The sequence below is a fragment of the Mus caroli genome, unplaced genomic scaffold, assembly GCF_978045245.1.
Source record: "Mus caroli unplaced genomic scaffold, Mus_caroli_1 scaffold_2, whole genome shotgun sequence".
In the NCBI taxonomy this organism is placed as follows: domain Eukaryota; kingdom Metazoa; phylum Chordata; class Mammalia; order Rodentia; family Muridae; genus Mus; species Mus caroli.
The window spans coordinates 109,709,651-109,998,008 of record NW_028227257.1 but is presented as its reverse complement, the minus strand read 5'-3'; the positions used below and the strand labels follow the sequence as shown (position 1 = coordinate 109,998,008).

At 42.8% G+C, this 288,358-nt stretch overlaps 4 protein-coding genes and 1 pseudogene across 5 annotated transcripts in view; 3 read left to right on the top strand and 2 right to left on the bottom strand.

The window, feature by feature from the left end:
- Erich2 (glutamate rich 2) overlaps positions 1–8,356 on the top strand; it is a 44,423-nt gene extending 36,067 nt beyond the window's left edge. The window contains exon 14 of the mRNA XM_085834793.1: positions 8,103–8,356. The gene's annotated coding sequence lies outside the window, so the exon portion shown is untranslated. The remainder of the gene's footprint in view (positions 1–8,102) is intronic.
- A 10,234-nt stretch (positions 8,357–18,590) lies between these two features.
- Gad1 (glutamate decarboxylase 1) lies at positions 18,591–58,912 on the top strand. The gene is made up of 17 exons (XM_021182551.2): positions 18,591–18,780; positions 20,207–20,349; positions 23,641–23,703; positions 29,117–29,275; positions 30,682–30,924; positions 35,788–35,878; positions 42,507–42,619; positions 43,758–43,873; positions 43,956–44,035; positions 44,267–44,321; positions 46,344–46,460; positions 47,863–47,927; positions 50,220–50,298; positions 51,379–51,528; positions 54,037–54,144; positions 56,522–56,611; positions 57,531–58,912. The coding sequence occupies exons 2-17, from the start codon at positions 20,271–20,273 to the stop codon at positions 57,702–57,704; spliced, it is 1,782 nt and encodes a 593-aa protein (XP_021038210.1). The 5' UTR covers positions 18,591–18,780; positions 20,207–20,270; the 3' UTR covers positions 57,705–58,912.
- A 16,232-nt stretch (positions 58,913–75,144) lies between these two features.
- Positions 75,145–75,435, bottom strand: LOC110306148 (non-histone chromosomal protein HMG-17 pseudogene; annotated as a pseudogene).
- A 44,330-nt stretch (positions 75,436–119,765) lies between these two features.
- Positions 119,766–149,843, top strand: Gorasp2 (golgi reassembly stacking protein 2). Its single transcript, XM_021154529.2, has 10 exons — positions 119,766–120,003; positions 134,875–134,955; positions 136,307–136,510; positions 136,942–137,028; positions 137,834–137,964; positions 141,288–141,420; positions 142,360–142,483; positions 146,558–146,644; positions 147,717–147,836; positions 148,767–149,843. Exons 1-10 carry the CDS (start codon positions 119,941–119,943, stop codon positions 149,099–149,101), a joined length of 1,365 nt encoding a protein of 454 aa, XP_021010188.1. The 5' UTR covers positions 119,766–119,940; the 3' UTR covers positions 149,102–149,843.
- Positions 149,844–169,066: 19,223 nt separating this feature from the next.
- Tlk1 (tousled like kinase 1) lies at positions 169,067–280,823 on the bottom strand. Of its 2 annotated transcripts, none has more exons than XM_021154516.2 (20): positions 280,303–280,823; positions 242,946–243,064; positions 227,508–227,579; positions 214,710–214,785; positions 211,695–211,741; positions 209,627–209,722; positions 207,829–207,918; positions 206,593–206,685; positions 203,373–203,483; positions 202,950–203,086; positions 199,125–199,313; positions 195,436–195,502; positions 182,587–182,684; positions 181,143–181,224; positions 178,864–179,045; positions 178,545–178,714; positions 178,066–178,201; positions 174,427–174,538; positions 173,260–173,367; positions 169,067–170,825 (listed from the first exon to the last, which is right to left on the bottom strand). In XM_021154516.2, the coding sequence occupies exons 1-20, from the start codon at positions 280,439–280,441 to the stop codon at positions 170,649–170,651; spliced, it is 2,301 nt and encodes a 766-aa protein (XP_021010175.1). In that variant the 5' UTR covers positions 280,442–280,823; the 3' UTR covers positions 169,067–170,648. The 2 variants fall into 2 exon arrangements, with proteins under 2 accessions (XP_021010175.1, XP_029329838.1); XM_029473978.2 differs by lacking the exon at positions 280,303–280,823 and adding an exon at positions 255,940–256,171.
- Positions 280,824–288,358: the final 7,535 nt, after the last annotated feature.

Here is a 288,358-nt window from a genome sequence, read left to right as displayed (position 1 = left end):
CTGTCTAGAGCAGAGCAGGAAAGAGAGCATGTGGAAGAGAGAGAGAGAGAGAGCAAGAGAGAGAGTGAGAGTAAGAGAGTGTGTGTGAGAGAGAGACAGACAGAGAAGAGAGAAGAGCAGAGCAGAGCAGAGCAGATCTGGAAAGCCATCTCAACAGAACATAAGCCACCAGCTTGGACCCACAATTTGACTTCGAGTCTTTTGTTTTCACCGCTCCCAGACACCCCTTCCCTCAGGAATCCCTCTCTAGGCCGAGGCTGGTCCTTTACATGTGCATATGTATGTGTGTGTATGTGTGTGTGTCTGTGTACATGTGTACTCTCAAATTAATAAATGAAAAGAAAGATAAATGTATTTTTGATCCAACACTGGAAAGGCTTTGTATTTATGCATCAACTGATGTTATTTTTCTGATTCTGTACTTTTTAAGACTTATTTTATTGCGTGTGTCTCTGTGTGTGCCAGTCAGTCAGTCTGTCTGTCTGTCTGTCTGAATGTGTATGTATTTGCCTCTGGAGTCCAGAGGGGACATTGAGTCCCCTGGAACTTGAGTTTCAGGTGATTGTGAGCCACCTGATATGAGTGCTGGAAACCAAACTGAAGTCATTTGCAAGAGTAGCCAGTGCTCTTAACCACTGAGCCATCTCTCCAACCCCAAGATTCAATATTGTTTGAAAAATTTCTGTCACTTTTAAATTGGCTATGAGATAATTAAGAAAAAAATTTTAAATCATTCCTAAATAATTTCTTTATGACTATGCCAATCTGAATTGAGGGAAAGATCTCTTTAACTTTTCAGATATCACAGTGTCATGGTATATCCAGAATACAACATAGTTCACAAAATACTCCAAAACTGTTCCTGAAAACTAAGTTTGATTTATGTATGCACATGTGTACACCTGCACACACATTTTGCCACAGTGAACATACGTAGGTCGGAAGACAACTTATGGGAATCTGTTCTCTCCTTCCAATTTTACAGGAGTTCCAGGCATGGGACTTCTATTGTCAGGCTAGACAGTAAGTGCCTTTACCCACTAAGCCACCGCACCAGCTCACAGACATGCACAGTTCACACTAAAGCAGCTTTACCAATAGAGACAGACTTAAGGGAAGACAACACAGGGAAAGATAGAGCTCAGGAAAGAATCTCACTGGAAGAGTAGATAAATTATGAAAGCTAGAGATCCAAACATTATTAGCCAAATAAACCAGCCAACCTATAAAATGAATAATAGTAAAAAAATACACCTCTAAATAGTAACCTTAAATATATATACATATATACTACATATGAAATATATTTTCAAGGCAGTATTTCTTTCCTAGACTAGCCTCTAAGTGCACACACTATATAGCAGAATATTATCTCAAATTTCTGATCTTCTCAAGTGTTGAAATTACAGGCATGCACCACATGTCCAGTTTTATGTAGTTCTAGTTGTCATCCCCAGGGCTCTGCATGCTGGGCAAGCATTCTACCAACTGAGCTATATCCCCAGCCCAACATCTCTCAAAATAAATGGTTTTAATTCTCCAATTAAATGATGCAGAATGGCTGAATGGTTTAAAAAACAAAAGCCAACTATTTGCTGTCTGCAAGAAATTCACTTAATGAATAAAGACACAATAGAAATGGAATGACAAAGTGTTTCAAGAAAACAGAAACCAAAATCAAAGAGGAGTAGCTATACTCATATATGACAAAGCAGTCTTTAAGCCAAAGTGGGTCAAAAGAGACTTTTAAGGCTACTATAAAAAGGGAAACAAGCTATGGATATCACCATTATATTATATCATATTATATTATATTATAATATACTTAGTTTTATAAAGCAAACACTGGTAGACTATAAGGGGACAGATTAATCCAAATATAATTATACTGGTGATTTCAATACTTAAGTTTCATCAAAATATAGATTATCTTGACAACTCCCCAAAAAATATCAACAAAGGGATAGGAGGGTGAAGTGGAAATTTCTGGGTTAATTGGAGACCCAGCTGTGTCATGTGATTTTTTTTTTTTCTGGAAACTGTCTTATGAGAGGATGTTTTGCTGAAGCAGTCACATGAGAGGATGTTTTGCTGAGAACAGACATGTTTTGTTTTCTGGAGACTGCCTGGTGAGGGGGCCTGTGATGTTTGGTTGGAACAGATGCTTGAGAGGATTTGTGATTTTTGGAAAGAGTATAAATATAACCCAACAGATAGTGGATGACACTGCCGTTGCTTTGTGTTGTTGGTCTTTATTGGGCTTCGCTGGTGCTGGGCTTCGCTGACAACACTCTTGCATTGCTTCTCCTTGCTTTCTTCTCTGATCTTCACTTGTCTTAACTTCATAGAGAGAAACACACCACAGAACTTCTGGTGGTGTTCTAGCTGCTTCTTGCCACTTTGATGGACTCATGCCAATAAGCAGAGCCTTGTGGTTTCTTCTGGACAGAGCCACTCTGCTGATTCATGTTTGGTGTTTTGTTAGTGGACTAGACTGCAGACAATGAAGCTTGAAATTGCCTCCAAGGAACTACTCTACACAGGTCCACATCCCACTTGTCTTATTAGCCATCTTCCTCCCCTACCTTCGATTGGTTGGCAAAAAGGGAGGTTAAAGCATTTAAGAGCCCTTATTAAAGTAGGTTTTTGAAAAAATATAAGCCTACAGGAGAGCCCTGTCAAAGGTACTTTCTGTCAAACCTGATGACCTAGGTTTGATCCCTAGAATCCATATGGTAGAAGAACCTACTTTCAAAAGTCACTGTATGACACCCCCCCCAATATATGCCATGTTACACACACACACACATACGCACTAAACTAAAAGTTTTTTGAAAAATCAGCAAAGAACAGAGCATCGTGGAACATTCCCATAATCTTAACATTCAGATCTTCCAGGCAGGCAGATCTGTGAGTTCAAGGCCAGTTTGATCTACAGAACAAGTTCCAGGACCACCAGATCACTGACTTAATTTCATTCCAATGATGGAAGAAAAAGTCAATATGGGCAAATCAATAAATTTAGTGTGCATGTAAATAGAATCAAGAAGAAATAACGGTCACACAGTATTACCAAGAGATAAAGATAAAAACTGACAAGATTCATCATTTTCTCCAGTGCCTGGAGATTCTAACTAGCCCTGGAAGGAGCATGCCATATAATAAAGTTATAAGTGACAAATCTCTTGCAAAGATGGAATAAGCTGAAGGTATTAAATCAAGGAGAAGGTATGGGTACACTCTCTCCATTCTTATTTGATTATTTTTTTTCTTTTAATCATGGTGGTAAATAAAAAGGAAAAAAGTCAGAATTTACAGATGACATGATCCTACGTGAAAGACTCTAAACTAGACTCCACCAGAAAGCAGTTCTGCTGAGTACTCTCAGCAAAGTGGCAGGATTAAAATATTTCTATACAAAAATTAGTAGCTTTTTATAGACTAACAATATGCTGTGACAGAAATTAGGAAAGTCATTCACAGTAACTTTTTTTTAAATTAATTGTACCTAAGGAAGAGGGGGCAGATAGATTGTAAGGCCCAGGGTACCCAGAAATCAGCTGTGAGAGTATATCTTCCGGAAATGACAGAAAAACTCCCATGATGCCTCAGCAATATGACTGCCTAGACAAGACCTGAAGAAGTACATCACCGGTAAGACTCGCTAACAGTGTCTCACCTATAGACAGAGGAGTTCAAGCAACTTATGCAGTGGTTCTCAACCTGTGGGTCACGGTTCCTTTGTGGAATAGAACAACATTTTCAAAGGAGTCACATGTTAGATATCCTGCATATTAGATATTTATGATTCATAACTAACAGTTACAGTTATAAAGTAGCAACTGTATTAAACTGTATTAAAGGGTCACAGCATTAGGAAGGTTGATTTTTCCCTTGGGATAATCTCCCTGACTGTCCAGTCCTGAAATCCTATAGACAAGTAGCTCTAAAAAGACTGAGCAGGTTGTATTTACATATTTAGGCATGTGCACATGTGTGTGTGCATGTGTGTGTGTGACTACAGTTCATGCACAAAGCAAGACAGGGTACATGGGAGGTATTGTAAGGACGACTGGGGAGGGGTAAAGTGAAGTAATTAGTAGTTGTATTTTATTTTAAATTTAATTTTTAAAAATGGAGCTTGAAGCAATAGCTCTGCAGTTAAGAGCAATGACTGCTCTTCCAGAGATCCCAGGTTCAATACCAAGCACCCCACGTAGTAAGCTTAAAACTGTCATAACTCCCGTTTCCAGGGATCTATGCTAGCTAATTTTATGTCAAGTCGACACAATCTATACTCATCTAAGGGAATGAAACCTCAGCTGAAAACTTGCCTCCAGGGTGAAGAAATGGCTCAGCGGTTAAGAGCACTAACGGCTCTTCCAGAGGTCCTGTGTTCAATTCCCAGCAACTCCATGGTGGCTCCCAACCATCTGTAATGGGATCTGATGCCCTCTTCTGGTATGTCTGAAAAAAAAGTGACAGAGTACTCACATACATAAAATAAATAAATCTCTTTAAAACAAACAAACAAACAAACAAAAAAAACCCTACTTTTTTTAAAAGAAAAAAAAGAAAGAAAGAAAATTGCCTCCATAGCATCAGCTGTTGGCAGGCCTTGTAGGGCCTTTATCTCAGTGGTGATGTGGGAGGCTTTGTCCATGGTTTGTGGAGACAGCCCTGGGCTTGTGTTCCCGGGTGCTACAGGCTGAGCAAGACAAAGCCAACAAGCAACACTCCTCCATGGCTTACTTTCTCAGTTACCTCCCAGCCCCCAATCCCACCCCCACCCCTGCCCTGACTGGCTCTGTGCAGCATCTTACCACTTCTCACCGACTCCCCTCTCCCCCTTGGAGACCACTCCTTCCAGGCCAGAGCCCCCACAGATCTCAAACAGTGTAGGGTATACAGACCAGCAGTCATAGTATTACATTGTAACAGTAGTAAACCCAGTCTTCTATAACCAGGCAATGCTCCTGGTGATGGGACTGGAAAACCAACCCAGACACAAAATTTTCAGCCTACAATCTTGTCCTGCCTGCCAGATGTGCTTGGGCAATGGTGGTACAGAACTTGTGGGAGTAACTGACCAATGACTTCACTGCCTGGATGACCAGGAACTGGAGGTCAGATAGCCCAGAGACAAAGGATAGAACCAAACATGACTGACAAAAAGAAGGGGATCTATATACATAGACTGGAGCCTAGTTCAGCAGCTGTTGGGAGAGGGCTCCCAGACCACAGCAAAACATTAGGCTGAGAGAGAGTCCAGGTTGAAGGTCTCCATTGGGTACCTCCCACTGGAGCTCAGGGAACCCCCGAGAAAGAGGGCAAGGATGAATTGTGGGAGCCAGAGGGAAGACACAGGAGAGAATGTCCCAATGAAATTAACTAAGCAGGGCTCCTGAGACCTCACAGAGACTGAAGCAGCTATCGAGGAGCCTGTGCTCGATCCTCTACACACACGTTGTGGTGGTTGGCTTGGGGTTTGGTGGGACTCCTGACAGTAGGATTGGGGGTGTAGCTAACCCTTTTGTGGGCTCTTGGGACCCTTTTCCATCTATGGGTTACCTCAGATTTGATGTGAAGGTTTGGCCTGGTTTTATTGTGTTTTCTTGTATCATGTTCAGTTGGTGTCTCTGGGGAGCCTGTTCTTTTCTAGAGGAAGACAGGATAGAGGTGGATCTGGGGAAGATGGAAGGTGTGCGGGGAACAGAGGAGTGGGGAAGGGGAGTTGCAGTTGGGATGTATGAGAGAAGAATAAACAAAAATGAACTATGATGCAACCATAGTACTGAGGGGGTGAAGGTAGTGGGGTGAGGAATTTGAGGACAGCCTCAACTACATGAGACCCTATCCAAAAATAAAAAGATGCTTAGAAATAAACAAGTAAAAGACTTCTGCAATGAACACACATATCACACACATTACACACCACAAACACAAGTCAACGGTGTGAACATGAGCATATGTGTTGGCAGGGTCTCAGTCTGTAGTTCAGGCTGGTCTTGCGCTTACATCAATCCTTTTTCTGTTACTTCCTGAGCTACCCAGTTCAATTATATATTTCAATTGCTGGCTTTCAGGAGTTCCTTACTCCCACTTAACATTTCTGCTACTTTGGAACAAGGCTCTGGGTCTTTTATGGCCTCAGGTCCCTAAGTGCATCTATATAATAAAAATTATTCTGCAGAAAACATCACTTGGAAATTGCCGTTCTGTAAGAGTGATGCATTTCAGAGTAACTTGCCCACCACTACACAGTGTGTTCAAAGGGGAATCTTGCCCATTATAAGAGGTTCCAAAATCAGTTTCTTCCTCTTGGTGTTGCGAGAATTTAACCAAAGGTGGAACAATAAATCCCCCACCATCCCTAAAATACTTTCTTAACTCAAAATCTGCCAGTGAAAGTAAAAACATTAAAATCAAATGTTAAGACTGATGGTGGCAAGTGTACACCTTTGCTCCCAGCACTCAGGAGGCAGAGACAGGTGGATCTACAGGTCGACAGAGTGAGTTCCAGGACAGCCAGGGCTACACAGAGAAACCCTGTCTCGGGGAAGAAAAAAAAAAAAAGTTGCAGGCTGGAGAGATGGCTCAGCAGCTAAGAGCACTGACTGCTCTTTTGAAGGTACTGAGTTCAAATCCCAGCAACTACATGGTGGCTCACAACCATCTGTAATGAGATCTGATGTCCTCTTCTGGAGTGTCTGAAGACAGCTATAGTGTACTTACATATAATAAATCTTTAAAAACAACAAGTTGCTAGGTGAAATTAAGAAACCATTGAGATTTGTCTCAAACTAAAATCTACTAAGCCTTGCTCTCTTTCCATCTGCTAAGGCAGTTCTTAGATACTGTTGCAATCCACTGTGGCACTTTCATTCTTCCAGGAGGCTTTGGTCCAGGGAGGGAGGACTTAGGTCCTTGCGCTCTCTTCCTCTGCCTTCTCCTCAGAATCCAGAAGAAAAACAAACAAACAAACAGCCCAACAGGAACCAGCCATGCTCACTCTGCAATCACCCAGTGCTTTCCCACCCTGATCAAAATCACAGATGTCTGCTGGGAGATTTTACAAATGTGTCTATTCAGCTGTACAAAATAAAACAACAAAACACGAATTAAGTGGTAACAGTGATTAAGAAATGTTCTGTGCTGGGACAGAATGGCAAGACAGTCATAATTTAGTTTCTCAGAAGAGTGTGTGTGTGTGTGTCGGGTGGTTTCTTCTATTGCTTTCCACCTTGTTCTTTGAGACAGGATCGCTCACTATACCCAGTGTCATCAACTGATTAGACTGTCTGGCCATTGAGGTCCAGGTGTCAGTAGTAGAGTTACAGGCACACACAACCATAGCTTTCTGTGTGGAGTTTAGGGATCTGAATCCAGGGTTTTGTGATTTCATGGCAGATACTTTACCAACTCTCCAGCCCCAGAGCTTATCTTTGTGGGAAGAACAAATACTAAATAGCGTAAATAAACACATTTTAAAGAGGTAAAAAATGTTGGGGGGAAGTGGTGTCCTAGAGAGTGGCGGTATTAAATAGGAGGTGGAAGAAGCTCTCACTGAGAAACGAACATGAGAGCAAAGACTACAATGTAGAGGGCTGAGATTTGGTCCATTGCTGTGTATTGTAAACACTAAACCCCAGTTGCCCCAGAGACAAGGAGATCCTCACTGTACACCAGATGATGCTATGTAACCTCCCCCCACCCCCAAGTTATCCCTGATTGGCCAATAAAGATGCCTATAGCCTGTAGCTGGGCAAAAGAGAAGTAGGCAGGGTTTCAATTCCTGGGCTTGGGATCTGAGGCAGGACCACGAGGGAGGGGAGAGAAGGTGGAAAGAGGAGAAGACGCCATGGGGTGAGTAAAACATGGCCATCAGGGCTGGCCAGTTGGAGTAGGAATGGCCCAGGAGGAACATGGCAAATTATATCTCGGAGTTACTGATAAGAAAGTAGACAAAATAACAGAGGATTGATATCTGTCCAGCTCTAGTGATTTAAGGGCTTATTATCTGGAAAGTAAATAATCCAAGGCAGAGTAGAAACCCTCATTTATATTAAATTCAGTGAAGGAATAAACTTTATGCATAGCAGGGGGGAACTCTACAATCAGGTGATGATTGCAAAGCCCCGAAGATGGAAGGATGCCTACAAAAGTCAGGAAAACAGCAAGAAGAGCAGCACGGAACAGCATTTCCAGATTGAAGTCCAGCATCCTGGGGGCTTGAGCACTGGTAATGTAACAGGGCACAGACCTTAGCATGACTTACACCATAACTGCCCTCTCATCCAGGCATGGGAGCCTAGCAAGCAGTCAGCACCGCCTGCCAAAAGTGAAAACGAAAACCTAATCCATCAAAGTCCATAGTTCTGGGAAAGTCCTTAAATGTACTACTTGCTTTTTTGACTTCTGTGTAGTTCTATTTCTGGCTAGCTGTTCTTGTTAACTGAGCCATGTCAACCCAGGATGTGGTTTTTGTGCTTAAAAGCTCACCCTGAGAAAGGCTCAGGACTACACGCTGGTCCCAAACATGCAGTGCAGTCGCTGGTGGGCTAATAAAGGCCTTCTGTTGGCTTGAACCCATGTCTGAGTGGTCTTCTCTGGTAGATACATCACAACAATTAGGAACACTGCAATTACCTGGGCTTCACTAAGACTGGGACCCTATAAGTACTTTGAATGTAGCAGTGGCAGGTAAAGACCTGGGCCTAACTGTAGACAAGGGCCTCAGAGAACATCACATAGAGGAAATCCATCATGGATCCTAGTGTTGCTGGCCGTGGGGAGGAGAATGAGGGCGGTAGGCGCAGAACCTGAGATGTGGATGAAGTTTGAAAGTAGATCCAATGATTTACCACAATTGAAAGGGCAGCGACAGAGATGACTCCAACATGTTTGCTTATGCCAGCTAGAAAGAGATGTCTCGCTCTCATTTACTGAGGTGGAAAAGGTCATAATACATTTGGGGAAAGAATCGAGAGTTTAATTTGGGATACTTTAGAGTACCTGTTATTAAAAATATAAGTGGAAAAGCTCCACGAAACATATGAACCTGTAATGTTGGGGGGAAGATGTGAATACTCATAAATAGGAATGGCATTTAAAGTCACGTGACTAGATGACCTCACAGAGAGGAGGAGAGGAACTGTACAGTGTCGGCTCATCCTAGGGGCTCCGTTCCCCTCCCACGTGCGTCTGAATTCCCCATCAGAACATTGTCTTCTCCAGGAATCACGTCTCTGTGAGTCACACAACCTTTACACCACTAAGAGGAGGCGCCCAGACCCATCCCTGGATGATCAGCATCTCTGCTGAAAGGAGGCTATTGGGCAGGGATCGGGAGGTGCCTGTTGAGCCCCACTGTTAGGACAAGATGGGCACGAGTTTAGCTCCAGCGGGGTTCAGGTTCCAAATGGGGCAGTTTGAAGTTATGGAGAGGATTCAGACGGGACCTGAGGGTGAATCAGGATAGCTTGTGCCTTTATTGAGAAAAGGCTCCACCTTTATACTTTACATTTACATAGTGGCTTAATCCCACGTAATGTTGAAAGCAGATCTGATGATTCCAAGAGACTTTTATTATTTATTTATTTATTTATGATCTTTTCTCAGATTGTTTTAAACCCATTTTAGCCCTAGTTTTCAACATCCAGAATGTTAGAGGTCATTCACTTTGTTACAGTATTTTTCTTTGAAGCAAAAGCAAGGAGTTCAACAAGCATCTAAGGCCTTATTGTTTTCTAAGGCTCAGCAAGCCCACCAAGTGCCTGCTTGCATTTCCTCTCAGGAAGGGCCAGACACTGAGTCCTGAGAAACAAACCCGTAAGAGCAATCTTCATTCCTCAAGAGGCACAGTGCAGCCTTTGCACCATGGAGCGTAACAGGCATCCAACTGTCTGCTGACTGCCTTCCTGTGTGCCTCAGCCTTACCATGAGTCTGTTCTTGTACACTCCCGAAAGGTAAGGGCCTGATATCTTACTCCTTTTCCAGTATGCTGTACTGTGGGGGCAGTGGGCTAATTTGAAGCCTAGGGCAGATAGGGAAGGTATTAGCTGGTCCTTAAGGTGGGAGGGGGAGGTCGAAGAGTCTTCCCATAATAATGTATCGTCCATATAGTGGTGTATATTGAGTCTTTTGTCTAACTAGGGTTTTGATGCAGTGGTTACAGCCTCCTGACAAATGGTTGGAATGTAAGCCATCCCCTGCGGGAGAACAGTCCATTCATATCGTGAGGCTGGGCCAGAGTTGTCATTCGGGGGTACTGAGAATGGAAAGCGTTCACAGTCTCAGGGGTGGAGAGGGATGGGGGAAAAAGCAGTCTTTTATGTCTATTGCTAATAGGGGAACGTTGGCAGGGATGGCTGAGATGTGGGGTAGCCCTCTTTGTGGGGAGCCCCAGACTCACATGGTTTTTATTAGTTGCCCTCAAAGCTTGTAATAATCTCCATCTCCCTGAGTTTTTTTTTTTTAATAGCAAACATGGGGTCTTCCATGGACTGCAGGAGGGGCGGATATGTTGTAGCAACAGCTGTTCTTCTACCAGCTGTGTGAGGGCTCTAAGCTTCTCCCTTGATAGAGTCCACTGTGGGACCCAGATAGCTTCACTGGAGAGCCAATCAAGGCAGTGAGTATTAAATCTAACAGTGGCCCCTAGAATTCGGGGTGATTTGGAGGGGCTTTTTAGGGTCTCCTTGGGTTTTACTTTTTTTATAGGTAATGTCCTCTATATTAATATGGTCTCTTTCTGGTTGGGTGGTAAGAACTACCTCTAAGGCTTTGTAAGGTATCTCTCCCTAAAAGATTGGTGACTACTTGAGCCACCAGGGGGCATATGAGACCGGTAGCTCCATATGGGTCTTCCCACCTGTAGGCCTTTGGCTGGTGGTTGGTTTATTGTATTTTGTCAGCACAAGTGCAAAGAGGTAAGAAGAAGAAGTTAGATATCCTGACTAAGAAGATCAAACTTGCCCCCAAGGAACTCGAGAGACCCCTAATCGCAAGTAGTCTAAAGATGTCATCTCCCCTCTCTATCCTTTCTCTCCTCTCCAAGTGTTAGGTGGTTGAAACAGTGGAAGAGAAGTGGAAATGTTAACTTCAAGTCTGATTGGTTTAAACTTTTATTGGGGGGGGGGTCCTCTCCAGATGAAGTTACCTTAAAAATCCCAACAGGTCTTGGAGACCATAACATTTACAACATGAGGATCCTCCCCAGGGAGAAGATATACAAAACCATAGCAGATTATTTCAGTTGAATGAAACCTTGTCTGTATTCTTCTGATACCCCAACCCTCTTCTTTTTTTTTTTTTTTTTTTTTTTTTTGGTTTTTCGAGACAGGGTTTCTCTGTGTAGCCCTGGCTGTCCTGGCACTCACTTTGTAGACCAGGCTGGCCTCGAACTCAGAAATCCGCCTGCCTCTGCCTCCCAAGTGCTGGGATTAAAGGTGTGCGCCACCACGCCTGGCTCCCAACCCTCTTCTTACAGAGCCCCTGAGAGAATTGTCTTTCCAGGCCAAATAGTTATGAGTGGCAGAACTTGAATGTGTCACAGAGCAGAGCACAGGGCACTGGGGGTGCAGAAAAAGAGAGAGCTGCCTTCCTACTTCTCCCCTGCATGTTTGCTGCTAAGACCTAGAACCTCTCTGGCCTTAAATAACCTCATGTATAAAGCAGAGGACATATAGTAATTAAATGAGAATCCATAGCACACACACACACACAAATGGGGCTGGAGAGATGTCTTCACAATTAGGATAACTGGTGGCTTCAGAGGCCCAGGTTCAGTCCCCAACACCCACATGGTGGCTTGCAACTGCCTGTAACTCCAGTTCAATGAGAAAGTCCTGTGGGCACCAGGCAAGCATGTAATGCACACACATACATGCAGGCAAAACATTCACATACATAAAAATAAATCTGAAAAAAAAATGAACACAATTTCCATGAGACCTATCATCTATAATATGAGGGCTGCAGTTCTCCTAGTCATACTGAAAGACTGAGGGACAGAGAGACAGAAACATAGGTCTCTAAACACCACCAACAGGAAGCAATCCTGGGACTCTAATACCAATCAGCCGGGGGATTGTGGGAGATCTTTTGCTCTGTTTTGACCGAAGCTACAAACAAAGAGCAACTCTCCTCAGTGTCTTTGTCTCTCTGCCTCTGCTCTTGGGATCTAGAACTCTTCAGCTCTAGGCTTTAACTAGCAATGGCCCAGCAGCAGTGACTGGCATGACATCTCTGCACTAAGGGTGTTGGGACCCTGTGCCCCTAGTGCTATCTAGCTCCTTACAGCCAGCCTTCTAGAACTCCACTACTAGTGTCTGGAGTGCTCACCAGCCTCGTGCCAGCTACAGTTGCAGCTCCCTACCCCTCTCATCTTCCAACACATGTGGAGTCCTTCTAGTATCTGCTGTCCCTACTCTCCCCAGCATCAACCATAGACTCTGCGGTAGCCTACTCCCTGGGACTCTAACTCCTGTCTAGTTGACAGTGCCTGGAGCTGGACTTGGGGAGGGGAGTCTAAGATGTCCCCCAGTAACCAGCTCAAACCTGACCCCCCTGATATAAAGACTATAGACAGTAGATACCAAAGGGGGTTTATTGGAACCTAGGCGACACAAGTTGAACAACACACTGGATGAGGCCTGCATGATGGCATCATACCCTTCACCTACTCAAAGAATGAGAAGAGGGCTACTTATATGACTTCTAGAAATCAGTCTTTCTGTTTAGCTATACAGTCTGCAGTCGAAATTCTAGACCTGCCCACTCCAGGTGTCATGGGTGAATGAGGCACTCCTCCCTGACTAGGCTGAAGACTGCACAGACCTCCCGTTGTAACTGTGGGTGGAATGGCCTGAGAATCATCAGAAATTGTTATGGTGAAAGTGAGGCCCCTTGGCATCTTTTTGGGGTACCTAAATCTGCTGCCACTGAAGCAAAAACACTTAGAGGTCAGCAGCCTCCATGACGTCATGTCTTTGGTTCTTCCCACTGAACCGAAATCTCTTTGGCAGAAGGGTGGGAGGGTGGGGTGGGCTCAGGCTTGAGAGGTGTGACTTGGTGGGGGCTGTCACCATTGATGGTTTGGAGGCTCTCCCAGAGGGGTCCTCCCCCGCTGCTGGCCTGTTCTCCAAGAGCAGACAAAAATCCTTCATAGCCCTGCTGGGCTTGGGAACTGTGGTGACAATGGAGGGTTCCATCCAGCCTCCTCAGACACAGCTTCTGTCCCAGCTGCCCTCGGACCGAGCACAACTCCTGCCTGGCAGCTTCAGCCATTGTGTTTAGTTTTTCATTTATAGTTTAAGAATTCCATACATGAATATAATTCATTTTGATTAAGTCCCCCTCCCCATCCTCTTCTCTCCAACTCCTCCAATACCCCCAAGACCACTTTTGCTTCCTAATTTCCTGTGCTCTTTTGGATCCACTGAAAGCACTTAGTACTGCCATCTGCTCTTGAGGGTAGGGGCCATCCACCGGAATGTGGACAGCTTAGCTTTATCCATTTTAAAATGCAAAAACATTAAGATGTGTTGACAAAGATTTTGCCATGAAATTAACATTTTCTTCAAGAAACATCAATGACGCTTAGCCTCCAGCCAAACACCCTTTCTATCTCAACCCAGGCCACAATGCTCTAAATTCCATCTTGGCTCTCTTTAACCCTGTTGATGTAAAAAACTAAAGCTGTCAGCTGTAACTGTGATACTGATGGGTATAGCACACCACTCATGAGTCTGAAGGTCAGGTTTGTACCAAATGTCCAAAGCAAATCCCATGGCTAAACCAACACCAAGGGAAGGGTAGAGAGGTGAAGAACTTTGAAGTTTCCTCCCACTCTGGGGCTTGGTTCCGAGCTGTAAAGTTGAAACAAGTCCCAGTAAGAAAATGATGATTCTTATTTAATCTTTATATCTGTGGACTCCAAAAATTTCAGTTTAAATGGATCTAAAGGTCCCTGGCTAACCTGGTCAAAAGAAAACAGGATTTTGGTCTTCCAACTGAACTACGGTGGATCCTCCCTTACTATGTTAGGAAAACCTACAGTATGCTCATCATAAGCCAAGTGAGCTGTTAAATATAAGCCCTTCACAAAAGATGGACTGACAACTTCAGCAGTTAGAACAAACCCTCCCTCCCGTTCAGGTTCCCTCTCCCCCTGAGCACTGGCCAATGCCTGGGAAGGAGCCACACCTGATCCCACAAGTTTAAATAACCAGATTCTCCATGACTAAGTTACAACACTTCAGAACCTTCTCATAAATAGTCCCAGACACAGTGAGTCTGAAAATAGGAATTATGCCTAGTATTTTAAACAGAAAAAGAAATGGATGAACTATTACTCTAGTCTCCTGTCTTGTACTCTTTCACCAACTCAGGTTCCAATAAAAATCCTCTTTCCCATCGGTATTCAGGTCTGTACTATCTGCTTTACAGTGAGGCTGTTTCTAGCTTACAATCAAAGGATTCCTTAAGTTCAGCTTTAGGATACAGCGGTGAGGAAAAGAAGCGGATGCCATGCTGCCTGTCCTCTTTCATCAAAGGGACACACGACTCTAGGTGTTTTAGGTCACATCTGGGGCATTTCTCAGCGTTTAAAGAGATTCTGCTTTGTTTTAAAAAAAAAATGGCAGGGATGCAAGGGAAATGGAGACAGCTTGCCAGGCTCCCTTGAAGACCAGCGGTTTGGAGCTGTTGTTCTCAGGAATTGTAATCTATCGCCCCCTGCTGGTCACTGTGTGCCTGCCTGGGGTGGCGAGAACTGGGCGTTTCTAGATTTACACAAATAATACAAATTCCCCAGTACTGCTTGTTTGCTCGATTTATGTTCGATTTCAGCTTCGGGCTTTCAAAAAGAAACGGCCATATGACATTATTTGAAGAAAACAGGTCTGCACGAGAAATTACTGCAATTTCCAGAATCCTCTCTAGAGCTCTGTTACCACCTCCCGCCACCCCCCCCCCGCACCCTTTTAACCCTTTCCAGCCTGCTCTCTATTAGGATAGGGTGTATATTAGGGCCCTCCAAAGAAAGCCAGAAAGACTCGGAGTATGGACACACAGCGAAGGTACCTGCGGTCTGACTTAAAACGCTTCCCTACCCCTCCTCCTCCTGAAAGAACCATTTAAAGGCGAGCATTGCCATTTTTCCTTTTCCTTTCTTAGTCTTTCTCTAAAAAAATCATAATGTAAATACTTTAAATAAGACCTTTATGACCCAGCTAAAATGAACTAGAATTCACGGTTCTAAATTCCTATTCCTGGAAGCTAATAAGGCGAAGTGCGTCAAAAATCAGTTGACATTTCTTATCTACTCACCTTGACCGAAAATATTTTAAGCAAAAAGGGGGAAGTCCCGGAAGCAGGTTGGGGCGCCTCTTCCACGCCTAACGCTCCTCCCACCAGATTTTTTTTCCTTTTTCGAAAAACCCAGGGCCCCCGAACACGTTCTGAGTATTTTGAAATGTCCCAGGAAAAGGGCACAGTGGACGTAGTATGTTTGTCGTCTGTTACTGTTGACCTAGGGAACTTTGTCCTTGGTAGACAGAATAAGTGAGCAAGCGGCGGGCCACCCCCAACGCCCGGAGGAGGGAGAAAGAACACAGCCGTGGGTATTTCTCCGCCCATTTGTGCCTTAGAGCTTTGTTTTCCCATGTCTTCAAAGCGTTAATTCTTAAATCAAAATACAAACGAAACAGCTGGCCGGACACCACACCTTTCCGGGCCACCCCTCACCACCGGTTCGAGTCCCTGGAGAGGATGTCTTTTTTTCCACCCCCATTCTCCTAAGCATCCCCCTTCTGGGAGTATAAAGATTAAAAAGAATGAAAACCCCAGATAAAAATATAGGTTCCAAATACTTTCTGAAGAGCCAAAAGCCAAAGATACAAATGCCAAGGACAGTTGTCGTCCGTCCAAATTCTTAGGAGGGGAAGAAAGGAGTGGGCGAGACGCTCCACCCTACAATCCCCATCAGGCAAAAATAAACAGTTCTTATTGCAAAGAGAAAAGAAGGTGGGGCCCAGACTGGGGCGGGGCAGGAGATTGGCCCCGCACCTGCAGTGAACACCCTGGAAAGCCCCTAACGACAGACGCTGTCCTCGGTGCTGAAGTCTTCTCTTTGACGCAAAACTCGATGTACCGGAACTGAGTAGATTTCTAGGCCCTCGGTTTTCAATATCCCGCTGAGCCCAAGAGTCTTGAGTTGGAATAGCAGATAATCAGAGATTAATTCAGTCATGAGTCCCTCAGTCTACCTTTCTTCTGGCTCACCGGAATGTCATCTTCATGAATGCAAAGATAATATAAATCAAATGGTCACTAATATCGTTCAATTGATTACTACTATTCATACGCTTTCAAATTAAGGACAAATAGAAGCCTTCATTCTTTTCCTCCCCGTCATAAAGGAGAGAGGAGAGGAAGAAGGGAGGGAGGGAGGGAGGGAGGGAGGGAGGGAGGGGAGAGAGAGAGAGAGAGAGAGAGAGAGAGAGAGAGAGAGAGAGAGAGAGAGAGAGACCCAGCCTGGTTTGATTTGTGATATCTACTATTGTAGAATATTCTTTTCTTTTCCACGTGGTTTTTGCTAAAGCCCTGGGAGTGAGAGCTTTTAATTCCGAGGTCAAATAAAGACATGGTTGAAATTTTCTCCATCTAGTGCCACAGGTGAAGCCTCTTTACAGAGTCTTGGAGGAAAATTAAGGAGACAGAGGAAGGCCGCACCTAGGCAGAATTGAGGGTGCTTAGGGTCGGGAGGATTGATGCTTCCTCCCTGAGTGATTAAGATTAGTCAGTGACACCCAGATTCCTGGCTGATGTCACTATATCTTTCTACGAAGGCCAGAAAAGGGGGCGTGGAAGAAACTCCGAGTTTACCTCCTCTTAAACAGTTTCAAGATATTCTGAAAAGCTCTGAGGTGCGTGGTTTGAGGGGACATTTCCTTCGTGAAACACGCACACACACACACACACACACACACACACACACACACCCCTACCTAACAGGAGCGCAGGGGAACTTCTGTTCCAACTCAGCTCAGCCCACCCTTTGGGTGCTTTTTGTTTTTAAAATGTGCGGGGGGGGGGGGGAGGAAGAGGACTTTTATTTGAGTCCGAGAGAAAACATCAATGTTCTCTTTGGTCGCAAGGAGCAGCGCAGTTACTTCAATCCCTTTTGTTGATCAGACCTTATCCTCCCAGCCCTGAGGCTTCGAGCTCCCTCACGAAAATTTCGGTGATTTATACGATTTGTTTTGATGTTTCCGTTGAGTGGTGATGAAAGTCGCTAAGATGGTCACAAAAGAGAGACAGACAGACAGACAGACAGACCTGAGATAAACCATTGAAGACCCAGAGGTGCACATGAATAAACCGGTCTGCTGCGCCACAATATGAGGGAAATCTCTATGAAAACGAGTAAAGCGATCATAGAGTACTCACCACCACTCAGACAGGCCCAAAATTCCAGTTTATTTTGCCCTCAAAGAATAAGAAACGGAGGGAGAGAAAAAGGAAAGCCAGGAGGTAGCGGCGGGAAGGCTAAAAGAGGCCGGCAGTTACAGAGCCTTGCGGGCATCTCCAGGTGTTGTCTGGGGCGCACCAGGGAAAAGGCCGCCAGCACGGGGTCTCTGTGTGTTTGGCGCCCTCTGGTGGAAATTTTTCCGATACCGCCTTTTTGTGGTGGGGGACTTCACCCCGATCAGTAATGTGCTTAAATATTGCCAAGAGAGAATCATTGAACAGCGTGAAACTGAAAATAAGCGAGGAGAGCGGGCCAAGACACGGAGTGCTGTCCTGGCTTCCTGGAGCCACCCTCCGTGCTCTGCTGCCCCAGGCGTGTGGAGCGGCACTCGTGCGTGTTATTAACCTTCAGACATGATCAATTACGAAGATTTCTTTTACCCCTCTCCAGGGAGAGGGCTCAGAGAAAGGGAAATAGACCCCTTGCCTCTTGTGGTGCCAGGTAGCTGTGTTCGAACGAGGTAGTGTGGAGATGGACTGGAAGAAGAAACTGGAGTGCAGAAACTCCAGGGTCTGGGTGGTCCCCTCATCTCAGCTTTGCCTGTACAGCCATACTGGCTCAGTAGAGCGCTCCCTAGGACACCACCCAGAGAAAACCTTCTGGAATCGCCAATCCAGGACAACCACAGGAGATTGATCAAGGCAAAGCAAATATTCTAGTCTTCTCCAAGATACGGGAAGGAGGGCTAAGAAGAGGAGCAGGAAGAATCGCCCAGTGAGACAAAATTCTTCCTAGGAATTATATTTTTCCTTGCCCTCACCCAACATTGCCTAACTCAAAAATAATTTAAAAACAACAAACAAACAAACAACAAAAACAGAGCGTGCTGAGTGCATTCTGGATTACTCATAGGACTTTGTCACACACACACACCCCTTTCTGGTCGCAAACCCGTGAGCTGGATTTATAATCGCCCTACAAAGCTCCAGAGGCAGTCAGACACCTGCAAAGGAGCCCCAGCGCTCCGCGGACGAGCTGCCCCCGCGAGCAGCGGCCTCGTGATTCCCCCCGCCGAGCGGGTCCCCGCCTCCCCACTCCGCCCCCGCCTCCCCCAAGCCCAGCGGCCGCCTCTCCAGATCTCTGTCTTCTTCAGGCTCTCCCGTGCCGGACCAGGGATCGTGCAAGCAAGGAAGCAGCCCTGGGGTGACACCGAGCACGTACGCCTGTGACAGAGCCGAGCCGAGCCGGGGGACGCTTCGCGGAGGAGTCGCGGGAGGGTCCAGCTCGCTGTCGCTGAACCGAGGTGGGTAAATACCGGATCGCCCGGACTTGCCAGAGCCCCGCCTCGGTTATTCAACCCGGTGCCCTCAGCCTGCGGCTTCTTGTCCAGCCCTTTGCCTCACCCCACCAGCACGCGCCTGTCGCCCACCTTCCACAGCCCAGTGCTTCCCGCCAGTCCTGTCGCAGCTGTGGTTTGGCGCACCCACCCCCCATCCCCTGCCCTCCTCGCTCTTGAAACCCTTATCAATTTCATTCGGGAGGATACATAGGGGCTGAAGTGACCCCAGAGCCATTTTTTTGCCTGCGCTTGGGGGATCGGAGCTCACGGTCGGATACGCGCCTGGGTAGCAGCGGCAGAAGGTGCGAGGAGCGATAACCTGTTACTTCCCCAGCACCCGCGTTCCACCGCCGCCCGCGGAGCGGCGAGAGCGCGCGCGGGGGGGACAGATGCTCGGCCCGAGGGACGACACGCAAAAGGCGGCTGGTGGGCTACGCTCTGCGGGGTCTTAGATTTACCCAGATTAGCGTTCTCCTCCCTCTCCTCTCATTCTTTCGCCCGCTCCTTCTCCCCATCTCTTCCTCCTCTCTCGCCCTCTCTCCCTCACTCTGTCCACGAACAAACACCAAATAGGGGAACCGCGCACTCTTCTATCCGAGGTCTCTTGCGCCCTAGGCGCAAATTCGCCACCGGGTGACGTTCTCCTTTTTACCCTCTGCCACCTTCTCTGGCTCAGTGAAACGAACTCTAGGGACTAGGTAGAGTAGAAACAGTGAATCTGGGACGGAGCCTCGCCCTAGGGTTGAGAAAGCTAGAAACGAGGTGGGACAAGAAACTGATCAGCAAGGTTTCGACACGCTGCCTTTTGGCTGTCTGGAGTGCAAGGTGACTGATTCTTAGCGGGTCAAGTCCTGAGGGGCGGGGGACCTATTTCTTCTCACCTTGTCTCAGCAAAGTCCCTGTCCCCGGCGCTGTGAGCCTCCTTCTTTCCAAGGAATTGGCCAGACACAACAACGGGAACCAGACACCGAACCAGACGTGCCCGCCCTGCACGCCCTCCCCCCTCCTCTTCTGCCCGTCCACCAGGCTGCTGGGAGCCCAATGGGGCTTGTCTCGGCTGGGCTGGAATTTGCTCGATGAGTGCTCCCTAGTGCTCCTGGCCCTATCCTCACCCCATCCCTCGCGCCCTGCACCCGCCTCCGGCGCCCCTTAGCTGTGAGCCTCACTCGGAGCACCCCGTTGCGCCTCTAGACTTGAGAGTCGCCCGGGGCTACTGTGCCTGCGCCCCAGTCCCGGAGCTAGCGAGCGCCTCCCCACCCCCTCCCACCGTCCGCGCACCAGGACCCAGCCAGCTTGCTGCCCTTGGTCTCCCTTCTGTCTCCGAGACTTCGGTGCCCCGGGCCGCAGGACCTAGAAGCTCTCCCGGCACCGCTCTCCCTTCTGTTTGCAGCCTGTTCCTGCGCCCAGTCCGCGGGGGACCCTTGAACCGTAGAGACCCCAAGACCACCGAGCTGATGGCATCTTCCACTCCTTCGCCTGCAACCTCCTCGAACGCGGGAGCGGATCCTAATACTACCAACCTGCGCCCTACAAGTAGGTCCTGCCCCAGTTTCCTATTAAATGGACTGCAGCGAGGGTGGGGGCGCTGGCACTGCGGGAGGCTGCGCTGTCGGAACGCGAAAGGAGAGAGTAGAAATGATGGAGGCTGAGAAACAAATGGGGCCCTATCCCAGGTTCCTGCTTAGAGGTCATTTGGCTGCCAGGGACGCGAGGTTATTCCCAGGGCACCGAAGAGCAGCGAGGACTTCACAAGGGCCGGGCAAGAAAGATCTTTGGGGGTCTACGGGGCAGAGACGTTCAAGGAGCTGTGTTGTGTTTTTTTGTCTGACGGGACAACAGGGGTCAGAACAGAGGGGCAGTGTGAGGAACCTGGAGTCTCAGCGAGAACAGTTTCCTTAGCTCTAGGTTTGAGATGAGACCTGACCTCCTCCTCTCCTTTCCTCCACCCGCCCCCCCCCCGCCCCCAGCGCTGTACTCACAGTCCATAATCAGGGGAAATTTCGACGTTAATTGCAGCTTTTAGAAAACTCTGGGTCCCTAATTGCTCCAAATTTGCGTCTAGCTATTGACGAGTGAGGGCGAAGCCAGGGGCGTAAAAGGTGCACAAAACTGCCTGAGATTCAATTAATTACATCTTAGAGACAAAAAAAAAAAAAAAAAAAAAAAAAAGGCGAGGGAGGGGCATTTAGCATCATCCAGAGTGACGGGGGGGGGGGGGGGAGCGTGGCAGCTAACTAGGAGATGTGGCTTGGCAAGCCAGGAGGCAAAAGCACCCCTGTGCTTTTTTTCTAGAGACCTGTCAGCAGGTGACAAGTCTTGGGGAGAATAGAGAAACCAGATAAAAGGGCATTTATGCTTCCCATCCGATCTGTCTCTAATTCAGCCTGACTTTTTAACTCCACATAGAGGACTGGAGTCGTGGGATTTGTTTATCTTTTTTCCATGTTGGGGTTAAGTCTTTCACCACCCCTCTCCCAAAATTCTATCAGCTCCCAGACAGCTCCGCGCCCCCTCCCACCAGAATCTCTACAGAAGAGGAGCTGCGGGAGATCTGTGTGGTGGAGAGTGCTTTATGTTGGCGTCTTTATGGCATTTATTGTAAGCCCCGTGAAAACAACAGTTCCCGTGTACACAAGTGGCAAGCAGAAGGCAGAAAACCCCCCCTTTGAATTTCTTGGTGCAGACTCTGAGGCAGGAGACCCTAAGTCCTCAGGCCACCTTGCAGTTCTCTTAGCAGCCCCGGCTTCCTGCACACAGGCAAGCGACAATTGCCCACACAACAAAGCAGATCCCAGGCAGAGTCGTCAGTGCCGGTGGCACGTGATCCAGGCCTTGGCGGTGGAGCCAGCAGTGAGTGGGAGCTGGCCCCACCGAATTCGAGGCCTGCACCCCTTTTGTCTGTAGATTGGACCCGGATAGATTTATTTTCCAGTCCTCCCCACATCTTACTCCAGTCTTTATCCCCCAACACACACCATTATTCCTTCTGCAAGGTTGGGGGCCACCTTCCACACTAGGCACCTCTACATCCTAGCAGATTATCCTGTAGTCCTCAAATGCCCAGCCTCAACAAAGGCCGAGTAGATGATCTGAGTCCATACAAGGTGTGGTACCTCCGGAAACCACCTAAATGGAGGCCAGAGATCTAAGGACACCCCACCCCCACCTCCCTTCCCTGGGAACCCCTAACCCTTAACTGGAAAGCCTGAGAGAGCTTGCCTGCTCTGTCTAATTTCTGTCCTCCCTGGAAGACACACCCCCACCCGCCCAGTTTGCTGTTGGGCTCTGCCTCTGCAGGGTCTACCGAAAGGCGTCCCTTTCTGCTCCAGTATACACTTTACACACCTTGTACCCTCACACCTTATCCCAGCAACCCCCTGGCAAGCAGGAGCCCTCCTGCCTATTGCCTATCCGAAAAAGGATTCTCAACTCCGGCCACAACAAAGGGTTTCTCGACCCCCATCTCTCTTCCTACCTGTTTTTTATTAACGCCTAACTTGGGGCGTGGGGGACGGCACTGGAATATTTCTGATCGCCAACCTCAGGCCAAGTGACCTTGAGAAACTGTAGCCTCTGCGCTGAAATGATTTTGTCACCTGAGTCTTAGACCTACAACCCTTTCCTGGGTTCTTCTGGTGATTAGATGAGATTGGAGTTTAAAGAGAAAGCACAGATACTGGGTGGAAGTAGCGCTTTATGCTCCCGGTACTATTATTAGGGTCTTGGTGTTGCACAGATTTCCTGTCTGTCACTGGAATTCCTACCGTGACATACTGTCTCACGTCAGGCCGGTTCTTCGCCCCTCTGGGGCTCTGTTGTGCCTGAGGTTTAATGGATGCCACTTTGCTTATCGCAGCTAACACTCCCGCACCGCTGGGGTGGAGGATGGGAGGCGCCTTGCTTGGAGGGATAGGAAGGGGATTTCTCCTAGGGCCCATCTCAGGAGTCTATGGGAAGGCTTCTCCCTCTTTGCATTCTTTGCTGGGAGTTAACGCGAAAGACCAGTAGACCAGAACGCCTTGAGACTGGCCTGGGAGAAAGGGCGGGAGGGGGGGCGGGGGGCAAGTCCTGCCGCCCGCGTTTCAGACCTGGAGAAAGGTGCTCTCACCAGCGTGTTTCAGACTCTAGAAGTCGGGAGGAAGGGTTAATGAGGGGCAGGTTGCGAAGGGGGGTGGGGTGGGGTTGAGGACAGGACGGCTGGCGCACCATTGTCTTCTCGCCTCCCCAGTCTGACTGGAGCAGCCATGCGAGTCCGATCATCTACTCAAATACTATTTTTCACCCAATTAATTCTTGAACTCTTCCGCGACCCCATTTCATGCCAGTTTATTTTAAGCTGCCACTCAGCTGGAGACCCGCCAAGAAATTATGAGACGTTTGGGTCCCAGATGCCTCTGTGTTCCCTATCTTGAGCGGGTGTGTTGTCGCCCTTCAAGTCCGAGGCCTGGGACCTGGGGCTGGGCCTGGCGGGTGGGTGCTGGGTCACACCAGTGCTAAGGTCTGGATCTTTGTGTGTTGAGTTCACCTCTGCCTTGGTGGGGTTCGCTTGGGGGCGGGGTCCGTGGCTGTGAGGCCCGGTTCTCCAAGACACGGTTCGGTTCCTGAAGCCAACAGTAGGCAGGAAACATGAGGAGAGCTGGGAGCTCTATCTGAACCAAAGATGTAGGGTAGCTAGCTCCTTGCTCCTTCCAGAACAGCTTTTTCCGTGCCTTTTCATGAAAACCTCCACAATCCTCGCGAAAACCTTCGCCCTCTACCCAGTTTCTCATTGGTCCGACCCTCTCTAATTTCCACCCCTCTGTCTCTCTCTCTCTCTGCTCCTAGCGTATGATACTTGGTGTGGCGTAGCCCATGGATGCACCAGAAAACTGGGTCTGAAGATCTGTGGTAAGTAAACAGGCCCTCAGGGGCTGGATGGATCTCGAGGGAGAAGCGACTGAATTTGTAGGAGAGTCCCACATCCTAAGCGAGACTCTGACCCATCGGTCTAGTATTCTGTTTTACTGTCCCAGCGTCCAGCGGATGCGGTCCCTTGGAGGCTCCTACCCTCCTGTGGCCTCTCTCACTTGGCAGGAGAGGCCTTTTCCTTTGGAGTCCTTATAACCAGAAACCGCATAGTTATGGGGACTCAGTTCACCCAGTATGGCCTCAGAAATTGGGATACAGCACCCCCAAGCGGCAGCCAGGCTATCCTCGCCGGCGCTGGGCTGCTTGGAGTAGTGCGTTCTGCTCTCGAATGTGTAAAAGCTCATAAAAAGTGTGAACCGGTCTGATTTTCCCGGCCAGACCAAAGGTGCAATATCTATCAAGGCTGTAACTGACTCTTCGTGGTCCCTCACTCCATCCTCCACCCCACCACCACCACCCCCCATTAAAAGTGACTTCCCCAACTTACGGGGTTTGCACCTAATTGCCACGGTAATTCAAATTTCGTTCCTGGGGCTTTAGGGGCCCAAGAAAGGAAAAAGGTTGCCTGCAGCTCTGGGTGGCCTGTCTAGGGGAGATGCGAGCAGGGCGGTCTAGACCGTTTGTCCTGCAGGTCTTCGACGGCAACGGCGCAGAAAGAAAGGAAGTGGGGCAGGTGCAGAAAGGGGGCTGCAAGGAGGGAGGGGATGTTGGGGAGGGTGGTTGACTGGCAGGATTTGCCAGCAGGAAAGAAAAACAGATCCGAAAGCTAGAGAGGAAAAGGAATGAGAGGATCTGAAATGAAAACGCCCAAGGAAAAAACGGGGGCGGGGGGGGGTGGGATTTGTTCGAAGGGACACAGCCGAGTGGCTCCGGCTGAACAATGAGGATTTGCTTTCCTGACTACATTTCGCTGTCTAAAATTCTCTAGCCTTATCGGGCCTGAAAATACGGGTGTCCCCAGGCAGGGGGTGGAGAGGCGGGGGAAGATTAACGAGGGGCTTATTAAAGAGCTATCCGTCAGCTGTTGTGCTCGAGATAGCAGCCGAGCGGGCGCCGGGTGCGGAACCCTCCCCAGCCTAAGAAGCTCAGGGAGCCCGAGGGGAGTGGGTGCTATTGAGGCCTGATCTTCCCGCACCCTCATGCCCCTCCCCCTGCTTCCGGGTCTGTGGTTGTTTAGAATCACTGGGGAGAGTGGTTATTTAGGGCCTTTGGAAACCAGCGTCCTTCCGCGTTTGGCCGTGCAGCGCCCTCCTTGCATCACTGGGGCTCTGGATCCGGGAGTCCAGTATTTGCGGGTGGCGAAGACCTAGTGCGTTTGTTTAGTTGCGAGACGTAGTACATTTTCTGGAAAAGCTTAGCCCTTCGGCCATAGGACCCAGAGGTTTGGGGACCTGACCCAATCCCTGGTGCTCAAAACTGGTGGGCAACACCAGAAGCGGTCTCTACGTTGTTGACAGCCCCGAGCTTTGTTCTATTAATAGCCTCTTCCCACTCCCACCCAGCCATTCCTGGCTTAATGGCCCGTTTCCTGCTTGGTCCCTTTTGGCTCTCGCCTTCTGCCTCAGTCGTTGTCGCGCAAGCAGCAACCGACTGGCAATCAGAACGGAAGGGACTCTGGGGTCTCTGGGTGAAGGCCACTTGTCTTAGAGGCTCCTGACCTGTGGGAGAGGGTGAGTAGGGACAGTGGTCATCCTGCCTCCCGCTGTTCTTGCTACTGGCTCTTGAAAGACAAGGTCCAAATGGTCCTGTTGGAGACAACCGGGATGTCCTGAAAGGGAAAGGGGCCAGGATAAAGTTAGAGCAGTTGAGACAGAAGTGGAGGCTCTAAGTTATTGTTACATTTTCCACCTTGCCTCTTCTGACAACCAATGCCATGAGGTAGTGGACTTGGAGGTGGGGGGCTGTCATCCTTAAAGAGATTTCTCTCTGTACACACACACACACACAGAAAGTTACAACCTGAGTGACAGAGAGGAGAGCAGAGGACGAGACTTTCGAGCAAAATAACATAAGGATTCATTTCCCATGCTTTGGGCCAACTCTGGCTTTCCATTTTAAGCTAGTGGAAGCCAAGTATACTGGTCAACTAATATTGACCCTGAATCTATAGCCTCCACTACACCCCTTCCCCAGGCTCACTTAATCCCCGACCCTTCTGCATGAGGAGTACTTCACCTTCTTGACCTAATACCACCGTTGCCTTGACAGCCAAGGATCTAATAGTCTCTTTCTACCCTTGAATCCAGCACCCTGGAAGGTCCCTAAGCATCTGCATGCCTTGCTGAGATACAGTTCTCACCCATCCCCTACCCTGCTTCTTGTTACCCCAGGAAATGAAGCTGCAAGGATGGCCCTGGGGGTCACTACTCAAGTTCTCAGCTCCAGAGGCTGAACCCCAGGGAATAACCAGATGGAAGAAACCCAGGGTTCTGCTGGAGATCCGCTGCAGGCACGGTAGCATGACCTAGATAGAGTAACCAAAAGCTTGTGGCAAGAACTGGGCTCTACCCTTGTGTTCCATCGCTTTCCTCTGCAGAGGTCTGGAACTTGCTGCTCAGACAGTCCTTCCACACGTGTGTTTAAGTTTTTATTATTTGCCTATTTTAAAGAGAGAGATACCTCAGGCACTCTGTAGCTCTGGCTTCTTGTAAAAAAAAAAATGTAGGCAATCTGTTAATATGCTGTGTGCCCGTTTAAAAGAAGAAGACGAAAGAGGAGCTCTTTTCTCTAAGTGGCTTTGGTGCTGGGCTTCAGCATCCCCTCTGCCCAGTGACCATGTGTCTTTATGCCACACCAAGCTTGGAGCTCCACTTGCAAACAGCTGTCTGGAGCATGCCATGCCACTCTCTGGTTCCACAGGGCTCACTGGCAGTAAGAATGAGGAACAGCCACCAGCAGAGGGGGAGTCCGTTTGGGGATGCTGCCCATCTTTATTTGAGTGCGGGTGGGTGGCCATCTATGACTTGAACCAATACAAGTTCAAGATCCCTTTCTTTCCTGCGACAGTTACAGGTTAGCCCTAAATGCTGGTGGCTGGGGTATAGAACAACAGAGAATATAGGGCATTCCTGGGCAGTCTCAGAGACCACTAGCCAGGACCCCTTTCTAGTCAGACTGTTGTTGAAGCACCCACTCAATATTATTCTCCCTTCAATTTCATTCTTCCATTTTGGAGAAGACAATAGCTCCTAGCAGGGCCTCTCTGAGCTGTGAGGAGCTTGGATTATTTTAAAGGATCTCAATGATTAAAAACAAAACCAAACAATGCTTTCCTAAAGTTAAAGAAACGGCTTTGTATAGTAAATGTTCACATCAGCAGTCCCCAGTATTAGAAACAAAAAAAGCACAGTTAACATTATCACACCAGGGTTTTAAAGATTTATTCATTTATTCATTTTTATGTATGTGAGTACACTCTAGCTGTACAGATGGTTGTGGGCCTTCATGTGGTTGCTAGGAATTGAATTTTTTAGGATCTCTGCTCACTCTGGCCCAAAGATTTATTTATTATTATACATAAGTACATTGTATCGGTCTTCTGACACACCACAAGAGGGCATCAGATCTCACTACCGGTGGTTGTGAGCCACCATGAGGTTGCTGGGATTTGAACTCAGGACATGCAGAAGAGCAGTCAGTGTGCTCTTACCCGCTGAGCCATCTCACCAGCTCCCCACATCAGGGTTTTAAACACAATTTACAATGCAGTATGAATGTGCTGCCTGAAAAATAAAACCAGGATCTAGAGAAAATTCAGATTCTTGCCTTACAGAAAAGGTGGCTCCAAATGGCATGCAGATCTAAAGTTTTGTCTCCCCGTCTCACCAGCACATCTCTGGGTGAGCACGTATGGGAACCATCCTGGGAGAGGATATCTAAAACCTAATCTCCCTGCCTCTGGCTTCCAAAGCGGGTGCAAGGTAGGAAGGGGTGGGTTCTCTCAGGAATGAGCCAGAAGCCTGGGCAGATGGCAGAGGCTCCAGAGTAGGTCTTAGATGGGCAGGACCATCCTTCACTGGGTCACATGGGTTTGGTTTCTCCAGTCAGACCTACTCTCTAGCCATTGTAGTGGACAAAGGGAACAGTGTCAGGGGCCAGGACCCTGTATCCCTCTAGTGAATGAGTGAGTACTGTCTCCTGGCTCTGGACTTTAGAATCTTCTCTGTGATGTCTCAAAGATCTCGGTTGCCACAAAGACAGCTTTGGAGTCACCAAGAAATTTCGTGTTTTCTCCCTTCATTATGCTGCCTCTGGAGTTAAATTTGAGGCTGTGTTGGAGGTACTGTTGAGGAAAGAGCACAGGGTTCAGTGCTTGGCCAGGAAAGGGGAGCAGGCTCCAAGTTGGCAGGGAACCCCAACTCCAGCCCATTGGAGTTCAAGCCTGCTTCCTGGAGCACCGCTGTGGGTATTTGCACTGTACACCATGGGTAAGTGAGATTTCTCCTCCTTCTTGGGGGAAGTGGTGTAGTGCTCTGAATCTCAGCCTGAGCTCTGAATGAGTTCATTTCAGTATGCCTCTTGGAGAGCTTTCTATCATGGCTGGAGCAGAGGTGGCCAGCTGCCAGACAAGCTTCCGGGATGGTGGGAGATTGGTCTCACTTCATCCGTCTCGTCCTGAATAAATAGCAAACAGCTCTTCTACAAGTGCTCCATAAATACTTAGAGCTGAGCCCATGTCAAGGCTGTGAGATGTGGAGGCTTTCAAGCCCTTTTCTCTAATGCTGTTATCAATGGAGAGAGGTTCAGGAAAGAGCACACTGCATTTTTGAGTCAAAAAAATATTACACTTGTGATATTTGCCTTATCCTTCCTCCCTCTGCTAGCCTCACCCTCCTCCTTCTCCTGCCCCACCCAGCTCCCTTAGATGTCCTCCCTTCCCCCCTCTGCTGTCTTCACCCTCCACTCTCTTCACTCTACTGTCCTCTCCGTCCCCCCTTCTGTTGGTCTTCAACCTTTTCCCTCTTCCGTTCTCATCCCCCCACCCCCCGCCCCGGGTTCTATAGCCCACAAACCCAATGTTGGCAGCATCCTCTCTGGGTCCCTTCCTTCCAAGCCCCATCCTGGGGCGGGTTACTGGAGTGGAAGCTGTCTGGTCAACTTAATTCTGAGTTTGCTGTCGTGTTCAGAAAGGAGACGGGGCTCACTTGCTGCTTTTCTCTCTTGCATGACTGGGCCTGTGCCACTGATGACGCTTGACACAGCCCCTCCCCGCCTGAAGGCAAGCAGTGCAGAGTCACTGTATATAAAGCACAGACACTCGGTGGCTTCTCTTCTCAGCAAAAGCAAGAGCCTTGCTTGGAGGGTTAGCCTGGTCGGGCAGCCTGGTTGGGCGGCTGGCCTTTGGTGGCTGGGTACTTCTCAGTTTCTCTGACCCTAGCTTCTTGCACTTTAGGCTTCTTACAAAGGACCAATAGCCTGGAAGAGAAGAGTCGTCTTGTGAGCGCCTTCAGGGAGAGGCAGTCCTCCAAGAACCTGCTTTCCTGTGAAAACAGTGACCAGGGTGCCCGCTTCCGGCGCACAGAGACTGACTTCTCCAACCTGTTTGCTCAAGGTGGTTCCTCCCCAGGCCCCACCCAGCTCAGACAGTTGGTCTTGATCCCCCCCCCCCGCCCCCTGAAATTTTATTTCTTTATACAACAAATGCCATTACTCTCTGTGAGCCCTCATGAAGTTTGAATGGAACAGACTCCTTTGCTTCTGCCCAGGTCCCTGCGGGTTTGGAAGGTAGTTGAAGATATCTGTACACCATTCAATTCTAAAGACACTCCCAGAGGCAAATAGGGACTCACAGAATCTCAGAAGCTAAAGGAATCTTACGATCCGAGAATAAAACGGTTCTTTCATTAGCATTTATCCTCCAAGATTATCAGCCCAATTCCCAAGCCCCCAACCCCAAACCTGCTCTGTGAGAAGCTGTACATCTGAGCCTCATGACTAAACACGGGAGACTCTTTGAAGAGCTTCCTGTAGATTCTGCTGGCTCTGCAATGCAGGCCTTGGGAAGTGCTTTACCAGTCTTTCCTTGGTAGCTTTGGGAGCTCCCACTTCCCAGAGCTCCCACAGAACCCCAGAAGCCTCAGCCTCACTAAACCTCTGAGACAGCCATGCCCCGAATGGCCACACAGCCTATTCTTGTACTCTCCTGGAAACTTCCCTCGGGAAACCCAACAGCTCTTCTTCCTGCTCATCCCCCTTTCTAAGTCTGCTCGACAGAGCCTAGAGCCCAGGGTACTTCCAGACACTTAAAAAAAAAAAAAAAAAAAAAAAAGGATGATGCCAACAGAAAGACAGTGGTCCCCTCTGGCACCTTCTAGAGCCCATACCCATAGCAGCCCCAACCTCTGCCACCCACAGACCAGGCAAATCATTAACACCAAGCCAGATGCTCAGGACACCTGGTCCACGGGAGACCAACAGAAGTACTTCACATCGTGTTCCTCCCAGGTGTCCATTCAGCAAATGGACAGCTGCCAGGGTCAGCTGCTCAAGGTTTCCTTAAGCTCTCCACTCCTCCCCCATACGAGCAGTCTCGACTATTAGGAAGAGTGTGAAGCCCTAGGAATGTATCAAATGTCTGTGGGCATAGGGCATCCTTCTGGGGACTGGCTGGCCAAAACTCAGCGTAGATCCATATTCTGGAAAGCAACTGAGCCCCCGGCAGGCTGACCCCGGAAACCCCTGAACCGCTCTGCAGGCTGACCCCGGAAACCCCTGAACCGCTCTGCAGGCTGACCCCGGAAACCCCTGAACCGCTCTGCAGGCTGACCCCGGAAACCCCTGAACCACTCTGCAGACGGACCCCGGAAACCCCTGAACCGCTCTGCAGGCTGACCCCGGAAACCCCTGAACCGCTCTGCAGGCTGACCCCGGAAACCCCTGAACCACTCACAGGCTGACCCGGGAAGCCCAAGTACGAAGCAGGTGGTAATCACTGTTTGGCTTCCCCTTTCTGCTTAGATCTGCTTCCAGCTAAGAACGGGGAGGAGCAAACTGCGCAGTTCTTGCTGGAAGTGGTAGACATACTCCTCAACTATGTCCGCAAGACATTCGATCGCTCCACCAAGGTTCTGGACTTCCACCACCCACACCAGTTGCTGGAAGGCATGGAAGGCTTTAATTTGGAGCTGTCTGACCACCCCGAGTCTCTGGAGCAGATCCTGGTTGACTGTAGAGACACCCTGAAGTACGGGGTTCGCACAGGTAAGAGTAAGAGATGGGTTGACCATCACCTAGCTGGCTGGGAGCATAGCCAATTCATTTGGAAGAGGCCCCGTCCTGGTGAGGCAAGACAGCAGGTGCCCAGTGATCACAAGGTCACCATGGGCCCCAAAGACTGAAGCAGGCCAGGCACAAGGTCATCATTTCTTTTAAAACTGAAGAATATGCAGCTATAGGGTGACAGGTTGTTTCGTTGTTTGCTTGGATTTTGTTTTAGGCTGTTTGCAACCTAAACAGAGCAGAGTGACCTGTCCCTTTGTCCTTACTCTGGTCCACCTTGTTCTGTTTCATTCTGAAGAACCCTGCCTCTGTTACCTGCCCCTTGCACTGGGAAACTGCCCTTTTCCCTCTCTTTTGTAGTCATTTTCTAAGGGTTGTCATAAAAACCATCACCATGGAGACTGGTCCTTTCACAGTCTTGGAGGCTGAGCCTTCACAGATGTCAGCAGGACCTTGCTTTCTTTGAAGGCTCAGAGAAGATCCAACCTTGCCGTTGTGGCTTCTGGTACTTGTGGACATTTTCTTTGGCACTCCTCAGCTTGTGGGTGCCTCACTTCAGCCTCTGCCTTGCCCTCCACTGGGCCTCTTCCTTGTGAATGTTTGCCCATATTTTCTCTTCACAAAAGGGTGCCCTTTCCTTTGGATTAAGGACTACCCCAATGCAGAATGACCTTATCTAACTTGTTTGTATCTGAGAAAACTCTATTGCCAAGTAGAGTCATGTTCTACAGGAACAAGAGATTGAGACTTGAGTTCATCTTTTTAAGGAACACAGTTCAATCCAGAACACCCAAAAGAATCAGTGCCTGCCCGCCCGCCCTCCTCTCTCTCCCTCTCCCCCTCCTTCTGCCCTCCCCCTCTCTTTTTCCTTCCCCATCTCTCCCCTTATATTTTATTCCGATGAGTCACTAGTCCTCTTGCCCCTCTTCGCCTTTCCCAAGTCCTCTCTAATCAGCAATCCTAGCTCAAGTGGTTACTTTGCAATCACCCCAAGTTCAAAGATGTTTAAAATCTCCATCTGAGCTGTTTCTTAGCACCAAAACGAAGAACAGTTTCTTTGCCTGGTCACTCTCTTCCCTCCCAGCCTGCTTAGGTCTTCAGGGATTGGAGGGTCCTCAGCCATCACAATTGCTATCACAGCGGGGAAGCCCCAAGGCAAGGAATGGCAACTTACTGTTCTTTCCACTTCTTTCTCTCTCCACCTTTATTTACCATCATCTAAACCCCTAGAAGAGAAATAGATTGAAGATGAAGTTCAGAGAGACTGGTGGCGATAAAGTTGATCAAGGTGACTGGATGTCAGAAACAAACTATTGCAGAAAACTAATGAAGTTAACCAAAGAAGCTACATAAATAAAGAATCCCACGTAGCTTTTGAGGATAGCCAACACCACTTGCCTAGCTATAGTTTCATTTTTAAAATTATTGCATAGACCAGATTCACTCGCATGCACAAAGTCCGTTTGTTAAAGAAGCTCTCATCAACCCAGCTCCACTAGCACCACCCTGATCGGATGGTTAACCTGACGGGTGGTTAACCTGATCGGATGGTTAACCCATTCCTGAGAAGTAGTATCGCTCTCCTGGCTTAAAGAAGAATCACCATTCTGTGTTCTAGCTTGGTTTGTTTTGGTCAATGTTTTGTGTCTCATCAATTTGCTCTATCTATCTATCTATCTATCTATCTATCTATCTATCTATCTATCCATCCATCCACTAAAGGCCAGAATGTCTATCAAAGAAAACACAGAATTAAGTCATGACAGCATCTCCCGCCTGTGGTCAGGGAAAGCAAGCTGTTTGCTCCCTGTATAAGCCCACTGAGATGTTTAGTCTGAGGCCACCCACCTCGGATTAGCACAACCGTTTCCGGAGGCAGGCATCTGCATTTACAGAGCGCATAATCTTCCAGACCACGTGGACATTTCTGCTGCCCTTCACAGGGTTGGCACTGGTTAAAGGACATTATTGCTGCCATGTCAAAGCCAGCTCCTGGTTGACGATCTATCATTTGGAGTATACATTCAAACAAGAGACTAAGCCCCCAACACACATCAGAAACATTCTGGAGGATATTAGTGCATTAACAGCCAAAATAATGAGTTGGGTTTTAATAACAAAAGCACAGTGTTCCAGCACAGTTTAAGAAGGGAAACGGTGGCGTTTGAAATCGCTCCATGAATTAACAAAGGACCCAGCACACATAGATTTTCCAAGGACTGATGCAGAAATGAAGCAGCCTTCAATCAAGCAGCCATGTATTTCTGGGCTTGTTCTTTTTTTAAACTTCTCATTATGAAAAATTTGAACTTACACCAAAGTAGAATTATATAATGAACCCCGTGCACCCAATACCCAGCTTTAACTCTCACCAAGTCCTGTTGACCCCTTCTCTGCATTGTATGGAAGCAGGGCCCATACAGAATATTACTGCCTCAACACATATCTGAGCCTTCATGAATTTCCTTTAAAAATCATGTCAGTGTTTTAGGTGAAAAACAAACAAACACCTAAGCTCCTTAATACTTAAAATATTCAATTGCCTCCTGAATATAGGAGTGCTTTTGTTACATACTGTTTCAATTCAGCCCAGTCGGGACCCAGTAGTTTATTCGTGAGGGAAACTTACTTTAAAGTGACTTTCTCCCCTTACTTGACATTAAACCATGTATTACTCAGCATCCTGTCTGTGAGAACTAAAAGCAAATCTGGGTTTGGACCTAAGGGTACCTGCCTGTGAAGCCAACACTTAGGAGATGAGGGTGAGCTCCAGAAGACCCCCAGTTTGAGGATAGTCTAGGCTATGAAACTAGACCTGTCTTTTAAAAAGCAACAGAAAGAGCAAAATATGAGAGGGGTGGACAGAAGGATGGAGAGAGGAAGGGAGGAGAAATGGAAGGAGAGAGAGAGAGAGTAAACAACTGACATCTAAGCTATGTTGCTGTTCAGTAGACACTCTGTTAGAGAGTGGAGGCGGCAGATGCTGTAGCCATGTGAAAAGGGGTGCTTGGGACCTTTGTACTTTATCTCCTGTACAGACTGTTTCACTTTGTTTCAGTCTGTTTCCGTTCTTTGCTCTGCTCTGCTGTGGGACTCTAATGCAGTATCAAATAACACGTGATTGCATCTATTTATAGCCAGTACTAGCTCAGAATGAAAGAATTGTTGTTGTTGTTGTTGTTGTTTTAAGTTTTCAACGGGCACAGTATATACTTCAATGGATTTCAACGGCAATATTACTTTAGGATATTTTATTGTTTGACAATTTCATATGTGTATAAGATGTAGCTTGATTACAGCTGCCCTAATTGGCCCCTCCCACTCTCCATGGATCCCCTAAAAATCTTTCCTCCTACCTTCATGTTGTCTCTTTATTTTTTAATAATCTACTGAGTCCAATTAGTGTTGCCTGATCATTCCTAGGTGTGGAGCCTTCCACCTGACTGTGGCACCTACCAGCAGCCATGTTCCCAAAGAAAAGCGTCTCCTCCTCTCCCAGAACATTGAGGGAAGAACAGATTCTCAGGGAGGGGACTTAGACTAGGGACATTCAAACCCTAGGTCTCTGACAGTTATTCACAGACAATGGCAGTTTCCACTGGAAACACAGCAGTCAGCAAATCTCTGCAACATCTCTGTCACATACTCCCTGGATAATCTATTGTAGGACCTGCTTCATGACAGCTGAGCCAAGCCTGAGTTTTTGGTGAACATCAAGTTAGCAAAAACTTGGCAATAGTTGTAAGTTTGCTGAGGGCAGATCCAGTTAAAGTGCACTGTGGGCTGCACGGGACTTTAGAATCACAGGACCTACGTGGTTCTGTGCTCAGTAACTGAGTGAGGGGTGGTCTGCCTGCTCACAGAGAAGATGCTGGGTCAGCTAGCTCTTAATCTGCTTAGCTCCATGACTTTAATGAGCACTCTAGATGGGCAAAGAAAACTGATGCTTGATATCACATTTGCCCCAGAAACTCAGAGAGTGATGGTTGGTCTCCATATCAGGTCTGAGCGGAAACTTCCCCCAGGCTTGGTTTGAGCCACAAAACTCAGAGGTCTATAGCCTCTCTCTGTTAGCCAATCTCAGCCTGGCACTTAAGGTTCTTGGGATATTGAAGTAAAAGTTGCAATAGTTCTAAAAAGAATAAGAGCTACCACATTCCTCAATAGGAAGTTAAGAAAAGGTCTTACTTTGTAATCCAGACTGGCCTTGAACTCACAATCCTCTTGCCTCTACCCTCGCAAAGTGCTAAGATCACAAGCATGCATCACTACACAGGACATCCCACATCCTTTCTCATAACCGAAGAAATAAGTGTGATGGAGGAGCTCACCTGAAAGTCAACAAATAAGATATTGGAAAGTATGGTTCATGTCACAATTCTCAACTTTGTGTGTTTGTTTTTATTTTTAATTTGTATGGATAGATTGCTTTGCCTGTATATGGCACTCTGCGTATTCCCATGTGCCAAGCGCCTGCAGTGTTCTCAGAAGCCAGAAAAGGGCATCAGATCACCTGGGATTGGAGTTGCAGATAGTTATAAGCTACCATGAGGATGCTTGGGACGGAACATGGGTCCTCTGGAAGAACAGCCAGGGTTCTTAACCACTGAGCCATTGTTCCAGGCCCAATTTCTGGTTTTTAAATTTAAATGCATGCACCCTTAGAAACATAGACGTCTGAGGGCACCATCGTTGTTAGTGGTTGGTCACCTTCTTCCTCCTTCTCCAGGAGAGAGCTCTGTCACACCATAGGACAGAGCTTGTGTTGTGTGCTCCAGTCCTTTGCTCTGAAGATAGCAATGAAAATGGCGGCTTTGCCTTCATGTTTGCCTGTTATCTCTCTAGGTCACCCTCGATTTTTCAACCAGCTCTCTACTGGTTTGGATATCATTGGTTTAGCTGGTGAATGGCTGACATCAACTGCCAATACCAATATGTAAGTCTCCTGTGTTCTTTTCCTATATGCATGCACACATGCTGAATATGGCTGTGGTTTACACATTTCACTCTGATGGCTCTGTTCTCTTGGAGTTCACTCTTCTCATAAACTCTTTTAGATCTGCCACAAGGTGAGAAGCTATTCTTGAATAGTGTACTAAGAGCATGCGCGTGAGAAACGGTAGCTAGCTTTAACATTTCCATGTGAAATTGCCCAGCAGATTCTTTCTCTGAGTGCACATCGTAAAAGGTCCGTCCTTGGGGCTATGGTTTTGGTTTCCTTTCCCACACAAGCACATTGGTACTTAACACTGAGGCTATATTTTCTTCATAATTAAGCTATTATTTGCCATGAACCCGTTTGATCAACCTATTGTTTTAAGTAAAATTTCTACAACTTTCATCTACTGCAGATATGGCATGTATTCATTTCAAAATAACTGGCAGCTTTTGCTGAGTTTAACACCAACCTGCTTATGTAGACAAGGCTTTCATTTATTTCTGCTATTTTTTAAAATTTACATGGAAGTTATTCCAAGATTTTCAAGGTCCAAGTACAACCTGAGCAGTCTTAGAAATCACCCTGTATGTGTCCTCTCTGGGGGTGGGGTGGGGAGCTAAGAATGTATTATGAGATATGGCGGGTCACCATAGGTTAAGGACGATTATCTTTTTCTCGATACTAATGACAGTGTTTTACTGCTATCAATGAATTCAGACAGTGGCATAACATTCAATTAAAGTATCCAAAGGAAATTAATGAGGCAAATGTATTACAATAATTTAATGATAGCTGCATGAGAACCACAGGGGTTTCTGTCACTACTGCAACATTGGAAAGCTATTTATTTGTTATTTGTTAATTATTCTGTGGTACCAGGCACCAAACCCAGACCTTGGGCACGCTAAGCATGTAAACCCGGGCCTAGGGCATGCTAAGCATACATTCTGCCATTGTGCTCCCCTTTAGTCCCCAACTCATTCCTTAAGTTTGTTGCAAGATCCTGAAAAGTGAACTTCGGTGAATGAGTGGGTTTGTGAGAAGCCTCACATGACAGCTGACAGAACGCTGGTTATTAATGTTCAAGGTAACCTGCTTTTCTTGACCTGTGGCCAGCCACAAAGCCAAAAGGGCATCTTGAAACTACAGATTGTTCATGTGCCTCCCAAGGCTGCCTAATGCTGTGACTCAAAATACTAAAACTGCCTTCAGAAATCCAGACAAAAATTTCAAAGTAAATAGGGCAAGCAGAGCCTTTTGGGCTAAAAGGCATAAAAATTAAGCTGATTAAAGAATAAAAGCAGTTTCATCACACTTGCTGATCACACGTCACGGCATCTCATGGAATGTCTGTGTTGGCCTACTGAGACTTCAAAAGTCAGGAATTCAGGTCAGGGATGCAATCAATCCATGACCTCTTAAACACAAAGCCCCCCACTCCCCACCCCCCAACTTCTGCCATCTTTATTCTATTATGGTTTGCAGAATAAAATATTTATCACTAAGCACAAGCACCATAACATACTAGTTATAACTTGGAGAAAGTACACTAGCGCTTAATTGTAGCGTCTAGCGGGAAGGAACAACTTAACTTAGAAAACGCAGTCTGTTTGTTTTAACCCAGCAATTTAGGAAATAAGTGGGAAAAGCAAAGTGAAGGGTAGGTACGAATCAGGGCTGGGGATGTGGCTCAGTGGCTAAGCATCTTCCAGGCTGTAGGTCTGATCTTTCCTGACCCCCAAAATAACACACATTCAGCAAGACTCAAATCCCATAGGCCCTGCACTTATATCATCTTTGTATGTGCTCTAGAGACTTCTGAGTATCACTTCTAATGTGTAGCCGATATCAAGATAAATAAAGGGTTTGCCCCTTTTAACCATTTATGACCAGATCTTCTAAAAGCTTCCCTTGAACCAGAAAACTATTCATTGCAGGTTCTCCTCCTGACCGCTTTTCAGTCTATATTAATAAAATCGAAATTCTTCGCTTCTCCCTTAGCTCTCAGCTCAGCTATGAAACACTAAATATGTCCCAGCCATCCGAGGTCAAGGCCAAGCTAGCTAAGTGACACATAATAATTGCCTCTGCACTGAGCAGGAGGTATTTGTAAAATATGATTCGATTCCAACAGATCAATAGAGAAGGTTATTTAAAATAGTGAGAGAGTTCCTGTCAGCTCCTGAGACAGGCATTGTGCGAGGAAGTGATAACTGTTCTCTAGACAGTCTCCTCAGCCAGGAGTCCTGGAAGATCATGGCGTACGGCAGCATCACAGGCACGCAGGGAGCATCTGCTCCCTTGTGACAATTCCTTCTTCAGCTAGGAACACCTGTACAAATAAGCCTGAGGGATACTGGCAGGAGAGCTTCCTTTATTCTGGCCAATTGTGATTTAATTGCTGATGTGTTCATACCTCCTCTCCCACCCCACATCTGCTGGATTTGGGTAGCACTGGTAAAAGAGCATAATTAGTATCCTCTGAAAAGTCCTTTCAGAGAAGGATCTAATATCCTCTTTCAGATGGATCTGAAAGATCAGGTAGGCCATCTGACTGGCTAGCAAAGAAAGAAAGAATTTCATGCCCGTGCTTTTATGTCAGCTTGTACATGCGGCTCTGGCACCTGTTCTCCCAGGCAAGGATGGAGGTGAATACAGCAAATGTGTAGCTGTTCTTGGCATGTACTCCTCTTCCAAAGCAAGCCCACCAAGAACAACTGTGTGAGCAGGCTGTGTAAGCAAAGACACCTGGTATAATATGGAATTGCGACAGCAAGATCTGTCTCTCCGCTTTACTGTGAGCTGGAGGGTCTTGCACGCGTATTGCTCTATTTTCACCCTGGAGAAATTTTCTGTGGAGTCATCGGTCATCACACACTGAGGGGCGAGCTGTCAGAGCAGAGCCTGCACCAGGCAGTTCCCATTTGTCCTGGGGAAACAGCTATGAGTGGGATTGCTGACCCTGAAGCAGACAGCTGAGATCGCACACAAATCAGTGTTCCTCTTGAGTTTTTATCTTTTCATCGGGAAAAGAGGAGGCAGTGGTGTCTTCCCTCCAGGGTGATCCTAAAGATTTAACTATAGCTCAGTCCTAAGATACCCATACCCCAGGAGACGTAGGTACACATAGCCTCCTGGCTCTTGTTTCTAACACTTGCCATCTTTGTACTAAAGAACATCTCCCTAAGTTCCCCTTAAACATCTTACTTATGTCCCCTGCCACATCTGTAGAGAGAGGACATCTGAGAATCATAACAGCCGCTAATGTGGAAGTCTTTCATTAAAGTCCTCAGCCTGGAAGTCACCAAAAATCCAGGTTCCTTTGTGCCTTTCTAGTCCATTTTGTGCCATGAAGCCCTCAGCTACAAAGTTCCTTCATATTGCTTGCTGACAACTGGAGTTCTGGTCCTTAGTCTCTCTTTCGAAACTCAGGAAAACAAGAGGGCATGAGAGACGGAGGGACTAAGGAAGAGAGTAAGGGAAGGAGGCAGGGCCGGCAAAGTAGGGACATGGTATTACCGCTAGGAAACCTCAGAACCACATGAAACTCTTTCCACCGAAATTGTTCAGCCATAGCTAGCCCCATGGTTGAGTGGAAGGAAGCAAGAAAAGACAGTCTCTGTTCTTGGTGAACCACACTCTCAACAGACTGTGGTGAAGGAAAAGACAGTCAATACTCTTTATGATTGGCAGTAACAACACAGCAACAGCATCTTGACAACTTTGGTTCACTTTGATTCTGAGTACATCTCACTGGCAAGCTGAGGTGGACTGTCGAGGGGCTGACCTACCTCTCCACTGAGTCCTCTCTTAATATCCTCCCATCTGCTGTTTTAAATCCTTAATTCCAATCCATGTCATTCATTGTATGCCATGGTCTTTTGAGGGACTATTTCACTGATCTCAGATCCTGAATTGTAGCTATGTGCTTTGACCTCAGTACCCCACCAGCTTCTTCCAGATCTGCATTGACCTTTGGTTTCTTGATGTCATCTCTCACCTGTCATTTAGAGAAGAGATTCCTAACCTGGGGTCCAAACTGTAGGGAGAAGAATCTCTTACAAGTGTGCACAAACAGTGTGTATATCCACACCTTTTTACTTGTAGTGTTCCCAGGATTCCTAAAGGGGTCTGTGATCCAACTAAATCATGAGTTCTAGAGTAAACTTCAAAGCCTTTCATAGGAATATGGATACAGGAAAACACCTTTCACTATAATTACAAATATGACCCAAAATGGACAGGCAGGGTCAGAAGTATCTGGAACAAAACATCTCAATAGCCTGTTTGTCAGATTATGAATCTACAGTCATGGCCAGTAAGTGTCCAGAGGAAACTTTGCAAATGTGTAGTTGTCCTAGGCACACAGCTCTGCTCTTCCAAAAGTTTTCTCCAAGTTTCTAGGAGAGGAAGGATGTAAGGACTAAGTTCTGGAGTCAGTATAGTACTAGCCATGCTCTATCTGGTCCCTCAGACCAAGGCAGAGACCCTCAAACAAGATGCATCTGAGGTCAAGAGCCAAATGCTCATTTACCCTACTAAGTTTCGATCTCAAGCTGGGAATGGTGTCTAAACATCTGTCTCCTCCAAACACGGGACGGTGAGGGACCTAACAGCCACCCTGTGTCTGGTGAACAGAACTGAAAGAAGGTTTAGGAACCACATACCCACCATAGATAAGGCTTCAGAAGTACATGAGACCAAATAGTCCCCTTTGGGAGCTCTAGACTCTTCTTGCCTGTCCTGATGGACAGGAAGACTGATTTATGCAAATGTGAGGGCTAAGTTGATGCTATCCTGCAACACATATCAAACCAACTCCTTGGTTTTCAGTCCCACACATTCTCCCTCACATGGTTCCTACCTGGTGTCTGATACTGATTTGCCTCTCACTTAGCTTTCATCCAGTCTTTGAGCAAATTCTGAAATTGTGGTGTATGGTTCAACTGTTTCTTTCCTTGACCTCAAGAGATTTCTTATTGCTATTTGATATTGTGAGATCCAAGCACACAAACTGCCATCATTTCCTCTTCACCATGCAAATATTTCAGCCATTTCAACATTTCCAAAAATCAGTGGAACTGTAGATCATACATTTGTTCAACGATGTGGAGATGCGAACCATGAGTTTGCCTCTTGCTACACTCAGCATCCCAGGCTAAACCAGGAACCCTTCTCTTCTTCTTCCTTTATCAGGCCATCAGACATGAGGGAGTGTTGGTTGCTACGGTGATGGGGCTCAGAGCAGAACCAAAGCATGAGTGTGACCTCCAGAGGTGATGGTAACTGAACACATGTTCTCCCAGGGTCTTGCTCCCAAAATTTCAGGGGACCTCCAAGGAAAATGGACATGATCCTTTCGAAACAAAATTCTTCTCCTTCTCCCAGCAGACATATCCTGAGGATCCTCTTGGGTCTGTTGTCCTCCTGTACAGACACATAATTAATGTGACTGTTTTTTTTTTCCTTCCTGATTAAAGCTTATTGGCATCACCTGTGTTTTACTTAAAGCCATAGTTATCTTATTCTTGCAAGTAGCTTTTCTAAATCATTAAGCAAGATTCCCATTAGTCTTTGGCTTTGGCATTCAACCCCAAACTCCTAAATGATGACGATGCCTCCTGTATCACTTGGCTGGGTCGGTCTAGGCATCTCTTTCCAGCTAGGATGGTCTTGGCTCAGCCTACAGACACCAAAGCTTAAGAACTTCAAGGCAAAGCAAGAAAAAAGAGCCTTAGTGTTTAGTAAACGGATTCTGTCTTTAGGCTCAATTTTCTGTGAGTGGTCTTCCTTGACTTCTCTTGGACCCTGTTTAGCACCCCGATCTTGCTTCCATGACTGTCCTACCAGACAGTGCTACCACTTTGAACTTCTTTTAAAAAATAAAATAAAATAAACCATGGCTTGCTTCATTTACATCTGTTCGTTGGGAGACACATGCAACCTGCCAGGAGATCTAACACTCACAGTCAGATATGTATGCAAGTTGACTGTCTTCTTGTTTATAATTTGTAATTAGAAAAATAATCACTTCTAATTATTTTTGACAGATATTGACTCCAGAGAAGTATAGATACACAGTTTTCCTTAGGGGTTATTAGAAGAAAGAACATGTAGATAATTACATTGAGATCTTTAAAACATGGGTCAATATTCCCAATTATCTTCACAGTCAGCTTTCAGATGTTTACAATGTTTCTGAAAGACAGAAGTTAGCCCTGCCTACAAGCGTGAAACTGGCAGTCCTTTTTTTTTTTTTTTTTTTTAATGTTTCAACCAATTGTAAGTAGAAGCCAAAATGAGTTTTTCAAATTAACACTGCATTCACCTACACATAATTACAGTGAATCCTCCCCTCTGGGTGAACCCACCCAGGACAGGTGAGGCTCTCTTTTGCTGGTGAAGTATCTCACAGCAGACTTTCCACTACCTCTCTTGGTAACCCATCTGGGTTTTGACACTTTAGGGCTGGCAGACATGTGGATTCAGGGAAAAAAAAATCATGTTAGTGGTTTTGAGTATTCATTTTTAGTACCCAACCACAACTGCTGAACCAATGGTCTGTGTTCATAAAAACCATAGGTTTATTTCTTTATTTCCCTTCTTCCTTTCACCGCCACTCTAGGTTCACATATGAAATTGCACCCGTGTTTGTTCTCATGGAACAGATTACACTTAAGAAGATGAGAGAGATCGTTGGATGGTCAAATAAAGATGGTGATGGGATATTTTCTCCTGGTAGGTTTCTTTTCTGCTTCCAATACTGCCAATGTGGAACCTTTTGTTCTTTTTTATTAAAATTACTGACAAATGTCAATTACGGAAATTAATGGTTTTCATTGTGACATTTGTGTATATGTGTATACACACACATACATATACATATACATATACATATACATATACATATACATATATACAGTTGATGGTCTTAGCACTCAGCATCCCTATCAGGATGAAGGCTAGCAAGAATGCTACCACCCTACAAACTAACTAACCAAGGCTGTGTCTGGGTCATGCAAAATGGTGCTGTTCTGACAACAGCAAACCTGATCAATGAGTCAGATTATCAATGAGCTGAGTTCACTCCAAATATTGTATCTACTTTAGTCTCTTAGCTCAAAGTAGATACAATAAAAATCTTTACAATGAAGACTGCTATCCTTGTGGGTAAGAAGCAGTTGTAGATGATGTTATCGGCAGTGTGACTGCATACAGGAGAAAAGAAGAACTAAGAATACAATTGTCCAGGCAATTCAAGCAGACCACAGATTTGCCTGTTTCATCCTAAGGCAATTGATGCAAAAGTGACTAGTTTGTATTGGCTAGACTTGGATAGTTATCTCCTTTCCTTTTGTATCTTTATTTAGAGGGACATGAGTGAATTTGTATCTATTTAAATAAACTTAGACCTCTCCTAGACTCAGGAACTCATCTGGGCTAATCATTAAAAAGAGTACCCAAGCTCGTAACCAAGAGATGCACTATTTCTTTCTGAAAGCTCCATTACTCTCTTTCTCTGTGTTTCTGAGCTCAGGGAACAGATTCATCTTTGTTCAGTAACAGATTACCCAGAAGATGGGAGCTGGGAGGCTGTAACTAGCCATGCCTTTGCAGCTGCTCCCACTGCCTCCTGTTTTGTGTATAGGCTTTGGGTAGGCATTGCAATGCCTGAATCACCTCCAGCGAAATTGCCTACCTAGCTCTGGAGATAAGTGCAAAGAGTCCAGAGAGAAGTCCTTAGAAGTAAAGAAACCAGCAAAGCTTTCAGGATACTGTCCTTTCCCTTCCCAATGTGGTGAATCACCAGCTCAACCTTTGTATTAAAAACCCAGTAGAACCCCAACAACCTCCCGCTATGTTTGCTTGTTGACAGGGGGAGCCATATCCAATATGTACAGCATCATGGCTGCTCGGTACAAGTACTTCCCAGAAGTGAAGACAAAAGGCATGGCGGCTGTGCCCAAACTGGTCCTCTTCACCTCAGAACACGTGAGTTGGGGGCTCTGGCGTGGGTTGTGATGGTTTTCAAGGGACTATGCAACTTTTAACCTCAAGCATCCCTTTGTTGCAGAGTCACTATTCCATAAAGAAAGCCGGGGCTGCGCTTGGCTTTGGAACCGACAATGTGATTTTGATAAAGTGCAATGAAAGGTAGGCTGGGTGGAGCGAGCATTAGGCTCCTGATGTATTAAATGTGTTCGTCTGTTAAATCTGCTTTATTGTGTTTAAGCGCTGGCTCCGTACAGTGTGCCAAGCTGCTAATGGTCTGTTGAAAATATCCATTTAAATTACATTTTGCTGCTGATGAAAAAGGTTTTTTTCCCTCTTGGACAATCTTGTTGATTCTTTATTTTCACTTCTCTCTTTTTATAATAATTATAGGGGGAAGATAATTCCGGCTGATTTAGAGGCAAAAATTCTTGATGCCAAACAAAAGGTAGGTATGTTTTGAAACTTCAGTGAATACTTTTTTAAAAAATGACTGTTATTTGCCTACACAATGAAATATTTTGATAATGGGATAGTTGTATTACATTTCCAAGATTCCTGTCTGAGATATTCACTTATTTCCAACTTGTGAAAGGATTTGGCCCCAAAGCTGAGTCTACAAGTCATACAGTGTGTGTGTCTGTGTGTGTGTGTGTGTGTGTGTAAGAGAGAGAGAGTCAGGGGATAGGAGTTGGTTCTCTCCTACCAAATGCATTCTAAGGATTAAACTCAGTTATGAGAATTAGTGGCAAAGTCCTTTATCCACTCACAGTACTAAGCCACCTCACCAGCCAAATTTATCTTCCCTGTTGATTTTTGACCATTTTGTGTTTTGCCCGTGCTAAGAGGGTTCACTCTAGAACTACCTCGATTATTAGCTTGGCCCAGCTTAGTGAGTAGATGAATGCTTTGAGTGAGGGTGACCAGAGCACTCGTGGGTGGCCACTCACAGGATGCATCTGTGACACTCACCCAACCTACAGGACATGTGGTGACTCCATCTCCTCACCCATTGAACTTTGTTTCTTGTTAGATATAGTCTAGTTTTCATAAGTCCCATTTTATCGAGGGACTCTGTTTAGCAAAGCGTTTCTGTGCCCCAGCAGATGGCTCAGTACTTGGCAAATCCAACTCAACGAACTCTGCTACACGAAGCAATTCCATAGAACAGATGGGTCCCACGGCCGTGCCGTGTAGCTGCCACCATTACCACCACACTGTTGTTTAGTTACCTTCTCGTGCCTTCTTTTTTGGTTGTGGCTGTTTGCTGAGACCAAGGTAGATGGAGTTTTACTGGTTAAGGGCTGAGCTCTCAAATTCCTTGAGACTCATAGGGCTCCCCCAACTTGCCCTAGCTCCTTTTATTCATTTCCTTGCTTCCCTCTTTTCTGTGTCAGCATCTTAGCATGAATTAGTGTTTCAGCCTTCCAAGTTATAGACCTACTATTATTATGTGGGTGTATGTGTTTATGTGTGTGCAGGTGTGTATGTGCAGGTGTGTGTGTGTGTGTGTGGTGCAGGTGTGTCGTGCAGGTGTGTGGAAGCCAGAGGACATGAGGCATAGGCACTGCATCATTTATTTGAGACAAGGTCTCTCCCTGGCCTGAAATTCACAAGGCAGGTTAGGTAGGCTGAACAGCAAGCCTCAAGGACCCCCATTTACCTAGTTCCAGTTCTGAGATTACAAGCATGCATCAACCTGCTTGGCTTTTTAACTGTGAATTCTTATGTTTTCAAAGCAAGCACTTTACCCACCGAGCTAATTCCCCAGGTCTTGTATCCACCTCTTTAAAAAAAAAAAGTTTGAGTTTAATTGGGTTATCAAACCACTTAGAACAACATGACTCTGCATGCTTACATGCAGAAAGCAGTATTCAGATGATGTTCAAAAGTGCTCATCTCTCCAAATACTTATTATTTTTAATTTAGTTTCTGTCATATAACTTACCACTGTGATATATTTTATATATTTTGCATATCTAATTTTATCTACTTGTTGCCTGCACTGTCCCCAGCACCAAAAGACCTAGCATGTAAAAGACAGTTAAACAAAACAAAAACCACAAAATATCTCTGTTGAATGAATGAATGAGTGAACAACAAAAAGTACTGAGAGCCATGGTTTCTGATTTCACCAGCTTGGCTCACAGTTAGAAGTAAAGATTGGTGCCTTCTACTTCCCGTAGAAACAAGCAGATGGGGAGGGCTAAAACCCACAAACAAGGGGCTGGGGGAGGTGGCTCAGCATCTAAGAGGGCATACCACTCTTGCACTGAACCAGTGTTTGGTTCCCAGCATCCTCCTCAGGTTTACAACCACCTGTTACTCCATCTCTGGGGCATCTAAAATCCTCTTCTGTGCTCTGAGGGTGCCAGTGCAAATGGGCACACAGACACACACACACACACACCAAACAAATAAATGAAAATATTTTTTAAAGCACTAATTAGCCATCTCTTTCACCTTGTAGGGCTATGTTCCCCTTTATGTCAATGCAACCGCAGGCACGACTGTTTACGGAGCATTCGATCCAATCCAGGAGATTGCAGACATATGTGAGAAATACAACCTTTGGCTGCATGTGGATGTAAGTGTCTTGTGCACACACAGTGCAGTTCTGGGAAGGGGCAGAAACAACCCTGCTTTCAGCCTTGCCTCCAGCTCTTCTGAACCCCCTGCCTGGCCCTACCTACCTATGTTAGCTCCTGCTCTTCCCCACTCCTCAGGGAGCTGTTTGTGAACAGTGCATGCCACAGAACCTGGCCACCCTCTGGGATTCAGTCCGTCCTGGCCAATAGTTGTCTTGTGTGGATCCTTCCAGAGTCTACTATGATGAGCAGCTGCTTTATTTAGATGAATGGATGCAAAGTAAAATATAACTGACTTCAGATAATTAAAAAAAAATTCAGAAAAGAATTTCAGAAGATAGTAAGACCATGACATACAGGAAATGGCCATGAGTGTGAACACTTAGTCACCTGTCTGCATCCCCCATCTGTGACACTTCTAAGACAGATGTCCACCTGCTGCATGCAGGAAAGTAAGGATGTATACAGAAGACATGAGCAGCTATGAGAGTAATCCCAAAGTTTCCCAGCAAATATGTGCTCTTACATATGTCATTGAAGCGCTCTCTCTCTCTCCCTCTCTCCCTCTCTCCCTCTCTCCCTCTCTCCCTCTCTCCCTCTCTCCCTCTCTCCCTCTCTCCCTCTCTCCCTCTCTCCCTCTCTCCCTCTCTCCCTCTCTCCCTCTCTCCCTCTCTCCCTCTCTCCCTCTCTCCCTCTCCCTCTCTCCCTCCCTCTCTCCCTCTCCCTCTCTCCCTCTCCCTCTCCCTCTCTCCCTCCCTCCCTATTTATTCTCCTACTGGATGCCATTTCTTGGGTATAGACAAAAGGAAAATCTGCCCCACTCTTGGATAAATGGCTACCAAAGGCCCTGCTGACATGCTATGCCAGGCTATTCAGTAAAGCAGATATCGTGGTGCCCAGAGCAGTGTCTCCTATGACTGGGGCTTCTAAGTTTCTCAAGACTTTTTTTTTTTTGGAAGAGGCAAACAGTTGCTCCTGCCTTCTAAGCAGCCTTCAGTACCTTCATAGCTGTCAGGGCGAGTATATTGGGTTCAAACAATCCCTGGCTTGCCCCGGCACTCTGGGCCTTTGGGTTTTGATTCACAGTCATCACAAACTCAACCCACTTTTCCTAGATCACTAAGACATTCTCTGCAGGAAGTTTATGTAAAGCCCTGAAGAGCCCACAGCCTGGGCGACTAGAGCTGTCAGCGTGGGCTTATTCCATAGGTTATCAATTGTGTAACCTTGACTGGCCTGGAACTTGCTACATAGACAAGTCTGGTTTCTAATACATGGAGATCTGCCTGTCTATGATCTGCCTGTCTCTGCTTCCCTAGTGTTAGAATGCAAGGTGTGCCTATCTTCATTATGGGGTCTTCAGTGCTGCAAGCTCCTCTTGTCTCTTTTCTGTCTTTGCAGGCTGCCTGGGGTGGTGGACTGCTCATGTCCCGGAAGCACCGCCACAAACTCAGCGGCATAGAAAGGTACAGTAGGCTCAGGAGCCCTCCTTCACCTTCTGTGTCAGATACACTATACGCCTTGGTCCATCCCTTACCTTCCCAGCCCCCATGTCAGCCTTAAGTTCCCCAGCCCTGATTTTCAGTGATGGATCTCAATCAGACTGGACAAACTTTAGCCCACCTGGTGTCTTTTGTGTGCATGGTTTCTTTCCGAGTCAAATGGACCCTCAGTGAGTTCACACAGTGAAGTGAGGCACCCAATGAGATGCCTAGGAAGGAGAAATGGAAGGGGAAGGAGAGAGGGAGAACATTGATCCCTTTAGTTCCTCTTCCTCAGGAAGGGAGCTGATGACTGAGACACCCGCTCCCCTGACTTATCTCAGTAGCTGCAGCAAAAGAGAGGCAGAAAGCAAAGGTGTAAAGAATATTCCAGGCAGTGAGCATGGGCAATACAAAGGCCCTGAGACATGACTCCTGGCCATCTTCAGGACGTGGAACAGGTGAAGACCAGGGCAGTAAGAAGACTGGGCCTGGGAGTTCACAGGCGCAGTCTCCTAGCAAGGACTCTGGATTCTGTAGCCGTGACCGTGCCTGCTCTCTTCTCTGTTTTGAAACACCATTGTCAACACGAGATGAAGTATATGATCGTATAATTTGGAGGGAAACATATGGAATATCTCAGGCAGTTCTCATTTTCCATCTTTGGACCAGGTGAAAGATGGAAACCCTCACAAGACTAAGCTTGGTCTTTACTAACGTTTAGGCATGCGTGTTTTCTGAAGGGAGCCAACCCACAGCAGGCCCTGATTCCCTCCACTTGCAGTAGCAGAGAATCATTTACTTCACACCTTCGGAACATTGAGAAGGCCATTTTTAAAGCCATTTTATGAGATCTAAATATAATTTTTAATGACTTGACATGCAACAGCAGTGACAAAATTGGCTAAGTTCATGCCTTCTCAGCGCATTGACATGGGGTTTTCTCTATGATGCCAGCACTTAGTCAACCTTCCTGGGAATCCTCCCAGGTCCCTTCCATCAGGGATCCTTTTTGGGCATGTAAGGGAGAAGTTCTTCAAGCTCTGCCCTCTTCTTGAAACACAGTGTGTGAATGTGTGGGTGTAGGCATGCACGCACGTGCACACACACACACACACACACACACACACACACACACACACACAAAACCTAAGGAAGAGGTTAAAAGCCCACAGCAAGGGGTTTGTGCTGGGTGAGCACAGACATGTAATTTCAAGGCCGTTGTTACATCAGAGGACACACTCATCTCAGGTATTAAAATGCAGAGCCCAGCTGTGGCCGAGGCCATCAGAAAAGGGTCTGTAACCCACTGAAACAAATTTCCCAAGTTTGGATCATTATATGTTACACTCGGTTGTTTCTGTAATGTCCTAGCTAGTGTGCTCCTTAGTCATCTAATTGTGTCTGACAGAGTGATCCAGTTGCTAGGAGACCATGCTTGTTAAGTGAGCACTGCAGCCCAGACTGGCAAAAATCATGTTGCTTTCTCAATCGCTGTTGCTAGGTAGTCAAAGTCTACGGCAGAGCAGCTGATGGTAGCATTGAGGTGCGCCATCAGCAGGCAGGTCCTTGTCACTAGCCCTTCTTTAAATCAAAACAGAAAGGCAGGAAGAAGTCAGTCCAAGGCTATTCCCTAGAAGGAGGCAGTCTAGCGTATGGTCTATGAGTGTTGGTTCTGTAAAGAGACTCCTGGAGCTGGACCATGACCCAGCATCTCCCAGCTGTGTGACTTTGGATAATGTGGGTTAGTCTCTCTGTGCATCTGTTTCTTTTTGTGAGAAGTAATAGGAATGTCTCCATCATAGTGTTGCTGTGAGAATCACATATACAAGGCCCTACGATTACATATTCCATGAACTTTTTTATCTTTTATTCCATCCTGATAAGATCGATGTGAACTCTGAAACACAAACGAGTTGTGTAATGTACACAAGCTGGAAAATGTCAGGGCTAAGGTTCAGATTGGGACTGCATACCTGCAAAGCCCCAGACCTTAGTCCCATTTCCCATCCTATACCACCTAAAGCTCTGAGAACAGTAGGATATGTAAGAAGTAACTGGCTGCTGTTGTTAATAGCAGTTATATATAGCATTCTGCAGTGCAATACCTTGGGAGGCTGCCTGAAGCATACACTTCCCGCTGAGGGTCCATTTAGGAGACTGGGCAAGGAAAGCAGCCGTGACTTCCATGGAGATGGCCGATGGGGTTTTCCTCAACAGGATAGGCTCTTCTTTCCCTTCCTCCCATCTTCTCAGAGGTCCCTGTGTGTCTTCCAGGGCCAATTCAGTCACCTGGAATCCTCACAAGATGATGGGCGTGCTGCTCCAGTGCTCTGCCATTCTGGTCAAGGAAAAGGTTTGTACTCGCTCGGGGAGCCTGCAGGCATCTTCCCCTCCCTCCCAGCTAACGCTGGTTTTCCTCTTGGCTCTTGGCTGCCCTTTGTCTTTGTCCAGTGCTTAGGGCCCTGCTGGTGATAGACTCTTCAATGAGCTTCTTTGAGTATTTCTTCATGTGTGGACAGACCTGAGAGTGGTTGCTAATCCCCATCAGTGAGAACAAACCTCGCTCACCGGAGCATACGTTGGGTTCTTAGTGGATAACTGTAGTCTCAAGAGCTGAAAAAAATTAGGTGGAACAGGAAGTCCAGATCCCAGCTTAGGGCAGCAGGAGCTGCTGACCAGACTTTTGTAGGGCCAACAAAATGACTCAGTGAGTCAAGGCACTCGCTGCCAAGCTTGAGGCTCTGTGTTCTTTCACTGAGATTCACATAGAGGAAGGAGGGAACTCCCTCAAGTGTCTTTTGATCTCACACATACATATGTGAGTGTATGTAATACCCTCACACACACAAAATAAAGGTAATTTCTAAAAGAGCTTCTGTGAGTGAGCTGCAGACAGATTTTTTTTCTCCCCACCCCAACCCCCACCCCCACCCCCACCCCCACATGTACCCAGTGCACTGATGTTTCGTAGACCTACTTCAAGAGAGGTACCCACCTCAGGTGTCTCTTTTGGGAGTCAGAGCCCACACTGGCTCTCCTCCACTTACCCTAACATCATAGGGGGTCTTGCATAAACTGGAAGACTTAGGGGGTAATATCTGGGGAGAGGGAGTTCTTTATAGCACCAGCTTCCCCACCTGCTGAGGTTTATCCTCCAAGCCCCACCCAAAGAATGGCAAAGTAATTCCCCCTCTTAAATGTCCAGATGTCTCTAAGAGGGACAGTGAGGCCCTTGTTGTAGACATCCAACACAAAAGAACTTTTTCTGACCCGAGTGGCAGAAGGGAGGCAGGGGAGGCAGACAGGCAGGGGTTTTCCCAAGAGTGTCTTTAAAGGACATCTGAACCTATGGCAAGCCTCAGAGGAAAGGAGGCGTGGGCCCCCGGTCTCTGACTGGTGAGGACAGTTGTTCACATCTTGATTTTTATGACAGGGTATACTCCAAGGATGCAACCAGATGTGTGCAGGCTACCTCTTCCAGCCAGACAAGCAGTATGATGTCTCCTATGACACCGGGGACAAGGCGATTCAGTGTGGCCGCCATGTGGACATCTTCAAGTTCTGGCTGATGTGGAAAGCAAAGGTATGGAGGGGAAATCCAGGATGCAGGGAACTGTGGCTAGCCTGAGAACTATGGCTAGCCAGGGAACTGTGGCCAGCCCGGGCTGGCTAGTGACAGGGAGACAGTGATAGGTCACAGATAGTTCACTGCACATGTAACTGTATCTGATTGAGTTAATGGTATCTTCTTTGTGAATGGAATAACTTTCTTTGTATGTCAGTTTTCACTTTTTTTTGTTCCTTCTCCTTAGTTTGAATCACCATAGGAAGTTCTTATTCTTCTTATTCTCTTATTACTAAAAATTTTGCCAAGAGGACTTCCACAATAATTCTTCTTAAATTTTACAAGATTTGTTTCTCTCTCTCTCTCTCTCTCTCTCTCTCTCTCTCTCTTTGTGTGTGTGTTTATGTGTGTGAGTGTGTTTATGAGTGTGACTGTGTGTTTATGAGTGTGTGTGAGTGTGTTTATGAGTGTGAGTGTGTGTGTTTATGAGTGTGTGTGTTTATGAGTGTGTGTTTGAGTGTTTATGAGTGTGAGTGTGTGTGTTTATGAGTGTGTGTGTGTTTATGAGTGTGTGTTTGAGTGTTTATGAGTGTGAGTGTGTGTTTATGAGTGTGAGTGTGAGTGTGTGTGTTTATGAGTGTGTGTGTGTTTATGAGTGTGTGTTTGAGTGTTTGTGAGTGTGTGGTGTGTGCCTCAGTGTGCATATGGAGGGAAACTTGCAGAAGTTGGTTTTCTCTTTCTAACATATGAGATCCCAGACAAAACTCAGACTATTAGGCTTGGCAGCAAGCACCGTTACCCACTGAGCCATCTTGCCTGTCCTCCATAATAATTCTTAAGAACTCTAAAGTTATTTAGTACAAATAGAAAGAAGGTTAGAAAACTACTGTGTTGGTCTGGGAAGAAAGCAGCCAAGTAAAGGTGATCTGGATGTCAGAGCTTTGCATGGCCTCTGTTCTTACTATTTACTACTCCTTGTTAATTTCAATGATTTCCATAGTAAAGATTTGGACTAATTTTTCCTCCAAACACTAAGGCTTTGCAGCAATGTCTGATATAGAAACGACTGGCACATGATTGGTTTCCTTCCTCATTATGTCATCTCGCCTGAATGTAGAGTCTGGATTTGATTCTCCCACAAAGTAATCATAGGCATTTTGAGCGTATAAATGCCTTTACTGCAATAAGAGAAAAAGCCCTGTCATTTTGTACTGCTGTAATGATCACATGGCCTCTCTCCATAATTACATCTTCATCTTGTCTAACAGTGGCCTCCTGAGCTGTCCCCAGGAGGTTCAGCCCCTAGGTTGTGGAGGAAAGAGCCTGGGGTAGAAATCCTTTGTGTGAGCGAGACCTCCAGTTCCACCTCTTAGGAAAGTTCCTGCTTTGCCAGCTCTGGATTCTGCCCAGGCTCTTCAGTTATCCACTGGCCAGCCTTGTGCATCTGCTCTCATTAACACCAACCCAATCAGCAGCCAGAAGGCTGATCTGATAATCAGCCATGCTGGCTTTTGAAACTCAGGCTCAGCTAGTTTGGGAGTAGTTAGAGCTAGTACAGTCTCTGGGCATGTGCTGAGAACCATGGCACCCACACTTGCCTGCTGACCCATTGCTGGGAGGGGACACACTGTTCTGTGGAAGGTGAATTGCCTGTGAGGACTGGGGACAGGTTTGGCCAGGATAGATGGCAGGGAAGACGCATTCTATCATAGCGTCTTTTAAAGTATCTGTGCAGGACTAGATGGCTGTTCCTTTCACCTATCATGAATGTGTTTAAGAAATGAAACACAAAACGCAAGCCCAAAATCACTACTTGTCGTTAACATCAATAGGTAGATTTGTTTTAAAAGTTTCTTAATGGAACCAACAAGGTGACTTAGCCAGTAGAGGTGTTTGCCACCAAGAGTTTGAATCCCAAAACACATATGGTGAAAAGAAAAACCTGATCCCCATTAATTGTCCTCTGACCTTCACTCCCAGGCGTACATAAAGGTGCACACACAGGCAAGAACACACACACACACAGAGTAAGGGGGTGGGAGGGGGGAGGGAGAGACAGAGACAGAGACAGAGACAGAGACAGAGACAGAGACAGAGTGAGACTGAGTGAGAGTGAGAACAAGGGCGGATAAATAAACATTTTTAAAATGTTCTTCTTTTCAGCTTCTCTACTCATTCCAGCCTAACCTGCAACAGTTTGTAGACTGGCCTCAGTCCAGATAGGACACTTTGAGTGGCACTATCCATAAGCAAACTAGCTTGTGGCTGACTTGTAGGAAGCTAAATCCCTGCTGAGCACAACTTCCAAGGGACCAAAACAAGGTCCTAGAAAGAGAAAGCGTTTTCTTGCATTCAGGGCTTTGAAAAAGCTGTGCACATTTAATTGGATAGTCCTTCCTAGCCACCTCCAAGACCATACTTCTTTAAATGCCCCATAAACCAGGCCAGCATAGCCTTCCCAAATGACTGTCACAGGGAAATAATGCAACTTGACAGCAACAAACACATCTTTCTTCTTTGAAACAGGGCACTGTGGGATTTGAAAACCAGATCAACAAATGCCTGGAGCTGGCTGATTACCTCTATGCCAAGATTAAAAACAGAGAAGAGTTTGAGATGGTTTTCGATGGTGAGGTAGGTTGTCCCCATGGACTGGACACGTGGTGCTTCCAGGAAAAACACCCAGAAAGTTCCTGGAGCTTGAGATCCTCAATGTCTCATCTCCTTTGAAACAGGACTTGCTTTAACTCCTCATGGTTCCTTTCACCCCTGATATCTTTACACAAGCCCAGGTATATGAATACATAAAATAGACAGACTGAGGATGAATAGTAAAGATAATAATTTTAAAGCAACTCTCTGTAGGCAGTTTTTCCATTTTACTAAAGACTAAATTAAATTTGCATGCTAATGAGATGGGGTGCTATTGTTTATTTGTACACAAAGTATGACATTTTGGTTGAATATGTGATATGGCAAGATTCGGTATAGTGGTTCTCAGCCTATGCTTGTGACCCCTTCAGATGACTGACCATTCCAAAGGGGCCTAAGACCATGGGAAAACATAGACATTTACAGTATGATTCATAACAGTAGCAAAATTACAGTTACAAAGTAGCAACAAAAATAATTTTATAGTGGTGGGGCGGGGGCGGGGGTCACCACAGCATGAGGAACTAACTGTATTAAAGGGTCCCAGCATTGGGAAGGCCAAGGACCACTGATGGAGAGGATCCTGGACATTTTTCAGAGTTGAGTGAGATTTTGATCTTATAGTCTTCAGTATTGAGAACGCTGCTTTGCATTAATATATAATATATATAATACACATAGATAGTATATATAGCACAGAATGGCAGAATGTCAATAGGAAGATATTAAATCTTTGTTTTCTCTAATTGAGCCATTTTCTGCAAGCACAGAGCAGTTTGTAAGTACAGTAAGGACACTGTTGTTCACAGCACACACGAATCTGGACTCTGCAGCTATTTGAGGCACCCTTCCTTGACATTATGTGGCACTATATGGCAGGTATGCATGTTGTATGCTCAAAACCAAGTCTGTAGTGAGGTGACATCATACCATACAGGCAAGCACTGCCAGCAAACCCCAGATTCATTACATGTTTGATTTAGAGTTAAGCTTTGGTCTTTTATAATCCACCCCCGCCCCAACTCATTCGCACAACCCCATATGAAGTAGCAACACAAAGTTAAAGCCTCTGGGCCCTAAAGCACATGGCTCTCAGCCAGCTCTTTGACCTAGAGCACTTCCCGTGGCAGATCCTACCCCTTCATTGTTCTTGGCTCTGTCTTGAGTTGGACTCAATCCATGATAAGTGTCTCCCAGGCCCAAGTAGCTTAGAGGTCAGGTATAACCTCATCTTCCAAGACTGGCTCTAAATGAGGGCTTGCTCTCCACGGAATCATGAAGAGAGCCTGATAAACTGCTTCTGCCTACGTTCACACACTCCCCCTATTATACACAGCAAAGCACCTGTCAGCCCAATATTTCCTGAGTGCCACATACGGGGTTATTATTGTCCAAAACAAATATTGTGTCTGCCCTAGTGGAGTTTACAATTGAATAACAAAATATGGACTTGCTGCCAGCCCAGGTAAAAGAAAGCCCTGTTCATACATAAAACAGCTGTTCATAACCTGCTGTAACCCAGCACCGACACAGCTGACATGTGTCTGTTTACCTGTGCGCTTCTCAAGATACCACCTGAGAGTCAGCAAATGAGCACTCGCCGTCAGCATGTGGTGTTCCTGCGCCCCGTCTGTGGGACTTCCCTCTACAGGGTTCACACATTCTAGTAGAACATTGAAATGAGACCAGTGATGTCTCCAGCCACCTAGAACAGGAGGATGTGTGTTGTGACAAATGGCCCTTTCACAGGGATCAGAAAACACAGATATTTACGGTATGAGTCGTGATAGTAGCAAAATTGCAGTTATGAAGTAAGTTTATGGTTGGGGGTCCCCACAGCATGAGGAGCTGTATCAAAGGGTCTGCATTCGGAAGGTTGAGAGCCACTGCTTAGGTGCAGGCACTGTGCTAGCAGCATTAAAGAAGAGCGGCAAAGCTCTCTCATCCACAAACAATAAAGTAAGCTAAGCCATTTCCCTCTGCACAGCCCTAGAGACAGCAAAGTAACGCCCCTTCCTGACTTACTAAAATGGCCGTCATCTTTATCATTTCAAGGTACAGAAGCAGTAGGCTTGGGGAATCTAGAAAGTTCACTGGGGTTTGGAGAGTCAGCACTCTTGACAGGAGAAAGTGGATAAGCAGTACTTCCTGTCTGGAGTAATTTTGTACCACATTGCTTTGGAGACGTCATTTAGACACACAACACACACACACACACACACACCCTTTTTAAACTGGAAAAACAAAAAACAAAACAAAAAAAAAACAACTTACTCCAAAAATGCCTCCAGCTTTTGGCCAAATTCTAACCATTTTCTTTTTTGTTTGTTTGTTTGATTGTCTCCTGGAATTTCTGCAGCCTGAGCACACAAATGTCTGTTTCTGGTACATTCCACAAAGCCTTCGTGGGGTTCCAGATAGCCCTGAGCGACGAGAAAAGCTACACAGGGTAAGGATGCGCTCTTTCTGTCTCAGATGTACCACTGCTGCTGTTTGGCTCGCTGGGCGGGCCATCCTGGTGCCACCGAGCTGTTTGTTCTCAAAGGGGAAGGACTTAAAAAAGAAAATGTTTCAGGGTCGACTTCTGGATAATGGGTGTTACAAAGCCATCTTAACTTATACTTCTAGGGTCTGCGTTGACCTCTTTTAAAAAATGGAGTCCCACTTTGGACTGATGTTCTTTGTTACAGAGGCTCTCTTGGAACATTCCACATTCTACTTTGTTGGCTATATTTTACTAAGTGCAAGCCTAGTTGGATTCTGACTCATGTTCTCTGTTGATTTCTACATCTAGTTTATCCATTCAGAGTTGTTGCCATATTTATGTAACTTGTTAGGCATGCAACCATGGAATGGAAATTTGATAAATTTAGTCTGTGTGCCAGGCAGTATCCTGTACTCCAGGCTATGTACATCAAAATTGCACTGTTTTCTGTCTTTGCTTCTTCTTCTTTCTTTCTTTCTTCTTCTTCTTCTTCTTCTTCTTCTTCTTCTTCTTCTTCTTCTTCTTCTTCTTCTTCTTCTTCTTCCTCTTCCTCTTCCTCTTCCTCTTCCTCTCCCTCTCCCTCTCCCTCTCCCTCTCCCTCTCCCTCTCCTTCTCCTTCTCCTTCTCCTTCTCCTTTTTTTCTTTTCATTTTATTATCATTGTTCCAAGACTGACTTTCAAGGTCGACTTGCCCAGTGATTTCTAAAGGGACTGGTGGTTGGATGGGTTTAGATAGTAGCCATGAAAAACACTTGGTTCTAAAATAGTTTTTGTTGTTTTAGACACATAGTAAAAAGCAAGTCAAGTTGATCTATTTAAAAAAAAAAAAAAAAGGGTGTGTCAGAGTTGGTGCTGAGTTTGGTCTTCTTTTCTCCATCTCAAGGTGGCTCCCAAGATCAAAGCTCTGATGATGGAGTCAGGAACAACCATGGTGGGCTACCAGCCTCAAGGGGACAAGGCCAACTTCTTCCGGATGGTCATCTCTAACCCAGCCGCCACCCAGTCTGACATCGATTTCCTCATTGAGGAGATAGAGAGGTTGGGTCAGGATCTGTAATCCCCCTTCACAGAACCAGAATCCTCGGCCATGCTTGTGCCCCTCTGGTACCCTAGAGCACAGCTCTGTCAGTAGCTGACACACCTAGGCCATCTCATTGAAGGAAATTATAATCTCTTAAAGAATATTTGTCACATTTCACATAAGCTTGTTTGTTAGAGTTAGTGGGGAAATAATGTTCTTTTTAAAAATTGCACATTAGAAACACAGTATATATGTACAGTTATATATACCTCTCTCTATGTACATGTATGTATAGTGACTGTGGCTTAGTCCTAGACCATAGCATGTTGCTCGTCCCCAGGAAATTAGCCTTACCCCCAGCAATTACTAAGAGGCTAAACCATCCCGCAAGCAACTGCAGAGCAGATGGTATCCCTACTGCAGTGTCCTAGGGACCCAGGGAAAGGCTGTTGGTGGGAGCCTACCTTCCTGATAGAGCTGATCCCACGTGAAGGGATGATGGATGACAGAAAGTACCAGTAGATGACAAATGTCACACCCTCCCTGTTAGTACCCTGCTAGGGGAAATAGTAGCAGTCTTTGTCACAATTGTGCTGTTGCTGTGTTTTAGAGATTAATCTGTGTAAACTATGTATATTGCCATTGTCCATCTTTGGGCAGGGGAAAGTGCATATAATGACTAAGTTGTATGTCAGTGAGATATTTGCTTATTTATATTCAAATATATACCATGTTAAAGAGACATCTTGTATTTTCTTCCCATTTGTAATGTATCTTATTTATATATTAATGGAGTATGTTCTGAATACTGTTTATGGTATTTTCGTGCATTTGTGAGCCAAAGAGAAAAGATGAAAATTAGTGAGACTTCCATTTATCTTAGAGTGCCCTTAACATAATGATTTGAACATACGTGTACTGTCTGGAAAAGAATTCTGATACTGTACATAGAGTCATGTTATGGAAATCTTGCTTCAGTAGCCTTCGCTCTTCTCTTTCCCCCCTCAGGCTGTATGTCAGATATTCTCAAAGCTTTTCTAGTAACTGATGAATAATAATAACTAGATCTCCTGTAATTTTGTAGTAGTATATGACCAATCTCTGTGACTCGCTTAGCTGAAACCTAAGGCAATGTTTCCGAAGATCTCCGACACACTGACCAGTCCCACAAGTGTTTTTGAAGACATGAAACCCACACTGTGCATTTAGGGTGTGCAAGAAGAATATAAATAAAATAAAAAATATTCTCCATGAAGAATTTGTACCCATTTTTTTTTGTCTTCCAGTCTGTGTTTCATGTATAAAGAGAGAGTTCCAGGAACCTTTATTTGGGATTATCCATGGCCCATCCATTTCCCACTAGCTGGCTTCGGGTGCTGCTCCGTATCCTGGTGAAGTTGAGCCTTTACCAACTGTTGCAGGTTCCTATGCCCTTAGTTAAGTTATATTTGCTCTTCGTGTCCAGAAAAAAAAAAAAAAGGACACTGTTTCTCACCTTCCTAGATGCATCTTAGAGGTGTATGCCTTACCAGTAAACAAATATTTCCATCCTCTCCCAGTCTCCAGGGACAGCTGTGGGCTCCAAGGTTGCAGTGTCCAGTGTGGCAGACAAATATCCCTTCTAGTTTGGAACTCAGGTCATCTGGCATCAGAATAACAGCTCCTTCTTATGTGTGCTTGTACAGTGGTGCTAACTTAGTTCCTTAAGAAATGTGTTTAGGTGCTGGATCATCAGGAAAGAGGGCTCAGTTCCTGCATCATTCAGTTAAGCTATAAACAGGGCCTTATTCATTAGAGACAAATCCTTGTCTACAGCACAGGTAGAGAAGCGACCCCTATACACAGCACTGAGATTGACTAAACAAACTGGACCATGGGAGTAATCGGAAAGGTACATTATTCTCTGTTTTTGCTATTCTTCAAAATCCTTCTTGTGGGTTTTTTTGTCCCTTGTCCTTATTTGAATTCTGGCCATTTCCATAGCTTTTGCAGCCTTTCAGGTACAAGTGCCTATAAGTTTGCAGTCCACCATCCAGGCTCATGAAATAAGACTATCTTCTAAGTTTTATGCAGCATAGAATTCCTTCTGCTCCCTCATTCTGCCATTGTTTCAGACTGCAAACTCCCAGTAGAAAGGTGAGAGAGGCCAGGTGGTGCGCTCTTTTGAAAGCCTGTCTTAGCTCATTTTTCTAGTAACTGTGTTATCTCAAAGAGGCCAAGCTTGTGGGAAGAAAGGGCTAAAGTAACAAAGCAATCATTTTTAAAAGACTTTTTAAATCATTTAAAATTCCGTGTAGATGTGTGTGAGAGAGAGAGAGAGTGCGGGGGGAGAGTTTGTGCACATGAGTGCATGTGCCCAAGAGAGTCAAAGGCATAAAATCCTCTAGAACTGAAGTTATAGATAACTGTGAGACGGTGAGACTCCCACCCCCACCATGTGAATGCTGAGAGCCCAACTGCTATAAAAAGCAGTATTCATTCTTAACCAATGAGCCATCTCTCCAGCTTCCAAAGCCATCATTTTACCAAGCTGTTAAAGTGACACCTGGCATTAACTCTCCTGGACCACGAAAGGGGTTTTCTGGTTGTTTGTTTGTTTTTAATGGGACAATTTAGGACTAGAATTAGGAGGGCAGTTTTAAATTAAGATAAATTCATTCTTCATAGAATTCTGTGTGACTTCTATGAACTTTGGCAAACCCATTTTGTCAAGTCAGTGATGGCATGACCAGTCTACCCCAGAAAGTTCCCTTTGTGCCTTTAACCAGACCACCCCTCTTCTCCCAGCCTCTGCAGCCCTGTTTGTTGGCTCCTTGGGTTCTATCTTTCTATCTCACATTCGTGGCATACTATGTGGCTGTGGTGGTTTAAATATGTTTGGCTCATGACAAGTGGCACTATTAGGAGGTGTGGCCTTGTTGAAGGAAGTGTGTCACTGTGTAGGCGGCTTTGAGGGCTCCTAGTGCTCAAGCTCCGCCCAGTGCAGAGAAGTCAGACTCTTCCTGGCTGCCTTTAGATCAAGATGTAGAACTCTTAGCTCCTCCTCTAGCATCATGTCTACCATGCTTCCCACCATGATGATGGTGGACTGGACCTCTGAAACTGTAAACCAGTCCCAATTAAATGTTCTCCTTTATAAGAGTTGTCTTGGTCATGGTGTCTGTTCACAGCAATGAAACCCTATGACAGAAGTTGGTATCCACTATGATAGGCCTGGCCATTCTTTTGTTTAGAGGAATGTGGGTGTGGGGGCTTTGGATTTGGAAAGCAGTGGAATGCTTTAAGCAGGGCTTAATGGGCCTCCCTAGTAGGAATATGGATGACATTGGTGCTGAGGGTGACTTGAACCCTGGGGGCCTGGATGAAGAGGTTTCAGAGGAGAAGAATTTTAGTATGTTGCCTAGTGATCATTTTTGTGATATCTTGGTGAAGAATGTGGCTGCTTTTTGCCCATCTCTGAAGAATCTGCCTGAGGTTAAAGTGAAGAGATTCAGATTAATTTCATTGACAAAGGAAATCTCAAAAAAGCCTAGTCTAGACTTCATCCTGAGAAGTGTTTTAATCCAACTTAGCACGAGTAGGAAGGAAAAAATATAAAACGTATGTTTCAAGAAGAAAGGGACCACCAGGAAGTGGAATGAAGCTAAATCTCACATTCAAGGATATTAAATGAAATTAAGGGAGAAGTGACCTCAAGTGAAGATCCTACTCAGATAAGCTTATTGCTTATTCCTTTGCAGTTGAGTGAGGGATAGTTATAGCATGTTAGGTGTTGTTATAACCTGGTTATTGTTTTCAGTTGGACATAAGATATGATGGTGTGTCAAATTGACAAGGGATGGATTGTGATGGAAATTCTCAGTTGTCAACTTGACTATATCTGGAATGAACTACAATTCAGAACTTATAAAGATCTTGTGAAAGGCCCAGATGTGGTGGTATACCCCTTTAATCCCAGCATACAGAGGCAAGCAGATCTTTGTGTTCAAAGTCAGCCCGGTACAGAGCAAGTTCCTGGCTTAAAGAAAGGCTTAGGTTTGAGTGTGGTGGTACATGCATTTAATCCCAGAATTCAGGAGTCACTGGCATGTAGATCTCTGGAGTTCAAGGTCAGTTTAAAGAACAAGTTCCAGGACAACCAAAGTTAAGCAGTAAAGGAGTTGGAAAACAGCTGAAGATGATGTAATAGAACAAGGAGGCCATGTTCCAGTTCCTGCAAGCAGCAGAACTCAGCAGCTTTGGTCATGTGGTTCTGGCTTTAGAATCAAGAATAGAAGGGACTACTGGGACAATTGATGCTGATTGGCTAGAGCTAAGAAATTAACAGTGATTAAGAAGAGACTAGCATCACTGAGGTGAAATCTTCTGGGAAGTGTTTTCTGAGAGCACAAAGAAGCTCTGTTCCAGAGATAGATAGACATTGTGCCTGCAGCCAAACTTGATAATATATAAGAATCACTCAGGTGGTACTGTTTTGAAGGCATAAAGAAGTCATGGAGAACAGCTGAGGCACTATGAGAGGCCAAGGTGAAGTACACCAGGAAAGGCCACTGGTGAAAGTATAGCCTTAGTTGCAGTTGACAGCCCAGGATTGAAGGGGTCATGCAAAGAAGTTGAGGATTGGCACCATGGAGAGAGCCTATGAGAAGCTATTGGTGAAGTCTAGTTGCAGCGGAAGACGCCAGCAAATTGAAGATGCCAGTATCATGGGCTGATCACCAAAGTGATAGAATGGAGTCAAACGCTTCAGAAGGCAGAGATGGAGAAGTGAGGCCAGCCCTTTGGAGGAGTCCAGAAGATAATGTCTGGACTCTGGACATTGTGAAGTTGAAGTTGCCTTGGAGCCCCCCAAGATGTTGGAAAGGCCAGAGCCATGGAATACCTGTCAAGGAAAACTACTAACAGTGAGTGGAACCAGCCAGCCCCAAAGAAAGAATTGTGTTGCAGCCAACAAAGCTGAAAGAAGTTGGAGATCTGAAGAGAGCTTTGACATCAGACATGGAGATGCTGAGTTTGGAGTTTGCCAAGCTGGTTTTTCTGTCTTGCTTTGGTTCAGTATTTCCTCACTATGATGTTTGGAATGGGTAAGTAGATCCTGTGATGTTGGAAGCTTTTTGATTTTGATTTTATAAGGAGATTACAATTAAGAAATTACATGAATCTCAGAAGAAACTTTGAACTTTGACCTTTTAAACATAGTTGAGATGTGATAGACTATGGGGACTTTTGAAATTTGACTAAATATATTTTGCATTATGCTATGGCTAGGTATGTCCCCACAGACTCATGTGTTTGAAAAGCCAATGAGGGCCAGAGAGTGGAATGTAGTGTTTTGAATGTGCTTGGCCCATAGGAGGTGGCACTATTAAGAGGCGTGGCTTTTTTAGAATAGGTGTGGCTGTTTTGGAGGAAGTGTGTCACTGTGTAGGTGGGCCTTGAAGGGAATCCTATACTCAAGTTCTGACCAGTTCAAAAGAGAGCCTCCTCCTGCCTGCCTTTGGATCAAGATCTAGAACTCTTGGCTCCTCCAGCACCATGTCTGCCTGCATGCTGCTGTGCTCCTGCCATGGTGATAATGGACTGAACCTCTAAAACTGTAAGCCAGCCCCATTTAAATGTCTGCCTTTATAAGAGTTGCCTTGGTCATGGTGTCTCTTCCCAGCAATGGCATCCTAAGACAGTAGCCTTCGAGTGTGCGTCTCTTGCTCCACCTAAAGCATCTGACACCCATCCATGCTGTCTGCTTTCATGTCCATTTTCCACCTCTGCATTCCCAGTTTGGGGCAATTAAATTGTCATAAACATTAGCATGCAGATGTTTGTATGAACACAGATTTCATTTGATTTGGGTAAATAGCCATGGAGGGTGTAGGATTCCCAGATTGTATGGTGAGAGCATAGTTAACTTTAAAAGAAACTATTTAACTGATTAAATGAAATCTTTTGGGAATAGGTTTGGGTTCCTGCTTAGCTATAAATGTGCAAATATAGTCTTCTGTGGAAACCTCTTATGTTTGGGGTTTACCTCTGATGGAAAAGTAACTTTTATTCATCTAACATAGTTGCCATCTCAGAGGCTTTCTGTGATATAAGCTCATCCCTCTCGAACTTTTATTGAACTTCAGTGACTGATTCAACTCAGCTGTTCTGGCTCAAACTCCTCTCCAAACTGACTGATTCAATCTGTCTTCTCACTAAATTGCCCTGCTTGGCCTCAAACTAACTATGGCAATTTGTTTTAACCCTCTGGCTCCTTCTTATTCTCTGGCTTCATCTGCCTCTGCAAGAACTCAGTAATGCATTCCACTGTACTACACTCACTCAACTCAACTCCACCCAATGAAGCTGACTCAACTCCCAACTGACTCTCTCTTTCCCTGAGCTGCTCTTAATTAGTGAGAGTTGTGTGTATCCTAACTCTGACTCATTCTGTCAAATCTTTCACTGATTTGTCACTTTGTATGCCCCTCAACTGGACATCATTGTTTAGGATTAAAGATGTGTACTAAGAGCATGTCTGCATTCCAGGGGGATCACACAGACCTAGAAAGTCTTTGGATGTGATCCCTTGCCGGAGTAGCCATGTGGCTGGATTAAAATTCCTCTACACTCTGATAACTCTTGTAAGATTTATTTTACTATTTACTTAGGTGAATGTGTGTAGCCAGAGGAGGCTAAAGGTGTCAGATTCCCCTAAGCTGGAGTCACAGGTGATTGTGAGCCATCCAACATGTGTCCTGGAAACTGAACTCAGATACTCTGCAAGAGTGGTCCTAAGCACTGAGCCATCTCTCCATCTGCTGCTAACCAACTTTCTAAAAGATGTATTTGTTTTTCATCTTATGCATATGGGTACTTTGCCTCTGTGCATGTCTGTGAACCATGTGCAGGATACCTGGTGCCCTCAGAAGCCAGAGTTCCTGGAACTGGAATTACAGATGGTTTTGAGTGGTTATATGGATGCTGTGAATCAAACCTGGGTCCCCTGAAAGACCAGCCAGTACTCTAGACTACTGAGCCATCCCTCGGGCCCTGATAACTCATTTTCATGGCCCCACTGGTATTTGCATTATAGCACATCAATTGGCTTGAGCATGCTTTGGAGTAATTACTTTTAGTTCTCTAGTTTCCTTTGCTTGCTTGTTTGTTTGTTTGGTTTGGTTTGGTTTGGTTTTTGTTTCATCTTTAGGCAGAGGTTGTTATGAGTATTCCTGTTTCCTAGAGCACATGGTTAGAGGTTTTTCTAAGATTAACCTACAAAGGAAATGGCTGGATTATGGTGCACTTGAACCTCACTGGTAAAGCAGTAGTCACGCTGGAGTGACAGCTCCAGTTCCCATGGGCCTCGCTGTACAGCCTCCCCATCACTTGACCTAAAATGTTGCACTCTTGAGACAGAATATACATTATGTCCATTCACTGTTGTGTACTGTTTAAGCTTCTTGAAAGTGGACTCAGAGAGCCAGGGAGCCCTCCTTCATTCCAGGCTCAGGCGTGATCATCACAGATGCTCTCCCAAAACCTCTGCCCTGGGACGGTGTGGACCCTTAAGTCGTAAGACAGGGAGATCAGAAAGCAGCACTCAGCTAAGGATAAGAAGAACATCGTATCCCCGTGAGCAGCTAGAAAGCAAACCATTTCCAACAGAGGTGACTAGTGTTTATTCCAGTATGGAAGCGCTGGCCTTGGGAATGAGAAGCTGGAAGCTCATGCATGAGAAAATACTTTCCAACCAAGGTCCAGTCCAGAGCTCCAGCTGTTGCTTCAAGATGTCTTCTGTGGTAGCTTTCTGTGAGATGCTGCCCGTGCCCCCATTATCTTTCACTTTTACTCTTTCTGTTTACGAGTATCTTAGTTGTGGTTACTGTTGCTGGGTTGCAACAAAATCAAAAGCAGCTTGTAGTGGACAGGGTTTATTTGGTTCACAAATCATGGGTCATAGTCCATTGAGTGAAGCCAAGGCAGGAACTGAAACAGGTCTGGAGGCAGGAGAGGATGCCAACGTCACAGAAGAGTGCTGCTTGCTGGCTTGTTCCTTACACGGCTTGCTCAGCCTGCTTTCCTATAGCACCCATGACCACCAGCCCAGGGATGGCTCCACTCACAATGGTCTAGGTTCTTCCCCATCAATCACTAATTAACAAAATTGCTGTTTTTTTCAAGGGCCAGCTTTGACATCCAGGGTAAACTGAGGCTAGGCATAGAGTAAGCAGTTGGCTGGGACCAATGAAATGCTTTGGGGGCAGGGGCAGCAAAAATTCTTTGTGGCTAGTGAACAAAAAAAAAAAAAAATCCTTGGGGACCAGCGAAAGAGAGGAAAAAGAATCTCTCTCACACACACACAGTGGGAAGCTTCAATAAGCTACACATATACACACATATACAGACAGACAGACAGACATTGGGTGGATGAAGCAACGCTCCAACCACTTTATTTTTTTCTCCCACAGCTTATATATCAAGCAGTATAAAAATGACTATGTGACTACATTCTAATTTTCTTCCTGTGGATGATTACAATGAGTATGCATTAAAAAAAAATATTCCCCAATACCCTCACATGAATAAACATCTTACATATTACAAGTGAAAAGAAAAAAACCAAATTATTCCCAAGAACACACATCTATTTGTAACAAAGCATCTTATTATAGATAAACAAAGTGTAAGCAAGCAAGGGAGTTTCCTCAGCCCGTTTCTCTTTACTGGCAGGCAGTTACAAAGAAAGGATCAGTTATTTTATTATTTAATCTTATAAAACTCTTAGAAGAATCACAAATCTGAGCTTTTATAGAAAAAAACCAATACGTCATTTCTACTCTAAATCCTCAGGGTGCACATCTGCTCGTTAACATTTTTTTTTAACTAAGTCATACCAGGAAGCTGAGGGCAAAAATGGGCACAAGAAATTAACCATCACTGTGATCGTCAGCCCAGTTTTTGCCTGAGAGGTGTGTCAGCTACTCCTAGCTGGACTGCTGTTGTTCTTGTTCCCTGACCTTAAAAAGATCCCCAGCCTTACTCTTAAAACTGTGCCTTTCTAAACTTCAAGTTGTTTTTCTAAGATTTCTACAACAGAGACACTGACAAAAAACATCTTAATGTAACTTCACTAACAATCTACTCCAATCCTCCAAATACCCCCTAAGGCCGGTGAGTCGTGGCTAACCACCTGCCTTTCCAAGTTCTTTCCAGGAAGTATTAATCTGCTCCAGCAGCAATGCTTGAAAAAAGATGAAGCACTATCCTGTGAGTGCCAGCGATACTGCCCAGTGAGAGCTGGAAACCCCCCGTAGAGTTTCCATATAACTCATAATTATGAGGGATGTGGTTACCATGAAGACAATAAGCAGAGCAAAACCCCAACAGCATGAAGTCCCCAGGACACACAGTCCTTGTGGCTCTGCCTCCCTGAGGTACACCCAGCTGCATCCCATGAGTGCTAAAGCTCTGTCTCTTCCTCTTGCACAGCCCCAACCCTATATGTTGCTTTACTTGTGCTTGCCACACATTTAATAAACCCACTCCTCAGAAACCAAAGGTTTTGCTATTGCAGATAATCCCCTGAACCATACCGGTGAGTCTGAGGTAGTGTCTCACTGTGGAGTGACATCTTTCCCCATTATTATTGATAGATACTTGTGATCTAGAAGACTCGAGTCTTGACCTTTACCCAATTTTCTTAAATGTTTTTATTATTTAAATGCATTTTATACATCAAACATATCAATAGTAGTGACTACTTTGTGAATTACATAATACATAAAACGTTTGTTCTACTTTTATATTCATATCCTTTCATACCCTAAAAATATCATTATTGAATATGTAATACTATCCATAACTGAGGATCCTATATCTAATGTTGAATACTAAATTGTTTCAAAGCATACAAAATACTCTTTGGGAGTTAAGCATAGTAAAAGAGCATAAAATATTAAAAATGAATCATTAAGAAATATATTCAAAAGCCCTTATAGGATATTACCTGACATAGTGAGAGAGTATTTAAAACACATCATGTATGTATCTGTGTACATTTTCTAACAATCAGTTTATTTTAAAAAGATTATCAGTGTTTCTAGGAGAGAAATTATTTTATCAGTAAGTATATTTTAAAACTTTCAAAATAGCAAAAATTCTTTGAAGTTAAACATTAAGAAAATGCTAATTTCAAGCACAGTGAGAAAAATTATCAATATTTCCATGATGTTTGTAGAACATGATTTTAATATTTTCCATATTTAATATTTTACTTGTTGATATTCAACAAACAGAATAGTTGTTTTAAGATATATTTCATTGTTATGTCTCCCTTTTCATTTCTGATTTTATTAATTTGCATACTGTCTCTGTGCCATCTGGTTAATCTGGCTAAGGGTTATCTATCTTGTTGATTCTCTCAAAGAACCAGCTCCTGGTTTTGTTGATTCTTTGTAAGTTCTTTTCATTTCTATTTGGTTTGATAATTTCCTGCAGTCTACTCCTCTTAGGTGTATTTGCTTCTTTTTTGTTCTAGAGCTTTCAGGTGTGCTGTCAAGCTGCTATTGTAAACTGACCCGTCTGGCAGGCCCAGTTATTCGAGGGTCTCGAGGGGACCTTCTCCTAAGAACCAAATTGGGGGGTAGAGAGAGATGAGAACCTTGTGTGAATAACGACACGGAAACATTCTGAGTGGCATCAAGGTTCCAATGTATTAGCCAGTCCCAAGGTTTAAATGCACAAGCAAAAGGGGAAGTGCCTTTCAGCAGGAGGGGTGGGGCAGTAGAATTGCACAAGCAAAAGGGGAAGTACTTATCAGCGGGAGGGGTGGGGCAATAGAAATTTTTTCTTTTGGCAGCTACACGGGGAAGCAGGAACTTGGTGGTATCAGGGTGTGGTCAGGACATCTGGCGCTGGCTTAGGGCTGGAACATTCTGTGGTTGTTCTCGGACCGGTGTGTTGGTGGCCCGCTTTTGACCCCCTTTTCTTCACAGGGGGAGAGGCCCAATTCAGAGATCAGGACAATTGTGTTGTCTTAATGGCTCCCAACAGTAAACTTTCTTCAGTTTCTTTCTGGAGAAACTTAGAGCTATGAGTTTTCCTCCTACCACTGCTTTCATTGTGTCCCATAGGTTTTGGTATGATGTGTCTTCATTTTCATTAAATTCTAAAAAGCCTTTAATTTCTTTATTTCTTCCTTGACCAAGTTATCATTGAGTAGAGCGTTGTTCAGCTTCTATGTGTATGTGTGCTTTCCATTGTTTGTGTTGATATTTAAGACCAGCCTTAGTCCATGGTGATCTGATAGGGTGCATGGGACTATTTCAATCTTCTTGTATCTGTTGAGGCCTGTTTTGTGACCAATTATATGGTCAGTTTTGGAGAAGGTACCATGAGGTGCTGAGAAGAAGGTTTATTCTTTTAATTTAGGATGAAATGTTCTATAAATATCTGTTAGATCCATTTGGTTCATAACTTCTGTTAGTTTCACTGTGTTTCTGTTTAGTTTCTGTTTCCATGATCTGTGCATTGCTGAGAGTGGGGTGTTGAAATCTCCCACTATTATTGTGTGGAGTGTGATTTGTGCTTTGAGCTTTAGTAAGGTTTCTTTTGTGAATGTGGGTGCCCTTGTATTTGGAGCATAGGTGTTCCGAATTGAGAGATCTTCTTGGTAGGTATTTCCTTTGACCAGTATGAAGTGTCTTTCCTTATCTTTTTTTGATAACTTTTGGTTGAGAGTTGATTTTATTCGATATTACAATGGCTACTCCAGCTTGTTTCTTGGGACCATTTGCTTAGAAAATTGTTTTTCAACCTTTTACTCTGAGGTAGTGTCTGCCTTTGTTACTGAGGTGTGTTTCCTGTATGCATCAAAATGCTAGGTCCTGTTTATGTTTCCAGTCTGTTAGTTTATGTCTTTTTGGGGGGAATTGAGTCCATTGATGTTAAGAGATATTAAGGAAAAATGACAGTTACTTCCTATTATTTTTGTTGTTAAAGGTGGAATTATGTTTGTGTGGCTATTTTCTTTTGGGTTTGTTGGAAGATTACTTTCTTGCTTTTTCTAGGGTGTAGTTTCCCTCCTTGTGTTGGTGTTTTCTATCATCCCTTTGCCCAGTTTTCAACTGAGATGGCCTCCTCTGTATATTTTGGGTCATCTTTATATCTTCCTAATACTCTTTTTGTCTTATTTTCTTTTGAGACAAAATCTTTCAGTGTAGCTCAGGCTGGCCTGAAACTCATGAACTGCCTCTGTATCCAGAGTATTGGGACGGCAGGCATGAGCTACACTAGGCCTTGCCTCTGACTCTTTTCTAAATTATATGTTTGGCAAATATCTTCTCCTAAGCTGGGGTTTGCCTTTCACTAAGCTAATACTTGTTTGAAAGGCACACATTCTCACATTTAATGTAATAAAGTTCCAATGCTTGCATTTGTGGTTTCTTTTTTTTTTTTTTTTTTTTTTTTTGCACATCATCTTTAAGGAACTCTTTCCTGTCTCAGTGTCACAGAGACATTCCCACGTATTGACTTCTCAGCTTTGAGGACTGATGCCACTTAGTGTTTAAATCTTTAGTCTACCTTGATACCTTGAATTGATTTTGTGTTTGGTTCTTCTTTGCGAGTGAAAGGCTTATGATTATCCCTTCAGTCTTTCAGACAAATTTTAGGATGAGTTCATCAAGTTGCACAAATTGACTCCTGCTGAGATTTTTCTTGGAATTTCATTGACTGTGTGGATCAATTTAAAGAATACTAACACCTTTTCAATACTGCATGAAGCAATGATTATATTAGGGTTCTCTAAAGGAACAGAACACATGGAGGCATGTGTACACCTGTATACATACACACAGACACACACACACACAATTTTTTTAGTTAACTTAAAACAGTAATGACAGCTGCCTCACATCAAAGCAGCTAAAAGCCTGTGTTGTTGGAGTCATCCCGCTGTGGCTGTCTCACACTGGGGAGCATGATAACATGGTAGTTGCTCCAGTCACAAGGCTGGGTTCCTCAGTAGTCCCACTCTGGTGACAAAGACCTGGAGGCTCTAAGAGAGCTACTGGTCCTTAGCCTGTGATGGAGCCTGAAACCCTGATTCTGGTGTCAGCAAAGGACTCGCAGCAGCTACTACGGGGAGAATGAACTTGTCAGGCAAGAGGAAGGCCACATAGACAGAAGGGGAATAACCTGCCTTCTGCCTGCCCTTTTTTCTGAGCTGCTACACCTGTGGGGACGGTCTTCCCACATCAATCTAAGCAATCAGGACAGTCCTTCCGTTACCTTTCCCTACTAGGTTTGTTCAAATTTGTCAAGGTGACACTAAAATCAGTCTTAACAACAACGTAAATGCATAGTGTAGATCTCCATTTAACTAGGTCGACTTTAATATTTTTCAATGAAATTTCATAACAGATATGGCCTACTTCTAATGGATCTTTCCTAGGCACCTTATATTGTCCTATGTTTAAATACCATCCCTTAAGGATCCTACTTCCTAATTGATTGTGATTGGTACGACAGGATTTCAATTGAGATGATGTTCTTCAAACCAGAAAGTTCTGTCATACTCAAATGCCTTGGTTCTACCTAGACATGGCGAGACTTCTATTAATTTCTGATCATTATATTTGCTTTCTTCTTTTAATGTATATGTGTATACATGTATACACACATGCATATTTTCCTATCAGGACCCCACCCTTTATATATTACAAGTTTAGCATGTAACATTCTATTACTATCTTATTCTAAATAGGATGAATTTACCCAATTTCCCTCACAGTTTCTTAATTTTACTCCATTATCTGTTATAAGTTGTTGTTGTTGGTTTTGGTTTTGGGGTTTTGGGGGTTTGTTGTTGTTGTTTGTTTGTTTGTTTGTTTGTTTCTTCGAGACAGGGTTTCTCTGCGTAGCCCTGGCTCTCCTGGAACTCACTCTGTAGACCAGGCTGGCCTCAAACTCAGAAATCTGCCTCCCTCTGCCTCCAAGTGCTGGGACTAAAGGCATGTACCACCACTGCCCTGCATAAGTTGATTTTTAATCTTTACCTTTTTTCCAGTGAGTTAAAACTTTATCACAATTATGTGTGGTGGCACATGTTTTTAATCCTGGCCTTCTGGAAACAGAGACAGACAGATCTCTGTGAGTTCAAGGCCAGCCTACAGGATAAGTTCCAGGCCAGTGAAGGGTACATAGTGAGACCCAATCTAAAAACAAAACAAAAACCAATCTTTATCACTATGTAGTAAATAATGTTTTTAAAATTTTTCTCCACTGTTTGGTACTGATACAGCTATGTGATATTTCTTCATGCCAGTGTTTGCCTGGTATGTTTTCTTTCTGGGAATATTCACTTCCATGACCTTGGTTTTCCATTTGCTTTGCATGGATGGCTTATAACTGGACATGTTTAATGTTCCAGTCACGTGGTCTCCTAACTGCAGGGTGTCTGACACGCACACCCTCTGCTGTCATCTCTGATACATTCCATTCTTATTTTGTACCACTTCCTTTATTTTTCACTGTTCCTGTTTTTATTACATTGTTTAAATGCAGTTCTTTAGTGTGCAGGGCAGGTGTGTGCAGGGTGGAGGAGGGGCAATGCATGCACACCATAGCTCACGCATGGAGACCGGAAGAGTCAGTTCCCGTTTCTACCCTGTGGGTCCTGGGGCTTGAGCTCACATTGTCAGGCATGGACGCAGGCTGGTTGGTACCTGCCACTGCATCTCATTGACTATACTTTGAATACTATTTTTTTCCCTTCTCTTTTCTTGTCTAAAGATTTAGACTAGCCGCTCTTTCTTTTGTGGTGGTTGTCTGTGTGTCCCTACAGCCTCACAGTAAGTAGGCTGGTGCTCTCTGGTTACCTGAATCACCATAGCCTGTCTCCTTTACTGGTTCACAGGTTCATAGTTTTTTATTATCTTCTCTCAGACAGATGAAGGCCTGGAAAATTTTTTCTGCCTTCCCATCTGCTTCCCATCTACATCCAGTGTCATCCGGTGTTTTAAGTCTCCTTTAACCCACAGTTTGTACGTGAATAATCTTGTTTAGACAGTTTTTGCTTAGATACACCGTACATTCTCCATTACCTTTGATTGCATAGTTCCCCTTAGATCTCCAGCCTTTGATGTGGGCTGTTTTCTTTTTCCTTGATCTTCCTGTGTCTGGACTTGGCTCTACTGAAGCCTGTTAGCAGCCCCTACCTTAGGGGGGGCCTCTGAATGTGTGTCCTAGCTTCCCTGTGAGACTGGCTCGAAACGGTCATCTAGGTCAGACTGGCCACATGGCGGATGGAGAAGGAACTGCTAGCTAATGTAGACTGTTTTCGGCATGGAGCATTCTCGTCTCACCATAAGGCTCTGCTTCTAAGCACTGAGGGGCTCTGGTATCTTTCACATGGCAGGGAAACCTCTTATGTGTATTACATTTACACGCAGAATCTTGCATGCTTTTGTCAGAGTAAAGGATGCATCATAGACAAATGAATACAAAGGGCTTACCCTTCCTGGAAACTAGTGAATGGGGCTTTCTAGGATCAATTTAGCATGCAATCTTCTTCCCTGGTCTAGTAAAAGTCCTTCAAATCTCAGCTTTCTCCTACCTGTCTGAGTCAGGGTTGTTATTTTTGTTACATGACTTTGCATAAATACCTATTCTTCCTTCTTCTCCAGAACTAATGTAGAAAGGGAAACCCACTTCTGGTTCTAGGTGTGGCCACTCAGGGCGTTTCACCCCCAGGCTGGGCGATGACATTCTTGACTTGCAGTCATAAAGCCTCAGGCTCTGGTGGAGTCCAGGAACCAAGCAAAAGTAGAGACCTCAGTGAGCTGGGGCTTGAAATGAAAGTTGGAGCACACCACACACACACACACACACACACACATATATATATATATACACACACATATAGACACACACATACACACACACATATATATATACATACACATACACACACACATATATATGTATATATATAGAGAGAGACACACACACATATATATACACAGACACACACAGACACACAACACACACACACACACACACATATATATATATATATATATATATATATATATATATACACACACACACACACACACACACACACACACACACACACCCTTTAGCTCTGGATGTTGTCCCTGCATCCCCTCCCTGTTTAAGGACCCGATCACCTAGAAACTCTGGAATCATCTCGCTGGCTCTAAATCCTTACCATAACCACCCCCTGCACAGTGGTATTGTCTAGAAGTCCCAGCTTCTAGGGATAATGTAGTTCCTTTGTGTTCATTAGTCTGCTGACCTGTTGACAGCATGCAGAGGGTCAGGGCACCATCTGACAGGAACTCCTCTGAGGAAAATGTAGTCAGCCAGCTACCTGATGTCCAGGGATGATGAGTCAGCAGGAATGGACTCTGTTACAATCAACTGTAGACACCCTGCTGAGATTATTTTTTTTAAGAGGAAGAGAGATTATTTCTAAGAATTAATGCCAGAAATCTGTGAAAGACTGGATGGTGAGATGAGGCATCGTTTTCCTAGTATCTGAGAAATGTGGGGTGCAGGCTGGTCTGCCTTTAGAGCCACAGTGGGAATAAAGTCCATAGTTAGGGGTCTTAGAGAGCAGAGTCCAATGGTTCTGTGGAAAAAGGCATTTTTCTTGCTTAGAACTTGCTTTATTAAATTAAGATTAGGGGTTTTTAAACCTTTTTAAAAAAGATTTATTTATTTAATGTATATGACTACACTATAGCTATACAGATGGTTGTGAGCCACCATGTGGTTGCTGAACTCAGGACCTTCGGAAGAGCAGTCAGTGCTCTTGACTGCTGAACCATCTCTCCAGCCCCCTTTTTTAAACCTTTAATGATAATTGCTTCAAAGCGGTTTGCTTTTGAGGATGTGTTTTTCCCACCATATATATATGGAACTCACTCTGTAGACCAGGCTGGCCTTGAACTCAGAAATCCACCTGTGTCTGCCTCCCAAGTGCTGGGATTAAAGGCGTGTGCCACTAGTCCCCACACCATTCCTAGTTAGCTACCTTTGATTCCTACTTGTAGATCAAAATGTAAGCTCTTGGCTACTTCCCCAGTGCCAAGTGCCATGCTAGCCTGCCTGCTGCCATGCTCCCTGGACCAATGATCATGGACTCCTACCTTCTGAAATTGTAAGCTCCAAATTTAGTGCATTCTTTTTTATAAGTTGCCTTGGTCATGGTGTTTTATCAAGGGTCCTTATTATTATAATTTTTCTGAGGTTCAAAAGGAGGAGTTTGATTGCTGAGGGACATAGTATGGGTGGTTTTTATCTTAATCAACAAATTAAGATACATAAGCTCTTTTCTACTGTGAATGTTCCCCCTGACAATACACCCAGGTGTTTTTTTTTCCTGCATTTTATAAAACTTGATAAAAATTAATGTTTCAAACTGTACAGTCACCAGAAGTACACAGTTATCAAAAATGCACATATGTCACTTGGCATCTCTAGCACCTTCAGCTTTCTGTGCCTGGTCTGTTTTGGCATCTCCATTTTCTGCAAGAACATTCGCATCCTTACTGGCATCGGCTTTCCCCGTCTCTCCCTTCTTTGCAGGGACCTTTTTAGGTTTGAGCTCTGGCTTTGGAAGAGCAGGTTTAGCAGACGACCTTGCAGATCTTCTCTGTGGCTCATCCTTCACCTTGGCTTCGTCCCCGTTAGCCCCTTCAGCCTTTCTTTTGGGCTAGAGTCTGGAGGCTGAGGGAGGAGACCCCAGGAGAGACATGTGCCTTCACTCTGAGGTGAGAAGCAAAGGGAACAGACGGCCCATGCCTTTGCCCTCTTACTTCCTGTCCCTTGAGTCCTGAGCCTGGCAGGACAGAGAAGTAGACAGCTTTAATAAACTGGAACATCTGTACTAGTAGAGTGTGAGCAGGCCTCCTGAGTCTAAGTCATCACCAGAGGGCCTGCTTACTAGAGAAGGATGCAGTAATTCCAGAGGCTGGGAGACAAAGCCACTTTGCCTTTGATCCCACTCCATTAAGATTGTTCAACAGGTTCATGATTAGTTTACAACCATGGCAGAATTAGCTCCGTCTTTGTTCCTGGGTGGTATTGGTCAGTCTGCCTAACTGCTGGAGGGATTTCCCCCCAACCTATGGAGAACAAAGGCACACAAAAAAGAGACAAAAAGCCCCATTACTTTGTTAGCAAATGAAGAGAAAAAGCCTTGATGAGGGTTCTTAGGTGGCCACCCTGGAAGGAAGAGCAATCGGAAATAGGTGGGGCCGCCTCACGCCTCTCTCTGTGTGAATAAAGGGATCTTTGGGACTGTAAACTCCAAAACTATGTTCTACTGTGAATGGTTGGGAGCCAAGTGGACCTTAGCCTATCAGGGGATCTGCCCAGCCTGCCTGGAGAAGAGGGCGGACCCTCTCTGCCTGGGGCTTTCTAAGCTAATTTAAAGGGGCCTAGAGTTCCCAGGGTGACCAGTAGAGGGAGCCCTAGAGAAAGGGGGCTCTACTGCTAAAGGTCTGGCTTTAGTTATGCTCCCAGGCAGATTTTGGCTGCGGCAAGATGCTGCATTTTATAGGATCATTTTCAGGAACTCGGAGGCAAAATTTGAGACCCCTGTCCCCCTTCTCCAACATTTAAAATCTCTTCTAATGTATAAACATCTTTGAACGATCTAAAAATGGCTGCGTCCTTTACCAGCTCGTTTTCGTTTTCATTCAGTAGGAACAATGGAACTAGCTTGCCACTCAGGCCAACCGGCCCAGCCACTTAAGCGCTGTGCTGTGCCTACAGGGAAATCACGCTTAATCGACAGTAGACATTTTCTTCTCCCACAGTTCCTCCTTCCAAGGTAAATTGAGAACGGAGAGAGCTGAAAGAGAGACAGAGAAGGGGGCATAGAATGAAGAAGAAAGGGGATCCCTGTCTAAGTTTCTTACTCGCCTGGTCTTACAGAAAATCGGCTGAAAGGAGGGGATGGAAAGGAGGTGCCCTGTGAGCTTCAATTGCAGCCCAGAGCCAATGAAACTGGTTTCAGGCTCTGAGGCAAAATTTCAGCCTCCTGCTTTACTGTAGGCACGGCAATCCCCTGGGAGGAACGATAGAAAGGTGCCTTGTTTCAGTGCTACTTTTAGGATTGGTGTGGGGGAGGTGGTGATGTTAGAGGGTGGAATAAACAGGGAAAGCAAAGTAAAAGAACCCTTCCTTTGTGTCTTAATAGAAAAGCTCCCCTCCCCTCACCCCTACTTCCATTCTCTTCCTTGAGTTCCAATGACGCCACCTAGTGGGCAAACAAGCCACCCACGGGCAGTCTGAACGGGCCTTCTTGTGATTGACAGGGCACATTTCATCTTCCACATGCAGGAGTAGAAACATGATTTAGTGCATCAAAGGCCACCTATCACATCCCAGAAGATGTGTCAACTGGTCAGGATTGAAGGAAGAAGCCCAGAAGTTCCAGGGAGCCTGAAAGGTGAGAGATAGCAAAGACTCAAGCCTGGGGCTAGAAACAGAAGGCAGGAGACCGTCCCAGGTTACAGCTGGAAGGTAGCATCTTAGTGGTGCTCAGCAGAGAAGCCTGACTTTTAGATGGCCATAGTTATTCAAGGTAGGCATATCAGCGTTGAAACTGACTCTAAGCTCTGTCTGCCCTGGGCCCAGACAGTACTGGATGCACGGTGTGTGTGTGTTCTGGACCCGCGGAAGACCTCAGAGGTCCATTAGAGTCTGAGTATACGTCCTGAAGTCTGAGGAAAGTTTATGATACAATTTTTAAAACGTACAAAAATACAGTTGCTATTTCCTTTGCAAAGAAAGCAATGGGCAGCGGTCAGATACTAGGTGATGCTGGAGCTACAAACAGGACCACACCACCAACCTCCCCCCAGACCTTTCTGAAAACTTCATTGTTCCTAGAACACATCGATAAAGGTGTCACTGGGAGTGGGGGTGGGGGGGACAGACACAATTGCAATCCTTTCAGTACCACAGGCAGCCAATCTACAGGCAGGCAGGGAGATACACATTTGCAGTGTGTTAGGAAATACCGCCGGCTGCATTCAGGATCCTAGTCTCCTCCCTTGCAATTCCCCCCTCACCTCCTATGACCTAGCAGGGCTAACAGGGAAAGGGGCTTCTTAAAGTCTTTAACTTGTAAACACACACATTTGCCTCTTTGCCAGGTAGACTAGGAAATACAATTCCATGCTGGGCAACTACCTTCTATGCCTGATGGAGTTACAAAGAAATATCTTTCTCTTGAGAATTTCAGCCAAGAAACACTCAAGGAATTTGTGATCAAGCCGTGACTCAAGGGACAGAGCCATTAGCATTGCGTTGAGGTGCAAGAATCTCCAGTTGGGGTACAGGAGTCAGCCATGCAAAAAGAAGTGGGCAAACATCTAAAACTGAGCAGCCCAGTGTTGCTTGGCTTGGAGTATCCCCAGAGATCCAGGCTGCCTCTGTTTTGTTACAACAGGCATAACCTCCATTCAGGGACAATCAGTTTACCTTAAAATAAAGAGTTGGGGCTGAAGATGGTTCCGTGGGTAAAATGTCTACTGTCGTGCCTAAGACCCCAAGCATCCACAGAAGCAGCTAGATGTGGCTAAGCATATCAGGAACCTTGCCATTGATGACAGTAAGAAAGATAGATTTCCTGGAGCTTGCTAGCCAGTCAGTCTGGCAAGGCATGACCTTGGGGGTTCAATGAGAGAACCTGTCTCGGAAAATAACATAGAAATCAGTAGAAGACACCCTGGTGTTGACCTCTGGCCTCCATGCACACACACACACACACACACACACACACACACACACACACACGGAGAAATCAGGACATAGTGACTGTCTTGTGTATGGAGGGGACTGGACTAGAAGGGTGCTCATTGACTATAGCCAAAGACATCCCCAGACAAACAGCAGCAAGGAAACAAAGCCTTAGACTTAAGGCTTCAAGGAACTGGATTCTGTCAACAGCTGGAACAAATAGGAAGGGAAGAGCCAAAGCCAAGAGCATCCAAATGGGAAGCCAGCCCAGATGTCATCTCAGGTGTGAGGATGAAACTGGGTAGTCAGGTCAAGCCCACCTGGACTTCAGAGGATGAAGGGGTGGGCTGTAAGTTGCTATGGTTACCAGAGTCTACTATGTAGCAATAGAAAGCTAAAACCAGCACTGAGCTGAACGTCAAAGAGGGTGTCCTGAAAGTCTCAGGGGGTAATCATTTTTATGAGGAAGTTTCAAGTCAATTCCTACAACTCTGGAATGATTTGTTCCCTTTTCCTCCAGCTGTTAAGATTTATCTCGCTGCCCATAGGGTAGCAGATGTCCTAAAGATATTGTGGGCAGTTTCTTCAACCTCCTGGTCACTTCTCTCCTGATATGGAAGGCTAGACCATGATCTACCCTCGGCTACCATCCTCCCCCTTTCCCTGTACTGACATAGGAACTGTAGTGGCTTTCCCTCAACTGGCTGTAGACCCTGACTTTGGTAGAACACATGGGTCCAAAGAGAGGACCAGCCCCTGCCTTGCATGGCTGCCCACGTTGATTCAGTTTCCCCAGCTCCTACCAGCCCTTTTGTTTAGCCCTATTTTACCCTCATCAGAGTGGATATGACCTGTTAGATGCTGACCAGTGGCAGTGACTCCTCTACAGTCATCCTCTTCTTTTGACCCTACTGACACTCTGCAGTTGTCATCTCCCCTGCTTAGGACAGTACAGGACTAAGCCACCTGTCTAGGCCTAAGCACACTTTTAGCTTAGCTAATGGTTAAGCCTCCCCACTGTCTATGAGTGGATCTTTTGGAATTCTTCTCAATCATTAGCTTAGAAAGAGAAGGGGATTTTTTTTTAATTTACCTGATCTTGATTTAACTTTGGTAAGTGGTATCTGTTGGGAAAATTATCCATTTCTTTTAGATTTTTCCAACTTTGTGGAGTACATGCTTTTGAAGTGTGACCTAACGGTTCTTGGTGTTTCCTGGGTGTCTGTGGTTGGGCTCCCTTTATCTTCCTGACTTTGTTTATTTGGATAAAGCTCTTTCTGCTCTTTTGGCTAGTTTGGATAAGGATTTGTCTATCTTGATGTTCTCAAAGAACCGACCCTTTGTTTCATTGATTGATTTTATTTTATTGATTTTAGTCCTCAGTTTGATTACTCCAGGATATCTCTGGGAAGGAGAAATAGAATAGATTTTTGGATGGACTAGGGGCAGATGGGGATGGGAAGAGGAGGGATTGATTAGGTGGGGGATAGGAGAGACAAAAGAGAGTATACTGGGAGAGATGACAAGAATTTCATCTTGTCATCTCTTGGGGGATGATGTGGAAACTTAGTGAAGTGGACTTTCCCTAGAATCTACGAGAGTGACCCTAGCAAAGTCTCCTAGTAATGGAGAACATGGACTGACCATCTTCTAAAACCAGGCAAGGCTCCTAGCAGAGTAACTGGATCATCAATGCAGCTATTAAACCTTCCACTTACAATTTGTCTTGCCTGCAAGTGGTATAGAAATTATGGGACTGGCTGCCAGGAGAGGGAGCCATGCCTGATACTACCTGGATAGCCAGGAACCAGAGGCAGGATGACCCAGAGACCCAAGATAGAACCAGACATGACTGGTTCTTTAAAAAAAAAAAAAGCAATGAAATGATTCTTAATGATATTCTGCTATGCTTGTAGCTCAGTGTCTACCCCAGTTAGCATCATCCAGTAACCAATGGGAAGAGAGACAGAGACCTGTGGCCAAACACTAAGTGAAGGCAGAGGAACCCCACAGAATAGGGGGAAGAAGGATGTAGGGAGCCAGAGGGGTCTGGGACACCCTGAGAACACAGGCCACTGACCTGAGTAAACACAGCTCATAGGGGTTCAGAGATTGAAGCAACAAATAAGGATTCTATATAGGTCTGAGCTAAGTCCTCTGCATATTCCTTATGGTTGTGTAGGTTGATGTACAATGGGAGTATGGGGGGAGGGGTGCCTCTGAATCTTTTCCCTACACTCGGGACCCCCTTCCTCCTCCTGGGTTGCCTCATCTGGACATGATATGAGGGCTTGTGCCCAGTCTTATTGTATCTTGTTAGGCCATGTCTAGTAAATATCCCTAGGAGATTTAATGTTTGTTTGTTTGTTTGTTTGTTTGTTTGTTTGTTTCAGAAGGGAAACAGAGAGAGAATTGATCTGGGGGGGGAGAGAGGTAGAGGGAGGGGAAACTGATGTTGGGATGTAATATATGAGAGAAGAATAAAAGTTAAAAAGAGGAGGAAGAGGAGGAGGAGGAGGCGGAGGAGGAAGAGGAGGAGGATTCTCTTTGCTCCCTGTAGATAGTGCAGTAATGGTTAAGCATCCCCAGTATCTATGAGTGGATCTTTCAATAATCACTTGTTGAAATGGATGAGGATGGTGGCTTGAATGATGGGCAAACCACAGGAGCCAGGCACCCACAGCTTAACTTCCTAAGGAAAGCTCTAGTCCAATGGCTGGTGGCTTCTCCTTGCGATACAAAGCAACCAATGCGTCTTTGTGCCCAATCACCAACTCCTGGGTACCACAAGTCCTCTCAGCCAACATCCCGACTTCAATGGTGTTTTAAAAAGGAGAGAAATCTGGGTGTGGTGGCACACACCTTTAACTGCAGCACTTGGGAGGCAGAAGCAGACAGATCTCTGTGAGTTTGAGGCTAGCCTGCTATGCATGTGAGTTCCAAGCTAGCCAAGACTACAAAGTGAGACCCTGTCTTAAAAGAACACAGCAAGACTGTCAATACAAATACATTCACCATTCACTCATCCATCCATCCACTCATCCATCCATCCACTCATCCATCCATCCACCCATCCATCCATCCATCCATCCATCCATCCATCCATCCATCTGTTCCCTAATGAGATGTGATGCTAATGGAACTGAAACCAACAAGACACACTGAAGTATATTAGATCTACTAACATAGAAGGAGAAAGCTTAAGGAAGCTCAAGCAGAAAGAAAACTAAGATAGCGAGGGCACAGTGACTAAACTTGACCATTGTGTCTTGGCTGACAACAGCACTCAGAGAACCGTCTGGCCAATTCCTCAGAGTGCACTGTCCAGCACAGAATGACACTACCTTCATTGTCCTTCACCCTGTGGGAACCATGTGTGGGCCTGGGAGCCACCTGGAGAGGAAGGAATGGCCAGGCATTTGAACCGGTTTGACAGCCAGCCCCGTTGGAGGGTGCTTGCATAAGCCACCACGTGGGAGTGTTCAAAGAGACTACGGATGTTTTATTTGGAAGTGTCTTGAGGAAGGGACAAAGACAATGGCTGCCTTTTAACGGTGTTGGTGGTTTCAGGGAGCAGAAGGGAAGCCATGAAAACAAGTTACAGGAAGGAAGTTAGAAACTACATACAAGAAAAAACTTGATAGTTATCGCTAACTACTCACTGAGAGTCCCGTGTTTGACACATGAGCACATCCATCATTGTATAACTGAGGAGCCTCCAAGTGTATTTTGCCCACTTTAGCCAAGCCCAGAAAGGGAATTCCCTGGAGGATATTCCTTGCTGCTGGATGAAGCACTGGTGGGTGAACGTTTTTTTGTTGGTTGTTTGGTTGGTTGGGTTTTTTTTTTTGGTGGCAGGGGTTGGGGGGGTCCTCACTTCTGCTGGGACTAACTCTAAGAGTTCCTCACGGGGGGGGGGGGGGGCTCCAGTTACCCGTTAATAGCCATGTGTGTTATCCGCATCCTCATCTTCTGACCTCACTTCCTCATCCCACATTTCTCCTGATGCTGAAATCACCTCTCCTATAAGCTACTGTGGACAAACCTAGTCTGGACTTTGCTACTGGGCAATCTTAAATTTGGACAATGACCAAACATCTGCACATTAAAACTGAAACCTAAGAGTTTTCTTATGTTAATGGGAGTGGGGAGCATGTAGATTCTTATATAGTTAGTCTGTCACCCTCAGTACCCCTCTGACCTAGAAAACCCACACTTCAGTAAGCTCTCTCATTCTTTTGGATGCCAGCATTGCATTGCTTTTCTTGTCTCTGATGAAAACACCCAAGGGAACTCCAAAGGAAGAGTTCTTATTCTGCTCACTATTTCAAAGGGTCCAGCCCATCATGATGAGGAAGACAAAGCAGTTCTTGTCACAGGAAGCAGAGACTAGGGGACATAAGAAGAAATTGAGATAAGGTATAGCATCCCCTCAGGACACCCTCTCACCAATGACTTGCTTCCTCAGCTGAGACACATAATCCTAATTTCCATTTCCTCCTGAAAACACCATATTATGAACTTATCACGAGGTTAATCAATTCACTATGTCAGAGCCCTCAGGATGTAACATAACCACTTACCAGAAGCTGCCATCCAAGCCCTCATGGAACCATAGGGAACATTTCATAACAAACCACAAGAAGTTATTTAAAACAAAAAAAAATCGCATTTTTGAATTTCAGTTTCACTATATACCCCTTCACCCCATAGCATCTCAAAACAGATGGAATCCATTCCAATGAGAAAAGAGTCTAAAAGTAATGTTTATTTAAATCATTAGCATCCAATGTAGGGTTTGCTTCTCTGGGCATATCATTGTGGTGGTTTGAATAACAAGGGCCCCCATAGGCTCAGATATTTGAATGCTTAGTCATCAGGGGATGGCACTACTTGAGAAGGATCAAGAGGTGTGGCCTTGTTGGAGTAAGAGTGTCACTGGGTGTGGGCTTTGAGGTTTCAACAGCCCAAGCCAGACCCAGTGTCTCTTTCTTCCTGCTGTTCCCCTTGGTCTAGATGTAGAACTCTCAGCTACTTCTCCAGCACCATGCCTGCCTGGATGCTACCATAGTCCCTACCTCGATGATAATGAGCTAAACCTTTGAAACTGAAAGCAAGCCACCTCTGCATCAGCTCCTGGCTCTGTTTGAGTTCCTGTCCTTGTGTCCTTCAATGATGGACTACAATGTGGAGGTGTAAGCCAAATAAACCCTTTCCTCCCCAACTTGCTTTTTGGTCCTGGTGTTTCATCACAGCAATAGAAACCCTAACTAAGACAACCATACACAACTGTGCACGTTTCTTGTAAATAGATTGTGTGTGTGCGTGCCACAATTCATAGTTATTCATGCTCTACCAATTACATTGAAATTATGACTGGAGTACAGAGAATCATTACTCTGTAATTTGCAGTTCTCTGGATTGGGAGACTTCCCGTGCTTTGAGAACTATCCAGTTGTTTGCAGAGAGTACAGTAATGGCTGCGATTACCAAGCGCCTTTTTATGCCCTGAAGATTACTTGATAATTACACTTGATGGTATCATTAAAAGAAAAAGTAACCAACAGACAAATAGACAGAAAACCAAGTATATAACAGTCAGATAATGTGGGCCGGTATTGTTAGCTGTGAAAATTAACACAATCTTCCATTGATTTTTATTTCTCTAATGGGAACGCCTGCCTATACAAGTACACTTAATTAGATGGGTTGCCTCGGCTCACGATGCTATTAGAACAACTAGTGAAATTAAAGGGACGATTTCTGAGATTCCGTTTATTCTGTAAAAAAAACACAGTGGTCTACGTGGATGACCCTAAGTCCGTGCCCAGCAGCTACCTCGGAACAAACCCAGCCCCGTCTTCTCATCAAAGCCACCTGGATCTACTCCCATTCCCCCTCAGCAACCTGACCCTGGGTCAGAATTTATTGCTATAGCCTGCTTACAAGGAAATCTTTATATTCTGTAGATGAAGCCCACTAAACGGTTTCTTACATTTAGCAACAGGAAGTGGGGAGTAGGGTGTGGAACACTGACTTCCGGGCATGTCTTGGCTGCTGCACTCTGAACGCAGACCAGGCATGGTTACCTGACCGGGCCCATTAACACCATATCTTGGAAGAGCAGGAGCTCATCGGTCCCCACCTTTCCTGAGGATTCATATGCAGTTAACAGTTGACTCGGGCCAGGCAGTGGTGGCGCACGCCTTTAGTCCCAGCACTTGGGAGGCAGAGGCAGGTGGATTTCTGAGTTCGAGGGCAGCCTGGTCTATAAAGTGAGTTTCAGAGAAGGAAGGAGGAGGAGGAGGATCAGGAAGAGAAAATGGGATTAGTGAATGAGTAAGAGGGAAGGGAATGAGAGAGAAAAGGGTAATATGACATACTATACTATATACATGTACAAAATAGTCACAATTCTATTATATAGAATTAGCATATACTCATGCAAATTTATTATAAATTAAGGGCCAGGTAGATGGCTTAGCATTTGTCATCAAGACTAACAACCTTAGTTTGCTGCCTGGGACCCACATATCAGAAGGAAAGAACAAACTCCAGGAAGTTGATCTCTGACCTCCGTACATGCGCCATGGCATGTGCACGCGCGCATACATAACCTAATAGGCACAAATAGCTCTAGTAACTTCACATTTTCGTAACATTTAAAACCTCGAAGGTAATATTGTCCCTCTGTTGCTTTTCCTTTTCAAGCTCAACTTTCTCCAGACATTTTTGTGTAGAGAAGATGCGTATTTCCTTGTTCAAAAACAGCCACTTGGAGACCACTCTCGTGCTGGGGACCACTCCTTCTCCCTGCTTCTTCCCCACCCCCACCCCCCACCCAACCACCCCCGCCCCGCCTTTAGACTGAGCACAGAAGAGAAAAGCCTGCCTTTACTGTTGGATCTCCAGCCATCACATGATATCTGTCTCTCAAAATCACCCCACAGGGGCTTCGAGAAAACAACCCAGGAGGGCCAAGTGGCTTCGGAATCTGAAGCCCCAGTCATTCCCTTCCCACGTTACTGCCCTGCATCTCTGTGTGTGTGAAATCAAATTAGCCACTCGCTGTCCTGACTCCTCTGCCAGAAAACCACGAGCCCCCTCTAAATGCACAAGTCACAGGTCAGGATATGGTTCTCCATGCTCTCTTTTTCCCATAGCAGCTACTCCAAAATAAAAGCTCCTACCTTTCTCTGGCAGGTTGCCCTGAGTAACCAGTGTACTGTGCTCGTTGAGATCTCTGTCTCCGGCTGGCTGCTCATTTCTAATTTGTGAGGCTCCTATTTCTAATTTGAATAGAACGAAGACTCGCTGCCTCACCTAAACAGCCCTCATATTTTTATTCCACTGATTAACTCCAACTGTTTTATGACTAAGCCATTTTATTTAACAGTCTCCAAAAATCACCCCAATAAAATGCATCATGAGTCCTTTCTTGGGGCTATTTTAACAAGCAAGACCTACTTCCCTTTCAAAATCCCCATGAGCAAAATCTCATTTCACTTCAACTGATGGAAAGACCACCTGTAGAAACTCCCTACCTGTGAGGGGTGGAAAACAAAATCTTAACACCAATAGGAGGAAGGTTAAAATAGGCTCTTATTCTGCTGAGCGCCCCACCCACCCACCTTCTCCACTCACTCCCACGGGGCAGGCTGTGGGTGGCCATGTTTACATCCTGCAACCCCACTGCCTTGGCCTCTGCAGATTGGACCAGAGGGGGACACCTAGCTAATGTCTCCCCAGTCCAGTTCTCGGTCTCAGGAATTTGGAAGTGAGACTAAGAACTTGGTCTTGTGTGTGGCAAGCTCAGAGGCAGAGAAGTCAGGGTGTCACATGCTACCACATGAACAAGGGAATCAGGAAAGCATCTGAAGTCAACTGAGACAGAGAGCCACAGCTAGAGGGCAAGTGTCTGTCCCTGTCCCCTCTTAACCTAGCTAGAGCTCAGCTTTATCAAGTCCCGTGATTTCCCAGAAGCGTGACAGCTGTGCCCTCAGTTCTATCCAAAAGGTTTCTTCTCAAGGCCTACCTTGTACTCCTCAAATATGTTTACCCACTCATTGACCCTCTTCCCTTCAAATGGTGAAAGGTGACAATCTTCTAAACCCCCTTGAATGTGACTCAAGTCACAACTAAAACAGGCTGGAATTGAGTGTGACTCCTAGTGCCATTTCATGAAAATGGGGCACATAGTCCTCTATCACTCCACCTTGCTCTCCTGCCCTTCCCTGATCTAGAGCAATCCAGACTTAGTAGCCTCATGGCACTTACACAGTCTGTGGAGATGCTCAGCTTGAAAGGCACTGAGGCCTCCCTGACAGCCAGCTCCTCTGGTCAAGCATCCAAGGAGCCCTCTTGGAAGGTGGCCTTCCTGCCAGCCACACCTTTAGATGACAGCAGGTCTGGTGTTGAGTTCAGGCACTATTCTAAGTTACTCCATATTGTAAAAATTTCCAGCTTGTGCATTGCCCTATAAGATGCCAGGTCTCAAAGCTGGGGCAAATAGCCTAGGTGCCTGTACTGGCTGGTTTTGTGTGTCAACTTGACACAAGCTGGAGTTATCACAGAGAAAGAAGCCTTAGTTGGGGGAATGCCTCCATGAGATCCAGCTGTAAGGCATTCTCTCAATTAGTGATCAAGGGTGGGAGGGCCCATTGTGGGTGGTGCCGTCCCTGGGCTGGTTGTCTTGGGTTCTCTAAGAAAGCAAGCTGAGCAAGCTAGGGGAAGCAAGCCAGTAAGGAACATCCCTCCATGGCCTCTGCATCAGCTCCTGCTTCCTGACCTGCTTGAGTTCCAGTCCTTGACTTCCTTTGGTGATGAACAGCAATGTGGAAATGTAAGCTGAATAAACCCTTTCCTCCCCAACTTGCTTCTTGGTCATGATGTTTGTCCAGGAATAGAAACCCTAAGTCAGTGCCTATTTAACATATCAAAGCAGACCACCAGGTTCTCCCTGCATCCTTCAGTCCCTACCTGTTACAAGGTCCTCCTATCTGGCATACAGCACTGTCTCCAGCCCAGAGGCTGGGTTGCCCTTCCCCCAGCTGCCCTTCCCTGTATATTCCAGTCATTTTGGCTACCTGACCCTTTTGTTCTATCCTTTATCTTCCTGGCCTCTTGATCTGGTTCTCCCCTCCTTGCTCTCTTCACATGGTCCATCCCAGGGTCATGTTCATTCTGGATGTTCCCACATGCCCCTGCCTCTAGCTATGTTCCCTTTTATCTACAATAAACCTCCTCCACCCTCTACCGTGCCTGTGGAATAGTCATATCCTCCCTTTTTTATTTTTATTTTTTATTCAGAAATACCATGACCAAAAGCATGGAGGGGAAGAGAGAGTTTGCTTGGCTTATGCTTCTACATCATGGTTCATCACTGAAGGCAATCAGGACAGAAACTCAAACAGGGCAGGAATCTAGAGGGAGGAACTGATGCAAAGGCCACAGAGGATGCTGCTTCCTGGCTTGCTCAGCCTGCCTTCTTATAGAACTCAGGACCACCAGCGAGGGATGGCACCACCCACGATGGGCTGGACACTCCTCCATCAATCACTAATTAAGAAAATGCCTTGGGGGCTGGGGAGATAGCTCAGCGGTTAAGAGCACTGACTGTTCTTCTGAAGGTCCTGAGTTCAAATCCCAGCAACCACATGGTGGCTCACAACCATCTGTAAGGAGATCTGGCGCCCTCTTCTGGAGTGTCTGAAGACAGCTACAGTGTACTTACATATAATAAATAAATTAATTAAAAAAAAAAAGAAACCTTAACTAAGAAAAAAAAGAAAGAAAGAAAGAAAGAAAGAAAGAAAGAAAGAAAATGCCTTACAGATGGATCTCATGGAAACATTTCCTCAAACCAGGTTTCCTTCTCTTAGATGACTCTAGCTTGTGTCAGTTGACGTAAAACTAGCCAGCACTGGTATACAAAAATTCCATCAGGAGAAACAGACTCGAGAACTGTCTGGCATGCCAGATCAAGGAAAGGGTGTAACTCCCTCACCTCAGAAAGCGATAGATACCTAACTCTGTGATGGCATGGCCCCCACACCAACCTATCATCTGATACATAGTGTGTGCAGCCAAGGACTGACAAACGGAGGACTCCTCAGCTGTCCCTGGGGCTTTGGCTTGGTTCTGTCCCCTGCTGCTAACATGGTGTGCTTGAACACCTGTCCATCTCTGTGTTCACTGCTATGGACCTGGACTTGAACCTGCAGTTTCCTGCTCTGACAACAGTTTGATCTTTTACCTCATAATGGGACTCTGTACCCCACCCCATCCCACACACCTCTCTCTCCCTTTCTCTTGTTTTTTTGAGTCAGGGTTTCTCTGTAGCCCTGACTGACCTGGAACTTACTCTATAGACTAGGATAGCCCCAAACTCACAGATCCACCTAACTCTTCCTCTATAGTACTGGGGTTAAAGGTGTGCGCCACCACATCTGGCTTCTACGGCTTCTCTTTTCAACACTGATTCTAGGAACTCCAACAGCAGCTTCCTCTTGACACAGGTCTAGTTAATTATCAATACAGGCTCTAAGACCAGTGCTTTAACTTGTCTTCATTCAGCAAACCATACACACACACACACACGAATGTGCCCTTGTGTGCACAAGTGCGTGTGTGTGTGTGTGTGTGTGTGTGTGTGTGCCTGTGTGTGTGTGTGTGTATGCTGTGTAATATGAGAGTTAAAAGTAATTAAAATTGGGGAAATGTTTGCATTCATGTTAGCTAGATACCAAGGTAGGAAGAATCATATGACCAATCACTGTCACTGACATTGCTAAACCTTGAGAATTAACTACTATTCAATCAATTCTGAGATGGTGGGAAGACACAAATGTGTTTGGCACAGCGCCAACATTCTGATTAAAACCTAATGAGGCTCCAAGCCTAAACCACTCAGCAAAGCTACTCCCAAACTCCTGACCCATGGAAACTTCCGGAATAATAAATGTTTATTGTTTTAAGCTTTGGGGTAACTTGTTACAAGGCCCCCTTTCAGCCACCACTGTTAGCCTCCATTCTCTGAGCTCACTGTGTTTATCTCCCCACAGCCTCACCCCAGGCTTCCCCCATTTGCTGCTGTTCCTTCAGCCCAGTAGCACCTCCTCATCTTTCAGGTCTCAGCTTTCATGCCAGTGCTTCAAGGAGAACAGGTACCCCTACACCAGCTCTCGGCCATGTCCTTCCGGCCACCCACCCACCATTTCCTCACGCTGTCCTGCTCTTGTTTGCCATTGATTTTACCACAGATTGTGATTAGTTATTTACGTGGTTGAGGGCTCTTATTAATATCTCTCCATTGTGCCACCAGGAACCTGCATCCTCGGTAATACTTGTAGAATCGTGTGCTTAAGTGGTTCCCATTATTTACAACTAATGGCTCGGCACAGAGGCCCAGAGTTGGCAAATCCAGATTTACTTTCCTCATTTGCAGTAAGCGCGATGCCTGTTCCAGGGTGTTTCTAGCTCTTTTAAGGATTCAGATAGATGTTCATTGAATAAAGAGAGCTTCTAAGCCCAGGTGGTCCAGATATCACAAGCTACTTAATTAAAGGACCATGAACAGGTCACATAGCTAGTGACTAAGAAGGCCAGCTCGCCCAGCCTACCAAGCCATCTCTTTCTGTCATCCATGGATTGACCTATTCCCAGCCTATTTATAGTGGTAAGATTTGCTCTAATCCCAGAATGTTAGAAAGCTCATTTGTCTGATATAGAGTTCTGGAGTCTCTTCTGCTGTGAGTGACAGAAGCAGCTGTTGCCTGGTCTCCTTGTCTATGAGTCCTTCCAACCCTGCCTAATCCAGCACACTCAGCAAGCCTTTTCCCCAAGACTACACACTCAGCCTTTATCTGGCATTGCCTCTGGCTCCCCCACTCCAGTCTATAGAGTACCTCAGGATAGCTACAGGCTTGGGGAAAACCCCCACACCATGCATAATGATCACCACAGACAAGATGACATTCCTCATTCCTTACAAGCACTAATTCTAGACAGGTAACAAGTAAGCTGAAAGTAGCCTTCCATGAGCACTGCCCAGGGTGATATGGCTATATAGATGGATGGCCACAGAGCCTTTCCCATCACACCTCAGGAACTGGGCGTCTGCTCCATTGTCTTATCCTCAGCCAGCTTCCTTGCTCACCTATACAAAGGCTTATCCTGTGTTCCATTTCTATAGACTCATACGGCAAAATAGTCACAGGCCCCAAGACTAACCTCTGTGCTCCCTCTCATTCCATAAGCAACTTCTAAGAGATTCAGATCATCTGTTTTGGTCAAGCTATGCCAATCACAAGCCTGTGGCCAGTTGTCTGAGGATAGGGACTTTGGGAAAATAATAGTTGGGAAATCCGTCAGAGGGTAGAGGGCTGGAAGGCAGCCTGAAGCACGGGCTTTACTATGGAAACCTCTGAGAGGTTGAATGTGCTTCCTTGGCAACCTCTGTACCTATTCCATCAAGTCCTAGCATTCAGTGAACTGCTCCAGAGAAAATCCTGCTAGTGGAGTGTACTCGCTTGCTGTCTGTGGCTGTGGTCAACAGCACGGCCAGAACAACTTGGGAAAGGCAGGGTTTATTTGGCTTAAACTTTCCCATCACCGTCTATCGTGGAGGGAAGTCAGTGGAGGAACCTCAAGGCAGGAACCTGAAGGCAGGAACTGAAGCAGAGACCGTGAAGGAATACTGCTTAAGGCTTGCTCCCTTCCTCGGCTTGCTTTCTCATACCAAGCAGAACCACCTGCCCAGGAGTCAGGAGTGGGCCTTCCCACATCGATAACTAATGAAGAAAATACCCTCTGATTTGTCTCTAGGCCAATGTGATAGAGGCATTCTCTCAACTAAAGTTCCCTTTTCCCAGATGACCCCAGCTTGTGTCAAGTTGATTAAAAACAAACAAACAAAAAACAGTACAGGGACAATATTACTCCAAAGCACAGCCATGTTAACAACCATAACCCCAGAAAAATGGCAAAGCCTTCCTGTGGTCTGTGTGTGGATTTTATAGTGAGTGCAGAAAACATCCACCATAGCTTTCTCCCCCATGGATATTTACAACCCCAAGACTGGTCAGCTGTAGAGTGTTCCTACCTAGATTAGCTAAGCCTGCTTCCTTGGTCTGACAATCTGTACGTAGTCACCCTGCCTCCTTGTGTATCTGAATATAACCACCTGGCTTCCCTGTTCAACTCTCTGTAATGAACACACGGAGCGTCTGAATGCTGAGGCTTCTCCATAAGAGAGCTCAGACCACCTGATCCCAGCTTCCTTCTGTCCCTGTGTCTGTGTGTCTGTCTTGTCTTCATTCCCTTGTCGCCCCAGTTGGCTCAGCCTCTGAGGTCCTGCGAGGAAAGATTCTTCGCACCCTCTCATTTTTACTTCTAAAAGAATAAGTATAAGGGCCTGGTGGCCATCTATACAGACTTGTCACCCTGGGCTGTGCTCATAGAACTAAGTGGGCAAAAGCGTGCTGCCAGGTCTAAGAGCCTGACTTCAACTCCAAGGACCCATGTTATAGAAGGAAAGAACTGAGTCCTTTCTGACATCTTCAAGTTGTCTTATGACCTATGTGCTGTGTCATATGTACCCAGCTCCACACATATAAGTAAGTAAATAAATAAAAAATAAATGTAATAAAAACTGGAGAATAATATAAGACCTCTAAGCAGTCTTCAGTTTTAAGAATGATAAAACAATAAGGCTTTGAGTTGTATGTCAGGGAATTAAATTACATGGAGTTCTTTATAAGAGTTAAACAGACAGAAAGGCAAATTTCCTCTCCATCTTTCAGCTTTTATTGGTAAAGTTGGAATTTATAAGAATAATAGGGACTGGACATGGTGGCACATGGCCTTAATCCTAGCACTCAGGAGGCAGAAATGGAGCTCTGTGAGTTCGAGGCCAACCTAGTCTACATAGGGAGCTCTAAGTTAACCAAAGCTGCATAGTGGGCTTTGTCTTAAAGAAGGAGAAGAAAAGGAAGGAAGAGGGAGGGGGTGCTCTCCTCTGGTCTCCATGGGCATGTGCACACATGCACACATGTACACACACACACACAAATAAATAATAAAAGTGCAGTAGTGAGAGGAGAAAGAGCAGCATTTGTCTTCTCAGGGGTAAATGATTCTGCTCTGATGGAATTCTGAGATAACCTTGATTGGAGTGACTTCAAGGCACAAGAATAGGAAGTGGGAAGGAACTGGTGTAAAAGTAACTTTTACTCAGCAGAAGTGATTATCATCTTGGAGACTTACTGTAAAAGTATCTTTTATACTCCTAGTGATAAGTATCATCTCAGAGGCTTACTGCTGAATAAGCTCACCCTTTCTAGCTCTTTTTGAGCTCTGGCTGGCTGGTCCAATCCAGCTGTTCTGGCACAAACTCCTCTCTAAGCTGACTGATTCAAACTGGCTTCTCTCAGCTACTGACTGAATTGCTGTGTTTGGAAAAACTGCCTCTGAATTCCATGAACTGAACTGCGCTGACTGCACTGACTGCAGTGACCACACTGACTGCACTGACTGCAGTGACCACACTGACTGCACTGACTGCAGTGACCACACTGACTGCACTGACTGCAGTGACCACACTGACTGCACTGACTGCAGTGACCACACTGACTGCACTGACTACAGTGACCACACTGACTGCACTGACTTGCAGTGACCACACTGACTGCACTGACTGCAGTGACCACACTGACTGCACTGACTTGCAGTGACCACACTGACTGCACTGACTGCAGTGACCACACTGACTGCACTGACTGCAGTGACCACACTGACTGCACTGACTGCACTGACTTGCAGTGACCACATTGACTGCACTGACTGCACTGACTTGCAGTGACCACACTGACTGCACTGTCTGCAGTGACCACACTGACTGCACTGACTGCAGTGACCACACTGACTGCACTGACTGCAGTGACCACACTGACTGCACTGACTGCACTGACCACACTGACTGCACTGACTGCACTGACCACACTGACTGCACTGACTGCACTGACCACACTGACTGCACTGACTGCACTGACTTGCAGTGACCACACTGACTGCAGTGACCACATTGATTGCAGTGACCACACTGACTGCACTGACTACAGTAACCATACTGACTGCACTGACTGCACTGACTTGCAGTGACCACATTGACTGCACTGACTGCACTGACTTGCAGTACCACACTGACTGCACTGACTTGCAGTGACCACACTGACTGCACTGACTGCAGTGACCACACTGACTGCACTGACTTGCAGTGACCACACTGACTGCACTGACTGCAGTGACCACACTGACTGCACTGACTACAGTAACCATACTGACTGCACTGACTTGCAGTGACCACATTGACTGCACTGACTGCACTGACTTGCAGTGACCACATTGACTGCACTGACTGCACTGACTTGCAGTGACCACACTGACTGCACTGACTGCAGTGACCATACTGACTGCACTGTCTGCAGTGACCACACTGACTGCACTGACTGCACTGACCACACTGACTGCACTGACTGCACTGACCACACTGACTGCACTGACTGCACTGACCACACTGACTGCACTGACTGCACTGACCACACTGACTGCACTGACTGCACTGACCACACTGACTGCACTGACTGCACTGACTTGCAGTGACCACACTGACTGCAGTGACCACATTGATTGCAGTGACCACACTGACTGCACTGACTACAGTAACCATACTGACTGCACTGACTGCACTGACTTGCAGTGACCACATTGACTGCACTGACTGCACTGACTGCAGTGACCACACTGACTGCACTGACTGCAGTGACCACACTGACTGCACTGACTGCAGTGACCACACTGACTGCACTGACTGCAGTGACCACACTGACTGCACTGATTGCACATACTCAGCAAAAGTGAATGGAACTGAACTGAACTGCACAAGATCAACTGAACTCCACTGCATTGTACTGAACTGCACCTGACAGCACTGAACTAAACTCAACTGAACTTCACTGCATTGCTTGAAGTCAATTGAACCCTACTCACTAAACTGCCCCTTGCTCTTGACTCTGCACTGCTCTCAAGTAGCCTCTCTTTCCTGTGGTGTTCTTGTGAGAGTTGGGCATACCTGTCTCTGACTCACTCTGTCAAACCTTTCTCTGACTCATCACTTTGTCTGCCCCTCAATTAAACTTCACTTTCAAACATGACTGCTTCCTTCTACAAACTAACTTTACCTTTATTGCTTGGGATTAAAGCTCTGTAGTGTATTCCAGCCAGGGGACTTAAATGTCAGTCAGTCAAGCCAGATCACATAGATCTAGGTCTTTGGATGTGACCCCTTGCCAGAGTGGACATGTTGCTGCATTAAAACTCCTCTACAGAGTGGGGAGATGACTTAGCTGGTAGAGCCTCACAGGTGTGAAGACTTAAATTCAATACCCAGAGCCGCATAAAAAGTCATGCTTGGTAGTGTATGTTTGTAATCCCAGAGGTAGGGGGCAGAGACAAGCAGGTCCCTGGAAGCTCACTGGACAGTTAGTCTGGCTTACTTGGTGAAGTTCCAGGACAATGAAAAACTTGTCTCAAACAAAAGGTAAACAGAATCTGAGAAATGACACCCAAGGCTGTCCCCTAACCTCCATATTCACTCAGACACTTGTCCAGTCACATATGTACACATATATACTCATACATCAGAAAGAAAGAGTGAGAGGGTGAGAGAGAGATAGAGACAAAGACACAGAGAGAGATGAAAGGGAGATGGGAAAATGTCTTCCTTTTACAAGTGAAAATGCAATCGAAATGCATTCTGGACTAAAGCAGGAAGGTATAATGTCACCTGAAGAAGGCAGCTGCCTCTTAGGTAGCGGGTCTGCATTTTAGCCTGTTCAGTGTTGTTTCCTGGAGTCCTTCCTGCTGCTCAGCAGAAGCTGAGACAGTAGGAGCTCCCTGGCCTCCCTTGGATGGTGAAAAGACCAGGACTGTGCAGAAGATAGCAGATAAAAATTAGAGCAAGCTAAGGTTCTGACCCCTCAGGAAAGACGTACAGGACAAGGGGGTCAGAGCAATGGATCCGTGATTAAGAGTATATGGACTTTAGTTCCCATCATTCTAGTTGGCAGCTGTCTGTAACTCCAGTTCCAAGGTACCTGATACCCTCCTCTGGCCTCAGAGTGAACCTGCATACCACACCCCCACACACTACCTACGTACCTATATACATACATACATACACATAATTTAAAAATAAAATCTTTTTTAAAAACCAAATCAAGAAAAGCAACTTAGGGAAGGAAGGCTTTGCTTTGGTTCACATTTCCAGGGTGCCGTTTATCATGGTGGAGAAGAAGAGAGACATGAATTCTGGGCCTCAGCTTGCTTTCTCCTTTTGTTCTGTTTGGCAGTTAGGATGGGTAAACCACTTTGATTAACCTAATCAACAGAGTCTCTCACAATGTTGCCTGGGGACTTGTCTCTAAGGTGATTCTAGACCCTATCCAGTTGCCATCACAGACTTGAGACCTCGACGGACCATTCCCAGACAAGGAACTAGTTTCAACTTCAGCCAGCTAGTGTGTTCTTTTATATACAGCCCGTCCTCATCTGAGCTGACACAGCTGGGGTGCATCATCTGGGGACATTCCCAGACCTACAATGACTGAGCCCAGGGCTAGCAAGGAAAACAAAAAGCAAGGAGAAAAGTTTGTGTGACAAAACCCCACTGTAAGAAGCATACGCCACATCAGCCTGGTAATGGAGGGTGCCACTATTAAACTGAAAATATCCCTTTACACAGTCCAAAGATGGCAAGGTGGTCCTTTGTCAGACTAGAAAAAAAAATGATTTTAAATCTTTTTACATTGGAGTCTTAGTCCCTGGAAGAAGTAAGGAGTGAGAATAAGCATGGGAGAGGGAGGGAAGCCAAATGGAAGGCTGTCTAAAGGGTTTCAACACACATACCACCCAATTGTCTCCTATAAAGACGTCAGGATGTGGAAATCAATTACAAATGTCACCCACATCCCGAAGCAGGGCCTCTCCACCAAGGGCAGCACATAATAGCAAAACTCTCTAGTATTTTCCCCTGTATCGATTCTAGCTGATTTAGCCCAACATGCACTGAATGGGAGCTGAGTCTCCTCAGAGCTGTGGGGCCTGTTTAGTTACATGTGGTGCCCAGTTGATCACCTTCCTCATGAAAGATGTCATGGACACCCTGCCGTAGGGAGTTCTTTATAACAGCATTCTCTAGAGCAGACTCTACCTAGCAAATACAGAAGCACCACTCACCAGGCAGCTTGGTGGGGAATTTCTCATGCTCCCAGAGATTTCTTCCTGCTGTTGAGCAGGCAGTGATGTGAGTGTTCCTGAGATCTTCTGACAATAAATGGTTGTACCCACGGACCAGGTTGTTCCCCCCCCCTGCCAGCCCCCCTGCCACCCACCCCCCCCCCACCCCCGCCCCGTGCTCTAGGAAACATCTCTGTGTTTGGCCCCTCACTGGGAATTTATAAAGAGATTTAACTTCTGGAGTAAGACCAGAATCTGACTGTTTCCTTCATACTGCTTCAGGGCACTGGCACTCATTTGTAAAATAAGGTGCTTGGGTGTCCTTTTAAAAATATACTCATCCTTTTAAAATATAAAATATATATACTTATCATTTATTTTATGTGTATAGGTATTCTGCCGGCATGTATGTCTGCCCCTAGGACCCACAGAGGCCATCAGATCTTCTGCAGCTGGACTTACAGATGGCTGTGAGCTGCCATGTGGGTGTTGGGATTCGAACCTGGGTCCTCTGAAAAAAATCAGTTAGTGCTTTTAAACACTGAGCCATCTCTCCAGTCCCAGGTATTCTTTAAGAAAGCTTTCAGTCTGAGAATATTATAATTTGTGGACCTTCTCGTTTGAAATAAAAATTCTGTGCTTTTCCTGTACTGTACAATTATTTTTCCATCTTTTTTGAAGCACAATTGGCAAATAATATTGTGTATATAGAAGGTACCCAGATGGTGCTGTGATAAGTGTATTTCTCGTGAAATGATTGCTACAATGAAGTTGGTTGATAAATTGCTCATCTTATATAGTTACATGAGTGTGTATTACAGAACAGTTAATATGCACTTTCTTACCAAATGTATTTATCCATTAGAGTATTATTAATTATAGAAATTATTTTATTAATTCAACAATTCATGTATTTTGCTCAAAATATGTTTTTTATAATCTTGCCACTGTTAATAGTTTTTTTTTTATTACGTATTTTCCTCAATTACATTTCCAATGCTATCCCAAAAGTCCCCCATTACCACCCCCCACTTCCCTACCCACCCATTCCCATTCTTTTGGCCCTGGCATTCCCCTGTATTGGGGCATATAAAGTTTGCAAGTCCAATGGGCCTCTCTTTCCAGTGATGGCCGACTAGGCCATCTTTCAATACATATGCAGCTAGAGACAAGAGCTCCGGGGTACTGGTTAGTTCATCATGTTGTTCCAACTATAGGGTTGCAGATCCCTTTAGCTCCTTGGGTACTTTCTCTAGCTTCTCCATTGGGAGCCCTGTGATCCATCCAATAGCTGACAGTGAGCATCCACTTCTGTGTTTGTTTGGCCCCGGCATAGTTTCACAAGAGAGAGCTATATCTGGGTCCTTTCAGCAAAATCTTGCTAGTGTATGCAATGGTGTCAGCGTTTGGAAGCTGATTATGGGATGGATCCCTGGATATGGCAGTCTCTAGATGGTCCATCCTTTCATCACAGCTCCAAACTTTGTCTCTGTAACTCCTTCCATGGGTTTTTTGTTCCCACTTCTAAGAAGAGGCACAGTGTCCACACTTTGGTCTTCATTCTTCTTGAGTTTCATGCGTTTAGCAAATTGTATCTTAGATTTGTTTTATTTTATGTGTACAGGTGTTTTGCTTGCTTATATGTCTGTGTGCCACATGCTTGCAGTATCCAAGGAGGCCAGAAGAGGGTATCAAATTCCCTGGAAGTGGAGTTACAGATGGCTCTTAGCTGTAATGTGGAACTGACACCCAGTGAATCTAACCCAGGTTTCCTGGAAGAGCAGCCAGTTCTCTCTCTGTCTCTCTCTCTGTCTCTCTCTGTCTCTCTCTCTCTGTCTCTCTCTCTCTGTCTCTCTCTCTCTCTGTCTCTCTCTGTCTCTCTCTCTCCCATAGAGTCTTTTATGTAGCCTTAGCTGTCCTGGAACTCCCTATGTAGACCAAGCTGGCCTCCAGCTCACAGAGATCTGCCCCTGCTTCTGCCTCATACTTGGAATAAAGCTTTCACTACACCCAGCTTTCAGCCATCTTTCCAACCCCATTGTTAATATTTTGTGTACACTTTCCAGACATTATTGTCATCTTTTATTATTATTATTGTATGTGTGTGTGCACAAGTGTGTGTCTATACATGCTTGTGTATGTGCAAGTGTGTGAGTGTGTGTGTGTGTGTGTGTGTGTGTGTGTGCCCACGTTGTCTTGCAGTCAGAGGACAACTAGAAGAATCACCTCTCTCTTTCCACTTTCTATGGGTACTGGGGATTGAGCTCAGGTGTTCACTGCAAGCACCTTTAACTTCTGAGTCACCTCACCACCCCAGTGTTTCATCTAAGCATAATTATGTTAGAAATCATCTTATGTTATAAAACCAACTTGCATCATATTAACTATGCCACAGTACTTTCTCACTAAGCACAATACTCAAACCAAAAAAGGATATTGAAAATTCCCCAATATTCAGAACCCTTTTTCTTTATTAAAGATATCTGCACATAGCCACTTCAAATATAGCATTCTAAGAATATACCAAGATTTATTATACCAAAGTCTTGGCTATTGTAAATATTTCTCTCTATTGAACACTCCTATAAACCTTGTTTCCTCCAGGAAGATTACTAAAATGTAAAAACTGTCAATGTGAGGCCTGCCTGGGCTATGCAGTGACGCCCTGACTCATAAAGGTGGACAGGGAAAGACAGTGAGTTATGGGAATCTGGGTTTTCCTGCAAAATATGCAACCTCCATCCTGATACTCATCCACTCTTTATGGTTTTAGGTTGTTTTGGTTGGGTGGGTGGGTGGGTGGTTGGTTAGTTGGTTGGTTTGGTTGGTTAGTTTGATTATTTTGATTGGTTGATTGGTTGTTTTGATTAGTTGATTGGTTGGATGGATGGCTGTTTTTATCAACTATTTTTTTAAGTACACTGAATCAGTAATTATGCTTTTCAAAACATGTTTATCCCTCTAGTAAACTATATTCATATAGCATTTAGGTTTGTTCCTTTAAGGCTCAAGAAGCATCAGGAAGACCGGGCATTCCATCTAGAATAGTTAGGTTGGAAACACACAGTACTCAGCAGAATGGGGGTTGATGGAGGGACTTCCTTAGATCATAGATCATTTAGAGCCACAAGATGACACACAGGATCGTATCCACAGCTGCAACATGCCCTAGCTTCTCTGGAGCTGGGGGAACTGAGAGAAGCCAGTTTCCAGACTACTCACTCTATGGATTTTCCCCCCAGGCTAAGGCACCGAGGCTCTGTGCCACATGGCGTCGGTGGCAATGGGACATGAGGCCATTTTCACAGTGATCTATTATATTACAAAAGCTTAATGCAAAAACTGTAGACTATTGACTGAGAGAAATGGAAACTTTGGAGTGTGAGCACATAGCAGCTGTTTGGTCACTCACTGCTGCTAACTCGGAGAAGGTCTCAGAATCCCTGGAGACCCTCCCTTGTCCCTGAAACACGTCGTTTGAAGAGCACAAAGCCAGATCACGACTTCAGTCACGTGCCTCGGCCTCAAGATGGGAGGTAGGACAGTAAACAAGGCCTGCTTTTTTAGGACTTGCTCACATTGAGGCCTGGATTTGTAGGCATTTTTCACATTTTCTAATTCCTCACCCTCACCCCTCTCTTCTTCCTGTGAGTTTTGTTGTTTTGGACCTGAGGCTAACGCTACGGCTCGCAGCTTCCAGGGCCAGGATAGACAGTAGGAGATATTTCGAAATGTCTCCGGCAAATAAATAATAGCCATCTGGGACACAGACCTTTGTTTCAGCAGTTCGGGAGAATTCATTCTCGGTAGAGAAAACTCATTTGCTCATGGCAGCAATTCAAGCTGCTAGCTTCCCAGAGAATATTGCCGGAGCCAAAGCCTTTCTCAGCTACGGAGGTCAGAGGTGAAGCAACTGTGCTTACAGGGCAGAGCATTTTTATGGATCCCCTTGGCTTTCTGCTCTCTTCTTTACAGCTGATTAACACTCAATGGCCATTTCTTTTAAAAAAGAAAAATTCAATTCCTAGGTTTAATTAACTTCCCTATCGCCTCTTGCTGGAAACCTTACACAATGGCGAGAGGGAGACTTTAGAATCCTTGATTTCCATCAAGGTAATTCTCTGCTGCAGCTCGATAACTTCCAAATATGATCTCAAGGCTGGATGCCGCAATAAGGCCTGGACGTAGCATTTGGTTAGCTTAAACGAAGACTCCCAGAAGCTGAGTTAGTGTACCCATCTCAGGCGATTGGAGCCAGCAACTTTTCTGCTTAAGACGGACACTTTACCGCCCCCCCAACCCCTCCCCACACTGTGGCGCCGGGCGAACAAAGAGGGGGAACTGGAGAGAGAGCCCCTGCTCCCAGAGATCCCAATTCTCCGTGCCCCCGGGACAAGACACGGAGACGAAGGGGGAAGGACCCGAACCGCAAGGGCTGGAGAGCCCGCAACTCGCACTCTCTGCCCCCAAGACCCCCCACTTCATAGCTAAGCTAAAATCTGTCTTCTCTTCCTCTCCCATCCCCAGGTTCACTGACTGCACGGGTTCTGTTGTCGTTAGTTTGAACAAACAGTGGGTCATTTCTGTCTATACCTCATTCTTTGAACACTTAGGAAACAAATGTTTATGGGGTACTAAAAGAACATAGCTTACCCTATATACAAAGGGTATACAAAAAGCAGCTGTAAATTTAAACAATCGTACACATTTTATCCTTATTCCAGCTCTTCGGTACTGTAACATTGAAGTAATGCAGTATTTAAAGAGCTGAGAGCATGAACACTGTGCCAAATTGCCTGCTTTCACATAAGCTATGACCTAAGCTCAAGCTGAATATGTTCATATAATGTAAGGGTATAAGAACAGTCTCTACCTTGGGGTTATGCCATCAATCAGTTAATAACAGAAAACAATCATGACAATTCCACGGTGGGCTTCATGATGCACTTGTGAGCTCTAAATAATAAACATGGCTGCTGGTTCGTCTCCAATCCAGCTGATGCCAGCTTTATACCTTACTGTGTCTGTCTTTTTCAGTCTCCTGTTACTTCCTGTCAGATCTCCCATGCCTTGCAGGCCACAGGAGAGAGAGAGAGAGAGAGAGACAGAGACAGAGACAGAGACAGAGACAGAGACAGACAGAGACAGAGACAGACAGAGAGAGAAACAGAGAGACACAGAGGGAGAGAGACAGACAGAGGGAGGAGAGACCCTGTTTCAAGAACCAAAGGGAAATTAATTAAAGATAATTAATTAAATAAGCAAAACAAAAATAAACCTTACTTTGATGGAATTCGTTATATTTCAAAGTACTATCAACAGCTGAGGTCCAAAATAACAGCCTTAAAATTGTCTTCAGTACTTCAAAGTTTCAACTAACGCAAAGCCAAGTTCTATCTGCACTAAGGTTTAGTTAATTTTAACACTGGTCTAATTTTAAGCCTAAATACATTTAGTTTGAAAGAAGGATATTTTAGTTATAAGTGTTGAGCTGAAGGCTTTGATGTATAATGGGATTATCTGAGTATGAATTAAAATGAACAGATTTCCATTACGACGCATGGAGGAAAGCCTGACTACTCCCTACATCTACCATCTCAAAACAGAAAACAGATGAGGATCCAGTCAGACTCATGGCTTCCCTGCACCCATCAAGGCAGACCCTGTACCCATGCTGCTAGACTCTGCAATGGCTTTCAAGAAATTCCACCAAAACCATCCAGACAAACTGAACGTCCAGACATCCTCTTTCCATTTATGATCCAGCGTCCCCATAACCTTAGCTCCAAGTTTTATTATGTAGAGGGGATAGAGTTGGGCAGCCTTCTTCGGGGCTCATAGCATTTCAGGGGAGACTGTCAAGAATTCTTACCAACATTCTGACTCAATGGTTTTGGGAGCTAGGGAGACAGATCTCATATTTCAGCCCTGGGGAAACATTTTCCAGATTAGCACTTGGCCTTCATTCACTCTCAGCTTGTAAACTCTTCTGACTCAATGGAGCATGCTGTTCGCATATGGGCAGGATTCTCTATCAGCACTGGGGGAAGAAGTCCTGTTTATCCGCAAGAGACACTTCCTCACTTCGCACTTCTCACTAATTGTGGCTGTTAAGTTTTCCGAATCCTATCAGAAGAGCAGCTCATTAACTTTAATTATTTTTCAAATTCATTGGCTCCATTGTAGACTGACGCTGGCAGGTGCCAGTGAGTTTTTATGGCAGAAATTAATTAACAAGTGAGTGGAAGGCCTTGGTAGCTGATATGTGTATCTTCTCCCCATTTGACCAGTTGAGAGTGGACCTCAGACCCTACAAACCAGAGGGAGGAAAGATACAAAGTGAGTATCCAGGACACAAGAAAGCCACCTCCAAGGTCCAACCAGCACTGTGGCACGTGGTTTGTACTCCATTGTCGGTCCAATCAAGTTGTTATGAGTCCTACATTCAGAAAGCCCACAGGTCTAGTTACCATATCATCTCCAGCGGGTGTCTACGTCTAGTTGAATCTAGATAGAATCCGACAACTAAATTAGACTCTCTCTGCGTGCAGCCTGTTAAAATTTGCTTCCAATGGCCCAGGCAAGTCCTGCTCCATGGCATATCCCTCATGTTCTTTTCTCATCAATGTGGTTAATCCTCTGTTGCAAACCCATGTCTGTTCCAGCTACTCTTCTTTAAAAGTAATTTTTGGGGAAAACAAAGAACCAGCACTCCTCACCATACTATCCATTCATAGGATCTCTCTCTCTCTCTCTCTCTCTCTCTCTCTCTCTCTCTCTCTCTCTCTCAGCATTTTATGTCATAAGACATGCATAATATTTAACTAAAATTTCTACAGGTATCCTCTCCAACGATTTCAAAGATATATCAATGAGGATGCCAGGTCTAGCATTGATTGTAGCAAGTAAACATTAGAGATGCAACAACAACAAATTCCCACAGTCAGTATAACAAATAAGTAAATAAGTCAACCCACTAGAATGTTAACAGACCCAGAAATGACGTTACTGGACACCCAACAGAAAAATGTTTACCATACACTATGTGCTACAAAGGACAGACGGCGTTAGTCTAGTCTTCAATATTGATATGAATTTATACCATTTGTCAGGTTCACAGCAACACTTTAATTTTCATTCCTGTATATTCTCACATTTTAAAAAACCTTCTGCATTGAACACCTGTCACTCTTGTATTCAGAGTAAGAACTTACATTTTTTTTTTCAAATAAAAGGCAAAGCAGCATAGCACAGCATCACTGCAGCAGTTTGTATGACCAAGCCCTGTTCTTCCTAATAGTCACAAGGAAGGCATCTGTGACTCATGGAGGGGCCTGAGTAGTACGCTGGGATATTTTGCATAGGTGGTTCCCATTAATCATGACCATAGTCCTATAAGGTGGACATTGTTGTCCTTATCATTATGAAGGAGGATATAATAAAATAAATTCAGTATCTTAATTTATCTCAACTACACACTGACTACAGAGCCAGAATCCACATCATCCAGTGTAGTGATGGTTAATCTAATCTCAGATGTCATGGTGATGAGAGCCAGGATTACCTGGGAGAGCTGCCTCTGGACTTGCCTGTCAGGGGTCGGGATTTACCTTAATTAAATTAACTGACATGGGAAGACCTGCCCACTGTGGGCAGCACCATTCCCTGAGGTCCTGGACTATAAAGAAGTGAGCTAAAAGGCTGCATTCATTCCACCACCCTTCCTGACTATGAACACAATGTGACCCGCTCAAGCTCTCACCACTGTCATTTCCCCACTATCATGGACTGTAGTTGAACTGTGAGCCACAGCAAACCCTTATTCCCTTTAGTTGCCTTTCTCAGGGTATTTCGCCACACTAACAGAAAATTAACTAAGTCTCGTTTCATTAGTTTATATTATACAACCTCATGATTTGGATAATGATTAAATAGTTCTATCAAATGAAAACATAAACTAAAAATACACCGACACGTGGAAAAAATAATATATTTACCTGATAGCTTTAAAAATTAAATATTTTGGATACATATGATGTATGTATGCCCTGTCCCCAATTCCGTTCTGTTCTCTTCCACCCAGAGGTAAATATTATCTCAAATGTGAGACTTATTGTTCCTATGTAAATCATTATTTCCTGGCTACAGATATTCTACCCATAAACTAGAGTGAATTCACCAGTTCCCAGTAAGGAAATTAGCAACAACTCAATGTGTTTCATGCAAAGGGATTTAGTGCTGAGATTCGCTCCAAAAGTTCAGAAAGGCTGGAGAAGTACAAAGCATCATGAGGTTGGTATAATTCCCTCCGTTTGGCCTCCAGGGTAATTCCTTTAGTGCTCAGAAACTGAGCAGTAGAAACTACCTCACCAGACTGCCCTGACCTCTGGCTTTGGCTTGTTTGGGACAATGTGAGGCACTGGCACAAGGCAAAGGGCAGAGGAGGCTGAGGTCAGAGCTTGATTGGGCTCTTTCCTGTCGGGTGGCTAAGGTCAGCAGGGCACTGCTCAGATAGCCACAGAGCCTCTTCTGCTGCTTCGTCCTGCAGCTGGTGGTGTCATGCTGGAAGTACTGCCAGGGACAGAAGAACAAAACCTAAAAACCAAAAGGATGAAATCTCATTCTGCTGATTTCCAGTTTCCCAACAGTGCCTCGAATTGGCAAAACCAAACCAAAAGCCATGATAAGGCAACCTGCCACATGGCGTTATTCACATAGTTTTTAGCCCCTTGGTAGAGGACGGTGTGCAGAGAGGCCACACAGAATCAGTAGAGTTAGAGACAACAGCACAAAACTAACTTTGTTTGATTTTGTTGTTTTGTTTTAAGCCTGGCCTCAAAGTGGGGGATAATGTTGAACTTCAGATCCTCCAGCCTCCACCTTTCAAGTGCTGGGATTACAGACATGTACGGTCACACCCTGCTTTATTATCTGTGTTTTTAAAGCTCCTTGTTAGTCAACATTCTGTTATAGCAAAATGCCTAGGAACCGAAGCACAAAGAGAAAAGGTGTCTTTTGGCTCACAGGTTCAATCCATAATCGGTCCCATTGATTTTGGACCTGTGGTTTGGCAGCACATCATGGCAAAAACATACAGTAGAACACAACATGGCCCAGATATGAAAGAGAGAAGAGACCAGCATCTCCCAATACTGTTCAAGGGCGCATTTCTAAGGACCACAAATCTCCATCAGACCCTACATCTTAAGACCTCATCATTTTCTAATAGCACTGAGCATTTAAGACACAGCCTGGGAGTACACCTACCCAGATTATGCCAATACTCTCCCATCTGATTTAACATCTCTAAGATATACCCATATTGGTGCAGGCATCTCTAATTGATTCATTTTGGCTATAGTACTGAAATCAATAATGGGATTTCTTCATGGAAACTAGTAAAATGAGCAATACAAAGTTACCGAGACAGATGCATGAGTTATGAAGATAATATATGGCAGATGTCAAACAGTGGGTAAAATAGGATCGTAGAAAGTGTGTCCAAATGCTGTTCTTCTCATCCTTCAACACAGATCCATCAGGCGCCTACCATGTCCTTAAGCATTGTGCTTGACACAAAAGACAGAAAATCAAACATGACCTGGGTCCTGCTCTCTAGATGCTGACACAGAAGCAATTAGATATATGGTTTGCATCAGGGGAGACAATGCAACAGGCCATCATTAAATTCAATAAATTAAAAAAGGAGCTACATAGGGATTTCAGCTATAGATTCACAGTTTTCTAGATAGATGAAATACTGTACAACAAGTTGAATATTGAAGTGTATAATAATATTAATAATAACATCCAAGTGCTTATTTTCAGAATGTGAAATAGATTAACTTCTTTTTGAAAAAATAAAATATTATCACAAGTTAGATTTAAAAAAACAACTGAGAATGTGTCAAAACCTCACTTGAAATACTTGGGAAGCGTTCTTAATAAAAACCTTAAGCAAAATAAAATAAAATAAAAACCTTAAGCAAGATTAATGGGAAATTATCTTGGGCAGTGGTGGCTCATGCTTTTAATCCCAGCACTCAGGAGGCAGAGGCAGGCGGATTTCTGAGTTTGAGGCCAGCCTGGTCTACAGAGTGAGTTCCAGGACAGCCAGGGCTATACAGAGAAACCCTGTCTCGAAACCCCCTCCCCCCCCAAAAAATCTTAGCGTGACAGACGAGTGACCAAGCACCTCAAGCAAGCATCTCATTACGTAATGCCGACACTCTCTTGAAGTCCGACCAGGAGGAAGGCTGCAGTAAGCACCACCTTTTGGACTCTACAATAGTAAGTTGGGAAGACGTGAAAGAAGCTGAGGAGGTGATTCATCAGGAGCGAACTTACCTGAGGACATGAGGCCCCAGCTGGATCCCCAGTAGTAAAGGGGGAAATGAATATTATATATTTTAAACAAATAACAGAATACATATTATTTAAGTATTATTCAGACATTGCTTCCTGTGGGAATTAGCTTCATCAATGTGACACAACTTAGAATCACCGAGGAAGAAAATCTCAATGAAGCCGTGATTGTCTTAGTTAAGTTCATTGATGTGGGAAGATCATAGGATGCCCACTGTGGTCACAACCATTCCCTAGGAAGGGAATCCCAAACTATATAAGACCAGAGAAATGTAGCTGAGGGCAAGCAAGCCAGCATGCATGCATCCATTTCTTTCTGCCCTTTGTCTTTAGAAAATGAAACTTTGTAAAGATGGTGCTATAGACATTAAGGCCTGTGTCTACTTATTTTTACTATTATGTTTGGAACAAGAGTTTTAAAACCTGTGGGGCAGTGATGGCACAGACCTTTAATCCCAGCACTTGGGAGGTAGAGGCAGGCGGATTTCTGAGTTCTAGGCCAGCCTGGTCTATAGAGTGAGTTCCAGAACAGCCAGGGCTACACAGAGAAACCCTGTCTTAAAAAAAAAAAAAAAAAAAGCTTTAACCTATGACTCGTGCATTACAATTGCATCCACCACAGATCCCTGCTGTTGTTGCCACCAACAATTTATCCTGTCAATTTTTCTGCCAGTTTGGGTAGACTGAACTCTGGAAAATGCTCAGCAGTCTGAGTAGGTGAGTTAAAGCAAAGTGGAGACATCTTGGCTATTGGCCTCAGATGCTATATGACGACATTCTTAGCCATTTGTTGGTGGAAACCTACAGAATAGATACAGCTAACTTCTTTAGGTTTAGTCAGATTCCTCCTGTCCCCAGACAATCGCTTAGAAATACTAACATAGCAATATTGTCAACAATACTTCAGGTGAAAACCTACAAACTTCCCTAAAATATATTTGTAATTACAGACATTCTCCCAGCCAGCTCAGAGATTTTAAAGACAACAACAGTTAAGCCCTGGCTCCTCTTCTCTACTTGGCTCCATGCAGGATTGTGAAATAAGACAAAATAAGACAAAACTTCAGGGTAGCCTCAGTGTTCTTCTTCAAAGCCCTGGTCTCATTTCTCCTTCTGCCAGCCTAGCAGGACAGGTGAGAGTATAAACACACACCCAGCCCTTAGCTCTGTCTCCACTCCAAAAAGGAATGGAATGGAATCTCAGGGTGGCTAAAAAACATCGGCTTTGGAATCAACGGGTGTGGATCTCAACTCAGATTTGGCCATTCGCTGGCTCTGGAATCTTGAGTAAGTCGCTTAATCTCTCCGGGGCCTTGATTTTGTAAAGTGAGTGTAATAATACCCACCTGGAATTAACAATGTCCAGATGGCGAGGGCTGATGGAAACAAACTGTCAAAGGAGATAGAAGGGCACAGCAGTCACACAGCACACAGACGCCACAGTTACCTCTGAGGTTGTCAGTGCAGAGGGGATTTCTAGACTTGAGGTCAAAATTGCTGCTTCTGGTTCTGCTACATATCAGCTTCTGTGACTGAGTCAAGTCACAATCTCTCTCTTCCTTCCCCTAAAAGAATAGAATAAAAGCCCTTGCCAGAGGACCAAACAAAAAGTGTCACTGCTCCACAACACAAATGGCAATGTCCGTTGCCAGGGTGCCTAACGCCTTGAAGATGCTGATGCGAAGGGTGCTGAGGATTATTAGCACGGCGCCTGTATTAGTTGCTTTTCTGTTTCTGCGATAAAAATATCCTGACCTGACAAAAAGGTAAGTTTTGGAGGAGTTTATTTTGGCTTACAGCTCCAGATGGGACACGGTCCCTCATGACAGGGAAGAAAAGCCAGCAGGAGTATGTGGCCAGGTCAAAGGAGACAGCAGCCTTCTGGCAGTCAGGAAGCAGACTGATCACATTTCATCCACACACAGGGGGCAGGAAGACACTAGGAAGTAGAGCCGAGGTATAAAACCTCAAAGCTTTCTTCACAGTAACACACTTCCTGCGGCAAGGCTCAACTGCCTGAAGTTTCTGTAACAACACACACACACACACACACACACAAGGACACTAGCTGGGGACTGAGGGCTCAAACACAGGAAAGAATGGGGGACATTTCATATTTCAAGCCACAACAGTAATACAGAAGATTATCTAAATCACAGATGAGGCCCTTAATACAGCTGTCCAGCCTTCCCTCCAAGTACATCTCCAAGATATATTTGTTTGACATCGGTTCTTTTGGTGCACAGAGTATTTAAAACAAGAGTAATTCATTGATAAAAGTGGTGGATCTCATATGAGGAGGGTTTGTTTGTTTGTTTGTTTGTTTGTTTGTTTGTTTTTTCGAGACAGGGTTTCTCTGTATAGCCCTGGCTGTCCTGGAACTCATTTTGTAGACCAGGCTGGCCTCAGACTCAGAAATTCGCCTGCCTCTGCCTCCCGAGTGCTGGGATTAAAGGCGTGTGCCACCACACCTGGCTGAGGAGTTTTTAACTCTTCTTGAAAAACCATATTTGACAATACTGGTAGCCAGGTCACTTAGAAAGGAATTGAAATGTCCAGTTTCCCATGTCCCACACTATGGCCCTTTCTCTGCCCAATTCATTCTGGCTACGGAGGAATGAATTCGTGACACTTGTTTACATGACTAATTATTAATTACAGCATTACTAACAAACAGTGCATCAACATTTACAAATGGCATTCCATCCACACCAGAGCAGATTCATTGTTTTCTTATTAATAACACCACTCTCACCCAGTTATATATCAGTACACTTTCTTTTCTATTTTTATTACATATTTATTTATATATGTGGGGGGAAGGTCAGGGGCTCATGGGTATATGGGAGACTATCAGAAGAGGACCTGGGGGAGTCAGCTCTCTCCTTCCATCATGTGGGTCCCAGGGGTCAAACTTAGGTGTCTGGCTTGATGTGCTGAGCCATCTTGTTGGCTCACAGTACACTTCTTAGGAAACAGCTTGATTCATAGTTATCAAGCTGAGAGTTTTGCCTAATCCTAGACATGGCCCCATGGTATTCTCCAAGGGAAAATCATTTGTTAACAGCATCATGGAAGGAAAGAGTTTATCTTAACAGTAAACAAAGAATCCCCTTAGGATTTTCAGGCACCTTCAGGGATACTGTCTTTTCAAGCCCTTTGTACCCTGCAAGTCCCTTGACACCTTGTGTGGCCTTTAGATAAGAGACCTTCAATGTTTGCCTTCTCACACTGCTGTACACACTGTACTTTAACAACGTGATTGACATTGTCCTACGATACAGAACAAGGGTCAAGGAAAAGTAAATGGCCCCAGATGGTAAAATAAGCTTTTCTCCACCACTCAAAACCGCAGAGCAACTGTCAGCCTCTTCCACGATATGACAGAATCTGGTGCGGCTATGTTTCACATCTTCACAATATAAAGGGAGAAAATTCAAAACAGCCCATCCAGCAAGCAAGGTAAGAATCAGGAGAAGGTCATCGGAGTTCCTGCTGCACTAATTGCTGGGCTCTGTCTGTATCTTTCATCTTCAAAGGACCCACAGGTAATAATCAATGTAAGCCACAGCCCTCGAGTCAGGCAAAGTTGCTGGAGGATTCAGCAGAGGAGACAACTGAAAGAGGCAGAGCTGGGAAGGCTGCCTGAAGCAGGGTCTTTCATCTGCAAAAAGCCAGACAGGCTACTTTCAACAATAAAGATTTTAGGTAAAAACTGACCTGGTAATAAGAATGATAGGCTGTCAAGTCAGGCAATGGACAACTAGGGCCTTTAATCCCAGCACTCAAGAGGCAGAAACAGGTAGATTCCCATGAGTTCAAAGATCAGCCAGGGTTACACAGTGCGACCCTATCTCAAAAAGAATTTGTTTTTGAAAAAAAAGAAACCTAAGGAGAAAAACCTTCACAATCTGAGTTTGCTGTTCAATTTTTATATTAATAGCAAAATATGATAAATTGGACTTTATTCAAATTTTAAAGTTTTGTAATGATACTGTTAGGAGCATGAAAACTGGAGAAATATTTATAAGTCACATTCCTGGTAAAAATTCATATCCAGAGCATACAAATAACATATAAAACTTAACAATACAAACCTAAACAACCTAATTTAAATATAAGAGAGGACCTGAACAGACACTTCAATGGGGAAGGTACAAGGATGGCAGATAACTCATGAAAGGCTGCCTAATCAATGGATTATCAGGGAGATGGAAATTACATACTGCTATACACCTAATAGAACAGTGAGCCCCCCAAAAGCAGGCGGCACAGCAGCTGCCTATGCTAAAAGCACATAGTCTGTTCACTGACATCAGCAGCAACAACACCAACATACATACACATACAACGTGATAAGCAGCAAACGGGGCTGCGGATGCAGAGTAATGGATGCTAATGTATTGCAAGAAGATATGTAAATCAGTGCAGGCACTTCACCCGTCATCTTCCTTCTTTCTTTCCTTTCTCTTTTCCTTCTTTTCTTTTTATAAATACAGTCTCACTAGTACCCCTAGATGGCCTGTATCAGCTATAGAAGCCAGGCTGACATCAAATTCACAGAGATCTGCCTGCATCTGTCTCTACCTCTGTAGTGCTGGGATTAAAGGCATATGCCACCTCATCTGGATCAAGTAAAGCTACTTAATTTGTTTGTTTGTTTAATGTATGTGAATGTTTTGCCTTGATGTGTGTATATACACTGCCATACCCTAACCGGTGCCTTAGGTCAAAAGGTGTTGGATTCCCCTGGGATTAAAAGTTATTTATATGAGCTATCATATGGGTGCTAGAAGTTGAACTTGGGTCCTCTGCAAGAACAAGTGCTCTTAACTGCTGAGCCATCTGTCCAACCCCAATAATAGCCACTTTTAAAGACACTTGTGCCTGGAGAGATGGCTCCGAGGTTAAGAGCACTGACTGCTCTTCTAGAGGACCCAGGGTTTGATCCCCAAGATCCACGTGGCAGCTCACGATCATCTGTAATTCCAGATCTAGGGATTATGACAACCCGCCTCTGGCCTCCATGGCACCAGGCAAATAAGATAGATAAGTATGAAAAACACCCATATACATAAAATAAAAAGATAGCTTGCAGTTGTTTATAAAGATAAATATAAACTTAGCCATATATATCCCCCAAATCTCTCTTTTATTTCTACTCAAGTAAATGAAATGTATGTCCACACCAAAACATATACACTATTGCTATAGTAGCTTCATTGATAATTAAACAAACTGGAAACTATGTATCTTTGAACAGGCAAATGGCAAAAAAGTAGAATGCCCTTAGATCATGCAATAAAATTCACAGCACATCAATATTTTGTTTGACTGTATTGTTTCCTTTTCAGACAAAGTCTCATATAGCTCTGGGTGTATCTAAATAGTGTTTTACTGCTGTGAACAGACACCATAACCAAGGCAACTCTTTTTTTAAAATATTTATTTATTTTAATTTATATGAGTACTCTGTGGCTTCTTCAGACACACACCAGAAGAGGGCATCGGATCCCATTACAGATGGTGGTGAGCCACAATGTTGTTGCTGGGAATTGAACTCAGGACCTCTGGAAAAGCAGTCAGTGCTCTTAACCGCTGAGCCATCTCTCCAGCCCACCAAGGCAACTCTTATAAGGACAACATTTAATTGGGGCTGTCCATTATCATCAAGGCAGGAGCCATGATAGCATCCAAGCAGTCATGGTTCAGGAGGAGCTGACAGTTCTACATCTTCATCTGAAGGCTGCCAGGAGATGACTCGCTCCCATGTGGTTAGGAGGAGGGTCTCCTTGCCCAAAACCCCACAGTGACACACTTCCTCCAACAAGGCCACACCTACTCCAACAAGGCCACACCTCCTAATAGTGCCACTTCCTGGGCCAAGCATATTGAAACCAGCATGGGGTGACTTCTAACTTGCAGAGTAGCTGAGGATGAGGTCCTCTTGACTCTACCTCCTAAGCACTGAGATTATAGCTGCTTGCCACCATACCTGGCCTCTCTCTCTCTTAGAAAAAATATTTATATATTAATTAATTTTAAGAAGACTTCTCCCATAGCCCAGGCTGGCCTTGAACTCTTACTCCTTTTGCCTCTTCCACCTCAAAAATGTTATGTCAAAGGCATGAATATATATATATATATCTACCATATATGTATATCATATATATTAAATGAATTTTTATAAATGAAAGAAACTAGATTTAAAAGGCTATATATTGTATGATTCTAAGCTGGAAAGCTCAAAATCATGAAATCATAAGAGTAGGAAAAAAGATGAGTGGTTTCCGGAGTCAAAGGGAGGAGTGATTAGCCAGGGAACACATGTACAACTTGAGCAACATAACCTGCCATTTTTCATTTCACCAGCAAAGAACAACAGTGCTAAGCATAGAATGAACACACACGGGGCCATGCTGGTATAAATAAATGACGTAACAAATAAATGACAGACAAGGAAGAATTAAATAATTTAAGCATGTAATTTTTCTTCCCCCAAAATGTCTGCTCCTCACTCCTTAAGGATGCCTAGACACAGTGACTTGCTTCATTGGGAAAAAAACAAATAGTAGCTTACTATTAATCAGACGGGCAAGCATAGGGAGTAGTTTAGAAACCTGGGACTCCTCTTGGCTTGGGGGATGAACACAGCCCTCATCTACAATGCACTTGGCAGCTTAGGACCTCTGCCTGCATGTACTATGCACACACACCCCTCTCCCAGCAAAGTCCCCCAAACACAGGACACCCACCTGCTTCAAAGTACATGCACACCCACTCCAAACAATGACATAACTCTTCCTCCCCTTAACCACTGTCAGTCATGGTTTCTAGTCAGTCCTACTTTAGTACTATTCAGGTAGGAGCATATGGAAACCAGTCCATCCTAAATTGGTTTGGGGCATAACTGCAGTAAAACAAACTGGCCTCTACATCAATTTTTAGAAAGACTCTCCTATTTATCATCTTCGCCCATCCAATTGGCATGTATATAGTTGAAATCAGATGCATCGTGGGAAGGGACATGTCTATCAAAACAGAGAACCACCTGGCACTAAAGCCCTTAGCAACCAGACAGGTCCTTTTCTTGAACATCATAAAAGGAAGCCTCCAGTCAGAGCCTTTGAGCCTGTCACTCACGTGGCTGCCATCACTCTAGCCAGCGTTTCTGGTTTGTGCCATGGCTTTGCTTTTGAATAGTTTCATGGCTACTCTGTAGATCTGAGTGTACCTGTATTTCAATCCTTGCATAAGAAACCAAGACCCTGCAAGCACCTGGCCCAGAGTCTGTCTATGGGTATGGTTAAAGATAGACAGCATTGTAAGTAGGCAGGTTGACATGGCTAACAGTAAGCCATGCTCACAGCACATAATCCTGATACGACAGTGAGAATGGACTCCCCTTCTCTAGGGCTACTCTACAGAACCCATAACCCTGGAAATAACCATGATCCATAAACCATAACCATGAGGGAAACAGTGGACATGCCCAGAGAGAGTATATTCTTTAAAGGATCTAAACAAGGCTTTGGTGACTGTCATGGTCATGAAACACGGGGAAGCTCAAGACATAGTCATAAGCCAGAGAAGATGTGAGGAATAGCTGTGATGTAGGATTGTGGGATTGAATCAGTGAGACGTGGTCGGTGTAGGGGTGGGGAGAGTATGTGGAAAAAATGGTTAAATCAGAGAGGAGTATAGACTTCAGTTCCTGACACAAATGTGTGCTTCCTGGTTTTGACTAATGCTCCATGTTCCTGTAAGATATGAACAATGGGAAAAACAGAGTGAAGAGCACACAAGAACTGTGCACTGTCTGCAGCTTTTCTGCGGCCTTAAGAACAGTCCCAAGATAATAAAAGCTTGTTTCAAAAATAAATGGGCCAAGCATGATAGTACACTCCTGTAACCTGGGGCCGCTGAGGCAGAATTGTGAATTCAAGGCCAGCCTGGGCTACATAGTGACTTCCAAATCAGCTTGAGCTACCCACTGAGACTTTGCCTCATTAAATAAATAATTTTTGACAATAGGAAACATTAAAGGCACACAAGAATGTCAGGACCATTTGAGTCTGGTGAGCATTCACTTTCCCACAGGATCTGTCCCAGCGCTAAATAAGCCCAGGTTTATCAGACCTTGCTTTCATGAGGAAGTTCTCAAACTTGCTGTGTATCAGGATCACCTGAGTACCACCTCTGAAGAGGACAGAGCAGCGCTTGGACTTTTACCTTTTTATAGAGTTCCTGGTTCCCACCCAGGGTGGAAAGCCAACACTCTACCACTCCCTGTTAACATCACACAAATCTGCATCCCTTCAACGCTACCTACACAGAAGCTGTTCTGTGTCAATCCTCTGTCACTACCTAAGCACAGCTAAGCACAGGGCAAAACACCCTCCACAGCTGCCATTCTGATATGCAAATATGAGAAATGGTGTTTCTCTTCGAGTTTGCCAGTTCCCAGACAGCAATCTGTTCATTGCTCAGCCCAGCTCTCACTCCGTGTGTTTTATGAGCAGAATCCTGCTACATTGCTCCTTCCTGGGTACCAATCCTATGGAGTCATACACTGCCCACAGGTCATCAGTCCCTATAGTCCTGGCAGTGGCCGCTGGGCTTCTGTGGCGTTAACATGACTATTTTGCTAAGTAGCAAAGCAGACTACATGAGGAAGGGGTTGCCATGTGGACTGACCCCTTATCTGATCTCTTCAGGAAGGAGCCAGACCTTCCAGGTTACGGGCAGGGAGGGATAAGGCTGCACTCGTCCGTATGAACAAAGGTGTCCCCGCCATCGTGAGCTGCTTACTGATGATGATAGTTCAGAACCAACAAAACCCAGATGAAATGCATAAAGGCTGGTTCTAGGAAGTAAGCCGCTTCTGGTTTGATTGATTGGTTTTAGCCGTAGGTATCTGGTTTGGTTTTTGGTTTTTGCAGAAGCTCACTTTCCTGCTGCCTGTGATGTTTTCAAAATGCCAACTTGCCTGCAGCAGATTCTGACTCAGACTGTGACTGACATGGCCAATAATTTCCCATGTGTTTTCCTCCACTGTGTTGAATTTATTTACATTCGCTGTGGCGGCATCCTCGGGATCTTATTCATTACCTTCCATTTGAGCATATGCCCCAACAAAAATGAAGAAGGCAGACTGATACCAGGAACAGGAGTAACGGGTATATTTTTTTAAAGTTCTCAAATCTGTACCTCACCTGTTAGTAACTGCCACACAACAGACATATTGATGAGGCAGAATTAGAAGCCACATTAACTGTTCGTGAAGTTATTTAATTCAAATCAGTAATGTTTTAACGTTTCCTCCTCCTCTTCCAGGAAAATGTGGGAAAATAAGAGGTTGAGGCAGGGCATTTGCACATGCCAAGCAAACACTTCCTGACAAATACTAACACCATGTTCCCCACCATAAACTCAAGATCTAATAGTGAAAGGATGCTACCATACCAGACCTGCTCCAGGCTCTACCACTGAGCTACATCCCTCAGCCCTCAAAAGCTGGATTCTTAGCCCAACTAAAAGGCAAGCCTATGGTGATGGCTGAGATGATACCAGAAACTAAGGAGCTAACTGTTCCAAGAGCACACAATGAGCAGAGAGCTAGTCTGAATTTCTGGGGTAAATAGGTTCATTCAAGATGGGCCATAAAAGACAGTGAGGATTTTTCCTGGTATGAGAAGTGCAGGAATGGTATGAATTAAGTCATGCATGAATTAAGTCAAGCTAAAACGTGTTTGTCAGAGAGGAGATCATCTCTGTTTCTGCTCACTTGGATGTCCCTCTTACCATGGAGTTGACTTGTGCTGCTGCTGCTGATGATGATAATGATGATGATGAAGATGATTCCCTCACTCATAGCTAGAGTTTCCAAGCTGTCATCATGGACAAGGGACCAGCAGCTCTCCAGGAATCTTCTGAGCTTCTGGCAGCAGATTGGAACGACTGAGGCACCCTGACTTGTGGATTGAGTAACCACTGGTTGTCAACTCGAAGAGAGAAGCAGCCACTGTGGGGCTACTTGACGCATTCAGCCCCAAGGACCAAGTGACTACCGGGTTCTCAGCTCTCAGGTGTGATTCTTCTCTTGTTACTATTTTAAGCTGACAGATTAAATTTACATATACTATTTAGATTTATATATGCTATTTTAAGTTGACACATTTATATATGTGTATATATCCAAATTTATACACAAACACACCCATATATACATACATATACATATGTGTTTCTCTGTCTGTCTGTCTCTCTCTCTCTCTCTCGTGCGTGTGTGTGTGTGTGTGTGTGTGTGTGTGTCACTGTGTACTCTGGTCTCACTTTCTAACTTATTTCCTTAAGACAGGGTCTCTAGGAACCTGGCACTAGGCTGGTGACCAGCAAGTCCCCAAGCTCTTTCTGTGTCTACCTCCCCAGTTCTGGGGCTACAGACTCCTGCAGCAATGGACTGGCTTTTTATGTGCGTTCTGGAGATCTGAACTCGAGTCTTTGTGCTTGCCCAGTGAATGACTTCACCCTGAGCCATCTCCCAACCCCTAAGCTAAAACTTTGGCATCTGAACATATCAGTACCATGAAGGAGATTATTAACTGCCCAGCAGGATAAGATGATTATCAACAAATCTAGTTCTTATATTTATTGTCTTGTATTAAATATTGATTCTCTGCATTAGCTGCCAGGCACTCCATTACATACCAGCAACATGCAACGAACTCTGCTGCACTCCCTGCTCTTGAGAAGTCATGTGACCGCACCTTTCATTTATTCAACTATGAACTTGTGGGGTCTTCGAAAGATGCTATAATTGGCTTATTAGCAGCAAAGAGAGACATGGTAATTTATTTTCAATTTTTAAACAAAAATTGTTATAAAAAGGCAGGTCCTTGAGCAGTATAGAATATATAAGAAGCCAAGATAAATACATGGTTACCACTCAGAAGTCCATAGTATAGCCCCTTCTCATATCATCCCAGACAGTCCTATGTGGAGGAATGCACTAATGTACACTTTATTTTTAAAAAATCATTTTTTATGCCCACAGGCTCAGCTTGTCTTCTAACTAGCTCCCTACCTCAGTAATTATCTTCCTTTTCATTAAAAGAAATAGTCTTCTCCTAATTCTAATATTCTAGCAACCATATTCAAATTTCTCCAATTGCCAAAAATGCCATTTACAAGCCAGACACAGTGGCATATCTCAGCTACTCAGAAGGCTGAGGCAGGAGAGTCACTGGGAATCAGGGATTTAAGACTAGTCAGGAGAACACAGCAAGATCCCAGCTCTCTCTCTCTCTCTCTCTCTCTCTCTCTCTCTCTCTCTCTCTCTGTGTGTGTGTGTGTGTGTGTGTGTGTGTGTGTGTGTGTGTGTGTTTACACTGAGGCTGGAAGAGGGTGCTAGATCCCTTCGAGCTGAAGCTATAAACATTATAGACAGTCTATTGTCGGTGCTGGGATCTGAATTCCCATTGACATGACTGAGCAGCCAACACTTTTAACCCCTAAGCCTCCTTCCTCTTCAGCCCTAGGAATTTTTTCAGATTGGTTTTCTGTTAGCTTTTTGTCAGTGACCAAAAACGACTTAAAGGAAGAAAGATTTGTTTGGCTTGTAGTTTCAGTCCATAGCTGTTGGCTCCATTATTTTGGCAAAACTGTTCATCTCGGGGCAGCTGTGAGGCAAAGAGAGAAAGGAAGCGGCAGGGTTCTACTCCCTACTTTAAGGACAGGCTCCAACTTCCTTCTACAAGGCCCATCTCTTCACGGTTCCTCCACCTCCACAGGCTAGGGACTATGAAACCTCTGGGCTTCACTCCAGATCCCAATGCAAGCTCTTCCTGGTATTTCTTAGTTATGTCTATGGGTATCTCTTTCAGTCCAGTCTTCTTCTTTTCATATGATTCTGATTCCATATGGCGAACTGGTCAGCTGTCGGGAAGAAAGGTCCCCGTACTGTATTCCCCTGGTTCTTTAGAGCACCACTCATTTGCTCCTCTACCTATCCTTTAAACTAGACTATCTAACTGATGGCGTGTTGGGGTAACTATGAAAAACCATTTGGGACTAGAATACTTCACCCTTAATAATAGCTCACACTGCAAAACACCAAAGACAGTCAACACCTGGATGGCACACCATTACTGAGAGTCAAACTACAGCCTGGGGAGGAGACGGGGCAGGGAACACTGAGAGGGGTGCAGTGGGGCAACAGGCAAAATTCCAAGGAAATCCAACCCCTGCCCCTCGCTCCTGCGTAGCTCCGTAGCTCCGTAGTGTTCTATCAGGACGAGAAGAAAGACAACAAAACAGTAACCGCTGTTATTTCAGGGAACACTACTCTTTATAAACGTGAGCTGAGAACACCTGATATTCCAACCCCAGAAAGGCACTGTGAACTACAATCTTATTAAACAAGACCTAAAACAAAGCAAGCCCCAGACGTGTTCGGCATCTGTTCCCTTCCTCTCTGGCCTCTGGTCACCAGGAGGCGCTGCGACCAAATACCCTTCTACAAAGGTAGAAACGCGCCGAGATAAGTCTTGTCCGCTCCGGGGCCCCGTAGCGAGCCGTCGCGTTCCGGGCTGTCTTTCCGCTTTCTCGCGCGCCCTGCCTCCGCCCGCTGCGCGCTCTCCGGATCGTTCCCTCCGGCTCCCGGCAGGGGGCGCTGTCTGCGGCGTGGCAGCGGCCGTGGCTGCCGGGCGACGATCTCCCGGCGGGCTGTGCGGCCCGGCTCGGGCGGCTGCAAGTGCCACGTCCCAAGAGCTACGCGGAGTCGCCGAGCGGGCGGTGCGCGAGGCGGAGCAGCGCTGAGCCGGCCGGGTCGTACGGATCGCCCGCCGCCATGGGCTCCTCGCAGAGCGTCGAGATCCCGGGCGGCGGCACCGAGGGCTACCACGTTTTGCGGGTAAGGCCCGGGGGGGGACGCCGGGGCGGCCAGGCCCGAGTCCGCGGAGCGTCCTGGGCGCGGCTGCGGGCGACGTGGCCCGGGACCCGCCACCCTGGCTCCTGGCCCTCTGCACGGCCTCGCCGCGCACTGGCCTGAGCTTCAGAGTTAGGAAGAGCAGGGGGCGCCGCCTCCAGAAGGAGCCGGAACTCTTACCTGTGTTCCCGGGGAGGGTGACGGAGCCACAGGCTAGGCGGAGATGTCACCACCGGTGTCGGTTCATCTCGGCTACCCCTGGATGCTTGCAAAGGCCACCTGGGCAGGGAAAGGAGCACGAACGGCCTCGGGCTAGATTTGACAGACTTAAATTTAGTTGATTTTTGATAGGACTTTTCCGTTCCGGGTCGCTCCTGACCCTTCCAGATCTCTCCAACATTTCCTGGAGGAGAGGAACTTCCGTTCTTCTTTCTAAGATGAAATAGTCGGGGAGATTGAGGTTTAGGTCCGCGGAGGAGCGTTTCCAAAATAGCCAGGCTTGATGAGGGAACGCAGCGCCAGACACCAGGGGTCAAAGGCACATCCATCTGTGAAAAGTCCTTTCCTCGTGGAACCAGGAATGTGGTGACACCTGTGTGAGTGCTAACATGGGCAGTGGCCTCAGTCTGCATCGCCATTTAGGGACAATCTTCCCTGAGAGTGTGCTTGCTTACACCTTCACTTTCTGCCCTGGGTCGCATGTTCTGAATGAGATAACGTTTTAAAATAACCCAGATACCTGAATGAGATAACGTTTTAAAATAACCCAGATACCTGAACGATAGGACTGTGATTGGTCACCTTGATTGTCGGGATTGTGGTTGTCTCTCCATTCCACCCCAAAGAGACTTTTGAAGCCCTTGTTTTTCCAGGGTGTTTCTTCATATGCCATATTACTTTCCTATTTCCTTCAGCTAACCAAACTCCTAAATCCCGCACTAATAGGAAACACAGGAGAAAGAACTGCCTCATTCCGGGTTCGAAGGAAAATTAATGGCGATGCCTTTTTATCTGGTCTGATTCCTAGTTGACTCGTGTGAGGGGTATTATCCTGTTACTTGCAGATTCTGAGTGGTTGACTGTGGCCATGAACCCTTAGGGAGCTGTAGTATTTTTATTATAATAAACACCCAGGGAAACCTAGTAAGACACATTAGTGTTAATGAGTAGGGAAAAAAAGTAGTCTTTAGGGTCTTAGACGGATCTTCATGTCAACAGGACTCCAGTTTAATGAGCTTATTCCTATGGAAGACAGTTGAAGTATGTCGTCTTCATAGGTGTGCTTCGGAGGATTTCTGAGTGCACACATAGTTAGTACAGGTGTGTTATTACACTCTTCCTTGAGCTTTAGAAGTAGTAGGGGCAGCCTCAGTTACCAGTCTGCATCTGGAGCACAAACGTTACCAAATATGAAATCGTTGTATAGAGGGTATAAACCAAGGGAGCTTTAGTGATTATGTCATGAAAGCAAATGTTTTTACGTTTTTAACCCTCTCTCTCTCTCCCTGATTCTGCCACTCATTGCCTTACCTCTGATTTCAGAGAGAAAAGAACAGTTCTCTCCCTCCTATCCGTTGCTTCCTAAGGCATGGTGGTACGTCCCACTACAGACCCCGATCTTGTGAGCCAATGTGTCTATAGCAGGAAACTTTTGAGATAAACTCACCCATGTTTGAACTGATGTAATTTCACTTTCTGTGGTAACTACCAGTTTGCTGGCCGTTCACTTGTTAGTGGTAAAAACACTATTCGCTGTTCTGATGCCCCTATCTGCTGCTATCTTACAGGAATCCACATAATCAAGTAAACTTGGAGAGATTATTTTCAGTACTTACTGCTCAGCTCTGCTTTACAATCTTTGGGCAATGGGAAACAGACCCAGCAATTACTTAAGCAGAGTACTTTATCTTCTTAGGTGCTATGAATTTCTGTCTTCCTGTCTATTCTCTTAGGTGGCGTATACGAGTTTTTTTCTGCCTTCCCGCATGGTTCAGTGCAATTGTGATCCCATTATATATTTACTGTTATCCCCATTGCAGAGATGACTGACCACGGCAGGGTTTCTCCTGCGGTCGTTCAGTGTGTTTTGTGCAGAGAAGCATCTCTTCCCACACCTCATCTGCTTTTCTCAGGTTTTTGCTTCTTTGTGTATCTGGTGGAAGCATACGATACCTACTGTGATGTTCCTAACAGGGCCGTGAGGTTCATTGCATTGAGCTTCATAGGAGAATGTGGTTAACTAGCACCTCCTGGTGTTGAGCACGGAGTTTTCTGGTCTTTAATTCTTCAAAGGATATGTTCAGACCCTTAAGTTCTTTTTGTTTCACTTGAATTATACATTCCAAAATTACAGACTTAACATTCTGTAAGTACTGATCTTCATTTTACTAAGTTGCTGTGTTTTCTGGTTATCCGTTCTTTATAGAACACTTAAACAAATTTCAAGATAAAGTTTCATGAAATTGCACTGTCTAAAGGTAAACACTGCTGGACTTTATTTATAACACTTTATTTCCCTGTGCTTTACTGTACCCCCTATATATGTGCCACAAAGGTTTTGAATGCTGTGGCATAATGAAGTTGAGTGTGGGCAAGATATATATTAGAGTGGGGTGTGGTCAACCACACCCATAATCCAGCACTTGTGAGGTAAGGCAGGATTGCCAAAAGTTGAAGACCAAGTTTGAGTACAAAATGAGCTTTACAGAATGGGACCCTGTTTAAAATCAAGAACAAATAAAGATAGATTAGTCATACAGCCTAAATAATTAGCAGTTTTATTTCTTGGTAAGTAAATTGGAGCTAATTAATTAATTAGAAAGCTGTACTTTCAAGGAAAAGTTTATCAAACACCCCGAATATTTTCAAAAGTTATTTTTAAAAAGTGGGTACTTAGGCTGAAGAGATGGCCCACTGGTTAAGGTCACATACTGCTCTTGGAGAAGACCTGTGTTCAGTTCCCAGCATCCAAATTGGATGGCTCACAGATGCCTATAACTTGAACTGTAAGAGTTATACCTCTGGCCTGTGCAAGCATATGCACATAACACTGCCAAAGTGAACTCTGTGGTACACACCTTTATTCCCAGCACTCTGGAAGCTGAGGCAGGCAGATCTCTGAGTTTAAGCTCAGCCTGGTCCATTTTTTGAGTTCCAGACCACTTGAGTCACAGAGTTTAAAGAAATGTTACTTTTAAAATCCAAACAATAGGTTAGAACTATGTATCACTTTTTACAGACAATGTGTCCTTAGGGCTTCTAGATTTTATAGAAGTACTATAGGCTGCCTCCTACAGTCCCTGTATGTTGAATGCCAGATTCTTGCTTCCATTTGACATTTGTTATTAAGTGAGTCCAACAAAGCCATTCTCAAAAGTTTCATCTTTAGAATGGTCTCTTAGATGGCCATTATAAATTTTAAAATTCTGGCCTTACATAACACTCTGAGAAAGGAGCTCTCCAAGGACATTGTGGACCCAGCGCTCACACTAGTTTGGGGACATGCTGTGTTACTCTGTTGACTGATGGGCCATTGATACATCTCCCCTGTAATCAGAGGCCTAACCCAAGCTTGCTGCAGACTCCACAGTAGTTAGGTGCTAACTTCAAAGTGCAAAGTGCTGTAAATTAGTCCTGTAGAAAGAACACCTGGACCATGTCTGCTCTTGGGTGGAGCTGCCCTATTTTAGGGGTGCCTCACTGACAAAGAAGCCCTGTTACAGGGGACTACTTTTTTGACAAACTCATAAACAACTGGGCTACTTAATGTTGTTTTCCAAATGTAATTAGAATCCTATATAAGCAGGTCCCACTTGCAGATTCTCCCTCCCGGTTGATTTCTTCAGTTTAACACCAGGAAGCTTTTTAATTCATAAGCATTCTTTGAAATTATGTTCAAATGCAGGACACAGATGATTGCAGCTTCCTACAGCCCCAGATACACAATACATGAACCCAAGGGCACCTTTAAACATTGTATCACTGAACGTAAACTTTATGTCCAAAGACTCAAGCAAGTTAATCTGGCGGGCTGGGCTCCTCACTGGCCAGATCTCCTGTTCTCCATTACCTGTGGCTTTGGTAAAGATTCTGCGAAGTGCTGGTTCCATTGCCTTCTGGACCAGCGCCATTGACACCACTGTACTTTTTTTTTTTTTTTTACTGTCTTTAATATTCTACTGAAAGGACTATATCCTCAGGATTCACCAACTTAAAAAAAGTGAACTGGTAAATACTTGGGAAGTTCATCATGTGCTTTGGAATCTGACTGCATATTGCTTGGGGAAATGTGATTATCTAGTAAAATGACTTGTTTCTTTAAAAGACATACTCAGAGTGGTTACTTTGAGAGACCGCATACTGCCCTGTTTGCATTGCAACTAAATTTTCTACACTAGGAAAAGGAATAATGCTGGCATTTTTCTTTCTCTTCTTCCCTTCCCCCATACACACCTTTTGAAAACATCAAAACATATTTTCAGAAATGGGGAACCATATCGACTAGTGGGCATAGATACCCTGAGAGACTGTTCTGGTAGACCACTAGTGTCTAGTAGACACTGGGGAACTGGATTCCAGCCCCTGATGTTGGCTCAGCTGACAGCCTGTTTGTCTGAAAGTTGACTAGAGCAGTCAGTACCTTTGTCACCTTCTCACTCAGTCCCACAGCACACATTAGACATAAGTATTTGAAAACAAGTACTGTTAAATCATAATACTTCCTACCCTTCGGTTATCCTGTGCATTAAGTGAGCTATTCCATGGCACACTCTAGACTGTGGTAAAGACTCAATGAAGGTTAGCTGGTGGCCTTCTTACCAGCATTACATTATTGCCTAGTTTGTGAGATCCACTCTTGCAGTGGTAATAAACAGTTTCAGCAGTGTTCCTTTCTAATCAACATGTAGCTACTTTCTGCATGTGTGCCTAGCCCTGTATATGCTGCTATTTGAAACAAGTTTGGAGGGAATTAACAAGGTGACTTGCTAGGTGCCTGTGCACAGGCCTGTCAACCTGAGCTTGGTCCTTATCTCCCACAAGACAGCAGGAGATAAATGACTCCCAGGAACTGTCCTCCGATCTCCACACCCATCTTTGTGTGTACATTACACTCTGTCTGTCTGGTCTGTCTGTCCCCCCCACCCCCACCCCGCCAACTTCCTCCTTCTCTCTCATACACATACAAAAGTAATTAAGTATAAAAGTTAAAGTATACATTTGCTTCAAATCTGATCCTTTAATTCCTGTCTCTAAAGTACATGCATATATAGTATTTGTTGCTTTTAAAGATTTTTCGTTTTGAAGACATTGTTTGTTTCTTGAAACTCAGGTGAGCACCATTATCTTTCTCATTACTCCGTCCTGCTATGAGTGGATGCAGTCATTTGTTCCTAAGAACCCAGGTGGTCACAGCCATCTGCATTTGGTGTTCTTCGTGCCTTCCAGCTTCACAGACCATCTGGTTGATAGCCTCACTTCACAGTTAGGGAAAGCACAGAGAGGTTAAGCTGATGTGCCCAATCACACCGTTAGCTCCCCTTCCTCTAGGAAAGCATCTAACTCAGTATTGGAGCTAGGGGATTGGGTAGTTCTTGCCCCTCTTCCCAGATCTTTTCTAGAACGCTAATTTTGCCATGTTTTTCTGCCATTCCCTCTGGTCATCAAGAGTTGGGGTGGTTTGTTTGCCGTGGGGTGTGTTTGTATTGGAGCGAAAGTCTCAGCCTTCTGAGTAGTTGGACGATAGGCTGAGTGCTTCAGCTTAATACGTAACTCATTTCAAGTTGCTTTCTGTGTTATGCATTACATCATGGGGCCAGTTGTTAGACCTGAAAGGGGAATTTGTTGGTAAATGAGGCTTACAGTCTAGCCTGTCACAGAATCGTTACTATACATTTTGTCTTTTATAACCACAGAGCATTTAGGTTTGGGTTTTTTTTTTAATGCCACATTTGCAAAATCTTGCATTGCTGTGATCATGTAAGCACACACATATAAGGATTTATGTGTGCAGTTGAAGTGAGTCCTCCAGGGCCCATATACATGGAATTATATTCTACTCTTTTTGAGTCAGGGCCTCACTTTGTAGTCCAGGTTGGATCTCACTAGATAGCCTAGGCCAGCCTCAAATTTGTCGTAATGCCCCTATATCAGCCTCCTAAGAACAGGACTTACAGGTGGGCCTCCCACACTCAAGTGTTTTCTAGCCTTGATTAGTATCTTTTCTGCTTTTAAGTCAGTACAAAATGAAAATGCGGGGCTTAAATTGAGAGTCAGGGAACATGGTGGTACAGTTATTCATAGAGATTTTACCTGTATTTTATAAAGAAGAATCTGGGGTACAGTCGGTCGGGCTGGGGAGGTAGTGGTTGCCAAGCACGAGGACCTGAGTCTCATTAATTAACTAATTAATTAATTTAATTTTCATTACCCAAATAGAAAAAAGCTAGGTGTGGTGGCCTGCTTGTAATCCAAGCATTAGAGATGCTGAGATAGGCAGATCCCTGAGACTTGATAGTTGTGGTCAGTGAGAGTCCCCTGTCTCAAAAAGAAAGGCAGAAAGTGCCTGAGGGAAGATACCTGAGTTGCCCTCTGACTCCTCAGCCATGAGCACATCCACACACACAAGAATCTATAGCAGTATCCCTGGCCATCAGAGAAATGCAATTCAGAGCTACTTTCAGATACCTCACTCCAGTCAGAATGGCCATCATCAAATCTGACAACAAATGTTGGACAGGATGTGGAGAGAAAGGAAGCCTTATTCACTGCTGGTGGGGGAGCAGTCACTGTGAGAACCTGCTTGGAGCTTTCTCAAGAAGTTAAAAACAAAGAGCTCTATCACCCAGCTACACTCCTGGACAAATACCCAAAAACACCAAACTACCATAGAAGTGTTTGCATTCCCATATTTATTGCTGCTTTATTCACTATAGCAAAAGATTGCAATCAACCTATTTGTTTATCAGCAGATGAGTGGATAACGAAAATTTGGTATATGCATGTAAAGTGGAATACTACTCCATTCTTTAAAATAAGTCAGGAAATTTGCACAAAAGAGGATAGACTTAGAATCTGTAGTTTTAAGTGAGGCCACACAATCTCAGACAGGAAAAACCCGGTTCTCCTCATGCAGAACCTAACCAATAATATATGCGCATGTGGCTACAGTAACAAGTATACATGTGGATACAGTGTATCATGCAGGAGAGAGGACAGGAAAAGTAAACATTAGGAAGCAGGACGGAGGACGGACTGATGCAGGTAATGAGCATGTGTGTGAAAGGAGAGCGAGCCCAGTGTGTGTCTAGGTCTAACTGTCGTGGATTTGAAGTTTGGTGGAGGACCAGCACATGAAGATAGACTCAATAGGCTAAGAGATGGCTCAGAGATTAAGGGCACTGACTGCTCATCCAAAGGACCCAGGTTTGATTCCCAGCACCCGCATGGCATCTCACAGGCTCAGGAAAGTCAGTAGCCCAGTGTCCTCTTCAGGCTTCTGCAGACACCAAGCAGAACAGCCATGCACATAAAGCCAACTAATAAGAAAGTTAAGGGGCTGGTGAGATGGCTCAGTGGGTAAGAGCACCTGACTGCTCTTCCGAAGGTCCAGAGTTCAAATCCCAGCAACCACATGGTGGCTCACAACCATCCGTAACGAGATCTGACGCCCTCTTCTGGAGTGTCTGAAGACAGCTACAGTGTACTTACATATAATAAATAAATAAATCTTTAAAAAAAAAAAAAAAGAAAGTTAAAAGTACCTATTTATATTGGCAATAAAATCCAGTGTAGAGCTTCTGTTCTGAATGGACACCCCAACTGTATAGAAGTTCATTTAGTTTCATAGTGTTTTGGTATAGTTAGTTTCTGTTCCTTGTTTTTGGTTTTGATTTTTGTTTTTGTTTTTTTTTTTAATTTACCACCTTTTTAAAAATAAGTTTGAAATTTAAACAAGGACAGTGACACAATAATAAGTGTCCCACTTAGCCTGCTGTATCCAGGAAGTCCCCCATGGATCCCTGTCCAGGTGCTTTGTGGTAGCCATTGTGTTTATGCCAGCTGCAAAGCATAGAAGTTATGCGTGAAGAGTGCCCAACTTCACTCACACTTCTGCTACTGTGAGACTCTGCCCCTCCTCATCTTCTCCCAGTTGGAGAGAAAAGGTTGGTGCTGACTAACACATGAAGTTGAAATATTTTTTGTTACTATTATCTTTAATATGCATTGGTGTTTTGCTTTGCATATATGTCTGTGTGAGGGTGTCTGATCCCCTGGAATTGGAGTTACAGACAGGTGTGAGCTGCTATGTGGTTGCTGGGAATTGAACCAGGGTCCTCTGGAAGAGCAGCCATCTTATCTCTCCAGTCCCACGAAATGGAATTCTTAATTCCAGAGAAAAGGAGGTGGGTGTTGTGTTACTCAATCCTAATTGTCACCTAGGAGATTAGAGTACACCTCTAGGTGGCTATTCGGGGCTTCCAATGTGAGTGGGTCCTATGGACAGGGACTTAATAAGTGCATTACTCCCTGATTAAGTCCTTGTGATGGGATTATCAGAGGTGCTGAAATGTCAGTCTAGCTGGAGGAAGCAGCCATTGAGGTCATGAACTTGTGTCCTAGGCTAATCCATTCTGATATCCCCTTTCTCTGCTTCCTGGCTGCCATGATGTGGCTTGTTCTGCCTGCCCAGTTGACCTCTAGCTCATGAAACTGAGCTGAGCTGAGCCTCTCTCTCTTAGGCTGTTCTGTCAGGTGTTTTGTCTCCGAGAGGAGAAAATCCTGACTACAGAGGCTTTCCTGGGAAGGAATCAGTAAGACAACAGAGGAAGTCAGTGTGCAGGGAGGGAGTGCTTGATTGGTTCAGGGTAAGTTTGGTAAAACTTTAATATGAAGTCAGAAGATAGAAGTGGGAAGTTATAGACCTGAAAGATGCTTCACAAAGCCTAGCCACTCGTGTCCAGTCAAAGAAACCCTCGTGGACTGGTCTCACAAGGGGTCCTCTCACTCTCACACACACACCATGACATGCACACACCCACAGTCACATCAGACAAACCCATGTGAAAAGGGAAAATTGAAAGTTAATTGTATTTATGACCAGAAACGTCATTGGGCAAACTTAATTTTTTGCAGCTCAAAGCAGCACATTAATGCAAAATAGAATATGCCCTGAAAAATGCCCTTATTATGTCGGGAATTTTTTATATGTTTGCTCATCTGGTTGTCTGTTCAATATTTCTTTCTATCCTAAAATCCTCCCTAACTGGATTTTATGACCTATGGAAACTTCCCACTGTATCTGAATAGTACATTAGGAATCTCTTGTTTTGAAATAAATGATTCAAATTCCAACTTCTAGAAATGTTCTGTGGCTGTTGTTGGTATTTTATTTTGGTTTTGGTTTGGTTTGGAAGACAGTTTTGTGTGTCCCAGCCTGGCCTACACTGACAGTGTAGCTGGGAATGGCTTTGACTTCCTAGACAGGTTCCACTTTTCAAACTCATTTTAATGTGGTAGAAATGGCTCATTTACAATCTCATAAACTTTGCTGGGTTTTTTGTGGAGGGATAACAAGATCTAGACCATTCCACCTGGCAACCACTGGTGAATGTCTCCATGTCTGTATCAAGCTCTTCCCAGCAGCTTGTTGAAAATCCTGTGTTTACTATTGCATGTGCCAGCAAGATTTTGCTGACAGGACCCTGATATAGCTGTCTTTTGTGAGGCTATGCCAGTGCCAGGCAAATACAGAAGTGAATGCTCACAGTCATCTATAGGATGGAACACAGGGTCCCTAAAGAAGGAGCTAGAGAAAGTACCCAAGGAGCTAAAAGGGGTCTGCAACCCTATAGGAGGATCAACAAGTACTAACCAGTACCCCCAGAGCTCGTGTCTCTAGTTGCATATGTAGCAGAAGATGGCCTAGTCGGCCATCATTGGGAAGAGAGGCCCCTTGGTCTTGCGAAGATTATATGCCCCAGCACAGGGGAATGCCAGGGCCAGGAAACGGGAGTGGGTGGGTTGGGGAGCAGGGGGGGGGTATAGGGGACTTTCGGGTTAGCATTTGAAATGTAAATGAAGAAAATATCTAATAAAAAATGAAATAAAAAAAATCCCGTGTTTAAAATGTATTACATCCTCCCCGCCCCAGCATCACAGGCAGCACTGCCTTCTGTCTTATTGTGGTAGATGCGTGGTAACCTTTCTCCCAGTGAAGAAACCTCCATGACCATCTACTAAATATGCTCTGCTGAAATGGCCTCTTGTAGTTGCCATGTAGATGTGTGCTATCCAGCCCCACGTGGCTATTTTTAATAAGTTAAATGGAATTTAAGTTGCAGCCCTTAGTTTCATTAGTCAGGAGCTTTGTGGATGTTACTGGTGGCCACTGTATTGGAAGGCCATTCAGAGAGCTGTCAGCAGCATTTAGACTAGAGCAGCAGCTAGCCAGAACCTTGTCCTTCCTACCTGACACTGTTGCTGTGTGATGCAGAGCTGCCTCTTCTACGATGGAGCTCCCAGTAAGTTAGGTGATGCGGTAGGTGATGCAGTAGGTGATGCGGTAGGTGATGCGGTAGGTGATGCGGTAGGTGATGCGGTAGGTGATGCGGTAGGTGATGCGGTAGGTGATGCGGTAGGTGATGCGGTAGGTGATGCGGTAGGTGATGCGGTAGGTGATGCGGTAGGTGATGCAGTAGGTGATGCGGTAGGTGATGCGGCCTCTTATCACTTTGGCTTATCACTCTGGATGCTGGAGGTCACCCATGTGAGTTGTGTGAAGTACGTGTTCCTGTGAAGAATGAACAAGAACACAGTTTTGTAGTTTGTTTTGTAGCTTTTACACTGACTGCTCAGAGGTTTGTTTTTTTTTAAACAAGTTTCAGGTTTTCACACTTTCCATGAAGTGGACATGCTCTTAGATTACAATTTCATTTCTCTTTTTCAGGTAGAGGAAAATTGCCTTAGGCCATTACATTAAGAGTCCCTGTAATGCATGGCTTGGTGAATTTTTACAAACAGTCCTTGAACAACAGTCTCCTTCCAGTCGCACCCCACCCACTCCTATTCCTCCCAAGTGTGAATTCTGTCTGCTACACTGGTTTGTAGCAATGGCAATTAGTTGGCCTATTCTTGGAATTTATGGTAATATATACTCATTTCTATATGTCTTCTTCGCTTCAAATGTTGCTTTATCTAGATTGTGTTTTATTAATATATTTAGTACTGTTGAAAATATGCCAGATTTTCTTAGTCTGCTGTTGATAGACATTTGTACAAGCTTCCGTTTGGGTCTAAAACAAATGTGCAATGCCAGGAACACCGTCCTGCTCCTTTTGGAGAACATTTTTCGTACCTGTTTCTGTGGTAACACACTTTTAAGAGTGGAATATTGGGTCAAAAGGTATACACATTTTCAATATTAATATACTGCCAAATTGCTATTTGGAGCCCCACTACAGTGCTTGGGCTTTCTGAATGTGCACCCTCATTCACCATCCGTGGTTTCTATCTTTCTCGTTTATGGCTTAAAGTTATGTCAGCTCTGGCTGGGGGTAGTGGCACGTGTCTCTAATCCCAGCCTTGGGCTATTCCAGGCCAGTCAGTCAAGCCTACACAATGAGATTCTGTCTCAAAACAAAACAACTGTCTCAGTCAAATCTAAAGCTCTTATCTTTTATTACACATTTTAAACAATCTTAAAATTTCAAATTTAACCTATTTATCTTAAATTACCATAGTATAATATTTGACCCTATAATAAGTGTCAAATGGTCTTTGGAATCGGGGACATACAGTTTTCATTGTGTTTTGATTAAGGTAGGCTTGAAAGAAGCAAAAGATAAGTCGAGGTCTTAGAAAGAACAGCAAGTACTGAAATAGTCATCGGGGATAAGATTGCACGAGGAGCCTACCCATGTAGAATGTCCATGCTACTTTCTAAACCTTGTAGGCCTTCTTTTCTGTACTGCGACAAATGGAATACTAACTAGAGATCGATTTTCAGAGCTCCCTCTGCTGGTGTCCTAGCCATAATTAAGATATCTTCTTGCTTTAATTTGTGCTGGGCTCTAATGGTGTATAATAAATTTGAGAAAGAAATTAATTTCAAGGTCCATTAAAAGCAGATGAAATAGATGTTTGTAGCAAATGAAATGGAAAAATAGAAAGGGTTGTTTATTTCTTTTAGAATTTAGACTAAGCTTTGAGTCTCTTTTGAGTTACAGGGAGGATACTTGTGATGGTATTGGAAGCTTTCCATTTCAAACAGTACTTTATACTTTATTACACTGAGGGCGGGTAGGGCAGCATGCTAGGAATCAATGCAGGGTCACCTTTGCAAGTTGATGATAGTCCAAAAGCACTCTCCCTGGCTCTTTTTAACTAAAAGAGCAACTTTTCAGGGAAGAAGCCCCAAATTCATCAGTAAACTGGTTGGGTTCTAGATAATGCTACCAGTGGCCATTTAGAACCTACATTTAGTTCATTTATATTTAGATAATCAGATTAGGTATGGACCCAGTTAAGAGAGAAATTATTCTGAAGGGTACCTAAGGGTTGGCTTAACCTTTTATTACCTGGGGCATCTCACATCTAACTGATAGCTACTTGTGGCGGGGTCCGTGACTAGTAGATGTGGCTTCACGAACCTCTTTCTAACTATAACTGGATCTGTTTGGTTTGATTTGGACAGGATCTCTCTGCTGTGTAGCTTGTCCTGGCATGTGCCACATGCTCCAGGAAGTCCCCTCTGCCTGTTAGAGTTCCTATTTGAGGAGAAATTTAGTGGATACTTTGACTTTTAGCTGTTTTGATAATACGTACAATGGAAAGACTTCCATTTAAGAAAACTAACCATAAGAAAATTGAAGAATGTATTCTGATTGCTTTTGTAATAGAACACCCTTGGGGCTGGAGAGATGCCTCAATGGTTAAGACCATATTCTGTTCTCACAGAGGACTGAGTTCAATTTTCAGCACCCACACTGGGCAGCTCACAACAACCCTGTAACTCTAGCTTCAAGGATCTAATACTCTCTTCTGGCTTCTGCAGACACCTACATTTATGTATGCATGCCATACACAGACATACACATGTAAATGTAAGTAAAAATTAAATTGTATTTTATTTTTTGAGACACTCTCACTAGTAGGTCCAGCTGGCCTAGAACTTGATATGTAGACCAGGCTAGGCTCAAACTCCTACAGATCTGCCTACCTCTGCCTCCTCAGAGCTAGGACCAAAGGTGTGCACCACTATACCACCCACATCCCTCAAAAAAAATCCTATAAAGAAATAACTAATTAATGAGACCCTTTGATACTTTTTTATTATAACTATTATCTTTAGATAATTGTTTCCTTTGATATTTAAATTATTTATAAAAAAGAGTTTATAGTGGGGAATCACTGAAATGGACAAAGAATTGGATATCTAGGAAAGATGGAAGACCCATCCATGGCGAAAGTGAAAATAACATTTTGCAAACAACTCTCTTCAGGGGCCTAGACTGCAAGGCCACTATCGACTCTGGTCAGGCGGTGTACGGTGCCTCCAGGTCCTCCCTTCCCTTGTTAGCCCTGCTTAGATACTTGCCCTCCTGCCTTCCCGCCTTCTCCTCTCAGTGGCTTTAGTGAACAAGAAGCTGACATCTTAGGAAGCCCACTCTCCATTTCCCTCTTTATGTCCCTCTAGAGCTTCCTCAGATTTAATCCAAAATTTACAAGGAAACATAATAAAGCAGAAAAAAAAATTTAAATGCAGTAAACACTGAAACTTTTCATCTTTGTAATGAAGCATTACTTACTGAGCAAAATAAAAATACCTAGTTTTGTTGTTTATGGCTAATGATACTAAAGTAAATTTAAACAAACGAACAAAGGCTGGGTGCTGGAGACACAGGCCTTTAATCCCAGCACTTAGGAAGCAGAGGCAATTTGATCTCTGAGTTCTAGGCCAGCCTGATATACAGAGCAAGTTTCAGGACATCCAGGGCTATAGCAAAAAAAAGAGCTGTCTCAAAACACAAAAAAGGAAAGAGACATTGACCCAAAAAGTACAGTACAATTTTGAATGTTCTTCAAGGAATATCTAGTTTCATATGCATATAAATATGTATGAGCTGCACTCTGCATAGCCTCAGAATTGCCCTTAGAGCCGTGTGGTCTAAAGCGGGATGTGGTGGCTCATCCCTGTAACTCCAGAACTCAGAGAGACTTAGATGGCTGACAGTTCCAGCCTGGACTACTAAAAATTAGTGCAAGCCTCATTTTTAGGGTAGTTTTGATAGTGTAAATAACCTCAAGCAAAATACAAATTCCTTATCGGGCCAGGTATGATGGCAGACTCCTTTGTCCCAGCACAGGTAGGTCCCTGAGAATGAGGCCAGCCTGGTCTACAGAGGAAGGTCCTGTCCAAAACAATAATGACAAAGGTTACAAGCAAAAGTCTTTTGGAAAAGCCAATGGAAAATTAATTGTATCCACTTGGGGTTTGTAGGTTACATTTCTCTCACTGGCGTTAGTGTTCCTATGAATGGAGAAAGTTTGGTAGACAATGTTAATCCTCTTTACCTCTTCCCCTTCAGAGCTTCCTCTCTCTGCTAGCCCCAGATCGCTTAGGCTTGTGATTAGAGGTCTGTGCACCCGCTCTGTGCTCCTTGCTTCTCCTCTGCCAGGTTAGCAGGCTGCCCTGGCATTGCTCCTTTGTTGGTGTTGAGCTGAGTGGTACCTGAGAAATAAACGCTGGCATGTGTCTCAGCACCGGATGTCTGCTGATTTGGGGGAGGGGACCTCCCATTCTGCACCCTCTGCCCCCACCTCTGATTTCATTTTCAATTTCAAATATTTCTTTTACAGGTACAGGAAAACTCCCCAGGACACAGAGCTGGACTGGAGCCTTTCTTTGATTTTATTGTTTCTATTAACGGTTCAAGATTAGTAAGTTCAACCTTTTATAATGTTGTACATAGAACTTTTTAGAACTTCTTCAAAGTGGAATTTTTAAAATTTTCTAGGTAAGGTGTATATCGACTACCATTTAGAAATAATTATGTTGGGAGCTACTAAGATTTCTCATTTGGTAAAGGCCCTTGCCACAGAAGTCTCAGGACCTGAATTCAATCTCTGAAACACATGGAAAGAGAGTGAGAAAATTGACTCAAGAATTTCTTCCTACCTCCAGATATGTACTACAGAACATGAGTGCCAGCTCTTGTGTGCCCCCGTACCTCCCTCACCCCCCCCTCACATACACACACACACACACACACACACACAATCAGGTATACACATAATATATTTAAATTTTGTTTTGTTTCTTCAGGCAGGGTCTCACTATATAGCCCAGAACTTGCTCTGTAGACCAGGCTGGCCTGAAACTCAGATTGACTTGCCTCTGTGTCCTGAATCCTGGAATCAAAAGTGTGCACCCTGTGTCCAGCATATTTAAATTCTTAAGAGGATAATGCTAATAAACATTAAAGTCTCACATCATCTTAGAGAAGTAGAATCTCTTCAGATTTGAACTTCATATATTAAAGTTTGATTTTTTTTTTTTTAGACTGTTGACAAATGAACTAGGAAAATGGGGCTTCCCTGTCAGTTTTCATGGATCCGAGTCCCATGATACATAAATTTATTGGAACAACAAAAAAAGTTGTTCTCAAAGAAAGAAAGAATTATTCTTTAAAAGCTGCTTTTTCTAAACTGTCTTCAGTTTCCTACTGATGTAATCTGTTAAAAAAGAAATTATGTAATTTCCACAAAGGGAATTCTTAAAACAGTATCTGTTTGGCTGGCTTTGTTTTATAATGGTCTTATTAAGTTTGTGCTCATACTTTGTCTTGTCTCTGACATAACGGCCTTTGGTTACACAGTACATTAACATTATTTCCCCCTTTCCCTTTTAGCCCTAATAAACAACAGAACATATATTAGAAAGGTCCAAAATTAGACTTTAAGGTCAACACATAATTTAGATTTTAAAAGCAAAGTCATTGTAACTTTGTTAGATTTAGATGCAACTTCTTACAGGATATTTTGTTGCTTGATCACCCCAGTGTTGGCTTGGTATTCTATGGTTAGATATTAAAAAAGCAGTCTGATCAGATAATATTGAGAGTTCTTAATTTCCAAACATCCTTTTACTTGGAGAAATATTTGAATGTCAATACAACTTTAGCCTGATGAGTGTGTATTTGTACTGATTATTAAATTATTTTATGAGATACTTAAACTAATAATTAGCATTATTTTTAATTATTAAAGACTATGATTTCTCTGTTTTTAGAATAAAGACAATGACACTCTGAAGGATCTGCTGAAAGCCAACGTTGAGAAGCCTGTAAAAATGCTCATCTACAGCAGCAAAACCCTGGAGCTGCGGGAGGCCTCGGTCACACCGAGCAACTTGTGGGGCGGCCAGGGCTTGTTGGGGGTTAGCATTCGTTTCTGCAGCTTTGACGGGGCCAACGAAAACGTTTGGCATGTGCTGGTAGGTACTGACCATGAACTGCTCCTGGGGGTGTAAGCGTAGTGTAGAAAGCAGGAGGGCACTGTCATCTCCAGATTGGGAAGGCTAGAGAGATTAAGGATTGTATTCTATTATGGAGATACTATGTTTTTTTCATTTCTGAAAGATCAGCATCCATTGCTGTTTAGGTACGGATTAGTTTTTAATTCAGGGAAGAAAAGCCAAAGAGCTGATAGTGCAGATAACCATAGAAATATTTTAAGTATCAGATATTATATAGTTTTTGTGGTTGGAAATTTAAAATACATATATTCTCGAGATAGTTCCTTAAATCTGACATTTCTAGTATGGGATATTGGGGGGTTCTTCAGACACTATAGTTCCGAGCTGTCACTCTTAACACGCGGAGAGTTGCTTTCTGTGGTTGAGTTGGGGTGTGTCTGTCGTCCTAGGAAGTGGAATCCAATTCCCCAGCAGCACTGGCAGGACTGAGACCTCACAGTGATTACATCATTGGAGCTGATACCGTCATGAATGAGGTAATTAAAGCACTGCCTGGTAAGGAACTGTGTAGGTAGTTACTGGGTTTGGTAGGAATCAGAGTCACATCGCCTCTCCGCTGTTTAAGTTCAGGATATTTGCAGGATCCCTTCTGTCCAAGGATGTTAACGGGAACGGCTGAAGTTGTCTGCCTACGGATGGCTGTGAGGAAACCGTGTGATCCTTGCTCAGCTGCTTTGTGTGATGCAGAGACAGCTCTAGAGTACCTAGTCTAGCAAGGCTCATTTCTCATTGGTTGCACTTGTCCGTCATCCATCGCTGCAGTCTCCCTTAGCTCAGCTGTGGTGCTCAGGTCCTTTCCTCAGCTGTTAGCTGTGTTACAAAATCAAAATAGAGGAAAACAAGGCGCCTGAGTAGCCAGGCTCTGGAGCAGAGCTCACAGTGAACACACGAAGCTCTGGAGCTGGCCAGAGGCTGGCGTCTAGTGAACGAGCTTGAATTAATATGGACATTGGATTAGACTCTCTGCTTGGTCAGTTGGTACTAAGTAGTAACTTTCATGCTAAGGTAGGGCCTTGAGGCTGAATTCTATTTTTTTTTTCCCTTGGTTTTTCTCTGTGTAGCCCTGGCTGTCCTGGAACTCACTCTGTAGGCCAGGCTGCCCTCGAACTCAGAAATCCTCCTGCCTCTGCCTCCCAAGTGCTGGGATTAAAGGCCTGCGCCACCACGCCCGCCGAGGCTGAGTTCTTTTCAGAAGCTTCTCGGTTGATTCTGAAGGGAGCCAGCTTGGAGCCCCAGTGTTCTCACGTACAGGACCTTAAGGGTTTTCTTTATGATGTGCAGTCTGAAGACCTGTTCAGCCTTATTGAGACCCACGAAGCAAAGCCCCTGAAGCTCTACGTGTACAACACAGACACGGACAACTGCAGAGAAGTGATCATCACACCAAACTCTGCGTGGGGCGGAGAAGGCAGGTATGATCCTTCACAGCGAAACTATGACTGCTCAGTCTTAGCAGTCAGAGATGTGTTACAACTCTTATCTTACTACGTTATAAAAGAATGCTTTTGTTTTTAAATGACATCTTGATTTAAGAAAAAAACTGATGTAGAATATTGAAATTAACAATACATTTTTTAAAGGTGCATGCCTAGGGAAAATAGCACCTATTTTATAGCCCATTTGTTTTGCTTTGCTCTGCTCTTCTTGGCCTAAGAGCTAACTGCCTTACTGATTTGAGAAATTGTCGATTGTAAATCATAATTAAGAAAAGCCTATGCAGAATTAAACTTCACACCTATTCTCACCCCTGCTCCAATGTATGGTTTCCTTGCTTCATAGAGCAAGGAAGGACTCCATATGGACTCATAGCCTCACAGTATTTGTATTTACTACCTAAGGTTCTGGAGTGAAATGTGTTTAACCACCAGAATTCTGAGTCGTTGCAAGTCAAGGAAAGTAAGATAGAGTGTCTTTCGAGCCTCTGGGCTGCCTGTGGCAGCCCTTGATCATGTTACCATTGTCTCCTGTCCAGCTTGTTGCACTCAGAAGTAAGGACTTCTTAAGGCATTCCTAATTGATCCACCTCAGGGGTAGATTGTGTGCCTGGTGAGCACAGAGCCCCTGGCTTTGATTCCCAGCACTGCATAAAACCAGACATTATACACATACAGACCTCTAATCACAGCATTCAGGAAGTAGAAGCAGAAGGGTAGCAAGTGCAAGAGCATCTTGAACTACGTAAGACACTCAAAAATAATCCCCTTTAGAAGGACTGCCTCATAAACTTAATTTGCAAAGAAGCGTCTGTGTACTACATTTGGGGGCACATTTTTGATTCACAACACAGAAAGGCCCTCTCCCAGTGTGTTTTTGTTTTCGTTTTCTTTCTCTGGCTGTGATACAATACCCTGGCAGAGAGCGGCTTGTGGGGAGACAGCTGTTACTTTAGCTCACAAGTTCAGGTTGCAGTCCATCACTGTGAGGAAGTCACAGTGGCAGGAGCTTGAGACATCATCGAGTCATAACAAGAAAGTGAATATGTGTGCTCAGTGTTCCGCTAGTTTCCTCTGCTCTGACACAGGACAGAGACCCAGACCAAGGGATGGACTGGGTCTTCTGCATCAATCCCCACAGCCACAGCACAGGCCACCCTGATCTGGACAGAACCTCACTGAGACTGTGCACACTGTGGGAGAATAGACAAGTCAGGTTAGTGCCACAGACTGCAGTGAGATGGAGCATGGGTCACAGAAACGAAATCGCTTTATACAGTGAGTCCCTGCAGCAGAGACATCACTTGTTCTTTCAGGGTTTCTTTTTTCTTTTCTTTTCTTTTTTTTTTTTAAAAAGAGTTATTTATTTATTTTATATGAGTACACTGTAGCTGTCTTCAGCCACACAAGAGGGGGGCATCAGATCCCATTGCAAATGGTTGTGAGGGGGGCATCAGATCCCATTGCAGATGGTTGTGAGCCACCGTGTGGTTGCTGGGAATTGAACTCAGGACCTCTGGAAGAGCAGTCAGTGCTCTGACTGAGCCACCTCTCCAGCCCCTTGTTCTTTCATGTTTAATGACATTGACTGTATACTGTACATCAGAGCCCTTCTGCTGTAAACATCTACCTATCATTCCTTTCCTTTGAAGACTTTCTGCTTTTATATGGTTTAATACCATTTATGGGCATCTCTTTAGACAGTTCTTTTTTGGCCGTTTTCTAAGTGTGCCCTGCCTGTGCACTCAGGATCTCAGCCTCTTGTCCTTCATTCCTCAGGAGCTGACCAGGTGTTACTCAGCCGCTCGTCATTTCAAGCCTCTCTTGAATTTGCAGCAGATTTTGCTATTGCTTCAAGCTCTTTCTCTGTCATTACCTAGTTATTTTGAATAGCAGGCACCTCGTAAGCCAGTAGGGTGGTGCCTACCCCAGTGCTGAGAAAGTTGATATAGCAGGATGGATTCCAAGTTTAAGATCAACCTGGGCTACATAGCAAAACCCTGTTGTTCCCATCAAACACTATCCCCCAGCAAAAAAAAAAAAATAAAACAAAACAAACAACCATAACAAAACTCCTTGCTTTAAAATGTGATTATGCCAAAAGGCGATCATTCATCAATATAGATGACTTTATCTTTCTTCCATTAATTTTGAGAGAAAGTGTAGCTTTGATAAGAGAAAATGGAAGTGTAATTTTGAAATACAAAGTATCACTGTGAAAATCAGATTTGGATAAGGAAGAACTGAAGTTGGATACTGCCCACTCCACCAGCTTTTGGTAGTAGTGGGGCCAACAGAGATACTATGTGTGCCTTGGCAAAGGAGAGAGATGGAGGAATCCGTGCATAGTGGCTCTGAAAGTGCCAGGTGCCGGGGAAAGATGAGATTGTGGTGGAGGCAGATTGGAACCTTACCTTGTCAACGACCGTAAATGCAGTGGTCCAGATTTGGCTTACTTTCAGCTATAAGACTCAACTTATATAAGCTGTAAGATAAGTAAGCATTCATTGACCCCAAAGTGCAGAAAAGTGCTGTCACCACATTCATATTGGATTCGTTCTTGTCCCTAGAGACAGCTAAAGACCCAGGTGCAGAAAAAAGCATTCCACTGATAAAAGAAAGAGCCTATTTTTTAGTTTTCATGTTACTTCCAAGATTTTCAGCTCTGGGCAGAAGCTGATCAGCTGACTTTAGCCATGAGTTGCTTTGTTGGATTGGCAGAGTAAAGCACTGCACTCAGAGGGCAGCAAGAATTCCCCAGAGGAAGAGAAAGAAGTGAGACAACAGCCTGGAAAGAAGCAGTGTGCTCACATCTGTTAGAAAGGTGCCTCTCCTGATAGTGCAGGGAAAAAAAGAAGAAATTGTCATCAAATATATAAATCTGGTTTATGCTGTACTCATCAAATGATATCATCATATAGATGTGTGTAGAGATCTTCAGTGGGCAGGCAGGGTGTGATTGATGCAGCCTTAATGTTTTATTAGGGAACAGATAGTAAAAGTAAACATGCCATGTGCTGAATGGTGATAAATGTTTGAAGAAAACACAAGAACTAAGAGAAGTGCCCAGAGTGGACTTACAGCGTTATATGTAGGGTGGAGCCCAGAGACCTCTGGGAAGATGGCATTATTTAAAAGAATGAAATGCAGATGAAGACATGAGGATCAGGAATCCAGACTACATGAGACCATGTCTCAAGAAAACCCAAAGGAGTGGGAGGAAATACATGGGCTTATATGTTTTAAAACCTCAAAGAAAGGAAGTCGTGTTTTATAACAATAAGAAAAATTGTGTTTTTTAGCCTTGGATGTGGCATTGGCTATGGTTATTTGCACCGAATACCTACACGCCCCTTTGAAGAAGGAAAGAAGATTTCCCTTCCAGGACAAATGACCGGCACCCCCATTACTCCTCTTAAGGATGGGTTTACGGAGGTAAGATGTGTGGAAACCTATGTAGGTGGCTCTAGTTGAAACATTCAGTGCTGAGTTGTGCAATAAGCATCATATTGAATTTGAGGTTCCTGTACATCTGGAGGGAGGTGTGTGCCGGCTGGCCTTTAGCAAACAGAGGACTAGGTGTTCAGATTTGAGATCATAGTACAGAGGGCAGTTTAGACCAGTAGAAGGTGCTGAAAATGGTCACAGGGTTGTGTGGCTTGCAGGGTTTTTAACAGTTCTTAGGAAGGCATCCCAGGTGCTTACTTCTCGTGTCTACTTAGCCACATAAAAACCACACACCAGAAAAGATGTAAAGGTGGGGCTAGGTTTTGGTGGTGGAGTGTGTGTGTGTGCGCATATGGATGAGTGTCCCCAAGGAGGCCAGAAAAGGGAATTGGAGCCCTTGAAGTTAGTTATGGGCAGTTGTGAACTGCCCAGTCTGGGTGCAGGGAAGCAAACTCAGGTCTTCTGTAGTGCTGGCTGCTGTTTTCTCTCCAGACCCCAGCCATATTGTCTTAATCCAGCCTTCCCCACTTCCAGAGGAAGTGCAGCTTCTGAGAAATTGCTCCTTTCCTTACTCTCAGTGCCTGCAAGGCCTGGGGCCAGAGCCCAGGTAGTTCCACCCTCTTCCACCCAGTAAGTGGTGGCAACTACCTAGAGAGGTCAGTATGTGAAGACCGTAGTGTCACATGGCAGCCAGGGAAAGGACAGAATATGATAAGAGAACGCAGAGAGTCATAGGGAATTAGAAGTGACACTGAATATAGGGACTCTAGAGTCTAGAGAGCAGATTCCTGAAAGGTGGAGGCATTGTCAGTGAGAGAGAAGTGATACATTGAGGAGGTCAGAGCCTTGAGATTGGAGAAATGAATCATTTCATGGTTTCTCAACTAATTCATAAGTAATTTTCCACCCACCCCCTTTTTTTGCTAGGTTCAGCTGTCTTCAGTCAGTCCCCCATCTTTGTCACCACCAGGAACTACAGGAGTTGAGCAGAGTCTGTCTGGACTCTCCATTAGCTCGGCGCCACCGGCTGTCAGCAATGTTCTCAGTACAGGTATGTAGAGCCGTGCTCACCTAGAGGGCTTTACCCACACTCTACCCCGTGCAGGTCTTTTGTTTTGGTTTAATGTTGTCTTTAACAGCTATATGGAGAGAGAGAGAATTCCCATGCCATCCGACTCACCCACTTCAAATGGTTTTTAGTTATTCACAGAGTTCTACAACTAACTTCATTGCCCCCAAACCCCAGAGAACCCCCTACTCATTCTAGCCACCCCCTGGTCTCCATAGTCTGCCAGGCTGAAGCAGCTACTAACCTTACCACCCACTGTGGACATTTCATAGACTGTGTCGTCTTGTGACTGTTTTGTGTTCTTAGCTCAATGTTTTCAAGGATCTTTGATATTGTTGTATACATTAGCAGTTCATTCCTTTTAATAATAATGTTTTATGGTATGACTGCGTAACATTTTTTTACCCATTTATCAACTGAGAGATATTTAGGCAGTTTCTGTTTGGCTTTCTAAGTAAGGCAGCCCGTACCCTTGTGAGCAAGTCTCTGAGTCTGTATGAGGCCACATTTCTGTGGCGTGTTTACCCACATGCATATGGAGTCACTCAGTCCCAACACGGTTCTTTTTTCCCGGTTTCTCCTCTTTATAATGTCTGGAGTTGATTATATAGTGTCCATATTGCAGTCAGAAGCACTAGCCGAATTCTAACATTGTTTACTTAGGAAATATGGGAGGGGGTGTTTGTTTTTTGGTTGGTTGGTTGGTTGGTTAGTCGGCTGGTTTTTTGTTTTTGACTCATTTAGCTGTTCGTATTCAGAATTTGCTTATCCCCAACTCTGTTCGGGGTCAGATGCATCAGTGCATCAAGAAGCACTGATGGGCACGATGTCTGGAGTTGGTCATCTGGTTTAAACCCTGCCACTTCTCAGAGAGGTCGGGCTGCTTCACAAGGCAGCAGGCCAATCTGCCAAGCCATTCTGATGTACTGAGAATGACTCTTGGAGAAAATTGACCGCTCATTCTGACTCCTCTCTTGTCACATTACAGTTAAACCTGTACTGTGTTAGATGCACAGGCACCGAGGTCCCTGGAGCTGACGAAATGGCTTCTGGATACTGAAGAGACAAACAGGAATGAAACAATGCTTACTCAGAAAAGACTGACAAGGACTGAATGTTTTCACTGTTGAGTCCATTTAAAAAGGCAGTACTAACATTTTCAGTGTAGAACATGAATTTCAGACATGAAAGTGTCAATACCATGACATGTCAGAAGCAGCTTCCTGTTAGAAATGTTTTCCATCCCGACTTCTCGTTCTCAGAGAACTCCACATAGTAATTGTGGACAAAGGAAAGTGTGTTGGTTTTGTAGATGTTTTAGAATATTGAGTGATGTTAATCAGTGTGAATTTCGTACACAGCACACACTCTCTGCCCTCTCCCACTGCCTCGTGTGATTTCTCTGCAGAAGTGTGTCACCACTTAGAAGCCAAGGTTGTTACTGTTCGCTGTGTTTCACTTCTTCCCTCTCTCTCCTCTGAAAGGTTGAATTTCTTTCTTCCCACTGACAAGGGCCTCGGTGCCTAGAACACTATGAAGCAGACAGTGGGTACCCTCTAGCTGGAATGCCTGAACCCACCAACCATCCCACTCCCTTAATAATCTGACAGCAGGGGTCCTGGGGGGATGTGGCTCAGCAGTTAGGGCACTGGCTGCTTTTGCAGAGGTCCTGGGTTTGATCCCCAGCACCCACATGGCAGCTCACAACTGTCTGTAACTCCTGTCCCAAGGGGTGCAACATTATTTTCTGGTATCTGAGGATACTATGCACCTATAGTACACAGATTATATATCCAGGCAAAACACTCACACACATAAAGTAAATATAATAATTTTTTAAAAATCTGATAAAAACTTCTTCTCCAAAAACTGCTAGGAACTTCAGGCTGAGTAAAGGCCATTCGTGGCTCTAGGCTACAATCCCTGGCTTAGATTCGGTCGGTTAGTGTTGCGGGAGATATTTAAAAAGGAGCCTGCCAGCTCTCTGCGGGGCTGGACGCTCCTGGAGGCAGCCCTCTTGCTGCGTTCCCAGCTCTCATTCGCTTGTCTCAGGCTCTGCTACTTCTTCCTCAGCCATAAACCCATGTAGTGGGCGATCCCACATTCCAGTAACTAAATGGAACTGCCAACCTCGCGGTTGCATATCACAATACCCAGTAAGACTCTTACAGCTTAATTAACCAATCAGATTTATGTATCAATAACATCACAACTTACAAGATGCCAGTACAATAATTCAGAGCCAATTGATAATGATAAAAGCTTTATCCCAATTAATATAACCTTACGATACCACAACTACTTGTGGCTGGTAAACACCACACGGGGTTCATGCCCGTGGCCATCTTCCGTCTCCCCCTACCCTGGGATGCTCCCTGTCTCTTCAGCTCTTAGCTCCGCCTCCCTTTTCCCTGTCCAATCACAGACCTCCTCTGTACTAATGTAATTGGGCAGGGAAAATCTTGTGACAAGTTAGTTTTTGGTACAAAAAATGAGATTTACCCTTTAAAAGGGAAGAAATACCATGTGAAGGGTTTTATTAGGATTTAAGCAAATCCAGGCTATTTTTATTTTCTTTTTGTAAATTGTTTTTAGATTGTTTTTTAATGTGTATGAGTGTTTTGCCTTCATGTGTGTTCGTGCGCCACACATGCTCCTGCTGCCCTTGGAAGTCAGAGAGGGCGTCTGATGCCCTGGAACTTGAGTTACAGACTATTGTGAGCCCCATGTGGGCTCTGGGAACCAAGCCCTCTGGAGGAGCAGCCAGTGCTGAGCCGTCCCTCCAACCTGTCTTCATTTCTTAAAGGCAAGATTTAAGATAGAAATATAAAATAGTTATAACAATGCTATTGTCTGTTACTACTTAACAAACACACACTGGTAACTGTGTGGTCCAGAAAAGGGAGGAGTCTCCTGTACTGGAGTCTGGCAGCCTGAGGTCCTAGAACTCTGGGCATTGCCGTGGCGAGGCTTTCTCTTCTTTGTTCATCTCTTTCTTTTCTTTCCTTCCTTCTCTCCTCCCTCCCCCTCTGCCCTCTTTTGAATGTCCCCAGTTTCCTCAGGAAAGCACTTTGAACACTAGTAAATAAGGCAGCTGCCTAAGGTTGGCTCACCCTGTGAAGAGCGGTTCGCTCCTGTTGCTAAAACATATCCCTGTCTGGCCCAAGCCTGGCTCAGCACGGGGCTTGAGCACCTCTCCCTGGAACACAAATGTGAGCAGCAGATGTGAGGAGACACCCTGCAGCTGGAGCCCAAGTCCAAGCACCAGTTCATTTGTTTGAAACACATGCACGTAGCTTGACGATCAATGTGCACCGGGTTTTCAGTGTGCCTTTGTTTTGACTTCCACCCCTTATGTGAGGTATGGAATTTTCCACTTGCAGAATCACATTGGCTCTCTAAAAAGCTTTATATTTGCTATTAACTCAGATTTTGGATTTTCAGTTAAGGGTGTCCAACATGTATTCCTATTGTGACAGAAAAACCTCCCACTTGAATAGGTTAGTGCCAGTAGATGGGTCTTCATCAGATGGCATCCTGAGGGTCCTTGTTTGTGGAGAGTATTTCCACAGCCTCTCTTGGTACAGGTGGGGCTGCACTGGGTATGTAGAAGCTAAGGCTAAAGGAAGCCTAGTCCTTCTCTGCACCTCTGGGAATCCAGGTGTTGTTTGTCTGCTGAGACAGCCCTGTCACCACCCTTTTTCTCAGGCTGCCTTTCACTGTTCCAGGGCAGAGGGGGCTCCAGCAGCCCATGCTTGCGTGTTTGCACGAGCCTGCTCTTGATCTGACCCATCTTAGGGCAGTGACAGATTTCTTGCCCAGGGAGTCTATCCAGGGAAGGCTACACAGTTTTCTTCCCTCACCAGGCTGAGGCTAAGGTGTCTGTCAGGGCCATACATGCATTGGTGAGTTAGCTCTGAAAGGTTATACATAGTAATGATACAGCCAAGAGTTAGGCCTGGCCATAGTGAAGCCCGAACAGCATCCTCCTGTATGTGATCTCTTCATATCTGGCGGTAGAATTGGTTTAAAATGATTTAATGTGCTTTATTTTAGGCGTACCAACTGTACCATTGTTGCCGCCACAAGTAAACCAGTCCCTTGCTTCTGTGCCACCAATGAACCCAGCTACCACATTACCAAGTAAGCAGCAGGCTAAAGACTTGTTTGATAATGGTGTTTGCTCCTGAAACTCTTTGTCTTTTAACTGTCCGTTATCACTGCAGAGCTTTTTGACAGAACAGGGGTACTCTCCTTAGCAGGCCAGGAAACAGGTGCCACTTAGCCTGAGGCTCCCCAACATCTCACCTCCCCACGCATGTGTGTGTAGGACTTGCTGGTGGCTGTTCTGTGGCTGCCCGGCTAAGATGGCGCCTTAGTTATTTGTGTATTGAGAAGCTCCCGTGTTAAATTGTGTGGATTCTCAGTATCTCCAGTGCAGACTGAGTCCTGTTGTCTAGCTGATATCCATGAGATGTTACTTGAGTTGTCGCGTCCTCTCCCGACCAGCAAGAACGACACGACCACCAGTCCTTCTAACAGCAGTTTATTCAGTCTTCATCTTTCTTCTTGTTTATATCTTCCCCGAACCCTGGGCCTCTCACTCCTATATACTCTCAGTTCCCATCCACTCACAACAGGCCACGTCACCTCACCAGGCACGCAGCTTCAGCTAATCAGGGCAGCAGGGGCATATCTCCACCAAAATGGATTTGCCAGTATCCTGGTACACCTGCGCAGCTCTCACGATGGTTGTGGCTTATATTCAGGTGTATGAGGAAGTCAGGTGCAAGTTATAAGACTTAGCTGCAGTCCCTGGCGCCTTCTTGGGACTGCTGCCACTCCCGCTCCTCACATTGAGTAATGAGTATGTGCGTGGTCAGTGCCTCCCATTACAGGCTACAGTTGTCAGTGTGCAGATGAACTGCGCATGTGCTCACACAGAACGATGGGGCAGCATGGTGAGCTGTTAGTGTGTAGGTGGGCGCCGTCTCTCTGGTCCAGGCCATGGGAGCGTGTGTTGCTTGTGTAGCATTTGCTGCTTTCACAGCCTGATCCCTCAGACGAGACAGAGCACGTTCTGTGAGACTCAGTTGTCGCTCATCAGTGAACCCTGGTGTCGGAATTCTGAAGAGATCTTTTTGTCAGCATGTGATGATCTGTCTCCTTCCCAGGGAAACGACTTACCTTGTGTTCTTTCTCACCCTCTGCTCAGGTCTGATGCCTTTGTCAGCAGGGCTGCCTAACCTCCCCAGCCTCCCCAGCCTCTCCAACTTCAACCTCCCTGCTCCGCACATCATGCCGGGGGTCGGTTTGCCAGAGCTCGGGAGCCCGGGTATGTTGCATGCCTTACCCTCCTAAGACATTGCTAATAAAAACATGGATTCAGGAAAGAGAGGCCTCCAGTTCAGTCTTTTCCAGAAAGAGCATCTCAGCTAAACACATTTCAGCTACTTCTAATCTACTTCTGTATCCATCTTTTATATGGAGAAGAAGAAAGAAGTCCATGACCCAGTCTTCTGCCTCCCTCCCTTTCTCTGCACCCTGGTAGGTTTGGCCCCAGGCAGGCTATCGTAGGATCAGTGGAGTGGCACTGTGCACTGAATTTGACAGTGTGGTTGTCATTGTCACATGTCTGACAGGTTTGCATTTTTTACATCTTCAGTGCCAGGGCTGAAGAACAAGGGACCCCAGCTGCACCGACCACACTCCCTGCTTCTTTTCCCTGGTGCCCATATTCTTGGTCCCTCTGTCTTTAAATGCAGCAAGCCTCTAAGGACAGGACAGCTTCTCCAGCCAGTGGTGTCCTGGACATACCCCATACAATCCGCCTTCCCTTTGTTTGCTCTTTCCACTCTAAAGATCTCCAGAATAACGCACCAAGAGCAGCACAGGCAGTGCAGGGTGGCTTCCTTGAGGCAGCCCTGCTGCTGCTCCACATCTCCTCCGTCTTAGCTGACAAGAGGCGCCTTGCCTGCGCAGGATCCTCCTAGCTCACATCCAGCCAGCACCCTTGAATGCCAGGGAGCACTGCTTTCCATGGTTCTGGAAGGATCTGTTGTCCCATCAGCAGATACCTGAGTGCAGGGCTGAGTACACGGAGCTTGGGAATGGAAAGCTTTTGGCCCCAGCCTCCAGTTAGAGGTCAGCAAAGGTGGCTGTGCTACCCTCCTTTGGCTGCAGGCTATCAGGGGCAGGTAGAGGAGCTTGATGGCCGTGCTCTGGTTGCTGGGAGAATATGTGACCTCTGCTGTTTCTATCCTAGGTTTGCCACCTCTTCCCTCCTTGCCTCCCCGAAACTTACCCGGCATTGCACCTCTCCCCATGCCGTCCGACTTCCTCCCGTCATTCCCTTTGGTTCCAGAGGGCTCTTCTGCAGCCAGCGCAGGGGAGCCGCTGTCTTCCCTTCCTGCCATGGGCCCACCTTCTGACCCTGTCATGACTACTGCAAAGGCAGACGCCTCTTCCCTCACTGTGGATGTGACGTCTCCTGCTTCCAAGGTCCCCACCACTGTTGAGGACAGAGTCAGCGACTGCACCCCGGCCATCGAGAAGCCTGTGTCTGCCGTTACGGATGCAGATGCTTCAGAGCCTTCTTAACTGGGAACCAATGTTCAGAACCGACGTGGTCTGTTTAGTTAACCACGGGGTCAGGTCTGGAATCGCAAACTACCATTGATTTCATACTAGTGTGTACCGTATCTGTAGGTGTCCTGTACATAATTCTAAGGGGAAACTACGCAAGAGGCTGAGGGCTTGCCTCCCACCACGTCGGGGGGTTACAGCCGAGGAGGGGAATCTGAGAATGTGCTTGTATTTTAAACAACCAAAAAAAGTTGTCATGGGTGGCTTGCTGCCAGGCATCTACTGCCGTTCTGGGAGGTGCATCTTTGGAAGAGAGATGGCGGGGTGCCCACTGGGTTCCCTGTACCACTACTATGCCTTGTGTAAGGAAATGAAATATTTTATGCCTAGTGCCCACATGCAACATTTCTTGTACTTTGTAAGTCGTTTGCAAGAACACAGACCACCTCACTAAACTGTAAAAGGAAACAAGAATTTACTGTTGGTCTCTGTGAGTCACATCTCTATTACGGTTTACACAAAACTCCCAGTTGCAGATGTTTTGTTCTGGTCCATGGCACACTATTAATTGAACATCTTTTTATTCTGCTTGTACACAAATCTTGTTTTGAACTCAGAATTATTCAGACACCATTTTGTAGCTGCTGCTGTTGCTTTAGATGCCTGTGGTAAGATGGCATTTAAAGAGAAAGAGAGGAGCTGCGCTCTGTAGCTACTTAACGGTATCGCGGCAATAAACTCCAGTCGCTTTACGGTCTCCTTGTGTTCTAACTAAGTGGCGAGCGTGTACTTCATGTGTGCCTCACATCTCTCAGGTCAGCCTGTAGTGGGTGTGCTTTTCTAAGTTTCCAAGCGATGCTACATGGAGTGGGACTGTGTCCTGGGTGACGGAAAAGCATCTGACAGCCCCCTTTGGAAGTAAGGTGGAAGCAGTTTGTTGGCTGTTGACCTGGTACTAGCATAAAGATACCCACACCGAAGTGGTGGCCATTGCTGACTCTGCCAGAAACCCAGCCCCTCTCCCAGGATGCATTTATAGAGACACAGGCCTAAAGTCAGTGATGTAGAAATCTCCAGCAGTCCCAGCACTGGGCATCCCTGAAGCAGTCTGGCAGCTCATGAGCCAAATTGGCAAGTTCCACACTCAGTGAGAGACCATGCCGCAAAAACAGGTGGTTGAGAAAGGCGTCTGATATAGACCTCTGGTCTCTCTCCCCTCTCTCCCCCTCTCTTTCTTCTCTCTCTCCAGAAAAATACAGCAGCCTTTAAGGCACTCAAAGCAACCTTTCAAGCTGTATAAAAACAGTGCTGAAACAGCAGTTTCTCCAGTGAGGTGTCTTTGACCTTAGTGGCCTATCATTTGAGAAGGATATCCCTAGACCATCTTTCCAGGAAGATGTCTGTGAGAGTCTATGAAGCCCCAGGCTCTGGGGGAGAGAGCCTCCAAACACCCACGGGGAGGGTGATGCTCAGTGAACTCTACTTGGTGCAGCTATGTAACAGCCCCTGGTGGCAGGTGGGGGACACAGTCTTGCTGCTCAGGAAAGCCAGGGGAGTAATGATGTTGGATTGGGCTGGATTAATCTCAGAGATCCTTGAAGTTCATTTCTCCCATCTAGACAAGTTCCCAGCCAGCCAGTGCTGCTGGTACACTTTAATCCTTTAGCTCCAGCACTTGGGAGGCAGAGGCAGGCTGAGTACTGTTTGTGGCCAGCCTGGTCTACAGAACGAGTTCTAGGATAACCAGAGCTACATAGAGCGATCCTGTCTGCTCCATCTGCATGTGTGTCCACCCACAAGGTCATGGCATGGTCTCAGATGGCAGGTGGAAACCCAGCCACTATCACTTAGCCAGAAGACAGGCGTTCTTACCCTTCTGAGATCACCGTAGAGAAGTTTGCAACACCATCATAACAAAATCTGCTGACGAGCCATGCAGCCACAGAGAACTGAGGGGGGCTGGGAAATGGAGCCTTTGGTTCTTGTCCACCCTCGCCCATTAGCAGAGAGTCACTGGGGAAGTCAGCGGGCGTGTACAGTGGAATCACTTGCCAGTATTTGAGGAAAGCAAGACACTGGAGGGGAAAGCACTGGGAAGGGACAGTGAAGTGACATTTGCAGGGAAGTGTGGCAGTGACTGTGGGGGGCGGGGGAGTGGTGGTCAGAGGGTAGCTTATGGGAGTTGGTTCTTTCCGACCAAGCGTGTTCTGAGGATTAAACTCAGTTATGAGACTTAATGGCAAAGTCCTTTATCCGCTGAGCCACCTCACCAGCCAAATTTACCCTCCCTGTTGATTTTTGTCCCTTTAGGGTTTTGCCCATGCTAAAAGGACAACTTCAATTCTTGGCCCAGCTTAGTGAGTAGATGAATGCATTGAGTGAGGGTGACCAGAGCACTCGTGGGTGGCCACTCACAGGATGCATCTGTGACACTCACCCAACCTACAGGACATGTGGTGACTCCGTCTCCTCACCCCAGCAACTGTTCACTGTTGTTATAATCTTGCGGTGGGGCCTGTGGGTTCTTTAGATTTCAGGAACTTCCTCCCTCTTAACCGCTTTTGCTTACTTCCAGATTCTTAGGAGCAAGTGTTTCACTAGGCATGGCAATCACCATGTAACACGGAACCCTCCACCCCTTCCGCAGCCCTAGGTTCTCTCTGTCCCATTTCCACTGTGTTTCCGGAGTCCTGAGGAAGGCAGTATATATGTTTGGTTATTTTCCTTCACCTGTGACTGAGTATTAGGCCACTGTGATACAGCAAGTCTCTGGTTAGAGGAGTTTAACCAGTTGAGTCTAGAGTACACCACCCCTTGTACTAAGTCTCCTTCAGTGAGCAGCTGACTGATTGTAGTTATCTATGGATGGAAAAACCAATAGAGGCAATTTGATGTGCACATCACATCTGTTTAACAAAACAGTAGCAGTTGCTTCCACTGCACTCAACCACAGGCTTGTGTGCCCTGGCTGACAGTGTCTGATGTGACTTCCTCCTCTGAGGAAGACCTTAAGTCCAATGAGAAGGGAGTTAGTCTCACCATCCTAGCAGTCGTGCAGCTGCTACACCAGTAGGCACACTTGCCCGCATGGTAGTCCAGTTCAGCATATATAACAAAGCAGGACTCTTAGGGACAACTCTCTCCCAGCAGCCCTTCCACAGAGAGGGGGCTCCCAGCTCAGTTACAGCCTTATTTCTCTCTGTCCTTCGGCAGCGTTTCCAATAAGGATTTAGCTGCCTAGTGTGGTGTGCAACCAACAGTGGTGGTAACAGCCTTATGGTTTGTGGTAAGGGCTTAGGGCCCTCCCTTGCACTGGCACTTTCCTCTAAGCACTTTATGGCTCCTGGAAGTTATTTTCACACTCATACAGAGTGCCTGCCTTTATTTAAACCCCTTCAGTCTGTCTTCACTGGATTTCCACAAGCTTTTACAAACCAGTAAGATACCCGTGGTTTGAATAGGTATGATCCCCCCATTCCAGAATCATGTGTTTAAATACTTGGCCCATAGGGAGTGCCACTATTAGGAGGTGTGGCCTTTTGGAGGAAGTGTGTAACTGTGAGTGAGGGCTTTGAGGTCTCCTATGCTCAAGCTACTCCCAGAGTGGTACACAGTGTCCTGCTGCCTTAGATCAAGATGTAGAACTCTCGCCTCCTCTGGGTACCATGCCTGCCTGCATGCTGCCATGCTTCCTGCCATTGTTATACCGACTACGCCTCTGAAACTGTAAGCCAGCCCCAGTGAAGTGTCTTCCTTTATGAGAGTTGTCATGATCACGATGTCTCTTCTCAGCAATGAAATCCTAAGACAGCACTAAAGGGTTACCATGATATAAAGAAGTGCTCTCCCAGTGAGCCAGCGACCTCTTTGAAGGCCAACACTGTTCTAGGTTGTTCTTGGATGGCTAAGGGGATACTAGAATAGAAATGCAGGCAAGGTCATCTATTGTTTGATCAAAAGAGAAGTGCTGGGTAAGAAAGCCTGGATGCCAGGCCCTATCCCATTAGCCCCTCCCCAGCCTCATTATCCACAGTCATCTTCCATAAGGTGCCGATCCACCTGGCCTCCTGATCCTAGGGTGCTGCCGCCACCCTGGGATTGCTGTACATCTCTGATGCAGGGATCACACTGTGAACCCTGAGATTGTGTTCTTTATTGGAAAAACCTGTTGCTAGTTATGGTGTGGCTTAGCTTTAGGACACACACCTTTAAGCCCTCTAGCTGGAATAGGGACATACCCTTAGTATACACCTGTAATCCCAATGGAGATAAAAATTTGTAGAAGGAAACAGCCACGTTTGAAAGTGATGCTGTGCCCTTCTCGTGAACCTCAAAAAGATCAGATCATCAAGTAGCTGACTCGGTGCTCAAGCGTGAGTGCCGCCGCGGTCTCTGGAGCAGCAGAATGGGAGGGTGTAGCCCAGCTTTAAGCACTTATTTGTAGAGGTAAGCAAACAAGGGGGTTTCTAGCCTGGCACACATTTGATTGGGGGGGGGGGTCCTTATGGAATTTTGTTGACCTTAACATAATTAATTGGCTGGTGCTGGAAGCCAAACCACGAACTTGTTCTTTCATCCTCATTGGTGGTCGTTAGGAAGTGAAGCGCCGGGGTAGGCTTGTTAGAGAGAGTAACCTGGAAACTGGTGCTAGGTGCTGGCTTGTTAGTTAACTGGAGTTTAACCGTTAAGTCAGGTTCTCTAAGATGGAGTCTGAACCCAAGATCTGGTCTCTCAATGTCTAATCGAGAGGCAGACAAAGTGACAAGTCAGAGAAACATTTGACAGAATAGGATGTGACCAGCTCTCAGTGGAACAGAGAGCAAAGTGAGGCTACTGAAGAGAGGGCAGCAGGAGAGGCAGAGGCGGTTTTACTGCGACAGGTTGCAAAAAGAGACCAAGCTAGACACAGGTGAAGACAGAAGGAGCCAGAGAATGAGAAGGAGCCAGGAGATTAGAACAGATTGCCAGAGTTGGAACGAGGTCAAACAGAGCAATTCAGTGAGAAGCTGAGAGAAGCCAGATGGAATTATTCATCTTGGAGAAGAGTTTTGAGCCAGAACAGCTGAGTTTATTCAGCAATAAGTCTCAGAGGCTGAAAACATTCTAGGCCTACATAAGATTGCCCAGAGGCTGGAAGCTTCCAGGACTAGGCCTGGGTTATCAGTCAGAGGCAGTAAACCTCCAAGATGACAGTCACAACACCTAATAAAGGATGCGTTTACATCTTCCAACCAACGTGGTTAGAAGGAGAACCTAACCTACCTGGAGAAGGACAAAGCCCACCAACGTTGCAGAAAGCAGTGGACATTGGACAGAAATGTCACAGAGGACATCTGACAGAAAGTTGCAGAGGAGAAATTGGCCCAGGATAGTCTCCAGAGGAAGCATCCATTGTTTGAGTTTATCCGGATGCCCAGGGAGACCTGGAAAACTCTGAACTGGTAGGAGCCCCAAGCCCAGAGCAAGGGAAGACACAGGACTGAGACAGAGAATCACAGTAAGCCACCCCCAAAGACAATTTTAATTTTATAGACAGACTCTTCCTGCATTAAAAAAAAGTGGGAAACTCCATGTCAGATCCCTTGAGAGCAAGGGTAGGACTTTTGAAAGTGACATCTAATTGAGAGGCAGACAAAGTGATGAATCAGAGAAAGATTTGACAGAATAGGCTAATGCCCAACTCTGACAAGAACAGGGAGAAATAAAGAGGAGGACAGGTTTACCAGGACAGTTGTTCAGAGACAGATTGCAGAGAGAAAGAGCAAGGTAGACACAGGTGAAGACAGAATGAGCCAGAGAATGAGAAGGAACCAAAAGATTAGAACAGATCGCCAGAGTTAGTTGGAGTCCAAGTAAAACAAAAACTCAGAGGCAGAGAGAGAAACCAGATTGAATCAGTCAGCTGGGAAAGGAATTGGAGCCAGAACAGCTGGGTTGAACCAGCCAGCCAGAGCTCAGAAAGAGCTAGGAAGGGCTGAGTTTATTCTGCAGCGACTCTCAGAGGCTGAAAACGTTCTAGGTCTAGGTAAGATTGCACAGAGGCTGAGGCTGGAAGCCTTTGTCTAGGCTGGCAGACAGAGGCAGTAAGCCTCCAAGACAATTACTTAGGCAAATACAATTTACTGTTACACATCTGTCCATTCCTGATGGCAGTTGGGCCAGCCAGTGCTGCTCAACCCGGCTCAGGGCCATACTCTTGTTTGCCATGTTTGTCTCTAGTGCCAGTGCCTTAGGTTTTGACAGGCTCCCAGCTAGCATCATAGCCCTTGCTGTACTGCACTCAGCCACACCTGGCTGCTTAAAGGAACAATCTCTCCCCGACTATACTTCATGCAGAGGATAAATGCATACTGCATACTCATGAGATAACTATCACTAAGTCAAGCTTAATGTTGTTTACCTGTGCTATTTTGTCATTTACTTCTCTTGTTCAGTCCAGAAGGTCACTAGCACAGCGTTTGAGTCCCTGTAAGCCATACCAGCAAAGCTGCTTTGTCCTTTCAACTCCCTTTGATTTAATATTTTACAGATCTCATTTACATGGCTGCCCAAATCACATAGGCCTTTCAGAACGTCTCCTTTCTTCTACAGTTCACATCCCCCCACCATGGGGTTCAGTAAGACTTCTGAAGCTCCGAATCCAAGGTCCCTGATGCATCAGTCAGGTCTGGTGAACTGGAAATCAAATGCTGTCCCCATGCTTAATTTCCTCAGCCCATCTGTTCCCCGATGTCCTCCAATCCCTGCTATTATTCCTGGGAACCTTAGTCAGTGCTAAGTGTACCCAATGGCTCAGTGATCCACCAAGGACAGAGTCCCCTCGCACTGTGCAGCCTTTTGTCTCATGGAGAGGTGAGGAGTTGTATTGCTTAGCTTCTCTGATTTCCCTGCACTCAGACTGGTACCTGAGCCCAGCTGGAAGAAGCTCTTTCACTCCTCATTTAAAAGTCTTCCTCAGGACTAGGTGAGATGCTCAGTGGTTAAGGGACCGTGTAACTTTTGCAGAGGGCAGGGATTTGATTCTCAACACCAACATGGTGGCTCACAACCATGTATACCTCCAGTCCAGGCTTTCTAGTGGCTCTTTTGAGCTCTGTGGGGACACTAGGGGCACACCTACATGCCATGTAGGCAAGCACTCATACACATAAAGAATAGGTCTTTAGAAATGGAGGGGGCAGGGTGTTCCTCAATCCAGCAGGTCAGGGTCACATGCTGTGCTGTTCTCTTCCTTCTCTGTACCCCGTGTTTCCCAAGATTTCCACATTTCCAGATCTCATCAAGGAGCCCGAGGGACAGCCTTGGCTTGCACACTTTCCTTAGCATCCTGCAAGACATGGCAACACCCCCATCTCATCCTTCCCCTTTCCACTTCTGCTGAATCAAAGGCTATTTGCAGTAGGGTGAGGTGCCGAACACCTTTGATCCCAGCACTTGGCAGACAGAGGCAGGTGGATCGCTGTGAGTTTGAGGCCAGCCTGGTCTACATAGAGAAACCCTGTCTCAAACAAAGGCTCTTGCATGTGCCTATCTTTTTACTGTTGTAATCCCTCCCTTACACCGCAAGTTCTCTCTGGCAGAAAGCTCAGAGGAAGGCCAAGAAACTGTTTTCTCAGCCTGCTTATAATTCTATATCCCATATGTGTGGGGATTAGAATATATTAGAATATATTCCCTAGTCTCTCATCAGTCCTGTACTAAGGCAATGGCCCCCATTCTTCAAGGAGACATGTGACCACATATTATATAGAACAGTGTTTCTCAGCCCGTGGGCTTCCACCCCTTTGGAGGTCAAACCACCTTTTCACAGGGGTCACTTAAGGCTGTCAGAAAATAGATATCTGCATTACGAATCATAACAATAGCAAAATACAGAGAGAATAACTTGTGTATTGTATAGATGCATCAGCTGTTAATTTAAAATCCTATGGCTGGGCTGGTGAGATGGCTTAGTGGATAGGAGCACTAACTGCTCTTCTGAAGGTCCTGAGTTCAAATCCCAGCAACCACATGGTGGCTTACAACCACCCATAATGAGATCTGACGCCCTCTTCTGGTGTGTCTGAAGACTGCTACAGTGTACTTATGTATAATAATAAATAAATCTTTTTTTTTAAAAAAAGCCTATGGCCTATAGCCTATGGCTTAGGCAGTAAATAGGAGGTGGAGCATGAGGAGGCAGAAAGAATCCTGCAATAGAGCAAGGCGCAGGACGATATAAAGGGATGGACACATGGGACCTGAGCATGGGTGACCAGCCATGTGGCAGAATGTAGGTTAAAGTAAACGGGTTATCCTTAGTTATGATTCTAGTCAGAAGAGAGCCTAGCTATATGGTCAAATTGTTTGTAAATATATTTTGAGTCTGAGTCTTATTTCTGGGAGCATGGGGCTGCGGGGGAAGAACTTTTACATATAGTGCCCCACGTTGGATGCCATTTGTAAGTGAAATTTCTTGAATATAAATGTAGCAGTAAGTTAAACTGGTAGCTGTATTTCTTTACCTTGTGTTATTCCTCAATAACATTACAAAGAAACCAAGATTGATTTAAAACTGCACCTCAATAACTGAGCAGTTAAATGATGTACTGCTGTGCCTTGTTCACGAGCCCCAAAGGACCAAGCAGGAGCTGACTCTGATGTCATCACACTAGGCTCTCTGTATTCTAAGCTTGAGCTTGGGCTTACTCACCACTGACCCTGACACGGCAGGACAGGTTGGTGAAGCAACCCCGAGCCCTCAAGAGGACAAGTTTTTATAGGAAATGGCGAGCAAGCAAAGGGGGTTCTGGCCTGGCAAGCATCTAATTACGTGACTATTGTAAGCCAAACAGGTGGGTGTTTGAAGCAAACCTAAGCTTCTGTGCTAATCTGACTCCCTCCCAGCCCCACCCCATGACACTTGCATATTATTGTTGATCTCACTCTTCGGAATTCCAGTGTGTTTCCCCAATCTCTCTGCAGACCTCTTCTTCATGGCTCCAGTCCTCTCTCCATCCATTCTGCTGGTCTGAATCTCCATCTCTCCTCCTCTAGTTGACAAATGTCCTGCTCCATTCGCTATTCTGCCCAGCCATTGGGTAATCAGCATTTATTGACAAGGCAGTGAATAAATGGTAGAACTGTTTACACACACTTGAGACAGGAGATTCTTCGTATAAGCATTACCGTGCCTAGTCTGGATTGAAACACGATATGAGGGCAGAGAAACTGTCATTTGAATAACACAAGGGTAAACTTTATAGTATATAAAAACATGCCTATAGCAAAATTAGTTATGAAGTAGCAACAAAAGTAATTTTGCAGCTGGGGATCACCACAACCTGAGTTGCTTGCTGTATGAAAGGGTCAGAGCCTTAGGAGCTGTGTAGGAAGATGTTCACACTGGCATCCTCCCGAGGAAGAGCCACGCTCAGATAGCTTAGCCTTGGTTTCCTGTCTCAGCACCGGTGCATTGCAGGGAACACGCAGCCACCACCATACCCACAAAGCACACCAATTCCGTATGACAGATGGAAAAGAAGCCACGTTAGGACTGCCTCCACAGACGCTCTACACTCACTTGGGTTGGGCGAACACTTCAGCACCCACTGCAGAGGCCTGCAACTTGTCCTCCCAAATTCATTTTGGCTCCCTCAACCCGTAATGGGGGCACTGTGTGACTTTTCCAAGGAAAATGTGAACAAACATCTCTTTGCTCCAGATAGAATAACAATGACAGACCAAAGGGAGTTTCACTTGAATCTATCTTAGGGAAACGTGTGAGTTTACCGGGGTCACAGGTTACTTACAGGAACGGGGTGGGGTGGGGTGACTCACAGGTACCTAGCTACATCAATGAGAAGTCTAGCTCACAATGGGGCCTGGCTCATGAAAGCTGAAAGCCTGGAGTTTCAGCTCAGCTCAACCTCCAGGCACTAAGAACCCAGGCTGGTCTGCCTGGTTGTCGGAACCAGGCACCCAGGAGACGCCATCCTACCTCAGAAACCACTCCACAGAAATGTGTGTGAACTGAGAGGATAGAGAGCTAGGCGCAGGGAGGAAAGGCCCACCACTTTGAGGGAACAGACTCTGGTCACTGAAGAGATCTTAGCTGTGCCTGTGTATCCTCACAGGGGAGCTGCCCAGAATCCAGAAAGCCCCACTGCACTGCAGCCAAACACCACATACACATGTGTCAACCATCAGGCATTTTCTCCCAGAGTATGGCCCTCCTACTCTTTTATGTTACCTTTTAAGAAAGGGAGCGTCTCCCTCCTCCCTGAAACAAGTTGTTCTATCTCTGGAGTGATAGGCCAGAGAAAAGGCAAAGAGGAAGTTCTCCCAGGTGCTGGGGGAAGCAGCTGGTGAGAAAACCTCTCTCTCTCTCTCTCTCTCTCTCTCTCTCTCTCTCTCTCTCTCTCTCTCTCTCGGGCTGATGGTTTGGTCAGCACAGTGCCTGCCTTGCAGGGATGATGAACTAAGTTTGATACCCCCGGGACCTGTGTACAAAAAAGCAAAGCATAGCTTTATGTGCATGGTAGTGCACACTTTCAATCCCAGAATTCTGGAGGCACATGAAGGTGGATCTCTGTGAGTATGAGGCCAGTTTGGTTTACATAGCAAATTCCAGGACAGCTAAGGCTGGGTAGTCAAGACCCTGTCTCAAACCATACCCAATCCCCCAAAAGGCACAGTAGCAGGCGCTTGTAATCTCAGCACCAGAAAGGCAAAGGACAGGTGACAGGTGGGTCCTTGGTTGTCACTAGAGCAAGGAGAGGAGCCAAGGCTGTCCCGTGGGCTCCATGCACATGCTTACATGAGAACACATGCACACAATAAATACAAAGACATCTGCCTGGGGCTCAGGGGAAGCATCTTTAAAAAGCCCTTGACTTAGGATAAGTGGGGGGAACTTATGGGAACATTTCATTTCTACATCCTGTGTAATCATAATAATTGTTATTGTTGAGACAAAGTCTCAGGAAGCCAGCTGCCCTTGAATTCGAGGTGCAGCCAAGGGTGATGGTGAATTCTTGATCCTCCTGCCTCCAGATGTGTGGTGTTGACATTGTGGAGGTGCAGCAGTAGTGTGACTGTGTGTGTGTTTTTGTTTGGAGGGCAGATCTTGCACATATTTGACAAGTGACCTATCTACTACTGAGTTATACCCTATCCTGCCAGAGTTTTTCAGCACATACTTGGATTGTTTTCTAGGGTACACAAACAAGATGGTTCTAAGCAGGAGAAATGGGTTCCTTGAAGTCTGGGAGAGCTGTTCCATCTTGGCTTCCTGAAGCTTGGATTCTCTGGAAAGACTGGGTGATCATTCGTTCTCTGCCATCTCAAGTCTTACTCTGAGGCTGGCCAGTCATGGAGGCAGCGGCCTCTGGAACAGGGGCACCCTGCTGGGATCTGCATCACTGTAAGGTTTGGGAATCAGTTTAAGTAGGAATGGCCCTGCCTGGTGCCAACAGATGTGATAGAGAAAGGCCCAGAGAGGAGTACCCATGGTGCATGGTCCTGTTTGAGGCCTTGTTCTCAGAAGAATTACGACTATCTGTCAGGTACAGGAAGCACACACATGTAACATGGCTTAAATTTGATAGCCAGTTCCATGTACTTCTGTGGCAGGAGGGAGTGAATAGGTTACAGTGACACCGTCTGCTTGGTTAGAGGGCTAAAATAAAGCAAGAGTCCAGCTCCTCTGACCCAAGCTTGGCGCTTAAAACATGAGCTAAGAAGGTTCACGTTTTCAAATGCATGTCTTTACTAGTTAAGAAAAGTGGAAGGGAGGTCAGGAAAGGTGAGGTGAGGTGGGGGGAAGGGAAAGAAGAAAGAAGAGAGGGAGGGAGAGACAGAGACATACACGGAGACAGAGCCATGCAGAGACTGGCAGACACTGGGGGGGGGGGGGGAGAGAGATTGCACTGACCAGGTTTAGGTTTTGAACAGCCTTATGGATGCATTACCAATTGTGGTGCATGGAAGAAAACTATTTTTCTAATTTAATATATAATTATTTTGACTATTTAGAGAGATGTGATGGTCTGAGGGCAGGCCACCAAATGCTTTCCTAGGAAATAACAAGCCTTCCTTCTCAGGTTGCTCAAGCCGAGACTAGGAAGGCTCTAGTTCACACAGTAGGAAAGCTTTGGGTGGGAAGTTTGAATCCAGATAGATCTGTCTTGCCTCAAGCCTCTGCTCTCCCTTACAAAGCGGCCCAGAAAGTCTCCACGGCGCCCCGCAGTGAACCGCCACCAGGTGGCGCTGCGAACTTGGAAAAGCCGCGACCCATCCGAGGCCGCGGGGTCTACGGGCTGACCCTGCAGGGCCCGGGGCGTGGCCAGCAGAGATGGAAAGCGTGCTCTGGCTCCTGGGGTCTTTCCAGCACTGTGACTTGGCTGGCTGGATGACGCCCTGGAGCTCCGGGATATCAGCCCAAAAGGGTCCAGGCTTTGAAGATCGTGACTGGGACGCGGTCTGGTATAGCATCCCGCCTCACTGCCAGCGCCTGCCTCAGGTGTCCTACCTGGTTGCTACCTGGGATGCTAGGGTATGGCAGGCATCCCACGCCCAGCCAGTTAGAAGTTTGTGCTCAGGTAAGGGACAGATGGTGCAAGCAGTCACTCCATCTGAGGCATTCTCTAAGGTGACGAAAGAGGGAAGATCATCCTAGACCGGCAGGGAAGAGGCACATGCGGTTTGGGTGACATATGCAGTTTGGGGTGACACACCCTTCGCAGACTGAAGAAGGAGCACGGCTGGGTAAGCACTGGGGGTGGAAAGGGACGGAGTACCCCGTCCTGCTTAGATCATCCCAGTCCTGAGCTCCTTGCCTTCTGCAGAGATCAAGCAAGGTTTGAAAACCCTCATTGGCAAATAGAAGTCTTTCCTTCCATGGGCAATGGAATCTGTGGGAATCCAGATGAGCCAGGTGGATGGTGCTCTTTTGCCAGAGGCTTCCCATCTCTAGCCAGGCCGGTGACAATGAGGCCCCTCCTGCAGGTGTCCTTCAGTTCTCTACACAGCAGCAGTGGACACTGAGTGGCTGCTGTGTGACCTCTGGCAGGGGTCACATCTGGCTTTGTTGCTATCTGTTAGTTAACTGTGGCGAGTGCAGAGAGGGCCGGGACTACTCAGGTGTCCTGTGGCACCTTGGCAAATTCAGGTGGATCCGCTCTAGACCAAGCAGGGGCATAAAAGGGCAAGGATGAGAAGACGCTTCAGCCAGGCTGTCCTCCCCGCGGGAGTGGCGTCCAGGTAACTGAGAGGATGATAGACCATGGGTTTTCTCTGCCTCCGCCATGGCATCTAAGCTTGAGTTCTTTCATTCTTTTCCCAGTGGGGGGTAAGGGGAGTGACAACCCAAACATGGTTAAGACGGAAATGGATCCTTTAAAATTTCCAATAGAATCGCTTTTCAGATGTGATTTTTCTCTCCATGTTGAATCGTGAATGAAGTCTTGGCCAGAAGTACTTGCATCACTTCAAAGGTTTCTAAACAGTATGGCGGCCATCTTAAGGTTGCTGGAACACAAGTCAAAGAAGTTAAAGCTCACATCTGACAAATTCTGAGAACGTAGTTTCTTTTACACACACACATACACACACATATATACACACACACACATATTCACACACATACGTATATATATATATGTATATATATATATACATATACACACACATATTCACACACACACACACTCATATATATATATATATATATATATATATATATATATATATATGTGATGCCCACAATGACTGGAGCTGGTTATCATTTAATCCAATTAAGCCTTGGGGTCCCCAGGCCCAGCTCAGCCCAACTTCTGCTACCACACTATGAGCAGACTAGACCTACATCCCTCCCCACCTAAACCTACAAGATGGGTAGAACTCTAGTTACTGTGGGTCAATCCAGAGCCACAGATACAGTTAAGAGTTCAGCATTTTTTCCCCCAGGGATCCTTTTCTTAAGGACATAGCATGGACCTGAGGGGCAGTTTCAGCTTGTTCCCCTACTCTTAGGCTTGGGTCTCCAGGAGTTTCCATCTGGAATGGGGGGGATCTGTTGGGACCTTGATAGGCAGAACATTATGAAAACATGCCAGACACAATCATGTTCTTTTGTGTAGAAGCTAAAAGAAAAAGTTCACCTGAATTTGCAATCACTAAAGGCTAAATGGTGTGTTAGCTTGGAGATGATAGACAGTAGCTGGACATCAGAACACAGAAGAGCAGTTTCATGTTCACAGCTGGGAGGGGTCCAAGCTCCTAACAGCCACCCCCCCCCATGCCCTCCTAGAATGTACAATTACTATTAATGATACCAGGGTCCTCAAGTCAGATGTTTATAGCTGAGCTCTTAGGCTCCTGCCGTGATTCTATGTGCATGAGAACATGCGTGCACGTAAGGCCGCCTTTTCACAAAGTACAGATTACACACAGGAACAGGCCATTTGTCAAGTTACTGATGTGTCTTGAAGCTGTCTGAGGCCTCGTGACTCAACTGAAGTCAAGAAGGATTGATACTCTGGGTCTGAGGCATGAGAATCCAGGCGCTCTCCCTTGCTTCTCCTGTGCAGTGGCTGTAAGTGCACGAACAGAACCACCAAATGACCAAATGTGCTCAAGTGTGAAAAACACAAGTACCCTTCCATCAGTCAAGACCCCCAGGACAGACAGCTGGCTTGGAGAGATGCCAAGGAGACTTACCAAGCTTGAGTAGACTTTTGCATGGGATGAGAACCAAGCTTTTCTTTCTGGCATGGTGGGGGACCTGTAACTCTAGCTTGCCCTATCCAATTACGCCATGTTGAGTCAATGGAAAGAACAACCACATCATCAAAACTTAAAACTTGGCGGGGGCGGGGAGGGGGACCCCAACACTTGGTGCTACAGGAGAAGGTGACAGGCTGATGGCCTCAGTTGTTACTGTTGTTATTGATGTGTACCCTGTGCGTTACCAGGAAGGGGTAAATGCGCACAAAGAACAGTGTTTCTTATTGAGACCAAACCCTGCTTGGCTTTAACTCTTAGTCCTGTGGTAACAGCAAACCAGCGCAACAGTGGTTCCATCAGTTCCACCCAAACTCCATACCAGAAGGAAAAATTGTAGCGCCAACGTGGCTGGCCTGAGAAACAGGCAAGAAAGCCCTTCGAGGTTTCATATTACTTGTTCAAAACAAGACGCCCCATTGCCACTTACAGCTTCTGGGCCAGGCCACTAACCAGATGCAGGCACGCTCTAACCAATGCAGGACCAAGAACTTCATATTTTCCAGATTCCATCTCAAAGTATGGCTTCTAGAAATGTGGGCGTTAAATGTAGACACTGAGCTCCATGAGACAAGAAAGCCATTTTGTGGTCGTTTAACATTAGCGCCACTAGAAAGTCAATTATCGTCTCTGAACCATCCTTACAAATCAGCCCATTTAATACCAAAGGCCAAGACCTTCTTTCAGAATTAAAAAGGAAAGAAAGCCAACAAAATAAAAATTACACTCTGAAGACAAAACCCCACCAAAAACCAAAACGCATGTGCATTGCTGGCGGGAAGCAAAGATAAGTATATTTGAAGGTAAACACGCTATTGATGTAATGCACACCCAAGACAATCCTGCCCATGCTATTTAGACTCCTTAACTAATATGGCCACTCCTGGGGAGCTCCGAATCTTGATGAGCTGTTCTGATAATGCTGAGGGGGCGGGGTCTCTCCAAAGAGGGTTCTTTTAGACTTGAAACTATGTTTCAGAGCTGAAACTATGTGTCGGCTAGATAACCTATTCTTCTGAAAAAGCTTTACTAACTGAAGGAAAACCCATTCCTACTGGAGAGTTAAAATTGTCACCGGGGAAAAAAAAATGTTAACAAGACAGTCACCGGTGTTAGTGTCCACAGTGGCTGCAGATCCACAGAGCACAAAGTGGGGGGCAGCATTTACCTGGGAGACAGAATCCAACCTACCCAGCTGTGTCCCCCACCCCCGTGTGCTAAGGCAGGTGAGGGACTCTTGAGAGCCACAGGCAGGCCTCATACTGACTGTCATGCCCAGCTATGGGTTCAGAAACACATCAAAACCAGGGGCTGGCTGCTGCCCAGTCGTCCATCTCTTCCTAGGGCCTGCCAATGGCTGGCTGGGGGAGTGTGTGGGGGTCTCTGACCTCACTTCTGCACTCAGGTGTGGGTTCCTGCTAGGCAGGGCAGTTAGTAAGCAGTTTACAGACGTGGAAGCCTCCCGTAGAAGTTAGTGACTATGTTCACACTAATAAACTAATATGGAAGACAAAGCCGGAGCTCACTTCCAAACCAGAGACGCCAGCCTCCTCCACCCCATCCCCACATTATCCTTTTCCTGAATCTTTAAAAAGAACGTATGAATTTGGTCATTAGTAGACAAGATAATTAAAAAATGGAAATACCTAAAACCACAGCCAAACACCACATTCATTTTTCAGCAACTTTAGTGTCTGTTTGATGACTGACTACCCTGTCTTACAGAAGGAAGGCCTTGGTATCGCCTGCTAAGTGGATGAATTAACACATATACAGCAGGCAATTAACTCAGGTGAGATGGTGGGGTCATGGTTTGGCCTAAGGCTTTCCCAACAGCCAAGGAGCCTTGAAGCTTACATGAAAATCTGAAATGGATTCTGTGTGGAAGGGAGGCTGTGCTGAGTGCCCCACGGTGGCCTGCGTGAGGGGGCAGGAAGTGCACATGCTTTCCAGTCCTTCAAGAACAGTTTTTGAGTGAGTTACTGAGTCAGTTCCAAGGCTCTCATTAGGAAGAGAACAGTGGGCAGAGAGAAGCCCAGAGCTACTTTCTGGCTCCTCCATGGGGAGGCATCAACACCCTGGAAGCCTCTCTGGGGAGGGCGCACAGGTCCTACTGGTGGGTGGCCTGCCTGCAGAAGGCATGGGAACACAGCAAGGACAGCACTGGTTTGCACTCACTTTCATCTTACCTGTAATGAGCTTAGTCACAAGGGTGTGCTCCAGTGACTCAGCACCACCAACAGTACATGTTGACAGCGTTCCAACACTTTTCTTTAGGTTTGCTCTTTTATGATGATATAAAAAGTCACACTTGCTCTTTGATTTTTGTCACCACTGAAAAGTGACATTTCAGGCTTCCAAAGATAGATAGATTGGTCTGTCTGTCTGTCTACCTTTTTATAGGCCCAGCCAGGCTATAATGCTCCCTCCTCCACACATCCCTGATTCGAGGTTGTAGGTATGTGTTATGATGCCCGGCTCCTTCTCTCCTCTTTTTTTTTTTTTTTTTTTTGGGTTTTCAAGACAGGGTTTCTCTGTGTAGCCCTGGCTGTCCTGGAACTCACTTTGTAGACCAGGCTGGCCTTGAACTCAGAAATCCGCCTGCCTCTGCCTCCCAAGTGCTGGGATTAAAGGTGTGCGCCACCACTGCCTGGCCCTTCTCTCCTCTTCTGATGCATCACTGAACATGTGGCTCTGTTCCATCAGCTTCCTCTATTGAAGAGCAGACCGTCCATCCACCCATCTTACTTCAAATGACTGAGACACAGAAAGATGACGGAAAAGCACAGCAGAGCTCTGAGCACAGCCATCACTGGCCAAAGCAGGGTCCTTCTAGCCCAGCTCTGGGTAACCCTTCCAGAATCCTTTCCTAGTCACTCCACCTGCTCACCTCCCCTTTTCTGAGACTCCAGTCATTTCTTCCTTGAAACTTGATTCAAAAATTGAGAAACTACTTTTCCCTTGAAGGAATTTAAATTATCACAAGAACCAAAGGGGACTGGTTTTGGTGCCTAAGGCAAAACTGATGATCTTGGAGTTTTAAAAAGCAGCCGATGCTGGTACTTCCTAAGTGCTGGGCATAGTTCAGAACGCAGTGACATTAGAAACGTGGATCCCTCATTTTCAGACAGAGAACCTAGACAACAGCTGTTACCATCCTGCTTCCAAAACTGTGATGATGTTTCTGTGCCTTGAGGCGTGGGCCTGCGCAGGTGATTCACATCCAAGCTGAAGGCCCAAGAGGACTCAGGCCAGGGCCACACACCCTGCTAGTCACTGGAAACTTTCTACCATTTTGGTTTGGTTTTATGAAAATCAATCTTGAATTCGGTTTATACACTCAAATCTTACTTATTGAAAAAATTTTACAGGGTGTCTTAGTGTGGGAAAGCTCTAAATGAGGCCGAAGTCTTCTGTGACCAGATTGCCTCTGGGCTGGGCACAAATGTGAGACTCTGCTCCTAGGCAGAGGTTTTCTCTCTCTGGCCTTGTCTGGGGTATTCTAAGCCCCACACTTGCCTCTACCCAGGAATGTCATTTAGCCTTAGTCTGCAGGGTCAATTTCCTTTCTCCTGACAAACCTAGTCATTCAACCTGCATCCAAGACTGCCAAGAGGATTCCCCATGCTAATGAGGCATTCTAGGTCCCTTAAAGTCCTCAGCCAATAATGCCCTTTGCTCATCTTGGATGTCCCTACCCTCAGTCCCCCAAACTTTATAAGCCTTCAGTCACCCTGAGTAAAGTTGGTCTGCCTACTGACAAGCAGTCCCTGTGGGCATGCACTGTACACTCGGGGGCTTCCGAACCCCAACCCCCTTGACGGCTCTGCTATCTTTGCTCTTGTGTTCTTAGGGTTGTACTGCTGTGAGGAGAACCATGACCAAGGTGACTCTTATAAAGAAAAACATTTAGCTGAGGCTGGCTTACAGTTTCGGAAGGTTAGTCCGTTATTACCATGGCAGCACGCAGGTAGACATGGTACTGGAGAAACAGATGAGAGAGCTCCACATCTCGATCCGAAGGCACCCAAATGGAGACCGTTCCACACTGCGAGGAGATCAGGCATATATGTGACCTCTAAGCCCACCTCCAGAGGGACACACTTTCTTCAACAAGGCCACATCTACTCTAACAAGGTCATACCTCTTAATAGTGCCATTTCCTATGGGCCAACCATTAAACACACTGATCTATGGGGACCAAACCTATTCAAACCACTACACTGAGTGAAGAAGCCCACACGTAATTCCAGCATTCTGGAGGCTGAGGCAGGAGGATTGCTATCAACTTTGAGGCCAGCTTGGACTACATAACCAGACTCTAGATAAAATAATTAATGGGGGTGGGGAGAGGAGGTAAGATAAATGGAGATGCATTTTGGGTGGGAAAGCCAATTCAGATACAAATGGACAAGCTACACACTCAAAAACCACTACAGAAGGAGCCAAAATCCAAAAATTCAATTTAGAAACTAGCTGTCAAAGCAGTTTGGGAATTAGGCTAAATATTTTAAAACACTGAAATTTAGTATATTCAGAAGAAAAATTATTTAAAAAACATGGAAATTTACAGTGATACTAGAAAAGGACCTGATGTGTTTGTTCACATTTAAACTCAAGTTCTTTTGTAGGAAAAGATGGTGGCCATCTGGAAAACCAACCACATCTCCCACCCTCAATGTGATGTCGTCATGGCAGGCTCTGTGCTCCTTTCAACATCCATGTGTTTATTAAAGTGCACGCACTCACTGTTTTTTTGGTGGGCAGTATGCGGAGGACTGAACGTGCATGAGCTAAGTACAACACTCTCCCAGTAAACTAGACCCAATAAACTCCAACCCCGGGATGAGACCTGTGCACTTTATCTGCAGTGGTGACTCCAGAAGACAAGAAGACAGCAATGGGTAGAAACTGCCAGAGTAACATGGAAATTACTTAGCAGCAAGCACCAGTTCCTCACAAAGGCGATACTGGTTCACTGAGCCCAAGTACTAGCAGGCTATTTAAATCTACATTTGGAAAAACTTTAGAAGACATGGACACGTTATCTCCGATACTCTTATTAATATTTTTTCTAAACTTTGTTTTTAACTTTAACAACCTGAAACACTTCCTGCTTGTCCTGAGTATGCATAAGGAATTTACCTGCCTTTTAAGTAAAGCAGCTATGTTATTACCCTCAATCTTAAGGGTTCTTTGAGTGTAATTTTCACAGTCTTTACATTTTTACTGTCGTTGTTTATTACTGTTTGGCTACATTCTCTATAATTCCAGCAGCATCTTAAACAGACAGTGTGTCTATGTACAATGAAAACAAACAAACGAAATGGCTTGCAACACCAGGTAAGAGCCACAGTGTAACTGTACATGTTAGGGGCGGCTGGCAGGGATAGCCTGTTGTCTGCACCATGGACAACTTACATGTAAGTCTCGGCATTATGAATGTGACAATAAAGGAAAAAAAAATCCTTTCAAGAATGAAATACAGCATCCCCCAAAAAATATTGGTTTCTACCACACAAGGTAGTTAGCAAATGTTCACATTTTAACAAATCTGTACAAACCACAAGGAACATTCTATGGGGCTATCATCCCACCTTGATGCTAGGAACTTTCTAGAAATGTAGAATAACCACGGGCAATGTATAAATCTAGTTTCTATGTGTTCCACAGCTCCAGAACCTAAAAAACGGATTTGAAGAACTCAATATGCCCAGCATGGATCACTGCACATGCCTTGATTGTTAACGAGTGCCTGCTTTTAATATCTCTCTATGATGTACAGTCAACTTGTGCCTTCAAGGTCATTCAATTTTTTTATAGCAAAAAAGCAATATCATTTAGCAGCAATTAAAGCGCCTTCAAGAAGACTTAAAAAAAATACAATATCCAATTAGAAAAGCCGTATTTTTAAACATTTGTACAAGAATAAGCTGCTGAAACTCAGTAATTGTAATCCGACATCTGTACAGTAGTTTACAATAGAGCCAGAAGGGAATTCATCATTATCCTGCATACAACTGGCCTGCTTTTGGTTACACACTGTCTTCTGTTTTAATGAACCAGGCCTGGAAACAAAAGAAAAACGCCTGTTAATCTAACCCACTGAAAGCCCTGGAAACACTATCATTTAGTAACTTCAACTGATTTGAAATAGGCAGCTCTTTGTGTTAAAGGTGTAAAGTGTCCGGAAACGACAGCTTGCCTTTAACAACCGGTTAAGGGGTCGGGGGTAGGGCGGCGGACCACTGACATGTGATCTCGAGGTACAACTTGGTAAAAGCCAGAATAGGCAAATGACAAAGTCTCCAACTGTCCAAAGACCCTAACTCTCACATTCTGTTATAAACACTGCGGCCGCTGTCACTCAGTTCTTGCTTTGGTTTCTGTAGATCAGCTGCCGAGTGCTGATGCTGTACCAGGCACTGTAGCTCCCGGGTTACAAATGTCTCCTCATTTTTCCATGTGTTCTTAAATAATGAAAAGTACCCTTCAGATTACAACTCTCCAGTAACAATCAAGTATATTTAAGTATTATAAACGTTATTTACAGAGCCCCTTGTTCTACCGTAACATGGTATTCCTGTTTCGTGCTGCTCCGGGGCAGTGAGGAGTGAGTGTGTACTTAGTCACTGTCCATGATCCACTCTCACACAAAGGACTCCTGGGAGAGCTTTAGTTCACAAACACTTCTTAACCATGTCCCATGTAAAAACCCACAAACACTCAAATGCACTCAAATTCAAGTATGCATCTGGAAGCCAATCAAAGAGAAGAGAGCATGCCAATCTTGGAGGAGTCAGTAAGTAATTATGCTTGAAGAAGGAGGTGTGGGAGCTGCTGTCAGCCCAGACATATGTAAGTTTCCTGAAGAATTTGATCTTCTCATGTGTGGCAGAAGGTATGGGTCATTTGCCAGCTGGTGCACATCAAATCGATCTTCTTTTCGGTAAGCCAAACAGCGTCTTATGAAGGCCTGTGAAAGAGAGAGATAGCAACACAATCATCTCCTACCTTCTAAATACCATCAACCCACCAACGCCTACAGAAGCAAGGACAGTTAGAGACCATACACAGATCAACTTTTACAGAAGTTCAAACCTTAACAACTTTTGGGGGTAACAATGACATTTTTCCTCTAATTTCAACCCTCCAGTGGCACCCCCCGGGCACATCATAGCCTCAATCAGTATTGCTTTCCTTGGATGTATTGCTGCAAAGTTTTATTTCTACATACAAAATTCTTTATTTTCAATTTATGTTGACTTCATGTGCATTGGTATTTTGCCTGCAAGTCTGTGTGAGAGTGTCAGTTGTCAGCTGTCATGTGAGTGCTGGGGACTGGACCCAGGCTCTCTGAACAACAGCCAGGGTGCTTAACCACTGAGCCATCTTTCCAGCCCCAACAACATTCTTAAGATAGCTTTTGTTTGTACTTTTTTCTGACTCTAATCACATTTTGTTTTGTCAAACTGTAGGAAGCCATCCTTAGCCTCAATCTCTCCCTCTAGTCAGCGCGACCGTCTTTAATGAAGAGCGCGTTGACACGGAAGTCCCATTAGGGTTTCTGTTTCCTAGAACAACTCTGCATCTCTAGATTTTATTTTTATTTTTGGTTTTCTTTTAAAACCAGTCTACATAGTGAGTTCTAGGCCACCCAGGGCTATATAATAAGATCTTGTTTCAAAAACCAACAAACAACAAAACCCCAAGAACCCCAACCCTAAATCAAATACCATTATGTTAAAGAAATATATAAATACATAATATACATATTGTCAATTTATTGCTAAATTATTATAACCTCCAAGAACTGTGCCTCACACCTAAAATACTAGCCCTTTGGAGCCTGGAGCGGAGGGTTATTGTAAGACAGCCTATATTAAATATTTAAGGCTAGCTTGGACTAGAGTGAGACCTGATCTCAAAAAAACAAAACTGAAGCAGTCACGGTGACACACACCGGCACTCCCAGCACTCGGGAGGTGTTGGTAGTCAGTTTGAAGCCAGTCTGTTCTACACAAAGAAACCCTGCCTTGAAAAAAAACAAAATAAAAGAAACAAAACAAAAAAACAAACTAAAAAACACAATACAAAACCAATCCAATGAAGATTCATGGATAATTTCCAAAAAATGAGTTCACAAAGCCAGCATTAACTCTGAAGGGAGCTCTGATTGCAATCACCTGCTGCTGCTGCTGTTGTTATTGTTATTATTATTATTATTATTATTTGAGACAGAATCTCAATATGTAGGATGGACTGTAACTTGCAATGTAGATCACGCTGGTCTCAAATTCACAGAGATCTATCTGCTGCTGCCTCTTAAAATATTGGGATTAAAGGTCAATTTTTCTGATGGCCTAGGTACTTACATAAGAAAACAGCAATTCTGTGGTTTTGTCTTAGGTATCTGATGTTACTTTCAGTAGGATCCTAACAGGGAATTGCACACGGGAAGGCATGGGCACCAGAAGCACAGCACAGCTAAGGTCAGGAAAGGCTTGCTCTGCGGGGGCTCTAGGTCTCTTTACCAAGAACATTACACATGCAGATTAGAAACAGGTTTCCAGAAAGGACTCTTATGGACTAACCTCTGACCCAGTGCACCCCAGCACAGAGAACAAGGTGTGTTCTCAGCAGGAGACTGCTGTGTTTGGCACAAGACTCTAAGCAAGGTGTTTTTTGTGTGCTGTGGTTGTTTTCTCACTTTACAAAAGTAAGAATAACACACAGTGTATATATAAAAAGCACTATAGAAATGAGAGCTATTATTACACCTTCTCTTCCTTATTTTTTATTTATTTATTTTTTATTCCGAGACAGGGTTTCTCTGTGTAGCCCTGGCTGTCCTGGAACTCACTCTGTAGACCAGGCTGGTCTCGAACTCAGAATCCACCTGCCTCTGCCTCCCAAGTGCTGGGATTAAAGGAATGCGCCACCACTGCCCGGCTTTTTTTTCTTTTTTTAAATTACTGTTAATTTTATCTGTATGAGTGTTTTGCCTGCATGGATGTCAGTGAAATGTGCGTGTCCTCATAGAGACGAGGGTGTCAGATCCCCTGGCAATGGAGTTACAGGATGTGGTAAAGTGTGTGGATGCTGGGAATTGATTCTCTGATAGAGCAGCCAGTGCCCCAACCACTGCACCATCTCTCCAGCCCCCCTTTTTTGACTTAAATATCTCCGCATTACAACAGGAAGACTGAGTAAGATCTAAAAGTAATAAAGGCCCAGATGTTGTGGTTTCTTCCTAATTTTCAAAATCAAGTGGCTGCGAGCAGAGGCTAAGGAAGCACTGAGTGCTTAACTGAGTGCTTAATGATGGAGACCAGCCGAGCAGCCCGCCCCAGAGCACGGCGGAACAGCAGCCCTGCTGGACACACCACAGAACATTAGGAGATGAGTACCTTGGCTTCACTGCTTACAACAGGTTTTACAGGGAACTGGACTTCTGTGGCTTTCAGTATTGTGTTTTCCTGTAGAATGTCTTGTTGAGATTGATTGTGACCAAATGGCTTTTAAAAAAGAATAATAAAATATTAAAATAAAATATTTAAAACAAAGAATCACCACTAAGCCCACCACAAAAATGATTTGTATTTTAACATCCTGTCCTCAGCTACTTGAAAGCTGGATGTGGTCTCATAGAAACAAAGATGATAGTCAAGAGTAGGCTGGAAAACCTATTCAGTCAGTCTTCGGAAGATAAACCTTGTCTGACCGAGCACCATTGAGGCTGTCATTCAAGTTATCAGGAGGAAATGGATCTAGATTTGGAGCCAGGAGACCTGGGTTTAAAATCAGTTTCTCAGAACTCAACACAGGTAGAGGGAACTGAGAACTCGAGCTGAGGCCTGGCCTGTGTGTAGATCTATGGGAGCATTTCTGACTACTGGCATGAGAGGGCTACTCCTGGCTAGGTGGTCGGCTAGGTGGTCCTTGGGCAAACAAAACAGCAAGCTGGGCAGGCTAAACAAATCAGTAAGAAGGTTTCCTCTGTGGTCTCTTGCTTTGGTTCCTGCCTTGGCTTCTTTCGATGGTGGACTGGAAATTCTTCCTTGCCCAAGCTGCCTTTGGTCATGATGTTATTCTCAGCAACTCAGAGCTGTTGCACATCTAGACAGGTTTTTCTACCTCTCTTCTCACAGTGACGGAGATTGAGCAGGAGGCAAACTAGCCATTCATTATCCATGACAACTTGCATTTCTGATTGTAATAGTAACAGGTTTGGGGAGAAGTAAGTTTGATGGTATTCTCTAAGGAGTTTCAGGAGCAAATGGTGCCCAGGCCAGATGTCTGCAGGGGAGAGGAGGAGCTGGGAGAAGTAAGGAGAGACGGACACTGCAAAGTGCTTAACGCCAGAGTTGCCAACAGAAAGTGTTTGGGAAAGAAAGGTTAAGAAGTAGAGAGAACCACATCAACTGTTGAGTAACTGATCCCAGGAAATTACCAAGAAATGTGCCTTTTCTTGGAAGGACCTAAACTGATTCTAAGTTAATGAAAATTGGTACCTTTTTAAAAATAACAATCACCTTAACTTATCTCTACCCAACTGAAGCTGGAATGGAACTTACTTTTCTACCATAGAGGCACTGGAAGAAGATGACCCCAACTGACCACACGTCAACCTTGTTGGAGATCTTCGGTGGCTCTTTTCCAACTACAAAGCACTCAGGAGGTAAATACCTGTAAGTAATGGGAGGGAAAAGACAGGACACAATGCTTAGTTTAAAACCTTCTAAATCATATTTTCTTACACATAGACTGCTTTCATCAATAAAAACCATGAGTCAATGTTTTAATTCATTTGAACCAAAATACAACTTTGTAAGAAAACATATTTATAATAAAGAAAACATGATCTCATTGGAGATCGTGACAGCGTACTCTAAGCTTCTAATAATAGAAGAAGCACTCTCCTACTCACCTCAACCACTGTTTAAATTGTAGGCAGTTCTACTAAACTGCACACCAGATCACAGAGTCTCTCTGTTAAGCCCCGAAAGAAAGCCTTTGTTATTCTACTGAGATAGGACCTCGTATCTCTCACTATAATATAACCTATTCTAATCCACAATATAAATGCCAAAATCTGCAATCACCTTTATCCTCTCTTGCCCCAAACTGGTTAGTCAAGTCACTCACTTACCTCTGGGCATGAGCTTTCTCTGTCGCCTGCCATGCAAAACATGGCTTCCTTCCCCATGTCAGGGAAGGGGATAAAGTGCATCTACAAAAGCACCCAAGCTCCTAGCACCAGACTGTGACGCTTTGGTTTACTGTGCAGTTTCAAGCACTAGGGGTCAGTGTGTGAAATATACCAAGCATTCAAACACTAACTTTTGAAATCTAAAACTGCTATTCATAAATTCATATTTTGATATGTCAAAGGTAAAAATAAGTTTGTTAAGTTGTAAGTAAAAACAATCCATCAGAGATGCAAACATCTCACAACTCAAAATTTTGACAAATTAACCATAGTAATCACAGGTAATGTTATTAACTGTGGGTTCTACACTATCCTGAAAGATGTCTCCTTGTGACTGAAAGGAGCATGGCTCTTGAGCGTCTTTCCACACAAAGGGGTACATAAGCAAGCAAGCAAGTGCAGGGGCAAGTCTATAGGTGACAAATCTGACTGCACTAGACATCAGTAAGAGAGGAAGAAATGAAACTGACTTTTCCTAAATGATATTGAGTCAATTTGAAGTTTCTGTAGATGACAAGTTTATAGATAGGTATTCTGAAAGAATCATCCTAGTCCCCAGACACACAGCTAGTACCTCCTGACACTGTGGAGTGATAAACTGTTAAACTGCACTGAGTTCCTGGCGGCCGCACTCGTTGTTCTGTACCCTGGTAGGCGATAAGTCCCTGCCATGAGAGGGGCATAGGACAGACTACACTGTGAAGGAGCTGGAGGGTGAGACGGCTGGAATATAGGTGCAAAGGGAAAGCAGCCACGGGAGGCTGCCCAAAAGGAAGCAGGGCAGCAAAGATAAAACACAGATTTAGAAAGTGTTAACTCAAGAATACTAGAGGGGAGTGTGTGCTAGCCACAGAGAGGACTGGGAATGCCCAGCCACCAAGCAAGTTAAGGCTTATTAAATATAAAGGTTGCGCGTGTATGGTGTTTTCATTCACAAGTCCAGAGAGCTCTTGGGTGGGTGCAGAACTGCACATGCACCCACGGGTAGCTCAGTGCAGTTTAACAATTTATCGCCAAAACACTGAATGATTTTTTTTTTGGACCAGTTTCTATAGGAAATATATTCTGTTGTTTTTGAGACAGGTTTCACAATGTAGCCTGGGCTGGCCAAGAACTCACTCTGTAGAGCAGGCTGACCATCAACTACAGAGATCTTCTGCTTCTACCTCCGACAGCTGGGATTAACAATGTGTACACCCACCACATCTGGCCTGGAAATCAGTCCTGTGTCTCTACATAAGAACATCACGCCTGCTGTCCTGCATAGCCCTAAAAAACAAGACTTCCTGATTCAGGTCCTGCTGTAAGACGGACACTTCCTCCTGCTCTTCAACACCAGTGAAGATGTGATGACAGGAACCAACAATGAGTGTTCTACAGAGGAGGAGAGCTTTTCTCATTTTCTACAGACCTTGAGGATTTTTGTTGTCAAGAACAGCCTTGTTATGAAAAGTCCATAAGACTTCTGACTGTAGAGACAATTCTCTTCACTGTGAAAGCAGTAGCTATTTAGGTGGCACCACAGGCAGATGATACAACTTTAATGTGGCTTACAAATAATCCACATATCTGACTAATGCCTCTTCAGGCAAAGTCAACACAACTCAGGGGAATGGTCAGCGTGGGCCCAAGCACACTCTATGGGGGCTGCCCTGGGGCCCTCAACAGTCACGGTTAGATTTGCAATCCTGTTCAATGAAATTGTATGGAGCTCTCTTTCCTGCAAAATCTCCCTTCTTGCTAATGTCACTTATTTTGAGAACTGGAAATGTTTGTCTATGTTCTCCGCTCTGGCAAACTTGAGTAAGTTGGGAAATTTGTACTGTGATGGTTTGTCAATGAGCCCCTGCTGAGTTTCATCATCATTTGATGAAAATTCCAGTCACGAAGAGTTTGGGATCCTACCCTGACTTCTTTCCGTGTTCAACAGTGCTGTGGAAGTTTAGGTCAAAGAAACCCTTTGCTCCTGTTTTTTTTTTTTTTTTTGAGACAGGGTATCTCTGTGTAGCCCTGGCTGTCCTGGAACTCACTTTGTAGACCAGGCTGGCCTCGAACTCAGAAATCCTCCTGCCTCTGCCTCCCAAGTGCTGGGATTAAAGGCGTACACCACCACGCCCAGCTTTTTTCTTTTTTTTTTTTTTAAAGATTTATTTATTTATTACATGTAAGTACACTGTAGCTGTCTTCAGACACTCCAGAAGAGGGCGCCAGATCTCGTTACGGATGGTTGTGAGCCACCATGTGGTTGCTGGGATTAGAACTCTGGACCTTCGGAAGAGCAGTCGGGTGCTCTTACCCACTGAGCCATCTCACCAGCCCCTCTTTTTTCTTTTTTGGTTTTTCGAGACAGGGTTCCTCTGTGTAGCCCTGGCTGTCCTCGAACTCAGAAATCCGCCTGCCTCTGCTTCCCGAGTGCTGGGATTAAAGGCGTGCGCCACCACGCCCGGCCTGCTCCTGTTTTTGACTGTAATGTTTTATCACAGTAATAGCAACCCTAAGACACCGATGTGCACTCAGAATAACTTACATTTAAGAGTTAGTTACATAGAGATTTATAAAGAAATTTTTGAGTCAGATCTAAAGACTACAAATATGCTGACTTCATCTACAATGAACAAACTCTGTATCATATATATGTATGTGTGTGTGTGTGTGTGTGTGTGTGTGTGTATATCACATCACAAAACCTCTATAGAGAAGGCCTGAGGTTCACAGGTGTTCTTACTTGAAACAGTCCTGGTATTACATCAGCAAAAGTACTTATTCAGATCACAAACCCCACTCAACACCCAAGGAGAAAACTTATGAATTCTGATTCACACTAGGAGTTCCTGCATATTAAAGTCATTCTTAACTAAGAATGTAGGCAATTACTAGCCACAGACTCCTCGCTTCAATTTCAAGGCATGGGATCAGTGCCTTCAACACAACAATCTCAAAGAATATAAAACTAAACATTCATAAAACATGGGGGACAATCTAAGTCATTTACTAATACATTTACCAGTAAGTGCCTGCCCCCTGGGAAGTCAGATCCATCCCATCAACACCGTAACTATCGTCATCCATAATCTTGGACAGACCAAAATCAGTGATTTTGATTTCTCCACACGCTGTTCCATCTACCAGAAGGATATTTCCTAAAAAACAAAGTACAATATTTTTAGTACTATGCCCGCATGCACACACACACACACACACACACACACACACACACACACACACCATATATATGAATGAAAGAATAATTTTTATAACAAAAAGTAATGTTTGGGGACTGATTATGGTGATATATGCCCTTAACTTCAACTCAGAAAGCAGAGGAAGGTGGCTCTCTCTGAGTTGTTCATCTGCCTAGGCCACATAGTAAATCCTTGTTATAAAATACAAGCAAAAATGCAATAACCCCCATGTCCCACACACTACCCACCCCCCCACCCCCCAAAAAAACCCCAACCCTGTAAGATACATTCCCTGAAATACCTGGCTTAAGGTCATAATGTATAATAGGAGGTTTGATTTCATTGAGATAGCGTAAGGCATTCACAATCTGCATCACAATAGACCGAGCTTCTTTCTCAGACATCAACTTGTGCTGCTTCAGGTAGAAGTCCAAGTCATTGCCTTCACAGTACTCTAGCACTGTACAAAACCTGCAACAGGAAGGGAACAATCAGCAGAAACCCTGCAATAAGACAAGTGCACTGAGAGGTGAGGATCACTGCCCAGTGCTAACATCTGCACCAGCATCGCAGGGTCAGAAACAGACCCAGTACTCTAAGGATCACATTTGTTTACTTACGTATCTGTATCCAAGGAGAAGTAATCGTAGAGCTTAACTATTCTGGGGTGGTCCAGCTCCTTGTGTATTCGATACTCCCGGCAAGCGTGTTTATGGTAGTTCTCTTTCTTCTCGTCTCTCCAGCTCTTATTAAGCTGGTGGATCTTCACAGCAGCGTATCTTTGCTCATACAAGTCGAATGCCTACAATTCAAGGCGGACAACAATCACACCGAGACACACCAGTCAAACACCTACAGACTTTAATTTAATTTTGGTGATAATTTTTTAAACAGCCAGTGATCACCTCTATACAGAAATGTCATGGCAATGAGAACTATAGACTATGAACATAAACTTTCACGGTCAATTTCATTAGATGCTAATATTTTGAATCACAATAAAACGATGAAGCTAGCATTCTTTTAAATATGGACCCACTCCTTTACATGTGCAATCCTGTAGGCTAAACCAGCAACACAAACAGCCAGGATACTTTTCTGTATGACAGAGAAAACAAAGTATTTTTATCTACCTTTTCTTAGCAACTCCATACTTTTTACTTTTTTGAAAATTAATATGTTCTTTGAACTTTAAAGTTATTTTTATTTTATGTGTATGGGTGTTTTGCCTCTGTTATCTGTGCACTTGTGCATGTAGTGCCTGCAGAGGCCAGAAGAGGGCACTGGGCCCTCTGAAACTGAAGTTAGAGATGGTTGTGAGCTGCCCATGAAGGGTGTTGGGAAGTCAACATCTTTCTCTGAAAGAACACCACCACTCAACTACTGAGCTCTCTCCAGCCTCGAATAATAAGTTCTTAATAATTTTTCAATTATGGAAAAAACTTCCTTTATTATGAAATTATTATACTCTATACTTGAGAAATAGCATAATGAATGTTTATGCACCAACCATCCAGTTAAAAAATTTAATCTATTCCTTCGACCATGCCACATCCCTTTAAGGTAAAACAGTGTGCGCATCTAAACCCAGGGTGCTGTGCAGGTTAAGGGAATGCTTTACCATTAAACTCTACGTGCAGCTACCTAACTTCCCCACTATAATGTTTAAAAGTAAGCTGGTAATTCTTCACAATTTATCTCTAAGAGATAAGGCACTAAATAAATCATACCACTACACCTAAGTATATCAATATTTCCTAATCTAATCTGGTATATGATCTATATTCAATTTTATCAATTGTCTTCCCCTTCAAAAAAACTGTTCCAATTACCAGCCCACTTCATAAAAAACAAGAATACAACCAGTACTTTAAGTATCACATAATTTATAAATGTTTTAAACTATGTATTTTATTTTAGGTGACCTCCCTGTGACCTAAACTATGAATATATAAATATTAAAATTTCATTTATATGTACACAAGTGCAGATGCCTGTGAGGCCAGATACATCAGATCACCCTGAGCTAGAGTTAGTTACAGGCAGATGTAAGCCTTCCAACAAAGTTGTTTGAAACTGAACGCAGGTCCTGAGGTCCACATGCCTTTACTGTGACTTTCCCCCCTGCCCCCCATAAATGTTTTAAATATCAAATGCTTTTAAAGAAAATAGTTTTAAGTTTCATGGTGACTTATATGCAAAGATGCCCCTTTAAAAAGCACTTAATAACTTATATATTTGTTAAAAGGTCTCCAGAGCTTTATTAGCTTAAGCAGAAAACCAAACCAAACCAAACCAAACCACTTCATTTAGCTGTCAATTCAACATAGCCCCAAGTTACCTGAGGGACTCTACATTGGGAGACTGACTGGCCAGTGATCAGTGGCACCCCTGAGCATGCGGTGCTGGACTGTGTAAAAAACACACACAAACCAGAGGAACCGAGCCAGCAGGCAGGGTTCCCTCACAGCTCTTGCTTCCAGCATCTGCCCTGAGCTCCTGCCCCGGTTTCCCTCAGTGCAGGACAGTAAACTCTTAGGATGAATAACTGTTCCCTCTCCAACTTGTTTTGGTCAAGGTGTCTATCACAGCAAGTGAGAGGCAAACTAGAGCAAAGAGAAAAGCAACTTAATGACCAACACAGCAGTGGGACTGAGCAGCTGAGAGCAGTGAGACTGAGTCATGTGTCAGCACAACTTATGGACAGTTGAATGGCTGAGAGAACTGCACAGGTTAGTAACAGAGCTTAGCCCCTAAGAGATACGAAAACGAAACCCACAATAATCTCTTCTTTGTAATGAGACTGAGGACAAAAGTCCATCTAAAAGCAGAAAACAAAAACCAAGTATTTCTTCTTAGCCACCTCCCCCACATCAGCATAAAGAACAGAAAACATTACCTTATAGACTTCACTAAAGCCACCTCTTCCAAGCAGATGAAGTAATAAATATCTTTCATTTAACGTTGGATGATCTTTGAACCTTAAAAGAGCAGAGAAAAAACTACTGCGGCACATTAAAAGAATCCAGTTCTGAGTACAGTAACGCCCACTCATGATTATCCTAGCTATGTCTGCTTCAGTTTCTCTGCTGTTAATGACAAATACCAGCCAGTAGCTACTTCTATTCTCTCAGTCTTTCTCTCTTTTTTTTTTTTTTTTTTTTTTGGTTTTTCGAGACTGGGTTTCTCTGTATAGCCCTGGCTGTCCTGAAACTCACTTTGTAGACCAGGCTGGCCTCGAACTCAGAAATCCGCCTGCCTCTGCCTCCCGAGTGCTGGGATTAAAGGTGTGCGCCACCACGCCCGGCTCTCTCAGTCTTTCTGCATAGTATAGCACCTGTGTTATGCTTTAGCACTTACAAACTGCAACTATAACAGTATATAACTCTAACAGTTTTACAATAACCACCAATGCTTGATAGGAGACCGCTATTTCTCATAAACCACTTCTATCACAAAAATATTTTTATAGTGAGTTACAAGTGATCAAGATTTTATAGTACTGATTTTTTTTTTTTTTAAATTATCAACTGGTCTTTGTTCATGGTTACATCTTAGTGTCTTTGGACTTTTATTCATAATTTTGAAAGTAAAAATTTTTAAAAAGCTTATAAAAATCACTCTCAAGTAATACTGCCATTATTAATGTTGCTTGTACCTGTGATACACTAAGTAATACATGCTCTCGTGACTGAGTGACATGCATCGTACTGGTTATACAGTAAGTATTTATGTAAGTTCATTATTTTAGTTTTCACCCAATCCTATGAAACAAAACCTGCTACTGTGTCTCTGTTACAGAAAGAGCTCGTCAGAATGAGCAGCCCACCTGTACAAGTGAATACATGGAAGGGCTTTGTAGAAAAATTCCCAAATGAACACTTTGCCAGCAATGGCTTTAAAATACCACATTAGTACAATTTTACTGGTATGTCTGATACAAGATCAAAATAATGATTTTGCTCAAAAAGCTTACAGGTTAGGGGGAAGAGACAAAATAGATAACTAAAAAGTAAAGTGTAACCCCAGTAGTACTAATTACCATGGAAAATTAATAAAAAGGATAATGAAAGGGGAAATGAGGTGAAGCAGAGATGGCTCTCAGACAGGTCATCTGCACGGGGAGCACTTGATGTGAAATGAAGAGAAAGCCGCTTTAGATATCCAGAGGGAGTCTATCAGGTGGGGGAATGAGAGACGGGACAGGGAGGTCCAGGGCTTAGCAGAGCACACAGACATCCAAGTTGGTACACTGTGTAAGCTTTCTGTGTGACAGAGGTGGCTGAGGAGGAAGTCTCTCTGATCTCCCCGGGCCTTCTGTCATGTGTGACTTTAGGACTTACTGTGAATTATCCTCATTGTTTATTCTCTTCAGCTCTCGGATGTGAAGGTTCCGGACCCTCTCCAAACGCTCCAGTTCCGCCTGGATTTCAGCCTCTTCCTGAAGATGAAGAGACGAAACTATAACAAGTTCTGTTTATTTGTGATGTAACAGGATATTTTATCCATGCATCCATTTCACAGTGACAAGAGCAGTAGTGTATTACAGAGTACCACTAAAGGACAAGAGCAGACCAAAGGCCTGCTGTGGCACCCATCGCTGTCTAAGCGCTGTACAGGAAGGCCCACACTGTTCTGTACTCTGAGGAATGCATTTTGAAAATGTCCACACTGAGTGATTGACTTCAAGGCAATAGAAAGCTGACTGATCTCAACAAAATGGGTTCCCAATTTTTAATTTAAGAGGAACAAATTTACTAGCACAAAACGAATGGAGGTATGTTTGTATGTAATTAGGGGAGAGAGGGGGAATAGCTACAACCTAATGAAGTCTAGAACACAAATACACTTTGGATAAACCCTATCACCTTAAAGAAACATTTGAGCAAACCTATAAACAGCAATGGCAGATCCCCAGTTAGCAGAGCAAATGAAGCCAAGTCCTAAAGATGTACTTCAAAACTATTCAGTACATGTTTTATACATGCATTTGCATGTCTTGAAACACATTAAAAAAAAAATCAAAGATACCAAAGCATAATCAAGCAAGCATACTCTTTCCCTCTTCACATACATATGCCTTGTCAGTCATTTAACAACTATTTACAGGTGGATACAAACATGCCAAATTTGGTGGAGTTTTCTAGAAATGTCCAATTTTTAAAATATTTTGAATAAAAGTATTTATTTGTTAAGTAAATAAACACAGATTATGGTGGCTTATTATGTATGTACTATAATTATTCGTCTACTGCAGAAAATACAGACTAGATGCTATTTCTCAATATTATAGTTGAACATCCTCTATTCCATTAGCTCCTTTACTTAGCACTGATAGTATCGTTGAATAGGAAGTCATGGTGCACACCTATAATTCTAGCACATGGGAGACCATGGCAATGAAGATTACAAATCTGAGCGTAGTCAGAGATTCTTATAGAGAAGGAGGAGACAGACAGACAGATAGTGAGATAGAGGGCATCCTTAATATAAATATAAATTCTTGTGAACAAAACTAAATTTTCAAAGATCAAAAAACTAAATCCAGGGCCTTCATCCTCGTGTTGTTTTCTGACTTATACCAGCCCACCCATCCCCTGCCACCATCAAATGCCAAACACTTTAAAAAAAAAAAAAAAAAAGAATCTAAGTATGTTTAAACTCTACGAGATTCTGAAAGTTACACCTTTATCAGTGTGTGTGTGTGAATTAACACTCACTAGGCTCCACAGTCTGAATTAGCATGCTTTCCTATGCCTCTAAGATGCTGGATTTAACAGGATAGAAACCTGACTACACCTGGAACAGTTGTTATTCTTCAATGTAATTCAACCACTACTTTTGACAGAGATAGATGATGAAGATTATTAGATGATGAATTTAAAATATCAAGATAAATTTAAATAAAGAGCTATCTAGAGTTCTTCAAAGATTTTTCTATCATTTCTTGTTAGTCCTGGAGGGAAGAGAGGGCCTCTTGCACGATAGCAAGCATTAACACTGAGCTACACTTCTGGCCGTTAGGTTTTCTTACATGATATCTCATGATTTGCTATAGCTTCAGTCAGTTATTTTGGCAGGTATGTAACAGGCTCTTATTACGTATTTCAGATTGACCTCAGACCTACAAACACCAAGTGCTAAGAGCACTATCATTCAACATCAAAGACTCACTGTACGAACAGGAAATGAATTTTAAAGCATTGGAAAATACATTTTGAGTACAGCTAGCTTGGTTGTCTTAAGACAACCAAAGTAGAAAAAACTAGCCCTTCAGATAGGTAAAAAGTATGATAAAGCTTACATTTTAGCTCCACAATCCAGAAGAGGTTGACTGTTCTCTTCACATGACTGGCATTTGGTAAGCTAGTGAAAGTTCCAAGGGTCTGATAAAATGCACTAAGTCTATCAGAATACCAACTGGAATACCTGTTGCCATTTTACTTGGAATTACCACATGGGGATGCAATTTCAACAGCATTTATCCAGAACTATCGTCTTTTTACTTATTTATTTTTAAATTCCATAAGCCCGGGCTTGGTGGTGCACGCCTTTAATCCCAGCACTCCAGAGGCCGAGGCAGGCAGATTTCTGAGTTCGAGGCCAGCCTGGTCTACAAAGTCAGCTCCAGGACAGCCAAGGCTACACAGAGAAACCCTGTCTCGAAAAACAACAACAACAACAAATCCCATTTTATGTGTACAGATGCTTTGTCTCCATGATTATCTGTGCACCATATGCATGCCTGGTGCCCGAGGAGGCTAGAAAAAGGCCTCCGACCCTTGGTACTGGAGTAGCAGATGGTTGTGAGCACCATGTGGTTGCTGGGAACTGAACCCAGATCTTCTGGAAGAGCTGTCAGTGTTCTTAACCACTGAGCCATCTCTCCAGCCCCAGAAATTTAGTCTCAACTAGAGAATTAAGAGGTTCAACTAAACTGCTGAACAGAACACTTTTTATATATTCAGGTGTTTATACAATCGATGTAGTAAACGTCTACAGGAAGTGTGAACTGTATTTACACCTCCCATCTGGTAACCTAGTAATTCTCAAACCTGAAAACACTGGGATATATTCTGGGGGAAAAAATGTTGCAACTTTAATTAATTTTTCCCAAATTTCAGAGAAAAAGGTATATTGTTAAAGAGTAAATATTTATGTTTCCCCTTAAGTTCATACACAGAGGCCTTAATTCTGGGACATAGTCAGGGTTTGTTGAAAGTAATGATGGAGAGGCTTCATGACAAGATAAGTGTGCTAATTAGATGAGATTCCTGCCTGACTACACACACATCCCCAGACCATGTATAAGCCACGATGAGAGGCATCACCACAACCAATCTCTGCTAAAACCTGATCTAGACTCTGAAAATAAATAATTTTTTATGTAAATGAAGAAAATATCTAAAATACATACATACATACATACATACATACATACATACATACATACATTTTTTATTGCTCAAGTGACCAGTCCAGTACTTTACTATTGCAGCCCAAGCAAGTATACACATTCTTTTAAGCCAGTGGTTCTCAACTTTCCTAATGCTGTGACCCTAAAACACGGTTCTTCATGTTGTGGTGATCCCCAACCATAAAGCTATTTCATTGTTACTTCAAAACTATAATTCTGCTACTATTCGAAGTTGAAACGTTAATATCTGATACACAGGGTATCTGACTGGAGTTGTAACCCACAGGTTGAGAAGCACTGTCTAAGCAAATGCTAGAGGCAATGCTGTCTGATAACGTCTCCTCATTGGAATAGAGCTGCATGAGTCTAAACAACTAAGTTACCTTGCATCAGATAATTTCCAAAGGTCTGCCCTACAGGCACTATTCTTATTCTTGAGAACGCCATTAATCCTTTTCGGTGAGTTCAGAAATGAGAATGGTCTGAGTTCACAACTAATCACAATAGAACCATATCTTCAAACTCACAGAAAAACCAGGTTAACTTAGTAGAATTTAACCACATACTAAGTTTTACTGGTCATGGTGGTACACAACCTTTAGTCCCAGCACTCCAGAGGCAGAAACAGGAAGATTTCTGAATTCTAGGCTGGCCTGGACTACAGAGAAAGCTCCAGGCCAGCAAAAGCTGCATAATATGATCCTATCTAAAAAATAAATAGAGTTCTAATTCTGATTTCAACCACTAGCTACTTACTTATAGAAATCATAAATCATAAAGAATCTTAAAGGAACAAGGATATCTCTGGAAATGGATTGGTCTCTATAATACAGGCAGTTACAGAGTAGAATGATCATTAGTAAGAACAGATTTTATTAGTGGTAGGCCAGGTGATCAAACACAAAATAAATGGACATATCCCTTCTCTATTCAAGCCCAACAATTCAGCAACAGGGAATTTAACAATATGTACCACAACTAAAACATACTTTTATATTCTGATATACATCATAAAAATCAAGTCATATAAACTGCAGATTGATACTGCCTGATTATATGACCCGCAAAATACTAATTTCCAATATTTTAAAATTCATGAATAAGTCCCATAGCCATACCACCTGACTGAACAATTTGTCTCAACATATTTTCAGCACAAAAATGTGCCTTACTCACAGTTAATCTCTTCTGACAACATAATATCCCAATTCATGAGTCATATCATGTCTACTCCACTTTCTTGACCTCTAACTTGTGTGTCCATCCATCTTCTCTTTCCCTCTTCCTCTCCCTCATCCCTCTCTCTCACAACACACACATACAGTGAGAGAGTGAGAGTAAGAGAGAGAGAGAGATACAGACAGAGAGAAATCTACCAATTTTCTTTAACTTTATCCGTATTATGTAGATACGAGCCAACAGACAGTTATTACCAATACATAGCAGGTCTGAATTTATCACGACTGTTATACTTGAGTGTGACTGTGTAGATGGGAAAGGAGAAAGGAGACACAGAGCTCTGGAAACCATGTCTACTTTCTTTTCTACCTATACACATCATCTTTCTATTTTCATTTCCAATCCATACATCCACCATGACTGAGGGGAACACTTTCTTTCCTATGAGAGTTTAAGCAGCTTAGACCCCTCCCCTCCAACCTCGTTGCTAGGTTACTGATGCCCTCCTCATCCCTCACTGTAAGTTCTTCATTTCCTTCTAAGAGAGAAATTTGTGTGAGGGGATGTGGCACATGTGGCATGTGTGTTTTATTCTCTCTTCAAATGCACAGATATATACACTGAAACTTTTAACTGGGTATGAATGCAAAACAAGGCAGGTTTGTTCCTCTACAAGTTTCTCCACTTTGTGTAAACAAAGCAAAACCCTGTCTAAACAGTTGCAAATACATGTAAGAATTCCAATGACTAGCAAATTTCAAGTATAACATTTAGTATTTATTCTGCTGACCTGCTGTATTATAGGGGCAGAATCCCTTAACTGTTACCTAGGGACAACTGACTGTCTAGCAGCCCTTTACAGTAGTACATGTCCAGGAGAGTCCTTTCTTCCAGGCTTCTACTTTCTTTGAACTCTTTTCAGGATATTGATGGATCACATAAGTATAAAAAGATTAAACTTTCTACCTCACAATGGGAATCGATCAGCTTTAACATACTCATTACGTGTGTGCACTTAAATGGCATAGATTTATAGTTTTGAATAAAAATGGCCAGTGGCCAAAAAATTGGTCTCCTTTTAAAACAGTAATTTCTAGACTAAACAACTCAGCATGTTCCAAGTGAACAAAATCTGACTTGCAATATTAAAACAGTCACAAAAATAAAAAAACCAAAACTTTTTTTTTTTTGAGCCTAACCTTGGCTATGTGACTGTGAAGCTGAGGGTTACCTTGAACTTCTGATCTTCCTTGGATGATATATACGCACCACACCCCTGGATACACTGGGGTTAGAACCCTAGATTCATACACGCCAGGCAAACACATCCCCAGCCCTACAAAAAGGTTTAAATCCTACTGCTTAAACAAGCAAATTAATATTAAGCACCAAGGAAGAAAACTTTACCTCTAAATTCTCATTTTGGTAAGTGGCTATCATTAACTGCTAAGTTAGGGCTCTGATTATAAGAGCCAGACTGTCCTAAGTGTCTGGGGGAGGAAGTACCTATAACAGCACATCTGGGGCGTCCATGCCCTCTCAGCAGCCATCCTTCTCAACCTACTCATGAGTGACGAGGAAGCAACAGGACGACGACAATAAGCCAACTGAAGAACTCCTGCACACTTCTCAGCGCCTTTCCTGCCCATACACAGCCAGAAGCCAAACACCTCCTGACACTCTTCCTGGGCTTCAGTGTGACTTTTTCAAGCACAGTGCACTTCCTCCAGCATTCCCCTGAGAACTACTCCTACTCCTGCCTTCACCGTGTATAGAAAACATAATGGCCTTATGTGAGAGAACTTAAGACTTCTTTAGGTTATGGCCACAAACACAGAAGTGAATAAATAGATCTAAAGAGTAAGCCATCTAATGTTATAGTGCTCATTATTTGCATTCAAAAGTAAATGACAAGAAATGTCACATACAGAACTTAATTTTGTGTTCATATTAAGGATTTGATGAGTTGGATGATATTAAGTATTCTAAAAAGGCTGACAGAGACACCAAAGTTGGCCAGGAATATGTGAAGTCGATTCACCTAAACCCAATGCCCTGCATTCTCCACTGTTCAAAGGCGTGTAGGCAATCCAGTCGTGTCCGTTTCAACTGGCTGCATGTTCCACTGTGAGGAGTGAGAAAAGAGCTGTGAGCTTGTTCTCAGCCTGTAAAGAGGTCACCATGGAGGTTAGTACTGATGCTGCTGCTGCCTGTCACTGCTTGTTTCTCTTTGCAGGTGCCAATATCGGTCAGAGAACAGGATGTCAGTGGCAGAGCTGGTGCTACACTGTTATCTCTTCAGAACGAGGCACAAGGAGAGATGAATGCCACATCGCAAGGAGCAGAGGAGAAAGAGAGAAAGAAATGGTGTCAGGTGGCATGCTGGATGTGATTCTGTTTCAGTAGAGACTGAGATGACTGTCAATTGCTTAGCTGATTGCTTCAGGCTGATACCTTTGTGTCTGCTGGTTCTTGTCTATCCCTGATTCGATTACAAACTCGTTATGTTTCCCCGATAAAACTTTTGGTACTTAAACAGGATCTTAGAAATCTGTCTCCGTCTCTCACACACACACACACACACACACACACACACACACACACACACACTCACTCACACTCCCCATGCCTATTTTACTATTTAGTATCTGAGACATCAAACTTTCTAGCATTCTCCTAAAATAATCGCATATTTAAAATGTAAATGTGCAAACAAGAGAACAGTGGGTAAGGTACTGTACATCTGTAGTCCCAAAACTTGGGAGGCAGAGACAGGAAAATCTCCATGAGTGCCAAGCCAGTCAGGACCAATCTCAATACACCCAACAACAAAAACTAGAGAACAAAGAACAACTACGTTCACACACATTAAACTTAATGTGTCAAGACACAATAACCATCCCTGAAAACTTACATTTCTGTTTCCTTAACAGTCTAGGATAGCAGAATTACTAAAACATACATGCTTTCTATACTGTGACTAGAGACATTTTAGGGAATTGTTTCATTGTCTGTTGATTTCACTGAAAACACGGCTGTTTTCAATTCCAGAATAACTATCTCATTCTACAAACAGCCTACAAAGCGTTGGTAAATCAGAGGAAAGAAAAGTTTGTCCATTATTAGAAGTTACCAAAGGCTGGTATAAAAAAAGGGGCTAACAAGTCTATGGTTTGATGATACTCCCAGTCCTACATTTCAGACAGGGCAGGAATGTCTCAAATGGTGAGTTGTTACTTTGCCATGTGTGCAGGTTGCAGGTGAATGTCTGTGTATGCTTACGTTAAGACAGAGTGACACTTGTATCCTCCGCAATCGCTACCTTTGTTTCCTAATTTTTAAATGTGTGTGTGTGTGTGTGTGTGTGTGTGTGTGTGAGAGAGAGAGAGAGAGAGAGAGAGAGAGAGAGAGAGAGAGAGAGAGTCAGATTTCTTCTTCTACCTTTATGTGGCTTGGGGAATTGAACTCAGGCCATCAGGCTTACATAGTGAAAAATTTTACCTTCTACACCATCTCTCCAGACCCCTACGTAAGCTTTTGAGACAGGGTCTCTCACTGACCCTAGAGTTCACCAGTTTATCTATGCTGGCAGCTGGGAGCTCCAGGACCCACCTGTCTCCGCCTCCTGGCACTGGGGTTACAGATGTACTCAATCCACATTTCACTTGGATGCATGGGACCCAAACTCAGCATTTTACCAACTGAACTATCTCCCCAGCCTCTATTTTGCTTTTTTAAAAACATAAAACTATTCTTTGCAACAAGGTTTTAGTAAGCATTAGTCAGAGGGAGTGTGCATAATTACTGGTAGCAAAAGTGAGTACATTTACCCTTGAAATCTTGTCTGGAGTAATGGAGTCTTATATACAGTCCTAGTCCTTAAGATACTGTTTTTGAAAGTTACTTGGAGGCTGGAAAGACAGCTCATCAGGTAAAGCACCAGTCTGCCTCAATTTGCTCTCAGGACCCAACTAGCAGATGGAGAAAACCAACTCATGTGTGCCATGGCACAGGCATAATCACCTATGTGCGCACGCATGTGCGTGCATACACACACACACACACACACACACACACACACACACACACACACACGGGAGTGTTAAAAAATAAAGTCAAGTTGGACTGTGGATGTGGCTCAGTGGTTAGAAACACTGGTATCTCTTCCTATATCCAGTCCCTGGAGTCACAATGACCTCGTCTCAGCCTCCTAGGGCTGTACACACATGGTGTATGGAAAAAAAAATACAGGCAAAACACTCAAATACATAAAAACAAACAAATTAAAAGCAATCTTATTTGAGAGTGTTTGTACTTTAAGGGGGGAGGGTCTCTAATGCCACTTAAAAGTAAATTGAGTGGAAAAAAATGCATATATCAAATAATAAGAAAGAAACATTATTCTCACGTGAACATAATTTCAAAGGAAGGAAATATGTGAAAGAGAAGGAACGTGTGTGAAAAGCAACTCCCTGTGATGGAGTGACACAACACATTCCCCAGAATGGAGAGAGGCAAACTCTCAGCCTCCTCATCTCTGTGAGAAGAGAAGGCTCATCTGCCACTTTAAATTGATGATTTGTGATGTGATGTAATTCATATCCTATCCATATTCAATGATAACTAAAGAGGCAAACAACACAGAGACTCTTATTTACTATGAAATGAATCATAATGTTCAGTTTATATCTGTGCTACTTGTAGTCTTAGAAACCAAAGCTTTAAAGTGTGATAAAGTCAAGTGGGAGCCTGCGTCAGACAGGATAAAGAAATAAGCCACTTATGAATGTGTGAGCAGTGACTGACTGCATGAATTCCTGACAACTCCTCAATTCTTTTCTTTATAAATACTAGAGAACCGTTTGTTCTGGCTGGAACCCAGGCCTCATATACACAGGATAGTATTCTGTACTTTGAAATTTTGGGGGGGAGGAGAGGGGAGGGGGTTGTTTTCAGTCTTTTTGAGACACATGTCTCACTATGTAGAGCGTGTTTGGTGGTGCCCTGAATTCGATTGCCTAATTCTGGGATACAAAGAGGGTGCCACCAAGCCTGGCTGAAAGAGTTCTTGACCTACCGAGAGACACCATAGAGTGACCTTCCTAATCCTAGAAGATGAACATGATACTAAACCGTTAAGTAAAGTTTACAATAAAGTTTTTGGAAGTAAATTTAATTACTTTAAGCCCCATCCCTTTGAAGATTCTTTCTTCATTTCATCACACTTTAAACCTTTGTTTTCTAAAACTACAGAGTAGCATAGATATAAACTAAACATTGTGATTCATTTAATGGTATCTAAACTTCTCTATATTGTTCACCTCTTCAATTATTGAATATGAAATACATATGGATAAAACATGAACTACATCACATCACAAACCATCATCAATTTAAGTGGAAGATGAATCTTCTATTCTAAAGTCTCATGGTGCTGGGCTCCTTAAACAGGAATATGCGTGGAATTTAAGGCTAATGAACCTAATATCATAATCCTACTTTATGTTAAGAGTTTATTTCGAGCCGGGCGTGGTGGCGCACGCCTTTAATCCCAGCACTCGGGAGGCAGAGGCAGGTGGATTTCTGAGTTCGAGGCCAGCCTGGTCTACAAAGTGAGTTCCAGGACAGCCAAGGCTACACAGAGAAACCCTGTCTCGAATAAACCCAAAAAAAAAAAAAAAAAAAAAGAGTTTATTTCGAGCCAGGCGCACACCTTTAATCCCAGCACTTGGGAGGCAGAGGCAGGCAGATTTCTGAGTTGAAGGCCAGCTTGGCCTACAAAGTGAGTTCCAGGACAGCCAGGGATATAAAGAAAAACCCTGTCTCGAAAAACCAAAAAAAAAAAAGAGTTTCTTTTGGGGGAAGAGAGGAAGGAAGAAAAGGGAAGAGGGAGGGAGGAGCAGAGAGTGATCTTTGCTACTCTAACATAACGTGTGCATCTCCAATCTCCACCCTTATCTGACCTGCTACCTCCTTATTAGCAGGTTCCACAAGCATCAAGTACTCACAGGTCAGAACTGACCCAGCCTATGGCAGAAACTATACTCACAGCTAAGGTACGCTCTGCCAGCTACCACACCCTGGAGCTTAGGAACTGATAGACAACATTTTCTCTTCAATCAAGACTGTCCTTTCTATGTTCTCTCTCTCTCTCTTTCCCTCCCTCCCTCTCTCCCTCTCTCAACAAAGAGAATGACCTACTTTCTAGCTGAGCTTTAGGACTTTAGGAACCTATTTTTAATACAAATTAAGTTACCGCTTATTGGTTTCTAATTGAACAACTAAAACATAAAGCCCAGTTGTAAGCAGGCAGCTCCTCTTTAGCTGCTCTCTACGGTGACATTACTTGCTCGGTTTTATTATCTCTATGCACTTCCAGCAACTTCCTTTATAAACACATTCACTCTTCTCACCCCAATCCCTCCCTGAGAAGAGAGCTGTGCGTCTTCAGACTTTAGCAATGTGACTGACACTTCCTCCACACTTTATGGCAGACAACAAAAATAAAAAGGAGAGTTATGCTGGGAATTGGTCGAGTAGACGTTAGAAACCTAAGATTCATAGAAAATGTGATATATAAACTGGGAAAAATGAAGAGAAAATGATTATGGTAGTAATGAGACATGGAGATTTTACTTGAGAAAATAAAGCATTGTTCATAGAAACCAAATATTTTCAAAGTACCAAGAAAACATTAAACTCTACCATCAACTATCAAAGAGCAAACCCTGAATGTTTTCAAAGTGTATTGTTTTTAAAAATTCATAGTAATGTTGACTTTAACCACTATAAAATTTTAGTTTTATCTAACAAAATAAGGGAGATATTAGAATGTCACTGGAGTAATTTAAATGTGCTATCACAATACAAATGGTATCCTCCAGACAAAGCTCTTAGTACACCCTTAGTAGCCAGCAATCAAGAATTCACTTGACAATAGTGTAATTAATACACAGCCTCAATAGTACTATGCCTAAGGATTTCCTTACCCACAGTATAAGCAAGCACACACACAGTATCCTTTCTGTGTTCAAACTAAAGCATTAAAATGCCTGAGGAGCCAGGCAGTGTTGATGCACGACTTTAATCCCAGCACTCGGGAGGCAGAGGCAGGCGGATTTCTGAGTTCGAGGCCAGCCTGATCTACAGAGTGAGTTCCAGGACAGCCAGGGCTACACAGAGAAACCCTGTCTCGAAAACCAAAAACAAACCAACCAACAAACAAAGCCTGAGGAATTTAAAGGAGAAATGCCCAGAACAGTGCAGTTCCTTTTGTCCCTTCCACTGTGCAGACCGCAGTTACCTGCTGAGCGGCTTTACTTTCCCTTAGTGACCATTTCTACAGGGCATCAAACATATCCCCTTTTTGTCAAAACAGTTTAGGTGGGCCACGCAGATACTGTGACTCATCTGTACTAAAAGTCCCCTCTTACCTCACAGTTCATTAATAGCTGTATTATTTCTACAATTCTATCTACAGTTCTATCTGCTATGGAGAATGCACTGCAATTGACTATGTATCTCAAAGAGCCTGGGAAAACTGAACAATCACACCAAATCAGAAGAGGTTGTTGGGAAAACAAAGGAGAGCCAAAATAAATCATTTTGTGATTTATTGTTCAGGCTTTCTGAGCAGTCGTGTGATGGTTTGAGCATGCTTAGCCTAGGGAGTGGCACTACTGGTGTGGCCTTGTTGGAGGATGTGTTCACTGTGTGGGTGGGCAATGAGACCCTCCTCCTAACTATGTGGGAGTGACTCTTCTCTTAGTGGCCTTCAGATGAAGATATAGAAATCTCAGCTCCTCCTGCACCATGCATGCCTGCCTGGAAACTGCCGTGCTCCTTCCTTGATGATAATGGACAGAACTCCTGGACCTTTAAGCCAGCCCCAATTAAATGTTGTCCTTATAAGAGTTGCCTTGGTCATGGTGTTTCTTCACAGCAGTAAAACCCTAATTAAGACAAGTGGCATAGGCAAATGTGGCATGGTGACAGTGACTAGATAGCATTTTCTGCATGCTCTAACCAAGTGGTCTATGGGCAACATCTCAAACAGGGCTTACTATGTAGTTCAGTAGCAACTGCATCTGGCATGGCACTCTTGGTCCCAGCCCACCCTGCTCCTCAGAGCTGCTTCCACAGACACCGTCTTTACTGGTTCAGTTGTATCTATACATCATCCCAGTATCAAATCAAATAACTGATAAGCAGGAAGTAGAATAAAAGGCGGAATAGAAGAAAGTTTTGGTCTGTTCAAAACTTCATTTGAAAGGGGGAAAAAATCTCTACTAGTATTTGGAAATGAGTTGCATCAAAATTAGACCCATAAAAACAAAGGACTGATTTCAGTTGCAAAGTTTATAAACAAGTATAGTGATACAGAAACAAAGACTTAACTAGCAGCAACTATTTTCTTAATTGCATCACTTCCAACTGGACCAACTATCTAGAGCTTATAAAATTTTCCTGGGTATGAATTTTAATAAAAACATTTAAACAATTAGTACTGAATAAATTAAGAATTAAGCCAAAGAAATGAACGCAGTTCTTCCCATTCTTGATAACAAGCTAGAAACCCAGCATGGGCTGCACATACCTTTTTGAGATGTCCTAGTCTAAGTTTAAAAATTTCCTCTTGTTCATGATACTCTGCCAGAGTCAGCCTGTCAAAAGTGAAATTTTAAGTCTACATTGAGATTAATGCTTAGTACTTTTTAAAATTAAAGACTAACAAAACATGATAAAAAAACAAAAACAAAAAAACTCAAACAACTAAATATACAAGTTAAAATACTGGTAACTTGAAGCCTAAAATACAGAGGTCGAAAAGCCCCTTTATGATCCTCTTCAGCACAATTTACCATTTCTGCTTGGAGTAACTAACTACTATGCAATGGGTGCTATGTACCAAGTGATGCTACAGAAGTCAGAAATTAAGACCTTACCTATGGAGAGAAGAACAGTTTCTTAACACTCTATTTTGAAATTACAATCAATAGTAAGGATGCAGAGGTAGAAAAATGAGGGGGAAAACCTTAACCAGCATGTGCTATGAAGGAAAAACCAAAAGGTGGCATGATGATTACTTAATTCACTCTGGTTACTAGCCATGGGGAGAAGAGCGGGGAGGGCATCCTTGACATTGGTTATAGCAAGCGAGAGCCTTAGAACATTGTTGGTATGTGAAAGCAGAAAAAGAAAAAGATCCTGTATTCGATAAAGAAAAAGTGGAACAAGATTTTTATGCTGTGGCTCAACTCTGAAAGGCTAGCATCCATCACACCCAAGTCCTTGTTTGAAGCTATGTATGTGGTTCTGAGAGGACGTGGTAATAAAGCAATGCTTCTATCCCAGTGCCATTCAGTTCCTTCAGCAATACTCAGTATAAAGTCTATTTTCCTTTAAGTTCATTACTTCCAAAACAACAGCAGTCAAAAGAAACAAACCAAGGAATCTAGGTAGTATTCCACTAACATCCTCTTAAGAGCAAAGCAGTAAAACCTTCAGATTGTCTCCCTATTCTCAGAGTAACACAATACAGGGCTATACTGAAAATAGCAACTGTAGCCAGCTACTGAAGCTGGGCACAGTACATGTGGGGTTGATGTTTGTAGTAGGTGTGAGAACACACTCCCTATAACTGCAAAACCTTCACAGTCCCATTTACTCATGAGGGTCTCAGCCACAGCCCAGTGTGGGCTAAAAGCTTAGGACCCTGTCACTACCTGCAGCTCCAGCACCAATATTCTGATGTTTGTCAGTACCTGCATACATGTGACATATATTCACATAAATAAAAATTTATCTTAAAAAGAGAAGGAAATGTATGTATTTAGATCAAGGAGACTGGTTAATCTAAAGAAACAGGATCTCTTCACTCAGAATAACAGAGCTAAGCAATGTTAACAAAACAGCTTTAAGTAGCAGTTGTTTTTATTATGTGCTTTAAGATGATTAAAATATATATCCTCTTAAGCAAATCAATTTGTCATGTTGCTTAAGATAAAAATCTTTCATGCACACAAATATAGGAACGCATAGCTCATTTCTCTCCATATAAATCATAACTGTTATTAAAGTATTAATAACAGATAATAGACAGCTCCTATTACAGACATGTGTTTATCTATTTAGGAGTTTAAATAGGCTCCTAAATACAACTATCAGTAGGTTTATGTAAATTTGAAAGTAAACGATGACAGCCTTCCAAGTGAGAGAGAATCCTTAGTTTGTTTAGCCGGGGTATCACTGTACAGTCCTAATAAGCCAGGATGGTCTAAGAGACCCCTAGCCTCTGCCTCCTAGGTGCTGGGATTAAAAACACTTAATAATAATTGAAGAGTATTAGGATTACAAAGCAGAAACAACAGAAATTAGGTTTTAAGCCAGTTTAAAAGACACCTGACAAGCAAGAAAATACACCTAAAACTTCAAAGTGACAGAGCACAAGTTACAGTATCAGACTGCGGAGGGCTGCAAAGCATAGCTCATTGGATTATTACAGCTCAGGAAACTTCTACTGAATATTTAATCAGAAGCTCCAAACAAGTATTATAAGGAAAACATTTTTAACGTGAAAGAAAAATTCTCCCTATGATCAGGATAGGGCAGGGTGCTGTTTTCACTACTTCTCCTCACAACTACATTGAAAGTAAGAGCAGAAAAACGTATCCTAAGTGTACAGAAAGAATAAAAGTATCTTCACAGATAATACAACTCTACATGTTAAAAAAAATCCTAAAGAAAAGCACAAGGATAAAAATCTGTTAAATAAATTCTGGAATGCTCTAAGGCATGAGACAACATACAGAAATCATTACTTCTACAAGACTACAAACAGCCACAGAGGATTAACAAACAATTCCCATTTCCACAGCATTCAACAGAAGCCAAATGAGAAAAATCAAGGAATAAATTTAAATCAAGAGGTTAAAGACTTTTATGTTATAAAATACTGCTAAAGAATTAAAGGTCCGGGTATCTACAGGGGCAGAGTTAAAAGACTAGGCGTCTATAGAGGCAGAGGTAAATAAAGAACTAGGTTATTTATAGAGTAGAACTAAAGGACCAGGTATCAATAGGGGCGGAGTTAAAGGACCAGGTATCAATAGGGGAGGAGTTAAAGGTCTAGGTGTCTACAGGGGCAGAGTTAAAGGACCAGGTATCAATAGGGGAGGAGTTAAAGGTGTAGGTGTCTACAGGGGCAGAGTTAAAGGACCAGGTATCAATAGGGGCAGAGTTAAAGGACCAGGTATCAATAGGGGCGGGGTTAAAGGACCAGGTGTCTCAAGAGAAGAACTAAAAGACCAGGTGTTAAAGGACTAGTGTCATTAGGTATAGAGTTAAAAGCCCAACACCTTTAAGATAGCCACTGTGTTGCTAAATATAGAACCTTAGTGCTTTTTAAACCAACAGTTTGGTATTCTAATTGGAATTAGAACAAAATTAGAAATGACTTGAAGAAGTGATTTTGAGATAGAATTTGAAGAAGTGGCCATGTTGGTCTGTTCATGTAGTGTCAGATTTTTGGAAGCCTGAGACAGGAGGACTGCTTGAATCCAGAAATTAAAGATCACCCCGGCAAAGGATTTGACAAAAATGGAACCGAGGGGAGACAAAGGAAAAAGGAAGAATAATGAATGAATGCCAGAAACTGGGGTATAATAGTGCAGAAAACACAAGACCTAGGCAGTATGTGTGTAGAGGGACAAATGGAGCTGTGTTTGTAATGTATGAGAGCTCTGCTTCCTGCTCACTGCTTTAAAAGTTCCTGTCGTGGCAGGAATGAGGGTCAAAGAACCTTTTCTCAATAAGGAGACACAAATGTGTCTATATAGAACATCCAAGGGTATCTACATCTTTATTCACATAAATCTTGTACAACTTCCCAAATCTTCTATAAACATGTAACTATTATCTAAGCATCTTTGTTCTTTGAATTACAAAGAGCAATTAACATAGAAAATTTAGAAAACAAAACAGAAAAAAGAAACAACTGTCTGAAACTACCTGTGAACTACATTTACACATTCAGAAAATAAACCACCAACAATATTAATTTGAGCACTGCAGTGGCATAGGCAACTGATCCAGATACAAAAGGGGGTAAATCCCACTCTCCACTTAAAACATGCAGGCTTGGAGATTTATGTCAGAGATAACTTTTCAGTTAACATCTTTCCTGGCTATAACTACTTTTGTTTTTGCTATATTAATTACGAATAACATTATTATTAGCATTCTTGCTCACTGCTAACAATGTAAGTGAAAATTTTAAAAGCTTACAGTTGTGGTAAATTTGGCCTAACAAAGGGATCATTTTCTGCTCCATTGACTGCCTTGTTTTTTCTTTGTTTTGGTTCAGAATTGGTAGCAGGTGCCTGAGAATTATTAGCTGTGGGAGGTTTGCGTTTGGCGAGAAGTTTTCTTTGCCGTTCAATATCTTCCCTTTGTTGATTCACCCATTCTTGTTGCCTGTGTAAAAAGGAACAAATGAAAACACATTAATCTCCTATTATTTTCCACAACTAAAAATATATCAAAAGGATTACATAATGTAAAACTTTATTCTGTTGGCCCCACTCTTTTGAACAATTTTAAACATATACTTAATTGTTTTGTGTATGAAAGTTGTTTGTTCATTTGCTTTTTAGACAGGAGCTCAGTGCGTAGCCTTAACTGGCCTGGAACTCAAAGTGATCTGTCTGCCTCTACTTCTGAATGCTGGGATTAAAGGTGTGCACCAACACAACCAACTGAGTGTGTTGCCTGTATGTACCTATGTATTCATGTGCATCACAAGTGTGTTTGGTGCCTCTAAAGGCCAGATGAGGCTATCAGTTCACCTAGAACTGGAGTCACAGAAAGTTGTGAGCCATCACCTGCATGCTGGGAACCAAACCTTGGGCTTTAGGTCCTTGGGAAGAGCAGCCAAGTGTTCTCAACAGCAGAGTCATCTCTCTAGCCCCATGAGTCCCACTCTGGTGAAACAAAACATCCTACAGGTCTCACTTCATACAGTCTTTAAATGAAGTGTTCCCTAAATCTCCAGATAAGAGGAAGTATGTGGTTACACAGTATTTCATAGTATCTTGTCCTTACTGAAAAATACCTTCCCTATAAAACTTCATCAGAATGAGTTTGGTTAGGCTAATCTTTTCATAAAAATAGACAGTGTACATATTACACACATACACACACACACACACACACACACACACATTCTATTTTATTCTTACTATCTAGCATGGTGATCAAAATATACTAGTATACACACTAAGATTCTTTTAAATAAATGAACTAAAAACAAAACAAAGCAAAACCCAAGCCCCATCTAATCAAAGTTTTAGATATATTTTAAACATATGTTTTATCATCCAACAATATTTTAGATAAGCTTTTAAAAGGCAAGGGAAATTTTAATATGAAGTGATACTTTCTTAAAACAGTTGGTATTTTGAAATAAAATGACGAGTAAAAAAAAAAAACAAAAAAAACAAAAAGAAACTTGAAATTTCTACCTGTTACATTAATAAATACAAATTTAATAGCACTTCTCATTGACATATCTAAAACAATTTTCCAAAGAGTTGAGAGTCTGCAAACTAGTGGATTATTATGTCTATTACAGAATTATAGGCTGGTTGTAGACCTGTAATCTCAGAGTATGTGTGTATGGGGGTAGGGGATTGCAAGTTCAAAAGAAACTTAGGTTACAGAGCAAGCCTAGCATTAAAAGTTGGGGGGCATGTACAAAGTGCATGTGTGGCGGTTGGTCAGAAGACTAGGCCCCAGGGATACAGCTCAGTCTGTCAGGATTGGTGCAAGTGTGTTAACCTGATGAGTAACCTCAACAGCCAAGAAAGGAACTTATGTTCAGCCTTTCTCAGCCTAAAATACACTAAGTTTACTCTGATTGTAATCGTGTCCCTTTTAGGTCCACTATCACGTCAAGAAAGACAATTTTATAGCTCCACGTGGTGATACTATTAAGATTTAAAGCACACAATGTTTATCCCACTCTACTCTTCAACAGGGACCCCAAAACTCTGACTTTGTGGCCGAGTTCTTTTTCTGTGGCCTTGGTGAGGGAGCAAAACTAAGAAAAGAGTGAAAGAAACAAGAACCACGATAGAAAAATCTCAAAAACTGCAAAGTACAAATGGGATGCTAACTCTTTCTGTACGGATGCAGGAGTAGCACAATGTGCTCTTACTTAATGAAAAGCAAACACAGGGCCAGGGGTGTGCAGCACAGGAGTGGAGCACTTGTATAGGACTTGTGAGCCTTTTAGTCAGATTCCCCAGAACCTCACAAAAACAAAACAAAACAAAAATTGTCAATGTATTTAAAGGGGCTAGAGAGATGGTTCAATGACTAATGTTATTCCAGAGGTCCTGAGTTCAATCCCCACCAACCATATGATGGCTTATAACCATCATGAGATCTGATGCCCTCTTCTGGAGTGCAGGTATACATTCGGACAGAGCACATACATACATTCATACATACAATTTTTAAAAATGTATTTTTAAAAAGAAGCCATAAGTACAAATAAACAGTCTAGAGGTAAATAAAAAATTAATGGGACGGAGATAGAACATATATCCTGTTATTCAAGGATCACAATCTGGTTCAGAGATTATTCATTTACATTACTAATTTTTCATTTATTTATTTCTCTTCTCAATTTCTAACCAATCTAGGTTATAACAATGAACATAAACATCATATGACAACACACAGTAAGTCCTCAATTAGTTCTTATCAGTGATAGGATATGAAAGTAATTTTGCTCTTTTAAGAGAAATATAACTACTGACATAGCTAATAATATTTTATTTCTTAAATTATTTTTCCTTTATTTTTATTTTATGTGTTCTGCCTGCAGATGTGTCTGTGTACCAAGTGCATTCCTGATGCCTGATGAGGTAAAAAAGAGAACCCTGGATGCCCTGGGACTGAGATGAAAGATGACTGTGAACTGCCTTGTAAGTGCTAGGAACTGTACCTGGGTCCTCTGGAAGTGTATTCAGTGCTCTTAACCACTGAGCCACCTCTCCAGTCCCTAATACTTTAGACTATGTACATAACTGTAGGACAGTCATGGCTGAGTTTAATAGCAGAGATTTTTGCTCACAAAATATTAAAAACTATGGGTTTTATCTCAAACCTATTTCCTGCTTTCTACTTTAGCATTCAGAATTTTATTCCAAGTATCCATCTTGATAAATGTGTGAGTTATTGTGTATGAGGCAAGGGAAAGATTCTTTTCCTTAGGCACAGAAGTCAGGTTCTGCTGACTTTAACAGATAAGAAATGGGAAAAAAAGACAAAAGTAAAAAGGTACACACAGAGGTGTGCACCTCCAGTCCCAGGAAGCAGGAGGCGGCAGAAATATCAGTTGAGTCCAGGGACCAACTTTAGCAGCACAGCAAGGCTCCATTAAACATAAATTCTAGGAGACAGAGGCACACACTTTCTAGTCAATACATGCACATCACCACCAGGAGTCTGTTTTTTATTCTTCTAGAATATTCTTTCTAAGTCAAGTAGAAAAAAATAAGGGTTGAGCAAGATTACTGAGTGGTGAAGAAACACTTGGCGGGAAACACCGAGTCCCAGTCAGAATCCCTAACTCAAAATACAAGGTGAAGAGCAACTGAGGAAAACATCTGACATTGACCTCTCACCCCCACACACACAATGTTTAAAAAGGTTTTTGTTTTTGTTTTTTTTTAAAAGGAAAGTACATTGTACTCTTTGGATGAATGCTAATTATGTAAGAATTCTGTTAAATATTGTAGCTGTGTTATCCCTTTGCTATTCTTTTCATATGTGCAAGTTTTAGGAATTCAAATAGTAAATAGATATTGAACCTAATTTAAAATTTATAATCCTTTAATGAAAATCCAAACTACTAATTTTAAAAAGTGCAACAGTGAGGCTGGAGAGGTGGCTCAGGGTTTACAGGCACACGTCACTCTTCCAAGGACCAGCACCGCAGCTCAAAGTTGCCTGTTGCTTCAGTCTGATGCCTATGCCTGTGTGTACACACACACACAAACACAATCAAAACAATAACTTTTAAAAATTGTAAACATTACTAACTTCACAAGATTCTGAAATGCAAAACCATCTGTCCACTGTTCTGTAAAAGAAGCGCCGTGTCTAACTGTGGTAAAGTGCCCAAGGCGCAACCGATCTTGCATACTCTTCTCTCTGCTAGACAATTTTTCTTGTGTACTCTGAAAATGAGAAAAAAAATCATTATAGTCATTCAAAATTTTCCATCCATCCATCTATCCACTCATTCATTCATGATACAGGGTTTCTCTGTGTAGCCCTGGCTGGCCTGGAATTTACTCTGTAGACCAGGTTGGCATTGAGCTCAGAGATTCATCTGCCTCTGCCTCCCCAGGGCTGGGATTAAAGACATGAGCCACCACCGCCAGGCTCTTCATTCACATTTTAAAAGCATGAAAGGAAGAACAAACTACTACTAAGGGAAAAGAAAATTTAGTAATAACTCACCTTTTCAATAAGTAGTTTCTTGCTCATAGATATGCACTTATTTAATCTTTCTTTGTATTTTTCAAGTAATTTCTGTTGATCATCTATTTGCCGCCTGAGATCACAGTTGGCCTACAACATGAGTAGAAAATGAAAGGTCTAGAATCAGTGTGTATGAAAATCTTAGTGATTGTTTTGAATAAATTAAATAGATGAGATAAACAACAATGGTCTATTTATTATCAAACATTAACTGCATAGCAGAAAGTACCAAAAATGTACATACGCATTCTGGACATTTATGTGTATATTCTAAGGTATACATTTTTGGCTATATCATCTGAATCTAAGTTTAGTTCCTTATTTGTAAATAAGAAGTATAACCTAGTTTAAATGTGTATCGTAAGTGTAACACATGTAAGAGGAAATGTGAATTTCTTCTTTCACACTACCAGATCCTCGCAAGCACCCTCTGTACTGGGTGTAAGGACGACACTGTCATTTGCTGACCCAATGAACTAATTCACCATCCTTCCTTGAACAGGATGCAGATTCTGTTCACTCTGCAGGTAGCTATTACTCAAAGAGGAGACTTCTCTCTAACTCCAGGGAAGTCTGACTAGCCTATCACTATAGGAAGAGAATCACTTCTGTGGCCTGCTGAGATACCCCACGCCTCAAATATTCTCAATCAGGTCTGAAGGAAAGCCTAGCAACTTCACTTTTTCAATCAATGCCGCTGCTACTACCACTAAGTACTAAGACCCCCAAGTGTCACTGAATCATGCAGAAATCAAAGTGGGTAATACTTTTAAAATGTTGGGAGAAAGTAAATGCCAACCTAAAACTAAAAGCAACAAAAAGAGACTTAGCACAAACAGATCCTCACTTTTTAACACAAACAAAGCCTCAACCTGGTTTGAGAACCAGTATGGATGTTTAACTTGAACAATTGACCTCAAAATTTTATTAAGATTCCAGATAGCCAAAACAAAGAGCACTTGTTCAACTGCACATCAAGGGTGTTCTCATGGTGTCTCCCCCCTACCCGTGTGTGTGAATCCTGCTGTTCTCCTCCTGCCCCCAGTGTACTGGGTTTATGGGCATGTACCATGTATACCGTATGTCAAGATTTAATATAAAGCCATGGTAATTACAATCACTCTAATTTTCTTCTTGCATAATAAAGGAAAAGATGTTTAATTCTAAACTGATATGAACCTAGTCAAAAGACTACAGATCCCAGCTTCTCTTACAAAGAAATTTAAGTAAATTCGGTAGAATATTCAAAAAGGACACATAGAGAATTGTACCTTTTGTGATTCTTTTCCCTGGTATCTGCTTAGAACACAGACACCGTGACTGTGACTATTTTTATTTTGGACCCACAGGTAACCTTCAAGATGGAAGCCATGCACTGAAGACAGGAAGCAAGCTGCAGAAGGAGCCAAGGTCTCATCAAATTGTGGGGCAATTAAATCTAGGTGGCTGCCACTTCTATTCTTTCTTAAAATACACTTCTATCTCATGTGAAGTACTGTTGTTTATACTGTGTTACTAACAAAGACAACTGCAAAATGCTAAAATAGTGTTTCAGGACTGATCCAGTAATACACAAAACAGAACATGGACATAAGAGAGAAGTAGGTATACTGCATATGGAAATAAGATTTAATGGTAGAGCCTTAAGTATAGAAATGAACTTTTTAATTCAACTGGATAATTGGTTATATAGGAAGAAATTAAAATGAGCCTCGTTTTTCAGTAAAGACCTCTTTAGGCTTTTACAATCAGTTCCTTTGGAATCTTTGATAAAGTATACACAAAGTATAAACTATAAACTTATAACATGTAAAAACAATCATCAAAAAGAAAGTATGATGTAATGAAAATACATTCCACAAAGTGGAAGAAGCCAACATTAAATAAAACAAACAAACAAACAAAAAACCCTAAAAACTGAAAGCTAGGGAACATCCAGTCTAATAAAAAGTGAAAAGGTGGCTATGGATACAGTCCAGAGGCGCGGCACTTGCCTAGCATATGGGAGGTCCTGGGTTTGTTTGATCACCAGCACCAACACCAACATACACACATGCATGCACATACACAACTATAAGGAAACAAAAGTAATGATGAAGACATATATCATTGATGCCAGAAGAGTGGGTTAGCAGTAAGTGCTGTGACAGAGCAGTGTTCCAAGGTTACAATGGAGTCACAGATGTTGGTGCTATTAAGCTATGGCACTACTGGTTCACAGTGTTGGCTTGAATTACAATAGTTGGTAGAAGCTCTTAAATTTATCAACATCCAAGCTACATCAATTTAATCAGAACTCCACGGGAGAGAATTCAAAATTAGTACTTCCATCAGGTAGGTGATCCTAAGGTATTGCAAGGGAAAAGAAATCCTGCTTTATGCCTCACTCACATTCTAAGTATACTTTTAGAAATGTTTTTAAATGTTTTGTGTATGTGCATGATGTATGGATGCACAGCCATGGCACGTGTGTGTAAGCTGCATCTTTGTGGTCAGTTCTCTCCTACGTTTATGTAGGTTCTGGAGATCAAATTTAGATCTCCAGCCTTGCATAGCAAACACTTTTATCTGCAAAGCCTCTTGCCAAATACCTTAGATTTATTTATTTACATACTTTCAGATTTACTTTATGTGTATATGAGTGGTTTTGCTGGCATATATATCTGTGAAGCACATATATGGAGTGCCCAAATGGGCCAGAAGAGCACTTCAAATTCCCTTGCCAATCCTGAATTTATTTTTAAAAATAAAGCTTCCATTAAAAATCTCACAGGATTATGGCAGTAATTACATCCTTAATGGTATCTGATGTCAGGCAGAGAGCAATAAACTATTTAACAGAAATGGGTTATCTGACTAGAGGTAGACGACCAAATAAAAAATTATAAACCTACCTCTACTTCTTCAACAATTTCTCAATTTCACACTCACAGAGCTAATCACCTATTCTGACTTTAAAGTGGGTATTTTCAACATTTGTCTTTTATTTGAACTAGGAGTGTGTATATCTGTATATAGATGTGTAAGTGCTTGCAGAGGCTAACCACTGAGCCATCTCGAGCCCCTAAAGTGGATTATCACATACACGAAAAAGTTTATTGTTTTTAAATACAGAACACTGTCATATTTAGTATTTTCTCAATAGTTTAACTGCTGCCAAATTAAATCACATGATTTCTTCCCATGACATATTACTCACCCTGAGCAAATCATCAATCCGGCCTTCCTTCTTCTCCAGGTCTTGATTTTTAGTACTTTCTAATGCTGCCAATTTCAGCATTGTAAGATCAGTCTAAGTGAAATAAAGATATTTTTTTATTATCTCTACTATATACATTATATATAAATGTCAGGGTAGATTTTACCAACTTCAAACAGTCAAGAAAAATAGTTTGTGTAAAAAGACATCCCCAGACACCTTAGTGTAGTTTTAAGTGTAAATGCTGAAAACCTTGTATACAATTTATTAAAGCTCATACACAAATGTTCACACTATATATATATTGAAGAGTGTTAACCTTAGCTTTGTAAAACCAGCTTTTAAGCTGTTTATAACTGACAGGTAAAGACTGCTTCTATTTATCTGATGGGTATGTTTTGATCATGCTGACCTTGAACTCTTAGAGACCCGCCTGCCTCTGCCTCCAGAGTGCTGGGATTAAAGGCATGTACCACCACACCCAGCTCACACACAACAGTTTGGACACGATCCAGGAAGAGTAAAGAAAATATACTGTTATGGTGTCAAGGTGTTCCATCAAAAGATCAACTCTCCAATTTTAAGTCTGAAAAAGTATTAACTAAATGAACAAACCAATGAATGAATAGCGGTGTAAACTAGGAATACAGTTTAGTGGCAGAGCATCTGCCTGTTACTTGCACTGGTGCCCAAATTCAATCCTTGGCACCAGAAAGCAAAGCAGAAATAAAAAACTTTCAAAAACGTACGATCTGTGTTCAAAATTCATAAAACTGAATATTAATAGTAATAATGACATTAATATATCTAAGTAATTTGATATATAAACATATAGACACTGAAATGACTTTAGTATTCACTTATAACCAACACAGCAGCATTATGAAGATACTGACTATATATATGCATATACATATGTATATATATGCATATATATGTATGTGTATATATATGTATGTACACACACACACACACACACACACACACACACACACACACACACACTGTTTTATTGCCTGAGACATCTGCTCAAATATGTCACAGAGGGCAAGCCGGTGCTAAGTTGGATGCTTCAGTTCCTCTACCCTGCAAATGTTGTAGTCTAGTAAGTCAGCTCTTGCGTTTAATTTTGCTTTACAATTATATACAGAACAAACCATAAACATTTTAATTGTTAATACAACTGGTTAGATTTTTTTCCTAAAAGTCATAGGAAATTTTAAAACTATTACTTACTTGAGTGATCTTAAAGGATAACTGCTTTGGTTGTACAACAGGGTGGTCCCCGAAAGCTAATGCAGTAGGAGAAGGGCTATTCGGTCGAACCTGAAAATTAGGGTAAAACTTCTACCATAAAAGTTTCTACTCAGCAACAATTACTTAACATTTCTGAAAATGTTTATCTAGTAATACCTTTAAAACACTTTTAATCATCATTAAGTCATCCAACAAGCATTCCTGAGTACCTCCTGTATGAGAACCAGTGTGAACAACCATACATTTCGTGACCTAAAGAAGCTTGTATTCAGGTCCACAAAAGCTTAATGCTTTATAAACAAAGTATAGCCAGGACAAAAATATTAAAAAGATCCTCATGACTAAAAGAAGAAATCACTGAGCAAGGTGCCTCATGTTTTTAATCATGTTTTAAAGGCAGAAGCAGGTAGATCTCTGTGAGTCCTGGGCTAGATATACAAAGACCCTGGGGGTGGGGGTGAGAAAGAAAGAAACAAACAAAAATCATAAAAATCTAGATTTTTTAGTACTAAAATAAAAATACATAGTCATAAGTACTCTAAAAATCACACATTTATTAATGAGTTCTATGGTTTAAGTCTGTAAACAGGGATGGCAACACGGAACTAATGTTATATTAGCTTTCAAATTTGAATCCTAAGCCATCCTTTGCAAATGTCCGTGTATGGCATCCCATGGAACAAAATGGAAAGACTTGACTAAGTATGTCTACAGACAATGAGTAAAAGAGGATATAATGAAAGGGTGCTTGAATAAGTAAGACAAAGTCCAGTTTTTTACCAATTTATAATTCATCTTCAAATTATAGAAAGCTAACATTATTTTTCTGGTTAAATATGTCCAAGTAAATGAAAAATAAAATTTAAGATGCAAAACAACGTACATAAAAACTGTGTCTTAAAATGTTAGAAACAAAAATGTTACAGGCTAATTCTAATAACTTTTTTCTAATGCTGAACTGAACAGCCCATCTTTTCCTTAAAATTTCCCCTAAATAATTGATGATTATTTCCATGTTAAGAAATTTAACCAAAAACAAGGCTAAAAGTCAGAAATTAATAAGTGAATAAAAAGAGATACTGTAATATTTATGGTAGCCCACAGGCTCTACTAATTTTTTTTTTGGTAGCAAAATAACATTACCTGGATACAAACAATCAATGCAGGAAACCTTCAGCTTAAAAACTCACTTAAAAAAAAAGTTAAGGGGTTCAGGATGGCCCTCAACTCTCTCTATAGTTGTTGACTCTAAATGCCTTGGGATTTAACTTTTATTTATTTACTTATTTATTTTATGTGTATGGGTGTTTTGCCTACATGTATGTCTGTGTACCACATGCGTGCCTGGTTCCTGTGGAGGCCAGAAAGTATTTCAAATGCCCTGGAACTGGACTTAGAGATTTTGGTGAGCCAGCATTTTGAGTGTGAGAAATTGAACCTGGGTCTTTTGGAAGAGCAGCCAGAGTCCTCGTAAACACTGAGGCATCTCTCCAGCCTCGATCTTGACTTCCCAATTCTCTTTCTCTTTTAAGTGGTGGGATTACAGGCATACAGCACAACACCTGGCTAAAAAACTCCGGTTCAAAAATAAAAGTTCCAGAAGAATCAGGTCATTAAAGAAGATTCAACTATGCCACTGAAGTGATTTCCCTTTTAATACATAAATATGACTATATAAAAGTATATACAAAACAAAAGTAGCACATTTTAAGTTATTCAATATGTATAACCTCTAAGGCAAAGACAACGCATTAAAACCTTGAAAAGTAAAGCTTACAGATGAGGAAGGAGTGGAATGTGAGTGTGAGTTTTGCGGAGAACGGATTGCTGGAGGGATGCCTCTTACTGGACTCGAGCCATTTCCACCTTGGTACTGCGAAAAGAAATAGGAAAGCACAGTTGCTATTTCAGACTTGGTACTAAGGAATTAATTCAAGTATATCTCTTTTTTATTTCTAGTGCCGGGGAGTGAATCCATGGCCTCACACAGATGGTCTACGTCCCAGACCTAATTATACTCTGCTTCAGATAAAAATCAACCAGTAATTTAAATGGGTGCAGAAAAAGCAAGAACAAGTTCAGCTATATAAAGCCCAAGACTATATCATATAACAAACGATGCCTAATCTTCTGAGTGTAATTTGTTATACTGTGGTTTACTCAATGACAAATAAATCACCCCCAAAATGAACGTATTTATATTTTTCCTCCAAAGTTTAGCAGTTTCCCTATAAATTTTTCTTTAAAGGAAACCAGTCTCTAATACCAAAATTTTTAAAATATTTACATATAATTTTAGTAAACACAACTACCTTAGAATCATTCACAAGATCTGTTATGATATCCAAATATTCGGTGCATTATATAAAATAATTATACAGAACAAATCTTTTCCCTGTAACAACAAAAAACTCTTTACAAACCCCATTCTTTCTTATGAAATATATGCAACTGCATATAGAAGCCAACAACCTGCCCCACAGTAATTTCTTCCTAGCTCATGCTTCTATGCCAAGAGCAGAAGGAAAGAGCTCACTGCTGCTTGGTTGCTCTAGGAGTAGAGTTTATTGTCTACTTCACCACTTATTAATTTTAACATAAAGTTTGATATGAATGTCAGAGATGGAAAATGGCTAGGGTGTTCACTAAACAACTTTCTGCAACCCAATAATTTTTCTTTATTCACTTTATCTAGGGCTTAGTTGATCATCTAGCACATAGTAGGTATTCAAGAGACTATGATTACTTGAATTTATCCCTACCCTGAGCACAAGTTCTTAATGATATTAACCCTGACTGGCTTAACTAAATAAAGGGCAGTGAATAATTTGGGGTTAGAAACAGTTTTACAAAAAAAAAAAAAAAAAAAAAAAAAAAAACCACTCTCTCACCCACAAAAAGAAAAAGAAAAGCTTTGGAGATTTGTGTTGTCTGAACTTAGCTCTTGTCTTAATCAGCCAAATCTGCTCTTACAAAGTGAAGACAACCTTTTCTACTGAAGAAATAGCATTTGTTGTTTTAATAAGCAATCAATATTTTGAAACAGAAATTGGAAACCAAAAGAATGCAGAAACAAGAACATAGTCTAGATTAAGAAAGACTGAAAGCAGGCTGGCTAGAAGGCTCAGCGGGTAAGAGCACTGACTGCTCTTCAAAAGGTCCTGAGTTTAAATCCCAGCAACCACATGGTGGCTCATAACCACCTGTAATGAGACCTGATGCCCTCTTCTGGTGCATCTGAAGCTACAGTGTGCTTATTTATAATAATAAATTAATCTTTGGGCCAGAGCAAGCAGGGACTGAGAGAGCAGAGGTCCTAAATTCAATATCCAACAACCACATGAAGGCTCACAACCATCTGTACAGCTACAGTGTACTAATATACATAAAATAAATAAATAAATCTTAAAAAAAGAAAAGGAAGAAAATTAAAGAAAAGGCAAGGCAAGGCAAGGCAAGGCAAGGCAAGGCAAGAAAGACTGAAAGCATGGCTATTTTTTTTTTTCAGGGCTTGAGAGTCATATCTCTTATCCATTATTTAGTTTCCATCCACAGGGCTCAATGTTGGTAGGAAGGTTCTACTGTTACTCTAACTCAGTCTGTCATCCAGGTAGCTACTTTACTTCATCTGCAAAAAGAACACTACTAGCTAACTTTATCTACAATACGGGTTGCTTAACCAAGAATATAAGTACTCTAAAAGTTTTTCATGTTCCTAGCAAAGAAATACCGCACAATGTTAACAATATTCTCAAATGTTGACCTTGTACTTCAAAGAAATGATTTTCAACCTGCAGAAGAACTACACTGGATTAGGAACTAGAAATAATTCTTAATAAACTTACTTCAAAATAGTCGCTAATCTTGTGGCCACGTCCCCCAATACTTTTTCCTAAAATATAAAAAATAAAAATTATATAGATTTAAAGGCCAGTCATGATTATCTAACATTTATTACATCAAAAAGAGCAAAGTGCCAAATTAAAATATAACTTATTTAATAAGAAGCATATAAACCCATTTATTTAAGTGTGGCATTTTAATAAGGTAATGATGAGTATTAAAAATACTAATAATCTTTAAACATTTAGAAAATCTAATCAAATCACATTTTAATAGAAACATGCCAATTTATGGAAGTAGTAATTGCTGAAAACTCAGATAAATAACATTAGAAACCCCCTGTCTCTTTCTCTCTCAACCCTCTCTCTCCTTTGTTGGAGAGTGGTTAGGGGTTGAAGCTGAGGGCTTCAGCTATGCTACCATTGAGCTGCATGGTCAATCCCTCATCAAACGGAATTTGATCTTTAAAACATTACTAATGTTTCTTAATAATCTATTAATCCCAGAAAAGAAGAAAAAAAACAATAAACTAAAAAGACAAATGGCAACTTTGTATCTGACAAACTAAACCACACTTTGTTAAGAATAGAAGTGAAACCCAGCTTTGGATGATGCAAACCCTAATCTAACATGCTGGGCAGACAACCATATGCTTATTGTCAATGTTATTTTGTAAAATGTTTTGATTTTCTTTGTCTTTTTTCTCTTTTAGTTAGGGTCTCACTGTGTTTTCTAAATGCTGCAAATTTACAGGATGTATGTTTTAAAAGTCTACTTTTTACAAATTGTCCTTAAGACCATATTGCTAAGGAGTCTTGTGACAGGTCACACCATCCTTTTTATGTTCTGCCCTAAAATGCAGTTCTATGAGGTTTAAAGAACCTAATGCTATTAAAATTTTTTGAACAACAGTTTCATATCAATTTATTTAAGTCAGACTAGATTGCAGAGACTTATCCTAAAGGAATGTTCTTTTCTGTCTCTGATAACATCCCTGAAAATTCTGAAGAGATACCACTGGCTAGTAAAGAACACAGAGGGTTGCCTACCTAGAAGCTATTTCCCTAATTCTTTTCTTCTAATTGAACGTAAATTTTTATCTGTGATATCCTTTCCCATATATGTGACATCTAAATTTCAGGATATAGCCCTACTTCCATTTTGTCTTTCCCTCATTAGAAACTGAATTTTAACCAAGAACCACTCCACCAATGTACATTATTGTTAAGGAGGAAGATACTCCGCTGTTTGTTAGGTTTAGAGACAGGCCTGATTTCCTGAAGCAATGGCACTTCTATTATGTATTACTGGTGGTGGAATGGAAATATGACTTAAAACAGTCATGAGGTGGCAAGGGGAGTTTGCTTCTGGGTTTGAAGCTCGCTGTAAGGAAAGGCAGGGTGGGAGACACAGTAAGCTAAGTGTCATTCTAAAGCAACTGTTTAGTGAGGAAGAAATGAGGAGATCCAATTTAGGCAATCATTCTCACCCAGAAGGTCAGGCATTTCTGTGGGCTGCAGATCAGTCAGAAAAAAAAAAGGCCTGGGTTCATTTTTATTAACTGTATTTAGTGTCTGGGAGTACATGGGTAGCAGGCACAGGATATATGTGGAGGTCAGAGGTCAACTTGCAGATGTTGGATCTCTAACTCAAGTTGTCAGGCTTGGTGGCAAGTGCCTTTAGCTACTAAGCCATCTCAATAGCTCCCTAAAAAACACTAGTTCTTAAGGACAAGTTAGCTAAGCCAGTTCAGAAGCCCACATTATTTAGGGGTTTACTTTTAAGATTTTCTGAGTCTGTTGCTGAAATGAGTTGATGTACCTTCACATTGAACTTACATGTCCACTAACCACAAGTTGGAGGGCCTGCTCCAAGACAAAAGGAAGCAACTGTAACGTCAAATCAAACACACTATACACCTTTAAAAGGCCCTAGACAACTCTGTTCTGTTTCCCAGACAACTGCTATAGCTCACCCCTTGATGCCAGTGCTCTATGGAAGTGATACGGCAGTTCACAAGACTAAAGACTCGCTGCAAAACATGCAACTCCTATGTATATATGACTGAGGAACCCAAGTTACTGTACATCTTTCCAGGGCCCAAATTAAATAGTACCAGTTGGTTAAAAGAAATCATGTCTTCTGGTCGGAAGTGCTTGGTGTGTGATCACATAGATCAAAATCCAGATCCCAGAACTGACGGATCCCAGCATCCACATAACAAGCTCTGCATCCTAATACACCTGTAATCCCGGGTCCCAGCAGAAAGGGGACTGGAGGATTACTAGGGCTTCCTGGCTTCCAGCCCAAGCAAGAAAAATGAGCCGTAGGTTCAAGGATGTTCTCTTCCTCTCAAAGAGGCAGAAAGTGACAGAGGAATCCTGACACACAACACTCTTTCTGGCCTGTGCACAGATACACTCATCTGCAAGCACATAGGCACAAGCACCACACATAAAAGCACATGTGCGCGTGTGTATGCACACACGCATGCGCACACACGCATGCACACACACACACACACACACAGACTTTTTAAAAGAGTATGTGTAATATAATGAAAATAACTTTTTAGTTTGCATCACAAAATGTAGATATATAAGAAAGAATGAAAGTAGGCATTACCAAAAATAGGCGCTTTAATGAGAATCTAATTATTCCTGTAAATTTTTTTAAATAAAAAAGAGAATGGGTGAGATAGAATGGAAAACTGAAAGGAGATAAAGGAATGCCTACAAGATTCTAAGCCCCAATAAACAAACAATACGAAAATGTCAAAGTCCCCAAACAGTAACCATGAGCTAACTACCTAGAATACGAAAGCCTGCAGTTTCATGCTTTGGTTTCTATGCGAAGAACAGTCCTAAGCTATTATAAATACAAAGAATACATACTAGATGGAAAATTTCCAAACCACAAAGCCACTTATTCAATAGTTACTACCCTAATTAGTTAAAAATCAGAGTAACGGATTGTTCAATGTGCACAGTCTCTGAAGGAAGATGGCGTCTGCTTACCCTGACTACTTTCATTCTGACTTTCTGCTTTTCTCTTTCTTCCCCTGGATGACTCTGATTGTTTCTTCTCTGGTGTCTAAGGAAAATAAGTTAACAACATTTTAAATTACAGTCTTAATATGCAAAATCATTACTATCAATATAAAAATCATCTTACTTTTGAGGCCAAATAAAGCATTCAATGGTGCCCACGGGATACATGCAATCTATTTAGAAGATATAACTGAGATTCACATTTACAGAATTTGTCTTAAGGAAAAATGAGAAATCTGAGAATAATCAGACCTTAATATTCTTAAGTCAGAAGAGAGAAAAATTAACTTTTTCCTGTTTTTGTACTATTCATATATATTTAGTCTATAAAAATTAAATTTCAATGCGAAAATAGAGACAGACAAAAACTGACATATTTAACCCAAACTAAGATACCATTCACCTGAATGCCTGGCAATTACTATTCAAGAACAATTATAGCAAAGCAATAGATTATGTTTGGGGTGGGGGTGGGGGTGGGGGAATCTTATTACGTAACCCAGGTAGCTGTCTACCTGTTTCTCTCTCTTGAGTGCTGAGATTAAATACTTGCACCACTATACCCAGCTCTATCTTTGAATTCCTTACAGATAAACATTCCATCTTCTTCCCACCTCACCCCTTCGCTACAGGGCCTACCATGTTATTACTGGACAAATAGATGAATGACTAACAACTTATTCATGGTTTGCACTACTAGTGCTATACAGCAAGAGTCAAAGCAAATTTAGTTTTGTGCAGCCCCAAAGTCCAAATGCTCTTTAAATTCTCTCTATTTGACATGCTACATGACCTGGATCAAAATCTAAATGAATTAACTACAGGTATTTCAAAACATTACTGTGTATTTAACTATCATACATTGCCTGTTAAGTTTTTCACTTTATAAACCATATTTATTTTTTTAAGGAAATCCTGTTAATCTACTTTTAAACTAAAACAAACTAGAAATTCTGTTAACATCTTTATGAAGAATCCTAACCATATATTAAAATAAAAACAAGTCCCTCAGTAATAAATTATTATAATATTCCAACAATCTATGCCAACAAATACATATTGAGGGGTGCAATAGATAACCTTAGTTAGACTGGAACTTGCTATGTAGACCAGGCTGGCCTTGAACTTACAGTAACCCTCCTGTCTACAGAATGTTTTCTGTCTCAAGAGTGTTGGGATAAAAGGTATATGCCACCTCATCCAGCTTACAACAAATAAATCTACCACCCATTGTTCATAGTAAACTAACACCACACTAAGTTTAAAGCACACCAAGGTCCTATTTGAATTCTATATTTAGATTTTGACTAAACCACAGCAACAGAAATTATGAAAGTAATAGAATCAGCAATTTTTATTTAGAAGATACCATGTTCTAAATGGTTCACTCCAAGGAACACCCATTTAGGTAGTCTGAGAATGCTACATTTCATTGGGGAAAACAGATTTCCTTAGTGCAAACCATTAAAATGCTAACGTTCTGGCCATCATAAGAGGGCAGGAGTGAGATTATGGTACATTATGTACAAATTTGCAAACGTATTTGGGAAAACATTCATTGCGCAGTTCACTCAACAAGCATTTTAGAATAGTCCATGTCTTTTTTTAAAGACAAAGTCATACTGAGTGAAGTTTTTTCTTCCTCTCAACACAATTTCTCAGTAGGGAAATGAAATACACCTTTGGGGAAAGGGTCAGTTCTTCTAAAGGGGGTGGATTAGTGATGTCATGATTACAGTAAAGAAGGAAAGCCAAGAGGTTTATCGAAAATGAGATGTGAGTTTGAGAAATGACAAGGAGGGGAAAAAAAAAAACAAGTCTAAAATAATTTTAAACTATAAAGTACAGGAGATGGGAACCAAATGGTAATGTCCAGAAGGACTGTATAAAGTAAGGGAGTGAAAGACAGAGACTGTGAAGCCACAATATACTTATGTTAGCTTGTAAAGTGAACACTGCTACTGACTCAAGACCTCCTGCCCTACTAGGATGTCCTAACGTTCCTCCTTTGTGAGAACCTTTCACTTTGGACATACTTGGAGTTGTATGGAATGTAATATCTTAATGAGCCATGTACCATGAATTTCTGAACAGACTAATAAACCCTTGATCCAACATGTACCACAATTATAATCAGTGTCGTGTTACACCAGAAATCCATTTACTGTCAGCACTGTAGGAATGTGGGGACTGGCTAAGGAATACACTTGGAACACAACACCTGCAGTACACTCAGCACACAATATCAGTACACACCAATCAATTCTCTTATGTCAACAACTACCCTATTAATCGTCCCAAATGTCCATGTACTTTGTTTCAAAACTTTAATTATGTGTCATAATGTAAAAGGATTAGTAGCTTCTGCCCTCATAAACTTACAAGTAATTTATAGGATGTGCAAAACATTTTCTATTTATGAACACCCTTAACACTCTCTCTCTCTCTCCCACAGAACCTACAGTTTAGGCCAAAAACAACCCTAGTGTAAATGCACACAGAATAGTTGGGTTTAAATATAAATAATCTAAGCAGCAATAATATTAAACAAAATAAAAATCCTCACTGAAGGCCACCACTGCCAATTCTGAGTCATTCATTTGTACACGGGCCTATTGGAGGAGTTAGAATTTCAGAGGAAAATGTACAGAAACTCACAACATACTTTATCACTGTAATGACTCGTCACTAACAAAGCTCATAATACTACCCACAATTGTCAAACCGTTTCACAAATGTCTGAAGGGAGAATAGGACTCAGAAATTATTAAAGGAGAAGATGACTAACTTAAGGCTCTAACCTACAGAGATACATCTTATGCCACTGCTACCCACACCCACAAACACAGCCTCTTATTTGAATATATTAATTCCCTCAGTGCCCGTGCTCCCTTGAAGAAGCACATGTGACTCTAAGAACTACCCATCACACCCAACGCTTTCCTTGAAGCAATCCAAAGACACCAATGACACAGCTTGTATAGTTATATAACATGTACATTTTCATAGATCAAATGCTTTCTATAGAACTTTTCAAGTTACTATTGCCCTTGCTTAACATGCTATTTCTCTGTCCTTCTCTACCTTTCTCAACTAACCCACTGCAGCAGCTGATCTCAGTAAGGATTGACAGAGAAGGTAGAGTTGAATTTGTTTTAGAGCTAGGTGAAAATAATACATTATTATAAAAGGCCCAAGAAATCCAACAAACAGTGGAACAGTGGCTAGGAGAAAATGCAGAAAGAAAGACTTTAGTACACATGAAACAGCTTAGCTTTACAAATGCCAGGTTTGAGACACATTACTCTGACATCTGACTTGGGATAGTACAAACTTACATAGTATTTTCTAGCACTTGGAAATTTGTTTGAAAAACAAAGGCAAATTTTAAAGCACTCTAAAGGTGATACAATTAATGAATGCTATACTTTCATTAAGACTTAGGTTAGTGTTTAGCAAACAAAGGTCTATTTATAGCTAATCATGAGCTTCTTTGTTTATATTAAAGGTGAAATTGTCTTTATTCAATGCAAATAAGTTTAAGGTAAGAAAAAAGAATGTTAGTGCTGTGGCAAACTTAAGGGCATAAATCAATATGGATCTTATCCCTATGAGCCGCAGAAGAGAGAGACCCTTAAAATTACCAGCATAAATACACTAAACAAGGCATTACAGGATTTGAAGATAAAGCACATCAACGGAAAGGAGGTTGACAGTACAGTCTGCTCTATTACCTAGACTCCACAAAGCCTAACTACACAGGCAACACAGATTAGATAAAATCTTAACAAATCACTATAGCTAACAGGGCAACATTTAATTTCTCTCCAACTAAATTCTTTAAGACTTAAACACTTTAAAACACACAAAAAAAGTTATACTAATATTGAGTATCTTTGGTGAAATATTCATCAAACCAATGGTTGACTTGAAAAGTACAACTCACTGCCTATCTGAATGCTTTATATCCACAAACAAAATTCAGGGATGGTTATTATAATGTGAACAGATATCATGACAAACTTTTGCCTACAGCTGCTAGAATAGTGTTTAATATGTTTTTTAATTTTAGTTTTATGCATATGGGTATTTGGGTTGCATATACGTATGTGTAATATGTGTATACCTGTTACTTACAGAAATCACAAAATTGAATTAGATTCCCTAGAACTGGAATTATAGATCATTGCAAGCTATCACACATATACTGGGAACCAAACGTGGGTCCTCTAAATGAGAGCAAAAAGGACTCTTAACCACTAAGGCATCCAGCTTATCCCACTGTTCAATGGTTAACCACATTTTTGGACAGAACTTGTTAAACTAGATTGAGACAGGTAATAATTGAGAAATATCTTTATTACTTAATGGCACACACCAAAACATAGATCCTTTCCAAAAAACAGTCAATGCAAATTAATACCCCTCTTCCCAGAATGTCAAATGTGTAAGATAGTCAGTTTTCAGGGCTGGCAATAGCTCAGTTGTTAAGAGCTCTGGCTGCTTGTTCAGAGGACCAGAATTCAATTCCTAGCATCCCCAAAGAGGTTCACAACTATCTGTAACTCCAGTTCCAGGAGCTCTTATAGCCTTTTCAACCCTTTGCAAGGCATCAGGTTCATATGTTGTGTACAGACATACATGCAAACAAAATACATACATGTTAAGTAAAAAAAATTTTAAAAAGATATCCTGTTTTCTCTAAACTTTAAGAACTAGATTAGAATATAGTAAATTCTGTTGTAAATTTTTTCTTGCTTCCTTGTATTTTATTACATTTTTGTAAAAACTTATTACCAAATATGGACATTAAGATGGAACTGAATAGCCCACCCCTGAAAAAGAGATAGAACTTTAATAATTATTATCTAGAAGTCTTTGCATGAAACTTTGACCCCTGAAAGAAAACCTGTTACACTGCTAACTCTAAAATCTACTACAGAAGTTTACATATGCAATATCTTGAAACCTAATCACCAAATAAAAGTTTTTCTTGCTGTTCTAAATAATCACACTAGCGACTTTGAGTGTATTTTATTGTATGGTGTATTGCTTCTTTTACATGACAGTATCATACTAAAGTGGAGAGCAGCGGGAAAAGATGGGTAACACTCAACTCAAATATCGACTGTTGCACTGTTATAAAGCCTGCAAATCTCACTTCTGTCATGCATGCCCAGCACCTGCCTCCACTGACAGGAAGTCTAATACTGAGGTACTCTCTCTGAGTTCTAACAACCATGTTACTTACCATCCTCCCATTCCAACCTAAGCTTTTACTTGGGTTACGTAAAACTAAATCTCCATATGTTAAAAAGAACATACTAAGTTTTCAATATAAGTGAAGAGTAATTTGATAATTTAGTGTGCCATTTTCTTTTTGTTATGCATCATAACTGTTTACTGACATTCTCTTTTCTCTGGCTTTCCTGTTAAAACTGCAAAGCAGAATGAGCTATAAAATTAGAATCCAATGCCGGGCGTGGTGGGGCACGCCTTTAATCCCAGCACTCGGGAGGCAGAGGCAGGTGGATTTCTGAGTTCGAGGCCAGCCTGGGCTACAGAGTGAGTTCCAGGACAGTTACGACTACACAGAGAAACCCTGTCTCGAAAAGCCAAAAAAAAAAAAATAATAATAATTAGAATCCAGTTGAACTTTCTCCTTACTCAAATTATCTTGTCAGCAGCTTTTAAGTCCAAAATCAAAACCAAGCAGCCGTACAGGACAGTTGTGAGGGATGAGTTGGGTGGGGTTTGGGAAGCAATAACTTGTGTTAATTTATCCCGAAGTCCTGGCATTATTAAAGTCATGACAAAAGCAAAATTTAGAACAGTGGTTTCAAGTTATGTCCCATTGTGATTCACAGGAAATGAAAACTGTCCTGCATACACACACTGAAGTCACTACCTTAAACACAAGTTCCTAGTTACTGACACACACACACACACACACACCCCACATCACACATTATTTCTCTAAAAAGATTTCTTTTCACTTTATGTATTTACTTTCTAGATGGTTTCCTGCATGCATCATGCATATGCATGTAGAAGCCAGAGAGAAGGTAGGATCCTCAGGAACTGGAGTTCCTGATGCTGAGAGCCACCATGTGGGTGCTGGGAACTGAACCTGGGACCTCTGCAAAAGCATCAACTGTTCTTAATCAGTGAACCACCCAACTGTCTCTGATAATTTTAAGTGTAAATGTGGTGTCAGGAAATATGAATTGCTTCTCAGCCTTTGACAAAGACCAAATGTAGAATATTCACATTCCAAATTTAACTTCAAAGGCTATCAGTCTCTACTTAACAATATTAATATACGAGAATACTTACCACATTTCAAGATCTTTACATAATAATTAGCACTATTGTAGAATAAGTCTATAGCTCAGTAGTAAAGAATTTGCCTGGTACAAGCTCTAAGTTCACACACACACACACACACACACACACACACTCTCTCTCTCTCTACAACAGTACATTTTATTTATCTCGTGTGTGTTCTACTATATATCTACTGGCAGTGATTTTCAATAATTTCCAAAGTTTTCATTTCTAAACAGAATATGCATTCCAAATATAACTATTTCTAGGAAAATGCCTTTAAAACTCTAGAAGTGATTTTGATGTATCATTGGGACAAAGATAAGGCTATCTATCTATCATTATGATAAATTATGAATTTCCTGTGTAATATGCATTTCATAGTCTCTAAAATTAAGAATATTATTCCTAGGCTAAAGAGATGGTTTAAGAACTCTAAGAATGGGCTGCTCTTTCAGAGGACCCAGCAGCAAATGGTGGCGCACAACCATCAGTTGTGCTCCAGTTTCACGGTATCCAATACCCTCTCTGGCATCTACCAGCACCAGGCATGCCCTTAGTGCTCAGATATACATGCAGGCAAAACATCCATACACATAAAAAGATACCACTACTTCTTATAATCATCTGGTACAATTCAAAACCAAAATTGTGCCATACAGCAGAAAATTAATTAGGCTATACAGGTTCACTGGGCAGTAGGTAGTCATGGTTACTTGGTTATTTTAGAAAATGAGAAATAAAGGACCATTAGTAAAATATTTTCCATATTTTGTTGCCATAAAACGCATCTTTCTAGTATCTTTAAAACTCTACTAAAGAATAAAACACTGAAAACAAAATTCTTATCAAATATCAGCTTGAGCACAGAGCCCTTACAATCTAAGTATCATGTGTGAAATTAACACCCGCGAGTGCTCTTACTCCAGACCTTACTTGGGCTGACCTATCTGACAACTGCTAGAAATCATCTTAAACCTAAAGACTCTGCACTCCACATTAGTTTTCAGAAGTCTCAGTAGGGTGATTACCCGTAAGCTCCACACTACCTTAGCTAGCAAGACAGAGCTCTCCACACTTCTACAGCTGAGAGCATCATTTTACAATCAGACAGGTTTTTGAGTTAGGATTTCTACCATTACCTTACCACGTGTGTGACTATGGGCAAGTACACGCTGTGAGCTTGTTTGCACATCTTGGTGATTTAAATTTCAGATAGTTATAATTCACCTCCATGGTTAATATACTTTACATTTCCTCTGCACTGTCAGTGAGTAGACCTTTCCCTCCCACTATCAGACAGCATTTGGATTTCGCAATACTGGAAAGCATTCCAGCTGCCACAGTGCAAAAGAGCTGAGGAGACTTTATTAAATACCCTCACTGATTATATAGCACAGTCTCCGCTGCTTCCCTCAAACTATCCAGTGTAAAACATTAAGCCTCACAAACCTTGCTCGGTTAAGTGTGTAAGAACTGTTTGTAGCAGGCGTCCTGAACTTGCACTAATTTAAAGAGGAACACTTCAGAGGCTGTGTGCAGCCAGGATTTTCCCTGATGATTTATACCTTGTGTATTTAAACCTACATTTAATTTAAATGGTCCTACCTTTTATTTTAAATTCCTAAAGTGGTAAATACTGGTAAACTACATTTAAGAAGTTTACTGGGGTTCTTAACAATTTGGAAGAGCTATAGAACTCAATCTTGAGAGCTGGAAGCCTGCAAACTGATTGTGTAGATGACTTAACACACTGGCATCATTTTAAACAACAGTAACGTGAGCAGCTGAGATGAATGGCATGGATTTGCTGACAAAGAGGATGAAGATGCTTCATGAAGGAGATGGGTTGGCAGACATTTACTTATTCTTTAAAGAAACTTCTACTGATCATCGACTAGAATATATCATTCTCTATACTAGAATGAGTTTTCAGTTAAAACAATCTGACTTTTTTCTTCCATTAAGTTTTGTATTCAATCAGCTTGGAAGTTTTTTCTGCCTGAGAACAGTAAACCAATCCATCTGTCTCTCTTCTCTCTTCTCTCTTCTCTCTTCTCCTCTCTTCTCTCTCTCTCTCTCTCTCTCTCTCTCTCTCTCTCTCTCTCCCTCCCTCCCTCCCTCCCTCCCTCCCTCCCTCTGTCACACACACACACACACTTTTATAAAAGGCAGTATTTAACAACTTTTTATTTGGTTGCTAGATAAATGCCTAGACAACAATTATTTCCAAGTTTTTAGAACTTCTCCAAAAACTTCCAAAAATACTCCAAGGGAAATCTGAGTGCTGAAACAGCGAAGGGTGGGGGGAGAAGATTACCACCCAGGAGATTGATGAGCAAGCCCCTCCCACTTTTATGGAAATGAACACCAATAACCAATAAAGGTCCCACATTTGAATAATGTGTGCTGTTGACATAACCATAGCCATGTCAAGGACTCCAATGCACTGGGGTCCATGTGCAGATGCTGATGGTGAATGCACAAAATGTGATAGAGCCTGAGTCTATACTGCCCTGCAGAGACCCCTACCAAGATTAGCTAAACTTGCCTCTTCCACTTAGATGTATAAAATAAACACAGAGTTTACTGGCTGATGCTGGTACATCTTCAGTGAAGCACACAGCCCACCCAATCCCAATGTTATCATTGTCTTCATTCCCCAGCACCCCTGACAGGTCAAACCCTAAGATGTGCAAGGTGCAAAGCACTTTTTTCCTTAAGCTGTTCTTGTCAGACGTTCCACCACAGTAATATGAAAACAGCTAATAAAACCCAAACCCATTTGGGTGGGTTACAAATATCAGTATTTATTAAAGTAATAAATACTTAAAGTAAGATTTTTGTCACACTAGGACATACAAATACACACTCTATATAAATCACCAGTGTGATTGTACCATGTGTCACAAAGTCTGGAAATTCTCTAAAAACTCTTAAGAAAAAGAACGCATTAGCAAAGCTATAAAAAACTCTCTGCAGCATGTTTCAGGGGCTGTAGGAGCCCTTAGGCTGCACTTTAAGATGTGGTTATCTGAACCTACGCCTTTATCAGCATCCATGCCAAAGACTTCTGGGTCTTTATCTCTACTTCTGCTACCTGCAGCACCATCTCATTTGTCCGTCCCCGACAGACAAACTCAAGATTACCCAGACAGAATTCAACTCTTCCCACCCAGTAGTCACCTTCCCTCTGGCTTACCTGTCTAAAAGGTAAAATACTTTAAGTTATCCTAGACTCCTTCCCTTTCCTTCTTTTTCTTAATAACATCAAATTCTATTCATTCTTCTTTTTTGAGTCTAGTAGGATACAAGAGCTTAAAAAACAGAAACAAAATGCTACAGGACTACTGCCCTAAGCTAGGGATTCACTGCACATTAGAGTTTGAAAAGCATGTCCTGGGTAATGACAGTCATGGTAACTCCTCGGAAACTCTAAAAAAAAGAAGGGTGTACGGGAATGTAGACAGTTCAGAAGTCAATGTCAGCTGTCTTTCTCATTCTTGAGATATGGTCTCTCACTGAACCTTGGGGTCACTGATTGGCTAGACTGCTTGGTCAACAAATCTCAGTGATCTGTCTCTACTCCCCTGAAGATGAGGAACACGCCGCCACACTCAGTTTTTTATGTGGGAACTAAGAATTCAAATTCCTTGTTTTTGCACAGTACATTTTACTGATGTAACAACTTTCCAACCCCCACAAAAGGTTTTTATACTGTAATCCTACATCTAAAAATAAGTCATATGTGCATAGATGAACTAAAATAAAAATATAAATTAAAGTAGATTCAATTAACCTAATACTGATTATTATATAAGGTGCTTTTTAGTGTTAACAATAAGAAGACAGAAGAAAATATGGTTCTGGGTATGTGAACAGAAAACTACTGGGGAAAGGGTAGGTTAACCCCTAAGCACTAAAAGAGCAATGGCAGGCACACATTTTTACTCTAATCTGTAAGTAAATGCCAGGAGGAAAAGTTAAAATGACTGAGGTTAAGGTGTGGGTTAGGTGAGGGCAGCTAATTAAACAACATCAACAAAGCTTTCAGTACTATCTGCTTACAGAAACAAAACACTCTTATTTTAAAAATGTATTAGGGTGCTAGAATTGTAGAGTATCTGTCTGTCAAGCAGACTCCAGGCCCTGTTTCCATCCCAAAATAACAATCAGGAAACAGGTTACAAAGAATGAGTTTAAGTTCTGTCAGGAGACAACGGGATGCTGCTACCTAGATTCCACTACTCAGCACATTCATGCCAGGGAGTGCTTCTACCTCAGGACCACTCACGCCCAATGCCCTAATCATCATCTAAGAACAATTCGGTGTGGACAGAATTATTTTCTCAAAGAAAACTCATTAACTAAGGTTTCTACTACAGAGACAAAACCTGAGGTTCATTTTCTGGATAAACAACTTCTGACAAGAAAATATAGAATAATGAAAGTCACTTCTTTGAATATTAGGAAATATGTACAATTTGAAGAAATGTCAAAATACTGTTCCACTAGGCTTAACTAACAATTTTAAACATCCCACATACAGAATACAGGACAGCAAAAGCCAAGTGGTTTTTCAAGATTTCCTAATGCTGCCCCCAATGTCAAAATGTCTACACAAGTAAATCTATGTACAAGTAATGCAGCTAGCTAAAATCCATCTAAAAATATAGCCAGGGAATAGTTTTTTTGTCTCCCTGAGACAGGGTTTCTCTGTGTAGCTCTGGCTATCCTGGAACTCTCTCTCTATAGACCAGGCTGGCCTTGAACTCACTGAGATCCACCTGCCTCTCGCTCACCAGTGCTAAGATTAAAGGTGTGCATCACCACTGTCTGGCAGCCATGGAGTTCTTTAAAGGAAATTTTTATTATTAGGTTAATTCCTCTAAAAGAATCCAAATATTTGATCTATAACCTACGTTATGAATATTGGTAACTAAGGAAACATAAAAACATTTTATCCTCTATGAAGATCTTATGTAGGGAACCTAACTTTTACTATATTTTTTTCTGTTAAAAAAAAAAAAACAACAAATAACAGAAAGGGAAAACATCTAAAGTTACTTTACTGCTCTTCATAACATGATTATGAGAGAACATGTGAAATTATTGATTATAGTCATCTATGAAAAATATCAAGAATATTCCAAAGTCCAGAAGAAATAAGCTAAAAATATTCTTGATAGTTGTTTTGTGTTTAACTCCACTTGGTTTAGAACTAAACTGTTTTACAGGTCTCAGTACACATGTGCTCATCTGAACACTAAACTGTGAACTGATGCTACAGGGCAGCTACCGCTTACCTCAAGGGAACCTACTGCAGATAAAGTCCCGTCACTTGCACAGTCCTTTCAGCTGCCTGCCAGTTGTCTCTGTGGAAGGGAAAGCCTGATGAGTGAGAACCCTATGCCACACTCCTGTGGAGTGTAGGTGCCTGCACAGCTGCACACAACTGCCTGCCTACAGGGTTCTAGGTTCTCTCAGTAACACACAGCTAAAAAGAAGCCACCTTTGAGTTTCTCTCTCCATTGAATAAGGAAGCCAAATGCAGTAAGAGTTCCTAAGTGTTAACAACCTATTGGCAGAAAAAGACTAAAGGAACCAAGTACAAATGTGTTACATTGACAGGAAAAACACAAACATATACATGCACGCACACATACACACATAAATTGGTTAAAATTAATGGACAGAACTGTATAACCCGAGGAGAGAAAAGGCTAGACTCACAAAAAGTCACCTTATCAAAAACAAGAATGTTAAACCCAAATACATTTGTGCCCACCATTTTCAGAAGACGCCATCAAGTATATCATGCACAGAATGAACCACACTGTGGACCCAAATATCCACTTGTAAATACCACCTACTTTCTTGGTGAGGTCAGTAAATGGGTACTAGCAAGAGGAATTTATCACATTTTTTAAAAAAATATGCAAAATGAAAACCATCAGCTTGATTCCACAAGAAATTCTACAAAGAAGAAAGATGTATTTTTATAACTGGGAAAGTACACAAACCCTTATAAAGATCAAACTAAGATGGGAAATACTAATAATTTAAAAGCTGAAATGCAGCATACTTCAAAACTCACATTCATCTTATAAAACTATGAATGGCTGGTCTTGCATTGATAACACCTCTACGTTATTCATGTGTAAATTAAGTTATAAAATTTAAAAAATAAAAAACCAACCCTGTATTCTAATGCCAAATATATTCCTTTATCTCAATGTTGTGCTTCATTAAGGCCACCCCCACTCCCTACCACCACCACCCCAGAGGAAGATAAAAACCACTACATAAAAATTCTAAAAGAAAACTTTAAAATAGTAACCTTTGGTACCAAGATTGGGAAGGGGGGAGAGACGCTCATTTAGAAGACAATGCGAGTTCTTACTTTCCCAGCACCACATTTAAAATGAAATTACTTACCTCTGATTCTTTGTCACTTAGAGATCCTAAGCTTCCAAAACTGTGATTAGAACTTTCATTATTTGTTGAAGCCTGTGAAAGATTTTTAAAGGTGAAAATTAGGAATGATTTTAAAGAAAAATAATACAAAGTATAAAAACCAATCTTCCCTTATATGAAAATCAAGTGTGATTTCTGCAATCCAGGTAAGTAAGTAAGCAAGGTAACATGGTCTCAATGCTACAAATGTCTACAATGATTAGTCAGGCCACCAAAATCCTGCTGTTTCAGGATTTTACTTGTATTGGTGATTTTTTTAAATATAAATATATAATATCAATTCAAAAGCAAAAGAATTGGGCCATATCTGGGCAACAAGATCACTAAAGTTCCCAGCCAATGTAAGGAGAGCATCATGCATGTGCCTCGGTCATAATGATCACACTCTGGGTCTCACAAGCACCAGCAATGTAAGGCGTCATCTGCCTATCATCCTAAGCATCACAGTCCATGTCTCATTCTTTCTTTCCTCATAAAAACAAAATACCCCCCCCTTGTTTTTGCTCGGTTTTGACTTAATTAAGAAACTCTTAACTACTTTCACAATCTTAATTGCTATTCTCAAGTTTCTCCAATGTCTATTTTCGAGCAGTGATGAACAAACATGAGCTATGTCAGGAGGTTGGTGTCTGTCCTCCTTCCAATATGCTTCCGTAACACGGAGCACTTGTGATTCTTGCAGTAGTCTCAGCAGCTACCTTACAGGCAAACTTCTAGCTGTGCTAAGCCCTGGAGTGCTGAGACTTTCCACTTCTTCCTAAGTACTGCACACCAACTGATCTTTCCAGATTTCTCAATCATTTGTAGATACATGTGTGGAGACAACTGTGAACCACTGCATTTTATGAACACTGTAAAGCTATCAACATGGAGTGGCAGCTGACATGATTACAATTCAAGAAGTATTGGGTCAAAGTTAAAAATTAAGCAAATTTGTCAAACTAGAAATTCTGATTCTGGAGTAATGCAGGCAGTAGCAAAGTTTTTGACCATCTGTAAAACCCTATGAAGACATGAACAAAACTAAACAATTAATGAAAAATCTATAGAAAAACAAAATAAAGCCAGGTGACAGAAATTTCCACAAATCTTCCCCCAAAACAGCAGGAAGAGGTAATGTACAACAAACAAGCAACCACAGGCCTGTATAAAACACATAAAGAAAGAGAATGGCTGCTTACAGAATGAAAACAGGATACCACCAAATACCAAATCCCATTCAGTAAACCAGCAGACAATTTAAGGACACAGTAGTAGCCCAGAGACTTTGCCCCCTTGAAACACTTATTAAGTACAAATAGTGCATCCACAAGAAAGGCTAAAAGGTTGGGACAATCATCTTATATGAAGCCTGGGAAGACCTGTATACTACCGAGTGTGAAATTAAAATGAGCACAATAGTACGGTAGTAATAAAGGAAAAGAAATATCCAGATAAGAGGTCAGAAGAGGGCTGCAGACATGCCTCAGTTGGTAAACTGCTTGTTGTGCATGGGAACCCGAGTTCAAACCCCAACACCTACATAAAATACAGACACAGTAGCAGTATGTACCTACAATCTCAACACTCCTGAGGCAGAGACAAGAGCATCCCAGGGGCTTGCAAGGCCAACCAGTCTATCCAAACAAAGGAGCTACAGTGAGACCCAGTGGAAAATAGGTGAGATGACTCAGCCATTAAGAGCTGCTCACCCAGAGGACCCAGGCTTAATCCTAGCATCCATACAGGAAGTCCAAACAATCGATAACTTTAGCTCTAGCATCTGACTCATTCTTCTGGTCCCTGCAGGAACCAGGCAAGCAAATGGTGAACAGACATACATGCAGACAAAACACCCAGACATATACTAAAATGAAAATGTCTAAAGGTGATAGACATTGTCATGGCTCTCTGGCCTCCACAAACATGAACACACATGTGTAAACACTCACATGTTCTGAAGGCACAAGCTACAAATCTCAAAAAGAAACGAAAAACACCCCAGTTTTGATGTCCAAAGTCAGCAGCCAAGGGGAAAAACTGTGGGAAAAGCCATGCTGAGCCACCTTACTGATTCAGCCATCTGATTTCTCAAAAAGCAAACAAAATGGGTCAATCCTACGAAGGTACAACGAGAAAAACAAAGGTACAATAAGAGCCCATGTTAACAAAAGTGCCAGAAACACCATGAGCCAAGTGAAAACTGTAACCTACTATTTCAAACTGAGACACACTATTACAAAAATGGTTTATAATAAGAAAGAGCACTACAGTAAGATTTCTAAACATGAAAAAGTGGTAGAACTCAGGGAAGTTTCAGAAATAGTGCCAGTAAGGAGCAAGCAATAAACACAGTTTTAAGAGAGCCCTAAGGTTAAAGGACATTTTGAAATCACAAGGATTACAATAAAAATCTCATTTATTAGACTTATTTGTTTTGCTTGTGAGTTCCTGTATGAAGGATAAGGACAACCTGCAGGAGTCTGCTCTGTCCATCGTGTGGATTCAGGTGTAGGGCTTGGCAACAAGGACCTCCACCCACTGAGCTACCTCATGAGCTGAGTAAAAAGGATGAGAGAAAGCAAATAGGGAGGCACTAGAGATTTAACAGAGGGAAAAGAATTACTTAAAGACTACTGAAAGGAGAAAATAATAAAATTATAATTCAAGGAGTATTCCCTGAAAATATTTCAATTTATAAATGACTGGGAAAACATAACACGTACCTATGAATAGCAATTCAGAAGAACAACAAAGTTTTCTAAAGGCTTTATGTGCTTTATGCCAGGAGAAAACATTTAAGGAAAGCTATTATGAGCACGGCATTTTACATCCAGTGAAAGTGATTTTTAGGATAGTGACTGTTGTCTGAACACACTCAGGAACTACTTGCTCAGATAACCACAATGAAGACCTGAATGTCCAATCACTGAGGGAAAACAGGAGTATTATTTGTTTACTGATAAAGGCTAAATAAACAATATTTATTGGGATATTCTAATTTCACTATGTCCTCAAGAGCCATATTTCCCAGGACACAGATTCAAATAAAACTAATATGGTCCTGGATTTGAACTGGATAAGAAATGCCCCAGAGCAACTACAAGCTGGATCAAAATCTGCAGTTTTACGGCTTAGAAAGAAATGGTTTCTGGATGCCACAGCAGCTTTAAAGAAAGAAGTATGTCAAAAATAAAGAAGCACAAAGAAGAAATTCAGAATTTTGTATGTCAGTTGCGCCCACATGCCTCTAGCTAGTACCTGATCTGTACTAAGAGCCAACTCTTAGTTGTCTAAGGTAAGTCAAGAGCAGAAATGTGATGCCAGTGGCTAGGCACTGTCCTGATGTATACTACCGGGTGTGAAATTAAAAGGAACCCAATAGTACAATAGTGATAAAGAAAAAGAAATATCCAGATAAAAGGTCAGAAGAGGGCTGCAGACATGCCTCACTGCTGTGCATGGGAACCGTCTCTAGGAAAAGCCAACACTCTCCCGAGCATCCCATCACTCTGACAGAGACACTGCAATCAGTAAGAGGCCTCCACGTACCTACAGACCTGTTCAAAAACGACAAGTTGAAATATACTTGTAAGAAATAACCAAACTGGAATTTCAGCAGGGAAATAAAAACTAGACAAGAGACAAATTGAACTCCAGAACTTGAAAGTTCCACTCTACGGGTGTAACAATAGGGTGCAGAAAGGCAGAGAGATATCCAAACCAGTGAGCAATCCGACTTATGTGCAATTGGTCACAGGAGAGACAAAGGAGCAAGGGGTTCGAAAGAATGAATATTCTGGAACTTGTTGGCTAAGAGGTCACTCTTTCTCCCCAAGCAAGGAAAAAAAAAGAAAGAAAGAAAAAAAGAAAAAATACACCTAGGCACATCAAAGTAAAATCTCTGAGACCAAGAAGAAGAAAATCTTGAGAACTGGAGAGGTCACTCAGTGGGCAAAGATGCTGGCCACTAAGCCTAACAACCTGAGTTCAGTCTCCTGACCTCTACACAAGTGCTGCCCGTCTGTCTCCAGCTCCCAAAGATCCAACGCCCTCTTTTGGCCCCTATAAGTACCTATATTAATGTGCACATAACCACAATACACATAATTAAAAACAAACTAAGTATTTTTTAAGTAAAGAAAGAAACCTTTAAAATGGAAGGATACTTTTACTGAGCCAAGCAGGCTCAAGGCACGTGTAATGAAGATTAAATGCTAGAGAGAAAGACAAGGTCCTAAAATGCTTCCCAAGGATCAGGAATCAGAATGGTACCAGAGGGATAAGCAGTAACGGAAAACTAGAAAACAACCGAACAATGCTTCAAATGTGAGAAAAATGATTTCCAACTTAGAATTCTACTGACACATAAATGAACAACAACAAATTACAGGAAGAAAATATGCAAGGTCTCAAAACATTTACCATGCTCCTTTCCAAAGAAGTGACTGGAGAATATACCCCACCAAAACAAGGAAATAACCCAAGAGACACAAGATATGAGATACAGGAATAGGAGCTCAAACAAAAATCAATTGGAAATGAATACTCAGGGTTAGAGAAAGATTCTAGGAAAATGCACTCGCCAGGGGAACAGAGCAAATAGCCTCAGAACACATGAAGTACTTCAGGGGAGAGAGTAAAAGAACAAAGGAAAGGAGGGGAGAATAATTAGTGTTTTAAAATGCTGCCTGCACTCTCTGCTGAGGGGTACCTGGATGGCTATCCTAACCTAGTAAATAACTGTGTAAAAAACAAAAGGCTTTACAATGGATATGTAATAATGGAGCCATTAAGTTCAGCTATGAATAAATTTATAGTGAAATACTAACTTAACCATAAATTAAAGTCCTAAATACTATCAAAATAGATGAAGGCAGGCCGTGTACTTCTGTAAAAGCAGAAGACTGGATGATTTCAGAGTTAACACCTGACCTTCTACAATACGTCAGTGTGTAATGGATCTGCTGTTGGACTCTATTTGTTTTGTTAATTTCTTCCTCCTTTTGTGCTGGTATCACACTGTCTTAATTTACCATATTTCTTGGCATTTAATAGTACAACTCCCCAGCTTTGTACTGTCCTTATCACTATCTTGGTAAGTCACCTAGAATCACCTGGCCTTGGATTTATAAGCACATTACCATGCTTGTATCTTTATTTTGGTATGTCTACCTTTACATTTTGATATAAATTTTGGAAGTTTATTAATTTTTACCTTCCTCAAATACTGTAACTTTTAGCAGACACTGCGCTACCCTACAGGCAAACTTCTAGCTGTGCTAAGCCCTGGAGTGCTGAGACTTTCCACTTCTTCCTAAGTACTGCAGATCCCATTCATTCAGGCATCTTCTGGATTTTTATGCATTTTACAGCCCTTCGTGAAATTGTCAAGTCTTGTCAGGTTCATGCTGAAGTATCTTATAATTTTTGTGCTTTTTTACAGAATATCTTTTCAAAATTTTACTTTTCACTTGTTGATAAGTAAAAATATTATTAATTTTGGAATGAAGAGGTATGACCAAGTGTACCCTCATTTCTCAATTCTTTGTGATTTTTCTTGGGTAACAATCATGAGTATAATCTTTATTCCAATATGAGTGGCTGTGCTGAGTCATGTAACCAAGCAAGCTGTATAAGCAAACATAATGGGTCATTCTCTATGTACTGGGAGGGCAACTTTTGAGCTCTGCTATTCATTTCAATGGCTCGTCACCACTATACTGATTATAATGGAGAGTTGCCCTGCCTATCCTCTCAGGTGCTTGGATTACAGATATAAACCACAGCACCTGGCTTTAGGTTATTCCTATTTAAGGTCAATTATTTGAATGTCAAAAGTCTTAGTACAGATTCCTTGGATAGTAAAACTAGCAATTTCAAAAATAAATAAATAAACAAACAAAACTATCAATGTCTTCACAAATATTCTTAACTTTATCTTCTGTGTCAGAATTACTATATACATTTTTCCATATGTTAACAGTACCCTGTCCCATGAAATGGTTTACTTTTTAAAAATAAGATTGCAGCTAGGTCTTTAAAACATTTGATTAGGGCTGGCGAGATGGCTCAGTGGGTAAGAGCACCCGACTGCTCTTCCAAAGGTCCAGAGTTCAAATCCCAGCAACCACATGGTGGCTCACAACCATCCGTAACGAGATCTGGCGCCCTCTTCTGGAGTGTCTGAGGACAGCTACAGTGTACTTACATATAATAAAAAAAAAAAAAAAAAATTTGATTAAATAACCATACTGTAACTAAATAGAGGTGATCTGTAAGCTCTCTCTATACTGAATATTTTGAAATAGTATGATTGTTTAAGTACATTATTGTTCCACAATTGATCTTAATAAAAATACACTTGGCTATACTGTAAAAAAAAAATGCTTTTCCTAACCCCAAATGTAACGCCTTTCTATAAGGGACTTTTTAAAAATTACTTACTATACTGGCTGATTTTGTGTGTCAACTTGACACAGCTGGAGTTATCACAGAGAAAGGAGCTTCAGTTGAGGAAATGCCTCCATGAGATCCAACTGTAAGGCATTTTCTCAATTAGTGATCACAAGGAAAGGCCCCTTGTGGGTGGGACCATCCCTGGGCTGGTAGTCTTGGGTTCTATAAGAGAGCAGGCTGAGCAAGCCAGGGGAGGCAAGCCAGTAAAGAACATCCCTTCATGGCCTCTGCATCAGCTCCTGCTTCCTGACCTGCCTGAGTTCCAGTCCTGACTTCCTTTGGTGATCAACAGCAGCATGGAAGTGTAAGCCGAATAAACCCTTTCCTCCCCAACTTGCTTCTTGGTCATCATGTTTGTGCAGAAATAGAAACCCTGACTAAGACACTTACATATTTTGTTTTTACTTAAAGTAACGTATTTATGGGTACAACGCTGTAACTCAATACATGCCAGTTAAATCAGGGTAGTTATCACTTCCAGCTCTGATCACCTGTTCCAGCTCCTTTCTCATAGTTCCATACAAAGCACAGAACAGGTGACTGCAAGTCCTCCCCAGTCCGTCCGTCCTTCACTCGTCCCTCTCCCCTTCTCACTTTAGTATCTTACCTTGAGATATCGGAGTAGTTCTTTCCACATAACACAGAGCATGTGATACTTGTTCTTCTGCATCTGGCTTATTTCACCCAACAGTGTCCTCTAGTTCTGCCAGTTTTGACACAAATGGCAAATGTTTTTATCTTTTAAAATGGCTGCTTATTATGTGTGTGTGTGCACGTGCGCGCCTGCCAGCTTATTGTATGTGCACCAAAATGTTCAGAAGAAAACATCAGTTTCTCTGACACCAGAGTTACAGGCAGCTGTGAGCCACCATGTGGGTACTGGGACCCCAACCCAGGTCCTCTGGAAAAGCAGCTAGTTCTCTTAACCACTGAGCCATCAACAGTCCTCATTTTTTTTTCTTAAGATTTATTTTCATTTTAAGTGGATGAGTGGTGAGTGCATATCTTTGTTTTGTACCAACTGTGCAGTCCTCATGGGAGCCAGAAGATGGTGTCAGATCTTCTTGAACTAGAGTTATACAAGATTGTGAACTGCCATGCCCAGTGATAGGAACTGAGCCTGGGTCCTCTGGTGGAGTTGCTAGGGTTAACCACTGAGCAATCTCTCCAGCCCTGAGATTTCACATTTATCATTGAAAAGTACTTCTTTGTATTTTTTTTATCTCTGATACACTGACTTCATTTCCCTTGGGTATATTCTAGAAGCAAGGCAGCCATTTCATCCTGTAGACTTAGTTTTTCTGAAGAATCTCCTCTCATTTACATAATGGCCACCCTAATTTGCATTCCCACAGGCAGTGACTAAGACTTTCTTTTTGTTCTCATCATGGCCTGCATGCTATTTTTGCTATTTTGGCAATAGCCATCACAGTTCTGATTTGCATTTCCATGACAGCTACTGATGTGTAATTCTGTAAAGCTTTCATGGATAATCTTTGAGGAATCATAACTAGCAGGTACAGTTTTTTAAGCTGAAACTACTAAATTTTTAAGAATTAGCTTCCTCATTTAAACGCCTCCACATTTTATGTCTTCTTGGATAGAAAGAGAGATCAACTCCCAAAGTTATCCTCTGGCTTTCCCACAGGCATGCCACATAGCACAAGTATGCACACACTCACACTTAAGATTAAACAAATAGAAAATTACTTGTTAGGAGTCCTTATGTAGCTAATAAGCATAAATCAGGCCATAAAATATTAAAGGCCATTCTATCCCATAAAATCCTATTGGGAATATCTGCAAGAGACAAGGGAACATCAAACTCTAACCCATCACCTAGTTTAACAAAGTTTTACTGGAATGTAGCCAACTACACACTGAATGACTTTTGCTCTATGGCTATTTGAGTGCCATGTCAGAATGAAGTAAAGCACTGTGGCAGAATTCAAGCAACATTAACTACTTGGCCCTGTAAAAAGTTCTCCAAATGCAGCTACACAGACCCTATGAAAATTCAGGGGCAGAGGTGGAAGAACTGAATGCAGTACTGTACTTCACCAATAGATGCCCCCATCTAACCATGCTAATCTAATATAAATTAACTCCCTAAAAAGCACTGACTCAAATTTTTTAATTCAAAACTTAAGTCTTATGATATCAAACACAATTAACCCTTCCTATCTTAGGTACTCAACCTCCACTGGGATTCTGAGTAGGCAAGCATCAGGTTATTTGTTTTGTGCTGCCTTACATTTTTGGTGTAATACAGACACTGTAAAGATCCTTCTCATACACTCCTGACCCACGCCTATAATTAAAAACACAAAACACAACCAAAAGCAGCTCTTTCCCTAGAAACAGTCAGTCTCAACCTTTCCTAATGCTCAGACCCTTTACCACTGTTCCTCATGCTGTGGTCACCCCCAATCATAACATTATTTTTATTACTCCATAACTGTAATTTTGCTACTGTTATGGATCATAATGTGTGTGGGGTGGTGGGCTGTGCACAGACAACCTGGTCCCCAGTCTAGCAAAAGTCTGGAACCCCAGTGACCCAGTGAGGGGTGATTTCCACCTGCATGGGACAGTAGGTGTTCTGCCATGCCTCCAGGGTCCCTGGCTCCTATCAGTAGCTACAGCCTCCCCAGCCCCCCCACAGAGAGGTATGTGGCCATCAGTCACGTAGGAGCCGCACCAAGCCCTCCCACATGCAAATAAGGTTTCCCCAAAGTTCTCAGACAAAACCAATGAGAAGTACCTGCTGTCAGACAGACCCTTACCCACCCCAAAACTGTATATAACAATCCTATCTGGAAGGATTAAAGGCATGAGAACTACTTGGTCATCCAAGCCTTCTGTCCTAAGAGCTGTAACACTTAGGAAGAGGTCTGCTCTCCTGAAGCGCTGCCTGAATCTCCGCCACACTCCTCACTGGCTAGTCAGCCTCTTGTCAGCCCAACCCAAACCGACTCAGTGCAGAGCAGCTCTGGCCAGGCCAGAGATCTCCTTGGAAAGCCTTTGGTACACAGGCCCACAAATGTGAATATTTTTGGAGACAGAGGTTTACCCTGGGGTGATCCACAGATGGAGAGCTTAGGCTCTCAGAGAGGCATAAGCATGGGGTGGAGGAGAAAGGTGTTGCTTCATGGGCCGGCTTCCCTTAAGAACACCACAAGCAGAAGGGAAACAGTTCTGTTGGCCAAAGTTACCCTGCCTTGTCCAAGTCTCATTTTCTCAGCCTCAGAACCATTCAGTGAATTGTCCCACGAGCTACAAAATCTTTTCCCTTCCGTAAACAGCAAACACTGGCCTCTTTCTGCAAATAAAATCAAGTAACTGGTATAAAATATAAATCACTTCAAAATGGTTTGGCAAATAATCTGGAGTGGACAAAAGATAATGAAATCACGAATTTAGACAAGTTGACTTGTTCATCTTAGCATCTAACCGGTAGTTCGACTAGTACTAGTTCTAGACAAAATTGTAAAATGGACTGGGCTTTGGTTCCCATCCTCAATTTCAATGGGCATTGATATTCTGTTCTTAGCTCTGCTAGCTGCAAATTACTCATCTATTATTGTGTTCTTACTTTTCAATTAATTCCAAACAGTAAATTCAGCAGCTTAGGTTTCAGTCAGCACCTATAAAAACAAGAGCCCGCTGCCATATGCTCCCATTCCCTTACACGTCTTTAGTTCACTGCTGGCCATAGAGGTGCAGCCCTTTAATCCCAGCACTCAGGAGGCAGGGGCAGGTGCTAGGTTCAAGGCCAGCCTGATCTATAGAGCTAGTTCCAGGACAACCAAGGCTACACAGAGAAATCCTATCTCAGAAAAACAACGAAGGGAAAGGAAAAGAAAGGGGAAGGGGAAGGGGAAGAAGGGGAAGGGGAAGAAGGGGAAGGGGAAGGGGAAGAAGGGGAAGGGGAAGAAGGGGAAGAAGGGGAAGAGGGGGAAGGGGAAGGGGAAGAGGGGGAAGGGGAAGGGGAAGGGGAAGGGGAAGGGGAAGGGGAAGGGGAAGGGGAAGGGGAAGGGGAAGGGGAAGGGGAAGGGGAAGGGAAGGAAAGGAATCCATCAGGTTAATATTTTAACAGAATTTTTTGAAATGAAGGTTTAATTTACAAAATATTCTAACAACCCTATTAACTCCCATGAACTAGATGATAAATGGGCAAAACCCAGTATATCTACATACAAGTTCGCAGCTGTGCCTATTCTACTCTGGCTATTATTAGAACAACTATAAGATATCTAAGGCAGGTATAGAATTCTGTCTGCAAACCAGGAATATTAAATGAAAGCTTACACACAGAGTCCTTTAATATGTATGCTGAGGATGCTGGGCAGATATCTTGAATGTAGATAGCTCGACTACCACGTGAAAGACCCTGGATTCCCTATGCACACGCACATATGAAATATACAACTTTGGTTTTTATTCTCATCTGATATCATCAGCTTGGAGGTGAAGGTTATTATTAGTTCATCAAACCCTGGCACTATTTTCGTTTCCAGACACCTTGCTAGCTCTGGACACCAGGAACAGAATACATGAACAGGGTTAGAAGACTATGATTCTGTGCTAACTCCAGGTGCAATTCAAGTATTTTTCCTAATCCTTTCTAGGATAAATTCAAGTCTCAAAACAAAATTTTTTGGGCTGGGCATACATTACTCTGGGCAGAGTCCTTGTCTAGCATGTACAAGGCCCTAGCTTTAACATCCAGTACAAGGGAAGGAAAAGAAAACCACAAAAGAAAACTACCCTAAATAAAACTTCATTTCCACTTTTCCCCAAACCAAATCAGAATCGGGCACACTATTTTGATTTCTATTTTTTTTTTAAGTTTGAAAAGTTACTTTTATTTAACATGTAGGTGTGTTCTGCCTGCATATGTCTGTGCATCACTTGCATGCCTGCCCACAGAGGACAGAAAAGGGCATCCGAGCTCCTAGCACTGGAATCAAAGACTGTTATGAGCTTCCATGTGTATGCTAGGAATGAAACACAGGCCCTTTGGAGAGCGGTCAGTGCTTTTAACCACTGAGCCATCTCCAGCCCTGTTCTGAACTCTTAAGTTATTTCATCACTCAAAATATGCAAGTTTTTTTGGTTCTCAACATTTTAGTAGTCTAGTAGAAAATAAATAATTAACATGTGATGTAAGTATGCTCGGGTACCCCAAATTTGTATTTGGAAACACTCTCAAGATGCTGCCTCACCTCAAACAGCACTGCCTGAGTCTGATGACAGAAGGGATCCGGGATGAAACAAGGTCAACTGCACATTTAAAAGAAAAGACAGGAAACCTGCCTGTTTAAGAAACCAGCTTGTTTGACTAAAGAAAAGTGTAAATGTAATGGAAAATGGAGGGAGAAACATAAAAGTGGGCCACAAGAAAAGGCAGCAATCAAAGGTTGGGACCTATGTGAGACCATTGAGGAGTTTCTAAGAAGGACAGTATGCAATCAGATGTGTCTTCTAGAAAACCCACCAAACTAGGAAATGATATCCTAAGTGCACACATTCCAGACTCTCCATGCCCTTGGAGATAATTCTACAGTAAAATAAAGCAGCGGCTGTGATGGATGGTGTGACATAGCTCCCTCCCTGTCTGTTCCTTAAGAGGGGAGCTGTGGGCTAGAGGTAACAGTTGCAATGGTTAATCAAGAAAAGTAAGGGCAGAACGACACTGGGATATAAAAGTGACTCACCTCACAACCGACAAGGAAACTGAAGCTCAGCCTGTTCTTTTGGCCAAACCTATGGTAAAGAATGTCAGTGCCAGGAAGGAGGCTTGACAACTGACATGAGCTGCTCTTCTCCCTACAGCATCACGTACACAGGGACACTGAGTAACTTCAAACGCTTACCGCTTTTGATAAAACTAGCAGAGCTAATCAGTAAGGTCAACTAGGTTGTACTTCAAGTTCAACAAGAGCCATGCACAAAACTCAATTGTACTTTTTATTCAATAGCAATAAACACCTGAAATGAGTGAAGAGAACAATTTCATTAAAAGAGAAAAAAAAAATTCAGTACCTTTATACTACTGTGAGAAAGAAAACCTCGCAAGTTCAAACAAATGAAAGTTATATAACAAAAGTAATAAAACATCATTGAAAGAAAAAAGACCTAAACAGATGTAAAGGTATAGACTAGACAACTTCCTAAAGCTCCAATACTTACACTGACCTAAACATTTACCTAAGACTTCTACTAAACTCCAGTTCGTTTTTTGATGTTTGTTTCTATTAGGTGACCCACTGGTTCTGAAAGTCATACTGAAATAAAGAGACTCAGGATACCCAAAATCATCTTAAACAAGAACTGAGTTGGCAAAAGCACACGTCCAGTTTTAAAAGGCATCACTCGCTACACTGAAGTGTGTGGTACTGTGTACAGATCAACAGAGAACTAAGTAGAGAGAAACCAACTCGCACATTTGTGACTGGTTACAAACAACGAGATAAGCACAGGTAGGTACACACTGAATGTGTGTACACATGTGCGTGTGAGTGTGTGTGTGCACGCATATGCATATATGTGTTTAAAATAATCCAAGACCTGAATGTAGGGGCTAAAACTATAAACATCTTTCTGGGTTCATTTTATGACCAGGGAAAACACTTTAAAGAGAAGAATTATTTGGTTTGCCTGAAGGTTTCATCACATGGCTTCATGCATTTGGCAATAGCTCACAGAGGAAACATGAAGAAGAGACAAAGGAAAGCAGAGATGGAAAGGGGCAGAGGAAGTGGTAACTCTTTCAAAGGCTCACCCTTTAGTACCTCATTCCTCCAGCTAAGTAAACCTCATCTCCTCAAATCTCCCAAACAGCACCACCAGCTGGGACCAAGCATTCAGCACACGAACCTGTGAAGGGCATAGCACACTCACTCCTCCACAGTTCTCAGCAAAACGTATACATTATGTGACACAACTATGCAAGTTTCTCAGATAAAATACCCAAAGAATGGGAGAAACCTCTGTAAATTATTTATCATACAAAGGTCTATTACCCATCCATCACATACAAGAACCTTTTTAACTCAAGATTTAAAAGCAACCAGACTTAAAAACAAGGACAGGATCTGAGTAGATCCTCCATCAGAGAAGACATACCAATGGTAAGTGGGTGTATGGGAAAGGTACAGCATCCCTGGTCAACAGGGAAAGGTAAATCAGAACACTATTGGTGTTGCTTTATACACCAACCAAAATGCTGTATTAGAAGAGATAGTAACCAAATCCTGACAAGGATGGAGAAACCATATTCCTGTACACTGCTGAGAGGGTAAACAACAGTTAGAAAACAATTTGGCAGTTTCTCCAAGTAAGAAACACAAAATTACCCCGAGAAGGATAAAGGATGACTTAACAGTAATCATACTGATCAGAAGATGGAACGAGCATCTGAACAGACCGGGGACAGAACCACAGCTGTCTCAACAGCCGTAGAAAAGGTCTTTGGACAAAGTTCAACATCCTTTCATGACCAGTGCTGAACAACTTAGCAGCAAAGGGGATCAAACTGCAACATTATAAACTCTGATGACAAAACATTATACTGAAGCAGAAAAAAACTAAGTCTTTCCTCTAAAATCAGGAACAAGACAGGTTTCCACTCCTTCACTCTCATTCGGTATGGTACTTGAATTATTAGTCAGTTGTAAGACAAGAACAAGAAACAATGGGGCCAAGATAGGAAAGGAACTCACTCTATTCACAGTTGTTTACAGATAATATGTTTCTATTCTTAACGGGACTCTTAAAGCCTCCAGAAAGCTCTTAGATTTGACAGACTTTGAGCAAAGTATTAGGATACATGTTCTACATACAAAAACCAATAGCTTATATCAATGACATATAATGAGAAGGAAATTCATGATGAGACAGCACAGTGTAAGATTTAAAAGATGTGTGTATATGCACGCAGATAGAGAAATATACATAGATAAATAAATGATAAACAGATTTCTAACCAAGGAAATGAAAAATTACAATGAAAACCTTAAAACATTATAGACAAGTTGGAGTCACTACAAGATAGAGCCCAAGGGCTAGTATAATATTGTAAAAATGTTATATTAGCAAACACAATCTATAGATTCAACACAATCCTCCATCACAAGCCAAGTACATTATTGACAGAAACAGAAAAAGAAATGCTACAACTCACATAGAAATATTAATGACATTAAGAAGCCAAAGAGTTAAAGGAAAAAAAAAAAAAAAGAGCAAGGATGGAGGTATCACAGTACTGATTTCAAATATATACCAGACATGTAACAGATACAGCATGCTACTAAGACTACACGCACAGATCAACACAGCAGAAGACAAAGAAACCCACATGGGTCCAGCCAAGTGATGTTCAACAAAGGTGCTAAAAATTCATGTTGGAGAGAAAGACAATCTATTCAAACTTGGTGGGAAACTGGGTCCCTCTCTCTCTCTGTTCAAAACTCAGTTCAAAACAGAGCAAAGGATTTCATGTAAGACATCACACTTAGAAACTGCTACAGGTAAAGCAGGGCACACTTCCTTCCATATAAACAGGCATAGGCAAGGACCTTTTGGTCAAGAAATAATAGCAAGAATTGCCAAACAAAACTCCATTAATATAGAGATCTTCTGCAGAGCAAATAAAAAGAAATCAGGTTTCTAAACACTAACTTCTACACAGTATAAAAGTCATAAAAAGCAACACTTTGCCATTAAGCATGTATATAGCTCCTACACAAAAGATACTCTGTAGTTTTAGTGTTTTGTATTGAGGGGGCCGAAGCACATTTTATGGTGGTCAATAGACAATCTGTAAGACTTGGTTCTCTACTTCCAACATGAGTCCTGGGGCTTGAACTCTGGTGGTCAAGCCATCTCAACACCAAATATGTTCTAGACCACTTAACACGAAGCACAGACTTTAAATGAGATTAAAATTTTACTCACTTTTGCTCCAACACTGCAGCTCCCAGTACTCCCAGTACTCCCAGTAGCAACTCCAGTAAATCTCGCTTCCAATAATTCTTGCCTTCTTGGATCCAGACTGTGAAGCTCATCCATTGCACCTATGAAGAGAGAGAGAAGCAAAAAACAAACACATACACATGTATATGTGCACACATACACATATGTATATATATATTACATATAGTGAGACTATAGTACAAAATTTACAAATGAACACTCTAAAAAGATTAAGAAACTACAAATTTATAAAATGTGCACTCCATAACAAAACATCTTATAGATCGATACTTCTGACCATAGTTCAGTACGCACACAAACAAGGAAGCATGCACAGCAACACGCACACATACATAAAAGATGTTCCACAAAACACTTGGCTATTGTAGAACTCAAGTCCTATACAAGCTAGGTGTTGTAGCACATACTTACAAACCTAACACTAAGGAGGCTAAGGCAGGAAGATCCTAAGTTCAAGGCTAGCCCAGGCTACACAAAGAGCTCTAGACAGCAAGGGTTACTTACATGTAGAGAATTTTAATCCAGCAACAAGGCTGTTCTGGCAAGGGATCCCATCCAAAGACCTTCTAGGTCTATGTGATCTAGCTGGGACACAGACATATCCTTAGCACACACCTTTAATCCCTCTGGCTGAAATATAGACACGCCCTTAGTACACACCTTTATTCCCAAACAATGAAGGTAAAGTTAGTTTGTAGAAGGAAGCAGCATGTTTGAAAGTGACATCTAACTGAGGGGCAGACAAAGTGACAGATCAGAGAAAGATTTGACAGAATGAATCAGATAGGATACAGACAGGAAAGAGAGGCATCTTAAGAGAGCAGAAGGAAAGGGGTGAGAGGAGAGGGGGCAGTTTTACCATAGATTTACAGAGATAGGTTGCAGGTAAAGACAGAACGAGCCAGAGAATGAGAAGAAGCCAGAAGATTAGAACAGACTGCATCAAATGAAGAGACCAAGCAGAGTAATTCAGTCAGAAACAGAGAAAAGCCAGTTTGAATCAGTCAGTCTGGAGAAGAGTTTGGGCCAGAACATCTGAGTTGAACCAGCCAACCAGAGCTCAGAAAGAGAAAGAGTGAACTTACTCAGCAGTGAGCCTCCAAGACAACAATTACATCTGGAGAATATTATACATACCTCACCTCAAAAACATAAGAAAAAAGAAGAGGCCTACGCACTGTCAACTCTGTTCTAATGCATTAAGGGGTGGGAAGAACACATTAATTGTGAGTCTAAGTGAACTATAAGTGAGCACTCTCCTAGCATACATGGGGCCTTAGGGTCAATCCTCAGGGCCTTGAAAATAGGGAGGAATTTATATTATAGATTTTACAATAAAATATTTTAATTTTTAAAAATTAATGAATTGAACTTCATCAAAAATTTAAAGATTAGTGTAAGACATTTCAAATGAAAAGAGAAGCAAAAGACTAAGAAAAAAATGTTTCTAAAGCAATATGAGTGTTCCATACTTCTCTTTTGGTCTGACAACTGGTGTTGATAATACACCAGGCTTTTAGGAAGATAAAGACAACAGGTCTTACTTTGTCCAGGACCAGACAGCAGTAACAAGGTATTTTACTTCCTACTGATCTTGTGTATGTATATGCATACATCTTCCAGGATGAAAAGCTTTCCCATATATGCATCTGAAGGGAAAAAGCATTAAACCAAAGAATGCCTCACTTCAACATTTCTAACACTTTCAAAGACTTTTTAAAGAATACACACACACACACACACACACACACATATACACACACACACACATACATACATACATACATGAGAATGAGTGCCCCAGCACAAGTCCAGGCACAGAACAGGTGATTTAAAAATACACTGGCAGTGCCTGAAAAATCTACCTACAGCACTAGAGATTTGTTAGCTAACTTAAAACCTTATCAGCTAAAAGCACTCAAATCAGTATAAACTCTCAGGTCACTCCCTTGCAGCTCAGATCACTCCTGCATTTTCATAAGACTCTAAGCTCTCTGTATCTGGAAATCTCTGCTGTCAAAAATTTGCCAACATTTTTGTTTTTTGTTTTTTTTTAATTTAAAGAGAGAGATCCTAAGTATTTTGATTTTTGTAGGCTAGCAGGCAAAATCTTGTACACATTTATATAACAATAGAAACGTTTTCCACAAACTTCATGGGTAAAACTCAAATACTGGCCACTGAGAAAGGTGTCTTACAATACACATCTGCTGATAAAAGGAATGGACTCTTTGGGGACAGATTATCTCACTTATCACTTACTAGGGATTCTTATTCCTAAAACCTCACAGACACTCATAAATACACATATGAAATGAGTCTCTGTGTTTTAAGCTTTTAATATTAAAAAAAAAAAATCACTGCTGCTGTAATGAACCCATGAATAAAAATGTGATCCAGCTAGATCAGTCCACTCAAACACTCATCCAGTCCCTCTCCATACTAGCAATACGCTTCTATAGTTAGAGTGGCCATTCTGAAGCCCAAGAGCTTCACTTAGCATTTTACATTTTCATTAATTACATCCTTAGATCTTATTTATATTTACTTTATGTGTGCAGAGTGTATGCATGTGTACCACATGCCTGCCTGTCTCATATCTCCAGGAAGTGGAGTTACAGATGTTTGTGAGTTATCATGTAGGCTCTGGAAACTGAACCCAGGTCCTCTGCAAGAGCAGCCAGTGCTCCTGACTCTGATATACTTTCACTGACATAAGCTAACTATTGACACCAAACTCCTGTGATTTTAGTTGAAGACATTCATTACTTGAAAAACAAGTGTAGCATTCTACTGGGTGGCTCTTTAGAAGGTTTGGTTTGCAATGTGTCACTACAGTACAGAATCAATTAAAGGGTCAGTAGAAGCTCTTCAGTTGTATAACTAGGGAAATTCTGACACATGGGAGTTTCCTTTGAGCTTGCTACTCCATCTGAAAAACTATACCTGTGCATATGTGTGCCTTCTTAGCGGCACTCAGGTGTACACTAGGGCACACCACCACTACATGTGCATTCTATTTTATTTATTTTTGGTTTTTTGAGACAGGGTTTCTCTAGCTTTATCTGTCCTGGAATTTACTCTGTAGACCAGGCTGGCCTCTCAGAGACCCACCAGCCTCTACCTCTTGGGTGACAGAATTAAAGGAACATGCCACCATGCTTGGCAGGTGCACATTATTTTACCTTGTAGCTTTATAGTACATTCGTTTGAAAAAAAAAAAAAAAACTGTGAATCTGAAGAAAAAATAATTTTCAAAAGTAAACAGTATTTGGTAATAGTAACTGATAATAGTTGGTCCTCTTTGATCATAAAATTTTCAATGGCCTTTAAACAACTGTAAAAACAAACAAGATACTTTACTAACACTAAGCCAGTCAGGATACTCAGCTTTTGCTCTTAACAAATATCTGTAGAAGCAATGGTATCTTAACTCCATGAGAGTGAATGGCACTCACAAGAGTGAGTCACATACTCTCTGCAAATGACTTGCTGATGAATAACACACTGACAACCATAGGCTTTGAACATCTGACATTTTTCTTATCAGTTTTCAGAATCTGCACAACTTTTATGTGCTCCACACATACTTATCACTACCCACCACAGCACAGCTTAATGAGTTCCACTTCCATTTGTACTTAGGTGCTCCCGCAACTCTGAAATTACTTGTCTGCAAGTATTCTACAAAACGCATTCCCATGGTTAATTTTTCTGCCACTTTAAACATGTCAGTGAGTTCTCCAGTAAATAACAACTGAGCAGCACCAATAACATCTGTCAATTCCTCAAGAGCCAGAAGAACCTCTATAAACCATGTGCCTTGTTTTTAATTGACTATCAAAACTACCCCAGATGTCCTTAAGTGTTAAAGTCAATTATTCTTGCCAAAAAGCTAAGAGTTTTAAACAAGTCTGTGGACATAACTTTTTTGACTTCTATGATCCAACAATTTAATTAACTCAACGTCAATAAATGATTCTGCTTAGGTAGCAAATGAGTCTTGTTTTGATGTTAACTTTGGTTTTTTTTTCATTTAGGGAGAAATTATACCATGATGAGATACTTCATTTCAAAATTTCCCATTACAATCCCAAAAGTAGGGAATGTGGCAGTATGTTTACGCTGGTAATGTCAACATATATACTTCTATCCCAATAATAAAAACAATCTTTTTTGTTTGTTTGTTATTTAATTCAACAAAGTAATCCAAATTCCATTCAAGGGCCAAGGGTGTAGCTCCATCATAGAGTATATACTTGGCATGTACAATACTTGGGTTTTAGTTCCAGCACATATATGCACACAGGGATTTGTATGTGTACACACATCACTCAAAGTCCATTTTCTCTCGTTTTGATGGACGTGAACTAGTAACAAAGACCAACAAGAGCCATGACACTCAGCATGCAGTCACATTATAACTGTATCACTAAATGCTACAAGCTAAGAGCACTATAAAGTGATGAAAATTATACTGTATGGTCTCTTGTCACAACTACTCAGCTCTGACACTGTAATACAAAAAGAATGTCATAAATTTTGGGAAGATATAACACAATTTGTGGAATTGAAGTTTCAATATTATCATTCTTCCTTTGATCTTTTAAAACATATTTAAAGCACATGGTTATGCTATCATCTGAGAGCATGTTTCAAAGATTTCAATCTGATCTAAGTTCTCATTTAACCCTCACATGTTCCATGCTCAATTACAGGGGTGAACATCTCTAAGAAAAAGTGACACCACCACTACCCATTATTACATGGTGATTATACTTTGTAAAAAATTATAGAACATACTAAAAACATTAACACTCTTAAGGAATAGCCTACAATTAATAGTACCTGACAGGAATTCTAGAATTCCAGAGATCAAGACAAGAGAATTCCAAGTTCAAGGCTAGCCTGAGCTATAGGATAAGATCTGTCTCAAAAAGCCACCATCAACAAAAAGAGCATCCTCTAACTACCCTGCATTCCATTATTTTTACTTGCCTAATTGTCAGATTTACAGTTGTAAACTCCAAATTTCAAATAAAAACAATAGCTGAGACTATCCAAATTAGAGATCAACAGCAATCTTTATAATCAAAACAGTCTCAGAGAACAAAAATGCAGCACATGTATGACTTGAACCTATCAGATCACTGTGCTGTATCCCACCCTCCTCTCTGCCTGTGTCTTACATCAAAGACCAACAGCTGTCAAAAAGCATGACTTTCCAAAATGCTTTTTGTACTAATTTGAGGGTGTATTAATTATGATAAATCAGCAGTGTTTACAATTACACCATCTTTGTTTTTAACAAACTTTTCATTGTATAATTCTTACTTACCTAAGTCTTCATCTTTGACAGTCAAAATAAAAATATTTAGAAAGCATGTCTTTAAAATTTACGGTTACCAAAGAGCTAAGAAAATAAGTCCATTCATTAAAAACCTCTCTAATAGATTCTGCTGCTGCTGAGACATCACCATAAAATTTTTAAAAACTTGAAACTTCCCAAAATCCAAAAACTAAATTCATTCGAGATTAACTTTCTGTGTTACATTTGATCTGATATTATGGCTTATACATAAGTTTAAGTTTTTCTTCTGTTAATATTTTTCATAAATTGATACAGCTGAGAACATTTTTATTTAAAAAAAATTCAGGATAAACCTAAGAAATCAGTTTAATAAAGTAAAATATTCAATTTAAATGAGTCATCTTTTTTTGTTGTCTTAGCACACTTCAAAGTACAGGGACAAATGAAGGAAACAACAAAGTGTTTTTCTAACACTTCAGAGTAATTCAGACTAGCCTTAAAACATCCATTTTGGTCATTCTCCAGGGTCTCACCAGAAGTATGGTTTTCATCTGCCCCAAAATACATACATACATACATACATACATACAACCTTCATTTTCCACCAAGCAACAGATCATTACAGAAAAATGTAACTGATCAAAATGCAAAACTATAGAGCCCGGCAACACTGCAGAAAGGGCTGGAAAGATTACTATAGAGGCAGAAAATCAGGGAGTTTGCTATGGGACTGTATCTCCTAGAAATGTCAGAAGCTATATCCATGAAATAGCACAAACATGGCTGCCTAACCATGAACTGAGCAAAGAAAACATTAGACATGCTGACATGGAAGATGAAAATCTCACAAGGCCTCAACCCTAGCTAAAGACCTACAGGTAAATAAAGAATGCTGAGAACAGGAAAAATAGTCTGTTCCAGACAAGTGTATACCACTCAATAAAAATCGTCAGTCCTAAAACCATACATACAAGTAGCATTATACAGAGTGATAAACAGGTTGTATTTTTAACACACACACACACACACACACACACACATGAATAAAGGGAGTTGGAGAATCGTAGAATCTTCCTTGGTTAAGGAGAGCTGCTGAGTCCAGGCAGTATGTAGGAGCGACACCTCCATCAAGGCCCTAACAAAAACTGAAAGAAGCCCAGAGAGGTCACTGCACTGTAAAAGTAAAACTTGAGTTGTGCTGAAGGCCCCAAGATATTGAGGTGCTAGAGCCATGGCATATCTATTATGGAGGGCTCCATACAGGGAGTAGAGCGAGCCCAAGAGAGCAAAGCCAGAAGGCCACAGCCATGCTAGCCTTCTGACAGTAGACATGGAGCCAGAGGATCTGGAGTTTTCTCTACTGGGTTTCAGTCCTGCTTTGATTTGGTATTTCCTTACTGTGCCCAATTCCTCAGATTTGAAATGGTAATACATATTCGGTGCATACACACACAACAATTAAAGAAAAAAAAAGGCCATGAATTTAAAAGAGGGGTAGATGGGAGGGTTAGGAGGGAGGAAAGGGAAAATTATCTAATTATAGTTTCAAAAAGTATTTTAAAATACCCATTTTCACATAATACAATTTCATTGACAATGTTTTACATAACTTACTCTGTCGTCTCATTTTCTGGCAGTTAAACCACAACATGCTAAATGAGTACCACAAAATCAATCAGAAAGTCATTTTCTAACAGCTTGCTCTCACAGGAGTCTAATAAAAACATACCTTAAACTTTTCTAATAGTTTTAGTTAGAACTCTTCTTTTTAAGTGTTTGGTATATCTAGTTTTCCCCCAAAAGAAAATTTTCTCATGAATACAACCTTCTCCACTGACTTGAAATACCTCTCTGGTCACCTATCACATTTCACACAAGCAAATTCTGTTTGGACACTTAATTCTGTTCTAGTCAACTATCTCAGAGCCATATATACCTAACCCATACTCTATGGGGGGGAGAGAGAGAGAGACTGACTGCATACACATACAATAACAAAGTATTTTATCCAAATGATTACAGAGTCATGACAGGCACAGTACCTAATGTATATGTTCAATTATATAAGTCTATAGTGAGAAGACGACAGTCTACTCTAGACTCACTCCAAGTCTAAAGCTGTATCATTTTAAACACTATTCTTGTCTTCACAGGGAAGAATTAAGATATACTGAGACCAAACTGCACAGATTGAATCAGAGGCAACTCATTGGATTTCTGCTTCTCTAATATGACTTTTAAAAACTAATTTTTAAAAAATGTCTGATAAAGTGGAAATTTCCAGTTTCTTTTGGAAACTTAGTTGTGTCACATGATGTTTTTCTGGAAGCTGTCTTTGGAGAGGATGTTTTGCTGAAGCAGACACTCGAGAGGGCATGTGATGATGTTTTTCTGGAGCAGACATTGTTAGAGGGTGCATGATATTCAGAGAGAGTAAAAATGGAACCCCTCAGACAGTGAGAGGACGCTCTTGCATTCCGACTTTATGCGATGCTTTGCTGGCCTTCACTAGCTGTGCAACACTTCGCTGGTCTCGCTTCTTTAATGGTCTTCACTATGTAGAGGGAAACTCACCAAAGAACTTATAATGGTATTCCCGCTGCTTCCACTGACTCGCGATGATTTGGCAAGGCGTTGTGGTTTCTGCTGGACGGAGCCATGGTTACTGATTGGTGTTTGGTGTTTCCTATTGGACTGGATTGATGGTATCCTGATAACAAGAGTCTAGTCCCAAAGAACTACTTCTAAACAGGTCCACAATCTCCTTTTCCTACTAACCTTCTTTCTCTGCAAGCTCTGGTCAGTGGGATAGGAGAGAGGTTGAAGTATTCAAGAACCCTAAATAAAGCAGGTTTAGGAAAGCCTACCGTCTGATAACTAGTCCTTCATCAAAAATAAACAAACAAATACATGCAGGACATGGTTCAGCATTTGCAACACAAGCCTGAAGACCTGAGTTTGGATCAACAGATGTCTGTAAGCCAGCTAATCTAGAATATGCAACAGAAACAACAGTAGATCCTATGTCAAAGAAGAACAAAGGTAAGAGCCTATACTGGCAGCTGTCCTATGACCTCTACATGCATGTCATGGCACACACAACACACACACTCTAACTATGTAGGCTTGGTCAAGTCCCCCCCACCCCACCCCACCCCTAGTCAGCATCCTCATATATAAAACAGAAAAGTGATACAATATATCTGTTACAGTAAAACAAGTTTGTATTTTTGTATGTTGTACTAAACCTGTCACTTAATGTTCATTCAATAAAATGTACCGATTCCCACACTAGCATAGAGGTGTACACCAGCACATACAATATACATCATAATTTATACTCCTTCCAACTTTCTCCCTGGGGTCTGAAATTCCTAGAAGGTAGAATAGCATAGATTTCAATGCTTAATCTCTCTAATGTCACGTAAGATAATTAGCCAAGATTCTTTTTCTCTAGCCTCAGGTTTACAATTTTAATTTTCCCCTCATGCATTCATACATGAATATACAGCTACGTACTTTATACTAGATCTTATATTAACATATCGTCCCATTTTAAAAATAAGGAAATTAAAAAAGAGGTTAAGTTATATGGTCACTTGTTAAAGGTTAAAGACACTCAGTTGAGAACACTTTTATTCTGAAAGAAGGTTCTAGAAGAAGTCTGTATATATGACAGAAATAGAGAGTGGAGAAAGAGGAGTGAGTGTACAACTGTGCTAGGACAAAGAACATTCGCCAGTGAAGTGTCGACACAGTCAGTTAGAAACTGAGCTTCCATTCTCCCCTCCTAGTGCTCACTGCTCATTCATCCTTTCTGCTCTCATTTATTCCCTCACTCTTAAAATAACTGCTACTTTTTAAACAATAAAATATAGAAAGCTCCTCCCAAACTCACACCTCCTAGATCCCACTCCTCAGAGGTATAGGCATATCTATACAATCATTTAAAAATATTTTTTCTTTCAATTGTCATAATTCACTGACAAGATTCATTTCATAGTGCTAATCATTTGCCATGAGCAAAGGAGTATGTATTTTTAGTTTAAAAAGAAGCAATTTCATTTTGTTCTCTTTGGTCCCTTAATAAAAAACACAAAACTGAGCCAGGCATGATGGAACACGCCTCAGAAGGCAGAGGCAGGAGGATCTCTGTGAGTTTGAGGCCTGCATAGTCTACAAAGAAAGTTCCAGGTGGTTATACAGAGAAACCTTGTCTTGAGCAAACAAACAAAAAGAACAACAAAACACACACACAAATTGCTACAATAACAAAAAATGCAAAAATGCACATTAATTAAATTTAAACCCCACCTGTAAGCCCTAACATCCAATAAAAACTGAAATACTATTTTTCCCCTCTGAGGCACTTTTCCCCCTTCTTGTTACAACAACAAAGCAGCAGCTGTAAAGGTAACTTCTGTTTACCTGAAGTAACTGTTGTCTCCGATCATCAGCTAACACAGGCCTGGACACTTCTAGTGTCTGCTAACACAATCTTATGTAGGCCTAAAATGTTTTCAGCCTCTGAGACTTACTGCTGAATAAACTCACCCCTTCCTCGTTCTTTCTGATCTCTGGCTGACTGGTTCAGCTCAGCTGTTCTGGCTCAAACTCCTCTCCAAGCTGACTGGTTCAATCTGACTTCTCTCTCTTGACCTCATACTAACTTTGGCAATCTGTTCTAATTTTCCGGTTCATTTTCAATCTGGCTTGTCTGTCTTCACCTGTATCTACCTTGTTCTTCTCTCTTCAACCTGTCTCTGTAAAACTCTTCCAGTAAAACAGTCTCCTACCTTTTTCCTCCCTCTGGGCTGCTCCCTCTGATCTTGACTCTTTTCCTTCTCTTCCACTGAGAGTTGGGCATATCCTGTCCTGGCAGATCTTTCTCTGATTTGCCACTTTGTCTGCCACTCAATTAGACATCACTTTCAAACTCAAGTGTCTTCTACACACTAACTTTACATTCATTGTTTGGGATTAAAGGTGTGTGCTAAGGGCTGAGCCATACCACAACTAAAAACAGATTTGTTTGGTTTTTTTTCCCCCCCAGTAAATAACAATCTCGGAATTCACAGATCAAATATCCTGCAACAAGTTGCTCCTGATATTTACAACTTCAAAATGAAAAGAAAATGTTCATGATGTGATAAAGTAAGTTAACATACTGCTAAATCAAAGAGCATGCATAAAAATTCTTATCAATCCAATTCTCAGTATGAGTTTATTTTTCATAACTAACAATTATATGTTCAAAAATTCATCAAGTTGTCAATTCCCAATGCTCCCCCCCCTCCCCGACAAAAAAACAAGCTTTACATTTTTGAAAAATAAAACCTGAATGTTTTAGAGGAAAAAATAATAGTAATTGTTCACCAAGCCACAAATAATGTAATAAACTTAGAATTTGTGTACTCTCAAAACACATAACAAACTCAGTATCCCTGCTCGCAGCATTTGGGGCTGGAGAAATAGGATCTCTCACTGAATCTGGAGCTAACTGACTGGCCGAGACTGCTTGCCAGGAATCTTCCTGTCTGCAGCCCCCAGTCCTGGAGAGAGGTGTAAATAAGAAAGATCAATAGTGACTTTGACTGTCAGGGCTAACTTGCCTATCCAGCAGTGAGGAGGGACACTCAGGGGTCTGCACTGAGGCAATGAGTCACTTGTCATCAGCAAACAGCATGAGATGAATGGAAAGAGGAAAGGCACGAATACAACACAGCACACAGAACTGAGAGTAATAAGACTGGAAAACTGCTGTTTCTCTGCCATCTATGTACAGAGCCCATCTATACTTGGGATCATTTAAATGACTGATGCTACTATACATAAGCCAAAGGACAAAAACATTGCTTCAACTTGCTACATGAATTTAAAAAAAAAAAAAAAGAACTTGAAATTATTTTGCCTGGATACATCATAAAACTTATCACTTACCACCTTAGTTGATTATACTACACAGGCAAAGTATGACTGAATAATTCTCTGACATGGGAAAAAATTAATCCTGAATCTATTTCTGTAACATTAGAAAAGCTCCTCGTTCTAAGCTGTTATTTGTTTACAGTGTAATTCACTGCTGGCACAATCCTATCATACCCACAACTCAAGGGACTGAAAGCTGGTGGACCAGAGGTTCCCAGGCAGCTTGGACTACAGAATGAGACAGTCTCAAAACACATAAGCTGGGATATAGTTCGGTAATAAGGCACTTGCTAGCATGCATAAGGCCTGGATGGCTGAGTCCTCAGCACAGAAAATAACAGTAACTAAAAATAATAAGACTTTGAGATGTTGAGCACATCTACTGGTATTTACAACAAATCAACCCTGCTTCATGTTCTTTCCAACTGTACTCTATTAGCATGATGAAAAGGGAAAAGACACAGTCTATGTTTAAAATGCTGGCTGCCTAAAACAAAAACAGCAAAAATATAAAAACTAATAAAATATGGTTGGCTTGGGCCAGGCAAGATGCTTCAAGGGGTAAAGGTACATGCTTCACCATAGAGCCCACAGCAGTAACCAGACTCCACATAGAGCCCACAGCAGTAACTAGACTCTACCAATCAGTTCTCCAACTATACACTCCTGTGACACACACACCATCATCCACACACAGTAATATTTTTTTTAAGTTAAAATAGTTGGCTAAATAATTTAAAACAGGCCACAATCTCAAACAGACATTTCCTTGGAGATGAATATACACGGCTAGAAATCTATGAAGATATCCTGGTCCAGCAATTCTGCATGCATCTATGCAGAGGAACAGAAAACCCAATGTCAGACCCATCTGCGTTCCCTATTTACTGCAACACTGTCCATTACAGCCACACACAGAATCAACCTAAGTGTCACTCCGCAGATAAATATATAATGGGATACTCTCTTTACCTTTTAGAAACATCCTCCCACCAAGCAAGCATGAACAAATCTACATAAGACATTTGCTAAGTGCCACAAGCCAGGCAAAGAAAGAAATACCATATACACGTGGAATCAAACAAATTTAACTCACAAGAAAGAACAGACTGAGTTCGGCTGGGGTGTGGATTGAGGAAATAAATGCTGGTCAAAGCATACAAAGATTCTGTTAAAGTATCCCTCACAATAGCATTACTATAACAGGTGGAAGCATTGTAAATGTCATTGGTAGATCAGTGAATAAATATACTTTAGGACTTTACTAAGCCTAACAAAAGAGAAATTCTGACACTTGCTGAAATATAGTAAACCTTTGAAGATATTACACTGAGTAAAATAAGCCATAGCAAGAAGGATAATAGTGTCTAGTGTATGATTCCACTCAAATAGGAGCAGTCAAACTCAGAGACAGAAGAAAGTGCACTGTGGTGCCAGGGGCTAGGGATGGGGGAGAGTGAGCAGTCACGGGTTTAACAGCAGGGTCACAGCTTCACAAGATAAAAAAAATCTGGAAATAGCTGTTCAACAATAAAACCACATACAATTATCAGTACTAAACTTAGGAATGATTAAGACAGTAAACTGCATGTCATGTATTTCTCACCACAATGAAATGTTTTAATACAATTAACATATTTGCACTGCTATACCAAAAAGACAGTTAACACTTTTGGTTCTTGACTTTTATCTATTAAAAGACAAACATCTGCTTACCACTAACATCCTTGGAAGAGAACAACCAGTTTCTTTCATGTATAAAAATCAAATTTCCATGTCCACAGATGAGATTTCATTTTTATATATGGCAGACCATCTTCCATCTATGGCTGTGCTCACACTGCAACACAAGAGCAGTTGTGCTAATTCTTTCCAAGAAAGTGTTTGGGGGCTGGGGATGTGCTCAACTGGTTGAGTGCTTGGCTAATGTGCATGAGGCCCTAGGTTCTATCCCCAATACCACATAAAATGGCAGAGTGGTGCTTAGGTGAGAGGGCCAGAAGTTCAAGGTCACCCTCATACTTATAAAAGTTTGAGGCCATACTTACTGAGTTAATGGAGACCTTGTCTCAAAAGAAACAGGAAAGAAAAAACAAAAAGCTTTTTAGGAGCCAAAGCACAATTCAGTGGTTCAACATGCACAAGGCTATGACTATGATTCATACATTATCTACCCCACAAAAGTTTGACAACTCACATCTAATTCCAAAGTAAGGGATAAAATGAAAAGAAATAAATTAACTATCAAAATCACTGATTTAGGCCGGGCTGTGGTGGTGCATGCCTTTAATCCCAGAACTTGGGAGGCAGAGGCAGGCAGATTTCTGAGTTCAAGGCCAGCATGGTCTACAGAGTGAGTTCCAGGACAGCCAAGGCTACACAGAGAAACCCTGTCTCGAAAAACAAACAAAAAACCAAAACAAAACAAAAAGCTGATTCAATACAGTACCTTTTTGAAAATAAAGTCAGTTTTAGTTATATGGCTTCTTCTTTTATGTTAAGATTAGGCACAAGTATAAGTTAGCATACCAAAAATGTTGTGCTATGCAATTTCTATACATGAATATCATATATTTTGCTCATATACCATTCTATATCCTTTTACTATCCCAATCTACTCCCCAAAGTCCTCTATTTTCATGTGTCTTACTTAGATTTGTTTGTAGGTACTCTAATCTGGAGTTTATGTATAAAAGAAAAAGTGGTATTTGAGTTTTGCTCATTTTTCTTCATATTATGCTACCCAGATCTATCTATTTCTTCAAAAAATAACATAACCGCATTCGTTATGGTGGAAGTAAAGCCTACTTTGTGTATACAGTATACCTTTATCTCTCCATCGGCTGATAGACACTTAGGCTGATCCTATGCATCCTGTCAGTTCCAAATACTGTCGCTCACTGATAAACCTGGGTATGCAGGAATCTATTACACGCTGACATTTTTATCCTTTCAGGTGTGTGATCAAGTGCTACAGAAGGATCCGCATGTGGCTAAGAACCAACAGGCCCAGAAGTGAGCCTCTATCATTACTCTGCTAAATGGACATTATAGCAAGTTGGCTTCTAAACTGTATGTCTACACTCACAGAGCAGTGCAGCTCTCCAACTGCCTAAGAGAGGCTTCCTCGTGCAGTGGAGTAGAGGGTGAAGAATGCAAGACTCACAACTGGTCAAAGTACAAAGCGCAGATGTGCCACTGCAGTGCTCAGCTACAGATGAGACAATTAATATCCCCCACCCCACCCCCAAAAAGGCAAAATCAAAACAAAACTCTACCCCTGATGAGGGAGGGGGGAAGTAATACTCTAAGACCCTAAGGTTTGGGAATACCCAAGCAAAACTTCTGGACACCACATGACCACTGCACCCATCAACTCACAGCAGCTGTGGTTGCCTGCACAAGAGCAGCACATGATCAAGCCAGTCAATGTGTACATGGAAGAGAGGGGGGCTCAGAAGTCCCCGCCTCTAACTGAGTAGTTATGGACACTCAATGGCTTCCAGAGAAGGACCACATTTCAGTGGATGTCCCCATACATTAGTTGGTAAATCATTTAAACAACAACAAAAGATGACACAAAAAGTGGGAAGGGACAGAGTGAACTGAGGGAATTAAAATGAAAAAGAGAAAATTAAGAGAAATATTTTTCCAGCACTTGGAAGGTAGAGGAAGGCAGATCTCTATGAGTTCGAGGCCAGCCTAGCCTACAGAGCAAGTCCCAGGATAGCCAATGCTACACAGAAAAACCCTGTCTCAACCGCCTCCCCCCAAAATAATACATAAATGGATATTACAAAATGCTTTTAACTGAATAAAATGCAATAAATACCCACACAAACACAAAACAAAAACCTATCTACCCAGCACAACACACACATACACACACCCAGCACAACATCAAAACCTAGGAAAAACCACACTGAACTACAGACCTTAAAGCTTAACTGTGTCCATAAACCCCAGTTACATGAGAGGAAGGATTCAGAAACCCAAGAGCTGAACATTTACCACAGCTTTAAAAAAAAGAGCAACAAATCAAACCCAAAGAGCTTCAAAGGAGGGAGAGGACAAAACCCAGAACTAGTTAGGTTCAGGCTTCCAAGATGACCAAGAAAAGAAGGAGCATGGGTGCAAACATGGACTGATTGCACACAGCAGCCATGAACAAGTTCATCACCGGGAACGGAGCAAAGACTGTGCTGGCAGGCACACTGTGAACCATGGCCAGTGCTGCGTCTCACAGCGGGAGGGAGAACCCTGAGGAGGACCTGGTTTGTGCTTGCGGATTCAGTCCCAGGACCCCAGCCGGAGGGAGCCAGGTGAAGAACACAATGGTGCTGGTTCTAAAACTTTTACATTTCTTGATTTGGAGAAGGAGAAAGTGTGTCACACCACACATGTGGAGATCACAGGACAATTTGTGGAAACTGGTTCTTTCCTAGGTCTCAGGGTTCAAACTCAGGTGGCTAGACTTCAAGTATCATCTTGTGGGACCAAGAAAAACAATATTCTGGGGGGGGGGGACAACAGAATAAAATGAAAATTATACTTTTCAACTAAAACTAGAACAAAAGTCAAACTGAAAAGCAAGGAGGAGTGAGCAGAACTGGAAGCTGACTGCTGAGTAGGACTAATGGCCACTAACAGGCCACTCGTGGAGGGAACAAGACACAGAGTGCGATTACATGCCACTTCAGAAAAAGACATCATCAGATTAAAGACAAAAACATAGGAACAACTAAAACTTGAATTTTCCTTTAAAAAGGGGGTGAGGGATAAATCCCTAAAAATATGATTTTGTGTGTCAAAACTGACACAAAAATGAAAACTTCAAAGAACTCTAACCACATTAACAGAAACTGACACCATTATTCTAAATGTCTACAGAAAATGTCCAGACCTGGAGAGCTTGATCAATAAACTATCAAAAGTAAAGGAAAATATAACACTGTTCTTAGACGCCTAGAAATAATGGTAAACACAAAATCATTTCTCAATTCATTTTTATGTTACTATAACACAAAATCTGATGAAGAAATTTATTATATAAAAGGAAAGTTGCAAATCTACTTCATGAATATAGGTAAAAAAAATATCTAATAAAACTGTACTGGCTGGTTTTGTGTGTCAACTTGACACAAGCTGGAGTTATCACCGAAAAGGGAGTTGCAGTTGAGGAAATGCCTTCATGAGATCCAGCTGTAAGGCATTTTCTCAATTAGTGATCGACAGGGGAGGGCCCCTTGTGGGTGGAGTTATCCCTGGGCTGGTAGTCTTGGGTTCTATAAGAAAGCAAGGCGTGGTGGCACACGACTTTAATCCCAGCACTTGGGAGGCAGAGGCAGGCGGATTTCTGAGTTCGAGGCCAGCCTGGTCTACAGAGTGAGTTCCAGGACAGCCAGGGCTACACAGAGAAACCCTGTCTCGAAAAACCAAAAAAAAAAAAAAAAAAAAAAAAAGAAAGAAAGAAAGCTGAGCAAGCCAGGGGAAGCAAGCCAGTAAGCAGCAGCATCCCTCCATGGCCTCTGCATCAGCTCCTCCTTCCTGAGCTGCCTGAGTTCCAGTCCTGACTTCCTTTGGTGATCAACAGCAATGTGGAAGAGTAAGCTGAATAGCGACCCCCCCCCAACTTGTTTCTTGGTCATGTTTGTGCATGAATTAAAACCCTAACACAAATTGGTATCAGGAGTGGAGTACACAACACAACCATTTTTGGGGGGAGAACTGTGGAATGACTTTGGAACTTTGGGCTAGAAGATCCATTTGGTGTTAAGAGCTCTGTGGAATGTTGTGTAGAAGCTTGGAAGATAATGTTGAGAACAGTGCAGAAGATGGAAGCCTGGCTTGTGAAATTTCAGAGGGAAGATGAAAGACTCTTATCAGGGCCGTTGCTATTTTGACTGTGAAGATTCTGTGGTTCTGGTTAGCTAGGGCTGAAGAATCAGCTGTGATTAACAAGATACCAGAACTACTAAAGTGAAAACTTTGCATTACTGGGACTATTGATGCTGGTTAGCTGGAGCTAAGAAATTAGCAGTGATTAAGAAAAGACCAGCATTATTGAGGTGAAATCTTCTGGGAAGTGTTTTCTGAGAACACAGAAGCTGTGTTCCGGAGATAGCTAATGTTGTACCTTGTGCTGTGGCTGGACATGGCAATGTGTAAGAGTCACCCAGGTGGTACTGGTTTTGAAGACATGAAGGGGTCATGAAGAGCAGCTGAGGCTGGGCACTGTGAGAGGCTGCAGAAGGCCATTGGTGAAGGTGCAGCCTCAGTTGCAGCTGATGGCCCAGGACTGAAGGGGTCATGCAAAGGAGTTGAAGCTTGGCACCATGAAGGGAGCCTATGAGAGCTATTGGTGAAGCCAAGTTACAGCTGAAGACAGCAGTGTTTTGGAGAAGCCAGTACCATGAGATGACCACCAAGAACAGCAGTGCAGTACAGGCATCTGGATCCTAGAAGACAAGGTGTGTGCTACAGAGCTGGAGAAGTGACCCAAACCCTTGGAGGAGCCCAGAAGATCGTGAGTTGGATTCCAGACATTGGATGGTTGGAGTTTGATTTTGCTTTTGATTGTGAGTGTGTCCTGATATTGTTCCCTCTTGAAGGAAAAGTATTTTAGTAGAGCCCACAATTAAGAGACTTTTAATTGTAAAAAGACTTTGGATTTTAAAAGAGAATGGGTATTTTAAAGGGATTGAAATTTTAATATGTAAGAATTTGCAAAGACTGTGGGACTTTTAAGGTTATTTAGATCTTGGAGATGAATAAGAAAGTAAGGGTTGAGGCTTAATAGTGATGTGTTTGTGTGTCAAGTTGACAAGGGGTCAACTGTACTGGCTGGTTTTGTGTCAACTTGACACAAGCTGGAGTTACCATAGAAAAAGGAGCTTCAGTTGATGAAATGTCTCCAAGAGATCCAGCTGTGGGGCATTTTCTCAATTAGTGATCAACAGGGGAGGGCCCCTTGTGGGTGTTGCCATCCCTGGACTGGTAGTCTTGGTTCTATAAGAGAGCAAGCTGAGCACGCCAGGGGAAGCAAGCCAGTAAGGAACATCCCTCCGTAGCCTCTGCATCAGCTCCTGATTTCTGACCTGCCTGAGTTCCAGTCCTCACATCCTTTGGTGATGAACAGCAGTGTGGAAGTGTAAGCTGAATAAACCCTTTCCTCCCCAACTTACTTCTTGGTCATGTTTGTGCAGGAATAGAAACCCTGGCTATGACAAAAACTATTCAGCAATTTGCATATAAGTAGTAGTAATTTCAAAACTAGGCTGTTGTCAGGAAGGCAAGATTGATTCAATTAAGAGCAGTAGCAATCCCACATTATAGGAGTTAATCATGTGAGTAGGTTGAAAAGTGTTGCAAGTTAAGGAAAACATCCCTATCCTGAAAGTATTCAGTGGGAAGACCCATCTCAGTATTGGTGGCATCATTCTAGAGGCTGGGGCCTGGATGAGACACAAGGAAAAAAGGAAAGTGCAGTGTGGCTTGATTCTCTTAGCACACCAGAGATGTGGATAGCCCTGGGACTAATTATTTTGATGTTAATTCCATTCCCCAGAGAGGGACTGTGAACAAGGAATGAGTCAGCACTCAGGTGATTTCCTGTAAACCTTCTTCCCACCTTAATTTGTAAAATAAAGAAGACTAAGGATTGGGCAGAGAGAGGGAAGGTGGAGCGAAAAGAAAAGGAGGACTGAGAGGGAGAGAAAGAGAGGAGGAGGAAGAAGAAAAGTGGAGCAGAAGCACATAGCCTGGAGAAACCGCAAGTTCTAAGGGGTCTCATAGATGTGGAAGATGGTAGTGTAGCAGTAGATCTGCCCAGTCTAGGCGCACAGCATGTATTCATATTAATTGTGTCGTGTTTTCATTGCCGGGGCATATTTGGGAGAAGATTTGCCACACCACACCACACCTGGGTTCCAAGTGCTCCAAGTTCTGCAACCATGAGCCCAAATACATCTTTAGAATGTTGCCTTTCTGTCACAGTGGCAAAGCAAAAAAACAAAACAAAAACAAAACACACTCATATGATCTCATTTAAAAGACTTAGAAAAAAGTTATCTAAATAGATAAAGATGCTTTTAATGAAAACACTCATTATTTAAACAAGAGCCATTAATTAGGTACACAAAGAAATTTCCTTCAACTAAAGGTGAGAGATCAAAAATGCCAAAACACAAAATTGCAAAATACTAAAAGATTGTGAAATACAAGACAATGGGTCCACTATAACACTTAATCGGTCAATGTTTAAATCTAGAACAACAAAAACTACAAACTGCAAAATATGAACCAATCACCTTCATCACCCATATATGCTGACAGAAATGCAAATAAGTTTGAGAGTAAAAAGAATTATAAGAAAGATTACTAGTTATCAAGTCAACATAAAATATTAACTGTTTCTGCATTATCAGCAATAAACCAAAAATAATGTCTAAGAAGACATAATTTATAATCACACTGAAAGGCATAAAACACCTAAAAGCCTAACAATAATTATGTGATCATTATGGAGAAATTATGAATTATTAACAGAAATGGGATTCTGCATATATGATTTGGAATACTCATTATTTTTTTAGAATGGTCTATAAATTTAATGTGTAATCTCAAATAGGTTGATGGTGTTTTATCTGTTTTTACTTTTTTGTAGAATTTTCAAGAGCTAAAATTAATAACAATCCTGAAGAAAATCAGAAGTTCATACAAATTTTCTATTGCACACTTACAAATTACCACCAGGGTCTCTGCTTAGAGTTCATAAATATGAAATCACTGGTAACTAGGCTGTATAGCTGTCAAGCTGCTACAAGAGATGCTACAGGGTGAATCAGAAATAGCCCACTAATGTTTATGTGCTCAGACTCCAGCCAAAAGCTATGGTGTCTTTAAGACAACCTGGTGGGAACAGCTGCTGCCACCCTCTTAACAGCGCATGCCACCTTGCCATGACAGACTAATCTGAAACCATGCACAAACTCATGTTTCCTCTCTCATAAGTTCCTGTCAAATATTCCAATTACAACAGTATTCTGACAAATATTACAGCAGTACAAAAAGTAATGATTACAGAGGAAAACATGCTTCTACATCCACTCAGAATGTAGGTATAGCTCAGTTTATAGGCCCAAGGTCCCCATTTCCAGTTATTGGTTGGAGGTTGGACTTATCTTCTGTGGTTTATCTGCATTTCTAGTTCATACCGTTAAATCTTCCCAAGTCAGTTTGAGACCAGCCTCAGCTATAAAGGAAGGCCCTGTTTCAAAACTGAACATAGTCAAGCAGGAAAGAGGGGGCTAGCTTTTTCTGACCTCTGTTGTTGCATTTCAATCTGTTTCTCTTTTCGGTTTCATCATGTCACTTTTTGGAATTCTGCCTATCAAAAAGTAGGCAAGGCTGTTTTGGTAACCATCAAGTTTATTAAGACACTGCATTAAGACATGCGGTTCTCATACAAGAACAAATGACAGTCCACACCAAGAGTTGGGTCCAGACATTTCATGTATAAAACTGATAGCACTATGAAAACCAGCAGAGGACAAATGAAGCTGGTACAACAGGACAGCCTTATGAAAATAAAACCGACGCCTACATCACAGCACACAAAATCAATCAACATAGCTGAAGACGCAGGGATGGGACTTCAGAAACTCAGTAAATCAACTCTCCCCCTAAAATGTCATAGGTCCCCAGCTCCTGTCTAGTGGTACAGCTCTCCTGTAGGAGGGGAAGGCTGCTAGCATCTGTTAGCACCATGCCCCTGGCCAGCTTCACATTCCAGGCAGACAAGGAGAGAGAATGGGGCTCCTTTCTCCAACCAATCCTACCAGGAAGGCAGAAATTCTACTTCAGATATAGCAGAGCACAGAACAACCACCCTGGGCCCCACCCAGTCTCTGGCAGGGCAGAGGTTTGTTTTGTCAAAGAGAAGTAGGGTAAGAAAAGAGGTTACCATCCCCATCAGAGCCCTGCTCCTCAGTGAGTGGTGGTACTTCAGCTGCTTCCACTCTGAGCTCACTAAAGGTAGGCCTAGGCTTGAGGTGGTGATACACAAAACCAGAAGACACTGAAGCACCACATGTGGGCATCAAACCAACTGGGGAAGATCACTCCTAAAGGAATTATGAAAAACAATCTTTAGAGAACTTTAGAGAAGAGGTTAACTGGCCATTCAATGACAGTAGCAGCAAAATGCAAAACTCAAGAGCAGCTTACAGTTTAGCAAGAGAACTGTAGTAAGTCTCTGCAAAGAGAGGGAGTAAAGAGTCCTCTTGGGGTAAGTCCAGCTCTAATCTAAAAGCCTGGCAGTGCTTGGCTTCAGCCAAAAGGTCTGACTTTAATTTAAGCCCTAAGATATTAATAAAAATAGAGTAATTAACAGAAGCTGACAGCGGAGCAACAAAAAGTAACAGCCAGCAACAAAAGTAACCTAGCTAAAAACCAAAGGAAGAGATCAAGAGATGGTCAAACAGAAAAGGGCCAGCCAGCACAGCAGCCATCTCTATAGAAGACCACTGCAGCCAAGCCCCACAACAGATGAGCAAGCAGGTAAACAGCAACAGTTCCAGGTCTGAGTTTTCAAAACTCACAGTGTTTAATTTTCAATAAAATCAGGCATTCAAAGAAAAAGGAAAATGTCAGTCCTACTCAATGGTGAGATGATCCAAGTATTGGATTAAACAAAGAGTCACAATATTCAAAAAGGAAACCATGTTTTAAAGACTGAAAGTAAGTTTTATAACATTGCTTCTTCAAATAAAAAACAGCAACGAAGATAAATTTATTTAAAAACTAGAATTCTGAAGTTTAACTACAAAATAACTAGAATTTAAAATTTCGTAGAGCGGGTGAGCAGTCAGCTGGAGCTGGCAGAGGAATGAGCGTCTGTTCTGGCTACACTGACAGTAACTTAAACTGTCATGAAAGAGCATGAGTGTCAGGAGAGGTTAATTACATAGACCACTGCAGAAGTATAACTTCATCATCTGTGTTAAAGAGCAAATGTACACACACACACACACACACAAAGAGACGGATCTAACACATACAAAAAGACAGTCAGCCAAGCATGGTGGCGCATGCTTGTAACTCTATCACTTAGGAGACACAGAGGCAGGAAAGCAGCTCAAATGTTCTTAGTTACACCATGAGCTGAAGCCATCCTGAACCACGTGCCTCTTATGTGGCGTAAACACAAGAACAAACAAAAGTAACACAGGCTCAAACTTCAATTAAGTATAGAATGATACAGAATAACCTGAATATATTCAAAGAAATGAACATAAGTAAAAATGTTAATAAACGTAGTTTAATAAATAATGTTTATTTTTTATCTTGATTTCCTTAAGAAGCACTCAGACTATATGAATTATTGTAGCCATACACATTAAGGTTAATAGGTATAGCAAATATAGGGAGAATGGATATATTTAAAGGTTTTGATACACTATAATATACAATACAAACCCTAGTAAGATCATTAAATATCTTTAAATTATTAACACATTCATTTAATGCTAAACCAGTAAAGAAAAGAATTAAGAACAAAAGACAAAACAAACAAACAAAAAAAGCAAATAGGCAGTTATAAACCAAAGCATGTACCCTAAATGCTACATAGTGAGATCCTGTCTGTGTGTGTGAATGTGAACATGGATAATGATTTATTTTGGCTAATGGTTTGAGGGTTGTCCATCATGTCAGACAAGGCATGGTGGAGTTCACAGTGGTGAGAGTTGGTGGCTTGGACTCCTCACAAGTTGGCAGACCAGAAAGAAGGAAACCGTATGACCCTTGTTGTATCATGTTGACAAAACAACCAGGACAACAAACATCAACCAACTGAAAATACTCAAAAGTATACAAAAATGTTCTACAAGCACAGTGGAATTAAATTAGAAATCAATTACAGAAAGCACTTTGGGGAATTCACAGTCATCTGGAAATTAGCATACTCTTAAATAACCAATGGGTCAAAAGAAATCAGAGAAAACAGAGATGACTAAGAACAAAGAGAGGCCATACCAGAATTTGTTACATGAATCTAATCAATACAATGAAGAAATTTTACAGCTACAAATGGCTACATTAAAAAGATTAGAAAACATTTTTTATAAATTCAGAAAAATCTTCTTAAACACCATAAATTAAAAACAAAAACAAAAGGCACAAATTGAGGAAAAAGGCTTCATGGTTCAGCAGGTTAAGATTCTGTGCCACCACGCCTAATGACCTGATTTAAGGAAGGAGCCACACAGGTAGAAAGAGAACAACCACTCTAGTCCCACAAGCTGTCCTCTGACCTTCACAAGTGTGCTTTATGTATGTACACACAAATATCTAAACATACATAATAAATGTAAATAAAAATGTTTAGTTCTTAGACTGAGTGGAAAGGGACAAGAGAAGGGTTGGGAAGATATACTCTAAATACATGTATGAAACTGTGAAAGAATAAATTTTTTAAAAGAGTTCTCCAAAATATAAGAATACACACACACAATCAAATGCAGGGCCTCCAACAAACATGCTGGATGAGTAACCTACCACTGAAGTTACATCCCATTCAAACACCCCTTAAAAAGAACACGGGGTGGAAGGGTGGCTCCAATGGTGTGGGACCTGGAGTCTGATCCTGGTAACTAAACCTGTAATTCCCGTTTTGGAAAACCTCTACAGACGGGGAATTCCCAGAACAAGTTGCTAACACCAGCTATATTGGAGAGCTCTAGGTTTTATTGAGAAATGTCACAATGGCTAAGGTGGAAGAGGATGATTCCCAACAACTTCAGCCTCCACATACACCCCCATATACATGACAGAATACATACATACATACATACACACACACCACACAATGAAAGTAGAAAAAGAAACCACAATAAAAATGACAAGTTTACACTCCATAAGAGATACCCAAGAGGCCAATAAGCTTTATGAAAAAGTGACACCCTTCCACATCTAAGAAAATTAAATGTACTGCGAGCAGTAATTATGAGCCAGGGGAGATTCAGCAATTGCTCTGATGTGAGTTAGGACAAGGAGATGGGCTGTGCATGTGGAGGAGGCAGGTGTATGGAATATCTCAGTATCTCTGCTCAATTTTCTTGTGAATCTCAAGCTGCTATAAAAATGAAGTCTGCTTAACAATGAAAATATTTTGAATGAAAATTAAAACCACAAAGAAATGTCACTCTAAATCCTGATAGACAGTTAAGTAAGTCAAGCTGGCAATCCCAGTTGTTGGGGGGATGCTGAACAGTGAGAAATCTCGTTTACTATTCATGGGAATTTGACACAGTGCAACCACTTGTGAAAACTAACAGGATCTCCTAAAGGTAAATACAGTCTGTAGTTCAGTAACTTTGCTGGGAGGTATACATTAAGCTGGTAGGAATAAATCAATAGTATATGAAGAGGACAGTATACACAGCTTCTTAACTTAAGAACACTATTAGGAGCTAGACAGTAGTGGTGAATGCCTTTAGAAGGAGCAGAGGCAAACGGATCTTTGTGAGTTCCTCTGCTCTACAGACAGCCAGGGCTATGTAGAGAAAGACTTGTCTTAAAAAAGAAGTTTGCTCAGCATGTGCATTTACCCACCAGTACCACAAAAAAAACCAAACATTACTAATAACAATCAACTATTCTTAATTATAATATGTTAGTATGTATTAAATTATATATGCAAATAATATATTTTATCTTTATATATTTATATAATAAATATAAATAATTATATACTATACAGAATATATAAAGCCATAATTTAATGGAAATACTTGAGAAATGAATGTGAATTAGTATCAGGAACTTACACAGACAAAGTCTTACAAATACCAGTGGGAAACAACCAGACGTGAACTGTGATTATTTGTATGAAGTTGATACAAAATGAACCCAACTCGATCAGAGTAAGGTGGAAAGGCTGTACCTATTGGAGGGTGAGCTTCTGTGACTTCTGTGAGCAGCGGTTCCGCAGGCCAGGGTCTATAGTGAGTCACTGACCATTACTTTGTGACCATTTCTGTACAGAACGCTTTAGTGGAAAGGTAACACACTGCACAACTTTAAAAATAAAATGAACTGAATTACAATAAGACTATTTGAACCTTAGAGACCGGTAACTTTTAAGGGCTTAAACACTTTAAAATGTCACAAAGAAAAATTGAAGCTGAATTCAATAAAGGTAGAAAATATAAAAGTATGTAAAAGGAAAAACATGAGGAAGGAACTGTTTCCATTTGATGAAGCAAGGGGTGACATCAATACCATTTATTCTAATGTCTGAGATACAGATGTTAAGAAAAGCTGGTAACAGGATTTTGATAGAAATATCAATTAAACCCAATCTCAATAGTGATTAAGATCTACCATCTGAAACAGATAAGATTGAGCAGCAGTTAAACTTCCCTTCTCTAGAGGGCATTTTGTTTAGACCTCTGCAACAGAAGTTCAATTACTTTCCTCCCCACTGTTTTAAAGAAGTGAACTTGCCTTACTGGGAAGGGGTTGGGCCTCCTCAATCCCAGCTGTCCTAACTTGACTGTAGGCACTAGCCAGCCCTACATCCTACTCATCACTTTTTGCTTAAGTTTATTTTGAGCAACCAGATAACTGATGACCGTAACAGCTTGCTATAACACATACCTTTATTACATATGAATTCATGTTTACAACAGAAGTCAACACTGGTAACTCACAGATTATCCAGCCCGCCCGCCTTTGCAAGTCAGTCTTCCTTATCAGATGCTGCATCCAAGTTCCTCAAGGACAGGACTGACTCTGATGCACCTTTTCTCAGAACTATGCTCCAGCGTGAAAACTACTTGTTAATAAATTAAAAGTATATATATATATATATATATATATATGGTTCTTCAGATAAAGGAGCTTGTTACACAAGCCTAACGACCTATGTTCAAGCTCTGGAGCTTGCATAAAAAGTCAGAGTCAATGATACATGTTAATCTGACAATCTGTAATGTCAGGATTATGCTCGTCAGTGACAGATGTGCCCAGAAGCTCAGGGGCCAACTAACCTGAAGTTCACTGAGCATTTGCACAAACAGAAGAAACAAGAGAGACCCTCCCTCCACAAGATGGAAAGTTGTTCTCTGGAACACACCTACCCACCCTCCTTCCCCCACCCTCCTCCTCCTCCTTCTTCTTCTTCCTTCTCTCTCTCTCTCTCTCTCTCTGGACACAACTCTCCATGATGTTCTGATCTCTGTTCAGTGTGAAGTCTGCAGGATTCACACAGACCAGCTTGGTCACAGAGGTCAGATAAGAGAGGAAAAAGGCCAAGTGAATTAGAATTAATACAAGTAATACAAGATGTCTGATAAAAAAGAGAAACAAACAAAAATGTGTACATATACTGGGTTCAAGTTTTCACATGTCTAAATTCTAATCTGCTTTAAAGTGCCAATTCTGGGAGAGCACTTACCTATATATACCTAGTAAAAGGTGCAAAGTTAATTACACACACACACACACAAAATAAAAATAAAAAAAAAATCAACATTCATACCAACAGTATAATATTATACCCAAGGTGACACAGGTAAGAACTGATAGGAAAACACAACCCCAGGTGCATACACCTAACCCTGCCATACCATCTACAAAACTAGGATCTACCGCACAGCAAGCATCTGGTGTGCATGCATAAATAAGAGAGACAGCACAAAGCCAGGAAGTGGTGGCTCACATCTTTAGTCCCAGCACTCTGGAGGCAGAGGCAGGTGAGTCTCAGAGTTCTAGGACAGCTTAGTCTACAGAGTGAGTTCCAAGACAGCCAGAGCCAAAGGGGAGGGAGAGAGATCAAAGTCCTCCTTATGCTTTAAGGGTTACCGTCTATAGCTTAGTAATGAATGGCATAACTAATTACATTTCAAATGTGATCAATTCTCAGTCCATTAAAAATTTTAAAAAGACTACAGAGTGGCAGTGTTGGTACATATCTATAATCCCAATATCTGGGCATCTGAGGCATGAGGACCATGAACTGGAGGCCAGACTAAGGACTGGAGGACTACTAAGCAATACCCTACCTAGAGGCAAGGGAGGAAATCTATAGATTAAATTGAGAATCTACAGTAAGTGCTAAAAGATTAACGGGTACCCAGATTTAACACAAAGTATACTTTAAAGAACATTAACTTATATTAACTTTCTACATGAAGATACTTTTTACTCATGGTATCAGTGTTCATAGAGTATTTATAGTCCTACACCACTTATATAGGGTTTGTACTAAGAAATGTCCCGTACAGACATCAGAGCAGTTACATGGACGAGGAGGAGACCACACAATTTTAAGGGATTGTAAGCACTTGTCCTAGATTAACTCATTATGTGGTGCTCAATTACTTGCTGTCACGTAGGAATACTGGGAAGAGGGGAAGGGGCTGAGAGTTTGCATTATGTTGCCATTTATTAGCCTTTAAAATTATAAAATTGAAAGCCAGGCGTGGTGGTGCATGCCTTTAATCCCAGCACTAGGGAGGCAGAGGCAAGCAGATTTCTTAGTTCGAGGCCAGCCTGAACCTCAGAGTGAGTTCCAGGACAGCCAGGGCTATACAGAGAAACCCTGTCTCGAAAAAACAAAACAAAACAAACAAACAAAAAATTATAAAATTGAGTCTAAAACAGAGTAAGAAATACCTGAAGGAACTCTAATAACAAAGCACTGATAAACTGGATCATATACTTGTACAATCTTGAGTGAGCAACTCTGGTTAAGTGCAAGATATATATGTTAATAATACATAAGCCTGGTATTCTGGAATTCGCTAAGCCCTACCCTAGTTTATAAACACATGTCCATCTCCTACACTGCTGGCACAGAAGCAAAAAGACAGAAAACAAAAACAAACAAACAAAAAGAAACAACCATTGTTATATCTTGCTCCCTAGGCCCTTAAGAGGGTTAAGGAATTGGCAATTCAAATAGAGCAGTAACCAAAATTTGGCACGTGAACATTACAAAGGAAAAGCTGTCTTTCATTTGTGGTTGCTAAGCTACAGGTAAATGCCTGGAATTCCAGAATCAAGAAGCTAGAAAAATCCAAAAAGGGAAACTGAGAGACCCACAGATAATATCTGAGATCTTGGATCTAGATGCTCCAAAATCAATCCACAGTCCTCCACACAATTCCCAGTTGTATGAATAAGGATGTTACATTGTGAACACAAGTAACTAAAATTATCGTGACTAAGCTGGGAACATGGCATATGCCTACAATCACAATACTTAAATGCTAAAGCATAAAGGATCTCAAAATCAAAGCCAGCCTTTAAAACCAAACAAAAACTACAAGGCATACACCTTTAATTCCAGAGCTTTGGAGGCAGAGGCAGGCAGATATCTGAGAGCAAGGCCAGAGGCAGCTGTGTAGCAAATTCCAGGCTAGTCAAGAGTTACCTGGTGAGACCATGTCTCAAACCAAACCACAAAAAAGCTTAACAACTAACACGAGCTTGAACAGTATATCTATTAAATGAAGTACACTGTCAGACAGGCAAACATTAGGACCAGGTACTTCAGTGTAGTCCAGACTGAGTCTTTGCTGTGTACTAGGACATCTCTTCATTTCTCTGATCCTCTGTACAGATCTCCTCATCTGTAAACAGGGACATTAACAGTACTCACTTCTTATGGCTATCAGACGTAAATGAGCTATGACTCACCAAGAGCCCAGACTACTGAGAAGCATTAATACCTTTAAGTAAATTAAGTCGTCCTTAAAAGTATACAAACTTGACTAATTACAGTGACGCTTGCCAAAACACTTTTTTAAGGGGGAAAAAAGGTATTTTAAGGGATATACACTATTCATGAAAAACAAAACAAAACAGGACCAGACCAGACGGTGCACGTGCCTTTGGCCTCCTAAGACAGGATGGTTATTATTAGCTTCCCACAAGTCTCTCTGACCTTTCCCAGTGGCACTACATTTATCATCACAAGGGAAGCACACAGACTGTGAGTAGGAAACCATGAAACTGCACTCAATCCAGCACGTTTCAGACAAGGCTTCAGAACTTAAAGCTAAAGGTAGCTTGGTGTTCTCTCCCACTAATTAGTTTCTAAGGAAAGATACAGATTTATACACAGAAATCTGTAAATAACCACATAAGATAAAAAAGAAACAAGCACTACACGTTATTTAAGAAAACTATTTTTTGCCCTTGTAATGAATCTGGTGAATAGAACATTTCTTTTAAGTACAAGAATAATTTGCCTTCTTGAAAGTCACCAAATATCAGACCTAATGATGAAGCTACACTGGGAAGACTGAACTCAAAAGTAACCTACCATCTGAATTAAAAAGAAAAAATACTGCATAGATGGCCTGCATGTCAAGCTTTTCTCTGCCCATATTGAATATTAATAAAAGTCAAAGATCTGCCACAAAGCATTACAATTCTGCCCAGAGCCTCAGCACCAGAAAACACAGCCTTTACAAGGGGGTTGCTCCTCTTCCCTTTACAAGGAAAACGCTTTGTTCAAATGTTCATCTGCTAAAGCCAGAGAGTTATAAGGCCAAAAAATTAAGATAAATTGAACTACAAATTAGATTATCAAACATGAAGAGATTTTCCCATTAATATACCTCTAACATTTTCCATGAGTGTTCTAAATGTATCTTTAAAAAAAAAATAGCATGTACAGCTGGTCCAGCTTTCTAAACTAGGGGTGGTGGGGGAGGCGAGTTGTTATATCTTCATGCATGTATAAAAGTCATGCCAAAAAAATTAACAAAAATTTACTTGTAAACTGAATGAATCTTAAAAAGATGACTTTGTATTTAAAAAAAAAAATGGGGGAGAGAAAGGAACCCATGAAATGACTCAAAACCGAATTTCTACCTTTTAGGCACTTTATTAGTGATGATAGCCAAAGCCTCACTGCCATCCCAGCCTGCCATTGATTACCAGGTCAGACTGGGCACACGTCTTTACTTTCTGCTTCAGTGATCTTACCTATAAATGAGAATAACTGAACAGAACTCTGTATTATGAGATTAAAATAATTAGTATAGGCAGACTCGAAATCTAATTATTTTATTACTATTCATGCCACCCTCTAGCCTAGAGCCAAACCAAGGTACATACAGCCTGAGATATACTCCAGAAATACTGAGAAAAACTAACTCACTGTCTTCTTTACGTATTTACTTACGTAACTTTTAGCATATTCCAAAATGTTTTGACATATAAATCATTTTTTAAAACAAGACTATCTAACTAACATACTCCTTGCAGTGCTCATAAACTTAAATAGTAAGGACTTGTTAATAATGATACCCCTACCTTGCACAAGCTAAGGCTCTCACTGTATGGCCAGGCCATGAACTCTCATCCCACTACTTCAGCCTTTCAAGAATTTTGGTTTTACTTGATAAAAACCCACTATATAGCCCAGTGGTGTGACTGCATGTGTATACTACATTCGTTCTTTACAAAAGTTTTTGTGTTGGAAGAGACATATCAGTGCCTCTAATTACCCCCGACTGTGGAAAAACCCCAGATATATTTTATATTTAAAATACTTGTTGCAAAGTGTAAGAGAAAAACCACAAACCTACAAGTAAGAAATCTGAATTTTGGTCTCAACTCTGTTACAGTGTAGTCAAATTATCTGTATACCCTCAACTGAAAAATGGGAAAGATGTACTAGATTGCTTCCACAGTACTTTGAAGCTCTGTGATCCTCATATTATGAAACTGAAGCACAGAGATCAGCAAACTGTCCAGGTCACACAGGTAATGAACAGCACATTAAGAGGCTATCACTGGCCACCTCACATAGACCACAGTGCTTCTCCCTCTCAGCACTCACTTCAGCCTGGGAAGGCTCCTACTCGGTCCAAAGCTCATCCTTGGCTACACAGCTGCTTTGGGCCAGTATGGGTTACCTGAGACCCTGTCTCAAAACAAACCAAAAGCCACAAATGAACAAAGATAACAATACACCACTACTCTAAATTTTCATGTTATAAATCTAAAGTATTTATTTAATGAATCATGTAATTTTAAAATGGACTTTAAATGAAGTCTCAAGCTGGAGGTGTGATTACATTTACTAAATTCACCTTAGCAAAGTTAGGAAAGGGGCTGAAGAGATGGCTCAGTCCATTGCTATGCAACTGGGACCAGAGTTTAGCTCCTAGGACCCTAGGACTCCTAGTTTGTAAAAGCCAGTAACTCTTAACTCTGACAAACTGGCTTCTGTACACATGTGTACACACCTGCCCACCACCTCCTCAACGAGCAAGCATTCATATAGACAATCACACATATAAATAAATCTTTTAAAAATGTTAAGAGAGGGAGGGGCTGGAGAGATGGCTCAGAGGTTAAAAAGCACTGACTGCTCTTCCAGAGGTCCTGCGTTCAATTCCCAGCAACCACATGGTGGCTCACAACCATCTGAACTGGGATCCAGTGCCCTCTTCTGGTGTGTCTGAAGACAGCTACAGTGTACTCATGTAAATAGAAAAATTAATAAATCTTTAGAATGTGCTTCCCAAGAGCCTCCTAGGTGCCCTCTGTGATTTTTTTTTAAAGTTAAGACAATTTATGCCTAACTTCCAACACCTAAAAACCCAATATACAGAAGAGATTATGTTCCATATAAAATTAAAAGTGAATTGTAAGTAATATTACAAGTACAACCCTCAGAATACAAAATTAAAATTCTTGATTTTATTTTATATCCAGGTTATTATTTAATGTACATTGTTTAATTCAAGAGAGAACAATTTAAACATTTTGGTCCATGTTTCCTCATTTCTGACTATGTCTTCAAAAACATTAAACAGCTTAAGCATATTACTTCTAAAATCATATAAGCTATTACAAACAAAAGACTAGACTATGTTGATAATTTCTCTTTCAAAATTGAAAACTGGCCCCCCAAAGTATTCTAAAATCTGGTGCTCAGTGTATTCTACTCTACTAAACTGTCCCATTAGCAGTACTCCGTTCTCTAAATGTCTTCAAAGTTTATTATATTTTACAGGGAACTTAGCAACATATCAACAAGACTGATCCTGTTGACTCCAGAAAATCCTCAGAGGAAAATCACAACAAAACGCAGAAGAATAATAAAACCAACAGTAGTGTATAGTATTGACTTGAGACCGTCTCAAACATTCAGAGAATATGAATACAGTTTAACTATAATCAGGGATTCTTAAAGAAAAGATGCCAGGAAGTTAATATTTTTAAAATAGATGGAACCATAATGTGTTAAATCCAAGAGCACACAATCCAAGAGTCTACATTCCCCACAAAATGTCTCTGTAACCTGCATTCTGCAGTTAAGTACTTCTTCCCACTGTTGGACAAGCTTGGCACCTTAGCAGCTACATGGTCCTTATGTTCTTGTTCAAAATTGACACTAAGTTTTTCACCTGGCTGAATTAGCTCTGCTCTTTCTAGACTAGGAGAATGAATCTACTTTCCATTAATGTTTTTTAGATTTATGTCTCCCAAGTATCTCCCACTCTTCACAGTCTTCATTAGGCAGAATATAGATAGATAGATACATACATACATATACATACACACACACACACACCCCACTGACTTTCTGGGGAGTACTTTTGGAGTACAATGTATTTTCACATTACCAGTAACCTTTTAAAAAATTCTGCCACTTGTAGTTTTTGATGTTGTATCAGGGAACAGTCACTCTGAAAAGGCTAAGTACTTCATACATCTCAATCAAAACATATCACAACTGTTACAAAGCAGAAGCAAAATCCAGCTGTTCTTTCAATAAGCCAAAAAAAAACATGTAAAAATATAAAATAGCACTAATTATACTATTTTTTTAATTTTAGAATGTAATTTTTTTTTACAAAATTTCACTTAACATGTAACTGGCTCATATTTAAAATTAATTAAAACTTTTAAAATTCTCAGTTTTAATACAGCCAGCATTAATAAATAACTCACATAAAAATGATCTTTTTGGAATCCTTAGTAATGCTAAGTAGAATAAAGGGGTGTTAAGACCAACAAGCTAATAAGAGCACACCAACTCTCAGATTCCCAGACCTCTAGGCTAGGCTTTCTGTTCTCTTGCTATATTAATACACACTGATTCTTAAGCTAGAACCCAAAAGATACACAACCCTGTCCTCCTCTAGCGAATGATTTCAAAGGATTGCAAGCCCACATCATATTCTTAACATCTCCCTGTTCTTCTAGGGACCACAGTCTTCAAACACCGAAACTTGTCTGAAACCAGCAACTTAGCTGCTCTGTGAGGCTGTCTGTCCATCACTAATACTTTCATTAGTCACAAAAAAAGTTACTCATAACAGCAAGACTGAGAAGAAAAGGGTACTTCTGAATAATCAACCATTTGATTTTAGCAATAATGAATTTTAAAAATAACCGTATGTTAACATGCAAAAGACAAAGAATAAAACTAAAGTCTGTTTATTTAGCTGGCTAAATCTGGTTACTAGATTTCAACAGATCTTTCCTTTTTTTTCTTTTGTTGTTGTCCTTTGAGGCAGGGTCTCTCTATGTAGCCCTGGCTATCCTGGAACTCACTCCATAGACTAACAAAGAGTTCTGCCTCTACCACCAGAGTGCTGGGATTAAAGATGTATGCCACCATGTCCAATTGAAATCTTAAATTTCCTAACTCTCCACCCCTTAATAACAGTATTATAGACGACAAAATGGGTTGGAGCTTACAGGTTCAAAAGATCCAACAGAAACCCTGCTGTGCACTTGTGAGAAATCTTCCAAATTAATAAAACAAACAAAACAAAACCCAAAAAATTCTGGACTCAGAGCAAAGAAAATAGCCCATCCACGTGTATCTTAAAAATCCTGAAGATTCCAAACCCAGACACTGCTGTGGATGCCAACAAGAGCTTACTGACAGGAGCCTGCAGTCTCCCGAGAGGCTCTGCCAGTGCCTGGCAAGTACAGAAGAGGAGGCTCACAGCCATCCATTGGACTGAGCACAGGGTCCCCAATGGAGGAGCTAAAGAAAGGGCACAAGAAGCTGAAGGAGTTTGCAGCCCCATAGGAGGAACAACAATATGAATGAACCAGACCCCCCCAGAGCTCCCAGGGACTAAACCACCAACCAAAGGGTACACACGGAGGGATCCATGTCTCCAGCTGCATATGTAGCAGAGGATGGCCTTGAGGGACATCAATGAGAGGAGAGGCCGTTGGTCTTGTGGAGACTCCATGCCCCAATGTAGGGGAATGCCAGGACAGGGAAGCAGGAGTGGGTGGGTTAGTGAACAGGGGGAGAGGGGATGGGATAGCGGGTTTTTCTGAGGGGGAATGAGGAAAGGGGATAAAATTTGCAATGTAAATAAAGAAAACATCTAATAAAAAAAAAATTCCTGAAGAGTAGCACACACCTTTAATCTTCCAGATAACTTACAGACAAGTATGGCACATCTTTAACCTCTTTCAAAGTTTAATTTGCTTAAAAGAAGTTCACCCAGGGCTCAAAATATGGCTCCCTATATCCTTGCTGCTCTTGTAGGGCATTCACATGGCAACTTACAACCTTCTGTTCCATACCAGTTCCAGGGGATCCAAAGGCCCTCTTCTGAGCTCCTTGGCACTAGGCATGCATACGGTATGTACATAAGTGCAGACAAAAGAGTTCACAAACATACATGTACCTAAACATCATCTGAACTTAACTTCTTTTCTGTGATTGCAAGTTAATTTGGCTCAGGTTTTCAAGAAACAAAGTTTAGACTCGTCCTGGTACAGTCTCTCAATGTTTCCAATCAAATTCCGTCAGCATTTCCTATGTTTCTTACTAGTCCTCCCTTGAAATCAAAAGGTTCTTAAACGTAATCTGTTTATGCAGCGTATTAACATTTATACCTGCAAAAGGTACTAAACACCTAAAACAAAAAAGGGGACTCTACTCAATGACAAACTTCTCCATCTTGATCCCTGGGGGCTTCCAACAGATAATTTTACCATTCCTCTGGCAATGGTAAAATTTAAGGAATGGTGCCAAGCCTCAAAATGAATAGGGGTGGAGGACGGTTAACAGTTTTAATTTACATGGTTAATAAAAAAGAAATGACCTAATAATTATGAGGGCTGGGGTGTAGCCCTATAGTACAGCAATGGCCCACTTTAAGACTCAAGGGGAAAGGAGAAAAGGAAGGAAACTTTGTTGTCAAGTGTAACTCAACAAGACCATATCCCAGAATTTCAAGTATTAACTAAGACTCACTATTTTAGGTTAACAACAAAAACAAAACCCATTTAAAAAAAAAAAACAAAAAAACTGTTGAGGGAGGGGAGCAGGATTTCTGGTTATTTGAAAGTTTGAATTAAGTTATTCCAACCATTCAGAACGTTTCATCATCAGGAAGGGTGCAGAACGGCACACCTAAGACGGTAAGTTCAGCTAAGGCTGACCTTCCTTAGAAACTCCATCTGAATTTAGTGCCTGCCAAATTCCCAGGACTGATAACAGAAGTCAACTGTTAAACCAACACCATGTATTCAGCAGATTATCACATACGGGTCCTGGCTCGTAGTAATGGCTCAATAAACACTCGAGAAATCAATGAGGAATTATTTTTCAAAGGTATAGTACTCTAGAAACCAAGATAATCTTTCAAAACTCACACTACCATTAGGCATCGTAATGAAACTACAAAGTGGAAACAAGCACGCTACAAGCACCAACTGCCCTATTTATAACACACACTTTAAATTTTAAACTTACAAATTTTCAAGTTTATACATGTACATAAACATAAACTTTCAAGTACAGAAGGAAAAACTCAGATTATTAATTTAAGTCATTCAATAAATAAGCTTTTATCTTCTTTTAATGAAAAATCAGTGTCAGGGTGAGATGAAAGGGGAAAATGTCTGTCAACGTATTCGGCATGTTTAATGGATGCCATAAATCAAATCTTCCCATGAATTTTCTAGAGCATATTCACGTCAATCTTTGAGCCTATTGTCACTTTCACACATGCTCACGGGAACAAAATGACAAAGAATGCTATGCCTCAACCACTGGATCCGGGCAAGAAACATTTGATTAGCAATTACCAAGGCTATGGATAATAAATATAGACATATTTTCAAAATACAATAATCCTAACGACTCATAAACCGAAGCTCTGAATTTCTTTACAAGATTTACTAGACTGCTGGACTTTCAAACGTTTTCTTCTTTTTTTTTTTAAGGTGCTGATAATCTCCTTGTGCGAGACAACCCGGAGCGAACAGCCCATTTACCGACTGCTAACGAATACGACTTCGCATTTTCCAGACAAAAGGGCGTTAAAAGAGATCCGATGCAAATTTATTCTTCCCTGGTAAAGGAGTGTTCTCCCGAATTCCATTTTATGGAGTATACTTAAAGTTAAAGGCCGCAAGTTCATTTTTTAGTCAAAAGCACTAGGTGCCTTACTAGCTGTGTGACTGCTACATCTGGTGGCAGAACACTTGCATGCAAGGAGCCAGAAAACTTAGAAAACAATTGTAACCGATCTCAGTGCGTGTTTTGCAGAAACCTTCAAGCAGGAATTTCCACAAAAAGAAAAAAGAAAAAACCCCACCACCCCTGAGCAGAAAGGAACACGAGCATACTTGCAACCCACGAGCATAACGTACAAACATGCAGGAGCCGATGGCGAAGGAAGGAAAGTTGCAACCATCTGGAGGGGTGGCACGAGCAGCCTTGCCCACGAGTCGGTCTGCCGTTGGGATCGCTCTAGGGGCCGCGCTGGGGATCCGAGTCGGATCCGAGGCAGCCTAGAGCATGCGGGAGGCGGGCGAGGGGCATCTTAACCGGTCCCGGCGGCCCGGCTTGCGGCGCGGGGACCGCCTCTATGGGAGGAGTGCGGGCTAGGGGAGGGGGCTCGCGCGCCGAGGCTGCACCGCGAGGGCAAACCCACCCGAGCCCCGAGGCCGGGAGGCTCAGGGAGCCAGGGCAGGCCTCCCGCCCGCGAACCGCCACCCCCCACCCCAGCCCGGGGTCCGCGCGGGCCGAGGGAGCCCGCGGGAGGGCGCGGCGGAGCTTACCTTCCCTGGGCCTCCCGGATGGCGGCGTGTGATTCAGCAGGGACCTGGCCGCCGCTGCCGAGCCCGGGGTTGGAGACGTGGAGAGCCGGGACCAAGATGGCGGCCCCTCCAAACTTCCACTGCTACTTTGGACACTCATCAAGCTACTTTCTGGGAGCCCGACTCCCCCCCTGCGACGGCGGCGGCACCGGCACCCGCCTCCGTCATGGCGGGGGCCGCGCTGAGGGCGAGCGCGGGCGCGAGGGCTGGGAGGGGAGCGCCGCGCCGCCGAGGGAGCGCGCCGGGCGGAGGGCGGGCGGGGAGGGCAGCGCCGAGGGGAGGCGAGTGGCCGGGGCCGCGGGGCCGGGGCCGGAGCGCGGGCGGAGCGCGGGCCGCGCCGACCGAGGCCACTTCCGCGGGCGGAACCTGCCGGCACCTCTGCAGTGCGTCGGGCCCCGGCGTCGCCCGGGCGGTGGCGGGCGGTGGGTGGCGGCTGAGGCGGCGGGGTAACCTCTGCATCAGTTACGGGCGGCGGCGGCGGCGGCGTCACGCGCCGCCAATGCAAACACTATCGCGAGGCTCCTGCGCCTCCGGTAGCAGCGGCGGCGGCGGCGGCGGCCGCGGGGCTGGCAGGGGAGAGGGGGGAGGGCCCTGCCCGGGCGGGGCGAGGGCGGGGAGGGCGCGAGCGCGCAGGGAGGCGCGGGGCCCGCGGCGCGGCGCGGAGCGGCGAGTCGCGTGCGCGGAGCCGGCCGGAGGGAGGCGCGCCCCCGCTGCCACCTGCCTCCCCCTCGCCGCGGCGCGCCTGCTCCGAAGCGCGCCCCACACCCAGCCTGCCCGAGACGCCTCTGCTCTCGCCTGGCTCCAGAGTCTCAAAATGGAACTGAAAAGTTGAAAGTTGCCTCTTGACCCTCAGGAGAAAAAGAAGAAGAAGAAGAAGAAGGAGAAAGAAAGAAAGAAAGAAAGAAAGAAAGAAAGAAAGAAAGAAAGAAAGAAAGAAAGAAAGAAAGAAAGAAAGAAAGAGCAGTGTGCGCTTATCCATCTGCAAAACAGGAGTCGTCACGGAATTTAAAAAAAAAAGGAAACCTAAGAAAATAAAACTTTCCTTAAAACAATCTACCAAAAGAATTGAGAAATCCTACCGGTGGGGTAGCCCGAGTATGTGGTAGAGCTGTTCTTTGTCTTCACAGAAGTGGAAAATCTAAATAGAAAATGTTGACTACTGAATTCACAGTAAAAAACACAAAAAACAAAAAAACTATAGTGTTCATCTTGAAGAAGGTATGGTTTCTAGAAATTTCCAGTTTCTGGTGCCGCTGTTGAGTATTGACGACGAATTCCCAAAACAAATTACAGCATTTGCTAAAATTTATAGATAGAGCGTAGCTTTCTGCACACCCATGTACACACACCAGCGATTGGCCATCTTGTTCATAAAAGAACAAGTCTAGTAGTCCAGGAAAAATACGACAAGGTTACTGCTCTCTTTAAACAACCAAATTGAATAGAACACTAAAATGATTATGCTATAGAGCAACTGTGCGGGCATAAGGAAATGACATGATTACCAGGGGGACCAAAATGTCATTTCTATTTTTTATTTTTATGACTTTGCATTTCTCATCGTAATGTTTTCTTCAGATAAACTGTACTCCCAGAATAGAGCCTTGGTTGTCAGCTATGCCAGAAGTCACTGAGGTGTTCCTGTGCTTCAGATTCTTGTTTTCAGTCACATGCTGCTTTTGAAACCTAAGAACTGTCACAAATTGAACAACTTTATTGACATAGAGAGGACTCACTCTAAAGTGTGTGGCTTTAGTTCACATTGTAGGGTGCGTACGGCTCTGACGCCCCCTGTACAATCAGTAGCAAACATCTGTTGCCTACTCAACTCCCCTCTCCTCACCCCTTTGAGGTTCCTACCTGCTCCATTTCCATCCCCCTCAGAACCATATATCTTCTTTCTATGCCACAGAGTAATTTGAATTTTCCTGAATTTTAGATGAAGTGTCCAGTGTTTTCTTCTGGACATAAAATGGTTTCTCTGAACATAATTATTTTAATAGCCATATGGTTGCATTTTCTTGTATGAATATATCCCGCCTTATCCCTTGAGCTGTGATGGACATTTGCATTCCCCCTTTTTTACTTTAATACTTCCATGAACACTCTGTGCAAGTCTTTGTATGGACATACACCCATGTCTTGGTTGCTTACCTATGACTTTATATGATATATGTATATATATATATATATATATATATAAGCAAGCAGAGTATATATATATATATATATATATATATACTCTGCTTGCTTGCTCTTCTATATACTGGGGATCAAGCCTAGTGCTTCATACGTGCTAGGCAAACCCTCTACCCCAGCCCCTCTTTCTTTTTTTTTTTTTTGTTTTTTTTTTTTTTTTTTCGAGACAGGGTTTCTCTGTGTAGCCCTGGCTGTCCTGGCACTCACTTTGTAGACCAGGCTGGCCTCGAACTCAGAAATCCGCCTGCCTCTGCCTCCCGAGTGCTGGGATTAAAGGCGTGCGCCACCACGCCCGGCCCCTCTTTCTTTTAAGAGTAAGTTTAGTTTGCACATTGTATCATAAAGGACCCAGAACAGGAAGGAAGTTAAAAGAACGGACTTTAATGTCAACAACTATTAAAAAAAGATCAACTTTCCCATCTATAACAAAGAGGTTAGACTCATTGGGTGACTCCTGTCATTTCCAGGACTTTCATTGAGAGTTCAATTCCTCATAAACTGTAAATAAATCCCAAGGCAGAAAGGCAAGGAAGCTCAAGTCTTTAGTCCCACCACTTGGATGGTAAAGGCAAGAGGATTGCTTTGAATACCAGGCTAGGCTGGACTACAGATACCTTCCTGACAACGTTTTGTGCACCCTGGGTTTTTTGTTGTTTTGTCTTTTTCAGTGGTGACTAGAGGTGCGTGGCACATGCAGAGGTGAGTTACCTCAGTTCTATGTTGCCTGTGGCTGCTGCCAGAGAAGGACGTTACATACTCTGCTCTTGCCTTCTCGTGGCTTGTGATGAAGATAATGCACTTATCACCTTCTAAAGAAGCCTCTCCCAGTTTCAAGGAGCTAAGCAGAAAAACAAACGGGCTTAGCCTAAAAACGGCATGCCGTGCAGCATCTGAACGCACGCCTTCAAAATTTACCAAATGGTAGGGATAGAATTTTCAGAGTACATTACAGTAAGTAAAACATGGGTATGACTGCCATTTGTAAGTTTGTACAAAAATATATGACTAGAAGGATTACACCACAAAAGGTTAGTGACCAGTACAGGTGTCGAGACAATATAGCTATTGTTTCTACCTCTGTCTTTCCCCAAGTGGTGCACAGCAAAATATATTTTTTATATTCAGGGGAAGTTCATTAAATAACCTTTAAATAATTTAAGCATAAAATGTCTCTAGACAAAAATTATATAAATAGGTAATTTTGGGGGGCTGGAGAGACGGCTCGGTGGTTAAGGGCACTGACTGCACTTCCAGAGGTCCTGAGTTCAATTCCCAGCAACCACATGGTGGCTCACAACCATCTGTAATGGGATCTGGTACCCAATTCTAGTGTGTCTGAAGATAGCTACAGTGTACTCATATAAATAAAATAAATAATTCTTTTAAAAAAAAAGATTTATTTATTTATTATATGTAAGTTACACTGTAGCTATCTTCAGACACTCCAGAAGATGGAGTCCGATCTTGTTAAGGATGGTTGTGAGCCACCATGTGGTTGCTGGGATTTGAACTCAGGACCTTTGAGAGAGCAGTCTGTGCTCTTAACTGCTGAGCCATCTCTCCAGCCCTAAATAATTCTTTAAAAATAAGTAAATAGGTAATTTTGTAAGCTGTATACCCTAGCTCCTTGGTAGCTTGAAGCAGGAAGACCATGAGTCCAAGGCCAACTGGGTCATACAATGTGATGGTTTGTATATGCTTGGCCTAGGGCAGGGCACCACTAGGAGGTGTGGCCTCATGAGAGTAGGTATGTCACTGTGGGCATGGGCTTTAATACCTTGGTCCTTGCTGCCTAAAAGCCAATCTTCTCCTAGAAGCCTTCAGATGAAAATGTAGAATTCACAGCTCCTCCTATAACATGCCTGCCCGGATGCTGCCATGTTTCCGTCTTAATGATAATGGACGGAACTTCTGAACCTGTAAGCCATCCCCAATTAAATGGTGTCCGTGTAAGAGTTGCCTTGGTCATGGTGTCCATTCACGGCAGTAAAACCTAACTAAGACATATATCAAGAACCTGTCTTGAAAAATGTGTCTGTGTTTATGTGCATATAACCACTTAAAATAAGTATAGAGTAATAGCTTGCATGACAGGAAAAATAGGGAAAGGTCAGAAGAATCCAAATTCAGACTGAAGGGGACATCTGCCACTGAGGGCTGAAAAGGGGACCTCAAGAACAAGGACACATCCCAGGGCGGGCTCTTTGGGCAATCTTCCTGGCTGAAATATTCCTAGAGAGAAAACTGACCACAGAAGTCAGCAAGGCAAGGAAGGGAGGGCGGGAGCTCTTCCTAGGAAGAACAGGGAAGAGATGAAAAAGGTCCTGTGCCCTAGGGTCTTCACTCTGAAGCCTCTAGAGCAGTAGCTGGCCCAGGCCAAGTGGTCTGTCCATCTTGTGGAAAGAATGGGTTTATGAGGCTCAGTAAGGAGGTGGGAGAGCGAAGCAGACATCTCTAAAAGGCTCCTGAGGCAAGGTCATATAAGCAGGTAGAGACCTGAGCCCTCATCTATAGAATGACTATAATCTACAGCTATGGCTATTAACCTCTTTTCCATTTGCCTTTGGAAGTAAAATTATTTTAAAAGGATCCAATATTACAGATATTTTTTTTAAAAAATGCATTTTGCCAGGCGGTGATGATGCATACATTTAACCCCAGGAGACAGAGGCAGGCAGATCTCTGTGAGTTCCAGGTCACCCTGTTCTAGAGTGAGTTTCAAAACAGCGAAGGTTACACAGACAAACCCTGTCTTGAAAACCCAAAATAATAATGATTATAATTATTTTTTATATTTTATACCTCCTAATAATTGATTCCTTCTCAATGCAAATAAAAAAAATTCCTATGCCATATGAAACCTTTTCACCAAGCCCACAACTAAGCCTGATTGAATGAAGATGTCCTTTGTAAGTATTCCATACAATGGGATGCTGGAGCCACTTCCTGTCACCCTGAACACTAGCTGTTCCCTTCAGTTCCCTTCTAAGTGTTCAGGGGTGTCAGAACTGTAGCTTTCAATCAGCGATAGTAGGAGATTGCCACCAGCCAACTACACAAAAACACAAGCCAGCTTTTTCTCCCCATCAGCCTGAAGACTACTGATCCCTTAGCATTCACTGTTCTCTGTCTTCCGTTTCTTTTCTATGCCAGATGTTCAGTGGGGGCAAGTACCCTGGTCTGTCATGTTTACAGTTATGTTTCCAGAATTGGGCACGTGCCTGGCATACACTTAGTGGTACATACTTACTGAGCCAATGTGTTATATACATAACTAGCCCAAATGCCTGCCTTTATGCCCTCTGGGCTAACCTCAGAATCTGTCTGGGTTGAACATCCAACAGGGAAAGGAAGAGAAGTGTCTTGCCACCCTCCCCCCCTCTCACACCCCTCTCCCTCACTCACTCTTCACTGACATTTGTGGTTTGGTAAAGTTCACTGACCTTCTTAAGGTTGCCAAGCATTTGGGAGGCAGAGGCAGGCAAACCTCTGTGAGATGGAGCCATCCTGATCTACTTGGTAAGTTCCAGGATAGCCAACGCCATGTAGAGGGAACCTGTCTCAAAACAAAAACAACAACAAAAAACAAAAAAACAAAAACAAAAGAAACCAGTGCTAGAATAAAGTCAGTGTGATTTCATTTATAAAATATAAATCTTACATGAAATACCCTTACATTGAGAATTATTATTATTTGATGTTTGACTTTAACTGAGCCTTCTGGGCTTTCATTGGCTAAATCTGGCAGCACCAGCTCTTTCGAGTTCATAAGTTAGTACCTAGTAAAGTTGAAGATAGGATGACTTGGCAATTCCATTCCAAGGAGATACTGCAGGAATCCTTGCCACTGTGGGCCCGGAGATAAGACCTTGTTCAGCATTGTTTGCAGAGGCCCCAAACGGAAGCCACCCAAATGTCCATCAACAAGAGAATGGATAAACACAGTGGGACACCACTCAAAGACCAGAATGCTCACAAGCAGCTGGTTAAAAAGAACCAGAGAGCAGTGACAGCAACTTCGAAGGCTGGTGTAGAAGGGCCTCTTGTGCTAGGTATAATGGAGACAACCTGAGCAACATGCAACATGGAGTCAACTGAAGAAAGAAAAATAGGGGTTAGAGAGATGGCTCACTGGCTAAGAGACTGCTTCTCTTCCAGATGATCCAAGTTTAGTTCCCAGAACCCACGCTGGGTAGCTTGTGGCTGCCTGTAACTCCAGCTCCAGGGCATCTGTTGGCCTCTTCTCTCTCTCTCTCTCTCTCTCTCTCTCTCTCTCTCTCTCTCTCTCTCTCTCTCACACACACACACACACACACACACACACACACACACACACACACACAGAGAGAGAGACAGAGAGAGAGAGAGAGAGACAGAGAGAGAGAGAGAGACAGAGAGAGAGAGAGAGAGAGAGAGAGAGAGAGAGAGAGAGATTTACATTTGTTTAAATAAAAAACTTTGAGAAAAGCAAAGAGCTCAACTATATTCACAGACTGAAGCTCTCAGGATGCCTGTTCTCCCATCTTGATATGCTGCCTCCATTGGGCAAATCATGGTGAATTCTGAAGGACACCCAGATATGAATGGATCTGGATTTGTTCTACCTGCACTGTGCAGTTCACAAAGCCACTGCTTGAAGGCTCAGGCTTCTACATCCTTTATAAAGATTGTTCTAGAAGGGGATGGAGAGATAGCTCCATGGTTAAGAGCACTGGCTGCTCTTCAAGAGGACCAGCGGTTAACTCCCAGGACCCACATGGCAGCTCTGAACTATCTATAACTTCAATCACGGGGGATTTAACATCTTCTGTTGGCCTCCACAGGTACCAAGCACACACACGGTACACAGGCAGACATACAGGCAAAGCATCCATACATATATAATAACAATAATAACAATAATAAATATATAAATAGTAAAAATTTTTCCAAAAAGATCATCCCAGAGTTTATGAACAATAGGTTGGGTTAGGATGTGGCTCATTGGAAGAACACTTGCCTAGTGTGCCCAAGGCCCTGGTTTGATACCGGGTCACACGTCAGTACACTGGAATAGAGAAAACCTAAATTCATACACAGCAAAGAACTAGAAGTACAAGATTTTCAAAATGGATTCATTTTGTCTGACATGAAAAGATCATAACCAACTTGAGAACAGTGTGTTTCCCCTCCTATAAAGTGCACTGTGAGCTGCTGTTCCCCTCCTATAAAGTGCACTTCGAGCTACTGTTCCCCTCCCAGAAAGTGCACCGCGTGCCGCTTTCCAAGGACACGAGGATTATACAATGTTTGCAGATACAAAGTGCAACCGATTGACATGGCACAGTTTAACAATTTGAAAAGTAAAGGGAAGTGTTATCACAGTTACTCATACTCCCCTGAAAATTTGCTGATTAAACCAAAATACAAATTATCACACACAGGGAAAACAAAAATCCCTTAAATCTTATACTAGCTAATCCTTGTTCAAGGTCCTGAGTTCAATCTCAAAAAAAAAAAAAAAAAAAAAAAAAAAAGGTCTCTCTTTTTTTTTAAATACTATCTTTCCCTAGCTGGCCTTGAACACACATTCTACCTGCACTGTGCAAAACTGAATCAGGACTCAATCCTCCTGATTCAGCCTAAATAGCTGAGACTACAGCTGTATACCACAGTGCCTTCTTCAACCTATCTGCCTTTATAACAAAAATAACAGGGCTGGAGAGATGGCTCAGCGGCTAAGAGCACTGACTGCTCTTCTGAAGGTCCTGAGTTCAAATCCCAGCAACCACATGGTGGCTCACAATCACCCATAATGAGATCTGACCCCCCTCTTCTG

Bases quoted from the DNA above. Each gene is read 5' to 3' on its own strand.
- Tlk1 (XM_021154516.2), bottom strand. From the start codon at position 280,441: ATGAGTGTCCAAAGTAGCAGTGGAAGTTTGGAGGGGCCGCCATCTTGG. The intron at 227,580-242,945 runs GTGAGTAAAATT...AATCTTTCACAG, and splicing joins GCTGCAGTGTTGGAGCAAAA to GCTTCAACAAATAATGAAAG. The intron at 178,202-178,544 runs GTATTTCAGGGA...TTTGTTTTTTAG, and splicing joins ACATTATGACCTTAAGCCAG to GAAATATCCTTCTGGTAGAT.
- Gad1 (XM_021182551.2), top strand. From the start codon at position 20,271: ATGGCATCTTCCACTCCTTCGCCTGCAACCTCCTCGAACGCGGGAGCG. The intron at 46,461-47,862 runs GTAAGTGTCTTG...CTGTCTTTGCAG, and splicing joins ACCTTTGGCTGCATGTGGAT to GCTGCCTGGGGTGGTGGACT. The intron at 54,145-56,521 runs GTAGGTTGTCCC...GAATTTCTGCAG, and splicing joins AGATGGTTTTCGATGGTGAG to CCTGAGCACACAAATGTCTG.
- Gorasp2 (XM_021154529.2), top strand. From the start codon at position 119,941: ATGGGCTCCTCGCAGAGCGTCGAGATCCCGGGCGGCGGCACCGAGGGC. The intron at 137,965-141,287 runs GTATGATCCTTC...TGTGTTTTTTAG, and splicing joins GCGTGGGGCGGAGAAGGCAG to CCTTGGATGTGGCATTGGCT. The intron at 142,484-146,557 runs GTATGTAGAGCC...GCTTTATTTTAG, and splicing joins CAGCAATGTTCTCAGTACAG to GCGTACCAACTGTACCATTG.